We start from the raw sequence: 288,358 nt of genomic DNA, 5'->3' as shown, positions 1-288,358 counted from the left end.
GAGCAAACCAGAAAATGCTCACCTTGAGGCGGCACTCCTAGTGGCCAGTGAAATTAAAGCAGGAAACCTGAAATCCGTGTTGCCTAATTTCTACCAGCATGTCACCTATGCAATTAGAGACGAAAAAACTAGAGATCACCTTTACTCCACACACAGACACATCATACAAAGCTCTCACTCGTTCTCCATTTGGAAAATCTGACCATAACTCTATCCTCCTGATTCCTGCTTACAAGCAAAAACTCAAACAGGAAGTACCAGTGATGCGCTCAATACGGAAGTGGTCAAATTAAGCGGATGCTAAGCTAATGGACTTTTTAGCTAGCACAGACTGAAATATGTTCCGGGATTCATCCGATGGCATTGAGGAGTTTACCACATCAGTTACTGGCTTCATTAATAAGTGCATCGACGATGTCGATGATCGAATCCTAAGATCAAATCCTACTACACCGGCTGTGACGCTCGTCGGATGTGGCAGAGTTTGCAAACTATCATGGATTAAAAAGGGAAACCCAGCCGTGAGCTGCCCAGTATCGCTAGTCTGTCAGAAGACCTAAATGCCTTCTATGCTCTCTTCGAGGCTAGCAACACTGAGCCATGCATGAGAGCACCATCTGTTCCAGATGACTATGTGATCACGTTCTCCATAGCCAATGTTAGTATGACCTTTACATTTAAATTTTAGTCATTTAGCAGACGCTCTTATCCAGAGTGACTTACAGTAGTGAATGCATACATTTCATTTATTTTTATTTTTTATTTTTTTTGTACTGGCCCCCCGTGGGAATCAAACCCACAACCCTGGCATTGCACACACCATGCTGGCGTTGCAAACACCATGCTCTACCAACTGAGCCACAGGGCCGCAAGGCCAGATGGATTACCAGGACGGGTACTCCAAGCATGTGCTGACCAACTGGCAAGTGTCTTTACTGACATTTTCAACGTCTTTCTGACCCAATCTGTAATACCTACATGTTTCAAGCAGACCACCTGTTCATTGACTACAGCTCAGCATTCAACACCATAGTGCTCTCCAAGCTCATCACCAAGCTAAGGACCCTGGAAATGAACACCTCTCTCTTCAATTGGATCCTGTACTTCCTGACGTGCCGCCCTCAGGTGGTGAGGGTAGGCAACAACATATCCTCCATGCTGACCCTCAACACGTGGGCCCCTCTGGGATGCATGCTTAGTCCCCTCCTGTACTCCCTGTTCACCCACGACTATGTGGCCGCGCACGACTCCAACACCATCATTAAGTTTGCCGACGACACGGCGGTGGTAGGCCTGATCACCGACGACGATGAGACAGCTTATAGGGAGGAGGTCAGTGACCTGGTGCCAGGATAACATTCGCTCGCTCAACGTCAGCAAGACAAAGAAGTTGATCGTGGACTACAGGAAATGGAGGGATGATCACTCCCCCATTCACATCGACTGGGCTGTAGTGGAGCGGGTCAAGAGCTTTAAGTTCCTGGGTGTCCACATGACTAAGGACCTATCATGGGTCCAAACACACCAATGCAGTTGTGAAGAGGGTATGACAACCCCTCTTCTCTCTCACAAGGCTGAAAATATTTGGCATGGGCCCTCAGACGTTATACAGATGCATCATTGAGAGCATCTTCACCGTCTGCATCACCGATTGGTATGGCAACTGCTTGGCATCCGACCGTAAGGCAGAGTGTGATGCGGACAGGCCAGTACATCACTTGGTCCGAGCTCCCTGCCATCCAGGACCTCTATACCAGGTGGTGTCAGAGGAAGACCCTAAAAATGGACAGACTCCAGTCACCCAAGTCAAAAGACTATTCTCTCTGCTACCACACAGCTAGTAGTACCGGAGCTCCAAAAGGCTCCTGAACAGATTCTACCCCAATGCCATTAGACTGCTGAACAGTTAATCAAATGGTTACCCTGACTATTTGCATTGACCCCATTTTTATTTGCACTGACTCTCTTGCACCAGCTCAATGCACACTCACTAGACTCTACCCACACACTCACACATACTATACTGACACTCACACACACACACACACACACACACACACACACACACACACACACACACACACACACACACACACACACACACACACACAGACACACTTTCTCACTCTCTTTACATACGCTGCTGCTACTCTATTTATTATATATCCTGATTGTCGCTTTTATCCCTACCCATTTGAACATACTATATTACCTCAATTACCTCAGCTACCTCGTAACCCTGCACATTGACTTGGTACCATTACTCTTTGTATATAGTCTCGTTATTGTTATTTTATTGTGTTACTATTTCCTTACTATTACATTGAGAATATTTGTTTAACTTTTTAACTCTGCATTGTTGGGGAAAAGCTTGTAAGTAAGCATTTCACGGTAAAGTCTGTACCTGTTGAATTCAGCGCATGTAACATACAATTTGATTTTATTTTATTTGCGTGTAGCCTAATGAGGTGTGTGACAAGTGCTATTTTTGTTGTTTATGGGTTTTGTGTGTGTGTGTGTGTGTGTGTGTGTGTGTGTGTGTGTGTGTGTGTGTGTGTGTGTGTGTGTGTGTGTGTGTGTGTGTGTGTGTGTGTGTGTGTGTGAAGGTATCAAGACTGTGGAGACACACAGACACACACACACACACAAACCTACACTGTACACACGTACGTTATAGCCCCGTGGGCTGTAAGAGAAACTCCCCCCTCTCTTTGGAAGTGCCACACAGAGGCTACTCCCCCCCACCTCTGTTAGACGTGCTATTGATTTTGTACACCCCCCTCTCCTCGTTCCCCCTCTCCCTTTTTAGGTTCAGCATTTTAATCAACCTGACCAAGCAGCCTGCAGAGAAAGAGTTAGCAGAATGAAAACTTTAACACTGCCTTCCAAGTCAATATATTGTGTGTCCCGAAACAAAATTGTAAAAAATTTAACTGTGTGTGCGTGCGTGCGTGCGTGCGTGCGTGCGTGCGTGCGTGCGTGCGTTAGGAGAGCGTGAGCAGAGCAGAGTTTCCTCTTAGTCAATATATTGTCAAATCAAATCAAATTGTATTTGTCACATGTGCCGAATACAACAGGTGTAGACCTTACAGTGAAATGCTTACTTACAAGCACTTAAACAACAATGGAGTTTTAAGAAAGATAAGTGTAAGGTAAAATAGATAAGTCAAAAATAAAATAAAATTAACAAATAAATAATTAAAGAGAAGCAGTAAAATAACAGTAGCGAGGCTATATACAGTGGGTACCGGTACAGAGTCAATGTAGTTTAGTCGAGGTAATTTGTACATGTAGGTAGAGTTAAAGTGACTATGCATAGATAATAAACAGAGAGTAGCAGCAGTAAAATAACAGTAGCGAGGCTATATACAGTGGGTACCGGTACAGAGTCAATGTGTGGAGGCACAGGTTAGTCGAGGTAATTGAGGTAATATGTACATGTAGGTAGAGTTAAAGTGACTATGCATAGATAATAAACAGAGAGTAGCAGCAGCGTAAAAGAGGGAGTGGAGGCGGGGGGTGGGGACAATGCAAATAGTCTGGGTAGCCAATTGATTAGCTGTGCAGGAGTCTTATGGCTTGGGGGTAGAAACTGTTAGGAAGCCTTTTGGACCTAGACTTGGCACTCCAGTAACGCTTGCCGTGCGGTAGCAGAGAGAACAGTCTATGACTAGGGTGGCTGGAGTCTTTGACAATTTTTAGGGCCTTCCTCTGACACCACGCTGTATAGAGGTCCTGGATGGCAGGAAGCTTGGGCCCAGTGATGTACTGGGTCGTACGCACTACCCTATGTAGTGCCTTGCGGTCGGAGGCCAAGCAGTTGCCATACTAGGCAGTGATGCAACCAGTCAGGATGCTCTCGATGGTGCAGCTGTAGAACTTTTTGAAGATCTGAGGACTCATGCCACATCTTTTTAGTCTCCTGAGGGGAAATAGGCTTTGTCGTGCCCTCTTCACGACTGTCTTGGTGTGTTTGGACCATTCTAGTTTGTTAGTAATATGGACACCAAAGAACTTGAAGCTTTCAACCTGCTCCTCTACAGCCCCATCAATGAGAATGGGGTTGTGCTCGGTCCTCCTTTTCCTGTAGTCCATAATGATCTCTGTTGTCTTGATCACATTGAAGGAGAGGTGGTTATCCTGGCACCACACGGCCAGATCTCTGACCTCCTCCCTATAGGCTGTCTCTTCGTTGTCGGTGATTAGGCCTACCACTGTTGTGTCATCAGCAAACTTAATGATGGTGTTGGAGTCATGCCTGGCCATGCAGTCATGGGTGAACATTGAGTACAGGAGTGGACTGAGCACACACCCCTGAGGCCCCCGTGTTGAGGATAAGCATGGCAGATGTGTTGTTACCTACCCTTACCACCTGGGGGTGGCCCGTCAGGAAGTCTAGGATCCAGTTGCAGAGGGAGGTGTTTAGTCCCAGGGTCCGTAGCTTAGTGATGAGCCTTTAGGGCACTATGGTTTTGAGTGCTGAGCTGTACTCAATGAATAGCATTCTCACATAGGTGTTCCTTTTGTCCAGAAGGGAAAGGGTCGTGTGGAGTGCAATAGAGATTGCATCATCTGTGTATCTGTTGGGGCGGTATGCAAATTGGAGTGGGTCTAGGGTTTCTGGAATAATAGTGTTGATGTGAGCCATGACCAGCCTTTCAAAGAACTTAATGGCTAGAGACGTGAGTGCTTAGGGTCTGTAGTCATTTAGGCAGGTTACATTAGAGTTCTTGAGCATAGGGTCTATGGTGGTCTGCTTGAAACATGTTGGTATTACAGACTCAGTGAGGGACAGGTTGAAAATGTCAGTGAAGACACTTGCCAGTTGGTCAGCGAATGCTCGAAGTACATGTTCTGGTAATCCATCTGGCCCTGCTGCCTTGTGAATGTTGACCTGTTTAAAGGTCTTACTCACATCGGCTTACGCAGAGCGTGATCACACAGTCGTCCGGAACAGCTGATGCTCTCATGCATGCTTCAGTGTAGCTTGCCTCAAAGCGAGCATAGGAGTAATTTAGCTTGTCTGGTAGGCTCGTGTCTATGGTCAGCTCGCGGCTGTGCTTCTCTTTGTAGTCTGTAATAGTTTGCAAGCCCTGCCACATCCGACGAGCATCGGAGCCGGTGTAGTACGATTCAATCTTAGTCCTGTATTGACACTTTGCCTGTTTGATGGTTCGTCGGAGAGCATAGCGGGATTTCTTATAAGTGTCTGGGTTAGAGTCCCGCTCCTTGAAAGCGGCAGCTCTACCCTTTAGCTGTTGCCTGTAATCCATGGCTTCTGGTTGGGGTATGTTCGTACGGTCACTGTGGGAACTACGTCATCGATGCACAAATCACTTTTTTCAGGTGTGTGTGTTTGTGTCTATGTTTGTGTGTGTGTGTGCGTGTGTGTGTGCGTGTGTGTGTGTGTGTGTGTGTGTGTGTGTGTGTGTGTGTGTGTGTGTGTGTGTGTGTGTGTGTGTGTGTGTGTGTGTGTGTGTGTGTGAGAGAGAGAAATGAGTGACTTAGTTACTCCTTCGTTGGGACATGGGGGTAAATAATGAGGTAATGAGAGGAGAATGTTAACACAGTTGTCATTGAGCGCTGATCCCTGACTCCTCCTCCCCAAACACAACCATACCCTGGCTCTGTTATGAGGAAAATAAATCCCACAGAAACAAAATCCCCCTCAACCCCCATCGAGAGAGAGAGAGAGAGAGAGAGAGAGAGAGAGAGAGAGAGAGAGAGTTACAGAACCCATTGCCCTTCATGGTTGTGAGGTCTGGGGTCCGCTCACCAACCAAGAACTCACAAAATGGGACAAACACCAAATTGAGACTCCGCATGCAGAATTCTGCAAAAATATCCTCTGTGTTCAACATAGAACACCAACTAATGCATGCAGAGCAGAATTACTATAGGCCGATACCCACTAATTATCAAAATCCAGAAAAGAGATGTTAAATTCTACAACCACCTAAAAGGAAGCGATTCCCAAACCTTCCATAACAAAGCCATCACCTACAGAGAGATGAACCTGGAGAAGAGTCCCCTAAGCAAGCTGGTCCTGGGGCTCTGTTCACAAACACAAACAGACCCCACAGAGCCCCAGGACAGCAACACAATTAGACCCAACCAAATCATGAGATAACAAAAAGAGAATTACTTGACAGATTGGAAAGAATTTACAAAAACACAGAACAAACTAGAATGCTATTTGGCTCTAAACAGAGAGTACATCGTGGCAGAGTACCTGACCACTGTGACTAACCCAAATTAAGGAAATCTTCGATGATGTACAGACTCAGTGAGCAAGAGAAGACAGGCTATGTGCACACCACCCACAAAACTCCTGCCAAATGTATGACCATATTAGAGACACATATTTCACCAGCAACCAGCAACCAGTTACCAGTGAAGAACAAACACCATTGTAAATACAATACAACATAATATGACATTTGAAATGTCTTTATTCTTTTGGAACTTTTGTAAGTGTAATGTTTATTGTTTATTTCACTTTTTGTATTATCTATTTCAGAGAGAGAGAGAGAGAGAGAGAGAGAGAGAGAGAGAGAGAGAGAGAGAGACTGGGTAACTGATCTTATTAGTCAATGTGTAAGCGTGGAGCATTCTTGTGTGTAGTATGTGGTGTGTGTAGTTGCAGTGTGTATATACTGTACAACCATGTTTCAATGTATGTGTGTGGTTAAGTGTGAACTTGCTTGTGTATAGTATAGATAAGTGAGCAAAGCGTAGAACCCTGGCCTCCTTCCATCCCAGTATTTTCAGTCTGGACTAAGAGTTTGATTGAAGCAGCTCTTGTTTAGTGAGGCCCTGTTCCCTAGCGGGCTCAGTATCAAGGCCCCCTCTTTTTACTACATGAAAAGGGGGAGGGGGTGCCCCCTATCCCAGTGCCAGCTCTTGTCCCTGCGCCAGCCTCCCGCGCCAGTCTGTGGCAGAGCAGAGCAGCGTTGTGTGGTGAGGATGGGTCGCCCAGCAATTAAATAAAGATGTCTAATTGGCTGATCCATATTAGGGTCAGCAGCTGAGAAGAGAAGAAAAGCTTGCCGAGGCTTGCCGAGGCTTGCCTCACACAGTTCCTGAACCAAATTCAATTATTAATGGACTGATTGCTTGAGTGGAGCTTCGCTGGGATTCTGAACCTGCCACACTGAATAAAATAAAACCACTGCTTTACATTTTCATTATACCAAACCGTGTTTTAAATTGCAAATGCGCCTTGGAACCCACCACCAACCCCTCCTTCCCCCCTAACAGCAACCCCCACCACCAACCCCTCCTTCCCCCCCTAACAGCAACCCCCAACACCCCCCCTACTAGCTTAGTTACACACACACACACACACACACACACACACACACACACATTGAAGAATACACACACAATCATGCATGCAAACACGCATGCTCTCTCTCTCTTTCTCTCTGTCTTTCTCTCTCTTTGTCTCTTGACTCTTGTGGCCTCCATGTATGGCCACTATTAAGCAGTCTTATTAGAGAGGGGATAGAAAGTGAAGCGCCTGTTTGTGTGTAAGGGTTCTCTGCATGAGGAAGTGCTTCTGGGCCGGTGAGGTTTCTCTGCTGATTTGCAATCAGGTCAGACAGACATCAGAGCCACATACACCACTGTCACCACCCGCCAGACCTCCCCCCTCTTTCTCTCTCTCTCTCTCTCTCTCTCTCTCTCTCTCTCTCTCGCTCTCTCTCTCTCTCTCTCTCTCTCTCTCTCCCTCCCTTCTTCTCCTGCATCTTGCTGCCTCTTTTCCTCTCTCCCCTCCCTTGTTTCCTCGTTGCCAGTGAAAGAGTATATACTGTCAAAGTTGGATGTCTCAATGATCTCCTTTTGAATGTTAAGGACATCTTCCCTCCATCTCGCCTCTCTACTCTCCCCTCTCCCTACGTCTCCATCTCCCTCTGTCTCACTCTCTGCTGTGTCTGTCCGTCCGTCTTTCGGTCTGTCTTTCTGTCTGTGAAATAACAGGCTTCACAACAAAGAGCTCTCAACCGGTCTGTACATCGGGTTGTTTTTTTGCAGCGAGTGGGCAAAGAGTACTGCAAAGCAACTATTGTGTTTTGTTCACCTTCCTATGCTGCATAACGACATTCTTCTCTATATTCAAATGACAGTTTGAAATGCCTCCTCTTTCTTCTGTCGTTTTCACGACACAGAGTGCTTCTGATTCCCCTCTCTCTCTCTCTCTCTCTCTCTCTCTCTCTCTCTCTCTCTCTCTCTCTCTCTCTCTCTCTCTTTTCCTCACCCCCCCTCTCTTTCTCTCTATGTCTCTCTCTGTCTCTTCTTCACCCCCCCCCCTCTCTCTCTCTCTCTCTCTGTCTCTCTCTCTCTATCCTCTCTCTCTTATGGAAATGTCATGAGAGAGAAGCAACGTATTATAGCCTGACCACTTAGGGCACTCTGCACCAGTGCCTGACTTTGAACTGAGCTCCGGGGCGCCTGCCCGCCTGTATCACCTTGGTTACATGGCGGATTAAAAAAGAAAAAGTGGGCAGAGACGTGCTGTAACTGACAAATGACTTAATGACGTGAACTGTAGGAGCACTGAGGCTGGGCTAACAAGGGCTGCTGCCTTATATGATTAGGGAGGGATGGGGCAGTGTGTGTGTGTGTGTGTGTGTGTGTGTGTGTGTGTGTGTGTGTGTGTGTGTGTGTGTGTGTGTGTGTGTGTGTGTGTGTGTGTGTGTGTGTGTGTGTGTGTGTGTGTGTGTGTGTGTGTGTGTGCGCGTGCGTGCGCTTAAATTCTACTGTATCTATTACCCATTAAAATGTCTTTGCGTGCGCGCGCACACACACACACGCACACACACACACTATGTATTCTTACCCACAATGCCTATTTGAAGTCTTAGCAGTCATCTCAGCTGTTCCACATCCCTTCCCTAAGGGTAGAACGTCTCCAATCTCTGCATCCATGCATGCCAACACCCACTGTATACACATGTAGAGTCACTAGTCACTACATCTAATAACCTCATAGGACCGCAGCTGCTCCCACTGTGTGTGCGTGTGTTTGTGCGTGCGCGTGTGTGTGTGTGTGCGCGCGTGTGTGCGTGTGTGTTTGTGCGTGCGCGTGTTTGTGCGTGCGTGTGCGCGCGTGTGTGTGTGTGTGTGTGTGTGTGTGTGTGTGTGTGTGTGTGTGTGTGTGTGTGTGTGTGTGTGTGTGTGTGTGTGTGTGTGTGTGTGTGTGTGTGTGTGTGTGTGTGTGTGTATGTGTGTGTGGAGCAGGCATGGGGTAGAGAGGTTCCTGTTTGTGCGTGTGTGTATGTGTCTACCCCCCCTTTTCAGGAACAAGCCCGGACCAGATGTCCCGTTAACAATCACCCCCTCATTCCTCCGCTTCATCCCTCCGTCCCTCCATCTCCCTCTTTTAATTAACCCCATCAGCCAGTTAAGCTGTACTGGGATCTCCTTTCCTGTGTGGTCGTTTCTCTAACATTTAGGAACGCGTGATTGTCATACCCTACACACTTCCTGCCTCTGTTTTGTGCACCTTATTTGGGATCCGGGAGGCTATACCGCCATCTTGTTTTTACACACAAAGTTGTATCCCAAAATGTTCCCTAAGTAGTGTGCTACTTTTCACCAGGACCCATAGAACTCTAATCCAAAGTAGTGCACAACGTAGAGAACAGGGTGCTATTTGGGACTGTGTGGCGGATATGAATACTGTTCCATAGCTATTAGCATTAAGCTAGGCTAATGCCTCGGGGGATGCCATAGTCATGGGTGCATTAACAAAGGGGGCGAGAGACTTAACTTAAAAAAACTTAGCGGATTGCGTGATGTAGAGTTATGGTATTTAATGAGTTAATGTCATGGTTGAACTGTTTGTCCGAGAATTGGAGCTCTCTCTAACATAATACTTTCTCTGTGAGAACATTTCCTTTCTTTCATGATGTTTGTGATTGATAGCTAAGACAAGCCTCGTCGGTCAACTGAACTTTCTCCGCTTTTCCTGCGTATTATGCTTTTGAGTCACAGGCTACAATATATGTACCGAGCAATATATTAATTTGTATTATTGAACATCAAAATACTACGGCCTTCCTTTAAACCAATGCAATAGTCTTTTATATGCTATTTCCCAGATGTTCACGGAGTCCACTTTTGCTGTTAATGCTGTGAATGTTCGACTTAAGCAGAAATAATTTTTTGCAAGTCAATCGAAGCACAAGTCTGTTATTTGCATTTGTTTGGATCCCCGGCCTGGGTTTTTATACATGATCATATGTTCTCTCCCACCTCTAGAGTCTAGATCACACAGGCCAGTTCAAGTGATCACAGCAAATCTCTTCCATATCTCTCATCTCATCCAGAAATATACTTTATAACAGGGGTATTCAACTCTAACCCTACGAGGTCCGGAGTTCTGCTGGTTTTCTGTTCTACCTGATAATAAATTGCGCCCAGCTGGTGTCTCGGGTCTAAATCAGTCCCTGATTAGAGGGGAAGAATGAAAAAGAGCAGTGGAACTGGCTTTGAGGTCCAGATTTGAATTAAAGGGCTCTGTACTGTAAGGAGACATCATATCCCAGTCATAAAATAACATTTTGTAGGAGCCACAAGGGAATCTGTCATTGCAGCATTGACAACAAGATGGCAGTCTACACTAAGATAAGTCCCTAGAGGCTTAGCCCTGAGAGGACACCTTTACCCATGGGAGGGAGTGGTGTGAAGTAGAATACTTTAAAGTACTCCTTCAGTAGTTTTGGGTGGTATCGGTACTTTACTTTACTATTAATATTTTTGACAACTTTTACTTTTACTTCACTACATTCCTAAAGAAAATAATGTACTTTTACTCCATATATTTTTCCTGACACCCAAAACTACTTGTTACAGGAAAATGGTCCAATTCACGCACTTATCAAGAGAACAACCCTGGTCATCCCTACTGCCTCTGATCTGTTGGACTCACTAAACACAAATGCTTTGTTTTGTAAATTATGTCTGAGATTTGGAGAGTGCCCCTGGCTATCCGTAAATTTAAAAAAAGTGTGCCACCTTGTTTGCTTAATATAAGAAATTTGAAATGATTTATACTTTTACTTTTACTTTGATACCTAAGTATATTTTAGCAATTATATTTACTTTTTATACTTAAGTATATTTAAAACCAAATACTTTTAGACTTTTCCTCAAGTAATATTTTACTGGGTGAGTTTCACTTTTACTTGAGTCATTTTCTATTAAGGTATCTTTACTTTTACTCAAGTATGACAATTGGGTACTTTTTACACCACTGGAGGAAGGGAGGGGGAGGGGGGAAGACGACATTAATCAAGTCTTTTTCTTTCTATATTCTCACTGTTTGTGTCGAATGGAGATGTTATAAACCTGTGTGTGTGCATGCGTACCTGCCTGCGTTTGTGCGTGCGTCCGTACCTGTGCTTTTATCTGTGCATGTGTGTGTTTGTCCAAATGCTGTGAATGTCCACCATATGTGTGTATTTGTGCCTTTGCGTAGTGGGGGGGGGGTGTCTGGAGTGTTCTGTCCTCTAAACAGTGTCCAGGTAGTTGTGTGTGAAGTGGTCTGCTGATTGGAATGAGATCACTTGCAGCCCTGCCTACAGCCATCAGCTGGCCCTTACACACACACTTCCGCATGCACACAAGCACACACACACTTACGCATGCACACAAGCACGCACACAAGCACACACACACACACACACACACACACACACACATGCAGCATTCACACATGCATAAACACCTCAGTCCCAACCCTCCCTGACGGTGTACACTTCTGGTTTGCCACTGTTCCAAAAGGGGTTTTTCATCTGTCCCCATAGGATAACCATTTTTGTTTTCATGTAGAACCCTTTTGGGTTCCATGTAGAACCCTCTGTGGAAAGGGTTCTACATGGAATCCAAAAGGGTTCTACATGAAAACAAAAACTTGGAACCAAAAGGGTTCTACCTGGAACTATGGGTTCTCCAATGGGGACCGCCGAAAAACCCTTTTAGGTTCTAGCTAGCACCTTTTTTTCTAAGCGTGTAGTGTGATGTAGCTGTCATAGACAGAGCGTATGGTTTCAAATCCTGTAACCCCCCCAACCCTTAGAAGCAGGTTGCCTCTGATGCACTGTGTTGAATTGGTCTTAATTGTGTTGCCTAATAAGGCCATTCAGATTATAGTGAGATCTATTTTTAGGTATCTGTTAACTGCTTGTTCAATAGTGACTGATTTGAAATGAATGACATTGTGATTGCTTTTATAGACTGTGAAATGTATGTGAAAGTATTTTCCTTGTTAGTATTGCATATATTACTTTACTTATATAATATAGTGTTTATTTTCTTGTATTCCTGATATGTGTGCATTGAAATGGCTGAGCCATTTGTCTGTTATGATTTATGTTGGACTTCCTTTGGGTATAACAATTCATATTTTGCAAGGAAAGCATAAACATTTCTCCCAAAGTGTTGATGGTCCTGGTTTACCCAGATTAATTTACTGTAGCACATTGTCTGCCATATCGGGACATTTACTGTACGTTAAGAATTTCACCCCAAAATATACAAAGCCCTGCTCCTAGTGTTACAGCTTGTGAAGAGCAATTTTCCCTAGTATCAAAATGTTTATTCTCTCATGCTCAAGTAATGCTGCTTTCCTAAAGACCTTAAACCAAATGATTGGCAAATATGTAGTCTTCAGAAAAGTTGTTTTTCTTTTGTTTCACAAAATATATTATTATGTATTATTATGTGTTATTAGTGTGTGTGTGTGTGTGTGTGTGTGTGTGTGTGTGTGTGTGTGTGTGTGTGTGTGTGTGTGTGTGTGTGTGTACATGTGGGTGCGTGTATTTGCATATACAGTAGATGTGAATACATCTCACTGCGTCTGTATGACTGTGTGAATATGTGGTCGAGCCATTCCAATTTCTTTGATTGTGAGAATAATAAATAATTACTCCTCGGAGTAGGCAGCGAGTGTTTAAGGGCTGGTTTAGCTATTGCCAAGCCCATTATTGCACTTCTCCACTATTTAACACTGATCAATGTAATTAGGATCAGCTGTAACAGCAGAGTTTATCAAGTTCCAACCGCTCCGATGAAATATAAGCATTTTGTTCTCAGGAATGAAGATTTTATCACCTCTCCTAAAAACAACGTGCTGCCACTGTTACTAGAGTTGATGAAAACCCAAAACTAGAATGTTCTGTCTTCTAATCCTTTGTTCTTTACATCATTTAGCCTGGCTTATAGAATGTATAACCATTGCAGATGAACTCATATTCTCTTTGTTATTTAATGGTACAGACTCTGCAATTTTTTTTGAGGGGGGGAGTAAATGAAATGATGAACGACTCCTTTGCTTATTTCTTAAATCCTTTCCTGAGTCTATTTCTCTCTTGAATCCCACAACATGACTGACAGTCCATAGCCTGGGGTAAGAGCAGCCTGATCTCAGAACAAAACATATTATATTTTACAAAAATTCATGCCACTCCATTTAGTGTGATAGAGTATGCTACTTTACACTAGTATGCATTACTAGACTAGACTCAGCAAATTAAATGGAAATCCGGGACAGTCAAATTATATGTATGATATGTTACGTTTGGTATGGTTACATAAGACAGTAGGCAAAAGGCAAAAGTGTATAATGCGAACGTCTAGCAAGGTTGAGTGTTCCAATATTATCATGGACAACTTTAGTGTTTTAGCTACTCAGCTACTTTGCAACTACTTAGCAAGCTAGCTAACCCTTCCCTGAACCTTAACCCTTTAACCTAACTCCTAACCTTAACCCCTAACACTAACCTAACGTAGGCATTGGTACAGCACGGCAAGTGGTACCGATACACCAAGTCTGGAACCAACAGGACCCTGAACAGCTTCTACCCCCAAGCCATAAGACTACTAAATAGTTAGTCCGGTTAGCTATTGGTTAATTATTTAATTATCTGCATTGACCCTTTTCAGGACTAACTATTTTGACTCATCACATACACTGCTGCTACTGTTTATTATCTATCCTGTTGTCTAGTCACTTTATTCCTAGTTATATGGACATATCAACCTCAATGACTTTGTACACCTGCACATCGACTCGGTACTGGTACCTTGTGTACTGCATATAGCCAAGTTATCATTACTCGTTGTGTATTTATTCCTCATATTATTATTTTTCTAGAATTTCTCTTTTTTTCTCTCTGCATTGTTGGGTAAGTAAGTATTTCACTGTTAGTCTACAAAGCATGTGACAAACACAGTTGAAGTCGGAAGTTTACATACACCTTAGCCAAATACATTTAAACTCCGTTTTTTTTACAATTCCTGACATTTAATCCTAGTAAAAATTCCCGGTCTTAGGTCAGTTAGGATCACCCCTTTATTTTAAGAATGTGAAATGTCAGAAGAATAGTAGAGAGAATGATTTATTTCAGCTTTTATTTCTTTCATCACATTCCCAGTGGGTCAGAAGTTTACATACACTCAATTAGTGTTTGGCAGCATTGCCTTTAAATTGTTTAACTTGGGTCAAACGTTTCGGGTAGCCTTCCACAAGCTTCCCACAATAAGTTGGGTGAATTTTGGCCCATTCCTCCTGACAGAGCTGGTGTAGATGACTCAGTAGGCCTCCTTGCTCGCACACACTTTTTCAGTTCTAACCACAAATCTTCTATAGGATTGAGGTCAGGGCTTTGTGATGGCCACTCCAATACCTTGACTTTGTTGTCCTTAAACCATTTTTCCACAACTTTGAAATTATGCTTGGGGTCGAGGTCCATTTGAAAGACCCATTTGTGACCAAGCTTTAACTTCCTGACTGATGTCTTGAGATGTTGCTTCAATATATCCACATAATTTTCCATCCTCATGATGCCATCTATTTTGTGAAGTGCAGCAGTTCCTCCTGCAGCAAAGTACCCCCACAACATGATGCTGCCACCCCCGTGCTTCACGGTTGAGATGGTGTTCTTCGGCTTGCAATCCTCCCCTTTTTCCTCCAAACATAACGATGGTCATTATTGCCAAACAGTTAAATTTTTGTTTCATCAGACCAGAGGACATTTCTCCAAGAAGTACGATCTTTGTCCCCATGTGCAGTTGCAAACCGTAGTCTGGCTTTTTTTATGGCAGTTTTGGAGCAGTGGCTTCTTCCTTGCTGAGCAGCCTTTCAGGTTATGTTGATATAGGACTGGTTTTACTGTGGATATAGTTACCTTTGTACCTGTTTCCTCCAGCATCTTCACAAGGTCTTTTGTTGTTGTTCTGGGATTGATTTGCACTTTTCGCACCAGTGTACGTTCATCTCTAGGAGACAGAACTCGTCTCCTTCCTGAGCGGTATGATGGCTGCATGGTCCTATGGTGTTTATACTTGCGTACTATTGTTTGCACAGATGAACGTGGTACCTTCAGGCATTTGGAAATTGCTCCCAAGGATGAACCAGACTTGTGGAGGTCTTCAATTTTTTTCTGAGGTCTTGTCTGATTTCTTTTGATTTTCCCGTGATGTCAAGCAAAGAGGCACTGAGTTTGAAGGTCGGCCTTGAAATACATCCACAGGTACACCTTCAATTAACTCAAATGAAGTCAATTAGCCTATCAGAAGCTTCTAAAGCCATGACATCATTTTCAGGAATTTTCCAAGCTGTTTAAAGGCACAGTCAACTTAGTGTAAGTAAACTTCTTACCCACTGGAATTGTGATACAGTAAATTATAAGTGAAATAATCTGTCTGTAAACAATTGTTGGAAAAATTACTTGTGCCATGCACAAAGTAGATGTCCTATCCGACTTGCCAAAACTATAGTTTGTTAACAAGAAATTATGTGGTTGAAAAACAAGTTTTAATGACTCCAACCTAAGTGTATGTAAACGTTTCGACTTGTAACATTTGCAACTGTAACATTTGATTGGATTGGATCTGATATAGGTGGTGGGCCGAATCCTTAAAACGTGAAGTCGATCGAGCCAAGGGAGGAGCAGATTTTATGTATATGACAGTAAAACATATGGCTGTACAATTTGTTGACGCCTTCAATTCTTGCACATTTTCTCATGAAAAGTATATTTCAAATTTGCCAAACTGCTAAACTTGAACCAATCAGAACTCCGGTACAAATCAAATAAAACTTTGTTAGTCACATGTGCCGAATACAACAAGTGTAGACCTTACTGTGAAATGCCTACTTACAAGCCCTTAACCAACAGTGCAGTTCAAGAACAGTGAAGAAAATATTTACCAAATAAACTAAAGTAAAACATAACAATAACGAGGCTATATACAGGCGGTACCGATACCGAGTCAGTGTGTGGGGGTACAGGTTAGTTAAGCTAATTTGTACTATGCATAGATAATAAACAGTGAGTAGCAGCAGTGTACAAAACAAATGGAGAGGTGGGTGTCAATGTAAATAGTCCGGTAGCCATTTGATTAATTGTTCAGCAGTCTTTTGGCTTGGAGGTAGAAGCTGTTAAGGACCCTTTTGGTACTAGACTTGGCAATCCGGTACCGCTTGCCGTGCGGTAGAAGAGAAAACAGTCTATGACTTGGGTGACTGGAGTCTCGGGACATTTTTTGGGGCTTTCCTCTGACACCGCCTAGTATATAGGTCCTGGATGGCAGGAAGCTTGGCCCCAGTGATGTACTGGGCCATACGCATTACCCTCTGTAGCGCCTTACGTTCAGATGCCAAGCAGTTTCCATACCAGGCGGTGATGCAACCGGTCAGGATGCTCTCGATGGTGCAGCTGTAGAACTTTTTGAGGATCTACATACCCCTCGTGATAAAGGCAGCCAATGGCACAGCCTCTTGTGAAAATGCGACCTGTTGTCTGATGAAGAGGAACAGATATAGCTAGCTATATCCCAGACTGAGATAATATAAAAGCTGTTTTCTAGTGCACATGAAATATGCAGCATGCAATACGAATTGTCTTGATCATATGAAGAGGTAACTTTGTTGACCATTTTGCCAATATATTGAATGCTAGCCAATGTTACAGACTAGCCTAGCCAGCTACTGTAACTGAAAATGTGTGTTTCATTAACTACCTATCTGTCAGTGAATTCAATTGTTGAATCATGTTTTGGCATTATTATATGTCTCATTTCAAGTAACTAGCTGCAGGCTTAAAGAAACATTCAATCATATACTTTGCATAAAAACCCAAATAAAGCATGTAGATACTGTAGGAATATGTGTGTGTCTCTCATGTATGCTAGAATGGAGGTTTAAAAATGACAGCTGCGTATGTACAGTGGGGCAAAAAAGTATTTAGTCAGCCACCAATTGTGCAAGTTCTCCCACTTAAAAAGATGAGAGAGGCCTGTAATTTTCATCATAGATACACTTCAACTATGACAGACAAAATGAGAAAAAAAATCCAGAAAATCACATTGTAGGATTTTTAATGAATTTATTTGCAAATTATGGTGGAAAATAAGTATTTGGTCAATAACAAAAGTTTATCTCAATACTTTGTTATATACCCTTTGTTGGCAATGACCCAGGTCAAACGTTTTCTGTAAGTCTTCACAAGGTTTTCACACACTGTTGCTGGTATTTTGGCCCATTCCTCCATGCAGATCTCCTCTAGAGCAGTGATGTTTTGGGGCTGTCGCTGGGCAACACGGACTTTCAACTCCCTCCAAAGATTTTCTATGGGGTTGAGATCTGGACACTGGCTAGGCCACTCCAGGACCTTGAAATGCTTCTTACGAAGCCACTCCTTCATTGCCCGGGCGGTATGTTTGGGATCATTGTCATGCTGAAAGACCCAGCCACATTTCATCTTCCATCAGCAAGGGCATTGAAGGAGGTTTTCACTCAAAATCTCACGATACATGGCCCCATTCATTCTTTCCTTTACACGGATCAGTCGTCCTGGTCCCTTTGCAGAAAAACAGCCCCAAAGCATGATGTTTCCACCCCCATGCTTCACAGTAGGTATGGTGTTCTTTGGATGCAACTCAGCATTCTTTGTCCTCCAAACACGACGAGTTGAGTTTTTACCAAAAAGTTATATTTTGGTTTCATCTGACCATATGACATTCTCCCAATCCTCTTCTGGATCATCCAAATGCTCTCTAGCAAACTTCAGACGGGCCTGGACATGTACTGGCTTAAGCAGGGGGACACGCCTGGCACTGCAGGATTTGAGTCCCTGGCGGCGTAGTGTGTTACTGATGGTAGGCTTTGTTACTTTGGTCCCAGCTCTCTGCAGGTCATTCACTAGGTCCCCCCGTGTGCTTCTGGGATTTTTGCTCACCGTTCTTGTGATCATTTTGACCCCACGGGGTGAGATCTTGCGTGGAGCCCCAGATCGAGGGAGATTATCAGTGGTCTTGTATGTCTTCCATTTCCTAATAATTGCTCCCACAGTTGATTTCTTCAAACCAAGCTGCTTACCTATTGCAGATTCAGTCTTCCCAGCCTGGTGCAGGTCTACAATGTTGTTTCTGGTGTCCTTTGACAGCTCTTTGGTCTTGGCCATAGTGGAGTTTGGAGTGTGACTGTTTGAGGTTGTGGACAGGTGTCTTTTATACTGATAACAAGTTCAAACAGGTGCCATTAATACAGGTAACGAGTGGAGGACAGAGGAGCCTCTTAAAGAAGAAGTTACAGGCCTGTGAGAGCCAGAAATCTTCCTTTTTTGTAGGTGACCAAATACTTATTTTCCACCATAATTTGCTAATAAATTCATTAAAATTCCTACAATGTGATTTTCTGGATTTCTTTTTCTCATTTTGTCTGTCCTAGTTGACCTGTACCTATGATGACAATTACAGGCCTCTCTCATCTTTTTATATGGAGAACTTGCACAATTGGTGGCTGACTAAATACTTTTTTGCCCCACTGTATATTAGCCAATACATATGGCATAGCCTACAATACAATGGTGGGTATGCATCATTTTGGATGCATTGGAATATAAGGTATGGAGAGTGATAAAGACTCTGCAGGATTTCGAATACTAAATGTTCAGTGAATGTGAGTGCGTTTAGGTGGTTTGAAATTATTAACTCTCCTACTAACCTAAAAGTTTATTTTGCCAATACATTAAATATTCTGCTTACTATGACTAATTGTGAGACATGTTTTCCATAATGTACATTTCATGCATATACATAGGAACAAAGAACACCGTCACAAATAGTGTTTCACCATTTATTGAGTATGGAAACAAATAGCAAAGGTGTATCAGGCAGTATTTGAAGTATCTAAATATAGTGTAACCTACCAATCAATGTTTATCAAGTGGCGTGGAGGGCACAATCACACAATGTTGCAATCCGGAAATGAGAGCTTCACCGTCTATGCCAAAAGCCTGGGCTTCTGATGGAGACTGTAGAACTGTCGTCAACTTATTCTTCAGTAGTCCCCCTTCTCTCCAGGATAATTTGTGTGCCCAGGCCTCATAGGCGTATCACCAATGTAGCTGACCGATGTAGAGAGAGACAAGTGCCTTAGCAGAATGCAATCTAAAAGCTTGTCTGGTCCAGAGATGAGAACTCTACCATCTCGGGCAAAATCCTGGACTCCTGAAGGGGACAATAGAATTCTACGATAGTAGAATAATCTGTTTGTCACCTGTTACACTGATTATACATTGAATTAAGTCTCGGAGATGCTCAAACAAGCACGTGTATTTCTGTAGTTGGTGTTCTTTAACTCTAAAATGCACTAGACTGTGTAAGACAAAACCCACAAAAGATAACACAACGGGCAAATGCATATGCGGTCCCAATATCTAAATGGTGACAGCAGGGCTAGTTCAAACTGCAGTAGGGTGGTTCTCCTCACATGTGAAAGCCCATGCTTGGTGGATAGCACTTGGTTCATCTCTGGGAGCAGGACACAGGAGAGCTGAATAGATCATGTGAGACAAAAGTGAGAGACAAGAATGAAGAAAATAAATCATGACAGCAAAGGAATGTAGTTTGTGAGCTAGAAAATGAACAATCCTGAACATCCAGTGCTACGATATGATCCGACTCCGACTATTGACAGGGATAATGTGGCATTTCTTATTTGTCAGTGTGAATGAAATGAGTGGGTCCTGCCTCGATGACTGTATTAGATTTACACTACTTGTCCTACACTCTTAGAAAAAAAAGGTGCTCTCTAGAACCTAAAAGGGGTCTTTGGCTGTCCCCCATAGGAGAACCCTTTGAATAACTTTTGTTGGTTCCAGGTAGAACCCTTTTGGTTCCATGTAAAACCATTTTGGGTTCCATGTAGAACCCTTTCCACAGAAGAACCCAACATGGTTCTACCTGGAACTAAAAAGGGTTATCCTATGGGGATAACCAAAGAACACTTTTGGAACTCTTTTTTTCCTAAGAGTGTATCGATATTTGCAGTCTGAAATTATTCCTTGGAATAAACTGATAGCTACAATGCTAGCTAGTGATAAAGCTATCTGCTCCTGGTAGCTGGCAACAAATCTACTTGTTGTAACTACTGTAGCTAGCTAACTAGCAAACTAGATACATTACTAAGGTTCCTGTGCTCTAAATTGGGAGTCATGTTACAGCTTGCATTGACAGTATCACGTTTCTATAACTAAATAGTTAGATTACAAATAAATATAAAAGACTACCTGAGGATAGCAGTTTGACGGATGGAGGTCTCTCTCAAGCTGTCGTGTGTGGTAAGGGTGATCACCACAAATTGTCTCGGACTGCGACCTCCCCCCACTTCCCCACTTCAAACACACACACACACACACTGATTGCTGTATATGGCTATATGGCTATCATTATTTATGGAGTGAGCTGAGGCTTTTATCCTGATAGTTTGCCTCTCTCCCCTGCTGGGTTGTATCTGTCAAAGCTCTGTAATTTGGCTCAACGTATGGCCCAGTGTGCCAGAGTTAATGAGGGGCTGTTTGAGAGTTAAATGCATGTGAATAATGAGAGAGAGAGAGAGAGAGAGAGAGAGAGAGAGAGAGAGAGAGAGAGAGAGAGAGAGAGAGAGAGAGAGAGAAAATATCAACAAATGCCCAGGGAACACAGTGATCAGAGACACTGTTCAATAGATCCATGTACTGGTAGCTACTTCTGGCACAATTCCATCCATCCATGTAAACCCTAGTCAGTTTGTTCAATCACACTTTGCTGTGTGTGTTGTCTGAATGTGCTTTTGTGCGTGTGTTTCCACATGTGCGTATACTACCATGTCTGTATATCCGTTATGAGCATGCTGTTAGGACAGAGTGCTGGTGTAGGTGAGACTACACAGGGGCAGACAGACAGACAGGGGGAATAGGATTCTGGCTGTGAGGAGTTTCTGTTGATACTCTCTGAGGGAACCATAATGTGTGTAATATGGAGGCCTGAAGAAACGACAGCACCTGGTGTGTATGGAGGCAACTACGGGATTATGTTGCCTTGGCGACACAATCAGCTCCATTGAATTGTGTGTCGGTCTGCTAAACGCACAGATGTTTACATGTGCCGCATTTCCATACGTTTAAATGGCTTAAGGAGGATAGACATATAAACTCCCCTTCAATGCTCAGGGAAATAATATGGATGAGGACAAGACATGCTACTTGAGCCTGGTAATGGGGAAAACGAAGGCCTCCATTCTCAGATCAGTGATGCCTACTATGTTTAATATGCCATTCAGTAAAGAACTTTAACAATGGCATATGATTCCATACAAAATTCAACTTTTTCCACACGTAAGACCATTGCAGTATTTTTCACCTCAAATATGCCCCTGAATCTTCCAGAGCATGGCAGGGATAAAGTCAGTTACTGGGTTGGCACTGCTAATGAGTGCCACGCTGTCCCCACTGATCTGATATATAATATTAGCCTGTATTTGTGGCTGTCGACATATGCCCAGTGGACGGGCCAGTGGCATGAAGGGATACAGGCAGGCAGGATGAATACATGGCCTTTGTCATCATCAGAGAGTGTATGGGCTCTAGTCAGGATGATCTCCTCCCCTATTCTAAACAGTGTAATTAAAACAGGGGCCAGAGATGTTTAAACATGCAGGAATCCCGGTGCTTGAACAAAGGGCCACTTTGCTCGACATTGCTATCAGGGTGAAGTGTAATGGTAGAAGTCAAAATAAGGCGATTCATTTACTCTCGTTGAGCTAAATGCATTCTTGGCTCACAGAGGGGGTGCCTGGCTCGGCGAAATCCAGACAGCCTATTTGTGAAGGCAAATGTCACCGCCCTGCATCTCTCTCGGCTATAGCCTACACCCCCACTACTGCCTGGGTCCTAGTGTTTACCTCTCTTTCTCTCTATCTTTATCTCTCTCTCTCTCTGTCCATCCCTCCCTCTTTCTCCATCCCTTTTTTCCCAGCGTCAGCTCCCCTACTCCCTCACGCCACGAGATCTCCGTTTACCTCCCTCACATCCATCCCCCTCTTTCTCTCTCTTCGTCCCTGTCTCAGCCTCCAAACGAATGTGTTGTGTATGACAAAGGGATGGCTAGCTAATTGATAAGTGTGATTGGAGCAAACATGAATGTCTGCTCCTGAATACTGGGTTTATTTCAGTCCGACAGTGTGGACTCGCCGCGTCTGTTTGCACTGCAAGCGGAGCAGTCAGTGGTTTGTGTGTCGCCACTCTATCACAAAACTAAACAGTGTATGTTCACTCTGGGCCGACACAATGTTTTATAAGGCTGTAACCGTGTGTGTGTGTGGAGCTGCCAACGTAATGAATAGGCGGCGCACCTCATGCATGCTAATGTTATGTTGTAAGCAGTTTTGTTGACAAGTGCTAATACTTTTTTCATACTATCATCAATAGCAGCTAATACAACAGCCATTTTTCTACGGCTCTCCATGCAAGACATGATGGATTGTGACCTTAATATGGGTTAGCCCAGTTTAGAAATCTTAAACAACCTGCAATAAATCACAGCATTATTACAATGCTCTTTAATTGGTTAAGGGCTGTTTATTTCCTAAAAAGGTAGGGAAAAAAAATGGGGTTTTGGCACTTTTTAATTTGCAAAGTGCATTTTCATTATGAATGGCAGTCGAATATTACCCTTCTTTGTCATGCAAAATACGCAACACACTAGCAATATATTAATTGGACAAAAAACGCGGTGCCAGCGCAAATCCCTCTTTCCCTCTCAGTGCAGGGGAGCGGCTGGGTCTATTAGGAAACGGGGAACGGAGAAAAGTGAAACACCTTCCCTCACTCCATGCCCACTTCCTTCTGATGGAAATACAACAAACCTCTGATTGCCTGTTTTCCTCTCTCTTCTACAGCTAATTAAGACAGTGTAAATATGAAGGACACATTTAGCAATTATATGTGGCCTCCTGTTGCTTTTTTACTGCTGTCGTTTTTCTTGGAGACACTGGTGATTCATTGAAGTGTTTGGGAAAATCCAAAGTTCTACCTCGTTCAGGAGTAAAACTTCAACATGTTCTACCTCGTTCAGGAGTAAAACTTCAACATGTTCTACCTCGTTCAGGAGTAAAACTTCAACATGTTCTACCTCGTTCAGGAGTAAAACTTCAACATGTTCTACCTCGTTCAGGAGTAAAACTTCACCTTTTCTACCTCGTTCAGGAGTAAAACTTCAACATGTTCTACCTCGTTCAGGAGTAAAACTTCAACATGTTCTACCTCGTTCAGGAGTAAAACTTCAACATGTTCTACCTCGTTAAGGAGTAAAACTTCACCTTTTCTACCTCGTTCAGGAGTAAAACTTCAACATGTTCTACCTCGTTCAGGAGTAAAACTTCAACATGTCTGGCCAGTAGTGTTGAACCAATTGGCCTATGCATCACACTTTCTCATAGTTTTAGTGACTACTACATACAATGTAATTGTGCTTGCCTAGACCTATGCAGTAACAAATGGACGTATGTGAGGTGAGGTCTTAAAATCAGTGACGGTATCATGCTGGAGTAAAATTACTCTAATTAGATTGAAATATCTCATGTTTCTAACTTCATCGTTTGTATCTCATTTATTTTGCCCTTTTGTCTGTTGAAGGGGTCAGCACTCAGAGTTGAAGTGTTTTGATTGGTCAGTATGCGCGAGTGTTCTGGTTGGTCAGTGCACTTGGAGATGGAGTGTTCTGATTGGCGTTGTCTGCTTCCTGATGTTGTTACTTTGGCAGCATGACTGCACATTGCCAGCTGCCGGTGACAGGTTGCCGCCCTGAGATGTCACAATCCTATCCTGTGTTTCTAACCCACCCGCCCCCCCACCCCTCTGCCTCCCAGTCCCCTCACGGCCGTCACTCACCCATCTCTCTTCGACGCCTCCTAGACCAATCAGCCTCTGTCTCCCGGGACGCTGTGTCACACATTTAAGGATGCATGACAAAGTGCTCCTTGATTTCCCAGTGGCCACTATCTGCAGCCTGCTCACGCTGTCACACGCACACACACACCAAACACACACACACACACACACACACACACACACACCCTTTACATGTGACATAGGACACATGTCAGAGGACATCACGTCAGCAGAGTGTGTGTGGCAGCCTGGGAGTTTAGAAATCATTCTCTCATTTGCATTAGCAGTCAATTGCCATGGTTGAATTGCAACTCTTCACTAACACAGATGTTAAGAGAGTACATGTTTCATTTATTGCTTTTGGAGAGGTTATGTATCATTGGAAATGTAAGAGATAAATGTATTTTTTTGTGTACTTTTTAGGATCATTTCAAACCTAGATTCTAAGGAGTAATTGATATTCAACCACAGTCCAAAAAACAAATTCTCTCTTTCCACAACAACTTTATCTCACTGTCAGTGAAGGATGTAGTCTGTTGAAATAGATATTCACCATTTGTAAAAGTGCAGTGCATTTTATTTAAAAGCAAGCCACCACTTCAACAGGACACTAAAAGCTGTCTGTTTCACCAGCAACTTCCGGGTCTCGTCCGTTTGGGTCTGCCTCTCTGTTTACTTCCTTAGCAACATGGAAATGGTTCTAGACTACCAGGGCCCAGTTTTTCAAAAGTTTTCTTTTGTCCTGAGCATCTGAATTTCGACTATCGGATAGGATTAAATGCATAGAAATAGAATGAATGGAACAGGAGTCCCCATTCAAGTCTACAAATTGTCCATTCTATTAATTGTATTTCTATGCATTTAATCGTATCCAGATAGATACCTTTTGAAAAACTGGGCCCAGGACAGTGAACACTCACTCTCTTCTAAAGACCAAACTCCTCTTTGATGTTGACATTTTTAAACAAGAAGAAAAACCCAGAGTTTGACCTTTCTACCGTGTGTCCCTTTGAAAGTAAATGAACTTCCCTATGAGAGAGAATCAACTTCACTTTGAAACAGAAATTAGTGAAATGGAACTTCAGCGCTGTGCTGTCAGAATGTCACCCCTCTTGTTCCAGAAAAATAGGCTCTTTTGGCCTCTCTACCCAAGGCATTGTGGCTATGTATTCACGTGTGTAGAGTAGACAGAGTGCGTTCCTTCTCACCCACAACTCACTTGCAGACAGAGCTTTTATGCCGGATGAAAGCAAAACTTCAATTGGAGAGAGCTTTCAGCGCTGGTGTACAGGGGTACAATGAAGAAAGGGGCTACAGTAATGCTGCAAAGCCATTTGTGGCACACTTTCACACAATTACGGCCTTTCTCCCCAAAAAATGGCTTGTTTATGTGACTGATGACTGAGGCAACAATTGTGGTGGAGTAGCTTTGAAGCGCGAGCGTGTTGCTCTTCAGAGACTGGAGGGGATACAATGCGCCCAACATATGAGAGAAGTGCTGCATAATCCGTATAAAATGAATAGCAAATCACAATAAGTGTGTGTGTGTGTGGGGGGGGGGGCTGTTGGGGTTTGCAGTTATCAAAACAAGCATGAAGAGCAGGAAGATAAAGTCCCGCCTCCTAGAACACAGCTGCCAGTCAAAGCGTTTGAAAGCTTCCAAACAGGAGCCAATCGGCTTCTGCGCCAATGGCAGTCACATTTACCAGGCTTCTGTGGAAAGTGGGGGAAAGGAATTGTTCATGACACAAAGCCACTGCTTATCCAAAAACCAACACAGACCTCAGCTTAAGAGATAATAAATCAATTTACCATACTGTATACGTTGGTTGCTTTTTTAAACGGTTGTTTTTGGTAAAGGAGTAATCCCTGTAATAGAAAACGCACTCCTTGTACAATGTTGATGGATGATCATTTTCTTTGTGAATACCATGCCTGACATCCCGCGTGTGAGTTCCAGGTACGGCTTTGTGCAGGCACCGATTCTCCGTCTGAAGGGTGAAGTGACGTGCCGTCACATCTGCCGGCATGTCTCGGTGTGTGACTGTGTGTCTGTATGTTTACTTAGGATCCTGTAACGCGTGCCATTCCGTTAAGATACTCGCAAACTAGAATGCCAACAGGAAACACAGTCAGTCATTGAAAAGTTATCATCTGTATCAAAGCCATTGTGTGCATTTGTCGGTAGTCTATAAACCCTACCGCTGGTTCCTTTTTTTCCACTGCCTATCTCTGTTTGTAGTCATATAGTGGGTCCCACTCTATTTCCATAAACAACATGGTGAACAGGGTATTAGTTCAAAGTTACCCACCAAAGCTAGCATTTAGGATCCATGGTGTGATTAGTGGTGTCTGTGGGCATCGGTGCTGACAGAGGATCGAGGTGATTAACATTCCCCGTCGAGACAACAAATCCCTCTAAACCACAACCTTGATGAGCCGTCTAGTCCTGGTCTGGTCAATACATCCGGATTCTTCCATGTGCGTTTAACACCACATTGTCTCTACCCACGGTCTCAGTACTCAGTCATGGACAGGCCAATAACTGTCCTAGGGGTGTGTGTTCAGTTCGCAGACATAGTGATGGATCTGTCTTCTATCAATTAGGCGGAAAAGGTGAGGAGATGTTATGTACCATAGGGCATTGCGTTGAGGGCTTCACTTCTCTTTCTTCCTTTTCCCTTTTTCTCTCTTTCTGGCTCGTTTCGCCTCGCTCCCCTCGTTCTTCCACGGTGCTCAGTTCGTTCAGTGGTGAGTGTCAGGTTCAGCTCAGGTGTGCTGCACACAAAGGCAGAGAGAGGGAAAGAGTGGATCTGTGACCATTGACTGTGCACTGTTTACCTTAGCGAGTCACACGCTGTGACGTTGGAAAGTGAAAACACCGGCAGCCACGTTCCGCCCCGTCTCAGGCATGACGGGCAGCTCTGTCAGCGAGTGACATGGGCTGGGCCTCGTAACGGGAGGGGGGAGGGAAGCCTGCCAGCTCAACAGAGATTGGTAAAGTCCTCTGGTACCTGTCCATACCTCCCTTAGTGTTTTTGTATTTCCTCTTTGATTACGTCCAATCATAACTCATGCTTCCGGTTCATGGCTCGGTTCATCTTTTTGTGTGTCACCTGCATCCCAGACCTGTTTTACTTGTGGATCAGACACACACATGCATATAAGCATGCATACACACACACACACACACACACACACACACACACACACACACACACACACACACACACACACACACACACACACACACACACACACACACACACACACACACACACACACACACACACACACAGATCATCACTCTCATAAGGATTTATGGATCCTAATAGGCATTCCTTAAAGTCTCTGGGATGAAGTGTCAGAATTGATGGCAGGCAGCCTTTTATTGCCTGTGTGGTGTTTGTAATTAGGCTAAATAGATGGGATTGGACACGCATGGTAAAGGCTACATTTCTCATCCAATAGGATTTATGGCTGCACTGTGCATTCCAAGGCCTGCTCTAATGCAGTCCTTTGCATCCGGACACATGTAGTTGATTTGTATGTCATGTCAGCCCTGGCCTGGTGACACGTAACACTTTGCGAATGCTTTTGACATGGATTGGCCTGCTAACTCTGTGTTGAACCGATGTGTTAACTGCGATATGAGTGCTGCTGGCGAGCACAAGATTGATGCTTGATGAATCGACTGAAGCCCATAGTTATTTTAGCGTTCAAGGTTCATTTTATAGCCACCGAACGTTTGCGTGAACTGAACTCTATGAGTCTACTTACAGCCAGCACCAGCTGTCTGTTCCAAATGTGCACTTTCTTTGCATGATCAAAACGTGCACTTTATATTGTGTTCAATAACATCTCTGCAATAATCACTCTATAATTCCTGCAGTTAGTATAGAGGTAATTATAATGCATGGTCATTGGTACAATTGAGCAATCCTTTGTCTGGAGCATACTATTTCATAGATGTGTGATCAAGTAAGGCATAGCTTAGCTGATGTGTTGATGTTTTTGAAACCAATTAAGCTTGGCTTGGAACTCTCTGTAACGTTGACCCTGTTCTTTTCTTGAGGTCCTCCCTCCATCTCTCCATAAAGTTGGTTTACTTTTGAGGAGGTAACTTCCTTATAGGATCTGGCTGTCCATAATCATGTGAATCCTCAGTTTTCAGCCGGGCCTCCCATGATTACTAGTCAGTGTTCGATGTCCATCCATGTCTGAGGACGTTGGCAGATGACGTGGAAACTGGCCACGAGGGGGCAACAGTGAGCACTGTTACCTTCAAGTAGGTTTTGGTTTCGCTAGGGCATTGTGGACGGGGATGGTGGATGGGCGTAAACATCTGCCTCTGATTCCAAAGGTTGCAAGTTCTAAGCAGATACAAAGTTGTTTTTGAGATGATTGTTTTAAGCCTATCCCAAACCTTAACCCTTACCTTAACCATTTGGAGTTAATGCCTAACCTTACAATTTCAGTATTAATGCCTAAACCTAACCCTGACCCAAAACCTAACCCTAACCATACAAATGTGGAGTTAAGGCATGAACTTAACCTTAAACACTTTGAGATGGGATGTTTAAGAAACATCTCTATTCTGATATGAGACTGTGAGAGCTAGTTGCAGTTTTACCCTCCAGATGTACAGTGTGTGTGTTACCAATCAGATTGAATCACAGCGGAGGGGGCTGCTCTCATCCACTAAGGTCTCACTCCTGGTTAAAGGAGAACAGAAGTAATCATACATATTCACATGCATTCATGCACAACCCAACTACTGTACACTATGCATTCAAGGCCAGACAAGTGGGTGTGTGTTGCTGAACCACATACTGAACCACTGTGTTTGCCCGCTTTGCCTACCTACACACACACACACACACACACACACACACACACACACACACACACACACACATATCCCCCCTCAGGCTATCAGGCAGTGGAGGGGGACATGGGGAAGACAGGCCCATTGACAGGCCAGTGGCAGTAACTTATTGTGTATTGATGGGGTGTGACAAAGCATGTGGGAATGCAGGCGTGCGTGGTAGAGAGGGTTAGGGTAGTGTGTGTTTGTGTGTGTGTGGTCTCTGTCTGTGTGTGTGTCTGTTCAGGCGAGCAGGCATACGTGTGTGTGCGTTTACATGCATCCATGCTTGTGCATGTGCATTTGTGTGTGTGTGTGTGTGTGTGTGTGTGTGCATGCCTGTGTGTGTTTGTGTGCACTTGCATGTGCGCTTGCAGCGGGCGAAGTGGAGACCCTTCACAGCTCATTTAGCCCAAATGGGGCCACCTGGGTGGTGCTGGAGCTCAGTGGGGCGGCCCTGGCACTCTGGAGCCCCGCTGACAGGCCCCAAATATAGTGGCGCCTTCGGCCAATTAATCAACACAGGCACACTGACAAATCACCTAATATGTGTGTGAGAGAGAGAGAGAGAGAGAGAGAGAGAGAGAGAGAGAGAGAGAGAGAGAGAGAGAGAGAGAGAGAGAGAGAGAGAGAGAGAGAGAGAGAGAGAGAGAGAGAGAGAGAGAGAGAGAGAGAGAGAGAGAGAGAGAGAGAGAGAGAGACATTTGTGACTTAGTTACTCCTTCGTTGGGACATGGGGGTAAATAATGAGGTAATGAGAGGAGAATGTTAACACAGTTGTCATTGAGCGCTGATCCCTGACTCCTCCTCCCCAAACACAACCATAGCCTGGCTCTGTTATGAGGAAAATAAAACCCACAGAAACAAAATGCTGAGAAAGCCCCTCAACCCCATAAATCCCCCTCAACCCCCATCAATGCTCTTCTAGCTATGAAAAATAAATACAAGGTTTCGAATACAGCACCCACTGTTCTCATGTTGCTTCAAAATAGATTAGGAGCTACAGGACATGTAAACGAGAACAACGTTGATGTATGTGTCCGACTAAACTCTGGCCCGAGGTGGCATCTCCTCTAAACCTGCCCGTATCCAAATCAAATGAGCTCAGATCCGAGGTGAAATCAGAGCCTTGGACAGCAGGCTGCTCCACTAATGAACCCCTATGGCCATCCATCCACAGCATATTACAACCAAGCACGCTCAGACACCAAGGCAATAGTCATTGATATGGAATAGCATGTTCAGATTGCTATTACCCTGACATTTCGATCAGTCAATAGCAATATGCGTTTTTATCACGCTTCGCCCATCAGGAACACAACACTACGGTATAAAGGTGGATTGACATCCCATATTAGTCGTTGGGGTCCAGATGAAAGATGGTGGTTATGACTGTATCTGTACATTTGCTCTATCATACTATCTATCTGCTTGTGGTTACAATGTAGAGTCATGAATGGGCTTCTTGTTAGATCCCATGTGTTGAATAGTAATCCTGTGAAGGTGACCTAAACGAGGACAATCAGAACTTGCAACTGATTAAAAAAAAAAAAAAAAGAACATTTATATTTATATATAAATTCACCCAACTTATTATGGGACGCTTGTGGAAGGCTACCCGAAACGTTTGACCCAAGTTAAACAATTGAAAGACAATGCTACCAAATACTATATTTAGTGTATGTAAACTTCTGACCCATTGGGAATGTGATGAAAGAAATAAAAGCTGAAATAAATCATTCTCTCTGTCATTTCACATTCTCAAAATAAAGTGGTGATCCTAACTGACCTAAGACAGGGAATTTTTACAAGGAATAAATGTCAGGAATTGTGAAAAACTGAGTTTAAATGTATTTGGCTAAGGTGTATGTAAACTTCTGAATTCAACTGTATATATTGCTATTTATATACATATATATATATATATATATATATATATATATATATACAGTGGGGGGAAAAAGTATTTGATCCCCTGCTGATTTTGTACGTTTGCCCACTTACAAAGAAATGATCAGTCTATAATTTTAATGGTAGGTTTATTTGAACAGTGAGAGGCAGAATAACAACAAAATAATTCAGAAAAACGCATGTCAAAAATGTTATAAAATGATTTGCATTTTAATGAGTATTTGACCCTTCTGCAAAACATGACTTAGTACTTGGTGGCAAAACCCTTGTTGGCAATCACAGAGGTCAGATGTTTCTTGTAGTTGGCCACCAGGTTTGCACACATCTCAGGAGGGATTTTGTCCCACTCCTCTTTGCAGATCTTTTCCAAGTCATTAAGGTTTCGAGGCTGACATTTGGCAACTCGAACCTTCAGCTCCCTCCACAGATTTTCTATGGGATTAAGGTCTGGAGACTGGCTAGGCCACTCCAGGACCTTAATGTGCTTCTTCTTGAGCCACTCCTTTGTTGCCTTGGCCGTGTGTTTTGGGTCATTGTCATGCTGGAATACCCATCCACGACCCATTTTCAATGCCCTGGCTGAGGGAAGGAGGTTCTCACCCAAGATTTGACAGTACATGGCCCCGTCAAATGATGCGGTGAAGTTGTCCTGTCCCCTTAGCAGAAAAACACCCCCAAAGCATAATGTTTCCACCTCCATGTTTGACGGTGGAGATGGTGTTCTTGGGGTCATAGGCAGCATTCCTCCTCCTCCAGACACGGCGAGTTGAGTTGATGCCAAAGAGCTCCATTTAGGTCTCATCTAACCACAACACTTTCACCCAGTTGTCCTCTGAATCATTCAGATGTTCATTGGCAAACTTCAGACGGCATGTATATGTGCTTTCTTGAGCAGGGGGACCTTGCGGGCGCTGCAGGATTTCAGTCCTTCATGGCGTAGTGTGTTACCAATTGTTTTCTTGGTGACTATGGTCCCAGCTGCCTTGAGATCATTGACAAGATCCTCCCGTGTAGTTCTGGGCTGATTCCTCACCATTTTCATGATCATTGCAACCCCACGAGGTGAGATCTTGCATGGAGCCCCAGGCCGAGGGAGATTGACAGTTCTTTTGTGTTTCTTCCATTTGCGAATAATCACACCAAATGTTGTCACCTTCTCACCAAGCTGCTTGAAGATGGTCTTGTAGACCATTCCAGCCGTGTGTAGGTCTACAATCTTGTCCCTGACATCCTTGGAGAGCTCTTTGGTCTTGGCCATGGTGGAGAGTTTGGAATCTGATTGATTGCTTCTGTGGACAGGTGTCTTTTTTACAGGTAACAAGCTGCGGTTAGGAGCACTCCCTTTAAGAGTGTGCTCCTAATCTCAGCTCGTTACCTGTATAAAAGACACCTGGGTGCCAGAAATCTTTCTGATTGAGAGGGGGTCAAATACTTATTTCCCTCATTAAAATGCAAATCAGTTTATAACATTTTTGACATGTGTTTTTCTCGATATTTCTGTTGTTATTCTGTCTTTCACTGTTCAAATAAACCTACCATTAAAAGTATAGACTGATCCTTTCTTTATCAGTGGGCAAACGTACAAAATCAGCAGGGGATCAAATACTTTTTTCCCCCACTGTATATATATATATATATATACAGTTTATATACAATATTGTGTTCCACACCCACCTCCAAACTACTATAGTGGGAATGGTTTAATTTAGGATGGGACACCAGTAGACTTCCTATTGGAATGCAGCCCAGCATCCAGCACCTGTTGTTTACCAAGCATGTGACAAATACAATTTGATTGATTGATTGATTGAGATAGAGAGGGAGAGTGAATGTAGTGAATATTCAGGGAGGAACTCCCGCTATTGAGCTGTGTGTGTCCTGCGTTTTGTCTTGGGATGGGAGTTGTCTGATGTACTAAGCCCCAGCCTGTCGGCCCCATCGACTCGCTGCTGCGATGGAGAGCCCACAGAGAGGATGCACAACTGCATGCTCCTCCCATCCATTATCTCCTAGCCGCATGCTAACACTGTTGCGTCTCTCTAACTATATTAGGTATGCACAGACCATCTGGTCCATTCATTCAAAGGGGCTCATTGATGAAAGTGTGTGTGTGTGTTTGTGTGCTACAAATACTGTCTCAGTAAGAGGCCTAACACAGGTCCAAAAGCATATGTTTCTTTATAAATGAATGGAACGCGACGGCAGTAATGAATTCGGAAAGATCTCTGCGAACCAATCAAAACCTTCATCTTCAGTGACATTGGAGCCAATAGGTGGACTTGTTGAATAACTGAATCTATCATGCATTTTTTTTAATCGAGCATGTTGTATGGTAAATAAACAATTACTACTACTTCTACTTCTGTTGGGTAAAATGATCCGTATTGCAATGAGGAGTAGGAAAACAGGAAGCAGTCCTTTGTTTTGCGTGCGATTGCTGTGGAGCGGTGGTGTGGCGGATCCTGTGTGATCTCTATTGGCATGTGCACGCTCTCAGTGCTGACAATAGCCCCTCACGTTGGCAGGCAAATCCTTACAAGGTGAGCGGTGACTATGAAAGCCTTTTCACTGTCACCTTATCTCCTTCAGGCTTCTGTTGGTGGCTGTAGTGGCAGAGCATTATAATTTCATTATAAAACCGGGATAAAAAACACACAGCCCACTGATAGAAATCTGTAGATTAGGAAAAGCAGTACAATAAATTATGCAAAGTGTTTGAAAACACATACAGCTATAATTAGGTGGCATTTGATTTTAAATGAGCTGACAGCGAGGACTTATTTATCTCTTTAACCCCCTAAAACTGCCATTAGCATAGGGTGAAATGAGCTGTTTGAAATGGTAAGAGCGCGTCGTGTGATCAGATTGGACTAAGCCCTCCTTCTCAACTTGAAAGGCCGGTGTTTTGCCGGGAGATCAGGCTCCCGGGGTGGAATGTGTTCTAGCGGCAGGTGAGATCAATGTCCTCTAGGGGTAATCGCTTCACACCAGCCCTGACACAAAGACGAAGCCCAACCACAGGACTATTAACTAATAACATCATTATGGCGACCACAGCAGCCCCTCCACATCTCTATATGGCTGCTTGGTGTGGAAGGAAGGAGGATCTGTTAAGTGACTCAACACAGTCACCAGATTGAGGTGGAAAGTACTCTATTACTCCCGACCTACCATGACACCGTTGGCTTATTTGTATTGATTACTGCATTGTCGGGAAAGAGCATCAATTCAGCGTCATATGATGCAAAATGCATCATACAAGGATGATTTCTGTATTTTTGAAAGTTACATATCTAGAAAACTTGAGTGCTGACAAGCGAAACATTTGGGGAATTTGTCAACAATGGGCTAATGAAACAAATGCCAGTATATCGTTTTTGGGTGGAATTTTCCTTTAAGTATAGCCTGCAATTGATATTGTATGTTATGGAAAGGATTTTCCAGGGGGTTGAATAAAGTTTTGAGGTATCAATGTCTCACTTGTTTAAAGCAGGGCCCTGTGTCAGTCAATTCTCTCAAGTCTCTTGTGCATCACCGTGTTTAAGACTTCATATATGCACAACTAACAAAGAGGATGTGCTGAATAAATGATAGCCTATTTCCTGGTAGCATATCTAGGTGAAATCAGGAGGAATATATTTTTGTTCTTTTCCCTGTTCAGCAGGGAGTGGGGAAGCTAAAGTTGGTGTCTGTTTATCACCAGCATCTTTGTTCATTAATTCATGGGCCTATATTTTATGCATTTGGAGGGTTATGGAGGGCCTGCTGGGGTAGGGGCTGGGGTCTGTCTGTGTTGCTGCTTCTGGGGGCTGGTCTGCCTGTGTGTAGTGGAGCAGGGCCACAGGGGGTAAAATAAGAGCTGTCATCCCCCCTCTCTCTGCGCTCTGCCCTGGCCTGTCGAGGAAGACAGATTGCCTGTGCCGAGCTGTTTGATCCCGGGGACCTGGAGGCTTGCCTCAGCCCTTAGCAGGTGTCTGCAGCTTCTGCTCCACACTGAGACTTCTACAGGGAGAGAGGGAGAGAGGGAGGGAGGGAGGGTTCAGCCTCTCAGAGATACACACATTAAAACATTAAAACACATTGTTCTGCATGCAGACGTCGACTCTGCTCCTCACAGAGACTAGCGCTCCGTTAGAATACGGCACACCAGTTTGGCTGGGATGGGTATGTGAAGTGGGTCTTATTCCGACCACACTAATTGTTGGTTGGTGCCACATGCCGACTGCCTGGAGCGTGAGAGACAGACAGGTCCTGTGAGGGTCTGTCAGAGGAAAATAGGTTTCATGTTTTTTATTGTCACATGCACAAGTACAAGGAAATGCCTTTCTTACTTGCTCTTTCCCAACAATGCAGTAATCAATATCAGTATTACTATACAAAATGTGTGTGTGTGTGTGTAGAGTAAGTATGAATGTGTGTGCGTGTTATGTGTGTCTGTGAGAAAATGTGTGTGTGTGTGTTGGAGTGTCAGTGTGTGTGAGTGTGTAGAGTAAGTATGAATGTGTGTGTGTGTTGGAGTGTCAGTGTGTGTGAGTGTGCATAGAAATCTAAAATCAATCTAAAATCAAATAGGGTCAGTGCAGATTGTCCATGTAGCCATTTTGTTAGCTACAGTATTTAGCAGTCTTATGTCTTGTGGGAGAGAAGCTGTTCAGGAGGCTGTTGGTGTCAGACTTGTTGCTCCGGTACTACTTTCCGTGCGGAAGCAGAGAGAACAGTCTATGGCTTGGGTGGCTGGAGTCTTTAGCTATTTTCCGGGCCTTCCTTTCACACAGCCTGATATAGAGGTCTTGGATGGCAGGGAGCTCATCCCCAGTGATGTACTGGGCTGTCCGCACCACACTCTGTAGCACCATGCGATCAATGGCGGTGCAGTTGCCATACCAAGCAGTGATGCAGCCAGTCAAGATGCTCTCAATGGTGCAGCAGTAGAACTTTTGGAGGATTTGAGGACCCATGGCACATTTTTTCAACCTCCTGACGGGTACGAGGCACTGGCACGACTTCTTCACGACTGTTTGCGTGTGTGTATGGACCAGTTTAAGTCCACTGAGGAACTTGCAGCTCTAGACCCGGTCCACTTCAACCTCCCTAATGTGGATGGGGACGTGCTCGCCCCCCGTTTCCTGTAGTCTACGATCAGCTCCTTGGTCTTACTGACATTGAGGGAGTGGTTGTGTGTCCTGTCGAGAGTTGCCGTGCGGGTCATGATTTAGCTCAAGCAAAGAGGTCCGGGGCTTCTCTCTGAGAGTCCCAACCTTCCAGGGATCTATTTTAGTGAGAGGTGCCACAGCTAGCCGTATGAGCACCGCCAGGCCAACCAGTGCTGAACAAAGGCCTGAGTCAAGCACTGGGAGGAGAAGAGCTGCCGTGCTGCTCTCACTACCACTGGGAGAGGTTGGTGAGTTGATTGAACTGCATAGCTCCAGAGATCACTGGTTGGTGATTGTGTTGTGTGTTTCTCTCTCCCAGAGAAGGCATCACTCCTGGGTGGTGGTAGATGATGCAGTCCATACCAATGGCAGTAATCAGTTCCTGTAGTACCAACATAATTGATATAGCTAACTGTAGAATAATTGCAACTTTCCTTGCTGCAGTAAAAACAAATACACAGTCAGGAGGCAAACATATTAATATGGAAATGGCCCCATTAATTTAGAGCGTGGATTTGATTATTCATTAATTAAGCCAGTGCAAATTTGCACAATCTAAGTGACTTGAGAATGTTGAAGACCCAGAACCACCCTCACAAAGGAATGGTCACCTGATCAAACTCCATACTGGAGTTTCACCCTAAATGGTGTTATGAATGGCTTCGTGAAATGAATGTCTATGTGAAATGAATGTCTATGTGACATGAATGTCTATGTGAAATGAATGTCTATGTGACATGAATGTCTATGTGACATGAATGTCTATGTGACATGAATGTCTATGTGAAATGAATGTCTATGTGAAATGAATGTCTATGTGACATGAATGTCTATGTGACATGAATGTCTATGTGAAATGAATGTCTATGTGACATGAATGTCTATGTGACATGAATGTCTATGTGAAATGAATGTCTATGTGACATGAATGTCTATGTGAAATGAATGTCTATGTGACATGAATGTCTATGTGAAATGAATGTCTATGTGACATGAATGTCTATGTGAAATGAATGTCTATGTGACATGAATGTCTATGTGAAATGAATGTCTATGTGAAATGACTGTCTATGTGACATGAATGTCTATGTGAAATGAATGTCTATGTGACATGAATGTCTATGTGAAATGAATGTCTATGTGACATGAATGTCTATGTGAAATGAATGTCTATGTGAAATGAATGTCTATGTGACATGAATGTCTATGTGAAATTAATGTCTATGAACATTGGTCAATCTATAAGGTGATGATTATTTTCAGTTGAAAATCATAGTCACTTAGATCTTACTGCAGGAAACTCTTCAAGCCAAGTCTTGCCACCAAACTCTCTCTAAGAGGTTTGTGTCGCAGACCTGAACTTGCTGCCATGTTCAGTCACAACATTATATCTCTATCACCCCTCACTCCCTCCTCCGTCTCCCTCTGTAGTGCGGGGAAGGCATTAGTGTGTCTGTCTGTGTAGGTGGGTGTGTTGGTGTGGGTGTGTGTGTGCGCGTGCGTGCGTACATTTAGGGGATGTATAGCCAGGGGGTTTATATCTGGAGAGGGTCCTTTGGTCACGACCGTGTCCTCAGATGTGAGGGTCCCATCACTGCTGGGATTGAGGGTTTAAATCCATGGCGTGGGTGTGAGGCAGCCCGTGTGGGTTTGTGTGTGACGGTGTGTGACGCTGTGTGCGTGTGCGCGTCCTATTTCAAAGGGTGCTCACAGATCTGTCGGTGGCCCTTTGGTCAGGCGCTCCATCGCTCGCCTTCGAGCGAGTCCGGAGGGCGCATGCTTGGTGGGTGAAGGGCTGGCTTTGACGTGCCAGGGCAGCAGAGACTCTGTGGCTATAGAGCAGGGCCTTCACATAGAGTCACTCTGATGACACAGATTGACCGCTGACAGAGGAACACTGCTGTATGGGTAGAGAGACGGTATCATACAGATCATGTATTCATCTCAATGGTTGGACCAGAGACCAGAGGAACTCTTCTGTATGAACAGAGTGGGTTCTGGGTGTTGTAGTGTGGAAGCTGCGGATATCCAGCTCTCTAATGTGTGCATGAGGTTTAGGTTTCGCTTTAAAGTAGGGAAAATTCTAAAGAGTTTAACTTTTAGATTATGTTCAAATGTAGCCACAGTAGCTACATTTGAGCGGGGCCATGGACATACACATTGTGCTGAAGATAGAAGGTGTTCCCTTTTGATAGACTAATGCTCTAGCTGGAGTATAATTCCTTCTGTCAACTCTCTGTCTTGTCAATATTCAAATTCACCGTCCCGTTCCATGCTTGTCAGTTACAATTGTCATCCCGCTCTTAGCCAAGGGAAGTCAGGTATACAAATTGAATTGGAGATGACTCCTCAATGGAAATTGAGTTCAGAGCTGACCTTTGCTCTGCATTGTGAACTTGTCAGTTACACTAACTTGGGCCCGTTTGCTACGGGGCGTCTTCCTACCTTTTTCACTCGCTCTCTGTGTTTGTCTGTCTCTCTTACACGCGCACACACACACACACAATACACATCGACACATCTCCTATCACTTGGGAAGCACAACCTTTGTGGTTCACCATGATTTTCATCCCAACTGTAGTTGGGGTGTTGTGTAGAAGTGCTCAGTGTAACGTCTAAAAGTGCCCACTCACACAGTGTAACGTAAATGCAAAAGGGCAAATGCAGGAGCATGAAATGTAGTGCCATATCCTTATCCCATATCACCGACTACTGCAGCAGGCCTGTGGAGGACCAATGTTCAGCTCTCCCTCTCTGCTGACACGTATCATCCTGGCATGCACGGAAAGCACTGACCTTTGGAAAGTTGAGCACTTTAAATGTTTAGGTTTGGGTTATGATGGATCCTTGAGGCCCTCAGCATGTGTAAAGGCCCTGATTAGGTCCTTGTCAGACTCATTTAGCCAAAGTGTCTCGCGCCGTGTGGCTCTATGTTTGACAGGCACCCTTTTAAACAAACACGGGTACCTGTCGGGGATTGCGCTGGCACCCAGCGCAGCACAAACACGCCACTCTGAGGAAAACCACTCCGACACTGACAGCTCACACAATTGCCATCACTCCTTCTCTCACTTCCTTTCTCTCTCTCTCTAGTCTATCTTTTTCCTGCTGGATTGTCCTGGCACTATAGAACTCGATCTCAGTAGAGAATTGGTTTAAGTAAAATGATAATATAGCCTGAGTAAATGTAGATTTGTAAGATTCTAACTGAAGGAATGTACTGGAGGTCATTTACACACTGATAATCCCTGAGAATGGCTTTAATTCCAGATGCGACGAACATTGATATGAAGGTTGACTGTCAGAATTAGCTCCCATACATCAGAGTGTATCTATCATTGCAGCTAGCCGACATTGGCTTAAATATTGTGCCCATACATTCCTATCGAAGTACATCAGGTTTATTTTTTGGATTCTTTTTAAACAATCTCCTGTGACATCAATACAGTAAATATATGAGTCTTAATATGTGTGTCCTATTCCGTATTCAGAGGAACCGCCTAGTCAGCAAGTCCAGTATTAATGCATGAGGAATGAGCCCGGCCTGTAGGAATTAAAGGGTAAGGCTCCCCTTATTAAGATGTAAATTCCAAGGAAACTTCTGAAATGAGGATGCTGTGAAGTTATTGTCAACTTTAGCCTACTTGAAACTGAATTTATAAACAGCATTGTTTTTTTTTCACTCGCTCAAATTAGCTACAGCGATAGAATCACATATTGTTGGTGTGTGTTTTTAAAGCTAAATCATCCTCAGTCCCAGTTAGAATGCATTTCTGTCAGGGTCTAGGACAGTTGGCGTTGTGAATGTGAAACTGCACTGTCTGGACATTGTATAGTGTTCGTAGCATAAGGTAGCTTAGATATATACATGGCAAGTGTTGGTATGTTAGACCTCTCGCTCTCTCTCTCTCTCTCTCTCTCTCTCTCTCTCTCTCTCTCTCTCTCTCTCTCTCTCTCTCTCTCTCTCTCTCCTCTTGTAAATTTGCACTTAACACCTTCCTGCAGAAAGGCTTCTCATTCATCAACTCTGTTTGTCCCAGTGACAAGCGGAGCGCTTCCTGAATATCAATATCAGCTAAGACAATGCGTCGCTTCGCTCAGCCAGTAACCTTCAGCTAAATGTCATTCTGCTTAATCCTATTTGAAAATTAAACATTGAAAAACCTTTAGCGTTTCTTCCTGCCTTCCTCCCCTACTCACTCCCTCTATCCCTCCCTCCCTCCTCCCATGGTTCATTTTGCACGTCTGTGACATTTGTAAATATTATGTTTTTCATGTTCCCATTATTTGTTTTGGGGAGGGGGGGGGTTTCAAATCATGGCTGACTATAGGATGATAAAGCGACGTGATTGGATTTTTATTGAACTGTGTAGTGTAATAGTCATGAGGTATAGCTGTTGCCCCTCTCTCCTACTCCCCACCCCATCATTTCTACTATGGTGTCGGTGTGTGGTGGCTTCAGGAAGGTATAGAGTTGTCATAAGGAGAGGCTGACTTAACTAACCCCCCCCCCTCTCTCTCTCTCCTCTCCACCCCTCATCCTCCCCCTCGTTGGTCTGTCTATCAGGTGACAGTCCACTGGCTCGATGATAGAGAGAGGGAGAGATGGAGAGGGAGAAGAGACTGAGGAAAAGAGGCCGTGGAGAAGAGAGCAGACATGTGCGATGGGCCCCATGCATCAAATGCACATATTTACATAAACAAATCCTCCCCGTATAGACGGTAATTACCACGGTGACAGTGCAGGAGAGGAAGAGAAAGAGGTTGTCTAATTCGGCCGGATACACACAATGACTGAGGCAGAAACTCCATCAAAGCGCTCGCATGGAGGAGCCCGCTCTTTTGTATGCATGGAATGCGTCACATAGTCAAAGCTCTCCCTCTCACACATATGCAATACGTCTACCTTCCCCCGTTTGAAGATATGGTGAATATATAGGCGAGGGAGGTGGGGGGGGGGTCAATAAAAGGAGACAGAGATTGCAATGAAAATGCAATCATTTACAGTTCGATAGAATTCTCTTTAGATAGGACGACATGACTCGACCTTCCGCTCATTCTCTCTCCATATAGATATTAACATTTGATTGACCACAGTCACAGCTCAAAGGGCCGGCTTTCTCTCGAGGGAGAAAAGTAGTGGAAAAAGAGAGAAGAGGGTTAAGAGGGACAGGGAAAGGTAAAGGAGTTGGGCACCTTAAAGGGATAGTTTGTGATTTTGGCAATATCAGTATTACTATACAAAATGTGTGTGTGTGTGTGTGTGTGTGTGTGTGTGTGTGTGTGTGTGTGTGTGTGTGTGTGTGTGTGTGTGTGTGTGTGTGTGTGTGTCTACTTCCCTCGACTCAGATGAAATCGTGGATACCATTTGTATGTCTCTGTGTCCAGTATGAAGGAAGTTAGAGGTAGTTTCGCAAGACCATGCTAACGCTACAGTAGCTATCAACTTCCTTCAAACTGCACACACGGACATAAAAATGGTATCCTCGAGTTCCTCTGACTCTGGGGAAGTAGATAAAGGGCTTCATTGCCACAATCCTGATATATCCGTTTAAGTCTAAACCCAGACCAACACTGATCATACCTGTCCCTTATGAGTTGTCCACTGTGCTGTGATACTGTGCTTTCCACTAGAGGGTCAGGAGTTGTATGCTGTGAGATAAGCAGGTGAAGTGAACCACCAGTGTATGTGCACTCCCCATCAATATTTCAACATTGTCAGAGAGAAAGCTTCGGTTTTTCTTCCTCATTTTCCACTGTGTTGATGTTTCCTAGAACCTCTTTTGGGAGCAGTCCTCTCACGCTTGTATGTAAAACATAGAGTTCTATACACAGGCTGACAGTGAGAGCTCCGAATCTGACATATTGTACACTCCGAAATACCAAGACTCATTCCCATATGGAAACTTCACAGTGTACATCTTGGTTTTTATACCAACATTGTACATCTGCGAGAGTGCACTGTGTGCACGTGGTGTGGGCATAGGAGTATTCTCCACTTGATCTCTGTGCTGAACCTGGCAGAATCTGAGGGAGAAGTGTGTGTGTGCGTGTGTGTGTGTGTGTGTGTCTCTGTCTCTGTCTTTGCCTTTCTTTGTCAGACAGAGCTGTGATATGTGTGTGTTATAGATGATAGAAAACTCTGGTAACTAACTAAGCACTGTGTATATGTCTGTCTGTCTGTATGTGTGTTCCAGGTGGGAGATGCAGGATGGTGCAGCTCTGGAAGATGAAGAGAAGCCTCTGGTGGAGGAGCTGCAGAAAGCCTACTTCAACCAGAGCCCTGGATCCCAAGGCCCCCCCCGGAGTCACCCAGGCAGCCCAGGATGAACAGCATGCAGCAGCAAACATCATCAATTAAATCTGCCGCGCTCCTTCCTCCAAAAGCCCTTTGTGTTAAACGAGAAACATTGTAACGTCTGTGCAGTACGGCTTAGGGAGAAGCTGTGTGTGTGTGTGTGTGTGTGTGTGTGTGTGTGTGTGTGTGTGTGTGTGTGTGTGTGTGTGTGTGTGTGTGTGTGTGTGTGTGTGTGTGTGTGTGTGTGTGTGTGTGGGTGGGTGGGTGGGTGGGTGGGGGGATTGGGTACGTTATTTTCTAAATGTTATCAGTTACTAGTTACCTGTCCAAAGTTGTAATCAGTAATGCAACTTTTGTATTACCCAAACTCAGTAACGTAATCTGATTACATTCAGTTGCTTTTGGATTACTTTCCATGTAGCCCTTTACACTCATACCTGTACAGGGAGTGACAATTGCAGATTTTTAACAAGTGCCTAAATTGGTTTGTAATGGCTGTACAGTAACATGCTATACATGATGTCAGAGCTCTGGATCTGGCGCAGTATGGGGTTTGACTGACAGCTGTTCTGAATTTGAGCGTTGCGCATGACAAGACGTTTCCCCCATCCCTCCCAGTAATTGGGTACATTTTGCAAAGTTTTTGTTGCCTGAGTGAGGGAAATGCTGTAAATTAAAAAGCCTCGATGTATTTTGAAAGATGAGACATTGAGGATTAGAATAAATACCACTTTGATGTCATACAAGCCCTTCACATTTCCAAATCACGATCCCCACGTTTGCTGTACAGTTGGAAGATGACATGGCGTCACACCCTGGGTCGTTCTGAACAGAATGAGCCTATGTTTGTTTATTGTGAAGAACATTTGCCGCGGAAAACGCACCTAAATGCACCCATGACTCCTTTCTATGCGCACCAAAATTACGATATTTTTCTCTGAATTACCCTGTGAAAGCCTAACACTGTAATATCGTATTTTATAACTTAGCTAGTCATGTTGGCGATAGAACAAAAGTAAATGCAGGCAGATCACCCGTGATACAAGTCAGTATTCGACATCCATCCATGTCTGAGGACATAGGGAGATGATGTAGAGACCGGCTACTAGACGCATCAGTCAGTGCTTGGTGTTGACAGGCATGATGGATGGGTGTAAGCATCTGCCTCTGCTTCGAAAGGTTGCATGTTTGAATCCAGCGATAACCCTAACCCTAAAAGGTTTGTTTTAAGCCTATCCCAAACATGAACCCTTACCTTAACCATTCTGAGTTAATGCCTAACCTTAAGAATTCAGATGATTTCCTAAACTTAACCTTGGAATGATACAGAGAAGTCACCAAAACACTTTGAAATGTTATGTTTGAGAAACATGGATGAACGTTTGATTCTGACGTGAGACTGTGAGAGCTTGTTGGCGATTGTGTGACGGCGGAGATGCTGGGTTGGGTTCGAAATGAAACTCTAGGTCCTCAACAGCACAGCTAGGAGAGCTAAGAAAATATATAACTTATAGTTGAAGACTCTTCTTTGAGTCTAAAAGTGCATTGAAATTGCTTAGGGAATTGTGCACACTTTAGAGAGGTATGTGTCCACTTGGAGGCATCAGTTAGTCCTCTCACTCAAACCCTTGTAATGTTTTGTCTTATGTTGCACCTACTCCACATTTTCCAGGAATAGTCTTATTACTGAATGTATCCAGAGTATTTTCAGATTTCGTTATCAACAAATGCAACAAAATACAGTAAGTGTAAAATGTACATAAAATCAATAGTGTAATATTCGGATTCAGTCTTGTGTCAGGTGAACTTTAGTCTAATAATTTCCCCATAATCTCCTAAACGGTTCCCTTTCAATTGCTACCACGCTGATGCATAATATGTGTTTCATATTTCTTCTGTAAGTAACATTTCAGTATAGCCCAATCCATGTAGGCCAATTCCCATGAGTGTGAAGGGTTTTAAGAGGCATTAGAAGAAGACAAAAAGGATCCATCAAATGCATTTGGTGTGCCATCGTAGTGACCTCTGACTTGTGGTCAGCCTCCCTCAGGTGGATCAAACTTAATCTTGTGTACTTTTTTTCAATGCTGAATTGAATGTCATTGAGAAAAGAGAAAGGTGGCATTATGTATTTTCTGAATTTAAAAGTAATCCAAGAAGTAATCATGTCGTTTTTCAAAAGTATATGGAATCTGATCACAATTTCTTTGGGGTAACGTTACTGATTGCAGTAAGAAATGACATGTAACAGATTGCATGTAATCGGTTACTTCTAAACCCTGGGTGTATGTATATGCATGTGTGCTCGCCTGCGTGTGTGTGTGTGGGCTTGCCTGTGTGTGTGTGTACTTGCATGAATGATTTCATCTATGTGTACCCACTCTCTTCTCCTTGTTTGTTATCACTGGGATTTCATATTTTTGGTGCACATCCACGGGACAGGTTTCTCGATTGGAGGCAGAGTTTGTTTGCTTGAGAATATGTTTATCCAGGGACTATGTGATCACTGAAGTTGAAGAAGCTTGTGTAAAGGCATTGGTGTCAGCATATTTTTTTCCCCAGTTCACAAAAAAAGTCACTTCAAATCCCCCGATTTAGAGGAAAAGATGTGTTATGATTACACAATGTCACCAGAATGTGTCCCACCATATAACATCAGTCAGACATTTGTGCGCTGAGAGCATAGTTTGTTATTTGTGATTTATGATACTTTTTGTTTCCAGGTTTTCTGTATTTTCTTATTCATGAGATGAGACAGAATCTACCAGAATTAAACATGAAAATAATAAATAATATATTTTCTTCATGATTTCATCACATTACATTGCTATTTATTCCGCTGTACATACATAGCGTGTCAACTAGACAGATATGTTGGTGTTTTTCCTAGTTTCATTCAAATGTGTGATCAGTAGGATACATACAGTTTAAGAACTACTAGTAGAATACTTATACTAACAACAACAAAATGCTCTCAAACTATTATTTTGCTTCATCTGAAAAACTGTGCTGCTTACATTTAATATAATATAACGATAAGCAAATCATTATTTTCATATTGGTGTAGAAATGTATTAAGCCACTGCTCCTGTAAGATTTTAGGGTTTACATAATGGGCTTCTCTCCTCTATTCTCAGGACAGAATGGAAGCTTTGATTTGGTTTTGTCTACACAGGAGGGAATTCCAAAGAAGAGCTTATTCTAATGTTTAGGATGAGAATATGCTTCTCCAGGAGTTAGGACTCTTTGATATCCCTGAGCAAATGTAAGGACACATATTTATTCGAGCAGTAAACCTATCCTGCCTTTGGGATATAATGTTTATTTTGGAGGATTAAAACTGCTTATACTTTTGAAAACATTGTTGTAGGGATGTGGTGGTGGTGGTGGTGGGGGGGGGGGGCGCATAGGATGAGAAAATCGAATGTGATTATTCCAGTGTGAACCATGGTGGGTGAAACAAGCGTGGAGCTGTCCCTTTAAATATTCCTTCCAGACGGTTGTCTCGGTAACCCGGAAGCTTCCAATTCTGAGATTCCTTCCTGTTTTTCTACATTTTAAGGAAGCAGGGGATGCTGGCTTATTGTTATTTTGGATATTCGCTTGTAGTGGTGGTATGTGTTTGAAGCTAAATGCATGACTGTAAAATAAAGTAGTATTTCACTGGCGTTTACGTCTGCCATGCACACGTGTGAAACGAATGCTTCTCTCTTGGACGTGCCTTCACTGGCATAAATGCACTCTGTCCCTAGCATTTGGTTGTTATTTTATGCATGAATACATCTGGGTTGCCTGTGTCTGTCTTTTGACCTAGACAGTCGTTCGCCCTGCGTTGTATAAATTGTAACATACGCGTTTTGATATGGCAGTGTTTGTTGGTACTCCAGCTAGCTAAGGTGGCTAGCTAGTTAACTTAGTTGCACACTTCTGCATGTTTATTGTTTAGCTAGCTAAATAGTCTACATTGCCTAGCCACATTAAATTAGGCTATGCAATAACTACACGATAGTCGTTATGTTACCGCGCAATGCAGTGTGGTTACAACAGTGGTGCCAAGAAATGCCAGAAATGAAATTGTAAGGGGAAGTGGTTTTCTGTGTGCCTTGCTAACTAACGTTACTCAAGATGGATACAATGCCTTATGCATACCTGTGTGAAATCATTCCTTGTTACTATTATTAGAAATGAATGTGCTGCCTTCACTATAATGTACCTCCCTCTACAATACAAACAATGTCGTTGTTAAAGTACATTGTAACTAACTACTGTTCTACAAACAATCAATCATTTTCTATTCCCTTCCATGTAGAGTAACGCTAACCAGCAGTGATCCACAAGAAGAGAAGCTCCATGCTTACTTGACCCTGTACTTTTATACAGTTAATTTTGTGGATAACTATGGCCCAGATTCCCGGTCAAGAGAATAAAGAGAAAACTACTGCCCTGAAAGGTGAGCAACTAGGTAACTGGTATTTCCTTCCTTGTGCAGATGAGTTTGGGTTTGTGTATAGTACCCTGAAAATATTGTATTTTGCTGTGCAGACTCGCAGCTCGAAAGTAATTGATAAACGAGCAAACTTGTGTCCAAGGTAATGTCTGTTTTCGGGGCGAATGGAGACTTGTGAAAAGTGCAAGTTGTGGAGGTGGGTTCATCTAACTATCTTCAGCCCGCTCCAACTGTCTGTCAGCTATGCCTACTGTTTGCATCAACATTTGTTTGCAGAGGGGACTTAAGTCTATTAGAGTAGGAAGGACTTTAGTCTGATCCTGCTAAAGGGAGAAATGTGCTTGCCCTCTTAGGCTGAAGCCTATAGGTTTGAGATTTTCTCCTCTCAACAACCACTTTGTCTTTCCACAGTTTCCAGTAAAGATGGGACATAGCCATGTTTGAATTGACTGGTTAAACCTAAGCCTATTAAGGATGCTTCTCCCTATAAAGGCTGAACACCAACCATTTATATGGAACAGATCGGGAGACTATTAAAGGGGCAATTTGTAGTTCAAACAATAACAAAGCAGGAACCCCACCTCGGTTTTGTTAAACAGCTGAGGGATGGGGCTGGAGTATTGTAACCACTCTTAGGGCCCTATAAAGTCTGCATTGTGAAGAACGCGGACGGAATCACGGAATTCAACAATATTCAAAAATCTGTTGAACGTCGTAGGAAAACGACATTTATTGAACTTATACTGAACAAAAATACAAACGCAACATATAAAGTGTTGGTTTCATGAGATAAAGCTTATTTCTGTGTGTGTGCGCGCCTGCATGTCTACACTTTCTGTAGCCGTTAGCAATGATGCTAATTGTAACCTTCTGGTTATATTTTAACTACCAAGTAGCGTATGCCTACCTGGCAGAACGATATAATGATTATTTGCATCAATCCAGTGGCCATTTGTTTTGCAAACTCAGCAATTTTATGAGCGCTACAGAAACACCACTAATCAAAAACAATGGCAGTAAAAGGGTAACTACACCCCAAAATCCAAATGTGTTCCATTTATTTTCCAGATCTCAAAGTGGTCTCCTGATGTGGTTTAAGCATTTTTATGGACTTAGAACATACAATTTAGTTGTTTTTCTATTAAATAAGTATGATTTTGAGAGCCCCGCCCCCTCCCAAAAATGGGGAAAACATAAACCTGGAAAACAAAAAAGGAGAAAACGGTATTTGGGAATCAGGCACAAAAAACATCTAATTCATACAACGCTATGGGTGCAAGGACGTCCCTGATATCAAAATGATGGTTTTAACCATGTTTTGAGGCTATACGGTGTTTGTTTACGTTTCATTGTTAACAAACAATAATGGAGTAAACAAGATTATATTTTGGGTTCTGATGGGGTAACACAGTTGAACTAAGCTCATGAGGCATAAGTTATATTATTCGAAGGGTATTGCTAATGTAAAAGTCAAAAAAGGTATGTAGCAATCAGTGTTTTTTTGTTATGACCGCTAACCACGTCCAATAGCCTAGGTTTTGTTTCCTTTTGTAATAGGCCCAATTAGTGATAGTGTATATTATGACGCTATAATGAGAGGAAACACTACTATTGCACAGAATACCTAGCCTTTTTAATTAGTTACATTCTGTTCAACCAAGATGGTCCCCTCAGCAACAATTGTCACAGTATGTTAAGTGACAGTCACTTAAGTATGACAATTGGGTACTTTTCCCACCACGCCGATGCAGTAAAAGACACATCATTTGATTGTGCTTTCCTGTCAATTTTTGAACATGCTATTTACTGACTGGACTAGCCTATATAGACATTCTGATCAAGAACAGAGCGTTCTTCATTGTCATGGATGTGTTTTTAGCTGTGCTAGTGTACACCTATATCAACACCGTTTTTTTGGACACGGTCGCCTAACGTCGGTTTAAATAGTTATTTTGTGGTTGTGCCGTGAATCGAAGAGCAGGCAACACTCAGACCAAAACACAGGCTATGGATAGGTCTAATACAGAAATATCAGTCCCCACAATGAATATAGGCAAAATGACATAGACCTCTAAACTTTAAGGTTTTATATGTGTTTTGATAACCGGCTACTTCGTCACATTTGCTCTATTTCAATTGAGGACCAGCAGTGGAGGGTTTTCTCCTTAAAAATAATCTTGACCCAAATGGGATTCCAAGTCAAAGCCACCATATGCCAACACCATGGAGTAGATTACTTTAATCGATCACACTACCACTCCAGGCTAGCAGTATGGGTAAATGACTGCTGTTTGACAACACCGCGAGAGTCTTTTGACTTTTACGATGTCTGAATGCAAAGTTACATGTTATATGATCCTCCTAGTCTTTTTCAGTGCATGGATGCGTGTTGAATGGATGAGCAAAACCGTGTAATTTTGTCACGTATGCGAAAACCCTTTTGAATTTTGTATGATGTCAGTAGCCTAGTCAAGGAAGCATCATGCAACAATATATTGGCACACTTCACTTAAACCATGGGTAACAAATATAACAATCTGCTTTAACAATCTGCTTCTGGTGGCCAATTTGACCTGTTGAACAAATGCAATTGGATGGGCTCTACTTTTTAAGGTCACTGATGGGTTGATTTGTCATTTTGTTACCGGAGAATTATCAGCTGGAGGTCCTCAGCATCGTGGGTAATTTGGCCAGGTTGACCTATGAGAAAAGCTAGCAGCTAGCCATTTTAGACTAATGGTTTAAGCCATGGTCTAAGCAAAAGTTCACAAGTATGGCCCCTGGGAGTCCTGGGATCCATAAAAACAAACAAATTAAGCAGCAGATGAGATGAAGCTAGGCCTATATTCTGTATGACTGCCTTTGAGCAACATTTTCATATTGCGGAATCATTGTGCTAAGTGCGGAAAAACACTGTAAAACTCAATCTCGCAGTGTGATTTAATTTAGAACAACGTTTGTTATAAGAAGGCAAATGTTTGTAAAGAGTTTATACTGAGCAATACATAAGTAGTTGCCTCCTTATAAGACACATTGTTGAAGAAAAATGTCAAATTAAATCACGCTAACAGATTGAGGTTCATGGTATTTTTCTGTTGCACTTTGCACAATGATTTTGCACCACGAAAAGTCCGCCCACTGTGTTTTAGCATGGCTAAGTGCAAATGTAGCTAATATAGATTTCCTGTGTCCCTCCCCACACCTGGCCCAGACCTGTTGTCCAGGATAGACCTGGACGAACTCATGAAGAAGGACGAACCTCCGCTCAATTTCCCCAAGACGCTTGAAGAGTTTGAGTATGCCTTCAACGAGCGTAAGTCATATCATTTATATTCTGTATGTATGGATTATTTCATCCCAGGTGAGGCCTGGTGTGTTTGGCTCTTAATATTCCCCCAGTGGCCTCTCCCCCTCCTTTCTTTCTTTCTTTCTTTCTTTTCTTTCTCCTGCACTGCTCTCTCTCTCTCTCTCTCTCTCTGTCACAGTCTCTGCTGACTGTGTGGCTGTACTGTGGCTGAGGACATGTTGTGTACTATACGGCCTGTCAGTAACCTACTCAGCCTTGCGCTCAATCTGACGGAGGATTTGCATAACCTGGCCTAAGAACAGGCCCGGGCTGCCACTTCTGAGGAGCCTGCCTGGGTGTCTTTCTTCACTCTCCTCTCCAAGAATATAATTTCTATTCAAACTAAAGTCCCTCCGGCTCAGCGCTGCCATGACTACGGTATTCTTCACTCCAGCAGCAAAGTTAGCCTACGTCTATATAGTGTATAAAGAAATATGACCATGTAATGAAATGAATATATAGGAGGCTGTGTACAGTTGATACAGGTATCTTAATTATAAAGATGATGGCTTCATCACAGTAGCCCTCTGGTTTTTCATTACTGGAAATCCAAGGTTATGTACACCTAATTAAGCCTCAAAATCGAGAACGGCATGCTAATTATGCTAGAAAAGAGGAGAAAAGTTGCGGAAGCATAATCCTCTGAGAGGCCGTGTTGTGGAGGCGATGGAGCTGAACTCTCGTATACACACAAGCACGTATGCGCGCGCGCACACACACACACCGTTGTTTAGTAGATCTCTCCTCTCACCACCGTGAATGTATAATTGATTTCTTCAAGGTACTTTTCCGCGGGCGCCTTTTTAAACCGATACCCTCCCCCCGTGCCCATCTCTTAGGCACAAGCTAGCTATTAGTTCTCCGTGTTGACAAACTGGCTTTTCGGTGCTAAATGTTGTCTAACAGCTAACGATGAAAGCAAAATGCTGTAATGCCGGGCGAGTAAGCAGTGTAAGATTTATCACACGATAACAGGGTGCAAAGTGGTGCAATTTAGGGAGAGATGAAAATGCTTATGCAGTCTTTTATCTTAACATGATGCTTTTGTTTGGCCGGGGTTTGCCGCTGCGGAATAATTGAGAAAGTATGAGACCCTCCGGCTATTTGGGTTGTATACTTTTGAGTATTTCAGCGTTATGCGTTTTGCAGTTGTTAGAGGTCACAATTAAATTGAACACTGTTTTGCGCTTCGTTATGTTGCAGTGTCAACGGAAGGATAGATGGCCTCATTGTAAACCTCTGTATTTTGGAGGCATTAAACCGACGCAGGGATAATTGTTTAGTTTGAGAAAAGCTACAAGTCTTGAATTGCTCTCTCCCTCATCATATTATTCTCTGCTTGTTCCTCATTTAGCTGTTATTGTAAAATGAACCTGGGCTATGAAAATAAACACAGGTGTTAAAAAGTTCCTCCCTGTAAACTCTGAATTTGTGTTTGTATCCCTAGTTTCCACACAATTATTCATACACTTTTGCCGTAATGTAACTCCTAATGCACATACACTGCACCCAGTCACTCCCCGCTGGCTAGGCCTGGTAGAGAGCGGTGGCATTGGAGTTACCAGGGTCAATGAGAGTGAATGCTGATTGGCTGACATTCAAAGCCCAGCCTCAAAGGCAGTGTGGGGAACAGTTGTGGTGTCTCTCTCTCTCTCCTCACATCTCAGGTGGATATGGCTACAGACAAATGTGACGAGGCCAGGATGAGGGAAAAAAAGGGAGAGAGAGATAAAGAAGGAATGAGAAGGAGATTGCGTTCACGCCACACCTGCTGTCTGGGCCTGAGCTGCCAGACGTCCCAGAAGGCCGTTGGACTCGTGACTGGAAAGAGCGCTCCTTGTACCTGCCAGATGGGGGGGGAACCGAAGCCACAAACGCTTTTAATTGCGTGAAGAGAGAGAGGCGCAGAAAAGCATGGGGCTCAGTTTGAACGGAAGGTCAAAGCTAGTTTGCTTCTTTTGACAGGGCGGAACTACCTCAGCATGTCCGTACGGCGGTAGAAACCTAACAAGCACCGCTCCACCCCTCACACTATCATCAGCTTTCCTGACGTCATTAAGCAGCAGTCGGTTTGAACAGCGTTTAGTTTTCTCTTACTTTCGGAACCTGAGGAATTGGTCGAACGTTCTCCTTCCAGACCCTTCTGCCATGCATGTCCCAACCGCAGTTGAACGCTTATAGTTGAGGTCGTTTCCATTTTGAATGGCCACTGTGATTGATTGATTAATTGATATTCAGCCCGTGAATTTGAAACTGCCTGCTATTTTCTCTGAGGATTTTTCAATTTGTAAGTTATGTTTCAATTTGTTTGCTAGAATGACCCCTACCCTGGATCAAAAATACTTGAGATACTGAAAGAAGTCTCCCCACTAATCCCCCTGGAGAGGGTTTCAATCAGTCTCAATGATTGGCCTCAATTAACATTGTTTCTGTCTGTCCTTCTGTCTTTCTCTCGGTCTGTCTTTCTGTCTATCTTCCTGTCTCTGTCCGTCTATCTCCCTGTCTACCTGTCGGTTTCTGTCTGTATGTCTCTCTGTTTGTCTCTCTGTCGGTCTCTGTCTGTCTGTATGTGTGTCTGTCTGTGCCTGTCTGTCTGTGCCTATCTCCCTCTGTCTGTCTGCCTATCAGAGGGCAGGTTGAGGCACACCACGACGGGCGAGGCGTATGTATTCAACGCCCGGGAGGATCTCCACAGGTGGAACCAGAAACGCTACGAGGCCCTGGGAGAGGTAGGTCCTGTTACTGCTCCTCCCCGTCTTCATCCCTCTCTAACTCTGTCTATCAATCATCAGGACATATCTTATATTGTCATTTTCACTTCTGCATTACTATATTCCTTTGTCTTTTGTACTGGAAAATGTCAGTTTTACTATAGGATAGGAAGTTCGTTAAAACAAGATAAAAGAGGAAAGGAATGGATCCCTGAATTTGAGTAAATGAGAGAATAGTTCCCTACCATATTGTATTATTAAGGACAAAACTTGGATGCTGATTTTGTTGTATCTGTGCTCCCAAGATTGAATAACTCTTTGATTTGATTCAGAGCGGTATTGAACACACGCGCACCGCGCGCGCACACAGACACCACCATGACTGTGTGTGTTGTTTTATTCCTCGGAGTTGTCTTCTAAGGGCGTCTATGCATAATGTGTTTGGCTCTGCCTGGCACATCTCTTGAGAGTGATGTGTGTTTGTGGGCATGGTGGTTGGCAGGACGTGGTGGATCCTCCTTGGCAGCAGTGGTGGACGTCCGTCTTTGTGTGTGTGTGTGTGTGTGTGTGTGTGTTGTGTTTTGAGTGATCAAGCCCTGATTTATAACTGGCTCAGCGGTTGTGCTGGTTACACCTTCACATTCAAAACAGCCTTAATCCCACCAGGCCCTCGACACTTTCACTGCTCTATCAGGTGTGTGTGTGTGTGTGTGTGTGTGTGTGTGTGTGTGTGTGTGTGTGTGTGTGTGTGTGTGTGTGTGTGTGTGTGTCATACAGCGTTGGTAAGTATGCTGGTATATGGCGACGCAGCTACACAGAGCTCATATGTCACACAATGTAGGCCTACATACTGTATTTCGCCACACCCGCAATAACGTCTGCTAAAGATGTGTAAGTGACCAATACAATTGTATTTGATATCCGTTTGTCAGGATTACCAGCCTGAAGGTTAGGTTAGCCCCTGACAGACGGACGGGACTGACTGATGTGTGACGTACACATCACACTGTCACACCTCACCCAAAAGTTCACTTTGCGTTCACTCTGTCTCAACCCATGCAATATGCATGAGCTAAACCCAAACCAATGCTTTTCTTTGGTAAATCTTTTGTTTCATTTGCAACCCCGCTATTTTGCTTTTAATTGTTCCCTGCGTTCTTTCAAGTTTAAAGCGAAAGATGGACTCTTTGGTGGGATTTACCTGTGTGTTTAATTTCTAATCCAGGTACGTCCTTTGTGAACTATCTTTTTGTTGAAGGCTCCCTTTCTCCTGCTGGTATCTCGCCAGCATCTGAAACGCTGGAAGCAAATATTTGGTCGTGCGGATTGGAGTAGTCCTGAGAACACAGTCATTTAAACTTCCTGAACTCAGACATCAGGCGCAGACCCAGACGTTTAGTTAATTCGTTAAGGAGCTAATATGGTATTGCCATTCTGTGGTTTAAAAGAGGCGCCGTCTCATTCATTGAGAACGTAAAGGCTTTGCCAATGGTGAAGCTAGCTGTGATAACGAGATATTGGAATAGACTTACAGAGAGGTGCGTGGCTATTGCTGGTTAGTACTGTCTGTCTCTGTCTGTCTGTCTGTCTGTCTGTCTGTCTCTGTCTGTCTGTCTGTCTGTCTGTCTGTGACGGCCCTCCTGAAGGATGCATGCCCTCGATCAACCAACCGCCCTGGAGTGGGTGCACTACCCAATATGCATTGTGCAGGGGTGGAAAGGGAAGCAAGGAGACGCTATGCCCTTCCATGACTGTCCCTGGGGGTTGGTGTATGTGCAAGAGGGCGCCCACCCAACCTGCATGGGTGGGGGCTAGCATCATCTCTCTCTCGCTTTCTGTCTCTCCCTCGCGCTCTCTGTCTCTCTGTTGCTCTGTGTTTCTCTCTCTGTCGCTCTGTGTCTCTCTCTCTCTCTCTCTCTCTCTCTCTCTGTGTCTCTCTCTCGCTCCCTCTATCTATCTCTCTCTGTCTCTCTCTGTTGCTCTGTGTCTCTCGCTCTCCCTCCCTCCCTCTCTTCTATGGCCCTGCCAGTCTTCAGAGCAGAGCTAGCTATGACAGTGCAGTGCTAGGGAGAAATGGCGGCCACATTGTGAGAGGCATCACAGCACCAGATGTCCAATTTGCACTTCAGCCTCGTCTGAATGGGCGGACGATGTCTCGATGGCCGGCGTAGAGGAAAGATTCGCAGCTGGGGTTGAATGCAGGGGCATTGCATTGTGGGCCCAGATTTTAATAAGTATTCTCATTTTATTTATATATTTTACAGCTCAATGCGAAGATCTTTCCAAGGAGCACAAATCCTTCACTGTAGTCTACATGAACGGGTTTTTATGATGTCCCAGTTTGTGGTGAATTAGCATATTGAATTGAGTTGTTTGAAAACCTCTGAATACCAGCCTCACGAAGCCAATCATTTAAGGTGCTGTTTGTTGAATAAACTGCTATTGTGTCGATCCCTGTGGATATGTGGGTGTGCGTGCGTGCATTCGTGTATGTGAACGGCAGAAGCGTCACATCTGTTCTCCCTGTTTGGATAAGACCTTGTGCAGCGATTAAAGGCTGTTTGTTCTGGTATCTGTGTGAGTGGGGTGTGTGAAAGCCCTGGTCTTCTCTGCATGTTGTCAGCCAGATTAAACCTAATGCATCAAAAAGCCTCCATCGGCCAGGGAACAGGGGCAAGAGCATCCCTGCTCTGACATCTCCATTAGTACGACAGGAACCCAGGCAGCATCGCTACGCTACGCAGCGCCAGGCTATGCTACACACATAGGCACGACGGGGGACGGTATGCTAGTTATATTCCCATCGTGATTTAGTGCTGATCGTTGTTTCAAAGGAGATGTATTTTATTTGACCGTTGAGTGAACCACGACCTGGTAGTGAACTGAAGCTAGTTGTAGCCCAGCAGCTATCCCCTTCCCCTCAGCCTCACCCGTTCTGTCCTGGTGTTGATATTGACGGGAAAACAGAGAGAGATGGAGGCATTAACTTACTGTGTGTGTGTGTGTGTGTGTGTGTGTGTGTGTGTGGGGGGGGCCCTCTGGGGGCTGCGGGGGAAATTGAAACGCCTGCCTCGTGCTCAGTCAGCCGATCCACGTTCTCCCCGTGTTAATATCTCTCACTATTGTCTTAGCCGAACCCACTACACACACTCTCTCACACACACACACACACACACACACACACACACACGAATGAGAGATCATTGTTTGATCTGCATCATTGAACGCTATCTAGTACCCCTTGGAGCTGTGTCTGTCTATTTCAGCAAGTGTGTGTGTGCATGCATGCACACTTCTGCAGTTCTTCATAAGCTATTCGTGAGCGTGTGTGTTCCAGGATTACCTTTGAGGTTATGTGTGTGTGTGTGCGTTCTTGCATGCCTGTGTGTGTAGAATCAGGGTGACCTGGGCCCTGTAGGGCTCAGTGAAAGTGTAATTGTTGCTGTAAGTGATAGTTCCCCCTGATAGATGACAAGCATGATGCCAGGCCCAGATGGAGCTGAATTAAGCTGTTAATAAATGAGGATTTTTCTCCCCACCTCCCTGCATCTGTGGGATGACACACACATACATACACACACACACACACACACACACACACACACACACACACACACACACACACACACACACACACACACACACACAATATTCTAATGAACCTGGGCTCAGCCAGATGGCTGTATTGTGAAGATCTCTCTCTCTCTTTGTGTGTTTCGCTCTGTCTCTCTCTCTCTCTCCGCTGTGTGTATCGTTGGCTCATCCCTTTATACAGTAGAGCCAGTTTTGCGAAGACGAGCTCGAAGCTAGTCGTCAACACCAGTGGGTCCTGTGTGTGCTGTACATGCAGTTGAATTGACCAAATGAGCAGTACATGCTGATATAATCTGGTATTTTATGTAGTCGTGAGTATGGTCATGTTACGTTTTCAAAGGAGTGAAGTGTAATGATGAAATGGCAAAAAGACACGCCCAGCTTCACCCACCCAGGGAGGAAGCAGTAGGCCTCTGCTCTACTGTATACCCGTGAGCGAGATGGGAAGCAGGGCGTGCGACGGCAACGGCGAGCCCACACACGCCTATCAGTCACGGACGTTTTGTTTTGGAAGTTAAGAGGATCCCTCTAAAGAGGAGCAAAATGGCAGCTGTCTCTCTTGATTTATCGCATCTCATCACTCCTCGAACCCCACGGCGCGGCTGGTAGAGAGGGAGGGAGGGAGTGAGGGTGGGTGGGGAAGGGAGGAGAGCCTAAGCACAGGCAGCCACGGCGCCGTACTTTAAAAGTGAATTATCCCTCGGCCGGCTTCTGAGGTAACACCTGAGGTGGTCATTAGACTGCCATTAAGGAGTGCAGCGCAGCACAGTGCGTAGCCTGAGAGGAGGGAGAGCGGGAGAGGAAGTGAGATGAGCCTCCATGCAGACACCCCCCTCCCTCTCTCCCTCCCTCTCTCCGGAGAACAAACTTCCCCCAGATACAGGCACACACAACACAGGGACCTTGTGGGAATTGCTTTGGGAGTGCATCAGCTTTGTTCTTCCATATACCCCACTGATAAAAAAAAAAGGAGACGGGAGGGGGTTGAAGTAAGACAACAGTTGACTCTATTTTAAATCTCAGCCTGATGTTAGACAAGCCAACCCTTAAAATAAACACTATTCTTCCTTTTGCTCTCTTCTCCTGTAGCTTTGCTTTACTGCTGCCGTTGTCTTTTTGTTGTTGTTTGGGGAGTTTCTTCATCTTTTTCTATTCTTCCGTAAAGAAGAAGCGTTTCTTTTCCGGGCCCTGTCACTGTAACCATGCCGAGCTCTCCTCACTTTCATTATGTAAACAGCTTTGATATCGTCGCCGTGTGCCTCCTCTCTGCGTAAGTGGCTTTTAGAGAGAGCTCCGGACTGCCTGCTCTCGTCTCTCTCTGTCTGTCTGTCTCTGTCTCTGTGTTTGGGAAGTGTGGCGGTAGAGCGATACTTAAACCAGCCAGTACAGTCTGTAGAGCTCACTCTCCCATTCCTCAGGCCCACATCTCTAGCCACCACTGGACAGAGCAGGGCAGGCCTGCTCCATAGCCACTTGTTGTCTGTGTTTGGGCTTTTGAGCTACGGTCAGACCTGGGGTAACCCTCACCTCCTCCCATCCCCCCCCATGTCAGTTGTAACTAGGGTTGCAAAGGGAGGGTATTTTACTGGAAACTTTAGAAGTTGACCAGTAAACTACCAGAATGTTGGTATCTTTCAAGGATTTTATGTAACCTATCACAAGACATCTAGTGGCCCTTTTGGGTACTTCAGATTATCACAGGCGTCTGTAATCATCTCTGGCCCTCTGTGTGGCATCATCACATGTAAAATATATGAAAGAATTGAATAAGATAATTTTAAATGAGAATGACAAAGCTGTAAAACGTGATCCTAAATAAAAACCATCAACTTAGTGAATACTATTGGTGTTTAATATGAGGAGTTCAGCATGAAATATCCTTTATGTATAACTGTTTTTACAAAATGTTATTTATTTGACTCTGTCAGTATGTATTTGCTGTCAATATTTTGGCGTCAAACTGGTGGTGGCAGTTGTGAATAAAGTAAATAGCTGGACAAGTTGCAGTGGTAATAATGCTGTTGTTGATTAGATGCTTTTTTCATTAATTAGGCTGTTTTCTATTGAACCATATGGTCTATCCACTAGAGCTGTATGGACAATATGGACACAGATATAATAAATGAATCAAATATGTGAATAATTGTTAAAAAAAAATATTCAAGTATAAATTACGAGAGATTGCCATAGATTTTCTGTTAATTACCAAAATTGCTGAAGATGCTGGTAACTTTGGCAAATTACTGATAGCTTTGCAACCCTAGTTGTACCCTCCTCCCCACCTTTCCCCCCACCTTCCTTGTCCGGGGCAACATTCACCCCCTCCTCTCCCACCTTTCCCTCCACCCCCTTTATCTTCGATAACCCTTATCCCCTCCTCCTCTCCCCCCACCACCATGTCCGGTGGATCATCTCCTTATCGCCTCGAGAGGTCAGCTGGACCAAGCATGACTGGAGTAATCAGAGAGCATTACACAATGTGGGAGGTCTGGATTCTACCCCCCCCCCCTATCTGAGGAAGGCCCTCCCTTGTTAGTTTGAAGAGGGTTTTTCCACCAGGTTAGTTTACAAACAGATCGACTTACCAACACAGTGGTCTTCATTAAGGCCTTAACCGGGGGGTGAGATGATGTGGGCAGTAGAGAGAAGAGAAGGGTAGGAGAGGGTCGTTGAGGGGGGGGCTATCGCTCGCCCACTCAGTGGAAAGCGCTTGGTCAAGGCCAGTCACCCACCCTCTCTCCCTCCAATCTCAGCTGTCTACCGCAGTGGGAGCTGGCACCGGCCACACACATGCTCCTTAGGATTACCTTTCTCTCCTCCCTCCCTCCCCCCCACAGACTGGGCCCTCCTGTAAACCCTTCCTTCCTCTCTGCTCCTCCTGGTTCCTGGGGCACCGTGGGGTACGTCACCACAGCACTTCCCCTCAAACGAACCACATAGGCCCCCCCCCCCAGAGAAAGGGAGACGGAAGGGTCTGTTTAGAAACGCCCGGCCTTGATGAGTAGAGGAGACCTTGGGATGTGGGCTACCTGGCTGGGCTGTGGAGGTGGTGAGCGCTACGCTGCTTTCAGAGACATGTGGAGACATCATCCAACTGATGTCACAGGTTCAACGGGGTCAGGGGTACATGCGTCTTCCTCCTCCTCCTCATCTTCCTCGCCACACTTTGCCGCGCTGTCATTTTTGCCACAGCGAGTAGTTTAAGTAATACCGGCAGTACGTCTAATTTTGACAGTTGGGCAGTTTTTTTTGGGGGGGGCATCAGCCAAATGTCCCCAATCCTCGTCAGTGTTGAGTGCACCCCCACTATCACAATCAACCTCAGCAGCACCAGCAGCCAGCCCCAGACAGACATGGCTCCAGGGAGAGAGAGACAGAACCACTTAGCACTCCTCCACTACCTGCAGGGCCAGGCCTTTCATTATAAGACTAATAACACTGTGTTAATGATGTGACAAAGTGCTGTAGCTTATGCCGCTGATCGGCTGCAGAGAGAGATGGCTGAGGCCCACGCGGCGATTGTAGCCATTTTCTCGTAGTAGTGAAGTTTCTTGTAGTGTGTGTGTGTTTGCACTTCTTTGCCTGTTTGTGTGTGTGTGTGTGTGGTGGTTACAGCTCCCATCAGCATATGATATTTTTTACTCTGTAACCATGTCATCTATGTTGACCATGTTGCCAGCAGCTTACCACACTACATCCCACTGCTGGCTTGCCTCTGAAGCTAAGCAAGATTGGTCCTGGTCGGTCCCTGGATGGGAGACCAGATGCTGCTGGAAGTGGTGTTGGATGGTCCACCCAAAAATATTCCAATGCCCCAGGGCAGTAATAAGGGACGTTGCCCTGTGTAGAGGGGCCGTTTTTCGGATGGGACGTTTAAACGGGTGTCCTGACTCTCTGTGGTCAAAAAAGATCCCATGGCACTTATTGTAAGAGTAGGGGTGTTAACCCTGGTGTCCTGACTAAATTCCCAAGCTGTCACTCATACCATCATGGTCACCTAATCATCCCCAGGTTCCAATTGGCTCATTCATCCCCCCTACTCACCCCTGTAACTATTCCCCATGTCGTTGCTGTAAATGAGAATGTGTTCTCAGTCAGCTTACCTTGTAAAATAATAAATAAGGGTAAAATGAATTAAAAAGTACTCTGTGGGGTTTGTTATTTTGGGCTTGTGTGTGGACTCCCTCTCTCTCTCATCCGGGCCTGGAGTGATACTGATCTCAGAGCTGTGCTTCCTCATCTGACTCCAATCAGCAAGCCCCTGTATCCTGACCCTGGGCCTGTCTGTCAACCTGAACAAAGACCTCTGTGTACCGGCGGACAGACACACACGAAACAGCACATATACACTATGCTTCATGCATGCTCTGCCTACATATGCGTGCGTGCGTGCGCGCACACACACCCACACTCACACACGCGCTCTCAGTCCACCCTCGCTCTCAGTCCCCCTCCCCCACCTCCCCATTCCTTATCTTTTTCCACATCAGATGGTTTTCAGGCCACCTGAGGCGCTGAACAAATAATGTAGCACAAATGAAATTTCCTGCTAGGGTTATTGATGCCATTAAAAACTTGCATATTGAGCCTCGCAATCATTTTAGTCTTCATCAGGGAGCCTGACATTTAGTGAATTAGCTGATGTGGCCACAGCTATATCTCTTAGCGTTCGGAGCGTTCCTCATCTAGCGGGTCAAATGGTAAAATCTGTCATCTCATTTGGTCTGTCCGCCAGGCCTGCGATTGGCTAATCCCTCCTAATCATATCTCATGGCATCATTTGTCCATAATGTGTTTCTTTAGACACATAATCAGGTTAGCAATGACTTTCTTTTGGCTTTAAAAGAGCATGTGGTTATAATGATTGGTATTAGCCTTTTCCCTCTGACTTTGCTTAGAGGAGACTGTGGGCTTTGAATACTGAACTAGGTACTGGTTTAACTCTGTGCAATGTTGTGGAGTATTGTATTGGATCCTGTGACTGTACCATACTGCTATCTGGTAGTACACCCATACCCCAAAACTATGTTGTATTGTACCGATGTAAATAGGTTTAAGTACCTAGGCAACAGTGTGACAGTGGTCACTCAGTTTGTGTGTGCCTGTGTGTCTCAGGGCTCAGACCTGACACGCTCTGCCTCCACGGCGCCTCGTCTCTCCCTCCCAGCCCCTTGGTTTCCTGTGTGGCTCCAGGGAGTCCGGCTAAAGCGAACACAAACACAGAGGACAGGGAGGGACCTGACTCTGGCCTGTCCAGCTGTCCCTGTGGTCACCCCAGACGCCACAGACCTCACCAACACCATGCCACACCACATACCCCTTGTCCTCGCCCACCCGGCTTGGGCCACAAGACCACATCGCCGCACCTCCATGCCAGGCTGGGCACGTCTGATTAATACCCCCAAACCCCCACAGCTGAGACATCATCATCATCATCCGCTACAAACACGCCAAAACACGACCGGCACAAAGTTCTTTCTCCTCCTCCCTCATCCCTCTCTCATTCGCTTCCAAACATAACGACGCCACAAAAGCCCTTATGTTTTCAGCTGCCGAGGAGTCCGAACGGGAGGGAGCGAGAGAAAGGGGAGGAGACGGGGTTAAAAAGAAAGTTGTTGATGTCATTGAACCATGAAACCGTTGGCCTGGGGTTGAAATTGCACTGTATACAAGTTCCTCAGTGCTGTGGCTGGGAGGATAAACATGTCTTACATCAGCTCGGTGCTTGTATCACAGATTTCCTCCCTTGGCTTCCATTCCCTCTATTCCCTCCAGTCCCTCTGAGCTCCAAGAGCACGGGCACGTCCCAACTCCAAACACTTTCAATTAGCTCACACATACAATACCGCCTGTCTGTCTAGGGGCCAAATACACCGACTATACACTGTGTACACGAACCAAGTAAAAGTACATGATTATTCACTCAAGCTGGGTGCTGTTCTTGCTGTGTTGCTGTACATGGTTTTGGAAGTGACGTCAACATGAGGTGTGTACCGCAAACTGTGCCGTTGTGTTCGTTGCAAATAAAGATTTCTGTTTTTTTTCTTTGTCTTTCAGATCATCACGCATTATGTTTACCAACTGCTGGAGACAAAGTGCAACTTGACAAAGGAAATCGTGCCGGTAAGTATTTGCGTGTGAGGGGGAAAAAAACGAGGCGTTCAGGCCTTTTAAAGATTATAGGGGATATTAAACGTGAAAGTTGACGTAAATGCGTCGGCTTCCGAGAATGATTATGATATTGAGTGTCCCCGGAAAACTAGGATCGGAGAGAAGGGAATCAGCTTTTTTTTCTTTCTCTCTCTTTGTCCAAAAGTGTCTCCTCAACAAATGAACTGTATTTGTGACACGTCGTTTCTGAGTCAGGAAAAGCTGTGGCTTAATCTGTTTTGCATTCAAATGCGCTCAAAGGGACTTTATTCGCTGTCACTGGCGCATTCTTGCTCTCTGCTCATCCCAACATTCAACACAGGCTTGACTTCCCCCCCGTTGCTCTTCGTTTCTGAGGAGGAAGATTGGTCCTTCTTCCTCTTAGCATTTCTCTACCCCCTGTTCATAGTGAATGTTTACAACCTCTGTTGTTCTGGGGCAGGGAGTAGCCGTTAACGGCACTAACAACCTATAAATCACCTAGCTAACCCAGTTTTTATTACACCTGTACACTTTTACACTCTGCCTGCCTTATTTATCTGGTTATTCCGCCGGAATATCGCACTGTTCTAGTGTGTGCGCACGCGGGTGTGTGGTAGTGGTGGGTCCGTCCACCTGCCTCGAGTTGAACTTGTGACCGCAGATTTTAAGCAGATTAACCAGGGCCAAGTATAGAAGGAGGGAACAAGAGAAAGAAAGAGAAGAAAGGCTGAGATTTCGCCCCCTCCCCTTTTTCTTTGTCTGCTTGGATTAAGTTCTTGCAGCTGCCACCCATGGTTTTTACGGACAGTGCGTGTCTCCTCAGAGATTCCTCTAGGCACACTGGGGACCTCGTCCATCCAAGGGCAGTTGAGGACACACGCATTGGGCCTTATTCGTTACTACGCAGGATGTCAGACCCTCCGTCCCACCCGCCCGCCTTCCAAAAACATGCTAACAAGGCCATGCTTCCTTCCGAGTACTGTACTTCTGAACATGATTTTGATTACATATTTGTTTAAATTGCTGCACTAATGAAAGGATGATACTGTGTCATGTGACCAGGTGGATGCCACAGAGGAGGAGCCCAGGAGTTTCATCTACATGAGTGCTGATGCCATGTCCAACCCTGCCAAGCTGCTGGTGCTCATCCAGGGGTGCGGGGTGGTCCGGGCCGGCCAGTGGGCACGACGCCTCATCATCAACCAAGACCTTGACTCAGGAACACAGATCCCCTTCATCACCCGCGCCCAGGAGGTAGGGCCGCCGCCCACCCGGGTGACACTGGGGGGGTTAACCTGCCAGGGGTACAGAGGTGTTGGGTTGGCAGAGGTGGTTGGGGTAACCATGGGGTCTGCAGATTGCTCTGCAGATTGCGTTTAGGTATGAGTCTTGTTTGTCTTCGTGAATGGCAGACCTGGGTGTGGCCTTGTGACTTATGGTAGCCTGGTTGGTTAGGGCTGTAGCTTGGCCGGGGCTTTTTAGATGCGTCTAGGCTGCGAATGTTTGTGTGTGTGTGTAAGGGACATTGAACATGTGATTCTGTGTTGTTTCTGTGGTGTATATATGTCTTGGTTTAATTTTGATTTGTGTTGAATACTTTGTCATTTTATAAACGGGTTATTGTGAGAGTATGCAGGCCTGTAGCCTATTTCTATACATGCATCTTGTTCAATCTCCCACCCCCCCCTCTATCTCTCTGTCTTTGTATTCCCCTGTGTGACACTGCCAGCTGCAGTGCTGCAGTTCAGTGTTCTAGGCTGTGGTCTGTCTGTCTGTCTGTCTGTCTGAGTCTTAGCTGCAGGTCAGCCCTCAGGTCTGCAGCAGCTTCACACCACCGTGCTCCCTGATCAGCAAGGCTCCCCTCTCGACACACACACACACTCTATCTCTCTCTCTGCATCTTTCTCTCTCTCTCTTTACCTCCGTCTCTTTCTTTCTTTCTTTTTCTTTCTTTCTCTTTCTACCTCTCTCTGTCTCGCTCTCACACCCCCTCTTACTCGAAGACCCTTGGAAGGCATCCCGGCCGTGCCCTCCTTCAGCATGTACCCTAGAAATAGCCAAGGTTTGGGTAGTATGTTGTAAATAATGGTGGTGATGTGAGGTAGTGAAGAAAGGCCTTTAGGAGTCAACTAGGCCTGAGGGCCTCGGGAAGCTTTGAGACCACCTGGAATCTCTCCTTTCACTTCCATCTCTGACACAGAGAGGTATTCTATTGTTTTGTTAGGGCTCTCTCCAATGAAAACCCCCTTTTTTAGGGCAGCCACATTCCTCCGCAGACTTCCATCCATAATGTGTAAACCCAGGTGAAGTTTTAGCGCGAGCCGTGATGCCGATGTTGTGTGAAGTGTAATTTAGATTCTCATTTCTTCTCCCCGTGCCCTTGTGTACGGCAGGACTGCGTCAGCGTGCCGGAAGCCCCAGGTTTTCCACACTCTTATTTCCCCCCTCATCACAGCGCTCATTTGTCAACCTGGCCTAAGCTACCTGCCTAATTTAATCGGCCCACCGTTCAAATTGACTTAGGGGAGATCCCTGCTTTCTCTCTCTCTCCCGCCTTCTAAATGTCATAAAGACTTGCGCAGACGGCCAGGTTTATTTGCCGGCGCGACTGGAGCAGAGATGTGTGTGTTACAGTACGACTGGTTATTATTACATTTGCCTGGAGAGTTGCGTTCCTCAGACACAAAGTGACAGGCGAGATATAGAGACCGCTGTGAGTATAGCCGTGTCCATTCATCATGATAAAACAAGGAGCCGTATCCTTACGCCTTTGACACATCGTCATCATGGCATTTACAGGAAGTTCTTCCACTCTGGGATGGAGCTGGATACCTATTAGCCACTACTGTTGGCGCTTCTTAGTGAAATTTCCTCTAGGTACAGATCTAGGATCAGTTCCTCCTCTCCCAATCACAACCTTAACCATTAGTAGGGAAAATGCTAAACTGACCCAAGATGAGGCCTCTGAGTTGCAAAGGTGTTAGGAGGAAAGCCAGGAGTTATTCCCTGACCATGTGACCAGACCAGGAAAAACTCTGGTTACGTGGTTAGGGGAAGCGAGGCAGACGGACAGGCAGACAGACAGGCAGACAGACAGTTCCCCCTCTGACTACCTGAGTGGGAGCTCTAGCCCGACTCTACGAGGAGATGTTATCTCAGGTGGGCTGATTAACACATAGCCGACCAGGAGATCAAGTAGAACCTCTTCACACTGCAGATTCATCATGTCCTCCACTCTTCTCTCATTTTCTCCCCTTCCTGTCTGGAAGACTCCTCTCTTGGAGAGCTGTACAGCCACAGAGAGCTGAAGTGTCCAGGATATTGAACGGCGGAGTGTGAACTGTCTGAGGAGGCTAAAGTGTAGGCGGGACTGATTTAGGGCCTTACGTGTTCCCTCTCCTTATGTGGTAACCGTGTCAGAATGGTGCATGCTATAATAAACTGTTATTCTGTTTTCTAACAAAGGCAATTCTGTGTAGATGCACCGCAGGATACAATTCATTCACCCCCCCCCACCACCACCACCACCACCTGACTACCTGTGTTAACCCCTGTTGGACCTGTCTCGTGTGTACTACCACGAGATGCAGAGGAACCGTGCAGTCCACCATCATTACCAGTGTGTTCTAATGGAGACAAAGGAAGCCTTTAGCCATTCAATACACACACACATGGATGCACCCACGCACACGCAGCCATATCGCCGGGCAGAGGGGGGAATTCACACCATGTATGTGTCAGCGGTAGAAAACCCCCACTTTTCATTCCTCTCCGTCCTCCTTTGAAGCCACACTTAGCCCCGGCCCTCCTGTCCAATGGGATCAGTTCTGGCAAAGCCGTGGATTGTGGGAAAAGGAGTTTGCGCTGGTTAATCAGACCCCAGACGACCCCCCTCCTCCGCCTGACCGGGCATGTGCCTCTCCCCCATCAGGGTGAATCTGAGGGCAACCTTCCCTGGCTCTCACCATCAGACTCAAAACACACTTATTTCTGGGAAGCCAACCTTTAGGCTATATCAGTAGCCACAGTGAAAACGACTAGCTGCAGCGTCCACTATGGATAACAAGTATGCTGGACCTATGTCTATGACAAGCTATCACACTGTCGCCAAGACTATGACAATTAAATAAGCAATGTCTGAGTGTTTGGTTTTAAAAAAAATCGACGCCCAGTTATGACAGCTATACCTTCCCGTTTATGACTACTAAGATATTGTATGTGTGAGTACACTGTGCTGTACACTCACACGCACGCACACATGTATCCATACTCACACACAGTAACACATGTATCCATACTAACACACACAGAGCATGCACACACACACACACACACACACACACACACACACACACTCCACCACTCACACCACCCTCCCTCACACTCGGCACAGTTGTTGCGGATGGTGTGGAAGTGGCGCTATTCCCAGAGCCTGGCTGTAAAGTGACAGGCGAGGGGAGCCCACTCCAGCGCGGGCCCCAGTGGCAGCACAGGCAGAGTCGGGAGGCAGGAGAGGAGAGAGGGGTGGAGGGAGGCAGCCGGCTGACAGCTCCACTGCAGGGAGAGGCCCTCTTAATGACAGCTTATTCCTTCATGATTTCAATTCTTGACAGTGGACAGGTCTGCTTGTTGCGTCATGGCAGCTGTATCATTACCTTCTGGCCCTGTCAAGGCTGCATTTTGAGAGAGAGAGAGAGAGAGAGAGAGAGAGGGAGAGAAAGGAAGGAAGGTAGAAAAGAGAGGACAACCGACCAGAGGTAAGAGAGAGAGAGAGGGAAAGGGGAAAGAAAGAAGAGAGAAGAGGATGTGGGCAGGATGTGTTTAGCAGTGCTGGGTTCTAGTAGTTACCTGGGATTGTGAGTGGATTGGTGCAGTACTCAAACACTGTTGTCATTCATGGTTGAAGGGGAGCGATAGGTAATGCTGTCGCATACTGTCTGCAATATTCAGGAAAACATGCAACTAGGCAAACGCACACCCACAAGTACACACAAACTAGGCTTGGGCGGTATCCAGATTGCCATACCTTCATACCGACCTTGTCATCCTAGGATATTCGGTAATATTGGCACTGAACACAAGGGCCGCAATTTCAAACCCCACTGAGCCTCTGTAATCTGAAGGTTAGCAATGCTAACAAGTACATGTCACATCCCATAGGGAATGCTAGCTAAATGCTAATGAGCGCATAGCGAACATTTTATACAGTGTCTGATATAAACGTTTTGCTGGACAGGCATTCCGGCTCATAAAGTTACACAAGTAACTCAAAAATGCTACTCCCAGTTTGCTACTCGCGCAAAACAAATATAAGACAGCAAGGCTTTTGATCCAGGAGAGGTTTCTCTGCTTTTAGCAAGAGAAGCTTGATTTTGCAAGAAGCTAACCAAATGCACAACTGCAGAGCATTTAGAACATTTTAGACAGTTTACTTAATAATAGTTAGAAGATATCTAGCTGGCAAACATTTAGTTGTGAATTCCATACGGTAACTAAATCACCTGGTGGGTGGTGCACAACGGTGAGTGACTCTCTCGTCATTGTGTGCTTGTAAACACACACCATGTGATGGGACTACCAGTAAGCTTCATAATGAAAAAGAATATGACGGATGAAATGAAGAACACAATCTTCTTTATCTCCTAAAATCATCCCAGGATACAGTTGAAGTCGGAAGTTTACGTACGCCTTAGCCAAATCCATTTAAACTCAGTTTTTCACAATTCCTGACATTTAATCCTCGTAAAAATTTCCTGTCTTAGGTCAGTTAGGATCACTACTTTATTTTAAGAATGTGAAATGACAGAATAATAGTAGAGAGAAGGATTTATTTCAGCTTTTATTTCTTTCATCACATTCCCAGTGGGTCAGAAGTTTACATACACTCAATTAGTATTTGGTAGCATTGCCATTAAAATTGTTTAACTTGGATCAAACGTTTTGGGTAGCCTTCCACAAGCTTCCCACAATAAGTTGGGTGAATTTTGGCCCATTCCTCCTGACAGAGCTGGTGTAACTGAGTCAGGTTTGTTGGCCTCCTTGCTCGCACGCTTATTTCAGTTCTGCCCACATATTTTCTATAGGATTGAGGTCAGGGCTTTGTGATGGCCACTCCAATACCTTGACTTTGTTGTCCTTAAGCCATTTTGCCACAACTTCTGAAGTATGCTTGGGGTCATTGTCCGTTTGGAAGACCCATTTGCGACCAAGCTTTAACTTCCTGACTGATGTCTTGAGTTGTTGCTTCAATATATCCACATAATTTCCCCCGTCATGATGCCATCTATTTTGTGAAGTGCACCAGTCCCTCCTGCAGCAAAGCACCCCCACAACATGATGCTGCCACCCCCGTGCTTCACGGTTGGGATGGTGTTCTTCGACTTGCAAGCCTCCCCCTTTTTCCTCCGAACATAACAATGGTCATTATGGCCAAACAGTTCTATTTTTGTTTCATCAGACCAGAGGACATTTCTCTAAAAAGTACGATCTTTGTCCCCATGTGCAGTTGCAAACCGTTGTCTGGCTTTTTTATGGCGGTTTTGGAGCAGTGGCTTCTTCCTTGCTGAGCGGCCTTTCAGGTTATGTCGATATAGGACTCGTTTTACTGTGGATATAGATAGTTTTGTACCTGTTTCCTCCAGCATCTTCACAGGGTCATATGCTGTTGTTCTGGGATTGATTTGTTCTTTTTGTACCAAAGTACGTTCATCTCCAGGAGACAGAATGCGTCTCCTTCCTGAGCGTGTTGACAGCTGCGTGGTCCCATGGTGTTTATACCTGCGTACTATTGTTTGTACAGATGAACGTAGTACCTTCATGCATTTGGAAATTGCTCCCAAGGATGAACCAGACTTGTGGAGGTCTACAATTTTTTTTCTGAAGTCTTGGCTGATTTCTTTTGATTATCCCGTGATGTCAAGCAAAGAGGCACTGAGTTTGAAGGTAGGCCTTAAAATGCATCCACAGGTAAACTTCCAATTGACTCAAATGATGTCAATTAGCCTATCAGAAGCTTCTAAAGCCGTGACATCAGTTTCTGGAATTTTCCAAGCTGTTTAAAGGCACAGTCAACTTAGTGTATGTAAACTTCTGACCCACTGGAATTGTGATACAGTGAATTATAAATGAAATAATCTGTCTGTAAACAATTGTTGGAAAAATTACTTGTGTCATGCACAAAGTTGATGTCCTAACCGACTTGCCAAAACTATAGTTTGTTAACAAGAAATTTGTGGAGTGGTTGAAAAACGACTTCAACTGTATATACTGTATACCGCCCAAGCCTAACACACACGCACACGCACACACCACTCTTTAAGCTTGCTAGTTGGCTACCTGGTCTCCCGTATGGATGGAGGGATTGTGGGTAGGACAACTAGCTCTCACAGTCTCATGTCAGCGTTAGACATTCATCCACGTTCCAAATGTTAAAGTGTGTAAGGTTAAGTTTAGGCATTAACTCCGAAATCTGGTTAAGGTTAGGGTTCAGATTTGGGATACGCTCAGAACAAAAAATCTCAAAAACAACTTCCTATCACTGGATTACCAATTTCACTGTTGCCCCTAGTGGCCAGTTTCCACGTCGTCTCCCAACGTCCTCAGACATGGATGGATGTTGAATACTGACTTGTGTCACAGGTGACATGGCCGGGGTAGGAAGCTGCTCTCTCACCGTGGCGTTTGGAGCGCAGGAGGGAGTGAAAAGGAGCATTTGACAGTAGCAATACATACAGTAACTGCTGTAGCCATGCATCTCTCTTTCTCTTACTTTTTTAATCCCCACACATTCCCTCTCCCAATCCATATTTTTAGCATATTCGTATTTTTTTCTGATTGGTTTAGAATGTATCTTTGACCCCTGCCTCTAGCCCCCCCCAGTCCCCTTCACGACACCCCCCTTTCTCCCTGCAGTGCACCCCCCCCCCCCCAACACACACACACCTCAATAACCCCCTTAAGTCAATCCCTCAACCCTCACTCCTGCTCCACACACACACACACACACACACTCACGCAGAGTAAGAAAGGAAAAAGCCTTGAACCCCCCCCCAAAAAAAAAACAAGCAACTGCATTTCATTGAAAATAAAGTATTTAATAAAAAACAAGATCCATACACCCTCCTCTCTCCCCGCCCCCTCCTTGCTCTTTCTAGTCAGTTAGGCTCGGCACTGGAGACTTGCTGGAAAGAAAGATGGGGGTGTGGTGTTTTCAAAAGTGTGTCAAAAGCCTAGGGGTTTGTATCTGCCCAGAATTTCAATGGGAGGCTGAAAGGGGCAGGGAAGCGGGCTGAACTCAAACACAGGAATCTTGTTTAATTTCTGTCATGTTGCTTTTTTCTTTTTTTCCTGGATTGATGTCTTTTTCAAAATGTACTTCTCGACTTCGTCGCTTTGTGATACTGTATACCAGCAGCGCTCTCTCTCTCTCTCTCTCGCGCTCTCTCTTGCTCTCTCCTACTCTCCCTCCCCATTTTCTCCTCAAATCCCCTCATTTTACCCCCTAGCCCTGAGCTCTCGTGTGTGTGTGTGTGTGTGTGCTCTGACTGCTCTCTGCATTAAATAGCCGTGTATGTTGCTTGTGTGTAAATCTTAGGGTGTTTTTTTCTCATCTGGTGATCATGGTGGAAGCTGGTCTTTGGGGGTTAGGTTATGATGTTTGTATGCATGTACAAGAAGGGCATGTGTGTGGTGTGTGTGTTTAGGGGTTGGGTTATCGAGGCTCTCTGGGGTTCTGGGAGGGTAGAATCGAAGGAGTGTGCTGTGCCGTGCGTGAAGGGGTCAGAGGATGGGCTGGTCTGAGCTGGCCTTGTAATTGAGGCCCTGCATGGGACCCATATCTCCAGGTGGAATGTGCAGCGTTTCCTGCAGTAAAAATCAATGCACTTGACGCCTTCAAAGGCAGCAGAGGCTGAGACTTGCTCTGGGGTTAAACCTCTTTTAAATAGCCTCCCGCGGGACAGCAGCTGTCAATAAAACCCAATTATTACCAGCCTAGACCCGGGAAGAGCTCGCCTGCACAGGCCAAATTAAAAATTGATCAGAAGGGGAGAAAACATTATTTTGTGGTCGTATTCCCTATCTTAACAGTGCTGCGGTGAATCTCTCATCACAGGGTTTCACCCCCCCCCCCCCCCACTCCTCTGCTTCTTTATGAACAATGGAACACCATGCTCAGTGTGTATTTGCATATTAACGTGTGTGTTTGGAGTTTATCGTTTTTTTTTTTCCTTCCAGGATTAGATTGCTGCGTGTGTGTGTGTGTGTGTGTGTGAGTGCGTGCCTGTCTGCGTGTGCGTGCTTGTGTGTGTGGCTTCCCCCCCAGCTCTGTATTGATTATGGTCTCATTTTGTCTTCCTTTTCTGGAACCATTTATTTGTCAGTCAGAAAAGGACAGAGAAAAAAAAGCAGCACTTCCTCTGGCTTCCTGTCCCCTTTAGGGAAACAAACAAAATATGATTTCTGAAGACACGGACAAGGAATAAGAATAAACACAGTGCTGACACACACACACACACACACACACACAGTACTAGAAAACGATGAGCGACTCGCGCTGCTAGAAACAGAAGCAAGCTATCTAGCTGCAGGATGGATAGAACAAAAAAGAAACGCGAAAAAAAACTTTTCTGAGTGGTGAAACATCATTCGGAAATATGCATTTATTAGCCCCAGTGTTGATAATAGCTTTTTTTTTGGTCCAAATTAACAAATGATATCATCAAGGCAGCAGTGTGTGAGGTGGGTAGTAGGTCGTTTGCAGCTGCGGGGCAGTGTGTGTGTGTGTAGCGCGTGTGTGTGTGTGTGTGTGTGTGTGTGTCCCGCTGGGACGGTCTTGTTTAGACTCTCTTCCAGAGCGCCCGAGGCAGTGTGTGTGTGTGGTGGATTCCTGCTCACTGTCTTCCTGGGAACACTCCACTGAGGCCAGGCACAGAGAACACACTCACCACTAAAACACCGCTATCGATCCCCCCCCCCGTCCTTTCCTCCGCTTGTTAATGTTACATGGGGTTTCACGTGGCGTTGGGCTTGCCGGGGTGAGAAGACGAGGCGCCGGAGCTGGACAGAGGAAATTGAGTTTGGGGAGGAGGCGGATGGGGGGGAGCGGACACCCGGTCAGCCACCAAGGAAGTCCAGAGGTCAAGTTTGAGTCCAGGCGTGTGCAGCGTCCACACGTGCTCCCGGTTCGCGCTGGTCGAGGGCTTGATCGATGAGAGAGAACTTATTGCTTAAATAGGGGTTAACGGGGTTGCAGCAACAACGCAGAGGTTACACAAAAACACCACGTAACTATCGCGGTGAACCGTTTTAGCCCTCCCTCTGTGGAGAAAGATCTGGCTGCCGGCATGAGACCAGGCCTTTCACAAGGGCTTCATGAAGGCTTCATTAGGCATTCATTAGGTGCTCATAGGACAGCCGTGTTTGACATGTAATCTGATTCAGATAGGGCGTCCTGCCTCCCCAATGAGAGTTGACTCTGTCCTTGAAACAGGCGTACTACACACACACACACACACACACACACACACACACACACACACACACACACACACACACACAGAGGCTAGAATGGAAATTTACACTGTCATGTACATTATATTGAGCAGTTCAACGGAAATATGATCTGTGCTGTGTCGAAGGTTTGTGTGTGTGTGTGCCTCCCTGCGTGCGTGTGTGTACTGGGCTTTGGGGCCAGTGTCACCTGGCCAAGACCCCTCAAGAGCCCCAGAGCCTTGACAGCGCATCTGCCTGCATCTCACCCCTGTCATTCTACCTCGCGCTCTTTCCCTCTCTTCCTCCTTTTGCCTCTCCCTCCACTCTCTTCTCCCTTTCATCCTGCCGTTGTGAACCATTCTGCCCACACACACACACACACACACACACACACACACACAGACACACACACACACACAGGGTGTCAGCGATCAACTAGGTTAATTATAGTGACACACTGACACCTCTCCTTTCTCTGTTTCCCCCACCTCCCACGACCAGGTGCTCTGTGTGTGTGTGTGTGCATGGCTGCTTGCTTGCTTGTCTTTCTTTGTACCGTATGGGCATAAGATAGGCCCTATCTTTGATCTGTTTATGTGGGCAGGCTTTTCTCGGGAAGGGTGTGTGATTGTGTGGGCACGTTTTTGTCCGTGTGTGTCACTATAGGGTGAGAGTGTTCACCCCGAAGGCCCAGTTGGTGTGCGAGTTTGTGTTTGTGTGTATGTGTGTTCATGCATTCCTCCAAAGGTCAGTTGGGTTTATGGTTGGTCATAGGCTGAGGGTTTTCTGTGTCAGGGCTTGTAGATAAGGCTGCTCTCTATCGCTCTCTCTCTGTATCTCTTCTGTCTCTCTCTCTCTCTCTCTCTCTCTCTCTCTCTCTCTCTCTCTCTCTCTCTCTCTGTGTATCTCTTCTGTCTCTCTCTCTCTCTCTGTGTATCTCTTCTGTCTCTCTCTCTCTCTCTGTGTGTCTCTTCTGTCTCTCTCTCTCTGTGTATCTCTTCTGTACCTCTCTCTCTCTCTCTCTCTGTACCTCTCTCTCTCTCTCTGTACCTCTCTCTCTCGCTCGCTCTCGCTCTGTATCTCTCGCTCGCTCTCTTTGTCTCTCTCTCTGTATCTCTTTCTCTGTGTGTGTGTCCATGGGTGCGTTTTTGCATGTCTGTGTGTACGTGTGAGAGACAGACAGTGGCCCTGAGATGGAGTCAGTAAAGGGGTGTTATCAGTATTTCCCTCTCTGTCTTTGGTGTCACTACAGGTCAGAAGCACCCAGGGTCAACTACAGGAGACACGTGGAATGACCCTGAGCGCCTGGTGTGTTTGTTGGTAGTTTTCTATGTGTGCGTGTTTCAACGCCCTCATCCGTTTCAAACTCTACCTTCCTCCCTCCCTCTCACTCGGTTCGTCTTGAGACGTTGTCAAGTGTTTTGTCGGAGTCATCAGCCTATGTATTTTCTCTCCTTTTCCGTCTCTTTTTAAAGTTGACACGCGGCCTAAAGCGTGTTATCGTCACAGTGATATGTGTTATTATCCTCCCATATGCTGACAGCCTATCCCTTAACCCTCTTAGGACTGGGACACGCTCGGCTGAGTTGTTTGCGCTTATGTCAAGTTTGCGGTTACCAGGCGCGCCATATGCCACTGTGTTATTGCCCCTGCCTGCCGTCAGTCATCTCGGCATCAACCTACAAGCACGCACACACAGGCACACACACGCACAATGCCATCGAGGGACTCGCTACCCTCGCTATGTACTATAGAGCCCCGTTTGGAAATCATGTATCCTATCTGTAGGTTTTGATGGACAGAGAAACATCTGTGGTGGTTCTTGAAGTGAACAGCCCGTGTCCCCCGTGTGTGTCTGGTGTGTGCTTGTGTATCAGTGGAGGCCGTACTGCGATCATAGGCTCTGGCCTTGCCTTTGATGTCTCTGAGTCGCTCCAGTTCAGGTTGTAAGCTACATCTTCGGTAAACATCCCTTGGCCCTGGTACTGTGTGTGTGTGTGTGTGTGTGTGTGTGTGTGCGAGTGGTTTGAGGGTTTAGGATGGATCGGTTTTTGTTTTCTATGCACTTCATTGTAATGATGAGGCAAAAGGGGCTCTGCTCTCTCTCTATCTTTCTCTCTCTTTCTTTCAGAGTTGTGTTTTCACAAAGTGTACAAACACATTGCCCCTGCAGCTTTGTGTTCTGACTGACCTTGCTCTGCCTCTCTCGGTCTCTCTGTTCTCTCTTGCTCTTTCTTCCTGCCTCACTGTCTTTCTCTCCTTTCTGGGGGTGGTCTGTGCGTGCGTGTGCGTGTGCGTGCGTGTGCGTGTGCGTGTGTGTGTGCATGCGTGTGTGTGTGCATGCTTGTGTGTGTGTGTGCGCGCGTGTGATGTTTGTTTTGTTTCTGTAAGTAGTAATGCCCTGCCTGCCGTGGGTTACCCACACTGCCTTGCCCTTTGAAGTATGTATGTGTCCTTGTGGTGTTGTACTGTTTTACCTAGTCCGATCCCGCTATAAGCCTCCCTCTCTCCCTCCATACGCACATTCTCCCCGTATTCTCTGTTGTTCCTGATGGCCTTACCAATGTCCCACAGCCCTATACCCTTTCCTTGCCCACAGGAAGGTCTTTCTCATTGTAAACTAGCATCGAGAGAGAGAGAGAGCTTTCGGCTCAATTTGTCATGAGAGCCTGCTATACAAATTGATGGAAAGTGGTGTTGGGAGAAAAACATGCATTATAAAATCCATGTACACAAACAACAAGTGTGCGGTTGAAATTGGCAAAAAAACACACATTTCTTTCCACATGGCCGTGGGGTGAGACAGGGATGCAGTTTAAGCCCCACCCTCTTCAACATATATTTCAACGAGGGCGAGGGCACTAGAACAGTCTGCAGCACCCGGCCTCACCCTACTAGAATCTGAAGTCATATGTCTACTGTTTGCTAATGATCTGGTGCTTCTGTCCCCAACCAAGGAGGGCCTACAGCAGCACCTAGATATTCTGTACAGATTCTGTCAGACTGGGCCCTGACAGTGAATCTCAGTAAGACAAAAATAAGGGCTGTTCCAATAAAGGTCCAGTTCCCAGGACCACAAATACAAATTCCATCTAGACACCGTTGCCCAACAGCACACGAAAAACTATACATACCTCGTCCTAAACATCAGCGCCACAGGTAACTTCCACAAAGCTGTGAACGATCTGAGAGACAAGAGGGGCCTTCTATGCCATCAAAAGGACAATAACATTTGACATACCATTTAGGATCTGGCTGGAAATACTTGAATCAGTTATAGAACCCATTGCCCTTTATGGTTGTGAGGTCTGGGGTCCGCTCACCAACCAAGAATTCCCAAAATGGGTCAAACACCAAAATGATCCTCTGTGTACAACGTAAAACACCAAATAATTCATGCAGATACCTGCTAATTATCAAAATAAAGAAAAGAGATGTTCAATTCTACAACCACCTAAAAGGAAGTGATTCCCAAACCTTCCATAACAAAGCCATCACCTACAGAGAGATGAACCTGGAGAAGAGTCCCCTAAGCAAGCTGGTCCTGGGGCTCTGTTCAAACAGACCCCATAGAGCCCCAGGACGTTAGACACAACCAAATAATGATAAAACAAAAAGAGAATTACTTGACACATTGGAAAGAATTTACAAAAAAACTGAGCAAACTAGAATGCTATTTGACCCTAAACAGAGAGTACACCGTGGCAGAATACCTGACCACTGTGACTGACCCAAAATTAAGGAAATCTTAGACTATGTACTGAGTCAGTGAGCATAGCCTTGCTATTGAGAAAAGCAGCCGAAGGCAGACCTGGCTCTCAAGAGAAGACAGGCTATGTGCACACTGAGCTGCACTTCCTAACCTCTTGCCAAATGTATGACCATTTAAGAGATACACATTTCCCTCAGATTACACAGACCCACAAAGTATTCGAAAAACAAATCCAATGTTGATAAATCTCCCTCATCTATTGAGAGAGAGAGAGAGTGCGAGTGCGATAGAAACTGAATGAGTTGTCTCCCTCTCTGGCCAAGATATATGTGTACTGCGGCAGTGTCAGTCTGTGACCCAGTTCCAACCCCTTTGAAGTCCACAGGCTGATCCCTCTGCAGAGGACAGAATGGATTTAGATGGGGAAATAATGGAGGAGGGAAATACTGCGGAGAGCGGAGAGAGGGAGGGGGACGTGGAGAGCGAGAGAGCGGAGGTGGAGTCAGAGGTAGCGGACCACCATAGCCCAGCAGTGTGCTGTGTTTCAAGCAGCCTCCCATGTGGTGTTGCTGCCTAGGTTTAAATGGCGGCGGGTCTGCTCGGAGCGAGAGGAGCGCCGTCGCAAGACGTGACCTAGAAAGGCCCAATCACTCTCCGCTCCGCCTCCTCCTGTGATCGCCAGGGTGCCAGAACCTCAGTCGTCTCCAGCCGTGTGTGTGCGTGCGTGCGTGTGTACCCCTCCGTAGCCCAGCCACACCGTGACCTACTTCAGCGGCGCGCGCCCCTGCAGCTGTGATCCCGGTGCGGTGCAGCATGTCGGGGGCACACAACCTACAGAGAAAGGGTCCTACTGAGGTGCAGTGGGGGGAGTTTTAATGGACTTTAATTTTGATATCTCTGAGCAAAGTTTCTCTCCCAAGGTAGACCGATTGGGTTGAAGAGTGTACGGTAGGGTCTGGATTGATCTGGTTTCATGGCCTGCGAGGATGGCAGGTTTCACGGCCTGCGAGTGTATGTGTGTGTGTCTGCGTGTTGGCGGGTGCATGAGTCAGGTGGCTGTACTGAGAGGTAAGGTGGGAGGGAGAGAGAGCGAGAGCACCCGCAGGGCCCCTACCACGATCACAGGGGCACCCCCTATACAACATGGCCGCGCTGTGAACTCCCCTCAATTAACCCGAGCCACTCTCCCTCACTCCTTCCCTTCCTCCACCATCCAACTAGCTCTAGCCTCCCCAGTGATTCACACAGCAGACCCTTGCACCAAGCCTGTCTGCTGGGGGCATGCTTAACCTTTTCCCAGTTGTTGGAGAGAAGGATACTGAGAAGTCTCTTCAAGTTTGGCTGTTCAATTAAAAAGCCCTCGTTTTTTCTCTCTTCTTCTTCTTCTTCTCCTTTCGCCATCTTTTTGAAGTTAGCCCAGGGCCTTGTACTGGCTCATCAAACCTGCTCCGCTAGATTGCGTACAGGTACCATCGCCCGACGTTATTTCCAATGACTTAATTAGTTTCTGACTGCCGTGGAGGCCGCGGGATGGAGCAGACAGCAACAGGCTTCTTTATTCCAGACCCAGCCAGAGAACATGATTGAGAGTGTGCGACGCGGACACTCATGCCTGTGGTTTCTCTTTTTAGGTCATGCTCCGGCACCGCATGCCTGTTATTATTACCTCCCGGAATACTTGTTAGTCTCGCTTTTCTGAGTAGGAGTGGCACGGCCCAAATGCTAAGGATTGCTTTAGCTCCTGTAACCATACCAACAGTGAGTAGATAACTCTGTTCTATCGCCCAAGAGGCACGTTCGCGGTTGTTAATTGTTAACTCCAACCATTCCTCCAGATATTTCAAAACATCCTTCCAGAAAGCTAGCCCTAATGTACATTCCCATATTGTGTGTTAAAAAATGTTTCCGGTGTCTTTCTGGCATTTTGAATGTTGTTGGTCAGCCCCATCTTATGTGGCCTTGTTGGCGTCCAATAAAACCTATGTACTATCTTTATATTGAGTTAGTTTCCCCACAAATCTTCATTTTTAATTGAACGGTTTCCTACTTTGATGGGATTTATATGACTTAAACTGTCATAGTGAGTGCGCTTGGAATACGCATCCGAAGTAGAAATGGTAGCTGGGCCTACTAATTGTTCAAGAGAGCAGTGTGACCTGTCACCGCCTGCGACAGTTCTGACACAGTGCGCCGGTGTTGGGTTTTGTCATTAGCTAGCTATAGCATCTTGAATTTCCCCTCCTCGCCACCACGCCAGTGATCAAGGTTGTTTCCGTATTCAAAGTATTGTTGCTCCTGTTGTTCTGTCAGCCGTGACATCAAGGGCACGCCCCACTGCAATGTAAACTGTTGTATTCCCCCCCCCCAAAACCCACTCCTGCTGTGTGGTGTAGATGATGGGAGTTCCATCGCTGTATGTCAATCATCACACACTACTGTACCGCACTCCCTCTATTCTCGTTCCAGGAGGACGGAAAGAGAAGGAAAACATGTCAGGAGAAGTTGTCATTTCCGTGCTTCTCTGTCGTTGATCATGGCTTAAAAGCCAACTCAGTGTCATTCTGTTTTCCTCCAAAGTGACATTTTCTACAGAAGGAGCTCTTGAGGAATTTTGCGGTGATTTGAAGGGCTTTTTGAACTGTCTGGCATTATTTGTCGTCATCGAGGCCTTGGGGTCCGAGTCAGGGTAATGGTTCCATATGCAGTCGTATAATTGAGTGTCTGATAGATATATGGCTTCTCTGACTCGACAGTGTGTTCACTGGTGATCATCAATTAGTAAATGAGGACTTTACCCTTCCGGGTGAGGCAGCGAGACTTGGGTACTGTCCCTGGTAAGTGATGGCACTCTGGGCCAGCTATCGCGCTGCTTCGCTCCGGGCCTCACTTTCAAAGGCCGGGCCTCTTAAATGAAGTTTGGCCGAGCTGCAGCCTGTGGCACAACAGCCTTTCCCATTACCCTGTCTTAATTGGGAAGTTCTTCCCTCAGTTCCCTGCTCCCTGAAAGACATGCTGCCACACACAGCCGCAGACAGAGGACAGAGTCTGGGAGGCAAGCAGGAAGAAATTGGAGATGGTTAAGAAGGGCATTATAGTAGTGAAATTCTGGAGAGGAGTGAGGGAGTCTTTGCGCGAGTGCGTGTGTGTGTCGGGTGTGTGTGTGTGTGCGTGCGTGCCTATGTCTGTGTGTACTGTATGAGTGTGTTGCGAATGGGTGTTTTTTTTTTTCTTTCAACTTTTGAGAGAGATGTGACGTGTTAGGAACAGTGGCACTCCTGAGGATAGGATCTACTCCATTCTCTACTCCATTCTCTCTAGACAAGCCTTTCATACCCCTCCTGTACAGCTGCACCCATCCCATAGACAATCATCCCTGCAGGGGACCCAAACTAGCCATGTGCCCAAAGTTAGCCCCAAGGAGTGGACTTCCTTCCCCCGTAATGTGGCCTGTTTCCTGACATTCCTCCTCTCTCCATAAACATTCCACCTCCATCCCCCTTGGTAAAGCATCGTCTGCTACTCTCCCGGCCTATTGGAGCCTGTGTCCCCCAAACCTAGTGAGGAACACTTTCCATGTGCCGTCCCCTGCAAAGCCCTCCTCCACGTCAGCCAGTGCGCAGGATTCCTGGGCTTTCTCCCCCATGTCGCCAGGATAGAGATGCCTGGTTTCTCCCCGGCTTCTCTTTGTGCGCTGCCCTCAGAGCTCCGAGTCGATCCGCTCCAGTGTCAGCGACACGTCGAAACGATCGGTGGGAGTCCCTCGTTTTCCTCATGCTGTGTTTACTCCCAGCGTACCACTCCATTGTTCTCTCTCTCTCTCTCTCTCTCTCTCTCTGCAACAGCACTCTGAAATCTATTACAGCAAGTGTTTTTGACTCCCTCTCTCCCCTCTTTACTTGTCTTGTCAGATAAGTGGCAGTGTCACCATTCAGGCTGCTCTTCTGTCTCCACAGTCCGAGTCACCCTGCCTCACCCTGCAGAAGAGCCAGATGATAGCCTTACTCCATGAGGTTCTTGTGGTTGAGTACCAACCCACGGCTCGAGGTTTGGCCCGTCCGTCCATCCTTCCTTTGGACGGTAGACGGGTAAACCTCCTCCCCACAGAGTGACCGCAGCCGGTTGCACGGCATATGCCAGCTAGGATGTGGCGAGCAAGTGACGGTGCTTAGCCAGTATAAAGATTTTCTGGAATAAAGCAAGATGTAAGACTTTTATCTACCTCACCTCCATAAGCCACAGCCCCTTTTGTGGTATCGAAGCTTTTGATTGGCTTACGGCGGGAATTGGAAGTAGGCTGCACACGGGACTTTGGCTGGAGATGTATTCTGTTTCTGAAGTGACTTCATGAATTTAATAAAATGTTTTTATTAGGATCCCAATTAGCTGAAGCCATGACATCATGAAGTCATCAACCGATGTAGGGGTGCAGGCTGTATGCATTTCTTACCAATCGTGTGTTTCGTTCGTGGTGGTATTAAATGATGGGGTTTACTTATCCAAAGCCAGGGGCAACACCAAGGGCTCATGAATCCAAGATGAAAAGCGGTGAATTACAATGGAAGGAGCCAGGAAGGAACAAAGCCATGGAATCCTGGTAATTAGGCTCCTACAGTAGCCGCAGGAGGTGCACAGAGTTCACTAGTTCATTGGGATTTCATTCAGTGCGCGACACTGGTGGCAAAACCAGGATTACCAAACAGGGATTACATCCATCTAGGTTAGAGAATTACACATGGCACCAATCCTTAGTCTGCAATCTCTTCTCAACCATTGTAGAAAGTAATGAATTCAATTGAGAGTGTTGAAGCTTGTCAGTAGATGCTGATCCTAGAGCAGTGTGTAGTGATAAGTAATACAGATGTAGGTTAGTGGGAGTAATAGGATCTGACTCCAGACCTGCATCTCTGGATGGATCTAATGCATGCAGAACACTGCTCATTCTATGCGTGGTAAAGTGAAATGAACCACAATTACTACATGAAAGTCGATGAACCCAACTTATTTCTTCGACGCTTAACTAACTCCCATATCCACTTTCTCCTCCCTTCTCCGAGCACTGTTCTTGTGCACGTGACATTAAAATTGAAACTTAAAACTCCAAAATCGAATGTTTACGATGTGATTCATATTTAGAGCTGCAGGAGGGTTTAGGGTGGAGGGAGGGCTTTGAGTACTAGCTAGCACACTGGCTTTTGTTTGGGCTGGTTATTGTAGCACAGCACACACGCATGCACCCTCTTGACATCTTAATTTAGACTAAGAGGGAAGTGTGTGTGTGTGTGTGTGAACGAGGGAGTGAGGGCGATGCATTGTTTCGGGGTAGAGGAGGAGAGGAGATTAGGATTCAGCTCGTCCGGCCTCCCTCCGTCAGCCCATTCCACCTGACTCATCAAATGGAAAATTCATCAATTAATGCTTTAAGAATAAATACAGCATACAGATATATACAGCAAAATCAATGGGGCATTGATCTCCTGAGCCCGTGTACATAAAAACCCTGGCCCGAGTTCCATGTAATGTGCATCTCTCTCTATTCACCAGCTCATTACTGTGTGCTACAACAACAGGAAGCTAGAGAGGTAATTACTGCAGGGCTGGAGAGAAAGACGAGTCAGGAAGTGAACTAGTGGGGGTCTTATGGTTAAGAGTAGCGATCTGTGTGTTCATTACTGATGGGGGGGAGATCAATACAGTTACCATCGCAATATTATATCGTTACTTTGACTTCCAAGTATTGATTTTTATTTTGCGAGGTAGCTAGTCGGCTGTACATTTCGCCAAAACTCAGGTGGTGTTCATCCTATAGCTTGTCCTCCATCTTTTCTTTTTAAATATTGAGCATGTTTTCAGTATTTTTATTAACCTTGACTGGTCAAAACTCATTTTCTCAGGCTTTCTCTCGTCTCTCTGCTGCCGACATGTAGTGAGCATTATGTTTGGAACGTGAAATCGCAAAACATATAGAATCGCAAATGCATATCGTGTCAGCACCTAAGTATCCGGATATTACCGTATTGTTAGGCTCCTGGCAATTCCCAGCCCTTGTGTGTGTGTGTGTGTGTCTGCACGTGTGCATATGTGCGTCCAATGCATGTACAAGTGTGCGGTTATTTCTGTTTGCGTGTGTAGTCATGCATGCATCTGTCTATGTGTGTGTGCTCTAGTGCAGGGTGTTGGTGCCTGTGTGTGTGTCTGCTGTATTAGCGGCTGCGGGGTAGGTCGGCGCGGGCTAATGAAGTTGTCAGAGGCGTGTTAGAAGCCAGCTGATGGGAGGCCCTGCCAGGCAGCCAATAGAGAGCCAGGGAGCGCAGCGGGGAGCGGGTGTCTGTGATCAGCCGGGCATGATGGGAGAGACCACCCTGAACAGGCAGCGCTGTAACCCTGCTACACACACACACACACACACACACACACACACACACACACACACACACACACACACACACACACAGAGAGAGCCTCACATCAAAGGAGAACCTCAGTAAACATTCAAGCAATTAGAGCTTCCCCATCCCCACGCAGCGCCATGAGGACCAGAGGAGAGCAGAGCGAGGGAGAGATAAGGAGGGCAGAGAGGGCAGTGTCATTTCTCCTTCTCCTTTGAAATCCCCTTTGCACTTTTGTCCATCCTCTTTACCCTCTGCCTGTCCCTCTCTTCTTGCCGTGCTGTTTGCGACCCCTCCCGCTATCTCTCTCTCTCTCTCTCTCTCTCTCTCTCTCTCTCTCTCTCTCTCTCTCTCTCTCCTTTCTATTTGTCCCATTCCCCCCCTCACTCGCTGGGTTGCACTCTGTTAGTTAAGATAGCTCATTAAGAAGCTCTTCCAGGCTCTGGCGTGAGCCTCCGGTGTTAGCTTGCTGCTCTCTGCTCTGCTCAGCCCTGGGTTGGGGTGGGTTTGAATGGTGCAGTGAGACTGCAATAACCTACATAAACACCGCTCCTTTCTTTCTTTCTCTCTGTCGGCCTCTCCCTCTCTCTTTCTTTCTTCTTCTCTGTCCTCTTTCTCTTTTTCTCTCCCCCTCTCTCTGTCTCCCCCCTACCCACCCTCCACCACCACTATTTTTTAAATAAATAGAATTAAATGTGTAATGTATGTGCATATATATAAGAGCTGTAATGAACATACTGATCTCTGGTCTCATTATACGCGTATCCGTGGCGCCTGCCTGCCTGGCAGAATGAAGCACTCTCCTCCCCACTTCTCTTTTTTCTGTTTTGTTTCTTCCTCCTCTTGGTGGTGGATAGGATAGGTTCCCGCCTCCCGTTGATTCAAAAAGCAGATACCGTTGGACGTCTCGATGTGCGCAGTCCCGTTCCCCATCTGTCCTGTCCCGACCCCAGCTTATATTCTCTGTCTGGGGGCTGTATGCAAAGATGTCCCGCTGACTTCTGCTTGAACCCCAACTCTGCAGATAACAAGGAAGAGAGGAGGAGGATGGAGAAAGTTCTGTATGGGTGTGTGTGTGTGTGTGTGTGTGTGTGTGGCATGCCTGTGTGGGATGGCACTATAGGAGAGGCTGGTGCAGGAGGCTATCTGGATGGTAGGACACCAGAGTTCCAGAGTCTAGGACAGACAATCTCTTTAATCACTTCTCTCTCTCTGTCTGTCTCTCTCGCTGTCTCTCTCTCGCTGTCTCTCTCTCGCTGTCTCTCTCTCGCTGTCTCTCTCTCGCTGTCTCTCTCTCGCTGTCTCTCTCTCGCTGTCTCTCTCTCGCTGTCTCTCTCTCTCGCTGTCTCTCTCTCTCGCTGTCTCTCTCTCTCGCTGTCTCTCTCTCTCGCTGTCTCTCTCTCTCGCTGTCTCTCTCTCTCGCTGTCTCTCTCTCTCGCTGTCTCTCTCTCTCGCTGTCTCTCTCTCTCGCTGTCTCTCTCTCTCGCTGTCTCTCTCTCTCGCTGTCTCTCTCTCTCGCTGTCTCTCTCTCTCGCTGTCTCTCTCTCTCGCTGTCTCTCTCTCTCTGTCTCGCTCTCTCTCTCGCTGTCTCTCTCGCTGTCTCTCTCGCGCTCTCTCTCTCTCTCTCTCTCAGTGGCCTTACTCTTTCATATGCGCACACACGTACACACACACTCGCACAAATACACACACACACATCCTGACGGTATTCATAATAGTTTAATTTAGCAGGCAGGCAAAGGGTGATGCTATGCAGTGCTGGGGTCACACATTCACAACTGATTCACATGGTAATACACAGAGAGGGAGGGAGAGAGAGAGTGAGCGGCAGAAGCGTCACATCTGTTCTCCCTGTTTGGATAAGACCTTGTGCAGCGATTAAAGGCTGTTTGTTCTGGTATCTGTGTGAGTGGGGTGTGTGAAAGCCCTGGTCTTCTCTGCATGTTGTCAGCCAGATTAAACCTAATGCATCAAAAAGCCTCCATCGGCCAGGGAACAGGGGCAAGAGCATCCCTGCTCTGACATCTCCATTAGTACGACAGGAACCCAGGCAGCATCGCTACGCTACGCAGCGCCAGGCTATGCTACACACATAGGCACGACGGGGGACGGTATGCTAGTTATATTCCCATCGTGATTTAGTGCTGATCGTTGTTTCAAAGGAGATGTATTTTATTTGACCATTGAGTGAACCACGACCTGGTAGTGAACTGAAGCTAGTTGTAGCCCAGCAGCTATCCCCTTCCCCTCAGCCTCACCCGTTCTGTCCTGGTGTTGATATTGACGGGAAAACAGAGAGACATGCATGACAGTTTCCCCAAAAATCTATTGGTTACTGGTAAGTATGCTGTTGCAATGTTTGAATTTCCTACTTTAATTACTGAACAATTAAACACATTTTTGCCGCCAGATAGCATTCTACATAGCAGCATTGCGACACCGTAGGCCTATAGATTTGTGAAACATAAACGTTAGGCTTAACATGCAAAATTGAAGACAAGCACTAGCGCCACATAATCTGATAGCTTATCGATACAGCCTTGTCTCATAGACTAGACGTAATATGGTAAATGTAAACTTGATGCACTTGAATTGTATATGTGTTAAGTTTCGAATGGTTATGTAAGACATAAGATGGTTACTTACAAAAAGGAAAGATATAACTTAAGGTATAACGCGAACGTCTAACAACTTTAGCATTTTAGCTAATTAGCAACTACTTACTACTTTTTAGCTTTTTGCAGCTACTTAGCATCTTAGCTAACCCTAATCTTAACCCTTTTAGCTAACCCTTCCCCTAACCCTAAACTTAACCCTTTAACCTAACTCCTAAATTTAACCCTAACCTTAATCCAAATCACTAGCCTAGCTAACGTTAGCCAGCTATCTAACAATAGCCACCGAGCTAGAGTTCTTAACATATTATACGTTTATTCAAATTCGTAACATATTATGCATTTTGTGTATTCATAACATCTAATACAAATTGTAATTTGTAATATATCATGCGAAATGGGTGCTGGACCTCCACAAATTAATACATACCATACGAATCACACTAAATGTTGTGTCTCAGATTTACGTACAGAATAATACGAAATGCTATGAGACCAGGTTGATCAAAAGGCAGCCATGTAGATGTCACAATCTAAGATCCATGGACAGTGATCGGTAGTCTATACTTTGTGACTGGCTGATGAGCTGCTACGCCAGGTGTGTGTGTGTGTGTGTGTGTTTCTATGTATTGTTATGTTTGGTTGATGGTGAAGGGGTGGCAGGGGGATTGGTGAAAAGAAAACAACCCCACCTTCCCTCTTTCTCTCTCATTGATCAAAAGCGTAGCAGTGATAGCCTGAAGGAGGCAGTGATTATCAGCTGTGGTCAGACCGGCCCATCTTAATGTCAGCCTCGAGGACCAGGGGGCAGCAGAGCTAAGGCAGACACACATAGACACACACACACACACACACACTGAGCAGAGATCAGGCTGGCAACCCAGCAGACGCTAGCTCGAGGCTGCTCCACACCCGTTTGATACCGCAGCCCCTTTGTGGGAGAAGCTCTGTTTTTTTCCTCCCCTCTTCTTCCCATATTTGGTTCCGAACGCAACTGTCTGCGTCTAATCTCCCTGGGTGCTTTTATCATCAATTCCATGCCTGTGATTTTGGGCTGTCTTTCTTTCGGTCATGTTTTTATGAATATATGAAACTAAAGAGAGGAAGCTCGGTTTGATGTGAGGAAGAGGCAGCAGCTGTATTCGTTTCGGCAGATAGGTGGCAGCCTTCCATCTTTTTCTCTCTCTCTCTCGATATCCCTCTTGCTCTCTCTTCTTTCTCTGCTTGTTCACACAGAATCACAGGGCTGCAAATGAACCTGTCACTTCATCATTTGACAAGATCTTCATTTTTATTCATTAGGACCTGGGCCGGGCCCTGGCTACGTCTGCCGCCATTTGCCTCGGCTCTTTTCCTTTCCGCTTTCTTCTTGATCCCTCCCTGCGTCCCCTCCTTCGTTTTCCCACTCCCTTTCGCCCTGTCTGTTCTCCCTGGTCTGCTGTGAATGGTAGAGCCTAGTAGGAGGTGCACTAGCCCTTGTTTGCGTAGCATAGCGCTAACTACAAATGCTGATAGTATAGTGTGTGGGGGCAGGGGAGAACAGAGCAGAGGATGTATGTATGTATGTATGTATGTATGTATGTATGTATGTATGTATGTATGTATGTATGTATGTATGTATGTATGTATGTCAGAGAGCTCCATAAGCTAGCCACCACAGCATGGAGCGATACAGTAACCAGATGAATGCACAGCCATCAGGGGGAGCTTTGCAGGGTGTTTGCACAGATCAAGTCCAGACTCTGGGGGTTAGAGAGATATCACACACATGGAGCCTATGGAAATGGAAGGCTTTGTCAATGAAGAGCCCCCCCCCCCCCCAACCGAGACCACATACTGTATATTGGAGGAGATGAGTGGTATGCTCAACTCTCTGTCCCCCCCCCTCTCTCTCCCTCTCTCCCGTTTTCTTTCCTCCCTCCATTTCTATGACCGAATGGAAGCCTACGTTTCAGGGTAGAATTTTCATTATTTCTGGGTTTTCTTGTGTGACAGAGGACATGATTATTTTGCTGCGTCATTTTCTAAAGGTTGTTCAGTATTCACTAAGAAAAAGTAAATGGGTGCAAAATGTTTCTTTTCTTTTCACTTCATGGCTTCACTGTATTTCTTTAACTGGGTGTGTTTGTGTTTGTAGTTTTTCTGAAAAAACTATTGATAGCCTTAGATTGACAACTCCTCACAATATGGAAAAACACTGAGTGGCTCGACAATAACACAACTAAAGGCCTTTCCAGGACAAAGACCATGCATAATGTGTAGTGTGTACAACCCTGTCTGAGAGGTTTGGGAGCTGAAAGTAAACAGAAAAGAAAAAAAAGCCATTTCCTTTCTCACCCTTTCATTCTGTCCCTCGTCACTGCAGTGTTTGATGCTCCCAAAGGGTAGTGCTAGTTTTTATATCTCCTATCTCTCTCATCCCTTTCTCTACGTGGAAGGAAAATGGTGTGTGGAATATTGAAGTCTCAATGTGTGGCGGAGGCAAATAATACCCCACAATTCATCCTACCATTACTGGACACCTGGTGACCAGCTAGCTTCTTTTCTCCCTCTCTCCTTCTCTCTGTCAAAAGGGCTGTTTTTCAGGCCTGATGTTAGCAAACCCACCACAGACTGGCACTGTAAGCAGATTATGAGTAATTGTATGTGTGTATGCCTTCTGAGGGGGAGGGGAGTGTCTGAATGAGAGATTCCTGCTGGCTGTTTTGTGCAGCCTCAGAAAGGCAGGCAGGCACGGAGCGCCCCCCCTCCCCATCCGGGGCTGTGGACCTGCATGGGGGCCCGCTGAGAGGGGGTTTGATCTTGGCAGTGGCAGTTATGTTCCTGATCAAAATTGCCCCCCCCTCCCCCAGGAGCACCTGCAAACCGGACCGACTTTACATTCAAATGGCCTCCTACTGCACTGCAGAGGACCACTGCTTTAGTTTAGCAAACCAAGGTGGAGAGAGAGGGGCTGGGTAGAATAATTAACACAAACCGTTCACTGGGGTTAATACAAAATGGAAGTGGGTGTGTACGTGTGTGTGTCCCTGTGTGTTTTTATTTGTGTGCGTTCAGTGTGTGTGTGTGTGTGCAGCATGTACCTGCGCTCCTGCACTCCTAAAAGACAAACTCTTGCCTTTTATTCACGCTTCAACCAAAAAAACACAAAGCCCTGCATGAGGGACCACGCTTGTCCAGGAGGACTGGGTGATCTCTCTCTCTCTCTCTCTCCGAGGCTCATGTAAGGTTTTTAAACGGGTCAACACTCGTATGGCCGTAGAGCCAGACGGTATTCCAGGGCGTTTCAAGCGACCATCATTCCTGTTCCCAAAAACTAAGGCATCCTGCCACAATGACTACTGCCCTGTAGCACTCACATCTGTAATAACCAAGTGCTTTGAAAGGCTGCTCATGGAAAACATCAACTCCATCAACTCCATCATCCCAGACACCCTGACCCACTCAAATTTGCATGCCGCCCCAGCAGATCCACAGACGACACAATCGCAATTGCACTCCACACTGCCCTCTCCCACCTAGAAAAGAGGATTACCTTTGTGAGGATGCTGTTCATCGAAAACATCTCAGCGTTCAACATAGTGTCCTCGAAGCTCCCTCTGCAACTGGACCCTGGACTTCCTGATGGCTGACCCCAGGTGGTAAGAGCAGGCAACAACACCTCCGCCACGCTGACCCCCAACAGGGGGATTTGCTGAGCCCCCTTCTGTACTCCCTGTTCAACCACGACTCCAACACCATCATCAAGTTTGCTGATGACACGACGGTGGTAGACCTGATCAACATCGGCGGTGAGACAACCTACAGGGAGGAGGTCAGAGACCTGGCAGCATGGTGCCAAGACAATAAACTCCCTCAATGTCAGCAAGACCAAGGAGCTGATCGTAGACTACAGGGAACAGGGGCGGGTGCACATCCACATCGACGTGGCCGTCGTTGTGTATCTATTTATCCTGCTACTGGTCACTATTACTCCTGTTTGCATGTACAGTGCCATTCAAAAGTTTGGACACACCGACTCATTCAAGGGTTTTTCTTTATTTTGACTATTTTCTACATTGTAGAATAATATTGACGACATCAACTATGAAATGACACATATGGAATCATGTAGTAACCCAAAAAAGTGTTAAACAAATCAAAATATATTTTATATTTGAGATTCTTCAAAGTAGCCACACTGTGCCTTGATGACAGCTTTTCACACTCTTGGCATTCTCTCAACCAGCTTCATGAGGTAGTCACCTGGAATGCATTTCAGTTAACAGGTGTGCCTTGTTAAAAGTAGATGTCCTAAACGACTTGCCAAAACTATAGTTTGTTAACAAGAAATTTGCTGAGTGGTTGAAAAACGCGTTTTAATGACTCCAACCTAAGTGTATGTAAACTTCCGACTTCAACTGTATATACAAAAGCAGTGGTGGAAAAAGTTCCCAATTCTCATACTTGAGTAAAAGTAAAGATACCTTAACAGAAAATGTAAAAGTGAAAGTCTCCCAGTAAAATACTTCTTGAGTAAAAGTCTAAAAGTATTTGCTGTTAAATATACTTCATAATCAAAAGTAAATGTTGTTGCTAAAATCTACTTAAGTATAAAAAGCTAAAGTATAAATAATAAAACATTCCTTGTATTACGCAAACCAGACGGGACAGATGTCTTTATTTACTGATAACCAGGGGCACACTCCAACACGCAGACATCATTTACAAACAAAGCATTTGTGTTTAGTGAATCCACCAGATCAGAGGCAGTAGGGATGACCAGGGATGTTCTCTTGATAAGTGTGTGAATTGGACAATTTTCTGTCCTGCTAAGCATTCAAAATGTAGCGAGTACTTTTGGCTGCCAGGAAAAATGTATGGAGAAAAAGTACATCATTTTCTTTATGAATGTAGTGAAGTGAAAGTAAAAGTTGGCAAAAATATAAATTGTAAAGTACACATACCCCCAAAAAATTACTTAAGTAGTACTTTAAAGTATTTTTTACATAGCAAATTTGTTGCTAGATTTAGCAACTTTCCAGACTACCCTGGCAACTTTTTTTTTCAAACAGCACCTAGCATCAAATTTAGCTACTTTTAAAAATGTATTTCGAACTTTTAGCAACTTTTGAAAAGTGACTCAAACGCTAAAATGCACTCATTTTCCCTGTAAACAAAAAGGATTTTCTCTGTCACAACACACGTGCCTGGCTGCAAAAGTACATTGTGCGTGACGTCAGCAGCAGGCGCTTAGCTTGTGCACAGGCAGCAGCAGGCCAGCAGAAATTGTGAGCCAACATGTCAATTTGAGTTACGTTATTGTGTATTCTACGTAATGACGCAGTTTTACGTTATCACGCAATGACATTAGAACGTCATTTAGCAACAAATCAACCTGCCTCTAGCAACTTACCCTGAAAATGAGTTGGCAACACTGAGGCCACACAGCTTCACAGAACTGGAACACAGAGTGCTGAAGCATTTAGCACTTAAAAATCCTCTGTCCTCGGTTGCAACATTCACTACTGAGTTCCAAACTGCCTCTGGAAGCAATGTCAGCACAAGAACTGTTTGCCGGGAGCTTCATGAAATGGGTTTCCATGGCCGAGCAGCCGCACACAGGCCTAAGATCACCATGCACAATGCCAGGCATTGGTTGGAGTTGTGTAAAGCTCGCTGCCATTGGACTCTGGAGCAGTGGAATCACACTTCACTATCTGGCAGTCCGACGGATGTATCTTGGTTTGGCGGATGCCAGGAGAACGCTACCTGCCCCAATGCATCATGCCAACTGTAAAGTTTGGTGGAGGAGGAATAACGGTCTGGGGCTGTTTTTCATGGTTCGGGCCAGCCCCTTAGTGCCAGTGAAGTTAAATCTTAACGCTACAGCATACAATGACATTCTAGACGATTCTATGCTTCCAACTTCATGACAACAGTTTGGGGAAGGCCCTTTCCTGTTTCAGCCTGACAATGCCTCCGTGCACAACGAGGTCTATACAGAAATGTGTCGAGATTGGTGTGTAGAACTTGACTGGCCTGCACAGAGCCCTGACCTCAACCCCATCAAACACCTTTAGGATGAATTGGAACACCGACTGCAAGCCAGGCCTAATCGCCCAACATCAGTGCCCGACCTCACTAATGCTGTTGTGGCTCAATGAGTGCAATGAGATGTTCGACGTGCAGGTGTCCACAGAATTTTGGTAATGTAGTGTATATCCGCCTATCACGTCTACCCTATTGCACACTCACAAACTCACACTTAACAGTGCATTCGGAAAGTATTCAGTTTCCTTCCCTTTTTCCTCATTTTGTTACGCTACAGCCTTATTCTAAAATGGATAAAATAAATAATAATTCTCAGCAGTCTACACACAATAACCCATAATGACGAAATAAAAACTGTTTTATAGAATTATTTGCAAATTTATAAAAAATGAAAACGGAAATACCTTATTTACGTAAATATTCAGACCCTTTGCTACGAGACTCGAAATTGAGCTCAGGTGTATAATGTTTCCATTGATCATTCTTGAGATGTTTCGACAACTTGATTGGAGTCCACCTGTGGTAAATTCAATTGACTGGACATGATTTGGAAAAGTACACCTGTTTATGTAAGGTCCCACAGTTGACAGTGCATGTCAGAGCAAAAACCAAGCCATGAGGTCGAAGGAATTGTCCGTAGAGCTCTGAGACAGGATTGTGTCGAGGCAGAGATCTGGGGAAGGGTACCAAAACGTTGCTGCAGCCTTGAAGGTCCCCACGAACACAGTGGCCTCCATCATTCTTAAATGGAAGAAATGGAACCACCAAGACTTTTCCTAGAGCTGGCCACCCGGCCAAACTGAGCAATCGTGGGAGAAGGGCCTTGGTCAGGGAGGTGACCAAGAAGCCTATGGTCACTCTGACAGCGCTCTAGAGTTCCTCTGTGTAAATGGGAGAACCTTCCAGAAGGACAACCATCTCTGCAACACTCCACCAATCAGGCCTTTATGGTAGAGTGGACAGACGGAAGCCACTACTTAGTAAAAGGCAAAATACAGCCCGCTTGGAGTTTGCCAAAAGGCACCTTAAAGGACTCTCAGACTATGAGAAACAAGATTCTCTGAGACTAGTCAGGACTGAGGGAAATATGAACTGAGCAAAGTACGGAGAGATCCTTGATGAAAACCTGCTCCAGAGCGCTCAGGACCTCAGACTGGGGCAAAGGTTCACCTTCCAACACGACAACGACCCTAAGCACACAACCAAGACAACGCAGGAGTGTCTTTGGGACAAGTCTCTGAATATCCTTGAGTGGCCCAACCAGAGCCCGGACTTGAACCTGATCGAACATCTCTGGAGAGACCTGAAAATAGCTGTGCAGCGATGCTCCCCATTCAACTTGACAGAGCTTGAGAGGATCTGCAGATAACAATTAGAGAAACTCCCCATAAACAGGTGTGCCAAGCTTGTAGCACCATCCACAAGAAGACTCGAGGCTGTAATCGCTGCCAAAGGTGCTTCAACAAAGTACTGAGTAAAGGGTCTGAATATTTATGTAAATATGATATTTCCGTTTTATTTTAGGGTTTTACCTGCAGGGATGTTCTTGTCCCATCGCACTCTAGCGACTCCTGTGGCTGGCCAGGCGCAATGAATGCTGACACGGTTGCCTGGTTTACAGTGTTTCCTCCGTCACATTGGTGCGGCTGGCTTCTGGGTTAAGTGGGCGTTGTGTCAAGAAGCAGTGCAGCTTGGCTTGGTTGTTTTTCGGAGGACGCACGGCTCTTGACCTTCGTCTCTCCCCAAGTCCGCACGGGAGTTGCAGCGATGAAATTGGACTGTAACTACCAATTGGATACCACGAAATTTGGAAGAAAAAATGGTAAAATTGATGAGGGAAAAAAATGATTTATTCCATTTTAGAATGAGGCTGTGTAGCATATCAAAATGTGGAAACATTCAAGGGGTCTGAATACTTTCCGAATACACTGTACATGCACCCACCCACTACTTATAATGCTGCCATCCTGAAAAGGTTATGACTGGCTGCATCACCTCTTGGTATGGCAACTGGGTGGCATCCGACCGCAAGGCAGTACACCGAGCTCCTTGACATCCAGGACCTCTATACCAGGCGGTGTCAGAGTAAGGACCCAAAAATTGTCAGACTGCAGCCACCTATGTCACAGACTGTTCTCCCTGCTACTGCACTGCAAGCGGTACTGATGCATCAAGTCTGGAACCAACAGGACCCTGAACAGCTTCTACCCCCTAGCCATAAGACTGCTAAATACTTAACCAAGTAGCTACCCGGACTGTCTGCATTGACCCTCTTTGCACTAACTCTTTTGACTCATCACTATCCTGTTGCTTAGTCACTTTATTCCTAGTGATATGTACATATCTACTTCGATTTCCTTGTGCCCCTGCACATTGACTTGGTACTGGTACCCCGTGTATATAGTCAAGTTGTCGTTACTCATCGTGTATTTATTCCTTGTTTAAAAAATAATAATAATAATAATTATATCTGCATTGTTGGGAAGGGTAAGTAAGCATTTCACTGTTAGTCTACACCTGTTGTTTATGAAGCATGTGACAAATACATTTAATTTGAATATTCATCTGACTCTAAACTTGAATATTCACAGAAATAGTTGTCGATTTATAGCTTTCTAGTAGATTATAGCCTATGTAAATAATCTGCACCTTTTCCTATTCCTCTTACCATGGCTGGATCAGAGTCAGCACAACACAGAGGAGGCAGGGCTGGGTTTGCCCAGAGCTGATGCTCTGAATGTGGGCAGGCTGAGGAGGTAGACGGGGGTCTGTGGGGCTGCTATCCTGGAGATTACCGTGATCCACCATCTCTCTCCACATGATGGGCTTTTCAGTGTCCCACTACCCTGGCCGTGACTCTCTGAACTCTGAAAGCTTCTATCTCTCTGTGTGTGTGTGTGTGTGTGTGTGTGTGTGTGTGTGTCCTGCACTCTCTTTGACGGGTAATGGCAGCATAAACTTTTCACCCCGCTCTGTGGTTGGAGATGGCTAATGCAGTGTTCCACTCTGAGCGCATGTGTAATACCACCTGTGCGTGTGCGTGCATGTGATAGACTGTAAGAGAGATGAGAGGAATACACTGGGCTTTACCTCAAACTCAGCCAGGCATACTAATTTAACTAGTCAATTCAATGTCTTAGTTCCACTGATTTGCTATTAAACGAAAAAAACACGATTATTATCAGCTCCACATTTTCAATTTGTATTACATATGTTTAGTGAATATGTTTGATGTTTATAAATATTATTATATACAGTTAGGTCTGAAATGATTGATACCCTTGATGAAGATGAGCAATAATTACTCTATAAAACAGGGGTTGTCAAACTCATTTTGACCTGTGGGCCGCATTCTGAAAATGTGTTATATTTTCTTGCCGTCAAAATTGGCAAAAAATTGTCCTCCGTCCATCATTTTTTGAATTTTTGATGCTCCCTGACTATCTAGCTTTCATTTGGGTGATTATTAGTGAGCTGGACACAGTCAATAAACTGTATGAATGTAGCGATTATTAGTGAGCTGGACACAGTCAATAAACTGTATGAATGTAGTGATTATTAGTGAGCTGGACACAGTCAATAAACTGTATGAATGTAGTGATTATTAGTGAGCTGGACACAGTCAATAAACTGTATGAATGTATGTCCATTATCATTACACTGTTTCCATTTGGTTTTAGTCATTTGAAAGTATATTGAGTTAGGGAGCATCGAAAAAAATATGTGTATGTGTGTGTGTGTGTGTGTGTGTGTGTGTGTGTGTGTGTGTGTGTGTGTGTTTATGTGTGTTTTGTCTTTTACTCAAACCACTCGTGGGCCAGATTGAACCCTCTCTGGACCACAGGCCGTATGTTTGACACCCCTTGTATAAAATGAATAATTGAAATAGTGAGCTATATTGTGTGCAAACATTTTCTGAAAATTATATTATTTTATACTAATACAATTGCTTAGAGAAATAGATTTTGTTTAACGAGTAATAATTATTTTTCTCAAAAAGGTAGGGGTAAAATTATTGACACCTCTAAGGATTTGTATAAATAATTGTTTTTATATTTTGGCCCATATTCCTAGCACGCAATGACTACATCAAACTTGTGACTACGAACTTGTTGGATGCATTTGCTTGTGTTTCAGATTATTTTGTGCCCAATAGAAATGAATGGTAAATAATGTATTGTGTCCTTATGGAGTCACTTTTATTTTAAATAAGAATATGTTTCTAAACACTTCTATATTCATGTGGATGCTACCATGATTACAGATAACCTGAATTAATCATGAATAATGATGAGTGAGAAAGTTACAGGGTCAAAGATCATTCCCCCAAGACATGCTAACCTCCCTTGTTATTGGTAATGGTAAGAGGTTAGCATGTCTTGGGGCATGATCTTTGACCCGATGTAACTGTATAGCTCAGTATTTGAATGATTTATTTCATACAGTCATTATTGCTCATCTTTATCAAGGGTGTCAATAATTTCAAACACCATATATATATATATATATATACACAATACCAGTCAAAAGTTTTAGAACACCTACTCATTCATATATTATATATTTGAGATTCTTCAAAGTAGCCTTGATGACAGCTTTGCGCGCTCTTGGCATTCTCTCAACCAGCTTCATAAGGTAGTCACCTGGAATGCATTTCAATTAACAGGTTTGCCTTGTTAATTTGTGGAATTGTTTTCCTTAATGCGTTTGAGCCAATTAGTTGTGTTGTGACAAGGTAAGGTTGGTATACAGAAGATAGCCCTATTTGGTATAAGACCAAGTCCATATTATGGCAAGAACAGCTCAAATAAGCAAAGATATATGACAGTCCATCATTGCTTTAAGACATGAAGGTCAGTCAATGCGTTACTTTGAAGGTTTCTTCAAGTGCATGCGCAAAAACCATCAATTGCTATGATGCAACTGGCTCTCATGAGGACCACCACAGGAAATGAAGACCCAGAGTTACCTCTGCTTGCAGAGGATATATTCATTAGAGTTATCAGCCTCAGAAATTGCAGCCCAAATAAATGCTTCACGGAGTTCAAGTAACAGACACATGTCAACATCAACTGTTCAGAGGAGACTGCGTGAATCAGGCTTTCGTGGTCGAGTTGCTGCAAAGAAACCACTACTAAAGGACACCAATAAGAAGAGACTTGCTTGAGCCAAGAAACACGAGCAATGGGCATTAGACCGGTGGAAAACTGTCCTTTTGGTCTGATGAGTCCAAATTTGAGATTTTTGGATCCAACTCCCTTGTCTTTGTGAGACGCGAAGTAGGTGAACGGATGATCTCCGCATGTGTGGTTCCCACCATGAAGCATGGAGGTGTGATGGTGTGCTTTGCTGGTGACACTGTCTGTGATTTATTTAGAATTCAAGGCACACTTAACCAGCATGGCTACCACAGCATTCTGCAGCGATACGCCATCCCATCTGGTTTGCACTCGATGGGACTATCATTTGTTTTTCAATAGGACAATGATCCAACACACCTCCAGGCTGTGTAAGGGCTATTTGACCAAGAAGGAGAGTGATGGAGTAAAAGAAAAGCAGCCAACAAGTGCTCAGCATATGTGGGAAGTCCTTCGAAACTGTTGGAAAAGCATTCCAGGTAAAGCTGGTTGAGAGAATGCCAAGAGTGTGCAAAGCTGTCATCAAGGCAAAGGGTTACTAGTTTGAAGAATCTAAAATATATTTTAATTAGTTTTACACTTTTTTACACTCTGGAGCAGGTTTTCATCAAGGATCTCTCTGTACTTTGCTCTGTTCATCTTTCCCTTGATCCTGACTAGTCATCCAGTCCCTGCCGCTGAAAAACATCCCCACAGCCTGATGCTGCCACCACCATGCTTCACCGTAGGCATGGTGCCAGGTTTCCTCCAGATGTGACGCTTGGCATTCAGGCCAAAGATTTCAATCTTGGTTTCATCAGACCAGAGAATCTTGTTTCTCATGGTCTGTGAGTCCTTTTGGTGCCGTTTGGCAAACTCCAAGCGGCCTGTCATGTGCCTTTTACTGAGGACTACCATTGAGGCCCGATTGGTGGAGTGCTGCAGAGATGATTGTCCTTCTGGAAGGTTGTCCCATCTCCACTGACGAACTCCCAAACCAAGTCCGTTCTCCCCTGATTGCTCAGTTTGGCAGGGCTGCCAACTCTACTAAGAGTCTTGGTGGTTCCCTTCCCCAGAACTCTGCCTCAACACAATCCTGTCTCGGAGCTCTACGGACAAGTCCTTTGACCTCATGGTTTAGGTTTAGCTCTGACATGCACTGTCAACTGTGGGACCTTATATAGACAGGTGTGTGCCTTTCCAAATCATATCCAATCAACTTAATTTACCACAGGTGGACTCCAATCAAGTTGTAGAAACATTTCAAGGATGATCAATGGAAACAGGATGCACCTGAGCTCAATTTCAAGTCTCAGCAAACGTTCTCAATACTTATGTCTATGTTTTTTCTGTTTTTATTTTGAATACATTTGCAAACATTTCCAAAAACCTGTTTTCGCTTTGTCATTATGGGATATTGTTTGTGGATTGAGGAGGAAAAAAATTACTTGAATCCATTTTAGAATAAGACTGTAACCAAACAAAATGTGGAAATAGGGAAGGAGTCTGAATACTTTCCGAATGCACTGTGTGTGTGTGTGTGTGTGTGTGTATATACAGTTGAACCCGGAAGTTTACATACACTTCGGTTAGAGTCAATAAAACTCATTTTTCAACCACTCCACAAATTTCTTGTTAACAAACTATAGTTTGGGCAAGTCGGTTAGGACATCTACTTTCTGCATGACACAAGTAATGTTTCCAACAATTGTTTATAATTCACTGTATCACAATTCCAGTGGGTCAGAAGTTTACGTACACTAAGTTGACTGTGCCTTTAAACAGCTTGGAAAATTCCAGAAACTGTTGTCATGGCTTTAGAAGCTTCTGATAGGCTAATTGACATCATTTGAGTCAATTGGAGGTGTATCTGTGGATGTATTTCAAGGCCTGCCTTCAAAATCAGTGCCTCTTTGCTTGACATCATGAGAATATCAAAAGAAATCAGCCAAGACCTCAGAAAACAAATTGTAGACCTCCACAAGTCTGGTTCAACCTTGGGAGCAATTTCCAAACTCCTGAAGGTACCACGTTCATCTGTACAAATAATAATATGCAAGTATAAACACCATGGGACCGCTCAGCCGTCATACCGCTCAGGAAGGACACGCGCTCTGTCTCCTAGAGATGAATATACTTTGGTGCAAAAAGTGCAAATCAAACCCAAACAACAGCAAAGGACCCTGTGAAGATTCTGGAGCAAACGGGTACAAAAGTATCTATATGCACAGTAAAACGAGTCCTATATCGACATACCATGACACGCTGCTCAGCAAGGAAGAATTCACTGCTCCAAAACCGCCATAAAAAGCCAGACTGCACATGGAGACAAAGATCGTACTTTTTGGAGAAATGTCCTCTGGTCTGATGAAACAAAAATAGAACTATTTGGCCATAATGACCATCGTTATGTTTGGAGGAAAAATGGGAAGGCTTGCAAGCCGAAGAACACCATCCCAACCGTGAAGCACGGGGGTGGCAGCATCATGTTGTGGGGGTGCTTTGCTGCAGGAGGAACTGGTGCACTTCACAAAATAGATAATTTTCCTTTCCTCATGATATCATGTTGTTATATTGAAGCAACATCTCAAGACATCAGTCAGGAAGTTAAAGCTTGGTCACAAATGGGTCTTCCAAATGGACAATGACCCCACGCATAATTCCAAAGTTGTGGAAAAATGGCTTAAGGACAACAAAGTCAAGGTATTGGAGTGGCCATCACAAAGCCCTGACCTCAACCCTATAGAAAAGTTGTGGGCAGAACTGAAAAAGCGTGCGTGAGCAAGGAGGTCTACAAACCTGACTCAGTTACACCAGCTCTGTCAGGAGGAATGGGCCAAAATTCACCCAACTTATTGTGGGAAGCTTGTGGAAGGCTACCCGAAACATTTGACCCAAGTTAAAGAATTTAAAGGCAATGCTGCCAAACACTAATTGAGTGTATGTAAACTTCTGACCCACTGGGAATGTGATGAAAGAAATAAAAGCTGAAATAAATCATTCTCTCTACTATTATTCTGACAGTGCACATTCTTAAAATAAAGTGCTGATCCTAACTGACCTAAAATAGGGATTTTTTTACTGGGATTAAATGTCAGGAATTGTGTAAAACTGAGTTTAAATGTATTTGGCTAAGGTGTATTTAAACTTCCCACTTCAAGTGTGTGTGTGTGTGTGTGTATATATTTATGTAAAGATACAGTAAGGGGAAAAAAGTATTTGATCCCCTGCTGATTTTGTACGTTTGCCCGCTGACAAAGAAATGATCAGTCTATAATTTGAATGGTAGGTTTATTTGAACAGTGAGAGACAGAATAACAACAACAAAAATAAAAAAATACGCATGTCAAAGTGTTATGAATTTATTAGCATTTTAATGCGGGAAATAAGTATTTGACCCCCTCTCAATCAGAAAGATTTCTGGCTCCCAGGTGTCTTTTATACAGGTAACGAGCTGAGATTAGGAGCACACTCTTAAAGGGAGTTCTCCTAATCTCAGTTTGTTACATGTAAAAAAGACACCTGTCCACAGAAGCAATCGATCAATCAGATTCCAAACTCTCCACCATGGCCAAGACCAAAGAGCTCTCCAAGGATGTCAGGGACAAGATTGTAGACCTACACAGGGCTGGAATGGGCTACAAAACCATCGCAAAGCAGCTTGGTGAGAAGGTGACAACAGTTGGTGCGATTATTCGCAAATGGAAGAAACACAAAAGAACTGTCAATCTCCCTCGGCCTGGGGCTCCATACAAGATCTCACCTCGTGGAGTTGCAATGATCATGAGAACGGTGAGGAATCAGCCCAGAACTACATGGGAGGATCTTGTCAATGATCTCAAGGCAGCTGGGACCATAGTCACCAAGAAAACAATTGTTAACACACTACGCCACGAAGGACGGAAATCCTGCAGCGCACGCAAGGCCCCCCTGCTCAAGAAAGCACATATACATGCCCGTCTGAAGTTTGCCAATGAACAAGTTTGCCAATGAACATCTGAATGATGTTCGGGAAAAAAATATAGGTATGAAATGTATGTATTCACTACTGTAAGTCGCTCTGGATAAGAGCGTCTGCTAAATGACTAAAATGTAAAATGTAAAATTCAGAGGACAACTGGGTGAAAGTGTTGTGGTCAGATGAGACCAAAATGGAGCTCTTTGGCATCAACTCAACTCGCCGTGTTTGGAGGAGGAGGAATGCTGCCTATGACCCCAAGAACACCATCCCCACCGTCAAACATGGAGATGGAAACATTATGCTTTGGGGGTGTTTTTCTGCTTAGGGGACAGGACAACTTCACCGCTTCAAAGGGACGATGAACGGGGCCATGTACCGTCAAATCTTGGGTGAGAACCTCCTTCCTTCAGCCAGGGCATTGAAAATGGGTCGTGGATGGGTATTCCAGCATGACAATGACCCAAAACACACAGCCAAGGCAACAAAGGAGTGGCTCAAGAAGAAGCACATTAAGGTCCTGGAGTGGCCTAGCCAGTCTCCAGACCTTAATACCATAGAAAATCTGTGGAGGGAGCTGAAGGTTCGAGTTGCCAAACGTCAGCCTCGAAACCTTAATGACTTGGAGAAGATCTGCAAAGAGGAGTGGGACAAAATCCCTCCTGAGATGTGTGCAAATCTGGTGGCCAACTACAAGAAACGTCTGACCTCTGATTGCCAACAAGGGTTTTGCCACCAAGTACTAGGTCATGTTTTGCAGAGGGGTCAAATACTTATTTCCCTCATTAAAATGCAAATCAATGTATAACATTTTTGACATGCGTTTTTCTAGATTTTTTGTTGTTGTTATTCTGTCTCTCACTGTTCAAATAAACCTACCATTAAAATTATAGACTGATCATTTCTTTGTCAGTGGGCAAACGTACAAAATCTGCAGGGGATCAAATACTTTTTTCCCTCTCTGTAGATAGATATCTATATTTATATTGTGAGGGAGTTGTTCAATATGTCCCCTTTTAATGACTGTGAGTACTGTGTACTTATTTATTTATCATCAAGCTCATTTTAAATGTTTTTTTTTAATATATAAGTGAAGTTGTGTTAATATGTGACAGTCTGTGTGTGTATGCACTGTGTTCAGGCTGTGCCTAATAGAGGTGGCGTGTGAATGCAGCCTGCCATTTAGAGCTCCTTTAATGGGCTGTGTGGAGTCTTTAGCAGTGGCTCGTCTCAAGCCCTTCCTTGTGGATAATTGCACTTTGAGTCCTTAGCCTCCCTTTTCGCCTGAAAACCAAGCTCATTGCAGCAAAAAGAACCCCCCACAAAAAAATCCCAAGTTGTCCTTGTGTAGAAAAGTAGATTCTGCACTTCAACACCTTTTCACATTAATATTTGTGATGGGTCCATTCTGCGGCCAGAGTTTCTGTTCTCCCCCTTTGTTCCTGCGTTTGATGTAATGGAGGCAAGGACAAAAAGGAGAGCAGGGAGAGTGTGTGAAAATGGTAGTTAAGTGGGCTTAAGGGGTGCTTCAGTACTTTCTGAAAGGCTGGGCCTCTGAATAGCCTCTCAGAGTGCTTAGCTGCAGTGTAGTAAACAAGACAGGTTCAGCACAAAGGTGTGCCTCAAATGACCCCCCCCCCCATCCCACCCCTGTGACATCTGGCCAATCCCAGGAAGATCTGGATGCTTCTCTCATCTCTCCTCCTCCACTTCTCCCCCACGTTTTGTCCCCCATATCTTTTCTCTTTCTTTTTTAGCTGGAGGGAGGGTTTGTTTTTGTAGTCCCGTGTGTGTTGGGTTACCCCCAGCTAGCCTCATCCCCAGTTCCTGGGTGGCTCAACTCTTTTGTTTTCTTAATTGCGATGAGTATAATGTACTAGTCTCTCGGAGGTCCGCGCAAGACAATTAGACAATCCAGCAAATTTAATGAGACACCGCCAGTCGCCCACAATCCCCTCAGCTTTTGGAGCCACCCTCTCTGCCATTGGCACTGGCAGAGAGGGAATATAGTGGGATGTGTGTGTGTGTGTGTGTGTGTGTGTGTGTGTGTGTGTGTGTGTGTGTGTGTGTGTGTGTGTGTGTGTGTGTGTGTGTGTGTGTGTGTTATGTATATATGTGTCTTATAGAGTGTGTGTTGCCTGAGTAAATAAAATAAAAGGTATCTTGTTTTCAATTTAACATAAATTTTTGGGTGTTTCCCATGGCTGGTCCACTCGGGGTTTACTCCCAATCCAGTGGAGGATCCGTTCTTCCCGGGTAGGCAGGCATTCCTGGGAATGGGCAAGGTAATCAGCAGCGATTATCCCTTGCACCAAGGGATTGGAAGGAGCACTTCACATTGTCATTCCCGTAAGCAAGAGGGATAGCCGCAGGGCCTCAGTGACTGATGGACCCTGGGGTGGGACGCCACAGGCTCCTCTCTCTCCTGCCCTGCACCAGACACAGATAAAGACAGCCGGACCAAATGGGAAATATTAATAAGCCATTTATTATATCCCTTCGCTCTTTGCCGTATGGAGATTAATTAATAACCGCACTTCGCCGTAGTCAAGTGATCCTAATTCGCAAGCGCAAATCTACACTTGTATGAAGTTGTGAAGGGCAGTGTTTTTTTCACCCGCTCTCCTTTTTCCTCACTAATCACGCTGTTACAACAAAAGACGGGCTCCATTATTACGTCTGCAGCCCAGAAGAAAGGAAATGGGAAAGGGACAGGGGTTGCCGTCGCCTGACACCCCACGATTAATCTTCCAGTAAGCGTTGTCAGCCAGAAACAGACACAAATGGATCACTCACATTAACCGGGGGAGTGTAGGTAAGGGCTTTAACAAGCGTTTACCAGAGTTCATTTTCTCTCTAATGAAGAGGGGAATAAGCGACTTAAAGGTCTGTCCTCTCGGCTGAGGAGGAGAAGAAGGATGAGAAGGAGCAGGATGAGGAGAAAAAAAAGGAGGATCTCCTCACTGCAGGCGTGTGTCTGTGTTTGAGGGAGGCTGTGTGTGTTCTGGTGGTCAGGCGTCGCCTGAGAGAGAGAGCAGAGAGCCCTGAGCTGGCTGTGCTGTGGCCTCTGAGTCCTTGGTCTACATCACTCTCGTCCTCCGCTTTAATGAGAGTAGCAGCCAACCAGACGAGCCCACTGCTGCCACTTTACTAGCCCGCCTGGCCCTACCCATTTGACCTCTCCTACACCTGACTCGTGGTCCACCCGTCTGCCAGTCTGTCTGTCTGTGTTTGTTGATCAGTAGCGGCAGGACTCGTCAGCTTCTCACCTCTGACCAGGACAGCGCTGGGTCACAGTACCACGCCTATAGACTGACCTGCCCATCCATGTCTGAGAACGTCGGGAGATGACATGGTCACCGGCCACTAGGGGCAACAGTGAGTGCTGTTACCTTCAAGTAGCTTTCTGTTTTGCTAGGGCACTGTGGACGGGGATAGAGGATGGGCGTCTGCCTCTGATTCCAAAGGTTGCAAGTTGCTTTTGAGATTTTGGTTTTAAGCCTATCCCAAACCTTAACCCTTAACTCAACCATTCAGAGTTAATGCCTAACCTTAAGATTTTGGAGTTAATCCCTGAATTTAACCCGAATCTTAATAATGTAACCTTAAATACTTCAACATTTGACGTTTTCAGCTACTTTGAAATTTGACATTTGCAAAACATGGTTGAACGTCTAATTTTGACGTGAGACTGTGTGAGCTAGTTGGACCTGCCTCTATACTGTCATCGGCATGGCAAAGACAAGACAAGCACACTTTAGACTGCCCACTACCCTTTATAGGACAGTACCATGGGTTTTGAGTGAGTATGATATTGTTGAGGCCAAGATGCCTGGGAGGAGGACAAGAGGGGGGGCCTCTGCCCTTATGGGAATGAGCTTGGCGACACTCACAATCTCGCACACATTGTTTGTGAACTATTTGCGCACACCTACAGAGCAGTAGGTGTTTCGCAGATCCACACACGGTCGTCTCGCTCCCCGACACCCCAACCCAGGGGAGAGCGAGACGAGGGAGGACAAAAATCTCAACGGGGAGATTTATTTATGCAGGATGTATTATACATGTCTCTCTCCTTTCCAAGCTGTCTGGCCTGTTGTCATCTGACCAGGTCTGGCCAGGCAGACAGACAGACAGACGCACGGACGGGCAGGGCCAGGGTATGTGATATAAGGGGTAAGTTTCCAGGACATCTCAGCAGCCCAGTCCCAGAGGTAGCCTAGCGAACACACAGAGAGACAGGCCCGTTGAATAGCTAATGCCGCCCCTGTCTGTCCTCCCCTCTCGTCTTGACACATGCTGGATAGAATAGTGATGGTTTGGAAAGGCCAGCTACATAATAAGAGGGATGCTGGACAAGTATCAAGTATTTAATTACATTATGAAGTGGTTGTTTGTTTCTTCAGGTCAGTCAAGGACCTAGTTTGGATGTATTTTGAAATGTTCTGCTGCTGGTTAGTTAGGGATACAGTTTGTTAATGTTAGGGTTACAGAGCATGCAACCTTATTGGATGGGTACTATAGCGATACAACTGTATATGAATACTTTAAACAATGTGTGTAGACCTTTGTATTATGTATGTAATGATTTATTGTTAGCTATCGGTATTTTCTTGTTTTCTATTATTTGGGGTTAAAGTCCAGGAGAATTTGTAGGATCCCTTGTTTTGGTGTGTGTGGAACACTCTTGATAAGGGAGTAAGCCTGTCCGTTCAACAGTTGATAAGAGTTAGGATGTGCGAGGACATTGTTTTCCTCTGAGTCAAAGCATCGTTAAAAATGGCTCTCGTCTCCAGTGCCGCGTGGACATCATTACAGCGATAGCAGCGCTCGCCGACCCCGAGTTTGACGACAACGGGAGAGAGGCTTGTCTCTTTATCACGCCGTCTTCTGCAGACTCCTGCAGGAGACAAGGAAGCGAAGACGCTGTTTCACCACCCCCACCCCCACCTCCCCCCCATGCCTAAACATTTTTAATTATATCTTCTCCCAAGTAGTGCGCCTCAGTAACCAAGGAGCTGACATTGATGCATGTGCTGATAAATCCGCAAACACTGGGTATGAGATTAACAGCGATTTTGAGGAAAGGTTGACAGCTAATTTTGCGCAGTGGTCGCGTCTCATTTAGGAGTGATGTTTTTTGATAGAGCGCCACGCCAGAGATTTCGGGCGCCTCACGCCGGGGAGGGATGCGCGACGCTAATGCGAGGAGTTCCGCGGCATTAGCGCTTTTTAGATTGTTTTTCTTATTTTCTTCTTCTTTCTTCTCTCTCTCTCGCCCTTACCAAGCATTTTGCCTACTTCTCTCTCTCGCCCTTACCAAGCATTTTGCCTACTTCTCTCTCTCCCCCCCCACCACCTTTGATTGTGCAAGCTTAAGTTAGGATAAAATATTCACCGCCGTGTGGGTTTAACTTGCTTCATTTGACACTACTTGAATATAGGGAGTACCTGTGGTCACATATAGGCGACTAAAGAGGGGAAAGGCAGCGTTTTGAAATAATCCCCTTAATCACAAGCAATGACAGGAGTAGAAACCTTTCTGTTTCTCTCTGTGCTGCTTGTTATGCGTGTTTTGAATATATTTGCAGGACATGGGCTGTTTATGGTAAATGAGCGTTTCATTGTCCTTCTATTGCATCTATCTGTCTGTTGTCGATGCGTGTCCATCTGTCTGATCCATCTAATCGTGACTTTGATGAGAGAGAGAGAGACATAGAGAGAGAGACTATCTTTGTGCTTGATCATTTCTCTCAATAGATAGACACAGGCAGATAACAATCATATCTGCCACATCTGAATCCCCGTGTTTTCAAATGGAGAAGGGCCTGGTGAACCACTGCCCCCCTCCTCCTCCGCCCTCTCGCCAACAAATGTTGGCTGTACAGAAGAAACATCTTGTAGTTTTTCTCTTGTTCTTTTTTTTTTATGCCCGTCCTTTTTTTTTTATGGCATTCTTTTTTTTCTCCACCCTTTCGCGCCTCCCCTCTCAGAGTCGGCTGCCCTATCTTCATTTGCAGGCAGCTGACAGCTTCTTTCATTTTTCTTTGTCCAAATTTTTTTTTCTCCCTCTTTTTTTTTCTTCTTTCCATCCATCCCTCTCCATCTGCTTTCGCTTTTGTTTGCTTGGGCCCTCTCTCATCCCAACTTGATAATGAGGAATGTGGTGTGACCCTGACCTCCATCGGCATGGATACGACCCCTGACCCTGCCATGTGACCCCCAGTCCCCATTTTGACAGCTTGATTAATTACCTAGTGTTATGATTTATGAGAAAGCCGTATGTAAAAATAATAGACAACAGGTGGTCTTCAAATGTTGTTATTTTTTTTAAGAGGGTGCCGCTGGTTCTGATGGGATGGGGGATTTATTTTATGACTGCCTTGAACGGTTAATTGCTTAAAACCTATTTTTTGGGAATGTCCGAGGTTAATAGGAAACTATGAGCTAGGTTTATTTTGTTGTTACAAGGAAGACTCTTCCGTACGTGTGTAGACCTATGTGTATGCCCCTTTGTAGAGGATAAAGGGGATTCCATCATATTTGCGTAGCTCCGTGTGTGTCCTCTCAAGCATGTACTAAGCCATGTGTTAAGACACTATGGAAAATGCTCTGTATTACACACACACACACACACACACACAGTCCTTCAACACTTTTTTTCTGAGGTCACATCCTGAGAAAATTGCCAGAGTAAATGGCAGGGCAGAGCTGCAGCCATGCCTGCTGTTAACACTCTAAACAGATGTTGAGACTGGCTGAGGCCACCTCACCTGACTCTTGTACCTATGGTGCAGTTCTAGTGACGAGAAGGCAGGTTACCGTGGTAAATATCATGTTTCTTAAGGCTAGCATGACATGTAGCCTGGTACACACACTTACTACTAAAGACAGCAAGTTACATTATGCTTTCCTATGGTTTTGTGTGGACACACACACACACATACACACATATATACATAATCAACAATCCCAGCAGGACCACCAGCTTGCCCCTGGCCCTCACTTTCTGGCCACAATAACAGGGCAGAGGTCAAGGGATTCCACTTTAACCCCTAACCCCTAAAGGTCGCCCAGGGCCTGTGGTGTTCACTAAGATTAATACCTGGGCCTGTTTACTAGGATCTCATTATTCACCCCCAGACATCCCCAGATTACAGCCTGGATGTCAGATCACAGCTCCGGAGCCAATCACGCCTCCTCAAACCCAAGCCCCTAGTCCCAGCCCCTAATCCCAAACCCTAGCCTCCAAGCCCTATAGCTGCTGAGTGACCAGATGTGGACCTAGGGGATCAGGCATCACGTGGCCTCAGGGGTCTGGCTTCCTGTAGGTCAACTTGAGTTACGGTTATGTGTGGTTGTGGAGGTGTCTAAAGTGTGACTCTTCTCTTTAGAGGTTTACAGTTGTCATTGCTGGTGTAAACAATAATTATAACAGAGGGGAGTTGTGGACATTGTGCGTGCCACTCTCCCCGTACAGTCTTGCGCACACACAGACACGCACGCGCACCTGTCATACAAAGATGCATACAAAACACAGGTATGTACAGTATATAATGCTTAGGTTTGCTATGGGGATGTGTTTGTGTGATGTAGTGGTTATAGAAGCCCTTCACTGGCCCTGGTCTGTTGATTTCCCCCCCCCCACCTACACACAAACACACACACACACACACACACTGGTCACCAGTTGCCTCCAGAACCATCCTCTGGTGGCCCTCTGCCGAGCCGCCTTCTGCCTCCCCCTCTCTCCCCCGGCCGTCTCCCCCACTCGGGTGCAAGATTCTGATTTATACATTAAATAGTTGGACAGGAAAATAGGGAGGCACCGATCATTCCATGATCTATATCTCCCCTCCATTAAAAATGGATGTGTATGCTGAGGGAAGACAATAGAATATATAAATCACAATGCTAACGGGGTAAGAATGGGGATTTGTATTTATTTCCAGCTAGCCCTACCTCAGTGTGTCTTTGTCTCCCTAGTATGGCCTCAGAGCTGTGTGGACCTCATGTACAATCTACTGTACAGACACTTACTGTAGGTGACTAATTCCATACCCAAGGATACAATACTATTACAGTGCAATACGAGGTAGGTTCTCCGTGTATCTGAGGGGTAATCATGTTTCTACATGATCTATTAAACTAATGTTCTGCTTTACGTTCCGTATGTTCCTCTGTTTAATCTCGAGTAACGTTGGGTCAGCGTTGATCATCTGATCAACACATGGTGAAAAACTACAGCAGACTGCTTCGTGTAACCACAGGAACACAGGAGTGTGTGCGTGCGTGTGTGTGTGTGTTCACTGTCACTTCACCGTGAACGCTTGACACGTTGCCCTCCTGTATTTATTTATTTTTTGACAAATGACTTCTGTAACATTTACTTGCACAATCGATAGCTCTGACAAATTCCACCTGACCGTTGATTAATGCTCCATCCAGCCCCCACCACCACCGCTCTGTGTGCCGTGCTGAGAGCAGATGAAGCAGTGTGTGTGCTAGGATATGCATCACCATAGGATGGGCTCTCCAAGTGTGTGTGTGTGTGTGTGTGTGTGTGTGTGTGTGTGTGTCTAAATCTCTGTCTGTGTGTGTAGTTTCGTCAGACAAGAGGAATTCAGCATCAGCCTAATCTCTTGACATGTGTTGTGGCGTTAACACAGCCACAGTCCTTGTATGTTGATATGGATGGGTCTTACCATAGTGTGGTTCAATGGAGGCAAATCCATGTTATTGGTTGTCTTCCTCAAGCTCAAATATGCCTCTGACTTGCTATAGTTTGCCTTTACCCACAATGCTATTTTCATCCCTTCAAATCACATTTTATTTGTCACATGCACTGAATACAACAGGTGAAGACCTTACCGTGAAATGCTTACTTACAAGCCCGTAACCAACAATGGAGTTTTAAGAAAAACAAAAGTTAAGAAATTATTATAAAGTTTAAAAAAAGAAGAAAAAGGAACAATAATACAATAACGAGGCTATATACAGGGGTACCAATACTGAGTAAATGTGCGAGGGTACAAGTTAGTCAAGGTAATTGAGGTAATATGTACAGTACCAGTCAAACGTTTGGACACACATACTCATTCAATGGTTTTTCTTTATTTTTACTGTTTTCTACTTTGTAGAATAATAGTGAAGACATCAAAACTATGAAATAACACACATTGAATCATGTAGTAACTAAAAAAGTGTTAAACACATCATTCTTCAGAGTAGCCACCCTTTGCCTTGATGACAGCTTTGCAAAGTCTTGGCATTCTCTCAACCAGCTCACCTGGAATGTTTTTCCAACAGTCTTGGAGTTCCCACATATGCTGAGCACTTGATGGCTGCTTTTCCTTCACTCTGTGGTCCAAACCATCTCAATTGGGTTGAGGTCGGGTGATTGTGGAGGCCAGGTCATCTGATTTAATTTCTGAGGCTGGTAACTCTAATGAACTTATCCTCTGCAGCAGAGGTAACTCTGGGTCTTCTTTTCCTGTGGCGGTCCTCATGAGAGCCAGTTTCATCATAGCGCTTGATGGTTTTTACTACTGCACTTGACAAAACTTGTAATTTTCCACGTTGACTGATCTTCATGTCTTAAAGTAATGATGGACTGTCGTTTCTCTTTGTTTATTTGAGCTGTTCTTGCCATAATATGGACTTGGTCTTTTACCAAATAGGGCTATCTTCTGTATACCAACCCTACGTTGTCACAACACAACTGATTGTCTCAAACGCATTAAGAAGGAAAGATATTCCACAAATGAACTTTTAACAAGGCTCAGCTGTTAATTGAAATGCATTCCAGGTGACTCCCTCATGAAGCTGGTTGAGAGAATGCCAGGAGTGTGCAAAGCTGTCATCGAGGCAAAGGGTGGCTACTTTGAAGAATCTCAAATATAAAATATATTTTGATTTGTTTAACACATTTTTGGTTACTACATGATTCCATATGTGTCATTTCATAGTTTTGATGTCTTCACTATTATTCTACAATGTAGAAAATAGTAAAAACTAAGAAAAACCCTGGAATGATTAGGTGTGTCCAAACTTTTGACTAGTACTGTACAGGTAGGGGTCATCCATTCTATTGGAAACGGAGTGTATCAGAAAGAGTGAATGAGAGTAAGGGAGCGTGGAGAGGGCCTCGGGAGATTTGGGCTATCTTCTCTGGTGTCAACCAGCTTCTACAGTAGCTCAGAAAATGAAAGCAAGCTAAATGTAGCCGAGTTGCTGAGATGAAATCGTCCAGGAGACGTATAAATAATTGAGATGTGAGGGAGCCTTTGCTTTGCGTCAAGTGTGTTGCTCGTATCGCTGACGCGTGTGTGTGTTTGTGTGTGTGCGTCCGTGCGGAGGTGCTGAAAATAAACAGGTCCAGAAGAGAAGTAGAAAGAGAGAGGGGGGGGGAAGGAGAGATGTAAAGTCAGACATGAAAAGATTCTGAGGCACAGGGGGATATGAACCACTCCTATTCTCCTCACTTCCTCCCCAACAACGCTCCACTTTGAACTCCTGTATAAATATTCAGTTGAGCCTGTAAACAATATCTAAATGAGCACACATCCATGCCAAGGTTAAACTTCCTTGTTTTTCACTCTGAACAGAACTTGACTTGTTAGATAAGGTTACTGTGGATTAGGACATGGCCAAATTATGCTAATGTTGATCATTATTATAAAACCCAGTGAGGATCACAGAGACTAGTTCAGGTTGTTATTAAACTGTCTCTACAGTAATAAACAATGGTGTTATACGAAGACTCCCGCTGTCTATTAGACAATCAATTTGGTTTGTTTGTGGTTGTGGGTGCGTTTGTTGGTGTGAGTGAGTGAGTCTATTTACTTGGGACAGTAGAGTAGATACATCTCAGATAGCCACAGCAAAATATTACGGCATCGACAGGATTTTAACGTTTAGTCCTTAATAATGCTTGCACGGTGGTTAGGCTATTAGCTGGTCAAAAGGAGGCTACGTGAAAAGTGGAATAATGTTAATATAACGGTGTGGGTTTTCAGTGAATTTATGTAAATCACGGAGCTCGTCTGCAGGAAAATTCTCAGCATCAAAAGAGTGATGAAATGATAATCCTACATCTGTATATGTATAGAAGGGCCTGGTCTTGGGGTGTGTGAGAGAGAGGGGTTGGGGGTGTAGAAGGGCTGGTGGTGGGGTGTGTGAGAGAGGGGTTGTGGTTATGTGTATGTGTGAGAGAGGGGTGGTGGTGGGGGGGGGGTACAGTGTCTTAATCTGACAGTGCTTTGTGAGCTGTGTGGTTTCTGGGAGAGACGAGGAGAGGGGGATAATGGGCCCCTGGCTGCTGAAAAAGCCCACGTGGAGCCGGAGACAGGCAAGGTCACCCAGAGCAGGGGTGGCCCTGAGAGGGAGGGGGGCCTGCCTCAGCCCAGGAGGGGCCCATTTCATATAACTGTATTTCCATTCCTGCATGCTCCACCACCAGGGCCTCCCATGCTTCTCTATGGGCTCAGAGAAAATATGTCTCCCTCCCATGCTTTCTACCTGTATCTCAGGTATTAGTGTAAGGCTTTATTAAGGTTTCATCCCAATAGAACACATTGTGGAAGCAGCATTATCTGCCTAATTTGCCGTTCATGAATTGAGACCGAGTGTCTAGATGTGGCTTTGATTCCCCTACGTTCGTTTTCCAGGCTGGCCTTTTTTTCTCTGTCTGCCTTGGTGCCTCCTATCCCCAGTGTAGCCTCCAGACATGTTTCCGCCTTGTCTCCCTCCCTCGCCTTTGGATTGGTTGGACAGTGGCGAGCGCACCTTTGCCCTCTGCCTGTCAAGTCGCGACAACCAATCACGGGAGGGCTATCACAGAAACAAGGAAGTATAGCCGATGTGGTCGGTACAGGGAGTGTCAGCTGCCCTGATACTAACACAAGAACAACCCCCCAATAGGGATTAGACAGAGCGTTGCCAGCCGTAGCTGATAATGTAGCGAGCACATAGACTCAGCCGGTTTCATTCAGATACAGATCCCTTCTCACATAAGTGTACAATGCTGTAGTATACACATTTGTATGCACGTTGATACACCCATCTTCCTAAAGCTCACATACTACAATATATTTTCCTTAAAGCACACACACACACACAATCATCCCCTTTCCTACCCACATGCCCCCTTGACCACTATCAGCCCTGCTTTGTACCTGTCAAGTGCCTGTCCTTTTTGCTGTGCCCAAAGGCCGTGCTTGCTACGAGAGCTCACACATCAAAGACTACACACACACACACACACTCACACAGATGAAACGTGCCTGGTTTCGGCCGCCTCTCTCCACTCACACACGTGAGACACGTTTCATTTCATTACAGCCCAACTGTGAACATGGAGATAGCGTCTTCTTAAAGGGACGCCTTAGCCTATTTTTATTTATTTTTTATTTTTTTTTTTTGGCCTCCTTTAAACCATGCCACTGAGAAGGCAGACAATGGTTTATTACCGTTCCACTGTCTCACGGCCAAATATGACCACAGTCTGACCGCGTAGCTTTGTCAATGCGTGTTGGGTCCAAATAAACAGCCGGAGCGTTAGAAATGACCCATCAATATTTCCCCATTGACGCGCAGCATTTGCGTTTTATCCTTTTTTTTTATCCTTTGTCGATACGTATCTGCACTTTCTTTGCGAACTGATTAGATCCATTGATGGTGTTGAATAGGATGTATAATAAGGTCTGTGCGTGTGAGATGTCAGGCTGATACTCAGCGCGGCGTTAGTGACACGCTGGGAGATGGAGGAGGGCAGAGACTGACGGCAGAGCAGGGCTTCCCGAGCGGCGGCCATTGTTGTGCTATCTGAGGGGAGTCGGCTGGTCTACGACAGGCCCGACAAAGGAGCGCTAAAGAGCGTCCGGAGAGGGGTGACGGGGGTGCGTCCCCCTCGGAGGGGCCTGGGTGACCCCTCTGACCGCTGCCCTCTGGGCCAGGGCTCTGTGTGGCGGTGGCACAGGGCACTCAGGGGCATGGGAAGGGTGTGTGTGAAGCTTATCCTGCAAAGCACTGCATAAAGAAACACTGACGCAACATCAGTGTCCACACCAAGCGAGAGCGTGAGATTTTTTTCAACGCTGACCGGCAATCGAGACAATCAGCGCTAACTAGGGTAGTAATTATATTCATGTATAATAGTACTTTGTTATAAATTATACATATCATTTGTTGTTAAATACAAGTTCATACATTTTTTCCCCTCATTACATAGCGATGGCACCACCTTTAATAAAAAAGACCTTGTACTTACTGTTGGCATTCATTTAAAGATATTCAAAACACCAGAATACATTGATGATTTAATAAATAAACTCTGCAGTTCAGCCTCTTAACTCTCTTTCCCCTTAGTGTAAAATGTCTTTGCTGTTGGACAGAACAGGACAGCAGTGTGAGAGCAAGGAAGAGACCCAGAGACCTTTCTCTGTCAATGTAAATGATGGTTTCCGACTTGGCGATGAACCCGTGGCCCTGCTGCAGAAGTCTGTGATGCTGGAGGATGCAGGGGGATGCTGGGGACACCGGTCCCTCTCACAGTAATGCTTCAGGGTGACTGGGCAGCACTAAAGGTTAGCCACAATCAGCCCAGGCAGGGCTAGGGCACACAGGGCTAGCATTAGCTCAGTAGGCCTAATGTTGTTCATCCATTAACGCTTTGCCCTATGTGCTGCGTGGATCTTAGGCACATGGATGGATGGGTTGAACACTTCGTGTTTCTGTGAAGTGACTCTCCCTTTATCCGTCTCTCTCGTCCCCAATCCATTTCTTTCTTTCTTTCTTTGTCTTTTATCTCCCGCTCTCTCTCCTCTTTCTGTCTCTCTCCATCCACCCTTTGTCTAGTCCCCTCTCGCTCTCTTTCTCTCTCTCTCGCTCTCTCTCTCGTTCCTCGTCTCTGATTGAGAAGAAGACAGTGTTGCCAGTCATTTTTCCAGCCTGCCACCAGTGGGCAGTGGCACAAAGCTGGAGCGGACCTCCTCGCCTCCTCTCTCCCATCTTCCTCTCCTCTTCCTCTCCGGTCATAAGGTCCGTGTGAACTGCTCCATGGTGGCTGTGCCAACAAAGACAGCCCCGGGCCTGTGCTGAACTGAGCTAAGCCTCTTTAATAGAACCTGACCTATTACTTTACCCCTCTCTCCCACTGCAGATAGCTAGTATGCCCAAAAGAGGAAGATGAGAAAGAAAGACGTCTCCCTTCCTTCCAGCTTCGCTCCCAGCCCAGGTGGTGCTGCGGCGCGGGGCCGTATGTGCAGCACCTTACACAACAGGAAGAAAACGAACTTAAGTCAGAGCCAACAGCCGAGGAACTCCTCTAGCTAAGGAATCCTATAAGCTCCCTAATGAAAGGCTTCTTCTGAATAACATTGACGCTTTATATCAATGTGTGTTATGATGTGTGGAACAATGGGTTTTATAGGGCTGTCGGTTACTCGTTTTAATTTGATATTGTTTGACTTGTTTTAATGGACAGCTGTCAGTGATGTAACTTTGATGGTGATCCTACATCCTACAGTAATACTGGAAAAACAAAATGTATTTAATCACGTTTGTTTCATTTAGCAACTTCCCTTTCGGTCTTAATATTGTGATTCAATTCATTCTTACTTCATTTTCTATTTTACAGCTTCCTTATTAGTCTCTGCTGATTTAAAAACGGAGTTATTTATTTAATTGAATATATTTAAACTCAAAATATTTGTCTAGCAATTAAGGTGTCGGTGTCAGAGATTTTGCGAAATAGTTATGACCTAAAACGCAAAAATAGATCCTAATAAAATATGCCCTTAATTAATACTTATATAAAATCATTATATAATTGTTTTTGAAAGTACTCTCACTGCTGCTCCAATTTGTTCAGATTTGTCTTATTTGAGACTGTCTGAAAGTTTGATTCTAATAATCCTAAAGGGAGTGGTGGGGGCTTTGGCTAAAGCCGTCGGTCGGAGAGAGTGTGAAAATAAGAATAATTTTATAGTCTGGGGACGTGTGAAAGTGTCATTTTGCTGTTGTCAACACACACCAGGTGCTAATGTGTGGGGCAGGTTTGACATCGACGGGCGTAAGAGGGACACACACATTGTGTTAACACTTATTAAAACGGAGGAGACGTGCTGCAGTGTGTAGACAGTGTGTGTGATGGCGTCTCTGGGAGGAATCAGAGCGAAATTTCCTCACTTACTCCTACACTTGTCTTCAAAAAACCTTTTTTGTCAGTTCAGATCTGCCAATTTTTTGTGTGTTTAGTGCGTGTGTTCGGTGCGTCTGTGTGTTTGTGTGTGTGTACAGAGGGAGAGTGTGTGTGTGAAGTGCTGCCAAAATGGAAAAGGAATCCCTCCGTTTCCTGCTTTAGTTTGAGAGTGCTTGGGATAATAAACACACTTAATTAAAAATGTCTTCAGAGTTGAAGAAGTCACTAAGGCCTTGTGAAAACGTCCCCTGACCATAATAGTTTCTGCCTGTTTCAATTTCGAGCAACTTACAGGACATTTTTTGACTTCCTTATCTTAGTTTTACAGCATAATGCCATTTAAGAATTTGTTTCTTCATTTGTATTTTGTTTCTGTTAATAGTTGTATGCCCCTTGTTATCCTCATAAAACTTGAACTGCAGTTACACACACTCACACACACACACACACACACACACACACACACACACACTGATCACACACATGTATACGACAGCCCCTAACTCTTGAGTTGAGTGATGGAGGGATCAATTAGTTTTGATAGTAAGTGACACCTGGCCTTTGGACCCAATGTTATTCGCTGGCTGAGACCCCTGTCATTGAGTTCTAACTCTGCATCCAATAGTTCTGCTGTTCTGACTCCTACCATACCTAGTCTGTCTGTCTGTTTCTCTTGCCATGGCAAGACTGACTGTCTCTCCCCTAACACCCTGGCACAGATGCCTCTCACTATTGGCCATACACTAACTCACTTTGATTATTGTATGGGCATCAACTGCATTCACCTAAACACACACGCACACACAGCCAGAGACACAGAAGTGAGTCGGAGGCGGATGCGTGGACTCTCTAACATTTGTGTGTGTTGTCTTCCAGGAAGGCTACAGTGTGATGGTGCTCAACCCCAATGAGAACCACCTGGAGGTGGAGAGGCCAGCCAAGCCCACAGCCCTGCCCTCCCCCGAGGCCTCGGACGAACCCGCCGAGAAGAGAGAGCGCAAGGACGACCGGGAGAGCAAGAAGAGGAGGGACTTCTACGAGAAGTACCGCAACCCGCAGAAGGAGAGCGAGACAGAGCAGATCCCCATACGGGTGAGCGAGGGAGGGGCGGTGGTGGAGGGGGATAAGAAAGTGATAGACAGCGACCTAAAAGAAAGGATGGGGGAGGTGGATGGGGAGAGTTTGGGATTGAGGGAGGTGGAGAAAGGAGAGGGTTACAGAGGGAGGAAGGAAAGGAGGGAGGGAGGGTGAAGAGGGCGAGAAAGGGAAAGAGAGGCTCTCTTGTGTGGTCAGGCTGTGTGGAGTGTTAACCACATGGCGCGCTCTCTCTCGCTCTTTCAATTTTCTCTTTCTTTCTTTCTTTCTCTCTCTCGCTCGCTCGTCAGAGCAGCTCTGTCCCCTCAAACTGTTGACCGCTGGGATTATTGTCTTCCAAACACACACCATATATACACCACCTCATCACACACACACACTTGCACATCACACACACACTAGCACATCACGCACACACTAGCACATCACACATCGTCCACCTTCCCATAGACTCTCGTTCCTCGTCTCTGATTGATAATGGAATATTTCAGTGATCAAAACAAATACATCCACTGTTATAGGAAATGGAATCAAAGGTGCCTCAATTCAGCCCTTCCATCACACCTAACATAACCGGGCTAAGGTGACGTCATCTTCAAAGGCTTTGACCCGTTGTCCATCCACACAGACCTTGTTTCTCTTTATGCGGTAGAGCGTTTGTAGGGTGGTCTGTAGAAGGCCAGTTGTTGGTTTTAACGTGATGAGAACGTAAGGGGACGCTATCCTCTTTGTCTCGTCTCACGTTGATGGCTGTACCAGTGTGCGTGTACATGTGCATACGGGTCCATACGTTTTTTGTATTTGTGCTGTGCGTTCGTGCAACGTGCATGTTTGCGTGTGAGAGATGTCACTCGGTTGCCTCTGACAGGCCCTGTGGTCTCACTGGGACTGACAGGCTGTGTGTGGGCTGTCAACAGTGCCTCTTTTCTCTTTGCCTGGCTCGCCTGATAGTACCTCTACCACACTCTAATATGGGCTCATTAGCAGTAGCGCATTAGCTTCCCCTGTTATATCGCAAAAGCGTCTGCTAAATGCCATATATATGATTATATTATCGCCTTAGAGATGGCTTCAAGCCCCCATCATCACTGTCTAGCTCACTCTTACATTAGACATGTTTTTTATGAATCGTCTTTTTTCTTTGGAGTAAACTTAAAGAAGTCATCTTTGTGTTCGTTGAAATACAACTAAAACAATTTTTGTTGGAGTGTATTTAATTGGATGTGGCACATTATTGCACAGGTTGCTTACACATTTGCACGTTGTTAGATGCGTATGCCCTAGGGTTCAAGATTTTCCCGGTATTTTACAAATGTTCCATCCTAACAATAAATCACTTTTCTCCCGGGTAACCCGGTATTTCCCACCAAAACTCGAAAGTGTCATTCAAAAGCATTATAAACCATATACAGTACCAGTCAAAAGTTTGGACACACCTACTCATTCCAGGGTTTTTCTTTATTTTTACTATTTTCTACATTGTAGAATAATAGTGAAGACATCAAAACTATGAAGTAACACATATGGAATCATGTAGTAACCAAAAAAGTGTTAAACAAATCAAAATATATTTTATATTTGAGATTCTTCAAAGTAGCCACACTGTGTCTTGATGACAGCGTTTCACACTCTTGGCATTCTCTCAACCAGCTTCATGAGGTAGTCACCTGGAATGCATTTCAATTAACAGGTGTGCGTTGTTAAAAGTTAATTTGTGGAATTGCTTTCTATCTTAATGCGTTTGAGCCATTCAGTTGTGTTGTGACAACGTATGGGGTGGTATACAGAAGATATACAAAATAGGGTTAACACCAAGTCCATATTATGGCAAGAACAGCTCAAATAAGCAAAGAGAAATGGCAGTCCATCATTATTTTAAGACATGAAGGTCAATCAATCTGGAAATGCAGTCGCAAAAACGATCAAGCGCTATGATGAAACTGGCTCTCATGAGGACCGACACAGGAAAGGAAGACCCAGCGTTACCTCTGCTGCAGAGGATATGTTCATTAGAGTTAACTGCACATCTGATTGCAGCCCAAATAAATGCTTCACAGAGTTCAAGCAACAGACACATCTCAACATCAACTGTTCAGAGGAGACTGCATGAATGAGGCCTTCATGGTCAAATTTCTGCATAGAAAATGTAACTCTACTAAAGGACACCAATAAGAAGAAGAGACTTGCTTGGGCCAAGGAGCATAAGCAATGGACATTAGAGCGGTGGAAATCTGTCCTTTGGACTGATGAGTCCAAATTGGATTTTTGTTTCCAACCGCCTTGTCTTTGTGAGACGCAGAGTAGGTGAACGGATGATCTCTGCATGTGTGGTGCCCACCGTGAAGCATGGAGGAGGAGGTGTGATGGAGGTGTGAATTATTATAGAGCTTTAATCTAAAATTCAAGACTGGTGCTAGCAGGGCCTGATGAGCCATAGATTAAATACATTTTATGAGCCCTAAATAAAACACATTTAATGATCCCATGCCAAAAAAAAAGCCTAAATGATTGTGCCGTTATACAATACATATATTATATAGGCTACTGCACATTACACATGACAGAAAAACCTAAAAGCCCATAGATGTAGCTAGCTATATGCTCTCTTGGGTAAATAAATGAAACTAGCTCCAGTAGGCTAATCTTTTTGAGTGTGAACTATATTACTGTTTTGTATCGTATGATACTGTATTATATGGACTGGAATTACGCACATCGTTCAAACCGTGATGAAGCAGGGAGAGAACATGGGATTCTGATGCAGCACATGCGCCCTTCAAAGTTACAAGTATAGACTAGGAAATTTGATGACATTTTTTAAATATACAGTAAATGGGCTTTTTTGTATAATTAGTAGGCTGATGCATATATAGCTTTGATAATATTTAGTGGCCTACCTCCTCGTTCTCTCTCTATTGTTGGTTCATTCCTTCCTCGCTTTCAACAGGCAAATGAAATACGTTTTGTTATCCTTATCTTCATCATTCTTATGACATCCTTGAATAATATAGTACTAGAATTAGATGCAGATGTCTTTCACTTCTCTTCACGAAGATTGAATGGTTATGGGTCTGAATAAATAACTGCTATAGCCTACCGCCATCGTGCGTTCGCTCTTCTTTCAAACTACCCATGAGTTCTATTGGCTACTACATTTAACATTCAGCAAACAACAGCTTGCATCCCTCTTCAAATATTCTGTTGGTATAAGAAATGCTTAAATGATGTCCAGCAAGCTATTCTAGTCTTACCTTTTCCTGCATGGGACTCCAAGAGCTAAGGAGAGGCCAGCGCAGCACATGTTCAAGAGAGAGGCAAGTTAGCCGCTTCTTATGCATAACCCATCATGAATTAGCTAAATAATAGACTAATACTGCATTGAATGTATTACCTGGAAGAGGTAGGCTAGGACATCTATATATAGGGCTGTATATCAATCTAGAACAGGATGATCTATTTTGTATGCAGTTTGAATTGAATTGATGGGAAGAGACCAAGGCTCACGCATGCACTGATTCAACGCCACAGTAGTAGAGTGATACACGGTTTTAGAATTCTGCGGGTGCAAAGTAAAAACTAAGGTGACCCCCGAAAGCCAGATGGAGAGGGGTAAATTAGACGCGCGTTTGGTCTTTATTTTACTGTAGAATAGACTATGCTGCAGCAAATGTCGGCCTACCTGTCGCAAGAAAAAAAAGTTCCCATGATGGGATGATAGGTCTGCATGCATTGTGAACTCAATTCAAAATCAATCAAATTTTATTAGTCACATGCGTTGAATACAACCTTACAGTGAAATGCTTACTTACAAGACCCTAACCAACAATGCAGTTAAAAAAAAATACGGATACGAATAAGAAATAATTGTAACAAGTAATTAAAGAGCAGAGGTAAAATAACAATAGCGAGACTATATACAGGAGGGTACTGGTACAGAGTCAATGTGCAGGGGCACCGGTTAGTTGAGGTAATATGTACATGTAGGTAGAGTTATTAAAGTGACTATGCAAGTAACAGGCACGTCTCAATGATGATAACAACAGAGAGTAGCAGTGGTGTAAAAGGGGGTCGGGGGCAATGCAAATAGTCTGGGTAGCCATTTGATTAGGTGTTCAGGACTCTTATGTCTTGGGGGTAGAAGCTGTTTAGAAGCCTCTTGGACCTAGATTTGGCGCTCCGGTACCGCTTCCTGTGCGGTAGCAGAGAGAACAGTCTATGACTAGAGTGGCTGGAGTCTTTGACAATTTTTAGGGCCTTCCTCTGACACCGCCTGGTATAGAGGTCCTGGATGGCAGGAAGCTTGGCCCCAGTGATGTACCGGGCCGTTCGCACTATCCTCTGTAGTGCCTTGCGGTCGGAGGCTGAGGATTTGCCATATCAGGCAGTGATGCAACCAGTCAGGATGCTCTCGATGGTGCAGCTGTAGACCCTTTTGAGGATCTGAGGACCCATGCCAAATCTTTTGAGTCTCCTGAGGGGGAATATGTTTTGTTGTGCCCTCTTCTTGGTGTGCTTGGACCATGTTAGTTTGTTGGTGATGTGGACACCAAGGAACTTGAAGCTCTCAACCTACTCCACTGCAGCCCCATCGATGAGAATGGGGACATGCTCGGTCCTCTTTTTCCTGTAGTCCACAATCATCTCCTTTGTCTTGATCACGTTGAGGGAGAGGTTGTTGTCCTGGCACCACATGGCCAGGACCACAACTCCGCTCCATACCGAGATGGTGTGTTCCCACCCAGAGCGTTGATGATTCATCATGCCATAGAGAAGCCAGATTTAGACTTCACATATAATTTAACAGTTCCATTTCACGCCATGCTGTTCATTTAAATAATTTATTATAATTTACCGGTTTCTCACAGTTATTTATCCCGGAAAAGGGAGTGGTTTTCAGCAGTAAATCTCGGTATTCGGGTTCCCGCCATTCAACCCTAGTATGCACAAACGCATGCACAGATACAAGCGCGCGCACACACACACACACACGCACGCACGCAACACATACATTATAGCACAAGGATCAAGGTTCTTAAGTGTCATCTCTGATATTGACCTCTGGGTGTTTTTTTGTGTGTGAGGGAGGGTGTGTGTTTGTATTTATTAGGGATGCAAGGCAGCAGCTACTCTTCCTGGGTCCAAACACATTAAGGCACTTACATCACACAAAAAAAAAGAAAAAAAAAAGTACATCAAGTAACATTATTTCACCGGTACACATCTACCATACAAAGGTTATAATACCACCATAGAACAACATTACATTGTACGTGGGTGTAAAGTGTGTGTGCTAGCATGTGTGTGTTTGTATGCGTGTGTGTCTCTTCACAGTCCGATTTGTTCCATAAGGTGTAATTTGATCTGTTTTTTAAAATCAGATTTTACTGCTTGCATGAGTTACTTGATGTGGAATAGAGTTCCATGTAGTCATGGCTCTGTGTAGTACTGTGCGTTTCTCGGAGTCTGTTCTGGACTTGAGGACTATGAAGAGACCCCTTGTGGCATGTCTTGAGACCCCTTGTGGCATGGATGTCTGAGCTGTGTGCTAGTCATTTGAACAGACAGCTCAGTGTGTTCAACATGTCAATACCTCTCACAAAGACTAGTAGTGATGCAGTCAATCTCTCCTCTAGAGCCAGGAGAGATTGACATGCATGTAATCGATGTTAGCTCTCCACGTACATTTAAGGGCCAGTCCTGCTGCTCTGTTCTGGGCCAACTGTTTTTGTCTATGTCCCTCTTTGTGACACTTGACCATATGACTGGGCAGTAGTCCAGGTGCGACAAAACTAGAGCCTGTAGGACTTGTTTTGTTGATAGCAATGTCAAGAAAGCAGAGCAGAACTTTATAATGGACATATCTCTACCCATCTTAGCTACCGTTGCATCAATATGTTTTGACCATGACAGTCCTCAACTTGCTCAATATCCACATTATTCATTACAAAATGTAGTTGAGGTTTAGGCTTTAGTAAATGGTTTGTCCCAAATACAATGCTTTTAGTTTTTTAAATATGTAGTGCTAGCTTATTACTTGCCCCCCATTCTAAAACTGACTGCAGCTCTTTGTTAAGTGTTGCAGTGATTTCACTTGCTGTGGTAGCTGACGTGTATAGTGTTGAGTCATCAGCATACATAGACACACAGGCTTTACTCAGTGCCAGTGGTAAGTCATTAGTAAAGATTGAAAAAAGAAAGGGGCCTTGACAACTGCCCTGGGGAATGCCCGACTCTACCTGGATTATGTTGGAGAGGCTTCCATTAAAGAACGTCTATGTTATTTTAGACAAGTAACTCTCAATCCACGATATAGCAGGGGATGTAAAGACATAACACACACATCTTTTTTGCAGTAGATTATGATCAATAATGTCAAAAGCTGTACTGAAGTCTATCAAAACAGCTTCTTATTATCAGTTTCTTTCAGCCAAACATCAGTAATTTGTGTAAGTGCAGTACATGTTGAGTGCCCTTCCCTATAAGCATGCTGAAAGTCAGTTGTTAATTTGTTAACTCTGAAATAGCATTGTATCTGGTCAAACACAATTGTTTCCAAAAGTTTACTAAAGGTTGGTAGCAGGCTGTTTGTGCGACTGTGTGTGTGTGTTACAGAGAGAGAGAGAGGTCAGACGTAGTGAGGAGCAGAAAGTTAGAGCTGTGTGAGCATATCATCAGAGAGGAGATGAAGGGGAAGAGCCCATATTAATATCTTAATAAATATTTCAACTGGAATATCTCCAAATTCACATAATGAGGAGACTCTCTCTCTTTCTCTCTCTCTCTCTCTCTCGCTCTCTCTAGCTCTCTCTGAAACCTTTTGCACTTTGTGATGCTAGCAGCGTGAGATCGTTAGTGCAGTCCCACCCAAGGTTTTTCCAGTTCTGCAGGAGGCCATATAATGTTTTTCACACTTTGGCGTTAGCCTATAGTTGGGTCGTTCCACCAATTCAGTGCCTTTTGAGATTTGTAACTTGGTGCAAAAAAAAACTTTTGATTTCACCTAATTTTAACATTCTGGCATAAAGAGCAGAGCACATGTTCATTGTAATAAAAAAGAAGTTTTCCCATCTCAAGAGGTTTTAAATAAAATCACTATAGTAAGAGCCTATAAAGTGCCAAATAAAGTAACAGGGTTGACGATTTCATCTTAAATCAGCCATAAATCCCCCTTTGACAGGGGAAATGGAAGCATGTTGTGTGCAACTGGGAGGGGCAATTGAATGCAAGCCGGTCTATCTTTGGGCAACAGGGTTGACTTGTTATGAGTACGACCAGCTCGCCTGCTTTTACACTAGGATATGACAATTAGATGTTCAATGTAAAAAAATAAATGTATATATAGTTTCACCATATTAAAACGACTTCAGTTCACATAAGTAAAAAAACAACAAAATGTTTTACCTTAAAATGAATCACTAATTACATAAACAATAGTCTTCAGAAATGACTTTGTCAAAGCAACAAAATAACTAGGGCTTTACAATGATAGTGAAAACCTCAAAACATTTCGGGGTTAAGTGTGTTAAAATCCTCCTCGAAGAATGGGGGGGGGGCTTCCTGGGGCATATATATATATTAGGGGAAACACTGTGGGTGGCGGCCAACGCGCCGAGACAAGGGCACACTGACAGCAGTGACTGGCTGTTTGCGTGTGTGTGTGTGCCCGCGTGTATGTGCATATGTACGTGTATGTTGTGTGTCTGCAAATTCTATATCTATGATTTTAAAACTCAAAATGAAGTACATCATCCTTATGCAATATACAGGTAACCACCAAATTAAAGGAAGCAGGTGCTTATACAGGTGTGGTTCCTGAGTTAATTCAGCAATTAACATCCCATCATGCTTAGGGTCATGTATAAAAATGCCTAGTTGCCCATTATTTTGGCTACTGTGGCTAGAAGAAGAGGTCTGTGACTTTTAAAGAGGGATCTAAAAGGGGGTTTAAAGGGTGTGTGTGTGTGTGTGTGTGTGTGTGTGTGTGTGTGTGTGTGTGTTTCAGCTACCAGATCTCAACACAATTGAACACTTATAGGAGATTGTGGAGCGGTGCCTGAGACAGTGTTTTCCACTACCATTAACAAAACACCAAATGATGGAATTTCTCATGGAAGAATGCTGTCGCATCCCTCCAATGGAGTTCCAGACACTTATAGAATCTATGCCAAGGTGCATTGAAGCTGTTCTGGCTCGTGGCGGCCCATCGCCCTATAAAGACACTTTATGGTGTTTTGTTTATTTGGGCAGTTACCTGTATGTCATGGTCATTTCGTCACGACTTTAAACATGATTTACTAAAATAATCATGGATAATACAAGGTCCTTGTGTGATTGGTTGACGCTTTAATTATTCCAAGCACTACTCTCTGATGCGGTGTTCTCTTCTGATATACTTGGGGCTTGTTGCTGTTGCATTTGATAGATGAAGAGATGGAGGGATACCCCAGGATGAGTCTTCTTTGGGGCCATACGGCACAGTGACCGCTGCCCTTTGAACTGTGACCTCAGACTCAGCAGGATGTTAGTTTATTTGACCCCCCTCTCTCAATCAGCCCGCCCCTTCTCCCTAGGCCTTAGCTCTTCACTGCACCTCCTCAGTCACTCCCTTGCTTTGGAGTAAGCTTTCACACACACACTCTCTCTCTCTCTCTCTCTCTCACTCACTCACTCACTCACTCACTCACTCACTCACTCACTCACTCACTCACTCACTCACTCACTCACTCACTCACTCACTCACTCACTCACTCACTCACTCACTCACTCACAGGTGTAGAGTAGTATGCAGCAAAATGCAAGGGGGGAGATGGAAATTAGAATCTATAGGGTGATGGGGGTAATAGTAATTAATAAGATGGAGAGAAGTAAAGGCCCAGGACAGAGTGACCATGAACCCATCACATTTACATTACATTACATTTACATTTAAGTCATTTAGCAGACGCTCTTATCCAGAGCGACTTACAAAATGGTGCATTCACCTTATGATATCCAGTGGAACAACCACTTTACAATAGTGCATCTAAATCTTTTAAGGGGGGGGGGGGGGGTTAGAAGGATTACTTTATCCTATCCTAGGTATTCATATCATATCCATATCCAGGAGGAATGATGATTTGATTTGATAGCCGTACAGTAGACGGTGTTAAACTCTCTAATTGACCTTACTCGTTGTGTATTTATACCTCCTGTTATCATTTTTTTCTATAATATATTTTTTTTCTCTCTGCGTTGTTGGGAAGTAAGCATGTTTACCAAGCATATGACACATACAATTTGATTTGATTCATGCTCATTAAGATAACATCCCCTAAATAGCTATTTTTACACTAGAACCTCCGTAGGCCAGCGGCCACTGACGTTTGATTTTGTAAATAAATACAAAAACAGCCCCCCCCAAAAAAAAAAAATCTGTCCTGCTCCTTCCCTAACTCTTCCTACATGTTTTTTATTTGACATTTGTCCGAATTTTGAAATCACAAACAGAAAAGTATTTAGAGCCTTTCTAACTGCTTTTTTGATACCTATTCCTAACTTAACCCGCCAAGACAATGTGCTGTAGCATGTCGGTACCCAGCCAGGCACTAATGCGTCTCTCTATCCTCACTGAATGAATGATGAATGGGGGATAATTGTGCACCTTACTTCACAATGGAATTTAAATGAGGCCTAACGGAATGATAAGGAGGGTGAAGAGGTTGATTTTAATTTAGAAAGACAATAGTCTAATGATGAGTTTGTGTTATGCCTATTTGTTAGTGTTAATCATTTGACCACGCACCTTGCGGGTTCGTACCGTTCTCTTTTAGGTTTTACTTTGTAAAAGAAGCTGTTACAGAACTGTATTATTTACTCTAACTAGAATTACTAATCCCATTTATTGTAAGTAAAAAGGAAAACATGCTATATGTTGCAGTAGGCCTTTAGAATAATGCAAAACATATCCTTGACTCTATCCTACTTGATGAGCGGGAAACAAACGGTGCACAGCTCGATACTACACTTTCAAATTCTTTCATTGAACCTTTAACTAGGCAAGTCAGTTAAGAACACGTTCTTATTTACAGTGACGACCTACCCCAGTCAAACCCGGACGCGCTGGGCCTTAACTGTACCGAAACTAATTTCACACATAGTAAGAGTTAGCCTATAGACAAGGTTAAATGATCAATCAGATGAGCATATTCTTTAGCTTCTCACTACCCTTATCAAATAACTCTCATAATTCAAGAGGTGCCAAATTTTTCCTGAAATATCCTCGCTGTGTCTGCGTTCAGCACATGGTGATTGAATTTTATTGATCTGAATGATGAAGGTGAAAAGCATAATTGAATTTAGAACAGTAGTGGAATGACGATGAAGACTTGTGGACGGTCTAATTATTTTTATTATGAAAGCCTGGAAATTGTATATAATCTCCCCTCTGAGAGTCAAATCAGACACTGACTACTACATACAACGTTCACAATGGCAAGCCAAACCAATCGAATGGACGCACTGGCAGCATTGAAAATGCTGCAGAATTTAGACGAGTCGGGTGGACGATCGGATATTGAGCTGGAGATCGACGATGCCGATGAAGAGTCTTCATCTGATTATGATGTTAACTTTGAGCCTCCGATGCCTGAGCCTCGCCCGAAGAAAAGCCAGAACAGAACCAACTGAGACGGTGATCCCCACTGCCACGGTGAAACAGGAGTCCGGGAGGGATGGCACGGTTTGGGTAGAAAAGAGAGATGAGAGCGCAACAGGAAGGTGGCCTTCCACAATGTAAGAGCAGGCCCTACACCTCATGCGTACGGACAAATTGCTAGTGCACTCAACGGTTTCTTTCGTTGATGAGACATGCAGATGTTGCAGCGTATCAGAGATGTGGAAACAGAAAAGGAAACTTTACGTTTTGGTTAGCTGCCGATGTCGAAAATCAAGTACTTGCTCAAGCGGGAGCTTGCCCCCCTCTGCTCAAAACAACATACGAGTGGAGCTGTACTCCACGTCAGTGATGAAGAGTGGTAAAAGCGACACTCACGGTGTACAGATGTAAAAGAAATAAGAGGGTTTGCATCCTGAGCACCATGCATCCTAATGTCCCAGTGACCAGAAGAAGAAACCGGAGACGGTGACAGACTACAATCGCACAAAGGGATATATCTCTGCCATATACGGATATCCTTTCCATCTTTCACCAAATATTATTTCCTTTTATTATATTACATGAATATTATTATTATCAGTATTATTATTGTATATCATTTGAACTTTTTCTATTCTATTCTATTTTATGCAGTAGGTTGGTGTGGACGCACTCAACCAGATGGCAAGACTGTACTCTGTGAAAGGTGGTACTTGCCGCAAGGCCTGTTGATGTGTTCTACAACACGCTCGACACGGCTGCTATCAACGCGCACGTGTTGTACAAGCAATGCCTTGACAAGACAGTCAGCAGGAGAGATTTCATCATGGATCATGTATGTGAGCTTCGTGAGAACCGCCCAACAATAAGCTACAGCCGCTAAGCAGGCCACCAAGGCAGCAAGTCCTGCTCTCCCTCTTCCCCATAGCACCACAGCTCCCACTCGGGGGGGGGAGAAGAAGACACAATGTCAAGTTGGCAGGTGCACACGAAACAAGGCCCATGAAAGTGCAACCGATTTGTTTGTGGGGGCTTGCTCACAAAGTCCCGAAGCTGTGTGCTGACTGTGGACCCGAAGCGTAAAGAGAAGACCAGATTGATTCATGCTAAAGGCATGGCTATAAGGGTACAACATAGTGTCCGATACAATGACTGTTTTTATATCTTGTCATGAATATATTTCCACAAATATTTCTTTATACAATTCATCTTTTTTACAGTTGTTCATGCATTGGTGCTTTTGTTTAGGAATGCAGCAGATAATTTCAGCTTGCGCACCTGGCTGGTTATTATTGTTGTTATTATTATTAGCTTTTTCATTTCTACTTTGTCAACAGAAGCTGTAACTGGTCTTTGTTAAGTACTAGAACTCTATTACTAATCAAATCTACAAATCAAATGGATTACACTGTAATGTTTTTATTGTAAGCGATACGATGATAGACTATAGGCCTACATTATTTTCTAGGACTTTGTGGAAATATACAAAACATATCCTTGACTCAACATTAAAAAAAAAATAACTATTGTTCATTTTTGTACATTTCTACAAATGTCTTCATGCAGCGAGTCCTTTTACTATAGTTTCTGCACTATTTATCAAGTGTTGGTGCTTCTGTTCGTGCACCCTTCGTGTTGATGTGCATCTGATGCTAAAGGACACACCCGGCAACGTTCTCTAGCGGGTAGTGTTAAGGAGATCCCCAGGAACTAAACTTTATTTCTCTCTCTCTCTCTCTCTCTCTCTCTCTCTCTCTCTCTGTCTCTGTCTCTGTCTCTCTCTCTCTCTCTCTCTCTCTCTCTCTCTCTGTCTCTCTCTGTCTCTCTCTGTCTCTCTCTCTCTCTCTCTCTCTCTCTCTCTGTCTCTCTGTCTCTCTGTCTCTCTGTCTCTCTGTCTCTCTGTCTCTCTGTCTCTCTGTCTCTCTCTCTCTCTCTCTCTCTCTCTCTCTGTCTCTCTGTCTCTCTGTCTCTCTGTCTCTCTGTCTCTGTCTCTGTCTCTCTCTGTCTCTCTCTGTCTCTCTCTGTCTCTCTCTGTCTCTCTCTGTTCTCTCTCTCTCTCTCTCTCTCTCTCTCTCTCTCTCTCTCTGTCTCTCTGTCTCTCTGTCTCTCTGTCTCTCTGTCTCTCTGTCTCTCTCTCTCTCTCTCTCTCTCTCTCTCTCTCTCTCTCTCGGTGTGTGTGCGTAGGGCTGTGATGATTTGGTGTTTTTCTTCTTCACCCTTCTTAGTCAGGCTGGGTGGGGGATCAAATCAAGCCTCTTTAGCAGGGGTTTTTCATCTATTCTATTGGCATTGGGATACCCCCTCTGCCCCTCTTCTAACCCCCACTGTGGAGCGGGACCACCTGCGCAAAGCCACACAGTCCCATACATACACACACACACGCATACACAGTGGGGTGCTACACACACACACACTCAGTGGGGTCCTACACACACACACACACAGCCAGCCCCCAGATAGAGTTGAGTTGATTAATACGCTTCCTTACACACATTAATAAGCCCTTAACTGCTTTTAGGATTCTTACTTTTTAGCCCCTGGTTCATAGTGTGTAACCTCTCAACCTTGGCTAATCTCTCCTCTCTTAGAGATCACAGTCCATTGGCCCATGTTTAGTGATGTCGGTCGAATGACAGAGAGAAAGGGAGAGGGTGGGGGGGAGGGATGGAGGGAGATGAGGAAAGAGGGGGAGTGCTCCGAGCACTTTGCCATATAGAAGTTTGGGAGTTCACTTTACTCTGAATGTTAGCACTAATCCAGTTACCTATTTTCTGTCAGCCAAGCGGAGGAATAGCAGGAACAAAACCCACATTCATGGCTTAAGAAGCTTCCAAAGATTTCACTCAAGGCTGACTGGCTCGGATTAGGCCAGCAGCTTCTGGAAAAAGAGCAAGGGGACAAAAAACAGAGTGGAGCCTTTCTTTAAGCGCCACTTATTCTTGTAAATGACTGGAATACTTTTTTTTTTCCCCCCCTTCTCCGTCGTCTCGCTTTTTCTCGCGTCTCGTATTGTTGCATTTTTTTTCAACGTTCACAGAGAGAGATGGAAAGAGAGGTAGAGCCCCTCGTGTTTCTTTTCTTTCCCCCATCCTTTATTCATCTCTCGAGTGCCATCTCTTCAAGTGTAAGATCCTTATGATTGCGAAGTGAAAGCTTTTGAGTCAAACATTTGAGTCCCCCCCCCCATTTCTCTTTTAAGCGTTCGCTGGGACAATAACTCTCCAGCAACAATGGCACTCCATTTCGGCAATGTTTTCACATTTTGTCTTTTCGGTTTTTATACAGTTATGTACTTACACACATCTGTCAAATTCCGTATAGGCTACTGGAATCACAGCACAGTGCACACCATACATAACACACTTTTTGTGTGCTGTATTGCTTGGCTAGAAAACATGGATGGTTCCTTGTATTTACGTTACTGTAAAAAGCATTGAGTTCAGAATCACTTTTAGATGGCTTTCTCAATGGTTTCACTGAAGGTCACTGAAGAAACAGAAGCTGGTATGTTGGGAATTGCGCTGTGTGGTTGCTTTTTGCTCCAGATGGTGAATGTGCGCCACGGGGGGTATAGACAGGTTTTGCAGGCGTGCACAGTGTGTGTGTACAAGTGCGCACCATCCATTATTTAGGCCTGGTTTCTCCATGGTTTCCTCGTGTTTCTCTAGTCCTCCAGGGGCACTGGGATTCGTGTCCAGGGCCGTGTTCAGGAGATGTACTGTTTCCCAGTGCCTGCCTGCTACATCATGCCCTGAGGATTCCTACACACTTACACACTCTCACTTGTGTTTCACACACAAACACACACACACAGCGGATATGTATTCCAGCTTGGTTCCAAATGCCAGCGCCGTGAAGCCACGCTCAGTGTCACCTTCACCCCACCACCTCGCACTTTGCGCCGGGGCAATTATGCTGTTGTGCCTTATTTTACCTTTGACCCCTGCTAGAGCCAGGATGTGATGCTCAGCATATCCAAGGACGGGGAGGGGCTCTGGGAGCAACTTCATTAACCTCTCAACTCTGCGCACTTGGCCATCGTAAAGGTCAATGACCAGGATCTGTGGCAATTCACCTGCAGCAGAGCGTGTGTGTGTGTGTACACATGGGAGAGAGCCATGTACTGTAGCACCTCTTAGATCACTGCTCCCAATCTTCCAGTCAGGTCAACCATCAAACACATCCATCACTCTCCCCTCTCCTCCCCTCATCCCTCACCCTCCACCATCGCCCAACTGCAGCCTCTGTTCAAGCTCGAACAAACGCTGGCATGTCTGCCTGCCCGCACTCCTTTACCTGATGTCAATTAATGGCTTCAAGTAATTTCGTCTGACAATCCCTGTTCCCAGCGAGAGGCTATAGCAGACATGTCACTGAGATGACCTTTGCGCCCATGTGCAGCCAAGAGCATTTTTTTTTTTCTCTTCTTAAGAATTTCAGACAAACCAGGAAACTTCCTTTGTACTTTGTTAATGAGTTATCGATTTGAAACAATGCCCTGGCAAATATTGTCTGATTAGCTTGACTCCAGCAAGGTCACAGTGCTATAGAGTCTCAATGCGATCATCTTTTGGGTATTTGAGCACGTGTGCGCACACACACGCACACACACTTTGTGTCCGTGCATCTCTGTCTCTCACTGTCTAACACACATTCTCCCTTCTTTTTTTCTTTCTTTTCTCTCTCTCTCTGGCAACTTGACTTTCCATAGACACTACCTGCTAATTACCCACAATGTATCAGTCATTTTCCCCCCCCATCTCTGCCACTAATTTGCTCCGTATCGTCTCCTCAGCCTGCAGACCCCTGTGCCTTCGTACGATTCCCAGCCAACTTTGTCTGGAAGGAAAGCGTCTGAAGGGGAAGAAGGACTAGAGAGAACACTAGACGAGTCCTTGTACAAGACGTTGATTAGAATTCAATTGCAAACAGGCGTTTGAGTGAAGGTCCACATCCTAATAGCGTCGTTGTTAATACCAAGCTATGTAATTACCTGCGCCCGCCGCTTGTTTAATATTTAATAATTAGCCCAAATGAAAATAATTCACTTACCCGCTGTAAGGGACATGTTAAATATTCAAATGAGCGGGCTTCAGGTGTGTTTACACACACACACACACACACACACACACACAGAGAGAGAGAGAGAGAAAGATTGAATGAGAGAGAGAGGTGTACATGACCTGTGGCTTGGCATTTGGAAATCACTGACCTAACTTCTATTGCTCTCTGTCTCTCTTACCCCCAGCATCCCTCTCACTCTCTTTATCTATCACTCTCAAGTGCTTTTTAGACAGACAGCGGAATATCGCAGAGTCAAAGTGGCTAGTGCCTTCACACACACCATTTTTTTTTTGGAACTAACCCAAGATTGACAACAGCCTGTTGTTTCCAATGGGAGCAGATTAATCATAGTAGGCAGAACAAGCAAGGAGGATGGCAGAACCAAGCACGATCTAGCGAGATCCTTTTGGCGTGTTCCAGCATATATTTGGATATTTCCGTTAGGGAACGTCTACTCTGTGAAGTGCACGTGTGCAATAACTCAAATCAACCTTGCACTCCTTCTAAACAACACCATCTTTTGAAACGTTGGCAAAGGGGAAAGTCTAGAAAACGTAGTCCCCTCTGTTCGTAACAGATTTTAGTTTTGGGAACAGGAAACTGTATTGAGATCAGAAATGTTTAATTGATGAGAAAATTTGCCGGCCACTGGGCTTCCTCTCATCACCATATTTAGTGTTGAGTGGAAATGCTAACCGGATGCTTCATATTTATTCCACCCCTTGAAACAGCTGGCTCATTGTTCTATCTGTGGTGACAGCCCTCAGTCTATGTGGCAGCCGACCGGTGACCATAGCAACGAGATAAACAAACATTATCGACGTGCGGGGGAAAAAATAATGAACTGTTAAAAGTGACTGTAAACTGATTGTGTTAGCCAGCTATCTAGCTAGAGTGGGCAAGTTAGCTGATCCTGCTGTTGGACCTACGTGCTAACATATCACCATGCAGGCTACATGTTCTACTGGTCAACAACGACGGCACCACTAGGAAAAATAGAGAGGAATCCTATTTTCTCTGCCTTGGCTGTGCGGCTTCCACAGGCATGAGCACCGTTGGTTGCTCTGTCTGGATATAATCCCCCCCCCCCCCCGTCTGCCGGGTGCTGTCTGTCAGGGCCCTTACTCTTGTCAGTGTTGCTGCTGTTTGAGTACCTATAAGTCTTCGTTGCCCAGTGTTTTTCTGACTGTATGAGGGCTACGGTTCTCTTCTTTAGACTACTAGAAAGCTCAAATGGCACCCTATTCCTTATGCAGTGCACTACTTTTGACCAGGGCCCATCGGGAGCCATTTTGGATTCAGTCTTAGTCTCTGTAGAGTCCTCTTCCAAGCCTCCCTGAGGTCTTTAGCTTTCACTCTGATCGTCAGGAGTGACTCTGGCAAAGGGAGAGAGGGAGGGAGGGAAAGATGGGGGTTAGGGGAAGCCCGTAGTGGTTGTTTGTCGGAGTGTGTTGATGCTGTTAGATTCATTGTTTCCTGTGTTGACGGGCTGGGCCGTTTGTCTTGGCGTTGGTGCTGTTATTGTGGCCGTAGCAGGGTGCTCTCCTTTCCCTGCCTCTCATTACTGTCCTGTAAACAGAGAGCAGGAACTAGGGAAAGAAAACACACAGGGAGGACTGTGGGAGTGTGTGGGTCTCAGTGGTGGGAGGGGTAGGATGGGTGGCGAATGGAAAGCACTGTTAGCCTCTGTAGTGCCGATACTCTTTCTCACAACACAGAGCAAAGCTAGCAAGCTGGGCAAAGTCCGATTCTGACCTATCGAGGGTGTTGGTCAAAAGACACTTTAGTGTGTGTGTGCGTGCGTGCGCTCTCGTTCTTGTGTGCAAGCGTACAGTGCCTTCAGAAAGTATTCACACCCCTTGACTTTTTCCACATTTTGTTCTGTTACAAAGTGGGATTAAAATTGATTGAATTGTAATTTTTTGTCAACGATCTACACATAATACTCTGTCACAGTGGAAGAATTATTATATATTTTTTTTAATTGATGGAAAATAAAACGCTAGTATATCTTCATTAGATAAGTATTCAACCCTCTGAGTCAATACATGTTACACTCACCTTTGGAGCGATTACAGCAGTGAGTCTTTCTGGGTAAGTCTCTAAGAGCTTTACACACCTGGAATGTGCAATATTTGCCCATTATTCTTTAAAAAATGTGTCAAGTTCTGTCAAGTTGGTTGTTGATCATTGCTAGACAGCCATTTTCAAGTCTTGCCATAGATTTTCAAGCCAATTTAAGTAACAACTGTAACTACGCCACTCAGGAACATTCAATGTCGTCTTGGTAAGCAACTCTAGTGTATATTTGGCGTTGTGTTTTAGGTTATTGTCCTGCTGAAATGTGAATTCATCTCCCAGTGTCTGGTGGAAAACAGACTCGACTAGGTATTCCTCTAGGATTTTGCCTGTGCTTATCTCTATTCCGTTTATTTTTTATTTTTTTTAACTCCCTAGTACTTTCTGATGACAAGCATACCCATAACATGATGCAGCCACCACCATTCTTGAAAATATGTGGTCGTGTGGTCGTGTGTTGTTGGATTTGCCCCAAACAGCGCGCGTTTTATTCAGGACAAAAAGTGAATTTCTTTGACAAATTCTTTGCAGTATTACTTTAGTGCCTTATTTCAAACAGGATGCATGTTTTGGAATATTTTTTCTGCACAGGCTTCCTTTTCACTCTGTCATTTTGTTAGTATTGTGGAGTAATTACAATGTTGTTGATTCATCCTCAGTTTTCTCCTATCACAGCCATTAAACTCATGGTGAAATCCCTGAGCGTTTCACTTCTTCTCCGGCAACTGATTTAGGAAGGGCACCTGTATATTTGTAGTGGCTGGGTGTATTGATAAACCATCCAAAGTTTAAAATTAATAACATGCTCAAAGGGATATTCAATGTTTGCTTTTTTTTACCCATCTACCAATAGGTGCCCTTCTTTGTGAAACATAGGAAAGACCTCGCTGCTCTTTGTGGTTGAATCTGTGTTTGAAATTTACTGGTATTTGTGGGGTACAAAAGATGGGGTAGTCATTTAAAAATCATGTTAAACACTATTATTGAACACAGAGTGAGTTCATGCAACTTATTATGACTTGTTAAGCACATTTTTACTCCTGAACTTATTTAGATTTATTTTTTATTCTGAAAATAATATATATGAAAATGTACATAACAATACTCAAACAGAAAGACAAACACGCACGATACAACACATTTGGACAAAACAGTCATCAGTAATGCCATGGTGTACCTAATACAAAAATAAATTTGTAGCAAAACATTGTTAGCTTACGTTCTATGGCATATGGAGCACTTTACCCGTATAATAACATATATTTGCTTTAATTAATAGAATTTAATAGATCTCGACTTTGTCAAAGAAATATGCCTAAAGAGTTTCCCAACAACCCCTTGCTTAGCATCTCCTTCTTTCCTTAATGCTGTTGAGTTCTGTGATTTCTAATAGAAATTGTATTTTCAAGCATGAATTGGACATGGATGTTAGACTGGTGGAAATCTGTCCTTTGGTCTGACGAGTCCAAATTTGTGATTTATGGTTCCAACCGCCGTGTCTTTGTGAGACGCAGAGTAGGTGAACGGATGATCTCTGCATGTGTGGTTCCCACCGTGAAGCATGGAGGAGGAAGTGTGATGGTGTGGGGGTGCTTTGCTGGTGACACCGTCAGTGATTTATTTAGAATTCAAGGCACACTTAACCAGCATGGATACCACAGCATTCTGCAGCGATACGCCATCCCATCTGGTTTGCGCTTAGTGGGGCTATCATTTGTTTTTCAACAGGACAATTATCCGACACACCTCCAGGCTGTGTAAGGTCTATTTGACCCAGAAGGAGAGTGATGGAGTGCTCTATCAGATGACCTGGCTTCCAGAAACCCAGCCTCAACCCAATTGAGATGGTTTGGGAGGAGTTGGACCGCAGAGTGAAGGAAAAGCAGCCAACAAGTGCTCAGCATATGTGGGAACTCCTTCAAGACTTTTGGAAAAGCATTCCAGGTGAAGCTGTTTGAGAAAATGCCAAGAGTGTGCAAAGCTGTCATCAAGGCAAAGGGTGGCTGCTTTGAAGAATCTATAATATAAAATATATTTTGATATGTTTAACACTTTTGGTTACTACATGATTCCATGTGTGTTATTTCATCGTTTTGATGTCTTCACTATTATTCTACAATGTAGAAAAACCCTTGAATGAGTAGGTGTTTCCAAACCTTTGACTGGTACTGTATCTAATATAATCCATCTCCTGTGAAGATGTTTTATAGTCACATGGATGTTATAATTAATCTGATTACCAATAAGAATAAAACCACTCTCTTTGTTTTGTTGCTTAAGCCATGATTCAAGAAAATACAACTTCCCCAATCACTCTTCCATTTTCCTTCATCCTTACCTATGGGGGTGCCACAGGGTTTAATTCTCGGGCCGACTCTCTTCTCTGTATACATCAATGATATCGCTCTTGCTGCTGGTGATTCTCTGATCCACCTCTACGCAGACGACACCATTCAGTATACTTCTGGCCCCTCTTTGAACACTGTGTTAACTAACCTCCAGACGAGTTTCAATGCCATGCAACTCTCCTTCCGTGGCCCACAACTGCTCTTAAATGCAAGTAAAACTAAATGCATGCTGTTCAATCGATCGCTGCCCGCACCTGCCCGCCTGTCCAGCATCACTACTCTGGACGGCTCTGACTTAGAATACGTGGACAACTACAAATACCTAGGTGTCTGGTTAGACTGTAAACTCTCCTTCCAGACTCACATTAAGCATCTCCAATCCAAAATTAAATCTAGAATTGGCTTCCTATATCACAACAAAGCATCCTTCACTCATGCTGCCAAACATACGCTCGTAAAACTGACCGTCCTACCGATCCTCGACTTCGGTGATGTCATCTATAAAATAGCCTCCAACACTCTACTCAACAAATTGGATGCAGTCTATCACAGTGCCATCCGTTTTGTCACCAAAGCCACATACACTACCCACCACTGTGACCTGTACGCTCTCGTTGGTTGGCCCTCGCTTCATACTCGTCGCCAAACCCACTGGCTACAGGTTATCTACAAGTCTCTGCTAGGTAAAGCCCCGCCTTATCTCAGCTCACTGGTCACCATAGCACCCACTCGTAGTACGCGCTCCAGCAGGTATATCTCACTGGTCACCCCCAAAGCCAATTCCTCCTTTGGTCGCCTTTCCTTCCAGTTCTCTGCTGCCAATGACTGGAACGAACTGCAAAAATCACTGAAGCTGGAGACTCATATCTCCCTCACTAGCTTTAAACAGCAGCTGTCAGAGCAGCTCACAGATCACTGCACCTGTACATAGCCCATCTGTAAACAGCCCATCTATCTACCTCATCCCCATACTGTATTTATTTATTTATCTTGCTCTTTCGCACCCCAGTATCTCTACTTGCACATTCATCTTCTGCACATCCACCATTCCAGTGTTTAATTGCTATATTGTAATTACTTCGCCACAATGGCCTATTTATTGCCTTAACTCCCTTATCTTACCTCATTTCCACTCACTGTATATAGACTTTTATTTTAATTTTTTTCTACTGTATTATTGACTATGTTTTGTTTATTCCATGTGTAACTCTGTGTTGTTGTATGCTTCGAATTGCTATGCTTTATCTTGGCCAGGTCGCAGTTGCAAATGAGAAGTTGTTCTCAACTAGCCTACCTGGTTAAATAAAGGTGAAATAAAAATAAAATAAACCTGTAGAGCATCTGGGCTCTGGGCTCCCGAGTGGCGCAGCGGTCTAAGGCACTGCATCTCAGTGCAAGAGGCGTCACTACAGTACCTGGTTCAAATCCAGGCTGTATCACATATTTTCTTGAATAATACAGGTAAATGAGAAGGGCCTTAAGATGAATTTACACAATGTAACATAGAACAAAAAACAATAACCTACATTTAAGCATCGACTGCTATGTGCAGTGGGTAGGTTTGTCCGTATTAACATCGTATTTTAATGTCTCCTTTGTGCACAAAGCAAAAGGTAAATAACTAACAGAGTTGTGCTGATTTCAGAATGAAGTATCTTAATCAGTTTAGTAGCCCTGGGCTAGTCCTTCTGGCAGAGAAGGGATAAGAGGGTTCAGGAAGGTGCTATGCCTGGGACTAGAACAGGAGTTATGTCCTTCTTGTACAAATTCCTATCAATATACAGTTTGACAACAATGAGTCTTACCCTACAGCCCTTCTGTCAGTGCTCCTTGAAGACGGGAAACAGCTTTTGCCATCGCGCAAAGATCTCTAGAGGGTACTGTTTGTTCATCCCAAACGGCTTCCCAGCCAGATGCCGTCCGTGGCTCAGAACCAGCTCCTTCTGCTTCTAATGTTCGAACCTGGCCACGATTGGACGGGGGCCAGTGGGTCGTCTTCCCTAGCTCCCTCCTGACATTGGCTTGGATCTCACCCGGTGGACCAGATGGAAAGAGATGCTCTGCACCGTGTCATTGTCCAGTTGTAGTTCATTAACCAGGAATGTTTTCAGTGTGTCTTCCACATTTTCTTCTGGCTTTTCAGCTATTCCACTCAAGATAAGATTGTTGATCGGGTAGTTAGGTGCAGGATTTTCTCCTTCATTTGGAAGTTTACACTAATGATGACTTCCGCAGTTGTTTGTACACCTTTCACAGTTTTCTTCAATACATCAGTGTCCTTTGTGTATGCCTCCAATAAAAATGCTTGTGAAATACACCGTTTTTTTTCCAACTCTTTCAGATCTTCTATGAGGTTTTCCAGCCGGTCCAACAACACAAGCTTGTTTAGTTTTGCGTCAATGGAAGCAAGTAGTTCCTGGTTAGGTGGCGGGGATGGGGGAGAATCTGAAGCGCTGTCAAGTGACCATATAGGTCACTTAGCTGGTTGCGCTGAGCCCCGTTCCCTCAATTTCTCTCTGGATTCCAACTTGAGTTCAAACGCCCGTATCGTGGACAGGCATGTGTGGTATCCAGTGTTGCTTTGAGTTAGAGGCATGTTTGTTGATTGTTTTACAAACTAAAAAGTTCAAGTGGTGTGGCTACTATTGATATTAAGCATCTAGTTTAGAAGTTTAAAAAAAAAGCCTGCTTTTGTTACAAACCTAGCACACCACTTCACAGCCGAGCGTGCTTAGCCGAGCATGCCCAATGCATGAGCAGCTGAACTTATTTAGGTTTGAACTTATTTAGGCTTGAACTTATTTAGGCTTGAACTTATTTAGGCTTGAACTTATTTAGGCTTGAACTTATTTAGGCTTGAACTTATTTAGGCTTGAACTTATTTAGGGTTGAACTTATTTAGGGTTGAACTTATTTAGGTTTGCCATAACAAAAGGGTTGAATACGTATTAGACCAGGACATTTCAGCTTTTTTATAACTTGTCAATATTTCTAAAAACATAATTCCACTTTGACATTATGGAGTATTGTGTGTAGATTCGTGACACAAAATCTGAATTTAATACATTTAAAATTCAGGCTGTAACACAACAAAATCTGGAAAAAATCAAGGGCTGTGAATACTTTCTGAAGCACTGTACACTTATCTATTATCCATAATCACCTGCTTACAGTCCCTTACTGCGTGCTACCTCCCTGAGTGTTATCTCACAAACCTTTCACTGTCACACAGTACAATGTGTGGAGCTCTCGGCGTTGTGTGCGTTTGTATTAATTAGCTGGATACCGTGCGAGCTGTCTGTTTCCAGACTGGTTAGGGTAGGACTAAGTTTGAGTGACACTAAACACAAGGCAAACTGTGTGTCTGGGTTTTCAAGACTAGTGTATCAGCCCAGTGTTCCTCACTGATTACTGACACCAGCACAGAGCAGAGAGAGAGAGGAGCTGTCAACCTGCCCAGTTAGCTAGCGCTGAGACAATCACTCAACACTACACCACATCTCTCTGCCTCTCCTCCTCTCTTCCGCTATCCACTCCATCCCTCCTTTTACCTCTTTCTACTTTCCTTTTTACTAATCCAGAGCCATGCGAGGGAAATTGAGATACAGGTCCACTCTAGCTGAACAGATCGGGTGTTTTGAAAGGCTTTGGCGTGTGGTGCAAAACAAGACATGATCAACACAGGGCAATGAATGAATTCAAATCAAAGATAAGCAACAGGAATGTACAGATATATGCATACATGCATATAGGCCATTTAAAAAAAAAAAGGCCTATATGCATATATCTTTACATTCCTGTTGCTTATCTTTGATTTGCATTAATTAATTGCCCTGTGTTGATCACAGTTGAATTATTTTGTATTGTTTTTTTACCTTTATTTAACTAGGCAAGTCAGTTAAGAACAAATTATTATTTACAATGACGGCCTAGGAACAGTGGGTTAACTGCTTTGTTCAGGGGCAGAACGACAGATTTTTACCTTGTCAGCTCGTGGATTCGATCTAGCAACCTTTCGGTTACTGGCCCAACGCTCCAACCACTAGGCTACCTGCCGCCCCATATCCATAGTGTGTTTTTAGTTCTTCAGTCCTGGAGTGTTTAATTGGTATGGTAACAGTTGGACAGCTCACTGGAAGTCTGAGAGGGTCCTCCATATTGTACATTCTAGAGGGACTCTATGTATTGTTGGCCACCGTCAACAGTGCCACAATCAATCCGCGCACGCACGCACACTCCAAAACGCCAGTGACATTCATCACTTGAAGATGCTGGCAACAGGTGATCAGTGGGGAATCTATACGACCTGGCACACACACATCGGAGGACCTGGGGGGAAATGGAAAATAAGTGAAATAAAAAATATAAACTAAACGGGCAGGCGTGTGACAGGAAGCTAGTCTCTGAGGGCGGCCCGCTTCGCAGGAGCTAATTAACCCCGGAAAATAATTACATCAATATGCAAATGAGTGTTTAGATAATGCAACGTGCTATCGGGCCAGATAGTCAATCAGGGGAGGTGGGTGGGCGTGCGGAGCCGTGTGGCGCGATGGGGCCAGGTGTCGGGGCTCTGCGCTCGGGCGATAAGGGGAGACGCTACCTGGTTGCCATGGCCACCACGCCGCTGCGGTCACAGCGGTACCGCGCCGCTGCTAGAGCTCTAAACAAACCAAATCGAATGTGAAGCAGGCGGAAACTGGACCTCACAGAGCACTCCTTCACACACAGCACAGCGCCTAGCCATTTAAAGACCCTGGTGCTTTTGTCCATCTATTTTGCTCCTTCCTTCGACTCCGTTATTGACACTGAATATTAAGACGAATAACACATGGTTTAGACAGGAGGGATATTCAGAAGGTATGTGTGTAAGTCAACGCGACCAGCTCACAGTAGGGTCAGGTGAAGAGAGGGAGAACAGGTGGTATAGTTGGAGGGAGGGTGGGGGAGGAAGTGATTATGAAACAGAGCCCTGTAGATGAAGGGTGACACAGAGAAGGAGAGGAGGGCTTCAAAGGACTTTGATGTCACAGGCCTTCAGGCAGCCAACTCTGCCCCCCCCTCCTCCACCCGCAGTTGATCAGGGTGGGGCAGGGCGCAGCATTACCCGCTGTTGCATCACCCTCCGTAGAGTCTGTATCTGAACCCAGCCGCCCTCCCTCCCCATCTCATTATGCCAGCAAACATAAACAAGCTGATGGGTTCATTTACTGTACCTCCACACGCACACACTTACGTGCACACACAGTCGCCCCCAGCAAAATAACAACACCCTAACAACAACGAGATTGAAAAGTGTACTTTTGTCTGTTTTTAATATTCAAAGCTTGGGTGTGAGTGGGTGTAAGGCTGTGTCATCAGTGAAATAACAGAGCATCTTTCCCTGACGTCTATGAAACAGCCATTGCCTCGGATAAACCACTAGATCGCTCAGTCACAGCATAGTATCCAACAATCTCCCCAGACATTTAGTCTAAGTGGGCATGAAGCTTTGTTACTTTTTACCCCTGTGAGTAAATACCATGCAGGCAGCTTAACCAGACTGTTTTTGCTCTGAAATGGCTTTGGAGTGGCTTCACCGATTGACAGAAAGGGTATTTATTTGGGAATCGATTATCTAGCCTGCTGAGGGTGGATGGAGAATGACACAAACAATTGCACTTAGTGATGCTCCATTAAAATACAACCCACGTGGGTGTACTTTATGGTCAGACATATCCATGGTGTGTACTATGTGTGGGTGTAGGTGTGTGTGCGTCCTCTCTGTTGTTCCCTCCCCTGACCTTCCCCTGTGTTTGCCCATTACGCCTTTACTGCTGTATAGATGCTCCATCGATCCAGGCACAAATTAAGATTTAAACGTTACGTCATGCGACCTATCGAGTTTTACATTTAGGGCATTTGCAATATGCAAGACTTATTGATCCACCGAGCAGTCAGTGTTTATAAAACACGCGCAGCGCTTTTTCATTTTTTTCCTGGAGGCCTACATGCTAACTGTGACAGAACTTTCTCTCCCTGAGTTTCACTCTCCCTTGTTCTCTATTTACGTCTCTCAGAGTTAGTTTACTTTTTAACTCGGATCTTTCTCCCGCTTCTTTTCACTGTGTATAGCACAGTGACACTGTCTTTCTCAACCCTTCTTCAATCTCTCTCACTGACGCCGTTATAACTCTCTCCGATGTGTTTTTTTTGTCGTTGTGTCTTTTCTTTTTGTTTTTTTGGGGGTGTAACGTGAAGTTCCGTCCTTGTGTTCCAGGAAAACGGCTCCCCCGAGGAACACGTGCTCTACGCGTGGGACCACTTTGTGTCCAAAGCCGCCGCCAGGAACGTCTTTGTCGTGGCGCACAGCTACGGAGGCCTGTCGCTGGTGGAGCTGGTGAGTTGTTGCTTTCTTTCCTCTGCCCCCCCCCCAATCCCTCCCCCGGCATACTACCTCTGGGACAGTCAGCCGATGTGGTAGCGTGTGAAATGCGGTGGGATGATTAAAAATAAATAACGTTTAGTTTCTTTGAGAAAGTGCTGCTTCTATAAACAAGCCAGTTCATCCCTGTCCTAGGGCGCAATCCACTTCCTCTCCTCCGCACAACAAGACGGAGCGAGAGAACGAGAGGGAGAAAACGGAGAGAGAACTAGAAAAATAAACAAGGGTTCTATTAAACCACGCTGCGGAGCATGCAAAACTGCAAGTTGTGGGAGAGGAGAGAGAAGGTGGGGGGGGGGGGGGGGGGGTCTCTGTTGCATCTGTGTGTCTTTCTAGTGTTGAGAGTCTATAATTAAGTCTAGCCTATATTTTTATAGTGTTGAGCTTATATGTACCTCTCAGTGTTGGGTCTCTCAGTGTTTATTATTGGCAGCCTGAACGGTGGGCTCTAGGCTAGGTGCTAGGCTCACAGGGCTCTCTCTCCTTCTGTCCCTCTCTGCAGTGCTCAGATAGCTAGGCTAGGCTAGGTGCTAGGCTCACAGGGCTCTCTCTCCTTCTGTCCCTCTCTGCAGTGCTCAGATAGCTAGGCTAGGTGCTAGGCTCACAGGGCTCTCTCTCCTTCTGTCCCTCTCTGCAGTGCTCAGATAGCTAGGCTAGGCTAGGTGCTAGGCTCACAGGGCTCTCTCTCCTTCTGTCCCTCTCTGCAGTGCTCAGATAGCTAGGCTAGGCTAGGTGCTAGGCTCACAGGGCTCTCTCCTTCTGTCCCTCTCTGCAGTGCTCAGATAGCTAGGCTAGGTGGTAAGTGCGCTAGGCTCACACAGCGCTCTCTTTCTCTCTGACAGCTGGTGCAGGAGCCTGGTGGTGATCATAGCTCTTTGATCTGTTGGATTTACTGGTAGACTCTCCATGAACCCACGTTATTTAAAGCATCTCTTTCCTCTGCTTTTGCAGAGGGGGAGGGGAGCGGAGGGGAGGTGAGGAGAAGGGGGGGGGGGGTACTTGTCCCACTGGTAATTCCAGGAATATATATTGTTTCTCCTGTAAACCTACTCTATTTTTGTTTTGTATTTTGTCATTTTAATTTGCCTGCTAAATATTCATGCGGTGTTTTGTCCGTGACAGCCATCCTCCCCCGGCTCTGTGTCTGCCAAGGATGGTGCACTCACTCACTCACTCACTCACTCACTCACTCACTCACTCACTCACTCACTCACTCACTCACTCACTCACTCTGATAGTCTGATAGATCTCCCTGTCTGGCCAGAGTGTGTGTCTGTCTCTGTCTGTCTCTGTCTCTGTTTCTGTCTCTTTGTCTGTCTCTCTCTCTCTCTCTCTCGTGTTTAAATATGTGTGATTTTTCCCTATCACCTGGGTCTCTACCTTGTGCCTGTGGCCTGTGACAAAGGTGTCATAGCTCCCTCACTCCTCTTTCCCGCACCCCAACCCTCACCCTCTCTGGACTAGTCATGACTCCTGACCCCTAGGGGGCATAGGGGCCAGCTAGCCTCGGAGCTAAGGGTCAGCTATCCCACCAAGACCCCCAGGCCAGACAGCCCTCCCTCCCTCGCCAAGCTATCCCCCGATAGCCCCACTCCACCTGCACTGACATTGGTAAGCAGGTAGCGGTTAAGAGCGCTGGTAAATAAAAGATTGCTGGTTTGAATCCTAGAGCTGACTACTTGAAAAATCTGTTGATGCGGCCTTGAGCAAGGCACTTAACCCTTAATTGCTACTGTACGTCGCCATGGATAAGAGCATCTAGTAAAATGTTAATGTATGGGCTGGGGAGTACAGCCATATCCCCTGCTCTTCCCCACTGGGATCTAGCTTCATAGGGAGCAATGATCAGGTTTTTGTGTTGCTGGACCTTTTTCCACAATATCCTGTAAATTAACTAACCCACAACTGTAATTCAAACATTCACATAAACACTTTAATGTGCGGAGACATGCACACCCCACACACGGAAACAGGGATATATACACACAAGCACTCACATCACACAGACACATTCAACCACCTAATTGAGGAGAAAGTGGCCTGGGGGGGGGGGATGTGAGCCTTGCGGGATGAACCATTTGACACACAAGCAGACCCAGAGAAAACAAGCTGTCTCTGGGTTAATTATAGCTCCCTTTTGCAGTTAATAAACACGTTTCTGATCAAGCACATCAAACGATCTGCGATTAATTTCTCCTGCTCTGCTCTGCCCTCCCCTGCTCGCTACCATGTAGCCCCCCCCCAGTTTGGAGCGCTCAACTGTTTCATTGCAATTTGATTTATTTTAAAACACTTCATAGTGTGTATAGACTAATTATAGTTACATCAAAGAGTAGCTAAATGCCTTTGAATGGGAGAAGATTGCTGCAGGGAGGAGGATGGCTTTATGTCGGAATCTACCAAGTTTTAATACCGGGAATAATTCATATTTATCCCGAGAGTTCCGGGAAATACAGAAATATGTGGCCAGTTAAAGCATTTAAAACCAAGATATTGTCAATATAGCCAGGGTTCTCCCCAAATAAGATTGTCGCAGCCCCACCTTGTCGGCTTGGCTGCGGCACTATGTAAAGATGTCAGAGCAAGTGAAACTGAGATTTAGTGACTATCTTTGATCGCCAGTGGCATTGTTGTGAATTGACCAACAGGCCGTTCATGAATTCCAAGCGTTATCATGTTCCTCAATTAATTCAGCGCATTTCAGCAGTCTCGATACAGAGTGTGCTCAGGACATAAACAAACGTTGTGACGGCAGTCAAATGAAAAAAAGTCTAAATGACCTTTGTTGTTAATCTTGCTAGATAACCTCCAACAAATGACCAAATATGTCCTATTCAGCTAAATTTAGTTGATGATTATACAGATAGCAGATCAGTTCATGAATAACGGGGTGACGAAGAGTGCAAATAGTTTAAATATCAAGGTATCTTTATCTGTTTTAAAAATATAAATTTCTACTCTCATACCTTTTGTTGAGCACACATTCTCTACCGAAGCGCACATATGGGCAGCAATACGAGACAGCGCAGAGAAGCGGGGGAAATGTTATAGCCATATTATGACATGCATAGGCGAGACGTGCTTTGATATAATGCAACCTATGGATTAGAGAATAAAGTTAGGAATTTTCATGCGAGTCAGGATTTGGGGTTTCAGTGGGATTGGGACTAAATAGGACAATAGCATAGACTCTAGGACAGGAGAAGACAGCATTTTCCCCCATGCCTCTCTGCACTGTTATCAAATCAAATTGTATTAGTCACATGCGCCGAGTACAACAGTTGTAGACCTTACAGTGAAATGCTTACTTAACAGTTCTTAACTGACAATGCAGTTTAAAAAAATATATGTATAAGAATAAGAGATAAAAGTAACAAGTATTTAAAGAGCAGCAGTAAAAAATAACAGTATATACAGGGGGGTACTGGTGCAGAGTCAATGTGTGGGGGGGCACCGGTTAGTTGAGGTAGTATGTACATGTACAGTTGAAGTCGGAAGTTTACATACACCTTAGCCAAATACATTTAAACTCAGTTTTCCACTTCCTGTTTTCCAATTCCTGCCATTTAATCCTTGTAAAAATTCCCTGTTTTAGGTCAGTTAGGATCACCACTTTATTTGAAGAATGTGAAATGTCAGAATAATAGTAGAGAGAATGATTTATTTCATATTTTCTTTCTTTCATCACATTCCCAGTGGGTCATAAGTTTACATACACTCAATTAGCATTTGGTAGCATTGCCTTTAAATTGTTTAACTTGGGTCAAACATTTCGGGTAGCCTTCCACAAGCTTCCCACAATAAGTTGGGTGAATTTTGGCCTATTTCTCCTGACAGAACTGGTGTAACTGAGTCAGGTTTGTAGGCCTCCTTGCTCACACACGCTTTTTCAGTTCTGCCCACAACTTTTCTATAGGATTGAGGTCAGGGCTTTGGGATGGCCACTTCAATACCTTGACTTTGTTGTCCTTAAGCCATTTTGCCACAACTTTGGAAGTATGCTTGGGGTCATTGTCCATTTGGAAGACCCATTTACAACCAAGCTTTAACTTCCCGACTGATGTCTTGAGATGTTGCTTCAATATATCCACATAGTTTTCCTTGCCATCTATTTTGTGGAGTGTACCAGTCCTTCCTGCAGCAAAGCACCCCCACAACATGATGCTGCCACCCCTGTGCTTCACGGTTGGGATGGTGTTCTTCGGCTTGCAAGCCTCCCCCTTTTTTCCTCTAAACATAACAACGGTCATTATGGCCAAACAGTTCTATTTTTGTTTCATCAGACCAGGACATTTCTTCAAAAAGTGGCTTCTTCCTTGCTGAGCGGCCTTTCAGGTTATGTCGATATAGGACTCGTTTTACTGTGGATATAGATACTTTTGTACCTGTTTCCTCCAGCATCTTCACAAGGTCCTTTGCTGTTTTTCTGGCATTGATTTGCACTTTTCGCACCAAAGTACTTTCATCTCTAGGAGACAGAACACGTCTCCTTCCTGAGCGGTATGACGGCTGCGTGGTCCCATGGTCTTCATACTTGCGTACTATTGTTTGTACAGATGAATGTGGTACCTTCAGGTGTTTGGAAATTGCTCCCAAGGATGAACCAGACTTGTGGAGGTCAACAATTTGTTTTCTGAGGTCGTGGCTAATTTCTTTTGATTTTCCCATGATGTCAAGCAAATAGGCACTGAGTTTGAAGGTCGGCCTTGAAATACATCCACAGGTACACCTTCAATTGACTCAGAGGATGTCAATTAGCCTATCAGAAGCTTCTAAAGCCATGACATCAGTTTCTGGAATTTTCCAAGCTGTTTATAGGCACAGTCAACTTAGTGTATGTAAACTTCTGACCCACTGGAATTGTGATACAGTGAATTATAAATGAAATAATCTGTCTGTAAACAATTGTTGGAAAAATTACTTGTGTCATGCACAAAGTAGATGTCCTAACTGACTTGCCAAAACTATAGTTTGTTGACAAGAAATTTGTGGAGTGGTTGGAAAACTAGTTTTAATGACTCCAACCTAAGTGTATGTAAACTTCCAACTTCAACTGTAGCTAGAGTTAATTAAAGTGACTGCATAGATGACAACAGAGAGTGGCAGTGGTGTGGAGAGGGGATGGGGCAATGCGAGTAGTCTGGGTAGCCATTTGACTAGATGTTTAGGAGTCTTATAACTTGGGGGTAGAATCTGTTTAGAAGCCTCTTGGACCTAGACTTGGCGCTCCGGTACCGCTTGCTGTGTGGTAGCAGAGAGAACAGTCTATGACTAGAGTGGCTGGAGTCTTTAACAATTTTTAGGGCCTTCCTCTGACACCGCCTGGTATAGAGGTCCTGGATGGCAGAAAGCTTGGCCCCAGTGATGTACTGTGCCGCTCGCACTACCCTCTGTATTGGCTTGCGGTCGGAGGCCGAGCAGTTGCCATACCAGGCAGTGATGCTACCAGTCAGGATGGAGCAGCTGTAGAACCTTTTGAGGATCTGAGGACCCATGCCAAAACTTAACAGACTTCATGTCTGTGACAGAGATGCCTATGTAGTGAATTGTGCATAGACCTATCAAATTTGTGACTGTCTGAAGAGTCACAATGACAACTCAAAGAGGCACACGTTATTTTATAGGCTATACTGTAGGGTTTCCTGTAGGGTTCGGGTCGCGTATGCAGTCTGGCAGTGTCAATTATGCGTGTGCTTTGATTCACTTTGTGTGAAGTAAGTATGTGAGATTAAAGGCTTCCATGCGACAACCTGTTTGGATAATGTGCTATTTTGTTTTTTGCTAATCTGAGGTATTTTGTGTATTTGCATTAGTGGCGACATTGGGGGGAAATGTAATTTCCCGGGTCTTGTGAAGAGTGCTCCCGGGACAGTCTCAGGATCCTGGTTACCCATGTTAATCCCTACGTTGGAGTGAATAGTAGCCTTCTCCGTCCCTCCTCTCTTTCTCTCTCTCTATCCTCTCTGCGTCTCTTTTGCTCTATCAAACCCAACCCCATCTCTCTCTCCGTTTTCTTTCCTTCTCCCGGTCCTTCTTTCTCACAACTCTCCCTCGCTCTTTTTTTTCCTCTCCTGTCCTCTCTCTCTCCTTCTCTCTCGCTCTCTCTCTGTCTGTAGGACTTGTGCTTGGCTTTAAAGCTCCAGTCTGTGATTGGTGAATACATTTTTGGATTTTAAATTGATGACACACTCATAGGTTCTTGAAGAATATAACTTATTAATGCCTCATGAGCTTAGTTCAACTGTTGTACCCCCATCAGAACCCAAAATATAAAAAAATGTTACTCCAATGTTTGTAAACGATGTAATTGTAAACAAACGAGCTATACTTGCGAACATTATAAAAAGTTTAAGTTAAACTGTTTTCTCCATCTCGAAATCCACATCAGGCAATTCAAATTGTTGATTAACTTGCACGTGAAAGAGTTAGCCAATTAAAATTGTCGACGTAGTTGGACGTGATCCAACACTTGTTCATTGAAGCCAAAGATTTTTCCTCGTCCTCTCTGTGAAAGCGTTCTGATAATCAAAGCAACTAGATCATGTGTTTGACTGACTGGTCATTTACAGGTAACTGCTAAAATAATGGATCACCAGCATAAAGTGTCTTAATAGGGCGATGGGCCGCCACGAGCCAGAACAGCTTCAATGCACCTTGGCATAGATTCTATAAGTGTCTGGGACTCCATTGGAGGGATGCGACACTATTCTTCCATGAGAAATTCCATCATTTGGTGTTTTGTTGATGGTGGTGGAAAACACTGTCTCAGGCACCGCTCCACAATCTCCTATAAGTGTTCAATTGTGTTGAGATCTGTTGACTGAGACAACCATGGTATATGGTTTGCATCGTTTTCATGCATCTCAAACCATTGGGACCACTCGTGCCCTGTGGATGGGGGCATTTTCATCCTATGGGGTCATTGCCATGGTAGCCAAAATCAAGGCCTGCTCAGAATTGTAGATCTGACCCTAACCATGACGGGATTTTAATTGCTTAATTAACTCAGGAACCACACATGTGTGGAATAATCTGCTTTCAATATACTTTTTATCCGTCGTTTACTCAAGTGTTTCCATTATTTTGGCAGTGACCTGTAGGTCCCAGTGTAGAGCGCCTTGATGATATGTATACCCCTGACGTCCATTTCCTACCAGTACCAGCCAAGCCCATTCAAAAGGCACCGATAGGATGTCAGGGACCAGCTATCCTTTGTGCATACACACACACACACGCATGCACGCATACACACACACACACACACACACACACACACACACACACACACACACACACACACACACACACACACACACACATACCAATAACAGCCATTGTGTGCCCTGCCAGCATGCCTGTCTGTCTTTCAGTCTATCTGTCTGCCTGTCTCCCTGCCTGCCTGCTTGCCTTCCTGCCTCCCTACCCTCCTAGTTGCCTGTCTGCCTGCGCTCCCCTTTTCATCTTCCTCTGTTGCCAGGGGTGCGGAGGGGGAGGCGCGGCGCGCAGGGGGGGTGGGGGGTGTCTAACCCGCTGTAACCTTCCCGCTCCCGCAGTGAAAAGGAGCATGGTTATTGGACAAGATGGAGCCGTGTTATATAAGGGCTTATGTAAGAATGCATCTGTCTCCCAATACGCAAATGTGTGGGTGCCAACCAACTGTCCCACCATCTCCACCTCACCACAGAACATACAGAATGTGTAGGTCTATTCACACACACACACACACACACACACACACACACACACACACACACACACACACACACACACACACGTGTTTGTGCCTGTGTATGTGGTGTGCTGTATTTACAGTATATCGGTTCTGTGTGTATTTTTCTCTGCGGGGAATATGGATCTTTTTCTTTTACTGTATCTCTTCCCTCTCTGTTTCCGTACGTAGGTAGTCTCAGATGTGAGCAGATGTCGTGTTGTTTGATGAGGGCTGAGAAGGACGGGTTGTGGAGAAAAGGTTGGAGGACATGCATTCCCTATGGACTCTCAGTGGGTGGATGAGATGCTAGGAGTTAGATGATGATGGTGGCTGCGGTGGGAGAGCTATTTCCAGACCATGTCCCATCACCGTTTTGGTGGAGAGACAAGCGTGACTTTGGCCGGATGCCGGACTTGACAAACACCAAGAGATCGTTCTCTTGCATTGATGTTAATGTGCGTATCGGGTCAGGATTTGGGTCTATCCCTGGAGCTTTTCAGAGAACTCTCATTCTTTCGGCTCTGGTGTCAAGTTCTCTGGGACTTCAGTGGCTTCTGCCTCAGTCTGTCCTCCTCCTCTTTCTCTTCCTCCTGCCTCTCTCCAGCCGCTGTACTGCTGGCCCATAGTGACCCTGAGGCCAGTTCTGCTCAGCTCCTCTCTGCCCCCCCCGGCACCAGACCTCAGTCTGAACACATGGTGTAGTGGCAACATCATGCCAACCGGCTAGCTCTCCTGTGGCGCGCCACTGGACAAGTTACGAATATGTTCCTATAGCCTACACAATATGAAGAAATGTATGCGCTCACTACTGTAAGTCACTCTGGATAAGACTGTCTGCTAAATAACTAAAATATAAATGTAAAAATCCCTCTCTTTCTTTCTCTCTCTCTCTCTCTCTCTCTCCCAGCCCCCTGCCATCACTGTCAAACCCTACTGCTTTCCTCAAAACCCAAACACAACCTCCAACTTATTTCTAGCTCTCGCCCCGATCTCCAACACCAAGAGCCAGATTCTGCTGTTTCTCAGTGTCCTGTATTCACCACGGTCAAATCAACTCATTAAGAAAATCATCCCAATGCCAAGACATCCAGACATAAAACCCCCCATATCCCCGTCCGGTAGTGTATTCACACCCTTTCCTCTGAAAGTCTGACTAGTTTAGTGTAGTAGGCTTTTTTTTCTTCCTGTCTCAAGGTTTTACGTAGCTGGCGGGGTGCAGTGGGAGTCTCTCTCTCTCGCTCTATTTCTCTCTCGTTGCCTCTCTCTCTCTCTCTCTCTCTCTCTCTCTCTCTCTCTCTCTCTGTCTCTCTGTCTCTGTCTGTCTCTGTCTCTCTGCCTGTGTGTCAGCCGTAGCGCTAGCCTGGAGAAGCCGGTCTGTATCGTCCAGAGCAGAGCGGCAGTGTTGAGTCAGGCGTGCGTGTTGAGGTGTGCTATCAGTGGCACATTAGGGAGGAGAGAGTGAGAGGCAATGATAAATGGAGGGGGACACTAGCCGAAATTAGTGGAGCTGTATGCAAAGCGCCCCGTTTTTGTTTGATGTGAAACAAAAGGACCACCATGATAAAAGTGCCTGACAGCAAGACAGCAGCCCCTCAGCTGAAGACACGCAGCCCTGTGTGTGTGTGTGTGTGTGTGTGTGTGTGTGTGTGTGTGTGTGTGTGTGTGTGTGTGTGTGTGTGTGTGTGTGTGTGTGTGTGTGTGTGTGTGTGTGTGTCAACTATATTATTATTCTATAATTCCCTATGCATGCTTTGTGTCTGCTATATTATAGAGCTGAAATACAGACATCTAATTTCTATCTCTTGATGAATAGTCTCAGAGAGTCTCCCTCCCCTCTTAGGCTAAATTGGACTGTTTAAATGTCCTGGCTACAAACCTGATTTTATTTGAATTGATTTGTTTGTTTCTGAAAGAAACCTCAATACCTGGAGTGGCTTGCTAGATTGATAGACCAAGGCCTTTCTTCCACACAACACATTGTACCCCCACTGAAACCTTCTATCAGACACCCAGCGTGATTATGTACAAATGGCTTTCATTGGCCATCCATTTCAAAGCACCACTGCCCCTGCGTTGTGACAAGACGTAGCAAGACGACGGTCTCTGAAATGACGGCTGCTTATCCGTCTGAAAGAGATGCTCACACAATAGCCTTTGTGATCATTTCCCCTCGATAGTCTGCCGTTATGTTCACTTTTTGTCGTTTTGTTTATTCCCGCAATCATTTTTGGTTATTAGATTACAATTTTTGACGAGTTTGTGAAGTGTATCTCTCTGTGCTGACGCCTGAGCGCAGCTCGATTCGCGGGCGATTGTTAAGTTGGTTGTCTTAAGATGCGCGTGCCTACTATCTGATATCTCTTTGCTGCTGAAAAGGGTTATACATAAGGACTGTCTAGACAGACTGACCCTCTCCTAAGAGCAGACCAGATGAATCAGCCACATATTTCCTCTCTAACCTCAGCTGGGTCTGTTATCCACCGTGTCGTGTCCTCAACCCAATAGGGTACAGTATGTAGTGTCCTACTTCTCTGTCTCTCTATCGCTCTTATTTCTATAGTTCATGTCCCTTACATTCTACATTGAGCAAAGAATATAAACGCAACATGTAAAGTGCTGGTCCCATGTTTCATGAGCTGAAATAAAAGATCCCAGAAATGTTCCATATGGGTAAAAAGCGTATATCTCTCAAATTGTGTGCGTACATTTTACAGTGGAGAGGAGTGGGACAACATTCCACAGGCCACAATCAACAGCCTGATCAACTCTATGTGAAGGAGATGTGACACGGTGCACGAGGCAAATGGGGACTGGTTTTCTGAACTATGCCCCTACCTTTTTTTTGAAGGTACAGTACAAAGTATGTTGACACGTCGAACATATCATTCCAAAATCTAAAAAGTTGGTCCCCCCTTTGCTGCTATAACAGCCTCCGCTCTTCTGGGAAGGCTTTCCACTAGATGTTGGAGCATTGCTGCAGGGACTTGCTTCCATTCAGCCACAAGAGCATTAGTGAAGTTGGGCACTGATGTTGGGTGATTAGGCCTGGCTCTTTTGTGGTTGTACCGTATGTTTCTATTATTGAATGTATTCATTATCTCTGAAATAATACAGTGTAGATACATAACAGATATATAGATAACCAAATATAGCATATAGATCATTTCTAGCCAGGGGGCTGTATCAAAATACAATAAACACATCTGCAGTAGAGTAGACTTTTACATCTACTGTGTAATGTATGTTGTCACATGTCCTAAAGAGAATAATGAGCATTTTTTAAGTTGTTTTTCTCCTCTTTTTTTAATTTTATTTTCCTCTTTCCCATCACGCTGTCTTGTGTCGGAGGGTTCAGGGTTTCACCGGGTCGCCTCGGCGACGCACACCGCTCTTCCTCCCCACAAACACACACACACAGATGTTACCATGGCAATATAATTGAAAATCATTATGTCTCCAACACGTATTGTTAAAGTGACTATTCATAATTTTCCTCTTTCACATTTTTTTTGTGGTGTCCTCTTTTATTCCGTTTCTCGCCAAGTGAAAAGGAGAGAAAAATCTATCCATCCTAGCCTGGTTGTGTAAGGCCATTTTTTTTCCCTTCGTTTCTTTTCTCGCCTGCCTTCTTTTTCAGGCCGGTGAAGGAAACCAACCCAGTTTAAGAGTTCACTTGAATCTTAAGGGATTCATCATTACATATTTACTGGCTGTGGATGATATAGCTGTAAGGTTTTACCCGGGCCCATTGATCTACTGCGCATGTTCGCTCCCGAGGTTACGGGACGTGCTTATATTTGCATAAGGCCCTGGGCAAGGTTCTTTTTTAGCATTGATTGGCCTGTCCGTGAGAGCCCGGTGCCTCCTCGCATTGATCATTTTGTTTTTTCCCGGAGACAGTGTTACACAGAGTTCACATCCAACATCATAGACCTGCCGGGGAAAGAGAGGAGGAGAGGAGAGTGAAAACTTTACCAGCAATATCTTGATAAATTGTCACACTCCTTACTCTTCTCCCTCTGACAGTTAGCAGAGTCAATTTCTCTTTCACTCCATCCTCTTTTTGTTTTTTATTTTACCTTTATTTAACTAGGCAAGTCAGTTAAGAACAAATTCTTATTTTCAATGACGGCCTAGGAACAGTGGGTTAACTGCCTTGCCTCTCCCTCCTTCTCCTTCCAGTTACCTCTTCACCCTCTCCCTCCTTCATCTTCTCATATAATGGTGTGTTCAAGCCAATATACTTAATGCACAAAATATACACATATTCATTGGCACGCGCGCACGCGCACACACACACACTCACTCTTCCTCCATTTGAGCCCCACCATACATACAGTACCTGGGTCCCAGAGTATTATCAGCTTCCAGCTAAAATCGAACAGCTTCCACCCCTCCCCTCACCTCCCTTCCAGCCCCCTCCTTCCCTCCATCATCCTCACCCTCTATTTCAACCCTCGCTTTTTAACAATGTGGTGGATGAGAGAAATACTTTTTTTTTTTTCTTTTACCCGGAATCTCCTGTCTTTGCCATGTTTTTTTTTTCTGTCTCCCCACCTCTCTCTCCACCTCTCCCTCCTTTTCTCTCCGTCTCTTCTCAGGTTGAACTCACCGCTGGTGGCGTAGACAGAGCCAAAGTCTTTCTATGCTCTCTTTTTATGTGTACCTGCAAGGTGTCAGAGGGCAACACACACACACACACACACTGCTCAGGGTGGTCAGGCTGGCGTGGTCTGTGTGTGTGTAGCAGCAGTGGTGGCGGCGTCGGCAGTGGCTAGACTCCCATGCTGCATCTTTCTTTGTTCTGCTTTCCTAGCTGAGCCCGTCGCTTTGTCTCTCTCTCTCTCCCTCGCTCCGCCTCAGAGGTGAACTCTCCCTCTACCACACTGCCTGAGCCCGACCTCCTCTTTCTCTCTCTCTCTCGCTCTCTCTCTCTCTCTCTCTCTCGCTCTCCCCTCTTACTCTCTGCCCTTTTCCCTCCGACTAGTCCTCATTTCCTTCCATCTGGACTGTGAGTGTAACAGTATGTAGTTAGCGATCTGTGTTGTCTTTTAGGTACTTAGGACAGTGGAAAGGTAGACTGCAGAGAGAAGATGGAGGGGTGAGAATGAGCAGAGACAACAGATCGCTCAGACAAATAGCCTGTCTAACGTCTCGCCTTTATCCTAGCATTTTCTATTGGGAATACTACCAATTTCACTGAACCGGAATAGCTACACTGCCATTTAAATACACACCATTGAAAAAGTAAATGGAAGGAAATTGGCCTGGCCCGGTCTTGCAGGTATTGCTCGACGATATCTAAATGTGAGCGATACGAGAGATTTTACCCGTGACTCACAGCTGGCTGAAATAGTAACACAGTAAAATAGTAAAAAGTAGAACAGACAAAATAAGTGGTTGAAAAAAAGATTTCGGGGGGAGGAGGGGCAGATCCCGGTACAAATGTCTGTGACTCAGGGTTGACTCTGCAGCCCTCTCCCAATGTCTCTCTCTCTCTTCTCTACCTCCCTCTTCCCCTCCCTCCCTCGCCTCTCCGCCTGCCTTTCTCTCGCCGTCTCTCTCCATGCCTCTGTGCATTCTACGTTTATTGTAGAGCCTGAACTTTTGAAATTCCAGGTTGACTTTTCCCCTGTATGTTTCTTGGTAGAGGCAACGTGCACACTTTTCACATGCGCTCACAGGGGATGATACTGTCAAGGTAAAGACAGAATATCATACAAGGAAGCTGTCCACAAGTCCGTCTGGCAGTGTGTTCAAATTGTGCTATGTTGTTGTTGTTGTGGAGGTATTATATGCGATGCCGCACCACCCAATACATCAGGAGCCGTGTTTGAATTCTTTACGACATTTCTTTTGCGGGGGTATGTTTAAGTTATGTACCTGCGGTAAAACATATTTAATTTTTAAGTCCGGAAAGCGGACACTGAAAAGAGATGAACTGTTTTATGTGCCATTTTAAGGTTTTATGTGCTGTGAAATATGATGGGGTTGAGAAGCAGCCGAGAGGGAAGGAAGAAATTAAAGAGAGAGGGAGAGAGAACCTCTGCGTCTTTGCCTCCTGGCCTGGAACAGCCTTTGATGTCATAGCTAGCTCGGAGCTGAATGCGGAACTCACCGAGGTGCGGGCCTTGTTTCACGGTGGGAATCTGAGGCTACGCACGGCACTGTCCGTCCCAGGGAAGGGAAGAAAAAAAAACACGGACGCAAACACGTAACCAAGCCACAATGTGTGTGTAATAGAGGAGTGTGAAGTGAGGGGGTGGTGAGATACACAGAGAAAGAGAATCGGACCGACCTGGACCTTTTGCCCTCTTCTTCCTCTCTTTATAGCGTGAGCGTCGCTACGTGCCTCTGTGTTCGTGTGGGTTTATGACTATATGATAGCAGGCTCAAGACTGTGTGCACCTAGAGATGATTTGACGTGTGTCTTTAATTGCACGTGTATGGCACCCTGTGTGTGAGCACATACCTGTGGGTTAGTGTGTACTTTCGCGTGTGCTTGTGTCTTTGCAGGTGCATTTCTGTGTGTTTGGCTTGTCTTGCATATGTGATTGTGTGGGGCCTGTGTAAATGTCCATTCCTCCTGGCTTGTGGCAGTTATTAATGTGTGTGTGTGTGTGTGCGTGTGAGATTGAATCAGTGGTCAGGCCACGCTGGCTTTAGTTATTCAGCCTGTGTCTCTGTGCCTTCTGTATTCAGTTCTTCCTATTAGACGCCTTCACACTCCACCATTCCTCTGGACTCGCTGACATCGGCTTTCATGCATGGCCTGCTACTCCCTCTCTGCCTCGCCTGCCCACATTCTCGCTCTCTCTCCTCTCTCTCTCTCTCTCTCAAGCTGCCTGCCTGCCTGGAACATTAAAAACATCTTGGCTGTGTCAAAAATCTTCTAATACCCCCCCCCCACCCGTTCCTCACCACCCTCAACACTTACTCTACCCCCCCCCCCCCACAAGCCTATCAGATGTGATGCCACATCCCCTGTGACTCAAACCTCTTCACTCCTCTCTCGCTCTCCACCCATCCCTCCTTCCCTCTCTCTTTTTCTATGTTCAGGGAGATGGAAACTTGATTTGGTCTCATTTCTCTTTGATGAAAACACTAGGGGGCACTGCCTGTCCTTTGTTACCTCTCTCTCCCCATTGCAGGTCTGGATAACTGTGTGTGTGTGTGTGTGTGTGTGTGTGTGTGTGTGTGTGGTTAAGGGCGGTTCTCTCGTGTTTGCCGTAGATCAGAATTCACTAATAATACAATTGCCGTTAGGTCTGTGGTGCGGCAGCTAGAAGTGGTGTACAGGTGCATTCTGTGTCTGGTCTGACGCTGAACCCTGGCTAGATGGTGTACAGGTGCATTCTGTGTCTGGTCTGACGCTGAACCCTGGCTCTGAGGTTAATGAAAGTGGCTGGACCAGCGGAGAGGAGAGGAAGGAAAGAAGAGGACAGGGGGACAGCCAGTCCACAGACACTTAGGTTCACCTTCAGCCCTCAGAGGCCACTCTCAGTGACAGGCTCTCATTCCCCTCTCCATCCCCAGGTGTCCATCTCTGTCCCCTGGGTGACACTGTGGGTGACACTGGGTGTCTGTTTGGTGGTCGCCGTGCACACAGAGCTGGCCAGGTCATTAGCAGAGAAAGAGAGAGGCCCGTTAGGCCCGAGGCTAGCGTTACCGCCTGGAACCTGGGTCAGGGCAGGGCAGCTAGCCGAGCCCAGAGAGGAGCACTCCCGAAGAGCACAGAGAGTACAGGCCTTTGTGTTCACTTAGCTAGTTTATCACAATCTATTGAGAAATACCCCACCTGATCTGGCTGTGTGGTGGATATGAATGCATATACTATATATAATTACTGTATGGATTTGATTATCTAATTTGTACATTTTTGGGATATGGCTGTTTTTGTGGCAGATGGTATCAGTGAATTATTGATTTTGGTGGAGTTCTTTTAGGGGGTGGAGAAATCAGAAAATATTCCTGATTGGGTTAATTGGGACACATGGTCCAGGCGCTGTATGGAGGTGGCTGAGTATATTGTGCAGATGTGTCAAACCCAGCACGGAACAAAGAAGTACTGCACAAACTGCCACGAAGCAGTCTCTCACGTCACTGTTCTGAAAAGAGTAAACACACACACGCATCCTGGAAATGACAAGATAATCACCACATTCAAACTTACCTTCAGCACTGTTTGACTGTCTTCCTCGGAGAGACAAACTAATAAATAAAGTATTTTCTTTTCAAACGTCCTCCACCGGTGAAGCCCCTAATTACCATAATGTTACAAAGAGCTGACAGAGCTTTAATAGTTAAAAAGGTAATTTGACTGGAAGTGGAGTTTTTTTGGGGGGGAAGGGTCACTGGTGTCCCCCCCCCCCCCCGTTTAATGGTTTATCCCTCGTTCTTTAGAGAACTTCTTCTTTACGTGATTGAGTGACAAGGTCCTTTTCCCAAATAGCATCTTCGGTAATGAGAAATAATTGACTCACTAATAAAAAAAAGGGTTTGTGAAATCCACAAACCCCTACTACTGTAATCTTCTCTGGCATTTGGAACAGGATTGACGCGGCTCGTCCTAGCTTCAGGCCAGAGCACTTTGATTTAATTGCATTTTTGATAAGATGGATATAGTTTGGGTCAGAATGCCCCCCCCCCCACTCCTCTTTCTTATAGCTTTTATTGTAATCAACAACAGCGGTGCTTTTAAAAGTAGAACAACTAGTTATACTATTTGTTGCACTCTCTTGAGATATATCTTAGTATCATTACTAAAATAGGTGGTGAAGATTTGGTGTTTTATATCCAAGGCTATATGTGGCAGTCTTTCGGGTGTGTCTTAGTAACTGTCTGCATGACATCAAAGCTTTACATTGAAGCAATTGTGTTTCTGTATCATGAGATAATAGTTTTAGCAATCAGATTTGAATTAAGTGCGAATAAACGAGAACAAAAGTTGCATTTGTGTTCATCAATTTCAAGTATTTTGTTGTGGCAAAGCAACGTATTTTAATTATTATCGTTATTATTATTTCAACGTTTAGAAGAGGGAATAATGTTACTTTTCTGATCTCGCCTTGCACATTTTACTATATGAACTTTGATTAAAAAGGAAAATGTAATAAATAAATGATAAATAATATGGTCAAAATCATTTCATAGTCCAGTTTTTCATTCATTTTGATAATGGCTCCTGGATCCAGTTAATTTCCCCTTGAAACAGGTAGCGTGAGAACCTCCTCTTCTTTCATTTAAAACTTAGCTGTTTGACTTTCATTTAGATCAAGGCACTATTTCTATGTTCTATTCAAAATGTTCAGACAGGGAAAGTAATGTATACGTCTAAAAATACCAACTATTTTTACCCAGTATGTTATCGTACTTGATACCAATGAAATAGTGGGTTCCGAAAATATTGGCACCCTTGATAAAGATGAGCGAAAAAGACCATATCAAATAATTTTCACAAATACTGAGCCATATTGTATGCTCAAATTGTTATTTTATACTCAGGAAAGCGATTTCTGTTTAAAAAGTCATGTTTTTTTTGTTTGTTTTTTCAAAAAGAAAAGGGTCAAAATTATTGGCACCCCTGTTTTCAATACCTTTCCATACATCACCTTACGAGGATAACGGCACTGAACATTTTTCTGAGATGTTTTGAGATTGGAAAACGAATTAAGCGTTTCTTTCTGGATTTTGATGTGTGCTTGGGGTCATTGTCTTGCTGGATGATCTTGTGGTCATGTGGAATAGAACTGTCTGGCCACGCACACCAGGAGTAGTGGGTTTGGCATTGAAATGAGAATGCATAAGCAGAAAAGAACCCCATACCTGCTGTCAAATACGGGAGTGTATTTTTGATGTTATGGGGCTATTTTGCTCCTGGGTCCTGGGGCCCTTGTTAAGATCAACGGCATCGTTAACTTTACCCAGTACCAGGACATTTTAGCCCAAAACTTGGTTGCCTCTAAATCTTGGCCGCAAGTGGATCTTCCAGCAAGACAAAAGCACACATCAAAATCCACAAAGAAATGGTTAACTGACCGTGAAATCAACATTTTGCGTTGGCCATCTCAGTCTCCAGACTTGAACCCCATTGAAAACCTGTGGTTTGAATTGAAGAGGGTAGTCCATAAGAGCAGACAAAGCATATCAAGGATCTGGAAAGATTCTGAATGGAGGAATGGTCTAAGACCCTTCCCAATGTCTTCTCCAGTCTCATTAAACAGTTTAGATAAAAGCTCAGTGCCGTTATCCTTGCAAGGTATTGAAAAGGTGCCAATAATTTAAATTTAATTTCGGACCAAAACTGTATATATTTGAGGTTTTTTGGTTTTGCCGATTTGTATGCTTTCCTCTTAATAATAGTAACAACTTTTTTTCTCTTAGATTGGCAATATAGCAATATAGGGGTGGTGGACTAAACTTTCTTTAGGATGGGACAATTGAGAAGTTTTACTTTGTGGGACAATTGTACTTCTAGCAGTCTTACAGCATATTTGTAACATTCTCTCTCTATATATCTCTCTCTATTCTCTATCTCTCTCTATTCTTTATCTCTCGCTCGCTCTCTCTCTCTCTATTCTCTCTCTATTAACTCTCACCCTCTCTCTCTCCCTCCCTCCATGTCTCACCACTCAGTCTCTCACGCCAGTTAAAAGATGGCTGGTGGCTATGGGAAGTTAATTTCAGATTGTTATATATTTTAATTAATTTCAGTTGGCTCTCTCCAGCTCACTATCCCTCCTTGGAGGACAGGGGGTTCACCGAGTCACTTTTGGGGGGGGCTGCGGACTCCCTGCCCCTGGGCTGAGGAGGCGAGCGTGTCTGAAGGAACGGCTGATAACTGAAGGGAGGAAGAAGTCTTTTGTCACAATCGTTAGCACTTTTTTTATTCTCCTCTTTTTCATTTTTTCCCCCTCTTCTTTTTTTCCCTCTCCATTTGAGCCATGTCTCAGAAATGGGTCGAGTGCCCCTGAAAGTTTCAACAGAACCCCTCCCCTGAGAGTCCAACGCAGAGAGCCCTTTAGGGGGGTGTCACACAAACACACACTTACCTTACCCTTAGGCGGTTAAGAGCATTAGGCCAGTAACCGAAAGTAACCGAACTCCTCACTGGTTAGGAGCGACACTGTCTGAGGTGAAATATAGTTTATTAAAACAGTTTATAAACTCATGAGCTTATAGTTTGGGACACTTGTGGTACTGACAGTTGACAGTGATAGTGTTTATTTCAGTCACAACATGCTGCAGCTCTCTCTTGTGAAGGGTGCAGCACAGTGTGTGAGTGGAGACGGACATGGCTGCAGCAGCATTGCCGCGTTGTGGATATTTAACACATTAGCTTTGGCAGAGTTGTGTGGTATGAAAACACACTGATTTCCTAAGTGGCAATCATATCAGCCTCGCCGTGAGAGAGGCAGCAGAGAGCAAACATCTGTGTGCGTGCGTGCTTGTGTGTGCGTCACTGGTAACAGACTTGGCCGTGTCTGTCTGTCTAACTGTGTGTGTGTGTGTGTGAGGGTGACCCTATTTCCCTCCCTGGGTTCAAGAGGCCCTGGGTTCTCCTACATGTCACTATTACCCTGAGTTATGACATCAAGGTACCTACCTCTCTCTCCCCGGCCCCCTCCCTCCTTCTCTCCCTTCATCCATCCATCCTGCTCTCCAGCCGGGAGTCAACCATCCGAAACGATGTTAAAACAGGGTCATCCCCCGCGTGCACTTAAAGGGTGTCAGTTTAACCTGCTCTGAAATACTTACGGCTATTATTGTATCTTATAAATCATTAAGAAAGTTTAATTATACGAACATTTCATGGAGGAAATGTGCAAGATGACACATGGGAAGGATAATTTAATGGGCCAGCAAGTCCCAGCGCTGTGAGAGAAAATATTGAGGTTAGGTTTCTATTTTACTGCACTGCCGTAGGGTGGGGAGACACAGAGTTAGAGAGAGAGACAGTGAGGCCTCGTCAATATCCACAGCGTGTTAAAATAACTTTTCATTTCACTCTTCAGAACAGGAGGCTATTCTTACTCCCAGCCAGTCAATTTGGGAGTGATGAAGATGTTGTCATTGTACCTTGGCTCGGAATCACTTTTCTTAAGTAAGATATATCCTAATTAAAGTTAGACTTTAATTAGCTACACCCGGGCTGTAATTTCACTTTGTTAAAAAAATGCCTCATAATTAGAAATTCATGTTAGGAGGAATTCTGAAGGCCTTTACACTTGTACCCGTATACGGGTTTAAAATGGCCGATTTTGGAACGGAACTGCACCTAAATTGGAACTCAGTGGCCGTACAGTATCATGCTATACATGACGTCAGAGCTCAGGGCCTCCGCTTTCACAGCTCTGTAGGGGTTTTGACTGACAGCTGTCCTGAACTTGAGCACTGCGCGCAACAAGAACCTGCCCCCATCCCTCTCGCTATTTGGGTACATTTTGCTAATGTTTTGTTGCCTGAGTGAGGGAAATGCTGTAAATGAAGACGTCTCGATGTATTGTGAAAGATGAAACGTTGAGGATTATAATAGATACCGCTTTGATGTCATATAAGCAAGCCAAACCCCGGTGAGTGCAAATGTGCACTTCACATTTCCATATCATAAAACTCATGTCATACACAGTATCAGTGTTTATGATCCCCACGTTTGATGTACAGTTGGAAGATGACATGGCGTCACACCCTGGGTCGTTCTGAACAGAATGAGCCTATGTTTGTTTATTGTGAAGAACATTTGCCCCGAAACACGCACCTAAATGCACTCATGACTCCTTTCTATGCGCACCAAAATTACGATATTTTTCTCTGAATTACCCTGTGAAAGCCTAACACTGTAAGATCCCATTTTTTGAACGTAGCTAGTCATGTTGGGAATAGAACAAGCTTTCATATGACGCCCACCTGACCCAGATTGCGATTTATAATGGTCAGTTTTGGGGGTTTGAGTAAACAACAAAAAAACATCTACAAGTGTACTTGCTTTAGTTCCTCAACGGCACAGCTAGGAGAGCACAAAATAGCACCTTATAGTTGAAGACTCTTCTTTGAGTCCATAATAGTTTATTAAAATAACTTAGTCCTCTCACTCAAACCCTTATTTTTTTGTTGTTGTCTTATGTTGCACCTATCCCACATTTTCCAGGGATAGTTTTATCATGGTTCTGAATGTATCCAGAGTGTTTTCAGATTTCGTGATCAACAAACGCGGCTGAAAAGTCGACTAAATGTCAAATGCACATCAAATCAAGTGTAAAGTTTGTATTCAGTCTTGTCAGGTGAGCTGTTGTGTCCTCAATTTTGGACTAATCATTTCCCCATAATCTCCTAAACTGTTCCCTTTCAATTGCTACCACGCTTATGCTTTTCATACTTCTTCTATAAGAAACATTTCAATTTAGCCTTTTCCATGTAGGCCAATTCCCATGAGTGTTAGAGGGTTAATTGATGTTCCTAAACACATACATAAATCGAAGAGTTAAGTTGATAATGTTATATATTACTAAGAAACTCTACAAAATGGGAACATAATTCTCTGTGCTACGTCGCTAGGCGTTTTGTTTTTTCGAACGTGGTTATTGTACAATAATAGATCCGCTTCACGACAGTGGAACATCTGCTGATGAAGTTGTTATCATACCTGTGCAGATGTTAATAGGACGTTCATTGAATGCGGGCTGATAAATAAGGAGACCTGAAAATCCCTGAAAATGTCCTGTGTTGTTGTTTGGGTTCTAAGTAATACATGAAATGTGCTTAGTCTCTTTAATCACAGGTCTGTCAATCCAACAGGAATTTCAGTTGAGTCAATTGAGTGCGTTCTGTTAAGAACTTTGTGGAACTATTACCTAATACGTCAATATAGAGATGGAAGAGCAACTACTATTATTATTTAGGAATTATAGAAGAGGTATTTATTTAGCCGGATTTCTACAGCGATGAAGAGGGATAGTGACGGCAGATTGAAAGTGTGCGTTTTAGACACACACGTGCCCCCACTCAAACGCACAAACACACACACAGCTGCCTCTCCTCCACCAAGGGTGTGTGTCATTAGGAGCAAACAGCCATGACCAGCTGCTCAGATTGTCTTTGCTACGTTTTCTCAGCGTGGATGCACTTTACCTGACACACACACACACACCAAACGAGTCTACACACACGCTCACACACACTCACACACCAAACGAGTGTACACACAGGTACGCGAGCACACTGAGAGCTACAAAGCGGCTTGTAAGCAAAAGATACCATTGTTTCCACTGATCAGGGGTTTCCTTGCACTAGCGCACCATTGTGTACGAACAGTCCCTGCCCATGAGCAGAACATAACCCTCCCTTCCCATCCTATCTACCCCTCTCCCTCCCTCCTCCGTCCTCCCCTCCTTTTTTTCCTCTTGTTTTCCGCGGGCACATGCAGGGCGATGTGCCCGCGACCGCTGCGTTTCCTGTCATGCTGCTCCTTATCCTCTGCCTTTTGTTTCCAAGAGGCGGTCGCCATTTTGGGGAACTGCTGTGTCAGTAAATATTTACTGGGCTTCCCTTTCCTGCCGGCCCCCGCTGACGTGTGTGTGGAGAGTCGTCCCCCCCCCCCCACCCGCTCCATGTCCGGCACTGTCACTCACCAACGCCTGCGATACACCCCTTGCCCCTGGACCCCGCTCCCCTCGCCCCCAGTCTCCACCAACCCTCCCTCAACCCCTGCACGTGGCGGCCTGTTCTGCCTGAGGAAATGGAGGAGGAAGTTATTGCGGCACTCTCCCAGTCGGTCGGTCTGACGGTCGGTCACTCTCCTCTTCAGCTCTCTTAAATCACGCCAACGCCAGGGTTCACTAAATGGAGGGCCAGGCGAGTAATGGCCCTAAATGCATGTGACCCTAGTGCTTTTTTGACCTTTGCACGGCTGCACGTACAGATGCACGCTCGCACCCACACATACACACACACACTCCCACTTGCTCCCCGTGGCCCTGTGGCCTCTTGTTGGAGAGGGCTTCCTTCCTGCCGTGAAGACAAAGGATGTCAGTGAGCTGAGAGGACCTGAGTGGACCTGGGGGCCCAGGGCCCAGGGCCATCAAAGCAGGGGAAAGCCCTCAAGTTGTCTCTTCCTGTAGAGGGTGTCAGAGCCTGGGGCCATCTGCCTGTGTTTTCACAGCCAGGCCAGGGGTGACAACCAGGAGGCCCCAGGGCTGACCCGGTCCCCCCCCCCCGACCCAGTCATAGGACCGCCATCACCCCCCTTGTACCCGGGCCCCACACACACACACACACACACACGGTTGAGGTCAGGCCAGTTCAGGGAGGTCAGCACATTGCGGCTCTGGACAGCTTTCTGTTTCACCTCACAGGCTGTCAGTAGAGGAAACCGACCAAAACTACCAGCTCCCAGCCAGTCCTCTAACTGTTCTAGCTGTCACCTCTACAGTGCTTCAGTGTTCTGTCCTGTCTAATCCAGACTGGGATTATCAAGTTGCCAGTGTTTGATTATGGCTCTAATGTCTCCAGCTACCCTCATTGATTTATGTAAAATCTGCCTGGGGTTGTCACAACACAAGTCAGGGTTTATGTTTGTTTGGCCAGCAGCGACTTCGCAAAAGCCTACAGGCTGTGGTCGTGTGTGTGTGTGTGTGATTGAATGAGTGTTTGCGTGCGCGTTTCTCTTTGTAAGTTTGTGTGTTTGTGCAATCCTCTCCCTCACTGGCAGCAGTTGGACAGTTAATCAATCAAATATTTAAGCAGCACTCCAGCGCTTCGTGAGTAGTCCTAGATTATCCCCCACTGTTGGCAGCAGTTTGAGCGCATTAGGCCCTCGATCGGGTGGCAAACAACACAACCATCTCCACAGACCCAGGGTGCTTCTCTCTCTCTCTCTCTCTCTCCTCTGTCTCGCTCGGCCCTCCAAGACTCCATCCGCTCTCCCTGGTAATTGTAGCCGTTCGCTAGCTTGATGATTTGGTTGTGAGCGGCTCTCCTTTTAAAAGGCCTCGTTTATTTCCCCTTCTCTCGATATCGCTCATATCCTTCCCCAGCCCTGTCTGCCCCAGCCCCCCCCCCCGGGGAAGTCCATTGTGGATTACCATTCAGTTTTCACCCAATTATCCACTGGGTTTTCTCTGCCTTTGACACGTAATTATCAAAGCCCTAAATAATTGTCTTTATTATTGGCGGTGTTTAGATGGAGGCTGTAGCGCCGGTGCTAGCATCGTGGAGAAGGAGAGAGTGGAATGGGAGAGTATTTATCTCGGCGAGAGATGGCTTTGCGTGCGGTTAAATGCAGCCTCGTCTGTTATTTCAACCCGACATCCGACGCCTCTCATCCTGATAAATAAACATGATTAATACGTTGCTTTTATTTCTCCCTTCTTCTTCTTCTCCTTGTTTCTGTCCCGCTCAAGTTCACGGGCGAAAATACGATTTGGTGCTGCAAAAGTCCTGCAATTAGCTGGCTTTGTGATGGGAAGCAGCTTAAAACGTTAAACGCTGTATTTTACTGTAGAGGGCATGTGAGAGGTCAGGGAGTGGGGGCGAGAAGGAGGTTGGGGCGGATGGAGGAACGGATTGTCAGAAACGGTCGTGGAGATTGTCAGAAACTGGATTTAGTGGACATCTGTTGGCCAAGTTGGTCAGAATTTGACCGTTTTTCAAGGCCTTTTAGCCTCTTCGTCTGTGTATAATATGACATTGCTGTGACGAATTCAAGTCACGGGGAGTATTGGTAAGTATGTGAGGGAGTTCTTCTAGTGGAAAGGAGAAGGGTGGGTTGTTGATGTGCTCTTGCCTTTTGACCCTACTTGCCTTGTCTGTGTGTTTTGGGATGCAGTCATGGCCTTCGTCTTACACGGTCGGCAAATGTTGCCACTTCCTGTCTTAATACACGTAACAGCACAGCTGCAGTCTTTGTTAGCCGTCCACATCCACCTTCTGTGGGTCCTCTCCTTCTCTCTCTCTTTACCCCCCCTTCCCCCATTCTCCTGTTCCCCACCCCGTCTGGTTGCATCCAGATGCTGTGGTGTGAATGGAAAGGGCATGAGTGAGATAGTGAATGTCTCAACATCTGTCTGTTGGTTTAGTGCAACAAGTATTTCCACATGTTTCTCGTACTGTCAAGGACTGAAGAAAACAGCTGTCCTGAATCCTCTCCTCTCTGCATGGAAGAAGAGCTGGAAGTCTGCTCAAGGCATTTTCAAGTATTGTGATGGCAGTATCATGTTATGGGTATGCTTGTCACCTGCAGGAACTGGGGAATTTTCAGGATCAAAAGAAATATGAAAGGAGCAAAGCCCAGATAGAATTTCTGCCTCAGTCTTCTGAATGCGTAACCCTGGGATACACACATTGTAATGCCAAGAGGTGTAGAGTGTTCCTGAATGGTTCAGCCTTAGTCCTCACTTAAATCTGCTTGAAAATCAGATATTGAAAATATTGCTGTCCATCAATAACCACGGTTACAGCCACAGTTTTCATGCGAGGCAAGTCATACCGTATAAAAAAAAACACGACAGCTGTGGTGGAAACAATTTTATAAACGGCGACAGATCATTTGTTTGTTCGACATGGTGGGATCTTATCGTGTCGGTAAAATGAATTATGCGAGAAATGGAGGTGGAAATATTGATATCATTTCAGAGTAAACTGGTGTGTGGTCCTCCCACTACGACTCCGGAAATCCATGCAGTTTATTAGGCTACAGATGACATAAGTTACGGTGAACTTCACAGGGTGGTGAATGTGCAAGGTGATGAGTTTGATGCTCCTTTCGATAAATATCTAGGGTCTTATTCTGGTGACATGATGGTCGATGCTTGGCTGCCGTTATTCACAAATATTTGTTCTCTCTCTTATCCATAACAATCTGATGTAGACCAGCCTACCCGCGCAGTCTACCTGCGCTGGATCTGCCAGCTGTTGGCTAGAGCGCACGTGCCTCGACCAGAGTAGGCACGTTTGCTATTTAAGGTGACGGTTTTGGTGACAAAACTATCGGTGGAGTTGAAAATGCGACGGAAACACATTTAACTGTAGATACCCATAGACTTCCTGTCATTGCGCTAACGCTAGTTAGCATTGGCTAGTTAGCATTGGCTTGCAAAACTACCTCTAACTTCCTCCATGCTCGACACAGAGACATACATTTTTTGTATCCACAAGGTCGTCTGACTCTGGGGAAGTAGACAAAGGGATTCATTGCCAAAACCCAAAGCATCCCTTTATGCGAAAAAGTACATTTTGTGTTCACTACGTCATCAAGCACTGATTTTTGTCAGTTTGGTGGAAGCGCACCACTGGTGGAATTTTAGAATATTTGCGTGATAGGTTTCCATCCAATTGGCGAAAGATTATCTATCTACACTGACAATCCAACACACACACACACACACACACACACACACACACACACACACACACACACACACACACACTCACAGTGACACACTTACACACATCACATAGGCTGCTGCTACTCTGTATATTATATATCCTGATTGTTTAGTCACTTTTACCCCTGCCCACATGTTCAAACTGTATTACCTCAATTACCTCAACTACCTCCTTCCCTGCACATTGACTTGGTACTGGTACTCCTTGTATATAGCCTCGTTAGTATTTCTATTGTGTTACTACACCTGTTGTATTTGGCGCCTGTGACCAATAAAATTGGATTTGATCTAGTGACTCCCAACTAAATTTACTGAGCTTGAGCCGTTTTGACAAAAACAATGGATATGTTGCCCTAAGAGTTGTGCAATTTAGTAGAATCTTATTCAAAATGTTTAACAACAGTAATGGCTGCCAAATGTACTTCCACCCAGTATTAACTCTGGGGTCTGTAGGGATACGCACTCAAGACATCGTCGTTTTTTTAAATATATTTCATTCATTTGATTTCCTTTCGTAATCTTTCTTTCACTTTGAAATGTGAAGTAGGTTTTATACATGGCTAAGAAAAAAATGAAATGTAATTCATTTGTGGACATCATTTTTAGACAGTTAAATGTGAAGACGGCAAGGGTGTGTGGACTTCCACTAGGCACTGTAACTGCTAGCCTAGCTATGGGCCATAGGCTAGCCCACCCAAGCATTGAACAGCTTCCTTGCTCACCGTTTAGGCTAGATATACCCTAAGCCCTATCTCTATGTGTATGACAATAGTATGTTGCTAACCACACTCCTGAGGCTTGGTTAGCCCTTAACCACCAGTCTAACTAAGCACTTAGCCCCAGCATGTATAGCATAGGACTTGTTTTTACCATTTCTACTGTTGTTTTACAGTTTTTTTCTCTTGAAGTACCGTGTGAACATGAGAGAGTTGAAGAGTCTGATAGATCTCCCTGTCTGGCCAGTGTCTCTCTCTTTCTCTCTCTCTTTCTCTCTCTCTTTCTCTCTCTCTCTTTCTCTCTCTCTCTCTTTCTCTCTCTCTCTTTCTCTCTCTCTCTCTCTCTTTCTCTCTCTCTTTCTCTCTCTCTCTTTCTCTCTCTCTCTCTCTCTCTCTCTCTCTCTCTCTCTCTCTCAAAATGCGTAGGCATCAGACAACCTCTGGTTCTCTCTCGCACATAAGGAGGTGATAAACTGTATTATTGGGCTGTTGTTAAGCTGACTATGGTGTGTCTTCTAGCCACTTCTCTCAGCTAAGAACGACACCTAAATGCACAGGTTGGGTGTTGATTTAGATGCAGTGGGATTTCCCATTCATATCATTGTAGATGTGCTACTTAGAGTTGCAAAGGGCTACCAGTTCTCACAGTCTCACTTCAGAATTTGACGTTCATCCATGCTTCGCAAACATCAAATGTATAAGTTGTTCCAAACGTCAAATTTCAAAGTCTTTAAGGCCTTAACTCCAAATGGTTAAGTTAAGGTTTGGGATAGGCTTAAAACAAAAATATCGGAAACAACTTTCTACCGCTAGATTCGAACTTGCGCTGTTACCTTCAAGTAGGGAACCTAACAGTGTTCACTGTTGCACCCAGTGGCCGGTTTCCACCAATACTGACGTGTGTCACGGGTGACCTGGCTGGCAAAGGGCAAGTTGTCTTAAATATTTTGGCACCAAACTGGTGGCAGTTGTGAAAAAAGTAAATGGGTGGGAGAGTTCATTGAAAATAATGCCTTTGTTGATTAGATGATTTTTTTTCATTCATTTGGCAATTTTCTCTTGAACCATACGGTCTATCTACTAGAAACTCATGGACAAAATAGACACAGATATAAGAAATTCACTTTTTAAAAGTTATTCAAATATAAATTACCAAAATGACAGAAGATTCTGGTTATAGGGTAGCTTCGCAACCCTATACACACTTTATTTGAATATGTCTGCTTTAAGAGTTGAAGAAATATGAGCACGAATACAGAGTCAGAGGTATGCTCTCTCTCTCTCTCTCTCTCTCTCTCTCTTTCTCTCTCTTTCTCTCTCTCTGGAAAAGTGTAGAGTCACAGGCAGTTCTGTGGAGCCCGGTGTTTTGACTGTGTTGGTAAAGTCATGTGCTTCGTGTTTTCCATGGGCACGGCACTGTCCCCAGTCTCCTGGCCTCTTGGAGAACCCTATACTCAGGGATTAGCCCTTTTGGCTAGCACTAGAACAAATGGCCCTTGACTGACACCTCCAGTTTTAAAAGGTTGACTTTGCTGCTCCCTCGGGCCCTGTTCTGCCAGAGGAAAGATTTGCAAGCTTTTTGTGTGTGTGCACGTGTGTGTGTGTGTATGTCGTCTGTGTGTATGTGTGAACTAGCTTAAATGTGAGAATGTGTATCTGCTTCTGCAAGTGCATGCTCCTATCTGTGTATGTGTGCGTGAGTGTTCGTGCTCCGTGTGTGTGTGTGTGTGTGTGTGTGTAAACGTGCTGTCTCTATACACTCTCACTTTAATTCCACTGGCCTACCAGGATTTATTCAAATACAGCCCACAGTCACTTTGATGTACAGCCAGCCGCAGCTGTAGGCAGCTGGACTAAATACACCCGGTTAAAGCGATTGTTAACCTATTGTTACCAGCCCTGTTCTCTATTCTTCCCGGCTTGATCTTAAGGGAACCTGTTGAAGGTGGTTGTGTGTGGCTACTACTACTCCTGTGGGTGGAGGGGCTATTGTAGTATGCCGTGGTATATAACGAGCCCTTTGTGAGACATTTTCCTTCCGAAGCTGACATTCAGGAGGGAATAGGTCGGCGAGTGCGGACGACTGTGATATTAGAATGGGACAGGATTTTTTTGTGGGGTGGGGGGGTGGGGGACTTTCACATGTATGTGACAAGGACACAGAGGATTGTGGATACGGACCCACGTCTGTGTACTGGTACCACCTACAATCACTTCTGAGCAGGTCACTAATAATGAATTGGGCCTGTGTTCCACTACTAGGACCGTAATCTCTGTTAGTAAAATCTAGCGTAATTTGGTCAGCAAATGCAAAGTCTCCATCCTCACAAAACTAAACTCAGCCAAAGAGTCATTGATACTGTTACTATTGATACACTACTGTTCCAACACTGCCAGGTACATCGACAGGGTGGGCAGCACCAAGGTGCTTGAAGCTCGCTTCTCTGAAGTGTTAATCTCTCTCTCTCTCTCTCTCTCTCTCTCTCTCTCTCTCTCTCTCTCTCTCTCTCTCTCTCTCTCTCTCTCTCTCTCTCTCTCTCTCTCTCTCTCTCTCATTGTCTCTCTTTCCTTCTCTCTCCCTCTCTCTCTCCCCTTCTCTCATTATCTCTCTTTCTCCCTGTCTCTCTTTCCTTCTCCTTCCCTCTCTCTCTCTCCCTCTCAGTTGATTCAGAGAGAGGCTCAGGTGAAGAACAGGGTGTGTGCCGTGGCGATGACCGACTCAATCCACAACATCTGGCACCAGGACGCCAGCAAGAGCATCCAGGAGTGGCTGCAGCAGGTGAGATGACACACACACACCAATGGGAAATCTACCTAATGCACCCTCACTTTCAGTGGCTGGACCACAGTGAAAACAAGAGGCAATGTGTAGCCTCAATCCTTCCATTATTCTTAGATTCCCTATTTCCTACAACCAAATACATAATAATGATTTGCTAGGAGAGAGCAAACCAGAGCACAGGCTACTGTCACGTCACATGTCCAGCTACAAGCCAATAGTTTGCTTGTTTTCCCTGAATCTCTCCAGCCCCCACCCCCACCCTCCTGGTCTTTCTTCTTTGTGCAGGACGGATGTCAATGAATAAGCCAGACGGTTGGCCTTCTCCAGTCTGTCTGTGTCTGTGTTTGCGTGGGTCGCTTCATTTTCGCTCTCGCCCTTTCTGGCGTGACCTCTGCGCCGTAGACAGCACCTGGGCTCACTCAGTATGCACATACAGATGAGAGACACAGCCACCGCCAGAACTACAGGGGAGCCAAAGATGCAAATGTCACACCCCCGCGCACGCACTTACGCACCCACACACACACACACACACACACACACACACACACACACACACACACACACACCTCACCATCACACTGGCCAGTTCATCGCATATGTTACCTTTTTCTGAATCCTCTTTTTTCTTCTTCTTAATATTCTGTCTTTCTTCCTGTCTTTTTTTCTGTGTGTATGTGTGTGTGTGTGTTTTGGTGCGTATGTGTCCCTTAGTTGAGTGTTGGTCGGAAGTTTCGGTCTTCAAGGTTGAGTTGTCCTTCTTGCTAGATTTCCTCTTTCTGATTCATTTGGAGGAATGGCAGAGACGGCGCATAATTGGACCTTTAAGTGGTTTCTATTTGCGATGATTACCCAGAACAATAAATCTCTCATAACTTTCTAGCTCTAGCCCCCATGTAGGAGAGAGAGGAGAGAATTCACTCTCTTTTCGTTAACCCTTACCGCTCCTTCCAGAACTCTGACAGGTAAACACGTGGGCCTGCTTAAACAAAGGGCTTCCGCTTAGAAAGGGCAGGTGGACTAGCATGTAACTACTGAATCAGTTGGGCTTGCAGGCTGAGACGCGCGCACACATGGCCGCTCTCTCAGACAGACCGCATGCTGCCCGAGTGGTGTCTGGGAAGCTGCTGGTTTAACAACAAAGGTCAGTGTGGGGTTTTGATTCAGTCCTAAGTGTAATTGCTCCTAGTAATTAAAGAAGAGGCTGTGGCCCTTCCATCTACAGTAGTCAGTCACTGAGAGCCAGGCCACAGTCTCTTTGTGTTTCTGTTGGAAGTGCCGCTCCTCCGTGTTTTTCTCCTCTCTCTCCTGGTGTTCGACTCGGCATGATCGCGCACACACACACACACACAGACACACACACCCTGCAGGGCCTCTGTGGTGGCTATACCTCAATCAGGTGACCTTACAATACAGCAAGATCCCAAACATATCTCTATCTCTCGCTCTCGCACACACACACAGACACACACACACACACACACACGTCCTCTATATTTATATCTGGAGCATTATTCAGGTTCAGTGGCAGCTCCCCCCAGTGTAGCGCCGTCTGGGCTGCCCTCCCAGCAATTGTGTGTGTGTGTGTTGGTGTGTGTGTGCGTGTTAGAGCAGCACCCCTGGCGGCGTGGCGCTCCGCTCCTGTCGGACAGTGGTAATTCCCTCCCCCTGGGGGTCATGGGGTTAGGGATGAGGGGAAGGGAGAGAGGAGCAGAGAGAGGGATTTAGAGATCAGCGCGTGCTGGGACAGGCGACATAGAGCTAATGGGTCAGACGACGGGCAGATGACGTCACACAGCAGAGAGAGGTAGAGAGAGCGCTCGATAGAAGCCTTCAATTATAGTGTGCCCACAGAGGCGGAGAGAAAAGGGGGCAGGGAGGGAGGGAGGGAGGGAGGGAGGGAGGGAGGGAGGGAGGGAGGGAGGGAGGGAGGGAGGGAGGGAGGGAGGGAGGGAGGGAGGGAAAGCTCAAATAGAGAAAAACAAGAGGACATCTTTCTAGGAAGGACAGTTGGGAAGGGGAATGCAGGGAGAGGTAGGGAGATGTAGCGCTGGACAGAGATAGATGGGGAACAGAGAGAACAGGACAGAGAGAGAGGTGGATGGTGTCCCCCTGGCAGCCTGTCACAGCCCAAGGTGACTCCTGTCACTGTGGTGGCCACGTACGCACGCAAAGCACAGCCATGAATAAACTGTCGTAATCCACTGAGATTACACACACAGTAGTGGGAGCTGGCCCACAGGGAGGGAGGTAGAGCAAAAGAGAAAGGGAGGGTCACAGGCACTAAAGTGATGTCAGAGTAGGGGCGATTGGGGGGGCCTGAGACGTTTTGAAGTGTCCGTCTGCGTGATGGGTTACGGAGTCGGGAGGGGAAGGTGGTAGAATGGACGTGGCGGACAACGCGTGGTCATGTTGATCCAGGATCAGTTGTGTGTGTTTGTGCATGCGTTAAGGTGGGCGGGGAACCTACGGGCTTTGATATTGTCAGCTCTTCCTCCAGCCGTATTGTAGGCTACTGGTCTCAGCACTGTTAGCCATGTCTTAGATGCTGGAGCAGCAGTGTTAGGTAGACACACACACGTACGCATACACACACACACACACACACACACACACACACACACACAGCAGCAACACGTGTTTGTCCTGGTAAAGCGGCCTAGTCAGTAAGCGAGATGGGAGGCAGGTTTTACTGCAGGCTGTGGCCCAGAGCAGGTGGCTTATTATAGGCCTGATAGGGAGGCTGAGGAGTGTCGCACAGGTAGGATCTATTTTCGCCGGGACACCTGTCTGCCGTTTACTCTCTCAAAGCATTATAGTGCACCATTACGAGCGCTGTTAGCATCCCGCTAAGCCCCAGCCGCCACCGGCTTCCGCCGCACGGCCCCAAAGGGATTGTGGGACTCTGGGACTCGGGATCCAGATGTTTCAGATGAATAATGAAGACGGGACTGAATGAGTTCATTTGTAAAACGCTGCAGCGTGCGTGTGCGCGCGCGCGTGTGGGCGCGCGTGCCAGCTTCTTCCCTGTTCCGTTCCTTTTAAAATGCAAACACACACAGTACAGCCACACAGAGAGAGAAAGTTGAGCACGTTTCTCTCACACATTAACTTACAGGATGTAAATCAGTGTTGTTGTATCCCTGCGAGGTTCCATCTGCCACTGACTATATTACATGCTGCTTGCTCTGGATGTTGACTCTGGCTCGTATCGTCTTTCATTTGACACGTATTCCCCCTTTCAAACCCTACCTGGAGCGGGGCACAAACATACACCCGCGCACACACACACACACACACACACACACACACACCAGGGTGACCTGTTTATGTTCGTGGCGTCTCACTCAGTTCAGCGGTGCCATTGATCGGCGCCCCGGCTTGAAGCAATGAGAATAATCATGTCTGAGAGAGATTCCGATGTGCCTTCCTTTTGTCAACTTCCCATCCTCTAATCCCATGCAGCGGGTTAGCCTTTCTCTGACAGTTGCTCTCGCTGCTCCCTCAACGCTGGGGTTTGCCTTGGCAAACCTATTGAAACGCCGGCCCCTGCTCCTCCATTGGCGGGGAGCGGGAGGGCTGTCTTTGAAATGGCTCCCCTCGCTCACAGCGCAGCACAGCTGACGTCTTCTTCTTCCAGACGGAATGAATTAGGGAGATACAATGAGACACTTGATGTACCAGTCAGGGAGCCCTAGCTGCCTGCCTGCGTGCCTGCCTGCCTGCCTGCCTGCCTGCCTGCCTGCCTGCCTGCCTGCCTGCCTGCCTGCCTCCCTGCCTGCCTCCCTGCCTCCCTGCCTCCCTGCCTGCCTGCCTCCCTGCCTGCCTCCCTGCCCGCCTCCCTGCCTCCCTGCCTCCCTGCCTGCCTGCCTGCCTGCCTGCCTGCCTGCCTGCCTGCACTCCCTCCAAAGAGCACAACTAGGGCAAAGCTCGGCATCTAAAAATACAACAATGCACGCCTGTTTTCCAAGATGGCACACACACACACACACACACACACACAGCCCTTCTATCTTCCCCACACTGCTCACTCCTAGCACACTCGATTGACAGGATGAAGGGAAGGAGAAGAACTCCAATGCTGTGACATGGAGGATTTGCTAACATTCCCTTGTTTAGTTGTGTTTGTTTGATAGGTTGGAACGTGGATGTGTGCTGACACTTATAGCTACATCCTTTTCTCTCCATACTTCCTCATCAGGTACATTTGTGTATTTGTTAATAATTCTCCCGCAGACATGAATAAGGTGGATTGATTCGGACTACTTGTGCGTTACGGAAGTTCCTCGAACTGACAGACCCTCCATTGAATTTACATTGAGTTGTTCAAAATAACTCTCTCACACATGATTTTACCTCCATACCTCACAGCACCACAAATGAGATCATCGTGTGTGTGTGTGTGTGTGTGTGTGTGTGTGTGTGTGTGTGTGTGTGTGTGTGTGTGTGTGTGTGTGTGTGTGTGTGTGTGTGTGTGTGTGTGTGTGTGTGTGTGTGTGTGTGTGTGTGTGTGTGAATCCTCTCCTAAAGTCGCTGAAGTTGTTGTCATAGAGAAAAAGCTGAAAATAGAGTGTTGTAGGCTGCAGCTGCAGAAGATGCGTACGGTAGTATATCAATCTGAAAGGGGCCTGCCCCGGATGTGTCGAAGACAACGGAGAGAAAACGAAGGGCCGACCGAGTGGGGTGGCCTCTTCACCACATTCGTCTCAATCTTGCAGAAGTACGCATGCACACACGGTCTCTTTCTTTCTCACTCTGTCTCTCACACACATACTCACTGTCTCTCTCTCTCTCGCTCTCTTTCTCGCTCTTACACCCCCGGGAGTGTCCAGATGACGCAGGTGGGTGACCCCTGGGTGGGGGGTGGCTTGTGACAGGCCAGCGGAGGTGTGATGTGACCCGGGGTTCTATCATGCCTCCAGACAGGGTAGGGATGTGTGGGGGTGCTGGCCTCCCAGCCAGCCCCTCTGTCAGGCAGAATCAGGGCCTTGGGAGAGTGGGGTCGCTGGGGTTGGGTGAGGAGGGTAGGGGTGGCCATAGACGGGATTCAAGGATGAGGTGGGGGCGAGCTGCAGAGCTCTGTAGGTGAGACCCCCCCCCCCACCCACCCCACCAAACACACAAACACACACTCCCTCACACATAGCACTGTAACGGCTGTCAGGAGGGTTGGGGCGAAAGTAAACAAGTGTAGATAAGCAGTGATTCAGAAAGAGGCCAGCTGCACACAGCCTAATCTCTTTTACATTTCTGTTTCTTCTGTTTAACTTTTATCTTATCTCAGGAACGTCTTCTCCATGCATTCCTGCTCTTCATCCCCCCCCCCTCTCTGCCTCCCTCCTCCAAGCCCACGACAGCGTCCCATCAAACCCTACATACCACACTGCACCATCAACAGACCGGACAAAAGCCACACACGGATTCATCAAACACACATGCACGCACCACACACACACAGACACACATACACACTTTTTTTGAAGTGGTATGTCAAGCACATTGTGGTGTAGGCTTGATATGTACTGTACTGTAAAAAGCAGCATTTCACCTGAGGAAAGGTCAAGACAGGGTAAGACTCCAAGTGTAAGACTGTGGACTGGCGGCTGAGGGGAGGGGGGGTTGTGGGTGGGCTTGAGGGGTTATGGGTCACCAGGCTGCGTAGACACCCCCCCCCCAACACACCACCACAAACAATATAAAATCTGTCTGAGCAATGTGTCACAGGGCGTTTAATTGCTTGTTCCTGTCTCCCCCCCTCCCCCACAGCATTGCCGTAACTGGGTGTCAAGCCCCGAGCCCCTGGACACACCGGTGGAGCCCATGCTATCAGACTGTCCTCGCGTCTCTGCAGGTAGCGTGTGTGACTGTGGATTCAACACTCCTTACACCTTTCATCTCTCTCTCGCTCTCATTTTCTCTCTCTCGCTTTAATCTTTTCATGTGGTGTTTTGCTCCATTTCTCTCTGGCCTCTCTGTGGATGGTTTGTAGTGATGATGTCACAGCCAGAGAATTTGCCCTTAATTCAGGATTAGGCCTGTAATCCGTAATCCCGAAACACGATGATAAAGATGGACCATGCTGATGGGGCCTCGACAACTGCCCTTACTTTAAATGGAACGTTTGAGTGAGTGAGTGAGTGTGAGTGTGCATGTACATTCATGTCACTCGACGACTACCCTAACGGTGGTCATGTGGGCTTATTGTGACTACCCTCTCCTCGCTTGTCTGATGGCGTCATGATCGATGTATAGGTCGACATACATGGTTTTCCATGGAGCCATGCCTCCCGTCGTTATCTGATCTGCCGGGGTCAAAACATCATGGTTACACACGGTGGAGAGGACAGTGGGTGGCCTGTGAATAAACTGGTGACTCGTCTCCAAGAAATGTCTGCTCTATGTTAACACCACGCATCACTAGCTAAGTTACCATGTAATATATTAACAGTCTATATGTCGATCAGGTTGTTTATACTCATTTATACCACGGGTGGGTCTAATCCTGAATGCTAATTTGGTTCAAACTGCATTCCATCCGGTGTCTATCCCACGAGTTACCACCGGCTATATACATTATAATGCTATGTACTCCTACAAAGCCACTGTTACTTACTCAGAGGACTTAAATAGGCACTGTTCAAAAGTGTTTTCCTCTTTGGTAAGTCACAAACCCTGAACGTGCCTATGCTACTGCATAAACTTTACACCGTCAGGTTCTGCTGCTATATGGGGCAGTTATCAGGCTCGTCTTATCCCAGGCACATTTGATTGACCATTGGTCTTAATGACTTTTACATCGGCGATAGTGAGAGAAAGTGGACGATAAGTCGTGTCCAGCTCAGCAAGTCTTTGGAGTCTGGACTCTGGTCTCATGTCAAAGGTTGATTTGGTTGTCTTTGTGTCCTTGGCGGCACCGCCACTGCGCCGCCACTCACGAGAGAGCGGCCAGAGGTGACAAAGGTTGAGGGAAGGATGACAAAAGTACCATGACCCAGAATTTCTGCGGAGAACGCTTCTCAATTCATCCCTCTGTCCCTCCCTCCCTCCCTCCCATCCGTGTCTGTCCTTGTACGTCGGAGACGCGCACACACTCCCACCACACCAAGAGCTAACTGCACTAGTCTGAAGTCAGGCGAGCTTTAGGCTACTGGACGGCTATGGAAAATGGCGCCTGATCAGACAGACACTCAGACGTCTGAAGGCAAACCAAAGCATGCCATTGGCTGTCCGTCAGATGTGGGGTTTGAGTGGCAGTCGGCAGTGAGGATGGAGTCAGTGGCGGCACTGAAGGACGAGTTTCCCATTCTTTCCCTCCCTCCCTCCCTCCGACCAGCTATCTCACTCCCTCTCTCCCTGTGCGGTAGTGGTTATAGCGTAGGGGTTATCCATGCTGGTTGGTGTTTGGCAGATGGACATGGTGACGTGGAGACAGGCCTGTCTGGCTATTGCTGCTAATCATCTGTGAAAACAACACTGGTACCAGCATGGCAATGCCCCACTTATGGGCTGGAGGGAGGGAAGGAGGGATGGAGGGGTAGTTTTGTAACGTGGGGGGGGGGTCCGCTAACATCTCTGTTTATTGTTTTTAACGTGATAAAACCTGGACCGTTTCCCTGCTCGCCTGGCTAGCTTTTCTCCCACCCCTCTCTTTTTCATTTTCATTCCCTCTTTCAAAGGAATCTTCCCCTAGAAGGTCACTGCTCCGGCGCTGGCAGCGGCCTGAGAGATTGGCAGAATTTTATCAGTTAGGAGCACGCTGAACACTGCCTAAATATGCAGATAAAGTGGAACAAATCTCCTGCTGGAAAGCCTCCCTGTGTGCTGTGCTGGGGGGGGGACAGGATTTGGAGGATGGCCGGGGTTGGGGAGGGGGGGCTGGGGCTGGGGCCTTCCCAGGGTCTGACACACCAAGGCTGGGCTGCAGTCACAGTGCAGATAGCCAGGAGAGAGAGAAAGAATGGCAGGGATGGGCAGGCCCACTCGAGAGTCGGGCTTAGAGGCACACAACAGTGACAATCGCAAGGTGACTTGTGTGGCTTGTGTGGCTCTAGGAGAAATGTGTGTAGCTGCTGCCTGGCCATACACTCCCCTGCGTATTTATTTGGACAGTGAAGCTAAAACTTTTATATACTCGAGCGTTTTGGATTTGAGATCAAATGTTTCATATGAGGAGACAGTACATTCATACATACATTAACCATTTAGAGATGAAAGCACTTTGTGTAGCTCGTCCCCCCATTTGGAGGTGTCATAAGTATTTGGACAAATTCACTCGTGTATTAAAGTAGTAAAAAGTTTATGCCTCTAACTTTCTCACTGTTTAGATAGGGGAGTGTACGTCTGGTTCTGCCTGTGTGAGTGGGTCGATAGAATTGTAAACACAGCAGTCCGACCAATTCCACCAGGTCTGCTATAGGGCAATTCCACGCCAGTGGGAGAGTAAAATATTGTTGGTATCTCAGATAGTACTGGTAATTCTCACATACAAACTTGTTTGAAAAGCTTTTTTAGACCTTATGTTCCATGTTGAACAAATGAATTTGTCAATTTGTATTTCAGAATCTAGACATACTACATATGTTCGAGCACACTATAAGGACTATAATGACACCAAGATGTCTGTATCATGTACGATTCATGGATCATAGGGTCTTATATACAATTAAAGTCGGAAGTTTACATACACCTTAGCCTAATACATTTAAACTCAGTTTTTCACAATTCCTGACATTTTAATCCTAGTAAAAATTAGTTAGGATCACCACTTTATTTTAAGAAAGTGAAATGTCAGAATAATAGTAGAGAGAATGATTTATTTCAGCTTTTATTTCTTCCATCACATTCCCAGTGGGCCAGAAGTTTACATACACTCAATTAGTATTTGGTAGCACTGCCTTTAAATTGTTTAACTTGGGTCAAATGTTTCGGGTAGCCTTCCACAAGCTTCCCACAATAACTTGGGTGAATTTTGGCCCATTCCTCCTGACAGAGCTGGTGTAACTGAGTCAGGTTTGTAGGCCTCCTTGCTCGCACACGCTTTTTCAGTTCTGCCCACACATTTTCTATAGGATTAAGGTCAGGGCTTTGTGATGGCCACTCTAATACCTTGACTTTGTTGTCCTTAAGCCATTTTGCCACAACTTTGGAATTATGCTTGTGGTCATTGTCCATTTGGAAGACCCATTTGCAACCAAGCTTTAACTTCCTGACTGATGTCTTGAGATGTTGTTTCAATATATCCACATAATTTTCCATCCTCATGATACCATCTATTTTGTGAAGTGCACCAGTCCCTCCTGCAGCAAAGCACCCCCACAACATGATGCTGCCACCCCCGTGCTTCACGGTTGGGATGGTGTTCTTCGGCTTGCAAGCTTCCCCCTTTTTCCTCCAAACATAACGATGGTCATTATGGCCAAACAGTTCTATTTTTGTTTCATCAGACCAGAGGACATTTCTCCAAAAAGTACAATCTTTGTCTCCATGTGCAGTTGCAAACCGTAGTCTGGCTTTTTTTATGGCAGTTTTGGAGCAGTGGCTTCTTCCTTGCTGAGCGGCCTGTCAGGTTATGTCGATATTAGACTCGTTTTACTGTGGATATAGATACTTTTGTACCTGTTTCCTCCAGCATCTTCACAAGATCCTTTGCTGTTGTTCTGGGATTGATTTGCACTTTTCACACCAAAGTACGTTCATCTCTAGGAGAACGAACGCATCTCCTTCCTGAGCGGTATGACGGCTGCGTGGTCCCATGGTGTTTATACTTGCGTACTATTCTAGGTCTCAAATGGCCACTTTCATCATGATTTTCTCAAAAACGGTTTGAGATACAATTATAAAAAAACAACACGCTTCCTCCCAATGGAATTCCTATGTCAGAATTGCCAGAAAAATCTGAGATACCAAAAATATTTTTCCTCTCCTGCTGGCGTGGAATCACCCTACAGGCCTACTATCCATTCTACCTCCCTCTCTCTCCTACAGAGGTTGGGAGAGTGGAAACGATCAGTGTGCTCTCCCTCCTCTCTATTATGTACCTACTCCTTAGCGATTACTCATTGTTGAACCTGATTATGAATTACAAAGGCCCAGCGTAAACACTGATTAATGGCTAACAAAAGTACGTTAATGTGTACCTGAACTTTAATTACGTGTCCTGGTCCGTTACAAGGTTCTGAACACAGGCCCGTAATTAACCCTCATTGTGTTCATCAAGAAGAAGATGCTCCTTTTTGACGTACTGAAGGAGTTGTATATCTTTCTTTTTAAAAGCAGTTTTTTTATTTGATGTTTTGTTTTTCAATTAAGTAGCGAGACTGTATGCATTGATTGCTAGAACCAAGAGTGTAAAATAGAGAAATGAGAGCGAAGTCTGGTCCGTTTTACCTGAACTCAAGCTTTCCTAAAAGCCAGTCTGTGTAAAGAAACGGATGACGTGCATTGTGGGTCAGCTGTGTGTGTGTGTGTGTGTGTGTGTGTGTGTGTGTGTGTGTGTGTGTGTGTGTGTGTGTGTGTGTGTGTGTGTGTGTGTGTGTGTGTGTGTGTGTGTGTGTGTGTGCGTGGGTTGCGGTGGCCATGTTGCATGCTGGTTAGGTTGAACTGCAGTGTAAACCCTCGCCCTGATCCGGCATGTACTGCTGATCGTGAAACACCTCTTCTTGTCACCACCTCTACACTCCACCTACAGGTCCACGTCCGTCCGTCTGATGGATGTTTGTCTGCTGAGTTAAAACTGTCAGAGGAAACGCAGCCCGCCTCACCTCCTCTGTTTTCTCAGCTTGACTTTCTTTTTTTTTTTTTAGGGAGGGGGGGAATGTCTGCTGGCTTGTCGAAAGATCAAATGGAGAGAGGAAGGGCGTCTTTCTAGCTTGTTTGACTTTGCGGACGTTAGCGTAGCCTAGCGCTAGCGTCGCAGGAAATAGCTAGGGTAAACGTTGGTGAACCCGAGGTGAACTCTAACCCTGATCCTGATCCCGTCACGGGGCTCATCGCCGGGGCTAGCTATCGTCTGGATTTTACAGGTGCCAAGCTCTTTCAGCTGACACGCTTGTGGAAAACGCTGACCTGGCAGTGTCCTCCTCTCTGAGACCAGCATAAAAATTGATGTTTTTTTTAGATACGACTACAGACAGAGGTGACTGTGTCGGAGGAATATTATGGTGTTTGAGGAAGCTACTTTTTATTTGTGGAATGGTAGATACTGTCTATTGGTGGATTATTACAATAGATTGAAAAATATAGTGCAGTAGCTGGCAGCTGAGTATATAAGGGATTCTTAGGCATGAATGAGATGCTATGTCTATGTTCAGGGGAGACACTGGCTGCTGTAATCAGCATCTCCTCCCAGGCCTAACCAGCCTTTTATCTCTCCACATTCTGCACAGCCTTTCATGTTCCTCTTCCTCTGTACTAACACACGCCACCACTACACATATTGACACAAATCATTGTGCTGCTTGTGTCATGTATTGAATTTTTCTTACTCTCATGTCTAGGCTCAAATACTCCACCCTCCCACTTGCTCCCATGGTGGAGGGAATAAAAGTTTCATATAGTTTCATGTAGACACTTGTAATTTTGCAGGGGGGGGTTCCTTTGCTCTCTCCATTTCTCTCATTGTCATTTAGCAGACACTCCTATCCAGAGCGACTTACAGGAGCAAGGCTACCTCTCTCTCTCTCTCTCTCTCTCTCTCTCTCTCAGGATCAGAAGACATGGCCTTCATTTGTTATTCCTCTTTAAAATGGAGATGGGGCCTTAACGTGTTTGATCTGTGTGCTCCGGCGCAGACTGGCGGGCCCTGACCCACTTGGCAGCCTTATGTAATGAACCCCAAGTACACCATGCAGACAGGATCAGAGCGCTGGAGAGAGAGGAAAATAGTTCTATTCCTTCCCCCCTTTTGCTCTGTCTCTGAGTTTGTTGTGCCTCTGACGGGGTCATATTTATGGCGCCGAGTGAAAATTAGAGAGGCTGGTGTGGAGGGGAAGAGCTTCGGTAAGACAGTTGGAGCTGTACAGGAGATCTTACTTAGTCGTTGTCTTTGTTTCCCTTTTTTCAAGTTTCATTTGTCACATGCACAAGTACAGTGAAGTGCTTAACTTGCAAGCCCTTCCCAACAATGCGGTTTTCAATCCTTTTTGTACTGTATGGATTCTTTTGACGCCTGTTTTGGAGACATTGTGAGGGGGTGCAGGTTAAAGCGTCATCGTGGCATGACGCAGAGAGAAATAGAAAAACCTACATTTCCATACCGCCAGAAAATGAAAACTACACAACTCAAAGGTCTTGCGATTCCGCTGCATTTTGCGGTTCAATTGCATATTAACTCCTTTGACCCTGAATGAATAGGCTGACACAGGGTTGTAGGCCCCTGAACGTAAAGTTAGGGTGACAATATCAAAAAAAGAACCGCCTTGATACCGAAGGGAACATGGAGAGGAAGCTAATTCTTTAGGAGGGACCTATGCCAGACAGATTAAGTGCACTGTCATACCCTCCACACCTGTCTGGTAGACAATTGCTTGTGATTGTTTTGAAATGTCAGGTCAGTGGCCACGCTCTGGTAGACACCCCATTCCTCATCTCTCTCTCCTGCCCTGTTTCTCTACCTCAAAAGACGAGACTGGCTTCTCTGCCAACGGAGCAGGGACGATAGACGGGAGGTTGCTTTCTACCAAAGACCGGGTCACTTTGATCACTTTGAAAGGACTGTGTGTGTCTGTCGAATTTGATCTTGGTGTTCTCTGTCTCTGACGTGTGTCTGAAGTCAGATCAGAGGTAGAACATGTTGGACACCAAGTGCTACCAGTCGATAGACATGATTCTACCATGGCCTTGGAGAGGTCTGTCGGTTTCCTCAGTGAGAGGAATACAGCATCAATAGTAGTTTAATGGTAACATTCCAAGCTCATTGTTGCATCCCAAAATCAATAGGTTGACTGTATGTCTATATCGACTGTATGCACAGTATGTGGTTCTAAGTGTGTATAGCATGGCAGAGAATGACAGCTCAACTGTGTGATTCCGTTGAGAGTAGCATGGCTGGGAGTATTGGGTGGAATACTTGAGGAGACCAGTCTAGTCTACTGGTCCCAGTAGTGGTCTCTCGTGGCTCTGTCGAATTGATAATAAGCTGGTCAGGCTGACTTGGTAAAAGAGTGAAAACGTTGCAGCCCCCCCCAGGTGTCGCGTTGAAAACCGCCTCACCCAGCCTTTATGTCGTCTTTTGTGTTCCTGTTGCTCTCATCTTATCTCCGAGCCCTTTCTCTTATAACATCCCTTGCCTGTATCTCGCTCCGGCATTTTTTTTTATTTATTAGAAGTGTTATGGCAACTGGTTGCTAAGCAACACAGAAGGTCAGGTAAAGTTTTTATTTTTTTTTCTCCAAGAGTAGCAGAGCTCATCTATCTATTGGTTTGTGAATGTTGGAGGGTGATGCATTTAAATGCAACTTTTACGCAATATGTGTGTTAGCGTTACCCGTCAACTCTACCTGCGTTCCGCTCTTACTCACCTTTTTGGGTGTATTGTGGTCCTGTGTGGCTCAGTTGGTAGAGCATGACGCTTGCAATGCCAGGGGTTTTGTGGCTTTGATGCCCACAGGGGACACCCATGGCATATACAACATGGCATGCATAAAATAGTATTATTGTTATTATATTAGTGTGAATATTGGTTAGGAAGTATGGTGAGTATTGGGTGAATCCACGTATGAAGCCTTTTGAAACCTTTCTTTTCTCTAGATATTCTAACCAGGTTGGACAGATATTGCTATTTTCTCCATACTAATAGTCGTTTTGTTGAAAACATATTACATTTGACTTTCATACTTTTGTCATTTACTGAATAAAGATCTTGAAAGATAACTAGGTGATAGCAGACACAAACCAAGTTCTCCCAAGATGCGATCTCCTATCACATCCGTTTCATATGTCGTCATTAGAGGTTGATCATAGTCCTGCATAGATCTGACATTGTTGGTCTATTTCTATGATATTTATGCATGTGTGAGTGTAGCCTGTGTGTGCATGAACTGGGTAGTGATGAGATATTTAGAGCTGGCGGAAGCAGTAACAGAGTAATGATGGCTTCATATGAATGCTAAGCAGACGTAACATGTTACAGAAGCCCAGTGTATGGTATTGGCTCCCTGTTTCACCCTTGCACTAGGTAAACTGTACCCAGGAGCGCTTTCCTTCTTTTCCGCCGCTTCCCTCCTCACACACTCCGCCCGTCATCTCAAGGGGAGAAAAAGGAAAAGAGCCTGGCTGTGCATAAATCAAGGTTCAACAAGGTTCAATGAAACACTTATACAATTTGCTGCAATATAGTGGATTTTATAATCTCATTATCATCTTAGTGCCAGATTTGCCCATGAGGGCTGTGCCGTACTCGCTGTTATTAGCTTCTGAGATTTGTCCATTTGTCCTTCTGCTACCCAGTCCCTCAGCCAATCACAGTGCTTCAATCTCCAAGGCAACCCCCTCCTTTTTATTTGTTCGTCATTTCCCCTCCATACCTCCTGCTGCTTTATTTACGGGTATTTGGACGTGGGGGCTTTGCTACAGGCGAGCAGAATGCAATCCACTCTCTTACACGGAGTCTACGCTGCTTTCGTCTTGCCAAAGCTATAGGTGTTGTCGGTGTGGATGTGTTTCTTCCCGCTGTCTTCTCGAATGTTCTCCAAGGGTATTTCACTGTGTGAAAACAGCACGGTATTCAGTAAGGCATGTGTCCGGGTGTAAGTTGTCCCCTGGTTGAACTCTAGGTCTCCCCCCTAGTTGAGCCCACCATGCAGGTCAGAAGGGTGAGCACAGCACACGTACAGTATGCACCATGGCCAGATTCCCTCTGCCTATAGTGGGCTGCCAGGTCAAGCCTCTTAACTCACCATGTGGATGTCCTTCTCTCTCATCTGTAATTGTATAACGGTATATGCCATTTAGCAGGCGCTCTTATCCAAAGCTACTTAGTCATGCGTGCATACATCTCACGTCAACGCCCAGTCTAGGCGCTTACAGGCCAAGAGGAGATTAGTGCCCTGCGACATGGATCTTATTGGCCCGTAGCACATCCCGTAGAGTAGATGGGCTTTAGCCTCACGCCTTTAACCTAGAGGTGTCGCACAACTTGAATTGCGCGTGTGATTAGAGGGGGGGGGTCGATGGAATGTTGTGTTATGGTGTTATCTAATCTGTCTTAACCACCTTGTCTCTTCGTTTGGTGGCCGTGGTGTAGTTGTTGATGTACCGACTGAAACGAACGACTCCACATCTACGCTAGTCGAGATACGCTGCTGGTCACTCACAACAAGTGAATGGGTGTGAGCTTAGACAGCGGGAGGGAAGATGCGTGGGTCCCATGAGGTCCTCAGTCCCCCTCACGTTAAAGGGGGTTAACAGACGAACGTGTGAGCGGTGTGTGAACACGTGTGTTGGCCGGCAGAGGGTTAATCTGTGGAAGGCGGGCAAGCCGATTGTTTACACGACCAACCATGTGATCAGCGCCAGCTCCCACTAATGCCTTCAGACATTGATGCCGTCCCTTTACCGGTAGCATCAGCGTCTCCTCACATCACTGTAAATGGGGGAGGAGGATGAACCAGGGGGCTGTGAGGGTTTCTAGCAAGATATCTGCCCCTGTGTTGGGTGTTGCTGGATATAGTCCAGTTAGCTATCGTTAGCCCTGTTTAGCCTTGGTTAGCCCCATTCTCTGTGAGTGACTGGTTCTTTGTGGGGGGGGGGGTCTGATGGTTTTATCATTCCATCAGAACACACGTTTAGCATCTCTTTCCCTTTCCTGTCAGGGTCTCTGCCATGGTAAACAGCAGCACTGTCCCCATGGACTCCCTCTCCACAGGCCTCTCTTTCACAGGAGAAACACCTTGGTTTGTTTATATTATCCTCAATTCCTTTTTTCTTTCGTTGCCTTGTTCCCCTTCTCTGTCATTTTGTTTCATGACGCGCAGGTTATACGTTTGTTCACGAAGCCAATTCATTAGGTTTAGCTGCTAATGGGCCCCTTTAGTGTGACAGGGTTTGATAAGGCTGGGGGAGATGAGAGGAGAGGCTGTTTGCACAGAGGCCTGGCTAGACTAGAAAGACTGTCTGCTGGAGGCTGGATAATTACAGTGAAAGCAGAGCAGAGACGCACCAGTACAAAACACCCAGAGATCACTAATCAATGCATTAAAGACTGTGTTGTGTCAGCGTTTTGTTTGCGTTATGTTATTTTTGCTGATAGCATTTACCTTTTCCTGTTTAGTTAAAACACATATTTTGATATGTTGTGGCATTCTTCCCCCGTTCTCCTTTGTTTTCTTTTTCTACAATTAGGTTATAATGAAATGCACATTTAATGTGATTGTGAGGAAATAAAAAGAGAACAAACACAACAAGCTCTGAGAATATATTAGGAATGTACATAATTGCAGAGAGATGATTAGGGAAAAAAGCCTCCTTGAAGGTCCTTGAGTCGTAATCAGCCTCAAATTACAATATTTTTGTCTGAATTTTTCTTACTTATTTCTATAAATATGTAAACAGTGTTGACAGAGATTTGTGCGGCAGAGTTGTGTGAGTGTGCAGCGGTGACCTTGGACCATCCAGCGTACACTTCTGTGACAGATATAAATGTTATTAAGACGTATCTCCAGCAAGGGGGGGTGGCAAACAGCCCGTTATACCAGCGTGCTCGAGTATTAGGGAAATATTGCAATTAGAGGAGGATTTCCTCCAGCTAAAGCACCAAAGAGTAGCCTGGGTAATAAGCGCAGGGCTTGTTTGTGGCCTGGAAAGGTGTAATTCTAAACTGCTTTGAGAGTGCTGTGCTCATTGTGCCTGGGAGTAATGAGATAGGCTGCACTGATCCCTCTGTGATGCTATTACTTCTAATCTGCGCCCTCTCTTCCTCTCCTCCACCACTTTCTTCCCTCGCTCTCTCTGCACGGCCCTCGGCAGTCATCTGGCCTCCACATGGGCATCCCTGGTATTACCCCACATACTGAGGAATCAGGACAGGTACCACACCAGGTACCCCTCCCCCCATCACCCACCCACAGACCGTCATTAACACCAATGTCCTGACCCTCACCCCTAGATCGTAATTAACACCAATGTCCTGGACCCTCACCCCTAGATCGTAATTAACACCAATGTCCTGGACCCTCACCCCAGATCTTTATTAACACCAATGTCCTGGACCCTTACCCATAGATCATCATTAACACCAATGTCCTGGACCCTCACCCCAGATCTTTATTAAAACCGATGTCCTGGACTCTTACCCATAGATCATCATTAACACCGATGTCCTGGACTCTTACCCATAGATCATCATTAACACCAATGTCCTGGACCCTCACCCCTGATCGTAATTAACACCATTAACACCAATGTCCTGGAACATCACTGCAGATCTTCATATTAAAACCAATGTCCTGGACTCTTACCCATAGATCATCATTAACACCAATGTCCTGGAACCTCAACCCCACATCATCATTAAAACCATTAACACCAATGTTCTGGACCCTCAACACTCGATCATCATTAATACCATTAACACCAATGTCCTGGACCCTCAACACTCGATCATCATTAATACCATTAACACCAATGTCCTGGACCCTCAACCCTAGATCATCATTAATACCATTAACACCAATGTCCTGGACCCTCAACCCCAGGTCATCATTAATACCAATAACACAAAGGTCCTGGACCCTCAACCCTAGATCATCATTAATACCATTAACACCAATGTCCTGGACCCTCAACCCTAGATCATCATTAATACCATTAACACAAAGGTCCTGGACCCTCAACCCTAGATCATCATTAATACCATTAACACCAATGTCCTGGACCCTCAACCCTAGGTCATCATTAATACCAATAACACCAATGTCCTGGACCCTCAACCCTAGATCATCATTAATACCATTAACACCAATGTCCTGGACCCTCAACCCTAGATCATCATTAATACCATTAACACCAATGTCCTGGATCCGCCTGCTTGTTTATTTTTAACTAATGATTTAATAAAGAAGCTTTAGGCTTATTACTGTCACTCTTACTCTCACACTTGTTACTGACGCAACACACCCAGACGTGCACACTCCCTCACACCTATGCTGCTGCTAAATGATTATTGATTAGATTCATGACTATCATTACGCTGCTGGTCATTGATTATTGATTGCCATTACCATTAGTATCTATCTATGTATCCTGCTACTGGTCACTATGACTCTTGTTTACAAGAGTCATAGTGACCCCCCCAAATTACTATTATGGATCTGTTTGAAGAATAAAAAAAAGTTCATGAGCAAAGCAGCCTAGTCATAATCATGTTAGGTAAGTTGATTGCTATTCCTCTTCCCAGTCTACTCTCTTCTGATGCTGGTTGAAACCACGACATACGATTGATTAGCTGTGAAACAAGGCTGAACCACCTATAGTAGGAAGATTCAACGACAGGCTATTTAACAGGCAAAACTTTCATTTAACTGTGTGTATAGTTGTGTATATACAACAAAATAAAAGCTTATTTTGCTCAATTTTTGTGCACAAATTTGCTTACCTTCCTGTTAGTGAGCATAAATCTCTAAAACTGGAAACACTTATCTCCCTCACTAGCTTTAAGCACCAGCTGTCAGAGCAGCTCACAGATCACTGCACCTGTACATAGCCCATCTATAAATAGCCCAAACAACTACCTCTTCCCCTACTGTATTTATTTATTTTGCTCCTTTGCACCCCAGTATTTCTACTTTCCACACTCATCTACTGTCAAATCTACCATTCCAGTGTTTTAATTGCTATATTGTATTTACTTCGCCACCATGGCCTATTTATTGCCTTTACCTCCCTTATCGCACCTCATTTGCTCACATTGTATATAGACTTATTTTTCTACTGTATTATTGACTGTATGTTTGTTTTACTCCATGTGTAACTATGTGTTGTTATATGTGTTGAACTGCTTTGCTTTATCTTGGCCAGGTCGCAGTTGTAAATGAGAACTTGTTCTCAACTTGCCTACCTGGTTAAATAAAGGTGAAATAAAATAAAATAAAATCTCGTTTTCCAAGATAATCCATCCACCTGACAGGTGTGGCATATCAAGGAGCTGATTAAACAGCATGATCAATACAGAGGTGCACCTTGTGCTGGGGACAATAGAAGAACTCTCTGAAATGTGCAGTTTTGTCACTCAACACAATACCACAGATGTCTCAAGTTTTGAAGTAGGGTGCAATTGGCATGCTGACTGCAGGAATGTCCACTAGAGCTCTTGCCAGAGTATTTAATGTTAATTTCTCTAACATAAGCCACCTCCAATGTAGTTTTAGAGAATTTCGCAGTAGTCCAACCAGCCTCACAACCGCAGACCATGTGTAACCACGCCAGCCCAGGACTTCCACACCTGCGGGATTGTTGTCTGAGGAGGAGGGGTGGATTCTGAGGAGTATTTCTGTCTGTAATAAAACACTTTTGTGGGGAAAAACGTATTTCTGATTGGTTGGGCCTTGCTCCTCAGTGGGTGGGCCTGTGCCCTTCCAGGCCCACCCATGACTGTGCCCCTGACCAGTCATGTCAAATCAAAAATGAATTTATTTAAATTGACTGATTTCCTTCTATGATCTGTAAATCAGTAAAATCTTTGAAATTCTTGCATTTGCGTTTACATTTTTGTTCAGTATACAATGAGTGCACAAAACACTAAGAACACCTTCCTAATATTGACTTGCACCCTCTTCTGCCCTCAGAACAGCCTCACTTCGTCGGAGCATGGACTCTACAAGGTGTCAAGCATTCTACAGGGATGTTGGCCCATGTTGACTTCAATGCTTCCCACAGTTGTCAAGTTTGCTGGTGGACCATTCTTGATACACATGGGAAACTGTTGAGAGTGAAAAACCCAGCAGTGTTGCTGTTCTTGACACAAAACGGTGCACCTGGCACCTACTACCATACCCCGCTCTAAAGTACTTACATTCTGTGTGTTGCCCATTCACCCTCTGAATGGCACACATACACAATCCATGTCTCAATTGTCTGAAGTCTTAAGAGTCCTTCTTTAACCTGTCTCCTCCCCTTCATCTACACTGATTGAAGTGGATCTAACAAGTGACATTAATAAGGGATCATAGCTTTCACCTGGATTTACCTGTTCATTCTATGTCATGAAAATAATGTTTTGTATACTCGGTGTATATTACCATTAGTATATTGCCATAAGTATTTATATATTGCTGATACCAGTCACTTTTCAGCCCTGTTTACATGTACAGTTGAAGTCGGAAGTTTACATACACTTAGGTTGGAGTCATTAAAACTTGTTTTTCAACCACTCCACAAATGTCTTGTTAACAAACTATAGTTTTGGCAATCTACTTTGTGCATGACACAAATACTTTTCCAACAATTGTTTACAGACAGATTATTTAACTTATAATTCACTGTATGACAATTCCAGTGGGTCAGAAGTTTACATACACTAAGTTGACTGTGCCTTTAAACAGCTTGGAAAATTCCTGAAAATGATGTCATGGCTTTAGAAGCTTCTGATAGGCTAATTGACATAATTTGAGTCAATTGGAGGTGTACCTGTGGATGTATTTCAAGGCCTACCTTCAAACTCAGTGCCTCTTTGCTTGACATCATGGGAAAATCAAAAGAAATCAGCCAAGACCTCAGAAAACAATTGTAGACCTCCACAAGTCTGGTTCATCCTTGGGAGCAATTTCCAAACACCTGAAGCTACCACGTTCATCTGTACAAACAATAGTACGCAAGTATGAACACCATGGGACCACACAGCCGTCATACCGCTCAGGAAGGAGACGTGTTCTGTCTCCTAGAGATGAAAGTACTTTGGTGCGAAAAGTGCAAATCAATCCCAGAACAACAGCGAAGGATCTTGTGAAGATGCTGGAGGAAACAGGTACAAAAGCATCTATATCCACAGTAAAACGAGTCCTATATCGACATAACCTGAAAGGCTGCTCTTCAAGGAAGAAGCCACTGCTCCAAAACCTCCATTAAAAAAGCCAGACTACGGTTTGCAACTGCACATGGGGACAAAGATTGTACTTTTTGGAGAAATGTCCTCAGGTCTGATGAAACAAAAATAGAACTGTTTGGCCATAATGACCATCGTTATGTATGGATGAAAAACGGGGAGGCTTGCAAGCCGAAGAACACCATCCCAACCGTGAAACACAGGGGGGGCAGCATCTTGTTGTGGGTTGCTTTGCTGCAGGAGGGACTGGTGCACTTCACAAAATAGATGGCATCATGAGGGAGGAATATTATGTGGATATATTGAAGCAACATCTCAAGACATCAGTCAGGAAGTTAAAACTTGGTCGCAAATGGGTCTTCCAAATGGACAATGACCCCCACGCATACTTCCAAAGTTGTGGCAAAATGGCTTAAGGACAACAAAGTCAAGGTATTGGAGTGGCCATCAAAAAGCCCTGACTTCAATCCTATAGAAAATGTGTGGGCAGAACTGAAAAGGTGTGTTTGAGCAAGGAGGCCTACAAACCTGACTCAGTTACACCAGCTCTGTCAGGAGGAATAGGCCAAAATTAATTGTGGGAAGCTTGTGGAAGTCTACCTGAAACGTTTGACCCAAGTTAACCAATTTAAAGGCAATGCTACCAAATACTAATTGAGTGTATGTTAACTTCTGACCCACTGGGAATGTGATGAAAGAAATAAAAGCTGAAATAAATCATTCTCTTCACTATTATTCTGACATTTCACAGTCTTAAAATAAAGTGGTGATCCTAACTGACCTAAGACAGGGAATTTTTACTAGGATTAAATGTCAGGAATTGTGAAAAACTGAGTTTAAATGTATTAGGCTAAGGTGTATGTAAACTTCCGACTTCAACTGTATATCCTACCACCAGTCATGTTTTACGTATAAACCCACCTCTACCACTCCAGTACTCCTGCACATTGAATAAGGTACTGGCACTGACCTGTATATACTTGCGTTTTCGGGTTTCTTCCAACTTTATCTTACTTCTTGTGGGTTTTATTCTATTTTCTATTATTATCGATATTATTATTAATATTACTATAACTACGTTGTTGGGAAAGATCTATCAAGTTAAGAATTTCACTGTACTGTTTGTATCCTGTGCACGTGGCGAATAAACGTTGAAACTTAAAACTTTTAATCTAAGTCCTAATGGCCATGGGATCTGCATAGTACTTCCTAGAAGCAGAAGGAAGGTATGTGGGAAATCTCTTTTACCCCTTCTATCTGTCCAAGGTGTGCCCTTGTTTCTCCCAGGGGCCTTCTCTGTGTCACCTGTCATAGTGGGTTGTGTTGAGAAGTGAGAGTCCTGGTGTGCCTGTCTGTCCCAGCTGTGAGGAATGCTCCACTCCCACTGGTCTGATTTGAGTGACCCACTGACTGCCCCCCTCATTACTAACTACTGAGCCAGCGGAAAACCACGCCTGTCCTGCCATGGGCTCACCTCCTATCTAATCAACACGCATGGGCGGCTGTCCACACACACTCACACTCACACACACACACACATACACATACACACACACACAAGCAGAGCTGTCTCTCTCTTCCCTTATGAGATGTGTGTGGCCAGGCCAGGGGCGAGGGCCTTAGGCCAAGTAGTGTACGTGTGTATCAGGTACCAGAGATTTACAGTAGAGGGAGAAGAGTGGAGGGGAGGGAAGATTTGGGCTGCAGTCTTCTGACTCGGATGGCAACCTTCCCCTCAGTCACCTGACCGTAGGCCTAGCCCCCCCCCACCCCCCCTCCCCGATATTAACAGGACCCCGGCTGCTATGGAGACCATTTGTCTCAGTTGTGCCCGGGAAAGGGGAGGAATCTTGGGAACCATAATTCCGAATCCGTGGAGCCATTTTAATCTTCCTTTATTTGGCTTTAGCTGTGCTTTTAAACGTAGCATACGCCACACTCTGCTCCTCCCCTAACATGCCAGATAGGGCATGTGGCTCAGCGGTCTAAGGCACTGCTCAGTGCTAGAGACGTCACTACAGACCCTGGTTCGATTCCAGGCTGAATCACAACCGACCGTGATTGGGAGTCCGATAGGGCGGCGCACAATTGGCCCAGCGTCGTCCGGGTTTGGCCGGGGTAGGACGTCATTGTAAATAAGAATTTGTTCTTAACTGACTCGCCTAGTTAAATAAAGGTTACATAGAAATAAATAAATACAATTAAAATAGCAAAACACGACACACCAAGTCAATTACTGATAGTTAAAGCATGAGCTAGGTGTATGGCAGAGTTTGTTTAAAACACGTCTTGAGCTCTAAGCGAGGTTGGCAACAACTGTTGTAGCTCATCGGGAGAGGTGGAAGTGAATTGCTTTTGGCACCAGGTCGCTATCAGCCAGTAATTAGTATAGCTAACATCGCAGATGAAAGAGTCAAGTCTAGGTCAGGGTAAAGACTTCAAGGATCTTATCGGGTTAAGGTTAGAGGCCAATCTCTCCCCCTGAGTTTAAGCTGATGCCGTGCCTGCCCAGATTTGCTGAAATCTGCACCGACCTTTGACCGCGAGGCGTCGCGGCTGGTCACGTGTCAAGCCGGTTCCTGCTGTCTGGGCTGGACGAGCTAGCATTAGGCGTCGCCACAGAGACCGAGAGGGAGACCTGTCCTGCCCCGGACCGGCCCACCCCGCGGGCTCACACATCATCAGGCATCTGACACAGATGTAACCCAACAGCTTAAACCCCTGCTAAGCATTCCTGCCCCAGCCTGTCTCCTGCCCCAGCCTGTCTCCTGCCCCAGCCTGTCTCCTGCCCCAGCCTGTCTCCAGCCCCAGCCTGTCTCCTGCTCCAACCTTACTGGGTCTGTCACACTGGAATAAGTGCTCCTTCAGAAGGCAAGGCAGCAGAATACGGCACAGCATAGTGGAGACGGAGACATTTTTGTTTGGGAGGGGGTTTGGTTTGTGCGATTAGCTTATTTTGCTGTACAAATTGACTAATCACGCAGTAGAATTTCTTCATGAAAATCATGAATTGCATAATGCCATTGTAATCTCATAATACTTTACTCCACAAGTCACCAGAAAATAGTGATGTGAAATTGTCTATTTTGAAAAGCAACTAGTGCAAAATATCTCTCTCTCTCTCTCTCTCGTAAATGTAGGTGGCAGTTGGTGTTTGTGGACAAGTCAAACAATTGACGGCTTTACTGACTGAATCATGCATGACCTTTATGACTTGTCTCACTCTTTGGACTGAATACTTGGTTTATATAAGAATATATTTATTGAGTAATTCTGCATTCCTATCCAAACTCGTACTGGATAGTGGCAGTGGTGTAAAGTACTTAAGTAAAAATGCTTAAGTCGTTTTTGTGGTAACTGTATTTTTTTACTTTTACTTCACTACATTCCGAAAGAAAATAATGTACTTTTTACTCCATACATTTTTCATGACACTCAACAGTACTAGTTACATGTTTAATCCTTAGCAGGACAGGAAAATGGTCCAATTCACGCACTTATCAAGAGAACAACCCTGGTCATCCCTACTGCCTCTGATCTGGCGGACTCACTAAACACAAATGCTTAATTTGTGTTGGAGTGTGCCCCTGGCTATCAGTAAATAAAACCTGTATAAAAAAATGGTGTCGTCTGGTTTACTTAATATAAGTAATTTGAAATAATTTATACTTTTACTTTTGATACTTAAGTATATTTGAGCAATTACCTTTACTTTTAATACTTAAGTATATTTGAAACAAACTACTTTTAGGCTTTTACTCAAGTAGTATTTTACTGACTTTCACTTTTACTTGAGTCTTTTTCTATTAAGGTATCTTTACTTTTACTCATTTATGACAATTGGGTACTTTTTCGACCACTGGATAGTGGACACAAAAGAACTGTGCCATTTTCCTTTATTTCTAATTCGGTAATTGGTAACAAAGTGGGAAAAATAATACCCTACCACAGTGGTCACCAACCTTTTCTGAGTCAAGATCACTTTCTGACTTAAATGACTTAAAAACTTAAGCCTATGAAGCATTAGCCTGTTAAAAACAGTACTGTAGCAATGAGGTTTGTGCAGTAAGCTATAGGCCCAATACATTATCATCGCATACTGGCTCTGCTTGAATTGCCCTGCCGATGCATTGTTGTTCGGGACATTTTTTTAAATGATATAGAACAAATTGAGGTAGGTTATATGATCACACCGGTAATACATCCGTTGTTGTATTACTTGTGAGGCACAGCTAAGTGAGCATACATTTAAATGATTGTATTTTTATTTTACTGGGCTGATGGTGCCTGCATCTGATGGCCAGTCTCAGCGGAGGGAGAGAGCTGCAGACTGAGGGTCCGCTTCTCAACCTCCCTCTGCTCTCCCTTTTCTCCACTGACACTGACCAAAAATGGACACCGTCTTCCAGCTGATGGGGAAACTCGAGTCGCCCCGCATTATTTCTGCCTAATGCACAAATTCATGTTGTAACTCCTATTTGTCACGGATCCCTCTGGAATTTTCATCACGCACACCTGTCCCTTATTCCCACTGATAAGTATTTGTATATATGTGCCCTTTTGTTTCCATGGTCTTGTCGATTCTTGTTACAATGTCTGTTGGTGCGTGTGAGTATCTGTGCTGTGTGTTTTGGCTTTCGTGCCCGTGTGGATTGCGCAGATGATTACGGGTCTCGTCCCGTGTGTTAATCATTGTGCACGTGTGTATTTATTCGAGGTAATCCTCGCTCTTTTGTTTGGGTTTCAACCCTGTGTTTTGTAATGTGTTTGTTTGGTCTTCGTCCCCGTGCCTTTAACACGGCACGCCGTAATTTGGGTCAAATTTTTTTTATTATTACGCATTCCTGCGCCTGTCTCCCGATCCTTCATGCCAACGTGACACTATGAACAGAGAAAGTTAAATATTCTTTGATATTAAAAAAATAACCAAACCGCTAATAATAACAACGTAGGTTTGTCGATACACTTTCCTACTCATTCATTACAGCTACAGTGCTGGTTGTAGCGCGATTGAAAATGGGAAGAACATGTATTTTTTTTCTTATAAAAGTGTTGAATACAAAGTGTTGACAGTTCTGAGTAAGAACTTAAACATGAACTCACTCATATAAACAGCAGCTCTTTGCTGTATTCGTTGACAGTCTCTCTCTAGTCATGGTTTTAAACGTTTTGAAATGTCACAGTATCAACTTAGCTGTATCTTTCTTTTAAGACTGCTATGTTACTGCAGACATGGTAATCTGAGCCATCCGATTGGCCAGCGGTAGGCCTATAGTGCACAGCGGTAGGCCTATAGTGCACTCAGATTGGCCAGCGGTAGCCCTATAGATGGCGCTGATAGAGATGGCAGCTTCGCTTCAAGTACTTAGGAAACTGTGCAGTATTTATTTGTTTTAATGTATTATTTCTTATATTTAGCCCAGAAAACCTTAAGTGTTATTACATTCATCCGAGAAGAACTATTGGATATCAGAGAGACGTCAACTTACCAGCAGAACCAGCACTATGACCAGGAAGACGACTTTCCCAAAGCGGAGGGCATTTGAACTGATTCCAGAGGCCAACCCAAAACAACGCCGTCGGAGGAGGAGAGGGTGCCGTATCGGTCTTCTAGTGAGGCTTTGGATGCTCGCACACCACCCACCACTTCCGAGTATATTACTCGCTAATGTTCAATCCCTAGTTAACAAAGTCGCCGAAATGTTGCTTGTCACTGAAAACCCTCACTAACTTTTACAGGTGCACAATTGAGAGCATCCTGTTGGGCTGTATCACCGCCTGGTACGGCAACTGCACTGCCCACAACTGCAGGGCTCTCCAGAGGGTAGTGCAGCTGCACAATGCATCACCGGGGGCAAATTACCTGCCCTCCAGAGCACCTACAACACCCAATGTCACAGGAAGGCAAAAAAGATAATCAAGGACAATAACCATCTTTAATCCAAGATGGCGTAGCAGTCGAACGTGTGGTTTTGTCTTGTCCTGTCCCGTGTATATATTGTTTTCTTCATATATATTTCGTATATATTTTAATCTTACTTTCCATCTACGGACTGAATATACTCTCCTGCAACCCGCCTCACCCAATGTGGTACAGATCTGCTATTTTTATACTTTAGACCGGACCCCCATCAGAAGCTTGCCAGCTAACTAGCTAGTAGTCAGTTAGCCACTGCTAGCAGTCCTCACTACGTAACCATCCGAGGTGGTTACGTAGCCTGTTGGGTTAGGGTTAACCCAACAGGCTCTTCCATTGCGACGTCGCCGGATGCCCATCTGCTATCCCTGGTCCGCTAGCTGTCTGAATCGCCGTGTTTCCAGCTCGCCTAGCATAGCAGCAACTACTGAATTGGCTCCCGACTCATCTAGTGCTACTCATTGGACCCTATGATCACTCGGCTACACATGCCTCTCCCTAATGTCAATATACCTTGTCTATTGCTGTTTTGGTTAGTGATTATTGTCTTATTTCACTGTAGCCCCCAGCCCTGCCCAATATGCCTTAGATATGCCCTTTTGTTCCACCCCCCACAAATGCGGTGACCTCACCTGGCTTAACTGGTGCCTCTAGAGACAAAACCTCTCTCATTGCCACTCAATGCCTAGGTTTACCTCCACTTTACTCACATCCTACCGTACCCTTGTCTGTACATTATGCCTTGAATCTGTACTTCTGCGCTCAGAAATCTGCTCCTTTTTCGTCTCTGTTCCAAACGCTCTAGACGACCAGTTCTTATAGCCATTAGCCTTACCCTTATCCTACTCCTCCTCTGTTTCTCTGGTGATGTAGAGGTTAACTCAGGCCCTGCAGCCCCCAGCACCACTCCCATTCACCAGGTGTTCTCATTTGTTGACTTCTGTAACCGTAAAAGCCTTGGTTTCATGCATGTTAACATTAGAAGCCTCCTCCCTAAGTTTGTTTTACTCACTGCTTTAGCACAATCCGCCAACCCAGATGTCCTAGCCGTGTCTGAATCATGGCTTAGGAAGGCCACCAAAAATCCAGAAATTTCCATCCCAAACTATAACATCTTCCAACAAGATAGACCTGCCAAAGGGGGCGGAGTTGCAATCTACTGCAGAGATAGCCTGCAGAGTTCTGTCATACTATACAGGTCTGTGCCCAAACAATTCGAGCTTCTACTTTTAAAAATCCACCTTTCCAGAAACAAGTCTCTCACCGTTGCCACTTGTTATAGACCCCTTCAGCCGCCAGCTGTGCCTTGGACATCATATGTGAATTGATAGATTGGGGGCAATCTTCAGAGTTTGTACTGTTAGGTGAGCTAAACTCATAGATATCATCCTGACGAACTTGCCCTCCAAATACACCTCTGCTGTCTTCAATCAGGATCTCTGCGATCACTGCCTCATTGCCTGCGTGCGTAATGGGTCCACGGTCGAACGACCACCCCTCATCACTGTCAAACGCTCCCTAAAACACTTCTAATCGACCTGGCCCGGGTATCCTGGAAGGATATTGACCTCATCCCGTCAGTAGAGGATGCCTGGTTGCTCTTTATAAGTGCTTTCCTCACCATCTTAAATAAGCATGCCCCATTCTAAAAATGTAGAACTAAGAACAGATATAGCCCTTGGTTCACCCCAGACTTGACTGCCCTTGACCAGCACAAAAACATCTTGTGGTGTTCTGCATTAGCATCGAATAGCCCTTGCGATATGCAACTTTTCAGGGAAGTCAGGAACCAATATAATCAGTCATTTAGGGAAGCTAAGGCTAGCTTTTTCAAACAGAAATTTGCATCCTGTAGCACTAATTCCAAAAAGTTCTGGGACACTGTAAAGTCCATGGAGAATAAGAGCACCTCCTCCCAGCTGCCCACTGCACTGAGGCTAGGAAACACTGTCATCACCGATAAATCTATGATAATCGATCATTTCAATAAGCATTTTTCTACGGCTGGCCATGCTTTCCACCTGGCTACCCCTACCCCGGCCAACAGCTCAGCATCCTCTGCAGAAACAACCTGGACCCTCATTCTAAAATTATCCGCCGAAATTGTTGAAACCCCTATTACTAGCCTGTTAAACCTCTCTTTCTTATCGTCTGAGATCCCCAAATATTGGAAAGCTGCCGCGGTCATCCCCCTCTTCAAAGGAGGAGACACTAGACCCAAACTGTTATAGACCTATATCCATCTTGCCCTGCCTTTCTAAAATCTTCGAAACCCAAGTGAACAAACAGATCACCGACCATTTCGAATCCCACCGTACCTTCTCCACTATGCAATCTGGTTTCCGAGCTGGTCATGGGTGCACCTCAGCAACTCTCAAGGTCCTAAACGATATCATAACCACCATCGATAAAAGACAGTACAGTGCAGCCGTCTTAATCGACCTGGCCAAGGCTTTCGACTCTGGCAATCACCACATTCTTATCGGCTGACTCAATAGCCTTAGTTTCTCAAATGACTGCCTCGCCTGGTTCACCAACTACTTCTCAGATAGAGTTCAGTGTGTCAAATCGGAGGGCCTGTTGTCCGGACCTCTGGCATTCTCTATGGGGGTGCCACAGGGTTCAATTCTCGGGCCGACTCTTTTCTCTGTATACATCAATGATGTCGTTCTTGCTGCTGATGATTCTCTGATCCACCTCTACGCAGACGACACCATTCTGTATACCTCTGGCCCTTCTTTGGACACTGTGTTAACTTCTCTAGGGCCAGTGGGACGATTTCGTCCCACCTACGTAACAGCCAGTGGAATCCCGTGGCGCGTTATTCAAATACCTTAGAAATGCTATTACTCAGCAAATTGGATGTAGTCTATCACAGTGCCACCCGCCTTATCTCAGCTCGCTGTTCACCATAGCAACATCCACCCGTAGCACGCGATCCAGCAGTTATATTTCACTGGTCATCCCCAAAGCCAACACTTCCTTTGGCCGCCTTTCCTTCCAGTTCTCTGCTGCCAATGACAGGAATGAATTGCAAAAATCACTGAAGGTGGAGTCTTATGTCTCCTGCTCTAATTTTAAGCATCAGCTGTCAGAGCAGCTTACCGATCACTGTACCTGTACATAGCCAATCTGTAAATAGCACACCCAACTACCTCATCCCCATATTGTTATTTATCTTCTTGCTCTTTTGCACCCCAGTATCTCTACTTGCACATCATCATCTGCACATCTATCACTCCAGTGTTAATGCTAAATTGTAATTATTTTGCCTCTATGGACTATTTATTGCCATACCTCCCTACTCTTCTACATTTGCACACACTGTACATAGATATTTGTATAGTGTTATTGACTGTACGTTTGTTTATGTGTTGTTGTTTTTGTCGTACTGCTTTGCTTTACCTTGGCCAGGTCGCAGTTGTAAATGAGAACTTGTTCGCAACTGGCCTACCTGTTGAAATAAAGGTGAAATAAATACAATAAAGACAACAACACCCGAGCCACTACCTGTTCACCCTGCTTCCATCCAGAAGGTGAGGGCAGTACAGGTGCATCAGAGCCGGGACAGATAGAAGCTGTTTTTCAATCTATCTCAAGGCCATTAGATTTAACAGCCACCACTAGCACAGAGATGTGGCTGCCTACCTACAGACTTGATATCATTGGCCACTTTAATAAATGGAACACTAGTCATTTTAATATTGCCACTTCTAGAATGTTTACATATCTCGCATTACTCATTTCATTTTTATTTAACCTTTATTTAAGTAGGCAAGTCAGTTAAGAAGAAATTCTTATTTACAATGATGGCCTAGGAACAGTGGGTTTTGTTCAGGGGCAGAACGACAGATTTTTACCTTGTCAGCTCGGGGATTCAATCTAGCAACCTTTCAGTTACTGGCCCATGCTCTAACCACTAAGCTACCTGCCGCCCCATGTATATACTGTATACTGTATCCTTCACTATCTATTCTTTACTATCTATTGCATCTTAGCCGCTCTGTCACTGCTCATCCATATATTTTATACTTATATATTCTCATTCCTTTACTAGATTGTTAGATATTAGGTTTTGTTGTGGAATTGTTAGATATTACCTGTTAGATACTGCTGCACTGTCAGATCTAGAAGCATAAGCATTTTGTTACACTCGCAATAACATCTGCTAACCATGTGTATGTGACCAATAAAATGTGATGTGGTTTGCTCTCTGGGCCCGCCGGAAAGGCAGGGTCTCTACCTTCAGAAACATGAAATGGAGTGCACCTACTGTCAACACCGCGAGACAAATACATTCAGTATAGCAACGCAAGGCTTTATTGTTGTTGTCTTTTTATAGAAATGTTTGGCGGTCGACTAGGAATGCCTTGGTCATGATCGACCAGTTGGTGACCACTGCCCTACCATATTATCAGCTATACAGATCAATCCAAAACTCAGTCCGGGTAACTACTCTTTTAATTGCTTGTTTTGTCATATTCTTCAGCCCATCGCATCTATTGACTTTCATCCTCCACTTTGTTTTCAGAGGATTCATCTAAACCTAGCACCCAAACTAGATACATTATAATGCTGCATTGTACGTTTGACCTCCGTGACCCGCTAAGCTCCCTCTTAAAGCCCCTCACCCTGCCCTTTCCTGAAACATGATTTTATTATTTTTAGATCATCCCCCTATTTGCTCTGTCATGTGTTGGTGTCAGCAGATGGTGTGTGTGTGTGTGTGTGTGTGTGTGTGTGTGTGTGTGTGTGTGTGTGTGTGTGTGTGTGTGTGTGTGTGTGTGTGTGTGTGTGTGTGTGTGTGTGCAGGGAGGCAGAGTGACGCCCAGCTCACTCACAGCTATCTGGCCTAGCTCATAGGCCTCTTTGTCTGTCCTCCACGCCCCGTCGAAGGTGGTCCGTACCCCCCCTCACATACCACGCCCTCCTATGGCGCGACCCTCCCTACATCACCTCTCTAGGGGTGTTGAAATAGGATTGAGTGCATTATTTGGGGTAACATTGCTGTCAGAGTTCATCTCCCTTCTCTCTTTCGCTCTCGATCCCTCCCTCCCTCCCTCTCTCTCTCCCCCCCTCCCTCCCTGGCCTCCCTATCTTAATGAAAATGTTAGGCTGAGTGAGGGAAAGAAAGAGAGGGAGTGGCCAGTTGGGGCTTGGCTTGTTTCCAGGCCCTGGCGCCTCAGCGCCACACTTAGTTCCAGCTCAGTGCCCACAGTAGGCAAGGCTGCCCCAGCTTCACTGTGACCCCTCGACTGAGGACCACTCCTAGCTCATTCCCAGCAAACCTTTGATTTCTCTTTTCTTCTCCCCCTTTTTGGAAGTAGCTTTATAAGGCAGCGTTTGGGAATTGATTTGTCAAAGACGGACACACCGAGAGCCAAATGAGTCCCTGCCTGGCCGACCACTCTCCTTAAGATACCTCTCCCTCTCCCCCTCTCCCCCCTCAGCTTCACTACAAAGCATCCTCTTCATATGGATGTTTTTGTGTTTCACCAACTCAAGTCATGAATTTCCTGTAATTCTGAAGAAGAAGAGAAAAAACTAATTGCTTCATTTTTCTCTCTCTCTTTGTCATTGCGCCATTAGTCGTCTTACTTTCCTCTGTGATTATCTAGTTGTGGAAAATATACAAACCCACATATTGGTAATTTTGCACTCAATACTTCAACACGTAGTGCTTTAATAAGAAATGTTGTATTTCTTTCAAATCAGTAGCACAATGCTTCGGAAATAGTCCAAACACTTTCTCATTGGTCATTTAGAAATCCACCTAGGCTATTACAGCTTGTAATGGCCTCTACTTCCAACTCAGTGAGACCTCTAAGTGGTACAGTAACAAAGCCTTTTAGCCGTGTGAGAGAGGGAAAATGAGATGGGAGTGAAGAGTTCCTCTTGACAAACCCACTGACTTCTCCTGACATTGAGACTTTGCCTGTGTCCCAAATGACACCACATGCCCTACGTGGTGCACTACTTTTGTACTGCACTACATATGGAATAGGGTGCCATTTGGGACGCACACCTTTTTCCTACCGCGATTGCCCTCGACTCTAACCCGGTGAAGTGGCTTGGATGGAAGGACAGATCCCGCCTCCGCTGCTGCTGCTGTTATGAAGTCTGTTCTGAGTGAGAGGAGGAGAGCTAGAGAGAACATGTTAGTCCCTGTTACTCACGGTAACTGTACAAAGAGCTTTACATCACTCAGACATACTACAGTCGTTTTTTTAGTTAACAATACTATGTGATTTACACGCACACTCACACTCACGTTCACCTCCCAGGTCCATGTCAGCAGGAATCCTGTGGCGATTGATACTGAGGAGGAGAGGAGGGAGGTCTTGGCCCAGCCAGTTAGCCAGTCAGCCAGCCAGTCTTTAGAAGGAGCATGCTGTTAGCCACCTCCCGCTATCGTTCTTTAATTGCTATGGCTGTAGCTCTCTCCTCTCTGTCTCTCCTCTCTTTGTAGCCTGTCCCAGACATGCTGGCCAAGATGTTAGTCTGCAAAGCACAGACAATCAATACTCTCCCATTTGAAGAAGTGTAAGGTCACAGATAGTGTGAATTGTTTTGTTAGATAGTCAAAGGTCAGGTAATAATCATTTTTTTAACCACTTCCTGCCTGGAATTGATCAGTTTCATCTCCTAGCTGCGCGGGCTGCCTAGCACTGTGGTTATTCCAACTGACATCCTATGGTGAGTTAATAGCATGATTCACAGGGAGGGTAGAGGGCTCTTCTTCTCTGGTGCTTAGTATTTGTGGACGTGTGTGTGTGTGGTGTGTGTGTGTGGCTCTGTAGAATCACCATCAAACATATGTTAAGATGGAGATTCTCTAGTTTCTGTTTGTGTGTGTGCGCGTGAGTGAGTGTCTGTTTCGGTTCACATTTACATTTACATTTTAGTCATTTAGCAGACGCTCTTATCCAGAGCGACTTACAAATTGGTGCATTCACCTTATAATATCCAGTGGAACAACCTGGTTCAGGGGGTAACCCAGCAGGGCTAGCTAAATTGGCCCCTGCTGTTTCTCCCAGTTCACATTAAACAGGAGAGAGGGGTGGATCTGTGATCAACGCATCACATTAGATACATGAATGAAACATACACTTAGTGTACAAAACATTAGGAACACCTGCTCTTTCCATGACATAGACTGACCAGGTGAATCCAGGTGAAAGCTATGATCCCTACTGATGTCACTTGTTAAATCCACTTCAATCAGTGTAGATGAAGGGGAGGAGACAGGTTAAAGAAGGATTTTTAAGCCTTGAGATAATTGAGACATGGATTGTGAATGGAAAAGGCAAAATATGTGAACGGGGTATGGTAGTATGTGCCAGGCGCACCGGTTTGAGTGTGTCGAGAACTGCAATGCTGCTGGGTTTTTCACGCTCAACAGTTTCCCGTGTGTATCAAGAATGGTCCACCACCCAATGAACATCCAGCCAACTTGACACAACTGTAGGAAGCATTGGAGTCAACATGGGCCAGCATCCCTGTGGAATGCTTTCGACACCATGTAGAGTCCACGCCCCGACAAATTGCAGCTGTTCTGAGGGCAAAAGAGGGTGAAACTCAATATTAGGAAGGTGTTCCTAAAGTTTTGTACAGTCAGTGTATATACACAACTATACACACAGTTAAATAAGAGTTTTACATGTTAAATAGCCTGTCGTTGAATCAAGTCAAATGAAATTGTATTTGTCACATGCGCTGAATTCAACCGGTGTAGACCTTAAAGGGAAATGCTTACTTACAAGCCCTTAACCAACAGTGCAGTTTTAAGAAAAATAAAAGTGTTAAGTAAAAAACTAGATAAGTAAAAAATACTAGAGGTGGTTCAGCCTTGTTTCACAGCTAATCGTAAGTCGTGGTTTCAACCAGCATCAGAAGAGAGTAGACTGGGAAGAGGAATAGCAATCAACTTACCTAACATGATTACGACTAGGCTGCTTTGCTCAGGACTATACCACATCATGTTTACCTGTGATGTAACATTGGTACTATTTTAATGGTCACTAACATGCCCGAAGACTGCAGCGCCTTGCAGTAGCTACCTGATTCCAGTCAGAACGACTTCTATTGAACTTAAAGCCGTATTTATGTTGTATGTATAACACAGAACACGGTGTATTTCTCTTATGAATGTCATATTTGTGTTTTCTAAACCACGTTCTCAAAAATAGGCAGTTTCAGAGCATGTTTTTCAATTTTTTATTTTTTTTCATTCTTCAAACAGATCCATAATTGTAATTTCAAAAGTTTGTTTTGGTTATTAGAGCTTCTCACAGAGAAAGACAAGTCAATCAGAGTGTCGGTAACCCAGGGGGGGGTCGATATTTCTAATATGAGTGTGTGTTTGCAGACGAGCAGTTTTTGGGGAGCCTAATGAATGGCACCTGTATTGATCTCCATGGGAAATGTTCGTATGATACAGGAATCATTTAAAAACGGGAGTTGGCGGGGGGTGGGGTGACATTATAGGTGCGGGGTTTCATAGGAGGGGGGGGGACATAGAGGGATCAAGATTGGGTATTGACGAAAGGGCCGGGCCAACTGAGCCGGGAGAGCTTGAAATAAACCCGCGGCGTGCACTCAGTCATTACAGTGGGCCTGCTCTGGCCCCGCTCAACCTTGAGCCAGTCGATAAGCTATTAGAACCATGCAAATTGTGGCCAAATAAGAGACCTGACATATCGGTATTATATTCTTCTGCAGCCACCGGGTTATACATCATTATCAGGAGCCAAGCAACAATATGCATTATGCTTACCGTTGTGTTGGCGCGCTGCATGGCCTGTACAGAACAGAGAATGGATTTGGAGTGGGGGGGGGCTGAGTTGTGGAGGTGGAGGACACAGGTTAGCCACCCTGATGGCTGTTGTGTCCCAGACCACCTCTGTTGTCTCTCTAGGAGGGTGGGCGGCAGGGAGAGTTGCCAGGTGATTTACTGGCATTGGCGGTGCGGTGCGGCCTCGCACAGTGTGGCGGTGGCTGATGTAATGTGGGCTAAAGGCTATGTAAACACTGGGGTGACCTTGGTCTCCGATTTGTCAATAGAGGTACGGTGGAGAACAGAGAGGGGAATTGTAGGTGATCTCGGCACAGTGCTCTGCCTGTGAAAGTGAAGCCCTCTACAGCGAGCGAGGTCCGCGGCTGTGATAACCTCATGCTCCCCAGTACATTAGGTGTCCTCCTCTCGGCTCCGCTCTGCATGCTGGAAAGGTCTCCATAAACACTGGCAACAGAGACAAACAGTGTGCTATTGATTGGTGGAGGTTGGAGAGGTGAGGGGCGCTGTGCTATGGCAGGCCTGGGAGACAGAGAGAGATAGCAGCGTGTTTATCAGGACTCAGGAGCCTGTTACTGTCTAAGTAGCCCTGCTCTTTGATCTCCCAGGCCTTGGCCCTCACTGGAGGAGCAGGTCGAAACTCTACACCCTGACCTTTGACCTCAGTGCTGTTCCTCACCACACACCCCCGCACATAGAAACACACCCTCCCCTCCCCTTATTCTCTGCCTATCCAGCTAGCTCCATGTCTGTGAAAGCTGTTGTCTAACGCCGCAGTTGCTAGTGCTGGACCGTCACTCCTCTTAATCTCCCCTCAGTGATGTCAGAACGCCACCGCCCTGCTGAACCAAGCCCGCAGTTTGCACCAACAGCGCGGTCGGGGAGGAGGGTGGAGAGACAGAGAAGCACTTCCTCCACCAACCAGCCGCCAAGCCTCAGGCCCGGCCGCCCGCCCATCCGTCTCTGATTCGCTGAGCTCGCTGCATTCTAAAACACACACATTTGTTCCACCAAGTTTTGCGATGGCTTGCAGATGGGCAGCGATTAATCAGAGAGGTAACTGTGAAGTAGTTTGCAATTAGACTGGAAAGCTCTGAAGCATGCTAATTGAATCAGAAAATGAGAGACAGTACGTGTCCTGTAATTGGCTGGCTCCCATGCAGCAGGTGCCAGCCTACTCGACTGTGGAACAAGGTATTTAAGTCACATTAGCCGGAGTCAAAATATTCCTTGATATGGAACAGTTAGATTTTCTGCTTGTTTTCACCACCGATGTCACCGCCAGCCTGGCCGTCTCGCGGCGCAATTACGGCAGGCGCGGCGCAGGAAATGGGCTCTCGGCAATGCATGCCCCAACCACAGCGCCAGAAAAATACATGAAGGGAGAAAACAAAACGCGGCGTGGCAGGAAGTGGCGAGTTAGCGCTCCCTGGAATGAGAGGGTGTCCCTTTTGTTTAATGTCACCTGCCATGTCATGAGCCATGTTGGAACCACCTTATTGTCCATTGTGTGTATGTGGGTGTGGGCGGGAAGGCGTACAGATGTAGGATCTTAATTTGATCACACTTTTGCAGCTGAGAATTTTCCTGCCCAGCAGGAAATGCAAACATGTAGTGTATTTGAGTTTTAAAAAGTCTTAAAGTTTGTCATTTCCACTTTGAAATGTCAGACTTGATTTGCCTTAACGAAAAGTGTATCAACCCCTACAAAAATGTCCATTGCTGCAGGATTATTTTGCTGCTGTAGAAAACTGGCTCAAATTAAGATCCTACATCTGTAAGTGTCTATTCTGTGTACAAAAATGAATGTACTACATTATGCCTGTGTGTTTGTATTCACTGTTTGCATCCATATTGCTGTATTTAATTCTGTGTCAGTGTGCAAGCAGCGTGAGTGAATGATGTTTAGCTTTGAGCCAGGTCTCTATACCAAGGTCTGTTTACGAAGTCAGAAACCCTAGCATCTCACCTCGCCCTCCCAGGGGGGCCCCAACCACCATCGTCTCTCCGACAAACATTCAAAATGGATCACTTCGGGGGCGGGGGGCTGGGTTGCCAGTTCTTGAGCTTGTTGGCTAAATGAAAAAGTCCCTTTTGTGTGAAGGTTGGAAAAGCAACTTTCTTTCAGGTCTGTCGGAGAAAGAGCAGGGAAAGAAGTGGCGAGTGTAGAGGTAGAGAGAGATGTAGAGGTAGAGAATTCCCTTGGCTGTTCTGTGCAGATCTAGCTTCAAAGTGTGCTGCCTTCGTGCCACAAAGTCCTCCTCTACATTCAGCTCCTGCCTTTACTCTGATATCTTCATCAGCCATGCCAAAAGAGCCAGGTTCGCCGGAAAGCTGGCGTGAACACATGGACATACATACACACACACCCCCACGCACAGAAGCATGGGTATACAAACACACACACTTACAGAAAATGTTCTCTCAATCATTCTTTTGTGTAGGTTATGTTTGTTATAGCGTGATTTGGCCTTAATCGTACACGTATGTCTTTGGACAGTGAAGCGAAAACATTTCATTTGTCTCTATACTCCAGCATTTTGGATTTGAGATCAAATGTTTTATATGAGGCGACAGTACAGAATGTCACCTTTTATTTGAGGGTATTTTCAATAAAAATCTGTTTTACCATTTAGAAATGAATGCACTTTATGTAGTCCCCCCATTTTAAGTTGTCATAAGTATTTGGACAAATGCACTTATAGTGTATTCAGGTTTGTCAAAGGTTTAGTATTTGGTCCCATATTCCTAGCATACAATGACACCACCAAGTTTGTGACTTTTCAAACTTGTTAGATGCATTTGCAGTTTGTTTTGGTTGTGTTTCGGAATTGGTTGTCCGTAATTTAATTGAATGGTAAATAATGTATTGTGTAATTCTGGAGTCACTTTAATTGTAAATAAGAATAGAATATGTTTCTGAACACTACATTCATGTGGATATGCTCCCATGATTAAGGATAATCATGAATGAATCATGAATAATGATGCTACCCTATCAGCCTTACCAATAACAGGGGAGGTTAGCATTTCTGGGACGGTATGATTTTTATGCCTCTAACTTTCTCACTCGTCATTATTCACCATTCAGTTATGGTTACCGTATTCGCGATAGCATCCACACTAATGTTGAAGTGTTAAGAAACCTATTCTATTATTATGTACTCAATTACCCAATGCATTATTTAACATTCATTTATATTGGGCACAACATAATTCAAAACACAACCAAGACAAACTGCAAATGCATCTAACAAGTTTGTAGAGTCGCAAGCTTGATGTAGTCATTGCGCGCTAAGATATGGGACCAAATACTAAACTTTTGACAAAATGTAATACACTGTAAGCGAATTTGTCCAAATACTTATGACACATTGAAATGGGTGGGATTAGATACATAAAGTGCATTCGTTTCTAAATGGTAAACAGATATGTATTAAAATACCCTCAAATAAAAGGTGACATTCTGTACCGTTGCCTCAAATCCTAAATGCTGGAGTATAGAGGCAAATTAAACGTTTTAGCTTCACTGTCCAAAGACATACGTAAGGGTGTGTATGCAGGGTTTGAATGCGTTTATGTTTGTGTCTGAATGTGTTTTTCTCTTTGCTTATTCAGATAAAGTGAAGTCCCCAGCCGATGATAAAACAGGCTGGTATAAACCAATGTCATGCATAGATTTGTTTCCTGGTAATGAGTTCCTGGAGCTACACGTGTACACACACACACACACATACATAAACACGCACGTACACATTGACGCATACACCAGATTACCAGTGTGTATGTCAAGGGGATATTGTACTGTTCTTACTGTGTCTAAACTCCCAATAGTGAGAGTCCTCGTCAAATCCTATGGCACTGACTTGTCCATGTGAAGTATGTTCCTTTTGTGTTTGTCACCCTTATGAGGAGAAAGAAACACTTTGCTGTGTTGATTCTAAAGAATTTCTACAGAGAGAGCAGCGCTGTGGAGAGCTACCAGGAAGGTAGGGCTTTATGGAAAGGTTCATCTGTAGAATCCTGGATTCTGGCACGGGATCCCAGAGTTTACCCACAATCCATCTGGCAGGGAGACTCTGCCCCCCCACCACTACCACCACCACACCCCACTCCCCCTGCTCACTCACCTCAGCCAATCCTGGTCCTTCGGGCCGTGTCTTGGCCGGATCCTTCCAGGAGCTTGATAAAAATGTCTAAATCACACGGCAAACTTTGGGCCAGTCGTGAAGTGTGTCACCTTGGGTTGCACCCCTCCTCCTCCTCCTCCTCCTCCGCCTGATCCCATTTCACAGAGTAACCAGCAGGAGCTAATCACAATCTCAGCACTGGCCCCGGGCCCACAGCTACGCAGGCAGGGCCCAGCCGGCTGAACATACCCCGTGAACTCTCAACCTTTACTGGGATAGCGCTCCAGCTATTCCTGTATGAATATCTAGATGGGATTCTATATTCAGCAGATGCTCGCTTTACAGAGCAAAGTTTACACGTCAAAGGACATTCAGTGTCTGGAACAATAGCCATAATTTGCGAGCCGTTTGCCAGCCAGAGCCTGTTTCAAAGCTAAGCATCCGAAAGCCAGACTGCGTTGCTACAGTGTCCCTTGAGTCGGAAAGGCGATTGGGTTAATTTGCCTTTACTTATCTTTTTTCTACCATTAAGCATGTCTATTGGCACTGGCTAATGAGTAATGCTGTCCGCCTCGGCCAAGAGACTTAAGGCGGTGCGTCACCAGCACACCAATGACGTTAGCCTTGGAAAGACCTCGTTTCTTTTCAGCCTCCCTCCCTCCCTCCCCTTCTTTCTCCTTCTCCACCCGCCTTATTTTGTTATGTATCAGGACTTGCAGTAAGAAGATTGGGGTCTTAACAGGCTGTGCGGTGGGTGTGCCGGTCACAGTGCGGCCCTGGAGGTCTCACTATCTTGGCCCCTCCAGCTTAGCACCACTTCTCTGGGGTTGGGGGGGGTCATCTGGGGAGGCGGTTGCTGGGTGGAGTTAGGGAGGGGACACTATCTTACAGACGATGGTTTAGTTGGTGTCAGACTCCCAATATAGAATTCAATTAAACCAACCATTGCAATGTTTCAAGGTGTCATACAATACTGTTTGCATGCACACACTTTGTTATGTTTTTACGTTTTTACGTCTTTCATAAACAATACAAAACATACACATACAAACGACAACATCATACAAACATCAACGACTTCACACCTGCCCAGACCCACTAGCACACACCCCCACCTCTAGCACCGGCTTCACATTTCGCCCAATGGCCTGAAGCTGCGGCATTTTTCTCTCCATAGCCCACGCACTTTCAGTATTTAAATAATAAATCGTTAGATTTTTCCTTTGTGTTAATGATGCCGGATTGATTGATTTCCACATTTTTAGTATAGGTTTTTTTTCAAGATGAGTGATGAGAAGAGAATCGTCCAACCCATCGGGCATCTCACTACACCCCCATATGCCATGCCTTGAAAAAGTATGTTTACTTTGTAATACTTCTGACAGCCAACTTTCTAGCTCCGCCCCCAACTTCCAGACTTTGTAGCCTTCCCAGAAAGCAGGGATTATAGGGCCATTATTAGTTTTATACTTAAGACATGACTCTGCCGTTGTGCTGTAGAATTTGTGAATTTTGTCTCTTGCATAGTAAATTATATACATTAGCTTACACAGGATTAAGCGTAAACTGCACACACTTTCTACCTGTGTGAAGAGTACCAAGTAGAAGTAGGATTTAACTTAATTGCCAAATGTACTCTTAACCTTTACAGACAGAAGATAACTGCCCACCCCTCTGAGCCTGGTTCCTCTATAGCAGTGGTTCCCAAACTTTTTGTAGTCCCGTACCCCTTCAAAAATTCAACCTCCAGCTGCGTACCCCCTCTAGCACCAGGGTCAGTGCACTCTCAAATGTTGTTTTTTTGCCATCATTGTAAGCCTGCCACACACACACACACTATAGGATACATTTATTAAACATAAGAATGACTCAGTATTTGTCACAACCCGGCTCGTCGGAAGTGACAAAGAGCTCTTATAGGATCAGGGCACAAATAATAATATAATAATAATCAATAATTTTACTCTTTATTTAGCCATCTTACATATAAAACCTTATTTGTTCATCAACAATTGTGAATAACTCACCACAGGTTAATGAGAAGGGTGTGCTTGAAAGGATGCACATAACTCAATGTTGGGTTGTATTGGAGAGAGTCTCAGTCTTAAATTATTTCCCACACACAGTCTGTGCCTGTATTTAGTTTTCATGTTAGTGAGGGCCGAGATTCCACTGTCACATAGGTAGGTGGTTGCAAAGGACATCAGTGTCTTAACAGCGCGATTTGCCAAGGCAAGAACCTCTGAGCGCAGCCCTATCCAGAAATCTGGCAGTAGCTTCTGATTAAATTCCATTTTCACAGAACCGCTTGTTGCAATTTCAATGAGGCTCTCTTGTTCAGATGTAAGTGGACTGGAGGCAGGGCATGAAAGGGATAACGAATCCAATTGTTTGTGTCGTCCGTTTTGGGAAAGTACCTGCGTAATTGCGCACCCAACTCACTCAGGTGCTTCACTATATCACATTTGACATTGTCCGTATACAATGATGGAAAGACCTGTGTGTTGTCCTTGTTAATGCAGACAGAGAAGAGCTCCAACTTCTTAATCATAGCCTCAATTTTGTCCAGCACATTGAATATAGTTGCGGAGAGTCCCTGTAATCCTAGATTCAGATCATTCAGGTGAGAAAAAACATCACCCAGATTGGCCAGTTGTGTGAGAAACTCGTCATCATGAAAGCGGTCAGACAAGTGAAAATTATGGTCAGTAAAGAAAACTTTAAGCTTGTCTCTCAATTTAAAAAAACAAAATGTGTCAATACTTTGCCCCTTGATAACCAGCGCACTTCTGTATGTTATAAAAGCTTTACATGGTCACTGCCCATATCATTGCATAATGCCGATTACACGAGAGTTCAGGGGCCTTGCTTTAACAAAGTTAACCATTTTCACTGTAGTGTCCAAAACGTCTTACAAGCTGTCAGGCATTCCCTTGGCAGCAAGAGCCTCTCGGTGGATGCTGCAGAGTACCCAAGTGGCATCGGGAGCAACTGCTTGCACACGCGTTACCAATCCACTATGTCTCCCTGTCATGGCTTTTGCGCCATCAGTACAGATACCATCACATCTTGACCGCCAAAGTCCATTTCATGTCACAAAGCTGTCCAGTACTTTAAAAGTATCCTCTCATGTTGTCCTGGTTTCCAGTGGTTTGCAGAAGAGGATGTCTTCCTTAATTGACCCCCCATAACATAACGGACATATACCAGGAGCTGTGCCAGGCCCGCCACGTCTGTTGACTCATCCAGCTGTAAGGCATATAATTCACTGGCTTGTATGCGAAGCAGTAATTGTTTCAAAACATCTCCTGCCATGTCATTGATGTGTTGTGAAACGATGTTGTTTGATGAAGGCATTGTCTGTATAGTTTTTTGTTGTCCTTTTCCCCCAGCATTGTCCCAGCCATATCCGCGGCATCAGGAAGAATTAAGTCCTCCACAATAGATTGGGGCTTGCCTATCCTAGCCACTCGGTAGCTCACAACTTTTAGATGTGTCTTACTACTTGAAAGTTGTCTTAATTCTCACCCAAAAAAACTCCTCTCGCTTATTTTTCAAATTGTCATGTTTCATTTCTAAATGTCTGCGCAAGAGTGAAGGTTTCCCTCGAGAGAGTACCGGTTAATGTGATTGGATGTTAATTATTTGACTAGGCTACCTGTATTTGACATTGCGTTGTTATTTCACTGAACACGAGATGGCTTAATTTTATTTTTGGCAGTGAAATGAGGCTACTCGGGTGAGAGAAAAACCTCACCCAAACTGTTTTTAAAAAATCGAACAATAATTATTATTATTTGGCGTACCCCTGACGGCATTGCGTGTCTGGGGTATTTCAGTTTGGGAATAGCTGCTCTATAGGCATCTTCTTTCTCTTTCTAGTAGTTTTTCCTAGCCGCTGTGCTTCTACATTGCTTGCTCTTTGGGATTCTAGGCTAGATATCTGTAAAGCACCTTGAGGCAACTGCTGATGTAAAGACATCTATTTTTGATTGGTTGATTTCACCTATTCCAAAAACCATTTTGTGAGTTCATTTGACTATGGGGACATGATCTACTGCGTAAATACATGTATTTCATTGCAGTTTTGGATCATTTTGACCCCACAGATTGAGATGCTGTTGGTCTGTATAGAGCACTTCTGGCCGGGTAATATTAACTGATGTGGTTGACCTGGTCTTGTAGCAGCACGATGCTGGGGTGGCGATGACGGCTACGACGCCCACCTTGACTCTCCCCTCCACCCCCCCCCCACCCCCCACCCACCACTTGTCGTGACATGTCATATGAGCAGAGAGAGCAAATGCTAAATGTGTCATCATCATATCAGCTCTGCTTTCAACTCAGAGGAGAAGGTTCTGGAACAGCCAACTCTACACCTACAGGAGCTGGGGTGTAATCATTAGTGCACAGCGTAGCAAAACATTTGCAACCGGAAACAAACCTTTCTTATTAGACAAGTTCAGCTTAGTCCTTCCCTGTTTCGGCCTGTTTGCTTACGTTTAGTTCCTAGGGAATGCAACCCTGTTCTCCCATTGGGCTCATTCACACAAGGTGACCCTGAAAGACAGAGATTGTAGGTGTAGGTGTAAATGCATTGTGCAGTGATTTTCTTTCTGCTCTCTAAAGATGGTAACATGCGGAAAGTCTTGCTGGTGGGTCACCTGTCAACTTCATGAGATTGTCTATCATGTTTGTTACTGACTAATAATGTCTCTGTTTCTAAACCGTATTTCTAAACATTGCGCTATTGTGTTTATTTGTTTGTTTGTGCGTGTGCTCGTGTGTTTTCCAGCTCAATGACAGACTTTTCCCCTCTCAGTGGCACATCACACTGTCGATGACCCTGTTGGATAGGGATGGCCCTTTTAACTGCAGGCACCCTGATACAATCCTCTGTAAATATATTAAACCCATCCCCAGTGGGAGGAAGCTGCTTATCCTTCCTGCTTGCCTGATCTTTTTTCACCCCTCTCTCCCCTCTTCCTCTCTAGCAGTTTCTCTCTCGCTCTCACTCGCATTCTCTCTTTCTCCCTCCCTCTATCACGGCCCTCTCTCTCTCTAGCCCACCATCCTACGTCCCTTATCCACCCTGAGTGCATACAGTACATTCACCACCAGACTTAGCTAGCCTAAGCGATACGCTACACACCCCAGACTGCCCAGAAGTCACGCCAGAGTCCCTGTCCTAGTGATGCCCGCAGGTCAGGGGCAGTGCCAAAGGTGATCTGAGTGACGTGGCACTCTGGCTGACCCCGGCTCTTGGCAGGGCTGCCTGTTTAATGAGATTAGCCGGTAATGCCGACTCTGTGTCTGTTTCTCTCGCCGGGGCCTCTTTTTTTTTTTTTTGCCAGCTGAACGGGTTGTGCCAGCGTTCACGGGTCGAGGGCAGGACAATCCCAACATGCCTACTACCCGCCTGCTCGTTTGCCCGCCTGTCTTCCCAGGATGTGACACAGGGGGGCACTGGGCACTCCGGTATGGGCTACCCCTGGTGGCACAGGCCTGGGTGAGGATCGGACAGCGCTCTCTCTCCCCCTTCCTCTCTCTCCCTCTCCCCCCCAGCCCCCACCCACAACCTGGCGGCCAAGGAAGGAATCCAGGCTCCCATGTGTCCGTGTGATTGGCTTTGATAATTGTGCATGGGAGCGTGCCTTGCAAAGCTGCTCTCTGTACCGCCCTGCAAAGACACACAGACTTACACCCAACCACAAGCTGTACTATCTCCACGGCTGGTAATTCTCATTCAGGACTGCGTCCACGTTGCCTCAGCTCTGTGTATTGTGGAGGTTGAGACTCGTTGAGTAGCGTATTAAACGGGAGTGACAGTAAGTGGCGATTAAGAGCCCGTGACTTGTCTGTGTGGGTGTTTACGTCGTCAGACCGACAGACTGGGCCTCCCATGTCACAGGTGTGACCTCGGTGTAGCGGGGTCAGTTTTGGCCCTGCCGCTGTCTGACAGCTACTCAGAGGGTGACAGCCAAGCCCAGCATACCCAGCTCGGCCCGGGCCAGGTGTGGACCAGGAACACCTGTGTGGCTCTGGCCCCGGGGCACAGACAGGGTCGAGTTCCACCCAAACAACATTCATCCTGTCATCATCCTGTGTGTGTGTGTGTGTGTGTGTGTGTGTGTGTGTGTGTGGTGTGTGTGGTGTGTGTGTGTGTGTGTGTGTGTGTGTGTGTGTGTGTGTGTGTGTGTGTGTGTGTGTGTGTGTGTGTGTGTGTGTGTGTGTGTGTGTGTGCGTGTGTGTGTGTGTGTGCGCGTGTGTGTGCGTGCGCATGCATTATGCTTATGCAGTATGCCCTATACCTGTACTTTAGTTACCAGACGATCATGTTACATAGACATGTCAGAATGGTCTTTTGTGAGCAACATCACGCGATTGCCATTGCTGCTTCACACTGCCATTGAGTCCCCCTCCCCTTTCTGTCTCTCTTCCTCTATGTCCTCGTGGGAATGGGACGGATGCGTATGTCACACTCAGCCAAAAACACTATTTATATATTTGAATTAGAGTTATCATAATCTCTCGCTGTCACACACACACACACACACACACACACACACACACACAGCTATAAAATAATAGAAGTAGTAGACACAGGAGAAGAATGAAGTAGACTACAGAAAACTACAGTAGCCAACTACAATAGCCAACTACAATAGCCAACTACAATAGCCATGCAGCCCTAAGTACCAAACCCGCAAAAATTAGGTCAAGAGTATTTCACCCATATTTGACCTCATGATTCGCATTGCAGCTTTACCCAGCTAACAGGAAATGTTCCCGGAACATTGGAAAATGCTTTTTGCGTTGTTGCAATTTGGTTTTGAAATCACATCATTACAAAAATTCTGAATGTTATATATTTTAAAACATCAGTGAGTCAAGCGTGCTGTTCCAAAAAAAAACGTTCTGACAACATCTAATGTTCCACCAACCCCCTGTCTCCGCCTTGTCTCCTCGCAACAACCACATTCAACATTTTTTTGACATGATTGTATGGAAGACATTCAATTATATTCAGAGTTTGATAGAGTCCGTCTTATTTCCTGAGTCGTGTTTTTGTTTTGGGGCTGCTGGGAATGGTAGGGGATAGAGGAAGACCAGATCAAGGGTAATCTAATGACTGTCCATTTCATTTAGCTCTTCTGTCACCAGCTGGAGTCTGACATCAGTTTGAATCACAACTCACCTAAATATCTCCTTAAATAGATTCTCTCTCTCTCTCTCTCTCTTGCCCCATCCATACCCTGGCCAAGGCCTCAGAAAGAGAGGGAGCTAAACAGACAGACGGACAGAGAGAGATAAACGGGGAGAGGATGAGACCGAGAGAGAGATTTAGCTAGAGAGAGAGAGACACATATGGATTGTGTGGGTATGAGACCGAGAGAGGAAGAAAGTCCGGGGAAAGGGAGTCAGGATAGAGGGGGGAGAAGAGAGGGAGCGAGGAAGGGGGAGTGGGATAGAACGATAAAGGGATGATCCCTGTGGATTGTGCTGTTGTAACATCACACCGGTGCATCCCTGATGGGAGAGCAGACTGAGTGCGCTCACTCGTTCACCGGGGGGAAAAGAGAAGCGTTCACAGGATGGAAAACACACAAGAGGAGATTGAGAGACGAGAGGAAGAGAGAGAGAACACTATTCCCCCTGGAGCAGGAATGGGGAAGTTTCTGCTAGCGCAAACATTCTGCAGGCAGATAGCCGGAGACAAGAGCACCGAGAGAGGGGAGGAGAGGAGGAGTGTGGAGATGGGAGAGAATGAGTAAAAAGAGAGGAGGAGGAGGAGAGTGGGGATTGGTAAGAGGAGGGGAAAGTGCGATAAAAAGGTGGGAAAGCGGAGAGGAGTGTGTTTTGAAGGGTCAGGGAGGTGGATTTGTAACCATTGGGGTTGAAGCAGACAGGGCGAGACTCCTGTAGTCCATACTGTAGAATGAGTCATCGGTAAGAAGGATGCCTGAGAAGAGCTCATCCGTATAATGTCAATGGCTCTGCATTTACACTGTCAACTTCACCTCCCTTCACCATTCACTGTCTTCACCACGTAGGACTGTCGTCCTTGACACCCGATGACCCTTACCAACCCCAAATATAAACCTGCCACTGGGACAATCGCCCCGGAGACGCATTAGGACGGACGGCAGATGTCTGACCAGTGGGACACCCAACGTCCCCCTAATGTCCAGAAGTCCCCCTGAGTGTGATCATATCTTAAATGTCACCTTCATTAACCGTGCCAGTGCACTTAAGTTGACTGAAGGGATCGATGAGGGGCACGAGCGGAGGTTCAGTGGGCTGGGTGGGGCTGTAAGTGTGGGGTAACTTACTGTAAGTGCTATATTACTGACGCACCAGCAGCGTGGGGGTCACCGGAGTGGCCCTGATGGGGGGTCAGATACGTGGGCGTGAAACGGGCCGTCGCAGCCCCCCCACCATCACAGCGGACGTAAATGCAAAATAAAAAGTTTAGCGGTTGTAAAATACAAGGCAGCCATCTCTTCTTTCGGGATTGGGGAGGAGGGAGGGAGAGTGTGGGGGGGAGGGTGGGGGTACTTGTCGGTTAGGGAGGCGAGGGAGGGTTTTTTTACATGCTACTTTAGCCCTTGGGGGCTGTACAGTTGAAAGTCAGTTCAGCAGGCGTGCAGAATCCGAGCAGCCCGTTTCTGTGTGGAGAGGGGGCATAGCCGAGCTATAAAAAGTGAAATCATATCACTTAGCAGCTGAGTGCAGATAAAGCCGTGTTTGAACTCGGAGGCATAAATTATACATTGTAAACAGAGCAGTGGGAGACCGCGGCTCGCTTAAATTATGACAGAGGGTAGTTTTTCTCCTCCCCTCCCTCCTCCTCTCCCTCTCACTCACTCTTTTCCCCACTCTCGCTCTCTCTCTCGTTCTCTCTTCCACACCAATTTTGCTATTCTCCTTGATTAACTTTGAAAGAGTCAGTTTTCTGTAATGTGTCATGAATTTCTCTTAACATTGTGATAATGTGCTGGGCTGATTTGACTGGGACTGGGACGCTCTCACAGCAAAGAGTCTGTGTTGTATAATGCCGTAGACCAGGGTTCTCCAACAGGTAGATTGCGAGCTACCAGTAGCTTGCAGCCCACCTATGATTAGCTCGCCAAGCAAAAGCACATACATAATGCTCCGTCCTAGTATCCAATCAAAGCCACATTGACATTATCCTACCACTGTCTAACCACAAGACAGTTATCATTAGCATCGCTAACTGACTACATAGAGCCATAGCCAAACGTAACACAATATCTGCCAATTAATTTCCAGAAATATTACGCCTGTCGGTTTGGTGCGCACGTTTGTCTATCACACTAATGATAACCGTCTTGTGGGTAGACAGAAAGAGGCCTAAAGCTTCAGTCACATTACCCATAAGCACTCTGTTACTTTGTGCCGGATGTCATGCGTTTAAGTGGGGACGTCCACAACGGAGTGGAAACGCAACGCCCCCTTGCGGTTGGAGGGTCCATCGCGAGACGGATGGCCGCGTAGTTTGAAAGATTGAGAGAGTCCGGGATAGAAAGTTACCAAACCACAGAAGAAGAAAATATGTGTTTTTTGGTGATGGCTTTATGGGATTGCTAGCAACAATTAAACAATTAGCCAGTCCTAAAAGTGAGTGCTATTTTACTAATAATGTTAAATAATGCACGTTGGCTGTTAAGCCATTTATATTATATGACTGTTGCCTCCTGTGTAAGTTTATTGTGATGGTAATTACTTTTGTTTTCATGGTTATATGGTGGAGGTCGCTAGCTACAAAGGTATCTTCAACCTAGCTTAGCTCGACTTGCTATAAAGTTAGAGAAATAAAGTTGAGGGATAAAGTAACGAAACAAAACGTGTCACCTGAAACAATATATTTACCCTGTCTTGAATGAAAAGATCATGTTTTTTCCCATCTCCCCAAATAAAGACTCCCTGACGCTGCCTATTTGAATGCTATTAAAAAACATATATAGTGGCTTGCGACATGTTAAAAGCAGCTCTCATTTTCGAAAAGGTTGTGAAGACCCCTGCCGTGGACTCTCACTCCTTCTAGTGCATCAAATGCAGCACGCTGATGGAAAAACTGAAAGATCATTCAGCAGGACATCCCCTGACACGCGCACACCTCAATCACTTTTTTCCCCCACACGCGCACTCACACGAGCAGTCAGTCCTTCCCAGGCAGTGTTATCCAGGACTGATGTTTCACGACAGAGAGGAGCGACTGGGTGAGAAGGTGGGAGATGGTGGAGGGAGGGGGCAGTTTTACATGGCCTGATCAATGGGACCTGCTGCAGGGTTAAAACTTTTTCATATTTTTTTGGAAACGCTCCCTCCCCCCTGACAAGTGAGACGGTATTGATCATTTTATTCTATTTACCATTTGCCCGCTCGGGTCTCTCTCTGCTTTGCAGTCGATAGAGAGGGGATTGAGAGGGTGAGGGTATGTCCTCTGACCTCCCCTCCCTCCACGTATGCCCCTGTCTGTGCCTGTTGTAGCCCACGCCTCAAATCCCTGATACAATTTTGATTAATCGCAAAGTGCTGTAGGGGTCAGGGCCAGTGTGTGTGTGTGTGTGTGTGTGTGTGTGTGTGTGTGTGTGTGTGTGTGTGTGTGTGTGTGTGTGTGTGTGTGTGTGCGCGCGTGCGCGTGTGCGTGCGCGCGCGTGGGGGTATGGTGTCGGCTGATGCTGTCAGATAAGGTCTTAAGCCCTGTTGGGGTTGGTGTCCTAGTCTGTGGGTTTCCCAGGATGTATACTGATAGTGTGTCCTCCTTCAGAGGTCACTCTGGCCTGGGCGCCACTCTGGGGTGGACACTCATGACCTTTCTCTGTGTGGCGGGTACTCGTGTGTGTGTGTACATGTTTGTGTTTGCATTTGTTGGTGTGGTTCAGGGTAATAAGCAACATCCCTGTATACTTGCGTGTATTTCACTATTCATCTGTTGTGTGTATATGTGTGTTGTGAATTAGCATTTGTGTTGCTGTGCTCATCAGTGCTTCTTCATTTCAGGGAGCTAGTGTGGGGAGCAGACAGGCTACAACCCTGCACTTCTCCTCAGAGAGAAAGGAGAGGGGGAGATGGAGAGATATAATTATTCTCTTTCTGACTCACATTCGATGAAAAATGCATACAGCTGGGGCTAGAAGCTGCTTATCAAAAGGTTAACTCTTCCCACGGTTCCTTTTTGCTGCAAAGGAGAGGCATTCCGATGGCTGCTTGCTGCTTTTTTAGTTGCGCATGTTTTTGTTTGCATGTTTTCCACGTTGTTCTGGCCCGCGGTTGACCCAGGACTTTGTTTTCCTAAAGTTAACTTTCAATCATAAAAGAAAAATCTGCTGTTTGTGTTTGGTGGTGAGCATCTCTCCACTAGCCTCCATCTGAGAGTCCAAGCTGCTTCTGACACTATAATATTCACCGTTTACACTTTTTAAACCCAGTATTCTGTAATATTTCTGGGTTTATATTATTTCCATGGTCCAACGTATGTTTGCTTCCAACAGCGTTACAGGCTTTTGGTTCATTTCCCAAGACTAAAACATCACAAGACTAGTGTTCCTGTTGGTAGTTTCTGTTGAATTGGATGGGATTGGTTTGACTCCTAACACTGGCCAGAAATGTATCAAATCAAAACTAATTTTATTTGTCACATGCTTGGTAAACAACAGGTGTAGACTAACAGTGAAATGCTTACTTACCCTTCCCAACAATGCAGAGAGAAGAAAAGAGAAATTATAGGAAAGTAAAACACGTAATAATAAATACACGATGAGTAACAAAAACTCGGCTGCATACACAGTGCTGAATCGATGTGCAGGGGTACGAGATAATGGTGGTAGATATTGACATATACAGTAACAAGGAATAAAGTGACAGATAATCAACAGTAGCAGCAGCGTATCTGATGAGTCAAAAAAGTTAGCACAAAAAGGGTCAATGCAGGTAGTCCAGGTTGCTATTTACTATTTGAACTTACTATTTAGCAGTCTTTTGGCTTGGGGGTAGAAGGTGTTCAGGGTCCTGTTTCTTCCAGGCTTGTTGAATTGGTACCGCTTGCCGTGCGGTAACAGAGAGAACAGTCTATGACTTGGGTGGCTGGAGTCTTTGACCATTTTGAGGGCCTTCCTCTGACACCGCCTGGTGTAGAGGTCATGGATGGCAGGGTGCTTGGCACCAGTGATGTACTGGGCCGTACGCACTACCCTCTGTAGCGCCTTGCGGTCGGATGCCAAGCAGTTGCCATACCAGGCAGTGATGGAGCAGGTCAAGATGCTCTCAATGTTGCAGTTGTAGAACTTTTTGAGGATCTGAGGGCCCATTCCAAATATTTTTAGCCTCCTGATGGGGAAGACGTGTTGTCGTGTTGTCCTGGCACCGCACTGCTAGGTCTCTGACTTCCTCATTGTTGTCGGTGATCAGGCCGACCACCGTCGTGTCGTGGGCAAACTTGATGATGGTGTTGGAGTATTGCTGTGGGGAAACGTATTGTGTTGAAAGTATAGTGATGTATTTGGTAGACATGAACAAAAGTGAATATCTCTTCTAATTAGGAGTAGTAAAATGTTTCCCTTATTTTCCTACACACGATAGATGGCATGCCCAAGTATTTTACTCTCTGTCACTCAAACACACACACGCGCGTGCGCACACACACACGTCGTAGCGCTGCCTGGGAAAGTGATAGCGGGAGAAAAGAAGCTCTGGAGAGGGAGTTATCTCTTCAGATGACGTTGAGGGGCGCCTCTTTCTCTACCTCTCCCTCCCTCTGTCCTACCCTTTTTTCCTCTCCCCTGCTCCCCCTGTCCCCTTTCTCTCGCCCTCTCTCTCTCTCTCGCTCTTGTTCTCTCAAATCATGCTGGCCTCCAGTGGTACCCAGACAGGCCAAGGACAAAGTGGCGGTAGTGTGCTAGCTAGCAGAGGACAGGGTTTGGTTTTATGTGGAGCTGTGGCTGGGCTCTCTGATGCTGCTCTGATAGATCAATCTTCTCTCCCTCCCTCAGCCCCCCTGACGCTGGATAGCTAGCCCGCTACGCCTCACCACGGTAGAGTACATAGCACAGGTCACACACAGGTCTCTCACGCACACACACAAACAACATGACCCCACAGACACCACAAACACAACTTGAACGTAAACACACATCTGTGATGTGCTCATGGGCTCAAACAGACACACACACCGAGGTTGGGGTCCGATCGATGTCTATGAGGACTGTATTCATTAAATGTTCAGTTTAGTGTAGTTCAGAATTCACTACCCGAGCATCTCAACCACCAATCTCACTCAGGTTAGCTGGTCATGTGATGTGTCACTGTGGCCTTGGCACGTCAGACAGTGAGACCAAGCTGATGGCCCACGGGTCTTTGACGCTGTGGCACACACAGAGCTATTGCCTACCCCCAGACGCCCAGCCTACTCCACTTGTGAATCCCTCACACACACACACACACACACACACACACACACACACACACACACACACATATTACATTACACACATTCATAAAGAATTCTTGGAGCCAGACTGCTGCTGTCTGAATGAGACGCGGCTGAAACAAACAGGGGAAATCCTCCTTACACAAGCCCGTCCATCACTGGGCCATATCACTGTCCCAGCACACGTGGGCGCCTCTACCCCCTCCATAACCCCCCTCCCAGGTCCCCTCCACCTCCAGGCCCCCTGGCTCCAGGCGGTGTCCCCTGACGCAGGGACACACGCAGACGGGAAGCTGGAGTGAAGTCTCTGTCAGTCTGAGCCCCCTTGGTCACCATGGGTTGACCCTAACTGGACCGTTCCACTTCCTCCACCTCCTCCTCTCTAGTAAACAGCCACGTCCACTTCCATTTGAAGACCTGCCGCCACGCTCAGTTTCATAACATCACTCATGTTTTGATGTGTGTGTGAATGTGTCTGGGTCTAGGGTGGGGGAGTGTGTGTGTGCGTGGGTAGAAGCCAGCGTACTTGGCGGGTTGCTGTGTAGCGTGTTAACATTGTGTTCCGTTGGTTTCCGCTGCTCCCGATGACCGCAGATCTTGGTCATGGAAGAGGGCCGTGTTGACCCGTCGCCCTGTTTGTCTTCCCCACACAGACTGTTCTCGCTGAGTGTGTGAGTGAACTCCATTAGCACATTCCCAGATAGGGCCAGGGCCCTCTTATCTGTGGACACCCATTAATTACACTTTGTTCCCCTTAAGTGATCTATTTCAGAGCCGCCCCACCCCTCGCCGCACACTCCAGCCTATCTCCTCCAACCCCCCCCCCCCCAGATAAGAGCTCTAATGTCAGGTCACGCTACCCCTCTCCACCCCCATGTGAAGTGTGGCTTCATTCATTAGCAGGTGTGTACTGTCTGTAGTACAGTCGTGGCAAAAAGTTTTGAGAAAGACACAAATATACATTTTCACAAAGTCTGCTGTATGATGGCAATTTGGATATACTCCAGAATGTTATGAAGAGTGATCAGATAAATTGCAATTAATTGCAAAGTCCCTCTTTGCCATGCAAATGAACTGAATCCCCCAAAAAAAACATTTCCACTGCATTTCAGCCCTGCCACAAAAGGACCAGCTGACATCATGTCAGTGATTCTCTCGTTAACACAGGTGTGAGTGTTGACGAGGACAAGGCTGGAGATCACTCTGTCATGCTGATTGAGTTCAAATAACAGACTGGAAGCTTCAAAAGGAGGGTGGTGCTTGGAATCATTGTTCTTCCTCTGTCAAACATGGTTACCTGTAAGGAAACACGTGCCGTCATCATTGCTTTGCACAAAAAGGGCTTCACAGGCAAGGATATTGCTGCCAGTAAGATTGCACCTAAATCAACCATTTAACGGATCATCAAGAACTTCAAGGAGAGCGGTTCAATTGTTGTGAAGAAGGCTTCAGGACACACAAGAATATCCAGCAAGCGCCAGGACCGTCTCCTAAAATTGTTTCAGCTGCGGGATCGGGGCACCACCAGTACAGAGCTTGCTCAGGAATGGCAGCAGGCAGGTGTGAGTGCATCTGCACGCACAGTGAGCCGAAGAATTTTGGAGGATGGCCTGGTGTCAAGAAGGGCAGCAAAGAAGCTACTTCTCTCCAGGGAAAACATCAGGGACAGACTGATATTCTGCAAAAGGTACAGGGATTGGACTGCTGAGAACTGGGCTAAAGTCATTTTCTCTGATGAATCCCCTTTCCGATTGTTTAGGGCGTCCGGAAAAGAGCTTGTCTGGAGAAGACAAGGTGAGCGCTACCATCAGTCCTGTGTCATGCCAACAGTAAAGCATCCTGAGACCATTCATGTGTGGGGTTGCTTCTCAGCCAAGGGAGTGGGCTCACTCACAATTTTGCCTAAGAACACAGCCATGAATAAAGAATGGTACCAACTCATCCTCCGAGATCAACTTCTCCCAACCATCGAGGAACAGTTTGGTGACAAACAATGCCTTTTCCAGCATGATGGAGCACCTTACCATAAGGCAAAAGTGGCTCGGGGAACAAAACATCGATATTTTGGGTCCATGTACCAGGTATACCAGCCAGTCACTTCTCATGCAAACACACATTGATTCTTACTCTCCACCACAGCCAGTGTCGCATGGCTAGTACACAGTCAAACTCTCACAGTCCCACGTCAGAATTAGACGTTCATGCTTCTCAAACGTCAAATTTCAAAGTTGTTGCAAACGCCAAATTTAGAAGTGTTCAAGATTAAGTTCAGGCATGAACTAAGAGTGGTTAAGGTAAGGGTTTATGAAAGGGAAAGGGGGATTCCTAGTCAGTTGTCCAACTGAATGTATTCAACTGAAATGTGTCTTCCGCATTAAACCAAACCCTCTGAATCTGAGAGGTGCGGGGGGCTGCCTTAATCGACATCCATGTCTTCGGCGCCCAGGGACACACACAGGCTTAAAACAAAATCGCTTGCAACTTTTGGAATCAGAGGCAGATGCTTACAACCAACCGCTATCCCCATCCACAGTGCCCTAGCAAAACAGAAACCTACTTGAAGGTAACAGCACTCACTGTTGCCCCAAGTGGGGTTTTTTCAACAGGCTCCTCCGTCGCGATGTCCCCTGAATGCCCATCTGCTAGCCTGCTAGCCGCGGCCCGCTAGCTGTCTAGAGCATATCGGACTGTTAGCTGAAGAGGTCCATTGGCCAATTTCTCGGGCTGCTATACCTATTTTCCCAATTGGGCTGGACCCTTTTACAACACGGAGCTGCTGATCCATCACGACTGGTCTGCCGACGTAACCGCACGAGGGGGCTACAACAGACTTCTACACAAATTATCAATGAACCTACCAGGTACAACCCCAAATCCGTAAACACGGGCACCCTCATAGATACCATCCTAACCAACCTGTCCTCCAAATACACCTCTGCTGTCTTCAACCAGGATCTCAGCGATCACTGCCTCATTGCCTGCGTCCGTAATGGGTCTGTGGTCAAATGACCACCCCTCATCACTGTCAAACGCTCCCTAAAACACTTCAGCGAGGAGGCCTTTCTAATCGACATGTCCCGGGTATCCTGGAAGGATATTGACCTCATTCCGTCAGTAGAGGATGCCTGGTTATTCTTTAAAAGTGCTTTCCTCAGCATCTTAAATAAGCATGCCCCATTCAAATAATTTAGAACCAGGAACAGATATGGCTGTTGGTTCACTGCAGACCGGGCTAGAATCAGCCAGGGTTGACAATCTGGACCCTCTCTTTCTAAAATTACCCGCAGAAATTGTTGAAACCCCTATTACTAGCCTCTTCAACCTCTCTTTCGTATCATTTGAGATCCCCAAAGATTGGAAAGCTGCTGCGGTCATCCCCCTCTTCAAAGGGGGAGACACACTAGACCCAAACTACTACAGACCTATATCTATCCTACCCTGCCTTTCTAAAATCTTCGAAAGCCATGTTAACAAATAGATCACCGACCATTTCGAATACCACCATACCTTCTCCGATATGCAATCTGGTTTCTGAGCTGGTCATGGGTGCACCTCAGCCACGCTCAAGGTCCTGAACGATATCATAACCGCCATCGATAAGAGACAGTACTGTGCCGCTGTATTCATCGACCTGGCCAAGGCTTTCGACTCTATCAATCACCACATTCTTATCGGCAGACTCAACAGCCTTGGTTTCTCAAATGACTGCCTCGCCTGGTTCACCAACTACTGCTCAGACAGTGTTTAGTGTGTCAAATCGGAGGGCTTGTTGTCCTGACCTCTGGCAGTCTCTGTGGGGGTGCCACAGGGTTCAATTCTCGGGCCGATTCTTTTCTCTGTATACATCAATGATGTCGCTTTGCTGCTGGTGATTCTCTGATCCACCTCTTCGCAGATGACACCATTCTGTATACATCTGGCCCTTCTTTGGACACTGTGTTAACTAACCTCCAGACGAGCTTCAATGCCATACAACTCTCCTTCCATGGCCTCCAACTGTTCTTAAATGCAAGTAAAACTAAATGCATGCTCTTCAACCGATCGCTGCACGCACCTGCCCACCCGTCCAGCATCACTACTCTGGACGGTTCTGACTTAAAATATGTGGACAACTACAAATACCTAGGTGTCTGGTTAGACTATAAACTCTCATTCCAGACTCACATTAAGCATCTCCAATCCAAATTGAAGTCTAGAATCGGCTTCTTATTTCTCAACAAAGCATCCTTCACTCATGCTGCCAAACATAGTGCCAAAAACTGATGCTGCCAAAAACTGACTATCCTGCCGATCCTTGACTTCGGCGATGTCATTTACAAAATAGCCTCCAACACTCTACTCAGCAAATTGGATGCAGTCTATCACTGTGCCATCCGTTTTGTCACCAAAGCCCCATATACTACTCACCACTGCAACCTGTATGCTCTCGTTAGCTGGCTCTCGCTTCATATTCGTCGCCAAACCCACTGGCTACAGGTCATCTATAAGTCTTTGCTAGGTAAAGCCCTGCCTTATCTCAGCTCACTGGTCACTATAGCAGCACCCACCCGTAGCACGTGCTCCAGCAGGTATATTCCACTGGTCACCCTCAAAGCCACTTCCTCCTTTGGCCGCCTTTCCTTCCAGTTCTCTGCTGCCAATGACTGGAACGAATTGCAAAAATCACTGAAGCTGGAGACTCATATCTCCCGCCACTAGCTTTAAGCACCAGCTGTCAGAGCAGCTCACAGATCACTGCACCTGTACAGCCCATCTGTAAATAGCCCATCCAACTACCTCATCCCCATATTATTATTATTTTTTTTTAAATGTTATCCTTTGCATACTTGTATCTATACTTGCACATTCATCTTCTGCACATCTATCACTCCAGTGTTTAATTGCTAAATTGTAATTATTTTGCCACTATGGCCTATTTATTGCCCTTATCTTACCCTTATCTTACCTCATTTGGACACACTGTATATAGACTTTTTCTATTGTGTTATTGATTGTGTTATTGACTGTATGTTTGTTGCACTGCGTTGCTTTATCTTGGCCAGGTCGGCGTTGTAAATGAGACCTTGTTCTCAACTAGCCTACCTGGTTAAATAAAGGTGAAATTCAAAAAAAGTGTCCGGTTTCCACGTCCTCAGACATGGATCAAATCAAATTTTATTTGTCACATGCACCAAATACAACAGGTGTAGACCTTACAGTGAAGTGCTTACTTACAAGTCCTTAATAGCCAACAATGCTTTAAGAAGTTTTAAGGAGAAAAAAAGTGTTAAATTAAATTAAACAGCAGCAGTAAAATAACAATAGCGAGGCTATATACAGGGGGTACCGGTACAGAGTCAATGTGCGGGGGCACCGGTTAGTCGAGGTAATTAAGGTAATATGTACATGTAGGTAGAGTTAAAGTGACTATGCATAGATAATAACAGAGAGTAGCAGCAGCGTAAAAGAGGGGTCTGGGTAGCCCTTTGATTAGCTGTTCAGGAGTCTTATGGCTTGTGGGTAGACCCTGTTAAGAAGCCTTTTGGACCTAGACTTGGCGCTCCGATACCGCTTGCCGTGCAGTAGTAGAGAGAGCAGTCCATGACTAGGGTGGCTGGAGTCTTTGACAATTTTTAGGGCCTTCCTCCGACACCGCCTGGTATCGATGTCCTGGATGGCAGGAAGCTTGGCCCCGGTGATGTACTGGGCCGTACGCACTACCCTCTGTTGTGCCTTGTGGTCGGAGGCCGAGCAGTTGCCATACCAGGCAGTGATGCAACCTGTCAGGACGTCGGATACTGACTTGTGTCATGGGTGACCTGGCAAAGTACACACACGCCCACACACACAGATAAGAGCTATATTGAAGAGGCTGTCCTCTTGTGAGCGCTTAACCATGGTAAGGGTGACACCGCTTACACACAAACACACACCTTCACTCACACACTCCATACAGGTCATTTTGTGTAGCCTCTGTGTGTGTGTGTTTTTTGTATTCAGAGGTGTATGTGTATGTGGCTTGTGCGTCAGGGAGATGCAAAGTATTGAGAAGCTGCCTGCGGTAGGCAAGCAAGTAGTGTTTTAATTGTAGCAGCTGGGCCCTATTGGGGTTAGACGTGGTAACGTGTGGGAGCGGCGCTGAGCTCACTGTCTGTCAGCTCGCCATCTTACCTGAGCCCCAGCGGGCCCTGGGTGTCTCACTGTTAGTACTGAGGCAACCCTGGAGCTCTGTGTGTGCCTGTGTGCGTGTGTGTGTATCAAGGCATTATACTGAAGTGTAGTGAGGGTTGCTGTGAGGGTCTCTGAAGGCATTGTCTTTAAGCACTAGGGAGGTGTGTGTGTGTGTTTGTCTGTCTGTCTGTCTGTCTGTCTGTCTGTCTGTCTGTCTGTCTGTCTGTCTGTCTGTCTGTCTGTCTGTCTGTCTGTCAAGGCATTATACTGAAGTGTAGTGAGGGTTGCTGTGAGGGTCTCTGAAGGCAATGTCTTTAAGCACTAGGGAGGTGTGTGCGCGTGTGTGCGTACTTTCAAGCGCGTGTGTGTGTGTGCTCCCTCGTAATGTGTCAAAGTAGAGCCGAGGTTGTGTGTGCATGTGTGAGAGTCTCTGTCTGTGTGTTTGTCTGTCTGTCTGTCAAGGCATTATACTGAAGTGTAGTGAGGGTTGCTGTGAGGGTCTCTGAAGGCAATGTCTTTAAGCACTAGGGAGGTGTGTGTGTGTGTCTGTGTGAGCGCGTGTGCTTTCTTGCGTGTCTGTGTGTGTGTGCTCCTTCGTATTTTGTCAAAGTAGTGCAGAGGTTGTGTGTGTGTGGGAAGGGTGAGTGTTTTGTGTTTAAGTGGGGGGGGGGTTGTAGTGAGAGTGCAGGTTGAGATTGTCTGGGGCTCAACCCTCACTGTGTGTATGTTGGATAGCTCATTATGTTTAAGAGCGAAGGAAGGTGTGTGCGTGCGTGCTCATGCGTGCATATATGCGAGTGTGTGTGCATGTGTGTTTGGCAGGGTTGTGTGGGGCTCCACCATGACCCCGGCCCTGACGAGGGGGTGTGTACTCCTGCTAATGGACAGGCTTTGTGGGCCTCCCTTTAGAGGCACACTAGGGCTGGCCATGGAAACAGACGCTCTCCATTCCCCCTCAATGGGCCAAAAGCAAAACTGTGTCAGGCGAGCTAGCGGATGCACAGTGTTTACCATTGAAATCCCCACCAATGATGATCCAGATCAAACAAAGAGCGAAGTCTACGTGGCGCTAGGGACCGGCTCTCTCGTACACTCTACTAATCTAAGTACACACACGTACACACACATTTTGTACACAGACTGACTTCTGTCCAATCTCTGTGTCCCGCTTGTTAGACGATCGTATATCCTGTTCAGGCGGGAATTTAACCCCACAATTAGTGCTTGATAAATGATTCTATGATTAGATATGCACTGTGTTCCATTGATACATGTTCACAATTCAAGGAATAGAATAGTTAATGCCACTTGTTTTTCAATGTGAGTAGTACAGTTCTATTCGAAATAAGTTCAACCACACTGAAAGCAAAACATAACATGTCGCTAACCTCCCAATCAAATATCAAAACCTGCTTGATATTAACTGATATTAATCAACGGTATTAATTCATGTGCTTGCCATAAATACTAACTTCTACAGTAAACATCTTGCAACTGTGATATTAGATCAAATAACTTATTTAACTATCTTTTGCTATTAGAAGACAAGCATCTAACTTCTACGGCACATGCACGGCGCCCCACCTTTACAGTGATAAAACATTCAGGAAATGTAGACCATTTCACAAGCTTTTTTTTTCTGAGCAAAATATTGTGACCTTGATCTCACTGAAAATGAAATTGAAAGAGATGCTTTGTCGTTTGCTGAAGTCTTTCATTTATCAGTTTTTAATTGAAGCCTCGTTGGTGGGTTCCTAGTCAGAATGTCCTATAGGGAATATACAGTAGTGTCCAGAATTACTGAATCCCTTGATAAGGAAAAAATACTGTTTGAAATTAATCATACAAATACTGAGCTACTGTATATTGTATGCATTCTCTCAACCAGTTTCATGAGGAATGCTTTTCCAACAGTCTTGATGGAGTTCCCACATATGCTGAGCACTTGTTGGCTGCGTTTCCTTCACTCTGTGGTCCAACTCATCCCAAACCATCTCAATTAGGTTGAGGTCGGGTGATTGTGGAGGCCAGGTCATCTGATGCAGCACTCCATCACTCTCCTACTTGGTCAAATAGCCCTTACACAGCCTGGAGGTGTGTTGGGTCATTGTCCTGTTGAAAAACCAATGATAGTCCCACTAAGCGCAAACCAGATGGGATGGCGTATCGCTGCAGAATGCTGTGGTGGCCATGCTGGTTAAGTGTGCCTTGAATTCTAAATAAATCACTGACAGTGTCACCAGCAAAGCACCACCATCTTCCTTTCCTCTGGCGGTCGTCATCAGAGCCAATTTCATCATAGCGCTTGATGGTTTTTACGACTGCACTTGAAGAAACATTCAAAGTTCTTGAAATGTTCCATATTGACTGACCTTCATGTCTTAAACTAATGATGCTTATTTGAGCTGTTCTTGCCATAATATGGACTTGGTCTTTTACCAAAGAGTGCTATCTTCTGTATACCCCTCCTACCTTGTCACAGGACAACTGATTGGCTCAAATGCATTAAGAAGGAAAGAAATTCCACAAATACATTTTTAACAAGGCCCACCTGTTAATTGAAATGCATTCTAGGTGATACCTCATAAAGCTTATTTGAGAGAATGCCAAAAGTGTGCAAAGCTGTCGTCAAGGCAAAGGGACATTCTCTCTTTGAAGAATATCAAATCTAAAATATATTTTGATTTTAAAACTTTTTTGGTTACTACATGATTCCTTTTCTGTTATTTCATAGTTTTGATGTCTTCACTATTATTCTACTATGTAGAAAATAGTAAAAATAAAGAAAAACCCTTGAATGAGTAGGTATGTCCAAAGTTTGGACACCCCTACTCATTCCAGGGTTTTTCTTTATTTTGGGAGATTCTTCTCATCCCTATAATTCCGGACCCCACTGTATAGTAGAGAAGTGTCGACAGATATGCCTCTAGAAAGAGTTTTAAGCAGGGCTTCATCCCTACTTACCAACAATAGGCCATAGAATGTTATTGAAAAGGATACATTGAAAGCATATTACCTGTATCCCTACTCTAATTGCAATAAGGCTGTGAAATTGCTTTTCAGCAGACAAAAAATATATAATTATATTCAAAGATAATTAATATTCTGAATAGCCTTCATAAATTTGAAGACAAAGAACGGATGAAAACATTTCCACTAACTAATTCAGATATTTATTAAAACAGTTAATTTTGTAGAGGAGAAGAGGGCCCATGTCTCTGAAGGCCCTCTAGAGTGGGGGGCCCATGTCTCTGATGCACACTGCGACCCTGGAGAGAGAAGCCCGTTGACATTGAGAGGTGTTGTCGGAGTGGGTGCATGTTTTGGCTTCGATTTTACCGAACGGGACACTGGAGAGTCAGACACTCGTATCCAATAGCTTGCGCTGTCCTTGGGCTCGGGTTATCTTGTAAATACTCTCCTCCAAGTATATAAAAGCAGGGTCCTTTATAGCAGCCAGGGCCAGTCATTCACTTTTAAAATAAAAAAAAGCACTCTGTCTCTGGGTAGGGTGAGGGGAGAGAGAGTAGGTGTGTCTGTGTGTGTGGTATGGGCTGGTCATCCATTATTTGGCCCCTCTGGTCTCCCGGGTGATGGTTTGAATAATATGAGCAGAAATGAAGAGACTAATTCAACAAGTTAATGTTTAAATTTCTCTCTTTTAAAGTAAATATCAAGTCCCCACAGCAATCCCCCCCCCCCCCGAGCTAGTCATTCAGGCTCCTCATCTAGGGATGTGGAATGAGTTTTGCCTTGTTTTCTCCAACAACAACACACAATAATAAGGAAAGTAATTAAAAACAGTACGAGAGAGATAGAGAAAACAGACAGACCCCACTTACCGGTAATCATAAAAATTGAATCGCATTAAAATGGAGGTGGTAGGGCTGCTTTAATGAAATGCTGTGTGTTTCTGTAAATTGTGTCGGTGTGTTTTTTTTCCCCTGTTGGTGTGGATGTGAATTGAATTAATCTATTGATTTGATTAAAATAAAACTAAACACAGTGGGGTAACAGGGAATGACAAATGTGTCGTCATGATTAAATCTGACTTCACTGTGTCTCCTTTGTGAAGGAGTTAATCAAATGGTGAATGGGGGCAGGGAGAAGTCCTACATTTAGATTGAAATCAACAGTTGTTTGACCGTAGCCTTGTTTCCGTGCTCTGTGAGTGGGGGAAAAGTTGTGCAGGCGAACTGAGTGACCCTGGCACCTGCTTTGACTTCGTTTGACCTCTTCCTCTGGCAGTGACACATCGGGGCCCTCTGACAGGCAGACAAAATGGCCGGGATGCCCTCAGCGGCCTCACTCACCCCGCACGGCCCCACACACCCCGCACGGCAGATAAACTAATAACAGCCCGCTTCAGGAGTGGATATCCGATCGTCTAACAAGCAGGACACAGATAGCGATTCCCCACCGTTGATCTATGCAATAGATAGTTTCCACAAACACACTGTGAGATAGTGTAACAGAATAGGTGCCCCTCACTACATGTCAGTGCGTTCAATGTCCAGACTGGATAGAAACAGCTTAGATGACCTTTGATAAGAGCATTATAACAATGCCCTCAAGAAAATGATCCTCATAGTTTGATAGATTTGGCAAAACAAAAAGTTTAACATTGTCGTGCAGAATATTAAATAAGAGTTTGAAATTCGATTAACCTAATTTCCGGTAATGACCATTTGCATGTATTTATCTTGCGAAGTCCTGGTCGATTAAATGTTAAATAGATTTCAATGTCTAGGGAAATGATTAAGCTTTTAAATGTACAAAATGAAATCAATTTGTTCCAAAACTACCGAAAACATTAGATGTACCGTGCCTCACAGACTAGGCTGAATATGCATATGTATTTCTGTAATAAATGCAGCAAAGATATATGGGCCTTCATGCTCACATCAATGTAATTATGAATTATGAAAAAAGTTTGATTCACATAAAATAGGCCATTAGTACACAAGCAATTAAGTGGCGGGGCATTAAATAATGTACCACAGATGAAAACTAATTATAGCCAGCGTGCTTTGATTCTGTCTTTCTCTCTGACTATCACTCGGGGCGTTACTTTGGCTCTTCAGTCACCTACCATTTGTTTTGAAATACCCAACTATCACAGGAGATTACCACTTGTGACAACATACAGCGACTGGTGAAGGGGGAAAAAAGCATGGCCCACAGCTACGGAGGACTTTTTCCCCTCAAACACACGTCATGTTCCCTTACTTCATCCCACACCACTGATAACAATAGTGTGTGTGTGTGTGTGTGTGTGTGTGTGTGTGTGTGTGTGTGTGTGTGTGTGTGTGTGTGTGTGTGTGTGTGTGTGTGTGTGTGTGTGTGTGTGTCGTCTCATAGAGATCAAACAGTCAGTCAATTACTCTGAGAGGGATCCAGTGGCTGTGACAGGGGAGGCTAAGCATCTAGGATCAAATAGACTGCATCTGTTGGCGCTGTCTGTCACAGGCCGTAATGAGAGAAGAGAACACAGGACAACCAATCGAGAGGCTTGGAGGGGTGAAACAACACAGGACAACCAATAGAGAGGCTTGGAGGGGTGAAAGAACACAGGACAACCAATACAGAGGCTTGGAGGGGTGAAACAACACAGGACAACCAATACAGAGGCTTGGAGGGGTGAAACAACACAGGACAACCAATACAGAGGCTTGGAGGGGTGAAACAACACAGGACAACCAATAGAGAGGCTTGGAGGGGTGAAAGAACACAGGACAACCAATAGAGAGGCTTGGAGGGGTGAAAGAACACAGGACAACCAATAGAGAGGCTTGGAGGGGTGAAAGAACAGGACAACCAATACAGAGGCTTGGAGGGGTGAAAGAACACAGGACAACCAATACAGAGGCTTGGAGGGGTGAAACAACACAGGACAACCAATACAGAGGCTTGGAGGGGTGAAACAACACAGGACAACCAATACAGAGGCTTAGAGGGGTGAAAGAACACAGGACAACCAATACAGAGGCTTGGAGGGGTGAAACAACACAGGACAACCAATACAGAGGCTTAGAGGGGTGAAAGAACACAGGACAACCAATAGAGGCTTGGAGGGGATTATATTAAATAGTACGCATGAAGTGCATTCAGAAATTATTCGGACCCCTTCCCCCTTTCCATATTTAATTACGTTACAGCCTTATTCTAAAATGTATTAAAAAAAAATGTAAATCCTCATCAATCTACATAATACCCCATAATGACGAAGCAAAAACAGGTTTTTAGAAATGTTTGCTCGTTTATTAAACATTTTAAAAAGATAGTGCATCCTATTTCCATCGATCATCCTTGAGATGTTTCTACAACTTGATTGTAGTCCACCTGTGGTAAATTCAATGGATTGGACATGATTTGGAAAGGCGCACACCTGTCTATATAAGCTCCCACAGTTGACAGTTCATGTCAGAACAAAAACCATGAGGTGGAAGGAATTGTCCTTAGAGCTCCGAGACAGGATTGTGTTGAGGCACAGGTCTGGGGAAGGGATACCAACACATTTCAGCAGCATTAAAGGACCCCAAGAACACAGTGGCCTCATTCATTCTTAAGTGGAAGATGTTTGGAACCACTAAGACTCTTCCTAGATCTGGCCGCCCTTCGAAACTGAGCAATCGGGGGAGAAGGGCCTTGGTCAGGGAGGTGACAGAGAACCCGATCTCCAGTATTCCTCTGTGGATACAGGAGCACCTTCCAGAAGGACAACCATCTATGCAGCACTCCACCAATCAGATCTTTATGGTAGAGTGGCCAGATGGAAGCGACTCCTCAGTAAAAGGCACAACAGCCCGCTTGGAGTTTGTCAAAAGGCACCTAAAGGACTCTCAGACCATGAGAAACAAGATTCTCTGGTCTGATGAAACCAAGATTGAACTCATGAATTCTGGCACCATCCCTAAGGTGAAGCATGGTGGTGGCAGTGGGGATGTTTTTCAGCGGCAGGGATTAGGAAACTAGTCAGGATCGAGGGAATGATGAACGCAGCAAAGTACAGAGAGATCCTTGATGAAAACCTAATCCAGAGCGCTCCGTTCCTCAGACTGTGAAGGTTCACCTTCCAACAGGACAACGACCCTAAGCACACAGCCAATACAACGCATGAGTGGCTTCGGGACAAGACTCTGAATGTCCTTGAGTGGTCCAGCCAGAGCCCGGACTTTAACCCGATCGAACATTTCTGGAGATACCTTAAAATAGCTGTGTTGCGACGCTACCCATCCAACCTGACAGAGCTTGACAGAATCTGCAGAAAAGAATGGGAGAAAATCCCCAAATACAGGTGTGCCAAGTTTGTAGTTTCATACCCAAGAAGACTCCAGGCTGTAATCGCTGCCAAAAGTGCTTCAACAAAGTACTGAGTAAAGGGTCTGAATACTTATGTAAATGTAATATTTCAGTTTTTATATATTTGCCAAAATTTCAAAAAAACCAGTTTTTGCTTTGTCACTATGGGGTTTTGTGTGTAGATTGATAAGGGGGAAAAAACGATTTATTCAACTTTAGATTAAGGCTGTAATGTAACAAAATGTGGAAAAAGTCAAGGGGTCTGAATACTTTCCAAATGCACAGTATATTAATGTATGCCCAGCATTATGAAAACAGCACATCTCAAGAAGTATAAAAAAGTGAGCCTCTGGGCAACATTTTATTTTGAGGGCCACCCGAGTGGCGCAGCGGTCTAAGGCACTGCATCGCAGTACTTGAGGCGTCACTACAGCCCTGTGTTCGATCCCAGGCTGTGTCACAGCCGTCCGTGACCGGGAGACCCATGAAGCGTTGCACAATTAGCCTAGCGTCGTCCGGGTTAGGGGAGGGGAGGGCGGCCAGTATTTCCTTGTCCCATCGCGCTCTAGCGACTCCTAATGCAAGCAGACTTTGGTCACCAGTTGGCCGGTGTTTCCTCCAACACATTTGTACGGCTGGCTTCCAGGTTAACGACCTTCGTCTCTCCCGAGTCCGTAGGGGAGTTGCAGCAATGGGACAAGACTGTAACTACCAATTGGATATCACAAAATTGGGGGGTAAAAAGTACAAATAATACAAACACTTTTTGCTTTTTCACAATGAAACCAGAATAGTCATGTAAAATATAAAGAAACAAATGAATCTTGGAGAGGTTGAGCAGTTTCCACCAGTATATTTCGAGCCCCTGTGACCTGAGCACTAAAATCAGTGGCTCAATTAACTTTTACGTAAGAGACGACAACCGAAACTGGGGGAGGGAGGGAAAAGGCGAGTCCCCTCACAGACTGTTTTATAGGACAGAATTCACTTTCCACACGACACCGTGGCATTTAATCGATCTCCACATCTTTTAAGGATATAAATGTGATTTGTAGCGTGAGTGAGATACCTATCCTCCCCCTCTCGTACTCCTCACCCAGGTAGTCCAGCGGTCAGGCTAACTCTGAGAGAAGCCTGGCCGGTGGGTTCCCTCTAAATCAGCGCTCAGAACACATTACTGACGACATCCGGAGGCCGCTCCTTCCGCAGACAAGGGGGAGCTTATACGGAGGTCGAACGGAGGGTCCCGGTCCGTCTGCATATCGAAAAGGAGACGCACTCCCACTGACCCCGGCGCTGGGATAGGGTGTAACAGTTCGCGGCATTCCGGAGTTCAGCTCAGGTTTGAGGTGAAAATGGGAGAGCCTTGGCTTCGTTCGCTCCTGCGGAAAGAAAAAGGAAAGGTATAAAAACAGTTAATGGAGGGATGAGGAGGGAGGGATGAGGAGGAAAAGAGCGGAGGAGGAGAGATCCCTGTGCTTCAAATTGGATATCAATGATAGATGCGAGCAGGCCTGTGTCTTTGTTTTCCAGGGGAGTGTGTTGTTGCGTTGAGCCCTACACAGGTAGAAACACTGTTAGTCTGTCTGGGGGTTATTGACTCACTTGATTGCCAGGCTAGTCAATCTGACCTGAGGCAGCGATCATAGGCTAGCCTGGTAAACCATGTAGAGTCCAGTTGATTGACCGCCCCATAGACCATCCCAGCCTTGGCCACCCCCTCCACCTCCATCCCCTCCATTATCACAGCCAGCCAGGGGGTCAATCTAATAAACATGGGGTCAATACAGCAGCCATCAAAGGACACTATTTGGAGAGGGCCTTAAAGGTGCTTTTTAATTGTGTCCCTCCAGCCTGCTGCATGTAGAGGAGAGGAGAGAACGGGACGAGAGGAGGAGAGGGCTCTCACTTAACTGGTGCCTTGACCCATCAACAAAGCAACAATGGCCTCATTAACTGATAGTGTGAGGCTGTATTGGTAACAGGTACATAAACCTAATGGTCTAGGAGTCTATTCGAGGGCTAATACAGTGGAAGAACTAGCACTATACCCTGCTATGACTAGTTCTCCCTGTGTATCTGTGATATCAGGGGATAGAACACCATTGTATCACTCTGACCCGTTTTCCCTGGGATGGCCTCTGGTTACTACTTCTCAACACGGTACGGTACAGCATGTGGCTAAGCAGCCTAGCCGCCAGCCAGTAGGGAACTAAGCCATAAGCCATTGGTTGTAAATGATTGGCGAGGAGCTGGTGGTGGAGCAGCTGCATTGGTGTGCTGTCGTCGCACCGTGGCGGAGGTGTTGTGTGGCAGCTTTCAGAGCGACGCGGCGATCCCCTGACCTCGGACCTCGGAGAGCCCGAGAGGAACCTGAGGCGTGTGTACCAGATTTCAGGCTCCCTGTGACCCCAACATGGGAACCAGCTCACCTGGAGAAGGGAGGGGAAACCCAGACCACCTGATACGCTGGCTGCCTTAGTGCCTTCTCACCGCTTCCTCTCTCAAGCAGCTCTGAGGATGAATGAATAACGGTCCACTGGTTTCGCTTAGTGCATCCATTGTGCATAACTCACATTCAATTAAAAGACAGACACAGGAGGGTATCGGGTGTGCACGATCATGAATCAAGTTGGATCAAATATTAAGACTATCCCGTTGGACTGCTAGGTCAAAGGTTGGAATGGATGTAATGTCCTATAAGCATTTTGCTTGAAAGTGGACACACAATAAGCTATCCAGGTGTAGAGGAGGGGATTTACATGCTCTGTTAACAAAATGCTTTATCTGTAACCCATTAGGCGGGTGTGATGTAACTGTATGGTGTATGTTAGTTTTCATTATTTGATTGTCCTCTCTATGGTCACACAGTGGACTGTTAAGTTAACACTGTCTCTTTGTGCTATGTGTGTGCGTGCGTGTGTGTGTGCGTGCGTGCGTGTGTTGTGCAGGTACAGAGCGACACGAGCTGACGTCGTGGAGGAGTTTCAACTCCATTTTCCAGTTCTTCAGTGAGGCTTTACAGTCTGGGGAGGAGGAGACCTCCAACACGGTCACCACGCGCAGCTCCCACAGAACCAAACCCGACCATGACCACAACCACAACGACTTATAGAACTACACCAACAGGAGGGAAACACAGAGGGGGGGGGGTGCCAAATCCTCTCCGTCTTCCCTCTCCATCTTTCCCTCCTTCCTCCCTCATCTATGTGTGATCTCTCTCTCTCTCTCTCTTCTGGCTGAATTTATCTCCCGGCTTGGCACATGTATTGTTTTACCGGCAGAGTGCAGGGTGGTGGTGTATACATTGCAATAGCGTTTTGCATTATTTCTAGATGAGCGCAACTGTCAAAACAATATGGGCTGAGTGTTTGCGTTTCCCGTGGGCTGTGGCTCGGCTGTGGTCCGGGCCACGGAGCAGTGGTTGCAGTGGCTGAGATTAAGTCTGACAGGCGCTGTGCACAGTGCGCCGTGGTATACCTCTAATTGTCCTGACATCGCCCTGAACTGAGCTAATACCCCGGCAGCCCTCCCCATCACTCCCCGAGGTCCTAGAGCCCGCCCCCACCCACACAGTCCTCCTCAACCCACACCACTCATACACTTGGCATAGCTCCCTCCCTCAACCCAACCTCCTACTGTTACCACATAACGATGGTTTTAACTAGAGTAAACATTCTCCATTAACATGAGATCATTTTAATGTAAAGTGAGTGTGTTGTTTTTATGGCTCCCTTGTAATGTTCATCCCTTTCCCTTACCATCTCCAAACAAACACACACACACAGACACACAACACACACACACACACACACACACACTTATTAAAACGATAATTACATTTTCTGTCAAATGTGGTCCTATTTATACGATCGTACTTTGGAGAGTTGCACTGCAACGTTTATGACAGCTGATATACTGGTGGTGTTTTGTTTTGTATCTTACTTTCGCTCAATGTTTAGTTGGATTTTTATGCACTCTAATTCGATTTTGTATCGGGCCAAATGATGTCCCAGAGTCATAAATGTTGACTTGAGGTAGATTGTCTATGATTTTTAATTTGTAAAAATGTGTTTTGTTTTTTTACTGTTCCCTTTTTTTCTGTTTGATATCCATGAAATTGATGTCCCCAGATGATTTAATTTGAAGAAACAAATAAAACAACCTTAACCTGTGATAGATATGAGAATTCAAGAAACGGAGCAGATTTTAAATCACTTAAAGCCCAGCATCAAAATTAGTTTTAGAGATATCTCATTTTAACAGAAACAAGAAGTCAGTAACACAGTCATACTTCAATACATCCCCTTGCACGTGTTCGGGAAATCCAAGATTTCAATATCATCCTAAGCCTAGATGATGTGTCTTCAGATGTCGGGAGAAATGTATTTTCCGAACACTTGCCTTCGAGGGCAAACGTAAAAGTGACAAAGAGGAGAGCCCAGCATGGGTCAGCCTCGCATAATCTCAATCTGGGACATAAACAAGATTTTTTTTTTTTCATCCACGGCGTGTAAATTAGAAATCACGTAAAGATGAATGGAATATCCTTCTAATATTCCCAGATATTAGTATCATCAGGAGACAGCAAGCCAGTGATACATGAATACACCTCCCAACACAGCCACTGTCTATCCAGACATGCTTTACCTTTCCACGGCTTCAGGCGAGGTATTTATAAGGAGTGTTAAGAAATGTATTGGTATATATTATACTTTTCTTTCTTTTTTTAATTCTGTGTAAATAACAGCCACTGGGTGATATTTTGAGGCTTTTGTAGGTTATTAAACACATCATTGCTTTTGTCAGTAATGAGGGAAGCAGTGTGCGCGCTGTTGTAATTTTCATCTAATTGTATTAATGTCTCTTTGGATGTCACTCATGAAGTTAACTTGTTGTTTGATTTGGGAATATGTGGACTGGTGGAGAAGTTTAATTTCAGGATACTGTTGTTCATGTGTGTTCCCTTTGCATGAAGGAATAAACAGTTGCTATTTTACTTCATTATGTGTATATTGCTGCCTCAGGAATAAACAACACACTCTGTTCGCCGATATTTGTAATAAAGGGCTCGTTCCACAAAATGAGTGCCTTTTGCATCCCTTTGATATTGTATGTAGAAATTGTGTCACAGATATTGAATTTTAAAAGCCTGTTATGTTAAATCAAGTGTCCTTTAATATAGACCACATGGAACATTCAATTCATCTGATTTCTAATGTCAAAAGAGACATTGAACATGTAATTGTCAAATCCTAGTATAAAAGCAGGTGAGCTGGTTCTATTTTTGACCGTTTTCTGGGGTTTGGTGGTGGGAAATTGAGCATAAGACATCAGCCCTGTTACCCATAGATAGAAATGTTTTAACAATTAAAACATTTTTGTGAAGCTTGCATAAAATTGCCCCTCCCTTTTGTATACAAGACTCCATTCCCCTATCACATGGGGATTGATTCATGACTGATTTAAGAAGTCATCAACCCTGTTACTTTATTTGACACTTAAGATGCACTTAATATAGTTATATATTTTTGATATTTGCTCTTGCGATGGGTAAAAAAAAAATGTGTTTTTCATTCAGTTGAACATGTGCTCTTTATGACAGAATGTTAAAATTAGGTCAAATAAAAGTTTTTTTTTGTGTCACCAAGTTACAGTACTCAGAAGGCACCAAATTGTTAGATCGACCAAAAGACCAACAAGCCATATGTGAATGGATCAAAAGTAGAGTGCAGCCAAATCTAAAGCACAGTTGATATGTAAATTGTGACTAATTTTAACAAATACTCTTGAATATATTATTCTTTCAGATTGTTTGTGTGTTTTATTGATCAAAGAAGTTATCTAAGGACATTCGTGCTTTGTGATTTGACGAAAGGGAAACTTCACCATTTTTCAAATTCATATTGATCATCTCCAGCACCACCCCACAACATCAACATATGTGAAAATGGCATGTTTTTGTGTTTTGTAGTAAAAACGATAAAGATGTTTCCAATGACATCACCCAATTAGGAGACAATTAGTAGACAAGTAGTAGGCAATGTCATCTCACAATTGGTCAAAATCACAAGATGCACACTGATGTCATTGGAAACACTTCCTCAATTGTTTTTACTACAAAACATAGAAATGCACCATTTTCACATATGTTGATGTTGGGGTGGTGCTGGAGATCAATATGAAGTTGAAAAATTGTGAAGTTTCCCTTTAAATATAGCATTTGAAAAACGTTTTTGTTCAAATAATTCTCTAATCAGATACATTCTGGCTGTTGTGTATTAAAATGTCCATTGTGTTATGTTAAGTAAACTCCAATCATCCACCTTAAAGAGAGTTTACCCAAATTACAAAATGACACATTAGTTTCCTTGCCCTGTAAGCAGTCTATGGACAAGGTATGACAGCCATCCATGCTTCGGTTTAGTTTCCCTGGCATTGTTTCCAAATGCTAACGTTTTAGCACTTCTGTCTCAAATCCCATTCAAGTCATGGTACCAATATTAGCATTTTTCCTGCAACTATCCCTTCAATCATGTGTTTCCCATGCACCATTCCCATGTTTTAAAATATTTCTGTCAGTTGCTGAAATTGAATTAAGAAGTGGTAGTGTTTATGGAGTTTACAACCAACTTATGGCATATGGGTATTTGTTTCAAATAGCCTAATTTCTATGTATATAGCAGCCAGGTCACTGGTGGTACAAGTCACTATTAGATGTCCACCCACGTCTGAGGTCATCGGGAGATGACGTGGAAACTGGTCACTAGGGGCAACAGTGAGCACTTATCTTCAAGTAGGTGTCGGTTGCAAAGGTTGCCACTGACAGCGATAGAACGTTTTTTTTTTTTTTTTAAAGCCTATCCCAAACCTTAATCATTACCTTAACCATTCAGAGTTAATGCCTAACCTTAAGATATCTGAGTTAATACCTAACTTAACCTTAAACACTTGGACATTTGACATGTGGATCAACTTCAAAATGTAATGTTGGAGAAACATGGATGAATGTCTACTTCTGACGTGAGACTGTGAGAGCTTGTTGTATATAGGCCCCTGCTTATTCTAATACGCCTGCCGCGGTTAATCAATTAGCCTGCAGTATTTGTTCTTCATTTAGGCTATTGTTAGAAATTAATTTAGAAACAAACATAAGGCATCGGAGCAGTAACCCATAGATCAGGTCTACATAGTTCAACGATAGGATAGTTTGCTTTACCACACATAACATGCTATGCTATCCAGGTCATAGGGGCAGGCTTACTCAAGAGGGAAAAGGATAGAAGGTGTAACGCTGAGGAAAAAGTTGAGAGAAGGTTCTTGGTACCCATCTAGAGCCTGACGCGCCTTCGCTGCAAAGTGCGCGGGGCTGTTGAGCTTCTTGAGAAAAGGGATCGGAGTCATCATCTCACATAACAGCTATGAAACATTACCGAGGAAGACGAGCCATCACTCAAGACAGAGGAGCCCAGTCCTCAACAATTGGACTAGTGTTAACCAAAGTTAAATGCCTTCTTAAATCAAGTTTAATGATTTGTTTTAGTATTAGGCCTAACAGTTCTCTTTAATCGGGTCCTGCTTCAAAGAGCGCAGATAGAACTGCAAAAAAAAAACACGCCTTATCCATATTAAGTTAAGCTTTTTGGTTTCAAGTTTTAGACTGCATACGGTTTATTGGCCTGCACGTCCAGCGGATAAAAATATGCTCTACCATCTCCAGTTACAACCGGTTAAACTTGCTTAAAAAAAGAAAGAAAGATGAAGACGGTTAAATATCAATTAAAACTCCTCAAATGGCGATTCATCTTGGCAAAGAGAGCTGTATGCCAGCGCGTTTTACAGGATCATTTGTTTTCACGTGGTGAAACCCGATAAGGTCATTAAACGCCCCCTCAATAAATCTTTAGAAATCTTTCCATTAACCGTCGAACAACAAGTGCGAGCGGGTGGAACCAGCTGAGATCCCTCACACCAAGTCAGGTCCCTCATAAAAATACAAATAAACCACATTCAATCACCCATCATTGAGAGTTGGTCTCACTTCTCTGACACGTAAAATGTCTTAACACACTCAAATTCAATACGCAAGTATAGGCGAGGGTTGTCACGCAATAACATGATAGTCTTAAAACTTTTCAAATATTTGTTTCTATTGTCAGGCGCTAGAGTTTCCCACCAGTGCTCAAATAGAGCGTTTAAATCGTTTAAATCGATTTAGCCCCGTGTTACAGTATTTCTATTCACCATAAGGAAGATGCATTTGAAAACGGGGGACAAGTTTAACAAAACTCTGATTAGCAAGCGTCAGATATATCCGCCTACACTACTTGCGTAATTTTGTATCAGTCATGTCACACTTAACAACATTAAATTGAATTCCAGTTTCCACTCCTGTTTAATTATGTTGAAGTATGCAGGCCTAGGCCTACGTATTCATGACCACATGATCATTCCCTCGCGTAGGCTACTAGAACGTCTTCGCTCTTGAAACTTCAAACGCCTGCATGGTCTCATGTCGATGGCAATGGGATCCCAAAATGATATTATACATTTTCAGGAGACTCATATTGTCCCGCTTACTGTCATCATCCCCTCCCATGCTCCCCAGCACTGCTAAATATGAACTATTTCCAAAGAAGGACTAGGCAGCATTAAGCCAAGTTGGAACGTCACCCTCACCAGCCCCTTGAGCACTCCACCAGATCACTGTCGGATCTCTATTTGCATAATTATATGCTCCGCTATGAAGAGAAAACTAACCCCCAAATTGTACGGGTCAACAAACTGCAACAATCAATGTTTTATCGTGTATAGCTTACTAAAAAACTATCTTAACATCCATTCAAGAGTGTATCTCTCTCTCTCTCTCTAAGTCGGAGAGCAAATCGTTTTTCATCTATTGACGGAAGAGGAATGTGTAGCTTAAACTTGAGGTGTATTCAAGTTTGTTCTCCCCCCCCCTCTTTCCTCTTATTTTTCCCCCAGAGTATACTGTGTATTTTCCATGCAAAATAGGTCTACCCAAGAAAGCACTACCCGGTATTGGGTTCGAATGTAACGTCGTCATTACATATTCATTGACTGACCAAACCATGAATCCGGTGGAAGCCACCTCACTTCAATCACTAACGCTCTCTACCCAGCAACGCTCTTTGTGCACTGAAACAGAACTAGCCCAGTCAAAGAGTTATACTGGAGACCAAAGACATCAGACTCAAGGGAATCAGTAAGATCCCTCCTTAACATGCATCTTACCGCACAAACAACGTGTTATTAACAGTTAAGAAACCCAATTATTGTTTTACTTGGCGCAGGAAGTGGCACGTTGTCTATGCGAGAGGGTACTTCTCATTAGATACAATGTAGACCTTGTTCCCGATCTGGCTGTTCAAAACATCGACAGGTGTTTCTATCCAGCTGAGAGAAAGCCAGGCAGGTGGTATAGTCCTGGCTACATGGACGTGAAGTAGGGAAGTAGGCCTAAACTAGATCTCCCAAAATTCAAGAGGCCGGTTCTCAAGAATCCTTGGTCAAACATAGCCATACTTACACATCCCTGTGACAAACAGCCACACACGGACAGTGGCTTCACGTTCCGATTAATTGGGCCTCACCTGTCTGATAATCTGACAATGTGACATAACCATAGTCACTATATAGCCTCTGTGTGCGGTGTGTTTGGATGAGCCTGGCCTATAATACACCTATTGTGTCCAGCTGTTGGCAGGCAGAGCCGTTTTACGGTGTGCAGTCCATTTGGCTTTATTAGTAGCCTAGCTTTCAGGCGGCCGCTACTCTATAGCCTACCCTTACCGCCCCCTCAATTACACCCCCTCTGATAGTCTCGGGTCGTAAAGACTCCACTAGTAAAAGCCCGCCTCTGAAATGGAATACATTTGAAGAATGGGCATCGAGTTTAAAGATTATACTTTCCTACAAATGACGTGCTGGCTCTGTATATTATTCGAGTATAGGGACTAAGTAAAGTAAAGAATAAACGAGTTTAGTGCTTAAGAGCCCACCAACGGCCCATTGGAGGAAATGGCTCATTTCGATATGATAAATGAATGACAGTCAATGTGACGTTTTGAAGTGGGCCTGTACTGGGCTATTCTTATGCGTTGTGATGTAAAGTTGTGTTAAATCATGTGTGAAATTCAGTATTATAGTTGTGCAGGAGTTTTTGCACAACCTATTTCAACTGCACCGTTCGTCTTGTGAAATAAGGAAGAAATTAACGAGCAGATAAGAGGGAATGTTGTTCCTTCAACCAACTTCACTCTGTCAAAAATGACTCGAAGGATTTCTGAACCAATTGACTTGGAATACAAAATTCACATGCTACAATTCTACGTTAGAAACATCCACTCCAATCAAATGCACTGTTAACAGGCAATTATGTAGGAAATTAAATGGGCAACATTTTACTACATAACTTAAGTTAATAGTTAATTTTATGAATGTATTATTGATAAAAGGCAGTTACCATTTAACAAGGTTGTCTGAAAGGTACAACCTATGTTTGATCTAACAGAGTTGAAAAAATGTATACTGCTGCAATATGGATGAGTTATATTTAGGTTTTACAGGCTAATAGTCTAATGCAAAGTGAAAAAAAATAAACATTGAAACATTAACAACAATTCAATTGCCTAAAACATTAGGCCTATTATAATATTTAATGAGTTTGCTTATTTGTATTATTTAAATGCCATATTCATTAGATATGCAAGTAAGGGGCAGATGTAGTTTGTTTGAAAAACATGTAAGAAGCACAACATGTACCGGGCAAAACATGTACGAGGCAAAACTTGTAAGAGTTTTCATAGTTCAGTATAGTTTAATATCACTTGAAACGAATCTGTCAGTTATAGACAACACACTAAACGGATATGAACCTGCTATTAATCTTAAACGCAATAAGGGTATTTGTTTAACCATGCCCTGGCATTTTCGATTATTATTATTATTATTATTATTATTATTATTATTATTATTATGTCTTCTTGAGGACATTGTGCCATTTATTTCGTTTACCGACATAATTATTAGTGAACAGAATGTGTTGTTGAGTAGTTAGCCTAACTATTACAATAGCAATGATTTCCAGTTAGTTTAGGTATAGTAGTAACATGGTAATAACATGAATACACGCATTGGAAAGAATAATAGCGATGATTACCTATGATAATCAACAATACTAATAAGATGGTATCGACACGTCAAACGAAAATGTACGCCTACTAGTTATTCAGTTTTGTGTGCTATAAGGGAATGAATTATATATACTCTTAGAAGAAAAAAAAGCGTTTTTATAGAACCAAAAAGGGTTCTATCGCATACTTCATGTATGGAACCCTAAAGGCTCTATATTGAAATCCAATGGAACCTTTTTTTCAACATGAAAGGGCTTCATTTGAGGTCTTATCGCCTATAGCAAGCGATATCATATTTTGAAAAGTTTTTTCGAGAGTGATCAAATATGATTGATTCGCTTTTCTTATTGTTCTTTTCTTACTTTCTTACCACTTCCAACAAAAAAACGTTGGTCTTACTGTTTGTCTGATTTTTATATATATATATATTGAATTATTGTGTGCTATGATGAAGTCCAATCAAACCACAAACGTATGCATCAACTTCCTCTCTTTTTTTGGATGACATAAAGGGAAATGCAGGTGTTTTTCAACTTCATAACCAACAATCATTTAACAGTACAAGATGACGCTAGTCTATATCTATTTGCACAAGCACAACAAGAGGCTTCTCCTTCCCGAACAAGACTTAACCTCAGGTACTTCCTAAAATCCTCAAAGTCCTCAAATCGATGGCTATATGGGAGGGGGAGTGAGATCGATGTGAGAGACGATGGAAGGCCCATAAACCCACTGGCCCGTGTTCATCACTTTTGGGTTTATACGTATACAAAAAAAAAATATTGCAACGTTATATTAAATCAGACAGGATATATTCGTTTCATCAGCTGGACGCAGCCCTCCGAGGCTAAACAAACCGGTAGGCTGAGTGGGGCAGGTTGGCCATTCCCCCCAGAGTAAGAGACGAGTTATTACTCTCCAACAGTTATCATCGGCTCCAGCGCGCATCCTCATTACGGACGCCCAAAAAGCTGAAGCTCTAAATGAAGTTATTGCCAACCAATGAACTCAAATTAGCTAGGCCGCATAGGTGGCCGTCAGAAGGGCCTCGCTTTAAAACACCCTGACAGGCAACAAGGTGGAGAGGGGCTGTGTTTGGGGGGAGGGAGGGTAACTGGCCGGATTGGCAGGTGTGTTTTTTAAGTACATTTCATGGTTTATAGCCCCCTGGTTAAATTGGGCCCAATTGGAATCTCCTTGGTACTTATTACACTGACGCTATTAAAGGCATTGCAGGCACCTAGAGCGCTCTTTGATGCCGCTCACTTTCTCCCTTTTTGATGGGTCTACTTTGTTCCTTTCCCATGTCGTTTCTTTATCAGCCATTTTTCTCCCTGTCTGACAAGCGTCTCTCTCTCCCTGCCACTGTCCATAATCTCTCCATCCAGTTGACTAGCTTTCTTCTTGTCGGCGCTTAAGTCGTTATTGTGTTTGCTACCTGAGTCAGCAGGGACGATGAAAAGCGGGGTTTTGACGGAATAGTTGACAGGACAGGGGGTGAGTTGTGATGGCGGGAGGAACACCTGAAAGGAGTTGTGTGTATGCGCGCTCTGGTGGGTGGGATACTTTTAATACAGCCTGTGAAGTCAACAACAGAGCAGCTAACTGCACTTTTTTTAGGCTACTGTTTGTCCCTAAAGCAAACCTGTCAGAATAACAGTGACAGGCTGGCAGCGTCTCCATAAACAGTCATCCCTCCTACCATCGAAACCTGCGCTACCTGAGATACTTTCTCAACTCACCCATCCTGAGACATTCAAATAGCCTCAATTATGCAGAAGCACATTTTCGTTTGGACATCCACCAAGCTATCGGAGTTTGATTCCAAACGCATTGTCTTGGTAAAAGTTAGTAGGGGCACTATTACTAAGCAACAGAAATACTTTGAAAGTTCAGTGAATTTGATTGCGTTCGTTCATAATTCCTTTTGGTAATCGAATAATTGTCGCTATAGGCTTTAAGGATAGTAATCATGTGATATTTTACATGGCTATTGAAAAATCATAAATGAAGCAGTCTACAATCAAAAGTGCGTTTTAAATAGGCCAACGTTGTATACCGATACAACGTCTTCATTGATTATATTGTTTCATATTTGAGCGATGTTATTTCGATGAGACGGTTTTATTCAAAAGACGGGACAAGTGCAAAAAGTTGAAGAATTCAAGGCTAATAATAGCCGACAATATAGCTAGTATGTGTTGCGTTTTTGTTGTTTCAAAAATAACTTCCATCCAATAACAAAATCATATAAAAAACGATATAGGTTATGGTTCATTTAAAAACAAATGCAGTGGAGATTAATTTGTGAAAACATCTTGCAATTAACGCATATAATAAACTATAATGGAGGCCTACTGTTTATATTAAAACATTTTTCATCTGAATAATAGCAATTTATGTAATACATGAGATTTTTTTTAAAGAGTCGTATAGCATAAACAGAGCATCCTTTGATCTCAACGACATGAAAAACATGTTGTTTGTGGCTGTTATTTTTTACATGACTAAATCAGCTGCTTGCTATTACGTTTGCCAAATAAACTATATATCTGTGCAACATGCAACATTACTAATTTCCTCTTGCTTTCAATATAATCGGATTTAAAACAACAACAAAAAATAGGTATATTACATATTATTGTTTCATGTCTCATGGTTCATGTTTATGTCCATTACAATCACATACTCAAATAAATCATGAGAAACAATACAGAATTCAACACTGCAATTAACATCGGACCTGCTGGAATGGTTGCAATCTAGCGTACACAATGCTGATGTAGTAGCCCACGGTGTGTAGGCTATCAGGTGTGTGTGTTTTGGTACCGAGACGTTGACCTGTCAGACGGGACTTAAGCATGTAAGCATGTAACTCCAACTGTTGGCTCTCTCCAGACGCTCACGGCGGCATCGATTTGAAACTTCTCCTCTCTAATTTGATGAAAGCATCCAGCTATCCTCTCATAGAAACGTGCGTGAAGAACGCTCTTTCTTGACCTTGCTATCAAATGACCCCCGCCTGGGACGGAACGGGGGGACCAACACCAAGTTCGCAAGACAGAGGGAATTGGTTATTTTTTTCTTCCTCAAACCTGATCATACAGCCCCTCAATCATGCTCTCGCTACTGTCAGTATGGCACAGTATCTGCTGAGAAAACCATGCACTTCCTCATGCCTTGTCCTTAAAGGGGTATTGTGCCTGAATGCAGACAGTATGTGAAAGCCTTTCCAACTATGTTAACATGTTATCAATCAGCAACAGAAAAAGAGGCCATAATCACTATAGAATGGTGAGATTCTCCTTAAAAGTCTGAAAGTCATGCATTCAAATATGTTCCTCATCAGTCAATTGAAATAGTCTACCAAGCCAAAATACCACACACACACACACACTCCGTCCATATATACATATATTTACATGTTACACGGCTCTTGCCTTTTAGGGGCCCTAAGTGAGATTTTCCCTAGCTGAACCATTTTTTTGTGGCCTCCCTCTTGACAGCAGAGAGAAAATGTTAGATTTGAAAGTTTATTTCCTGCATTTCTGAAAAGGTTGCCATGTGGAATAGAGAAAATGTTGCAGTTTTAAAGCAAGTTTTCTGCAGTTCTACACATTTTTCCATGGGTTGGAGATACATTTTTGCAATTTAAAGCACATTTCCTGAAATTCTACACATTTTGCCATGACTTATGCCATGTTAATGATATCTGAGTGAGAGTGGCGAACAAAATCAATGGGGCCGTCTGGAGGTCTGGGCCCCTGGGCACATGCCCTGCATGCTGGTTGGTAGTCGGCCATGATTACTAGTTTAGATAACTGGCTAGACTAACTTACCAATTTAAAAATTGTTAGCTGACATGGTTAATTGAGTGACTGTCAGTGACTGACAAAACATGAGAAAAACTGCTGATGCACCAAAAAAAATGAATTTGCACCTTGTAAATTTCCTAAGAGACCGCTTATGTCGCTTATGCCTGGACTCAGTGACATGTTATATGTAGCCTACATACAGCATATGCATAGATACAGACATACATGCACACAGTCTACATTCATGCTCACACAATGTACAGATGTGTATACAGAAAGACGTTGAAGCCCGCCACACCCATGTCAGGCGCACACGTGAGAAAAAGTTGAAGTGAGAGTCGGTGTGGCTCATGTCTATAGTTGGAGAGGGAACCGAAGGCGCTGACGGAAGGCGGATTTGCTGGTGGAGAGAGAGAGGCTGTTTGATCGAGCTCTACAGCTTTGAGACAGCTTGTTAATTAAAACCCCAAGAGATGAGCCTCTGGAGCCACCGTCCATATCAGAACACCGCTAACTATTCTGACAGCAAGTTATGCCTACTTAACAAGCAGGCGTGCGGGCAGCTTTGTGCTTGGTCTTCAATCCCATACCTTTTTTTAAATTATTATCACAGGCTAGCAGTGAAATAATTTAATTCGTTAAAATCCCACTGTGGCGGTGAAATATCTTGTTTTCTACTTAACGAAACTATGACAAACCGATGTATTCACTGTCTTATTTGAGGAAAATGGTTCAACTGACTGCTCTTATACTCTCAAATCCACCCATGTCCGTTTAAAAATGCGGCTAATTCGATTAGGCTTTTTAAAAAAGTAAGGTAAAGAGTGAAGAAAGAAGACGTATTGGTTGGGTGGTCTAATAACTGAAAACACATATTCACTTTGACCAAATTAAAGTATCGGGTTTTTTTTCTTCTAAAATTGAAAGCACTTCTGAGTTTTGGGGTTTACCTTGTGAAATAAAGAAACAATTTTTAAAAAAGTGAAGCGTGTGTCATTTCGGTGAGAACGAATTGATATTCTCTGATAAATGTCTTTGAGGTCGGTAAAAAGCTTTGCCATATGCAATATTCCACCTTTATGCCGCCCTTTGACTGCGGGATCTGTGTGCTATTTCATTGTATATGCATATGTAAGATCATGTCTTGTTAAGTAGTGATAAACAAATACCGAGAGCCTTATTTAAACACTCAAACGCAGGATGAATCCATGGCCATTCTACAAAAAGTAATTGAAATGCGTTCTTTCTTAATGTGTTGGCCAAGCCCATGCTACTAATGTAAATACACCTATAGATAAGTTCTGGGTCTTAGTTCTAGCCGTGCTAGATGTGGGTCTTTGATGCAGCTCTTTTGCTCCAGGTGGAGGGTCGAAGAACACGCACACCTGCGGTGAGATACCACCCAGGATCCAACAGGGGGTGACGTGAACTAGCGGACAATACAGCTCAATCCCTGCTGAAAGATTACTTTCACAATAACGACCACCATTCTTTGTCACGCCTGCACAACATAGCCTCATGCATGGCGTTGGACATCAAATATTTCTGGGCCGTGAATGAAAACAAAGAGAAACTATTATCGTAGTTTCCCACTCCCATTAGACTAATCTAGTGCCTAAAAGTTCAATGTCATAATCAACACGGTCCATTGAAAACGTGTTTTGCGATTGCATTTTAATCCTATATATCCAAACCAACAGGGGAAATAGAATCTAGAAATAAATGTGAATTAATGAGCGGTTTGAAACTGCATACAAAACGCATTTTCCCTTACCATAGGTCAGTCATTATTACAAATAATGAAATCCCGTAGAAGAAACATAAACATTACATGTGGGAAGTATTTATTCATAAGAGGACATATGCCTGTTCTTTGGGTCTCTCTAACGTGTTTCTTTGTCATTTAGCGCGGTGGCGGCCTCTGCACCTGATCGCCAGTGCCTTGGTCTGGGATCCTGCTTTTAATACAGCTGTAAAAGCTTCTCTAAGTCTCCAGCACATTCATCAACGTCAGACATGGACACGACGCTATTTAGTGAAAGTTTAACTGCAGCAGTAGGCTATATCTTGACAGAGAGTGGGACACTCACAGAAAACAATGCACCCTTCCCCTCAATTGCAAAGCGCTTTTTTTTTTTTAAAGTGCATATTTATATTTTTCTCAAAAGGTTGAAATATTACAGCATGAAAAATCCATATGCTATTGTACAGAATATATGGGTGGATACAATGTGTTGAAATGGCCGTGTCTCGTGGAATTAGGCTTTGTTTTTTAAAGCATTGTTGAAAAAAATGTGGTTGTAAATTATATTTATATATTTATTACAAAAAAAAATGCTCGTTAATACATGCTAGCTATAGCAGTGCATTTAACACTATACACGAATTTGAGTTGTTGAAATAATTCCCATTTGCATTCAATTTGGAACAATGTTAAGCCTACAATTCATTTTGGAGGATTCGAATTTGGAGCATGCAATCTAACATTTGTGGAGACTTCAAATAAAGTAAGATAAAGCTAATGAGATTAATAGGCTTAGGCTGTAGAAGCAATGCACAATAAGAAAAACAAATGTCTTATTATCTGTTTATATATATATTTTTTTAAAACATGCATTTATAGCCTACTCTAATTTGGCTGCTGTGTTTAATCAATCTGATTTGATAATATTACAAAACCCCTCTGACACATTAAACAATTAAAACAACTTTGCTCTCGTATACACACACACACACACCAGCGGAATTAAATTAGGATCATTTACAGCCCCGGAAAGTATAAATCGCTTCAGGAAAGCTCCAGAGAGAGAATGCGGTGGACTGGGTTGAGGCTGAGCGTGGACAGAGGGAGGGAGTTTCGTGTGGTTCCTTGGTCTTAGGGTCCCAGTTCGCAGAGCGCCATCTAGCAAACAAAAGTAGAACCAAACAGCCGGACACAGCCTCCATGCACTGCACGAACACTGATGCACGAGAGCACCATAACAAAGCCGCTTAGAGCAGCACCGCGGAGACATTGCATCCTGCATTGCCTTCATTCAGCAGTGTACTGCTCTCTACTCACGATTGATGCTTGACATCAATAAACCACCCTGAAATAGTCCGTGTATTTTCGTAAATTATGAATAAACGAACGAATCGATTAATTAGAACAAGGCAATGTTCAATTTTTATAGAGGCTCGAATTTGAATGAACCTCCAAGGGTCAAGATCCTAAGTAAACCAATCCTGTCATCAGTGTTCAAGCTAAATGTTTAGGAACGTATGTCAAACTGGCTGAGGAAGAGGTGGCGACTACCAACTTGACAAAATCGATAATAACATCCGCAAGCTCCATAACGGTGTTTTACTCCACTATACCACAAGCACACAATACATCTTCTGTCGGATGTAGTTTCCAATCAATTGAAATGTCTTAAATGTAGCTTGTGGAGGGGATAGGCTACCGAGGGCCAGTGAGCTGTGTTGTCATGCGCCCTCGCCAAGCCACTGAATGCATGAGTAGTAGGCTACACCACAGAACCCGTGTAAATGACCAAGCTCACAAGTCAACACAGGCTCGCACGTCCCCACCCTCACTATTCCATGTCATCTTTCATCTCCACTGTCATGACTTCGAACACCAACAAATATGACGATCCAAGGTGATCTCCCGTATCCTAACACTATCACTAATAATACCACGAGTTTAAATGTAGTCCTAGCACTGCTAATAATGATATAGTGGTAGGCCTAGCAATAACATATCATCGTCATAACGGAGACCTTCTTAATAATCATTAGGCTATGTAATAACCATGATTACTATGGCCATCAAATCTTATAGTCCAGCAGAGATGTCATCTAAAATGGAGACAAAGACTATAGTGTCCTTAGTTCTATTTATAAGCATGCGAATATCTACAGAGACGGAACTTTTTGATTTGGGAAGGATATTTCACGTAATTAGAAATATTATAAATGCCAGAATATGTTAATATAAGTCGATGTTTTAATCATTATTTTCTCTAATAGTCTACTTTCAATATATCCTGATGGTCAAGTGGAATATTTGGGCTTAGTCGATGTTTACGGTGATGAATATATGCCAATAGGCTATGACGTAGCACAATCAGTTGCTGCTGCTTTTTTTCTGCACATACCACAATGTGTCATCATTTCCGTCGAGAGATGTGGGCGCTAATATCAAATTGCAAGGGCATTAAGAAATAGCATCCTAGTTTAAAAGTAAGGTGTACGAAATACTCAAGAGGACGTCGGTGTCATGCATATAAGGCTGCTACACATTGATAATAATTATAAAAACATTTGCGCATTTAAACTGCTCTTTTTCTCTTTTTGTAATTGCAGAAGTGTCCCATCATGAGTTTTTTTTATGACATTCTAACCCAGGTCCTCAATCCAGGTGTGTGTGTGTGTGTGTGTGTGTGTGTGTGTGTGTGTGTGTGTGTGTGTGTGTGTGTGTGTGTGTGTGTGTGTGTGTGTGTGTGTGTGTGTGCGCGTGGGTTCTACATTCTCGACCTCTCAGTGTGATGAAAGTATGCCTCTTCTCATAAAGAAGTATCCGGAGAAGTGTCAATTAATTTCATACAGAAATCAGATATGTCCCTTATGGCTTCATGCAGTCCAATTATTTATTATATGAACAATGACCTAAAGAGTCGTTTCCTGCTAAACAACACAAACGCGATTAACCTGTTGTAGACACGTGCACGAGCGTGCATGGCCTCTCCAAGGAGAAGGCAGCTATGTGTGCCAAATAGGCTACCGAGATAAATATATGGGCTATAGTTAAAAATAATCAATAATGTTGCATGTTACGCTAGCCTATTGATTTTCAGGATAGTGTGTCCTGCTCCAAGTCCTGCTCCAACCCCCGTATTGCTTCTTTTCCTCCACATCTTCATTTTTTTCTGTAGCCCCCCCCCCGCGTGGAGTGGAAAGAGTGAAGATGTGACGGGGCGTATTTGAAGTATGACGAGCTTTGTGCTCCACTCCTTTTCATTCCCCTGCCTCAAATACTCCCGCTTTCAAATAAGCCTCTCTGGCAATCCCAGCCCGCCCGCCCCCCGCCACCTTGAATGGGCGGCTGACCTTTCGGGCCGTGTCCACTCTCCGTCCAGTTTTATCCAAATAAGCCTCCTTCCCCCACCCTGCCTCATCTAGAATGCTAGCTATTCTTTACTGATATCATCAACGAATGCAAATGAATTTGGACGTGGGGGGGCTGCATGGAAGGAGCAGGAGGAGGGGTGGTAGCCATGGACCAATAAATACCACACTAGCTGAGAATGCGCGTGTGTAGTTGGAGTAATTGAATACTCGCCAATGTGGTGGTGGTTCGAACCATCCTGAATTCAATATTGCAGAGAAAAGACACATTCCAATTTCTGAATTTCGTACTCTGAAATACCCACCCCAAAATTCATTTGCCGTTCAGATTTGATGCATTTATTTCTGCATGGCCTTAGAAGAGAGAGGGGTCGTGTCAGTCATCGAGGAAAGGCCACTCCGTTAACCCCCTCCCTTTACACCCCTCTCTCCCACTAACCCACCGACTCCACACCTTTTCTCGGCAGACACACGGGAGCGCGCGCACACGTATTTTACTATATCACGCGGACTTTAAGGCAACACAGAGGGTAGATTGGAGCGTTGCTTCTCTACCAAGGAGAGGAGGCACTTCTATAATCACAGCGGCTGTATGTAGCCTAGGCAAAGTGGTAACAGCTATAGCGAGATGAGATTCTCCATGGAGCGGTCCAAGCGCTTTAGGCGAGCAGAAAAACGTTCTGTCGAATGCTTTACAATCATCAAAGCACAATATGTGTTAAAAGCGAATAGATTTGGGACATTTTAAAAGATTATTTATGCAGGTGGCCTATCTCGAAAGGGAGGCCTGCCTATATTATCAGTAGCCTATATGCCAAAGGATATTCCATTTGGATAATAATGGCCACTGTGTATTAGCCTGTAAATGTTGAAGTAATTGTCTAACATGAAGACACTCGCGTTACATCCTTCCTCGAGGTTTTTCAGTGTGTTCCATCGCTATTGGCAGGCTCTCTTTGCTTAGACGCACCAATGCTGCTGCACAGACACACACATATGATGGATGATGCTGAGTAAGATCGAAAAAAATACATTTATTTATCAACAGTCTGCCTTTCCTCTAGGCTGGAGAGAGAAAGAGATAAAGAGAGAGCGAGAGAGAGAGGGGGAGAGAGAGCGAGCGAGAGAGAGAGAGCGAGGTGATGTGTGTGCAGCATCAACCTTGCGAAACCCTGCAACTGTCAAGACCTTTCCCAATGGCATAAGATAAAAAATGCCCTTTATGAAACGTTTCAGTCAATCAAGAAAACAGACCATTCTGCGCCAACCAGATAAACAAAGGCTAAATTGTAACAATATAAAGACCAACATACATTTTATAAACCGGGTAGTTTGATTCCTTGATGCTGATTGGCTCAAAGTATGACGCAAAATTACTTGTTTACTGTTTTAATTAAGTTAGTAACCCCTTTATAATAGCAATAAGGCACCCGGGGTTTATGGTATATGGCCAATATACCACTGCTAAGGGCTGTATCCAGGCATTTCGCATTGCGTTGTGCGTAAGAACAGCCCTTAGCGTGGTATATTGGCCATATATCACACCCCCTCGGGCCTTATTGCTTAAGTATACCACGAATGGGAGCCCATTATCAAGCAAGGTTATTAGATATGCTCACTAAATTCAGTGTAAGGTTAATAAAAATGTTAATTATATGCTGTTGTCTTTTATATCGCCACACATGTATAGCAGTTCAAGGATAACTATTTTCTGACAGTCCTGGATCATACAAATATTCTAGCACACTTCATAGTAGGAAAACAGATGTACCCTTTTTCACATATACTTTTATGATGGCCTATATATGTAACGTTGGAACGGTCCCAGAATGTATGTATTTTCATAATGGCTATTATTGTTCAGACTTATAAGCCTAATCATCTCTTCATAAACATAGTTGAAATTAAACAAATTGATTGATTCAGCTAGGAGACAGCTGGCCTTAACCAAAATTAGGGCCTTTACAGTGCATTGCATATAGGCCTATATACATAATATATATATATATATATATATATATATATATATATATATATATATATATATATATATATATATATATATATTATTTGTTTGTTGTTTGTTTTGTCAGAAAACATAGACCTATAGTGTATTATTTTGAAGACGCAGCCAATAAGCCTACAGATACAGACTAGTTAGACAAACGGCTAGTTGCTTCATAAGCATCATATTTGATTGAGTGAGTGGCCTATCAACACAGTTTGGTCAACCTTGAAGACATGCTATGTATTTTCTTGTGCATTACACCACCCATTGAACGTGTGTTTACCAGGCCTAGGCTAGACAACATATGCATTTAAAGCAACATTTCCCATATGAAAAATTCACTTCATGTGAAGGTCATGTGAAAATCCTGACCTTGAAGTGAAACCTTATACAGTGTTGGCCAAATACTTAAACAAATAAATAAAAAAATAAAATGCTGAAAAAATAGGTCACCAGTAAATTTGGTCTCAGCGTGATGTGTAATTGCAACAAAATGCAGCTGAGTCAAATTGAGGAGCTCACTGGCAGCGGTGGCACAGTCACAAACCATCTGGTGTGTATTAGAAAGAGAAGCGATAAATATAGCTGAAAAGCCAGGACGTTATCAGGTATGTAAGCCCGGCGTTGCTGCTCCCATATATTGGCATATCACACTGTGGAGATATCTATTAAAGCATATCCACATGAATAAATTAACATGGTAGTTAAATGAATGTTGTTGTGTGGATCTCCCGATGACTTGACATGACTCTGACATTTCTGAAGGGATTATGAAATGAATTAGTTGGCGCTAGCACGCTGGTGATGATGTTATGTTTGCACCACTGTGGAATTTTTCGGGCAGCACCTCAAGTTTTAAGTATCCGTAAGCAACATGTTACCTCTCCACTGACTCAAAACACATTTCATTAGGCTGTACAATATTATTCTTATAGCCTACTTGTTATTGCAAGTCGAATTTCCATTAGCCATAATGACGACATTTGCCACTGACAATCACACTCTTCTCAAAAAACCAGCCTTTTTCCTCCTTGTTTCTACTCGGTTACCTCGTTTCACGGTTTCCATTTCAAAAGAAACTTTCCTTTCCGATCTCCGGGGTTTCTTTTCCGGTACTGTGATTTATTTCCTACATACACTGAAAAATAGCGCTCTCGAGTTTGAATGCCACATGTTGATTAATTTGTTGTTAAATGACAACCGGAGTCATACGCATAGGCACATCCTTTCCTCTCCCTTTCTCACATATCCCTCCCCCTTCTCTCACTCTCGATCTCGCTCTCTCCCTCTCCCTCTCTCCTCTCCCCCTTGCTTATCCATTTCACTCAGACGCGCACACACACATTGTGCAAGAGGGACAAAATCAAAACAAAAGTCTTACTTTTTTTTCGCAGACCATCATAGTCGTTGTTGTTTCAGCGTCTCTGAGCCTCCTCCTCTTCACAGTCATAAAGTCTGAAATATTTAAGTTCGACACAACATCTCGCTTTAATTAATATATTTCTGGGCACTGTCCCATAGACTATACCCAAAAGCTTAGAATGAAGTGCAGTGCAGATTGAGACATATTGAGCCCGCTTTTAAAAGGATAATTTCATGTGGGAGGTTGGACACAAAGTTAGGACTCGTGACTGGCATTCCGGAGAGACATGCATATTTTAAAACAACAAAGCAAGATAGAGACCCGGCTCGGGGTGGGAGGGGAAAAAACTTGGAAAGAAGTTACTATCTGATGAACAGCTGTCATTGTTGGGCAAGTCTTGCGCGCGTATTAAGATATAGATTCCCAAAGTCCCTGTTAAAGAATTATCATCGAATGTCCCTTGAGGATGACGATTTTTTTCTCTTACGCCAAATCATAAATACCAACTTCAATATTTTTTTATTTAACACCATTTAGCCTATGCTTGCAGGTGATAATATTCTATAGGCCTAACATCCCGGTGCATTCTACCACCCTGGGCACAGACGTCAATTCAACGTCTATTCCACGTTGGTTCAACATAATTGAATTGAAATGAATGGGAAACAACGTTGATTCAACCAGTGTGTGCCCAGATGGTAGTACAATCCATGGTGGTTGATGTTTAGCAGCCTACATTGCGTTAAACTGTGTAGCATCTTCCCTTGAGGTAGTTAGTTTAATCCACACTTCTTCAACCTTCTGACGATTCACCTGCCGATCAATAATAAAATCATGTTTTCTTATAATAAATACAACAAAAGTACTATATGTAAGAGTTTGGACAACTTAGTTGACCATGTTACTGTAAAGGCACATAATTATCGCAATTAGCCTATGCTTATACTCTCACTTATAGCTTTAACTATAGGCTACACAGATTTAAAATGTCTTAGCACTTTTCATGTGCATGAAGATAACAATTCACGTCTTATTTTTAATTGTTATATGCCTATCGTTAAAAAGGACTTCTATTGTGTGTGGATTCTGTTAGAGTGTAGGGCTAAATGCATAAAATGTGTGTTTACTGTGACGAAATCTGTCAGTTGGAATGAAGGGTATGGAGACAAAAGGAGAAAATGCATGGTGTAGAGCTGGATATCTCTGTTAGTTGTCGGCGTTAGTCCATGGGGACGGACGGACTGGCCATAGGGCAATTCTGGCAAATGCCAGATGTGTTGGTCCATCTTTAGCCCAATGGGCCTGTCTACATTGGGGTTTTTATGCAAAAAAAAAGGACATATTTGGCAACAAAAAGGCGCATCAAGAAAGAGAATGGCCCGGAGTTGGGGCATTGAGGAAAAGAATGGGCCGGTGTATTAGAAATACCCATGCCGATTTCTGGTCCCAGTCTGTCCCTGTCCATGGGTATGGAATACTAATGAGTAAAGGGTCTCTCTCTCTGTCTCTCACCCCTCGTTCGCTCTCTCCCTCCTCCATCTCTCTCTTTCGTTCTCTCTCTCGCTCGCTCGCTCGCGGAGAGAAGCAGATCGATAGCTGACCCGATGGTTTGGCCAATGCTTTTTTTTTTTATCTGGCCAGGCAATGATATTATCAGCCTTGAACGTTATATACAGCAAACGTCTTCCTAAATCAACACAAAGAGATCGCTTACACAGCGATCTGTGCTTTCTCGCAACCGCCTCACTCACTGTTTCTCACTCTCTCACACTCACACCCGCGCACTTGCACATCCACGAACGCGCGCGCGCTCGCACAACACACACACACACACACACACACACACACACACGGAGGCGTCACCTTATGTTACATTCACAACTGGGGATATTTTATACCCTGTAGTGTTGGATTTGATCCATGGCTTAAAGCTTGCGTGTGAGGTCTGCGGACGACAGAATTGTTCTGCGATCATTGAGATTAATTCCAGGTCGACTACATATGGTCACCAGTCCACATAGAAAGCAACCTAGGCCATTTTATAATAAACAAAACGCAACAGACATGTACAATATTTAGAATGATAGGCTATTTCCCCCTGTGCTGTTTTCAACCATTCACCAGAAGCCTTTGAAATCCCAAGCGATGCTGAAAAACTTGGAAGTCAATTGTCGTATGTTCATTTGCATAAACCAATACCTAAAATAAAAGTTAAGCCTATAACATTGTCATAGCCCATACTTTAGAGGATTGTCCACGCATCCCAAAGCTTCTATTAGAAAATATTTTGGTCGAACTATTTGTCAAAAGTGACTTAACCGTGCTTAGGCCTGACATAGGCGAAAATGGCGAAAATAACTGGGCTACCCCACACAAGCTTGTTATTGCCTTGTGACCTCTCAAGACGTGTGGCACCATTGGTTGCATAAGGTTTGGAAATAGGTTCGCTGACAACTTCGGGAAATAAAGGTTTCGCTTTCAGATATCTCAAACGTGAAATCGCACCCAGCTGCTTGTGTAAGCAAACAAATAGCCAGCCCCATGTTAGGAGTCCTTCACTTGTGGTTTGATGAATGAAACCAGACAAAGGTAAATGGTTATTTAACTAATGTAGGAATAACACTTTTGTAACCAGAGTTTCCGAAATGACCGAGAGATGGGGCCTATAGTGTTTTACAGATCCCTTTCCCTTTACCCACCACCATCAGTCAAGTGTAACAATATGACAGAACATCCCAAACATGTTGCACGTTTTTCTTCTTCTTCAGAATGGCAGCTAAGATGTCACCGGCATACAAGACCCAGAGAGACCATTTGTATAGCGTCAAATATTTGAATGTTGAGTGATCTTAAAAAGACCGCTTATCATCCCAAACACTAGGTCTACGAGGTTAGGCTACTGGAAAGCCAAATACTCAACTATTATGAGATTAGATGTAATTATTGCATATCTGGGATTATAACAAGCTCTTTCAATCGTCATAATTGTTAGGAAATTGAAGCAATACACCACTGTAGCCTATCATTCTGGTTTGTAGTTAGTCCTCCTGCTTCATACACATGGCTCGAATTATGTGATTTTGAATTGCTTTAGCCCGTAGTGTAGCTGTTGTGTAACAGAATGCGCTCAGCAAAGGATGAAAGTGAGAATTCTGGAGGGGTTTAGAATACATTACGTGAGGACAGACAACCAGTTGAAAGCTGCGTTTAATACGCTGGTGAACAATTTAGTCGAAGGCTGTAAATTTAGGCTCGAATTGATCGAGACCCGTCATCAATGACACTATTTTAATTAAACGTAGTTTTTCAAATTCAACAACTCTTTGTGGGTAATCATAAACTACTAGCCCCGAATAAACAAGTAATAGAAATACAACCAGATTTACAAAAGAACATGTTTAGGGGGAGTATGCTATACAATCTTTATATTTCTAAGAAAAGAGGTGGAGTAGGCTGGGCTATAAGCTAAACTAAGTTATTTTATTTCTCTTATAAGAGAAAATGGGTCATCTGTAAACTGCTTGACTTTGATATGTTAAAAGGAGTGTTTAAGCGTATTTAATTCAAAGCAAAACTGCAAGGGCTCATCCTTCAACTTCGACCTGCAAACCGGCCAACTGCCCAGTGCTGTTGTTAGTCCATAACCGTAGCCATATCATTACACATTAAGGACATAGCACATTAAAGGGTTACCTTGGTATTAAGAAATACCGTGTTGAAATATTTGTAGAATGTGTAGAGCCCGAACACCGCTTCAATTATGACCACAGTTCGACTGGGATCAAATAAGGCCTGCTCATATTTTGACCAGATGAGTCCATGAGAACTAGGCCTAACCTACTAATATTTCGCAAGGGGTAAGAATGAAAAAACGACTACGACAGGTACATTTAGGCCTATGAAATGTCACAACATCTCTGGCATTTAAGCAACAATAAGTAACTGGTATGTGAATGAATCAGGGAACACACACTCAGATCAACCACTGCCATGATACACACACCCCTCCCCCAGTCCCAACATGGAGATATAAATCAAATCAAGGCATTATGGGCTACTGTGGCAGTCTTAGTTCAGCTTCCATCCTCACGCAGCTTTCATCACGCTCCTTACAATCCCAAGCTCGACTGCGAGGCAAGAGCTACAAGGCTCGTTGTTTTATTCCTCCCACCATAGGAATATTCCAATATGTCCCTATTTGAGTCTAATAGTTACATTATGTGCAGTAGAGTATATGGACATTATACTGGATTCATTCTGTACGCTTAGAGGTCTCCTCTCAACACCATTTTTTTTAAAGGGTAAGGAGACAATGGCACGCAAGAGACATGCGGCCTCTGTACATGAAGCTACTCCACAGAGTATCGTGCAGTCGAAAATCAGAATCCAACACCTTGAGGACTTCGTCGATGTGGTCATTATATTCTGAGTGTAGGCTATATTCAAGCCTAGGCCACAAACACACTGCTTTGCCTCTGCATCTTTCCTCTCCCATTTGTCTCTGCACTGTGCACTTTGTTTATCGCCGTCTCATTCCCTCTCTATTTTCCATCACAATGCACCGCATTCGATGTTCCTTCCTATCGACTGGTTTACATGCTGTAAAAATACATTTTCCAAATTGATCAGGCATTTTACGTCTGTTTTTGCAGCTAGCGTAATCCCTAGCCAAGATATGTATCAATATTGAAACAATACCTTCCGAGGATATATTTTTGAAGGGGCGAGTGCATCTGTTTCGTTTCTGCAGTGAGAGGTGAATTGAGAATCACCTTGATTAAGCCACAGGAGGTAGTTTAGAGAAGCCTCGGTGGCGCGCCTGCTTTCATTGCTGTCTGTGAAAATATGAACTAGTCATTAACGCGCGCACAGACAGCGAGCAGCGTCACTGCCGTCTAATCCGGCACATAACATGTGCTTCTTTGTGTTCATACCCAGTCGTGAGTGAGTGCATGAAACAGTAACATACAGCTAGCTAGCAATGCAATGAATACACCAGCCAACCAACCTAAATAACGGCTGTTCTATGTTCATGTCATCCTTTTTCCATCGCTCCCCTCCATTGAAGAATAAGCCATACTAGAAGCAAAATGACAATAATGTATTTGAATTGTTGTGTAATTGTGCAAGACAAAACTGGAGAACGCATATTTAAGGCAGACATATTGTGTAGCCTACACATGTGTATGAAGAGTGGCGTAAAGTTAAAAAAAAAGAGGACCACCTTATTTGGTTTGGCATTATGCTATCCCACACAATAAGCGCGAGCGCGCATCTTGAGCTTCAGATGAACATTCTTGAGAGTGAGACATAGTTGCCTATTTCTTTTTTAATAGTACAGTCACCATCACACAACTTCATCAACCGACCCTTCTGCAAAAGCTGCATCATGGAGTAAGCAAATTGAAGGCAACAACCAATAAAATTCAAGAAACAATGAAAATTTCAAGACGAAACAAACAAAATGTATTTGAAACGATATATTAAAAGTGCTTTTGATTTTCATGTCTCTCCTCTTTGACTGATGATCGACTCCACACACACTCATGACCAGGAAAAAGGTGCCACAGATGTCCTCTCCTCAAAATGTCCACGAGGTCAGTATGCTGCAGTTGCAGGTCCATAGTATCAATTGGAAAAAGTTCAACCATCAGTGGTGATATTGTCATAGCGATTAGACTTGTTTCTTATTTGTCTAGATTTCTTTATTTTTCTGTTTTAAATTCTCACTTCAATTTTAATTCTTGGAGAACATAGCTTCGACAACATATATCGCACTCATTATAAGAAGCAAAAGGTTATATCAAAAATTATTAGTATAGAATCACAGAAAAGCTGGTTTAGAACCAGAAAAAAATACAAAACAGACAGGTACATAGACACAGGACATTTCTTATAATTGCTTGGAAACATTATTTTCCCGCTAAATCTTGATTCTTTTTTTTCTTACTGCGCATATGATGTTTTTCATTTTATTTGTGTTTTTATTTTTTTTTTTACAAAAAAGGAAAATAAAGACTAGTATTTTACAAAATGAAGAGTACTGTTCTTGAAGACGAGAGTGGATTTACACAGGTGTAAGTCCAGTTCCATATTTTCTGTACATAACGTATTCCATCTCAGATCTTAGTCCCAGAAGACAAAAAAAAAAGCATGTCATGTCTTCCAATGTGTTCAAAAAGGTCCTATATATAGTCTTCTTGTACGGGATGCTGAATTTTGGTCCTTTTTCTCTTTTTTGTCACTCATTCGGATCATTGGATGGACATGTAAGGCCAGTTGAAGCTGCTCCCGGATAATAGCATATCCCTGATGAGGGTTTCAATAGGAGTTTTACCTACCAAGCGGACGAAGAACAGCTGCTCAATTACCGATGAGGAGACGGTGCGGAGAGAGGGCAGCCGCAGCAAGAGCTTGCCAAAGCGGCTCGGCTGGTTAGGGTACTGGCTCCTCACGTATTCCTCCAGGGCGCACTGAGATTTCTCCTGCAGGCTTTCGATGTGAGCCGCATCTGACAGGCCGCAGGCGTCTGTGCAGGCAAAAGAGAAACACAAAAGCACTCTGGTTATCATTCAACATCAGCGTTACGTGTTATTGACAAAGTGAAACAAACAAACACACTGCCCAAACATGCTACATCACATTGAGTAAGAGGGACTGTCATACAGAATAAACAAGGACGATATGTTCAAGTGGGGAGCGCACCGCACAGCGGCAGATACCTCTACACGTTCATAAACCAATCAAAACCAAGAATATGCAGCTAACTGGGATGGAAAATGGTGTGTAGCATGAGCCTATATCATTTCCAATGGAGGAAGCAGGGGGAAAGGTATAGACCCACTCATGGTTTCTGACTCAGGGGACTCAAGTCTATACAAATGTATAAAATACATTGATTAAGTTGAAATTGCAATGGCTGTATATGACCTAATTAGTCTACTCTCAATAAACTGTTAAGAGATTTTTCCGCTCTTTACTTGATAGACCATGCTTGGCCTGCTTTTCAATGTAGCCTAGGAAAGGCCGCTGGAAGCAATCAAATTTATTAGCGGAGTGAAGTCAATAGTCACGCAAAAAACACGTTAAAAATACAAAAAGCAGCCAGCACAACACATGCGAAACGTGTTTTGTACACAGTCGGGGGTTGTGGATTGCAGTCTGCACAGGCCTAAAGAGAGAAATACACCCAATGTTAATGTCTTAAGATATATTTGCGAATAGTACAAACTAAACTGTTTATCCCCATGGCATAGGCTTACTGCTGTGCTTAAAAAACTGCAGTAAACGTTGTGCAAGGCCAAGCATACTGGCATATGGACCGTTATGTGTAGGCCTGACGACGTTGCATTAAGTCATTGCTTTGTTTGCAGTGCACAGGAGAGATAGCCTCAATTCTCCAGCTCTAATACATTAAACATCGGACAATGCTATCCGAGAGGCTTTTAAGCCTCATCTTGATTTCTCAGGGCTATAACTCACTATGGCCAGACACAATAACCTTGTGAACTCGCGGACTGCGTGGGGGCAACTCGGAGATCTCGGGTTGATTTACTATGTAGGAACTTATAGGCGGCACAACCCCATGTAGCCTATGCAAATCCGTTTGGATTATTTGTTGAGTGTCACTATTCAATAAATAAAACAATTAATCGGGGAGAAATTAATTACATTTCAAAACATCTTGCAAATATAAACTTGTGAAACGCAACGCAATGACTAAGTTCAAAGCATTTCGGCGACTGCGCAGCAGTGAACGCATGAGTCAAGAGTAAAAGAAAGCTCGTGAAAGGGCACCCTATAGTACACCAAACATACAACTAACCATGAAAAAAACATCAAATACATATTTTCTAGATTCACATTCAAGTATCTGAACACAGATAGAAACATGTAATTAATTATGAAGACGCAATAGATAACTGGACATAATAAGAATCATAAGACAATCACCTAAACTAGGCTAACGCCTATGAGTTTCCTGTTTGAAAATAGCTAAAGGTAACCCAATTACAATGTACAACACTGTAAACCTGGACTACAACAATAGTTTGCTACATATATCATTTGCCCTACATGTTGTCTCTTGCTAAAATGGACAAAAATCTAAGTTAAAGCTAGCTACAACTAACTTTTCAGTTGTAGGCTATTTTATGTTATATTTTATCTCATAATGTAACAACAACTTGGCACTAGGCCCTCAATGTCATAATGTTAGGTTGATGCCTAATATAAAATATTTAAAAAAATAAGTTTGCAATAGCAAAGGTAGTCTATAGGTAGACCAGATTGGCTTGATTGATCATATAAATGCACGTAAATATATGTTTGTCTTTAAATGTTATTTTGCAACTCAAAGTTTCGATGCTAAGGACAGAAATGCCATAAGCTATCCCAAAATCCAGGAAAAGTCCTCGTGAGCAGATAAAGCAGTGGTAAAGGTTTCCATGTCACTGAGGAGGGCAAACTAGAGGACTGGGGTAGGTTTAATTACATTGAATAAAACACTTCCTTTGAATCCCCCTTTGGCCACCAATCAAAACAAGTTCACTGAACACTCAACCTCAGTCTGTTTATCCACATATTTTTTTGGAAAATAATTACAAAATGCATAACATTATATGTTACCTACATATCATGTAATATAATATATGCCTAATATAATATGCAATGAATATATTTTAGTATTTAAAGTAGTGTGGATACGTTTAATATAGACCTAATCTAAAAAAAACAAGTATTAAGTCAGATGCTAATATTAAGTTACTTTAGGCTAAAGTAGGCTATAGGTGATGTCACTAAGCATGGTCTTTTTTGGAGGATCTCGAGAGTGAAAATGTGTTTATAAAAAATATAGACATTTCCTTATATTACAAAACACAATCATTAGCGAAATTGTGCGTAAATGTGAAATGCATTGATTGAAATAAGGCAATTTAATAAGAATTTGGTCACTTTTAAATAGCCACATGATAGCTATTTTGAGCCACGGTCGATTTAGTCTTTTTTTATCCACTAGGCCTACTCTCCACTATCCTTACGCGGTACTTGCAAATGGTAATGAGAGCAAGTGTCCACAGACACTCTTTAAATATCTATAGGTCTATTATTACGCGCGACACCAATGGTAAACTTGCCTCAGCCAGATAGCTAGTAATGAGCTGCCCTGTGTAGACTACTTTTCAAAATGTGGGATTCTAATTATTTAAGACAATAATTGTCAGAGGAAATATCAGTAAACAAAATAGCCCACATTCCCATATCAATCTCAAGCATAGTCTACCGCGAGCAAAGTAATACAATGACATTGTAGGCTATTTCATCATTTTCTTTGATCAGGCAGCTAGGGATCATTTCCTGTTTTAAAATGACACGTGTTTGTGCGCGCAAAACATGAAAAACATTCGCCACAACATTAAAAGCCAACATGAAGTGTCATACTCAAATGATGCTTTTCTTTACGGATATAATGTAATAAAACAATAGGTCTGGGACATAGACCAAAACAAATATCTATAGTTATCCAGATGTATAAAAAAATATAATGCTTCATATTTTCTCAACAGTTATTACATTTTATTTTGGCTTTCAATCTTTTAATACGAGGTAAAATACACATTTAAATAACGTTTTTGAAAATATTACATTAGACGCTGTCTGTGGGTCGGTTTGTTTACTTCTCTTTCGCTTTGGCTAACACACAACATGTATAAATGTGGATATATGCAGCATGTTATTATACAAAACATAATGGAGTAGCCTGCACTAGACAGCCATGGCCCCTAGTCTGATTTTCTCCCAGTCTTCCCCCTCACTGCCCGCCTATAAGAGAAGGCCTTAACATAGTGGCATGGTAAACACTCACCTGATGTGAAGAGTACTATTGCCTTGATACAGCTGTACTCTGCCGAATCAACGTGGAGGGCCTTGAGCTTTTCAACCTGCTCCTGGAAGATTCGAATGTGATCCATGAAAGCCACGACTCGGTCCGCAGACATTGGAGAAGCGTGGAGGCCTGCCGCGGCGAGCAGAGGGGCCACATGCAAAGGCATGGAGCACTGAGCTGCGTTTAGCACAAACAGCTCGCTCCACGTCAGCCTGAGAAGGGACACCTGGTCGGTGATCTGCAGATCGGGAAAGAAAGGGATGTTCCTAGCCCATTCCACAGCGCTGAAGAGCAAGCGAGCGGCCAGCTCGCAGATGTTCTCGATACCCATGATATTGTTGGGCTGCATGCACTGGCTTCCATATCGGGACGTCGGGTATGGTTCGGCCCGAAGCAATAAGGAGATGTATCCGGAGAGATAGCAATGGCCGTTCAGAGGGTCCCCGTTCGTCAGCGCGTACTGACCTGGGTTCGGTTGGGTTGGAGGCATTCGTCCTCGCTGAACCGCTGACAAAAAGAAAGAGAAGGAGAGGAAATGTGCATCCAGAACTGATGAACATTGTTGTATGTGCAACCTATGCTGAGAAGCATAAGGCAAGCTAGTGTTTTCTGCTCTCAAAATAAGGGGGTAACATTTCCCGTTACAATCTAGCTCAAACTGTAAATTATATAGTGTGTAAGATTGTGTGTTGTTTAAATAAATGATACCATTTTCAATATCACCATGCTCAATGTTGCACTGTTTACATTTGTATTGACGATGCATGCATCTAGATTAAAACACACACACACACACACACACACACACACACACACACACACACACACACACACACACACACACACACACACACACACACACACAAATATTAAATATTGAACATAACGGGTGTTGCCATTTGCTAAATTGCAGTAATACAGGCCTATAGTGTAATTTAGGTATATGCTACATCTAATTGTTCAATGCAGCCCATGTGTCAGTTTACTACTGTATTTATCAACGTAAAGCTATATTCCTCCATTACACCTGTGTTATACTGCACTAAAGAAGAATGGCATAGCCTAAATATATCAATACCAAATAAGAGTCAACCCCTTCTTAGCATAGCAATAGTTTAGTCAAGGAAGAATCGTTTAACAATGTGCTTGAAAAAGTATAATTGTTCTATATATATATTTTTATATCTATTTATTTATTGAGGCTATATTAAATAACATGTATGGTAATTTTGGGGGTTTATTTAAAATACGAGTATTGCTATCATTTGTGCTCCAAAGAGAGGGAAAGTTACGGCCTCTCATACATTATGAGGCAAAACAATGTGCTCCGCACAACTTCTCTAGCGTTCCTCAAGCTGCCTCGGCATATGGAACAGGAAGGCGACGTGGTTATGTTGTCTGTTCGTTTTAATGCACAGACAAACCAAACACTTGTGTATCACTACACATGTAAGGAAGTGCACTTCATGTTCTCTTTCACACACACACACACACACACACACACACACACACACACACACACACACACACACACACACACACACACACACACACACACACACACACACACACACACACACACACACACACACACACACTAGTGCTATTAAAAACCTATAAAACACTAAAAGCAAATAGCAAATAGTTATGTTTAGTTTTGACGTTCACAAAAACGTCCGTCAAGTAAATAGCCTCTTTGTTATACGACCTATCTTTTGTAGCTGAATTCATTACATTTTACCCTCTATAGGCTAAACGCGTACACGCACATTCCTTCAAAAAACATGGATGTGCAACGGATGGCTTATGTGTATGACCTGTATGCAAACATGGCAGCTCTACTCGTCTATGGAACTCAGTGGCGTAATCATATGTGGCATTAAAAACAGATATTCACCTTCCCGCCGCATTCCCACTTTTAAACATTTCTTCAGCCGACAGTATTGGCACTGATTTCGGTGGTGTTGGTCAATGGGACAGTTCCTATTGGCACGACATGTATACGTTAAGTTCCTTCTGACACTCCTCTTGAAGAAACTTTTGCATCCCTCGCAGGTGAACTGACCATAGTGCTTGCCGCTCGATTTGTCTCCGCAAACAACACATTCTATATGCTGCGGACCAGAATTCTGACTCCCCTTGTCCCCAGCAGTCCCAGGTGTTGACGGGGGTCCTGGCTGACTAGGGGTCTGCGGAGTGTGCGGGGCTGCCGACGCCGTCTGCTGTTGCTCCCTCGCCGGCTGAGTTGCTGGATTTGGGCCGCTTGGAGGTCCTCCGACCACGTCTTCCTGCGGATCTCGCCAGACGCTAACTACCATTGCCATATCTCGGGCCCGAAAAGTGCGATAAAGCGAACTGATCGCTGGGATTTATAAAGCGAGGGGGAGAAAAAAGATCTCAAACACGACAGTGCAAAGTCAAATAGGAGCAAACAATCTCCTATGAGAAAGAAGGGAGCAGAACGCGATCAATACATTCAAAATACAGGAGACGATAGAATAAGCACCCGATCAGGATATGCAAGTATCGGGAGGCCAGTTCCAAGGTAAATTGCAGTTAGCCATTCAGGTACCCAATCTTGAAGAAAAAGCGAGCCAGACGTAACAAAAATGCAGTTTGGTATAAAATAGCCAGAAAGGAGGCAGGAGCGATTCACATGGACGTAGAAATGAACATAAAATCTTTCAAGACACGCGATCCAAAGTGCTGCGAGAAATAAATTCCCTTCTCTTTTCTTCCTTGCTCCTTACTCCCGTCTTCGCTGTTGGAGGGGAGGAAAAAACTGAAGAGCAGGATTTTACATCTATATTCTTAAATAAACCTCATCTCGTCCAGCAAAAAAGACCGCGTCGCCGTAGTGCCCATGTAGTTTAACCTCTCCAGCAGGAATGGAGCGAACACGAAGAGATAAAAAATAAGGAGAAAAAAAACAACTAATAGAATATGCAAGACGGAGAGACCCAAAAATGAATGCGTTTAAACGGGAAGACCAGCAGAGCAATGTTTCCGAAACCGGGATCTTCGCGAATGTCTGTATATAGTGAACTTTGACACTACTATTGAAACTGACACGTTTCTATGGAGATCGCTGCGCCTTATATGGTGCTCGTGTCAAGGAGCCAAGAGAGAGGCTGCTGGCAACTGATAATCAAAGGCGACTGACTGGCCAGAGCCCTGCATTGAGGGGGGAGAGGGAAAATGGGAGGCTAAGGTTAGCCAAGCCTCTTTCTCTCGATTGGTTAGAGTCCTCGTTCCTCGCTACCTACGACTGGGGGCTCTGACAAGCACAATTTACATTGAGCTCGCCTCGCGCTGCTATTTACTTTGAAACCTGATTAGCCTACGGGCCGTCTATTGTCACAAAAACAGGAAGAAACCCTGGATAGAATAGCCGAAAAGATGGGTAAAAGAGGGGACAAAGCTTTGCGCACGTGAAATAAACAAACGTGCGAGGCGAAAGGGACTCGCGTAGAAGGACTCGCATAGAATTCCCCAAAGTTTGAAATGGTTTGTTTTGAGACTGCTATCTTAATTATAAATGCGGGAGATATAATTATTTATGTATGATGTATTTTATTATAGGCTACATTCAGCCTACAGCATTTGGTGATGCGTAATACTGTGGTATACACGTCAACGTTACATTTCCATTGTAAAAAAAAATGATTGCGGTCCAAAATTGCAGGGTCAAATTAGGAAAAATGACAATGTAAGAAATGATGCATAGTAGCCTAGACAAGTCGTGTTAGAATAGACAGAAAGGGTGCGATGGCGCCAACGAATCTCACAATTACATCGACAAAGAAGAAATACGCTATAACAGTTTTGGTTTTAAGGCCCGCACAATCACTAAATGGGTGTCATATTATGTCTTAATAATGACAATAACTCAAAATCATGTGAAGCTGTTTGAAAATTGCACGGGGATTCCGGCTTTTTGTATGTGGATACTGAAGCCTGCATGCGCCTCCAACTAAAAAAATGTCTGGATCGGTCTGCCATCTAGCGTACAGTATACAATTACAACCACATAGTAATGCATAACTCACATCTATTGTTATCAACCTTGTAAAATTGTTTAAAAAAAACAAACAAGTAAACTCCTGAAAATGTCTTTCTTTTTCTTTATATTTTTTACAGATGCCGTGTTCCCGAAGAAGATTCCAAACACAACAAGCCGCTGTTTCTTTTTTAGATTGAGTCCTTCAAGGTAAAATCACTTGAAATGACTGGAACTTAGCTCAGATAACATTGACATGAAACTTACAAACTCGGGTAGTGTGAATATGACAACATATACAAAAACCTTGTAGGCTACATAGTCACCAAAGTCATCAAAACTTTGTTCAGTGGGCTACAAGCCTGGTGCGTCGACATGCATCCATAATAGCATACACTAAATAGAGGAAATGATATTTTCAGTATTTTCAAATGAAGTGAATAGTTTATGAACACATTTGTTATTGTCTTTCCGACTATGGTCAGCTATTAAGAGATATAATGGGGAGCTATTATGCAAGTACCCCCCTTGCAAACGCATAGGAGGAATGGGTGTTTTTAAGTAGCCTATTCAACAGCAGAGCTCTTCCCGTCCCCGTCTCAGACACTGCACTGAGACTCCCGGTCATGTCTCCAGCTCTTTGAAAAGGTGAAACGAATAAGATTAAATCGGACAAAGAATATTCTGTAAGTGTATCATTAAGATTTTACTATACAGATTGGGAAGAGAGTTGGACGGAGAGAGAGAGAGTGGGGGGGGGACAGCGAATAAGAGCAGAGGGAAATAAGGCTGTAGCACGAAAACAGCGAGAAAAACGAGAAAGTGGACAGCAGGACATTAAAAGAAGAAGCACCCAGCGACGACTATTTGGCTATGGTGGACGGAAAACATCGGTAACTGAATTTGGCTAACACCAGCCAGGCAAGTACACAATTAATTTCTGTTTCACCTATTCACAAGTAGCTTTACATGCTAAGAATACATTCTTGCCTCGCCACACGACCATGCAGACCCATGCATCTAGCCTATCTGTCTAAATGTCAAACAACCACTTTTACATTCCAGGGCGAAACTTTTGAACTGCAGTACTTGGAATCTTTTCCTTTACGTTCTAGCTGGTTTGGGGACCCGTTTATCCTTTTTAAGCAGTGTTCGCCGGTATATACTGGCATCGTTGATGCTGTTACCACAATTCAGGGAACCCTTTCCAAGTGGTGAGCATCTCACCTGTGCATGGCTATTTGTTGTTTGATCACATAATGAAATGATCGATAACAGCCTGTTTGTCTCAGAGATAGTGTCAACGGATTATAGGACAGTTGTTCGACCGAGCTGGTCAGGGATAGTAGGCTACTAGCTAGGCATTACAATAGTTCCTGGAAGACTTTCGGGCTGTTTTGCTTAGTCATATGAAAATATAGGAGGTTCACGATTCTCAAATTATCATTATTTCATTGCAAAGTTTGCAGTTACAATTTCAACCACACAATGTTAGATAAATAGAAGAAAGTATGTCAATTTAAAGGCAAGTTTTACGATTAAGGGAACGTAAATGAAATTATTTACCACAAATACCCTATTGTTTAGTAGATAATTGAGCCATAAATACAAGTTACATTGAGCGATATTGATACAAGCATAGGCGATGAAACACATGTTTGGTGAGACTATAATCAACTTCGATTCCCTTGTGTCTCAGATTTTAAGTTGATGCTATAAATGCAATTTTTAAGTTCCCGATAACAGGAACTTATAGGCCTTCTATTCATTTCTATGTTACACATTGAGGTATGTATATATGTTATTACCAAAAATACCAAATGCTTTTCGCAGTGTAATATATTTGCACACGTAGCCTATGCATCCGGACATACATATATTTTCTGAGCATCTACGGTGAGGTCAATATAAATAGGCCTACGTGGACTTCATATACTGTATTTGTTTTAAATATAGGCTACATTAGGCTCATTTCCCAAATGATGTGGTCTCTCTCTCTCTCCGTTTTTATAACAAATAAATCGAATTTTGCAGACCGACTTCACCCCCACGAACATGTTTTTCGCTTCTGCAAGCAGTCAATCGAGCGTTATGAACTCTTGGACCAGTTGTGAAAGCAATAAAATGCCATGATACCTAGACCTCCTACTTCGGGAACACGGAGGCAAATATATAGGCATTTCAGATCATTTAAACACCTAACAACGTCGCAGGAATATGGCTAATAATATCATCCTCATTGATTTAGTTTAGGTTATGTAGACGCTTCAGTGCAGTTAATATGTAGTCATGAGTCAGGACACCGTTCAAGCTGACAGCGAGCATTCATTGCTTTCTTTACCTGATGCTTTAGAGGCCTCAGTCGAAATGCCTCCTGTAAAAACAAGTATTGTGTTTCTTCACGACGAGAGAGGGTAACACACATCCGATCTCCGCTGTTCCCATCCCGCGCCCGCCTAAGAATCTGCCTCTAACTCAACCAACTTTCATGAAGAAAAGGCTGCGGTGTTTTGTTCCAAAAATATATAGCCTATATGTCAACCAAGAAAAATATGAGTCTAAAATACTATGAGAAAATGGTATTAGAGACCTGTCTAGTGCATGGGGCCTGCATCCGTGTTTTAATTTAGGCTACAAATGAGGGGTTCTGTCAATTATTGCACACCACTTAACATGCGGAATAGCCTATGTTACATGTGCAACCACATTTCACTAAAACTCTACTTGAGTGATTTATGATAATTCAATTTGATGAAATAACTTAAACCTACATTAACATAGCAATGTTTAAACAGATAACAGAAACATCTGAAGACAGATGGCTTAAGAATTCCTTCTTCTGCGCCTTTTAAAAAAAAAACTTTTCCACATAGCTTATCACTAGAAGCATAAAGGCTAGACCGGCATAATGAAACAAGTTTATAATTGTACTATTTTGATTTGTTTTGATGTGTTCTATGTAGCCTAATATCCTAGTTTAGTTGTAAATGTCTCTCAACTTTAAACCATACGTACAGATTATTTAGAAAAATACATTTTGCATAGTGAATTTGGCTACATAAAGAAAAAATGAAGATGGCCAGTGCTGCTACTTTTCTGTAGACCCAAGCTGTACGTTATACTTTAATGTGTGAGTTGGAGGTTTTGTTGCGTGCCCCTCTACTTTGAGTCGTTACGAGTTGAAAGAGAAGAGGAGGGGGCTTTTGTCCAATCTGATCCCTAACTATTCGGGGCTCAGATTGGTGTGAAAGGGACGAGAAGGTCACTTGAAATCGCCTTTTATCCGCTGCCATTTTCTCTATGGATCAGCAACTTTCAATAGACATAATCTAATCGCTCTTAATGGAAAAGCTATTCGTGAGAAATAGGAAAAATATTTTAGAGCCTCGCCACTTAAAATCGCCATGTTTAACGTAGGCAGCATGTAGGCCTATGGACAAAAATCATCTGACTTCAATGATGGTTCAACGGAATAAAGGGAAATGCTTTTCATAAGTTTGAGACGTGAACTATTAGGACTAGGATTTTAGAATAAACTCAAAGGTATATCATGAACGTGACACCTTTCTTTCAGAACTAAATATGATGAAGCATCACCTGAGATAGTCAACAAGCAGTTAAGTCACGCTAGAAATATGAGCTATTAGGCTACCTCCTGTCCTTCGTGTGTATTCAGCTACTTTAAGGCTTATGCCTGTTACACGTAGCCCTATACATTAAACGTGTAAGAAATCATATTTCACATTTCTTACCGTAGGCCTAACTCCCAGCTATTGCTTTGTGACATGCAAGATTGACAGACCAACGCGATCTCACACTGTCAAAGTAGCTAACAGGTTCAGTTGGGATAGTTTCTTCAGGGTTTTTAATCATGGGCCTGAATACACCATGTTGAATAAAGCACCACACATTAGGATTTTCGGTCTGGGAAAAGCCAAGGCTATAATTGTAGACAATAAGGCCGAAATGACTTTTCCAATTAGCTTGTGGTTGGAGTTTAGTTAGAGGGACTGTCAGTTTACTCGATGGGTAATGGCTTTATTGCTCACAAAACCATCATCTATTTAGAGCACATGTGCTAATTACTTTGGATGGTCTCAGAGACCGAGATCATAAATCCATTAGCACTAAAATCCTGATAGTTTTACAGTGCAAACACTGTCATTTTGTAGTTCACCAAAAACACAACTGCAAGCACCAGTAGAGACACCAAAGAATTTGTAAGTCGCTCTGGATAAGAGCGTCTGCTAAATGACTTAAATGTAAATGTAACACCCTTTTCTGAATTGTTAACCCGGCAAAACGGGCAACGTGACATAAATTACATAAATGACATTGTTATAAGTGCTGACAATCACGTGTAAGGTAGGCCTAGCTTACTAGGGTATAAAGTGTGCAGCACGCAATTCAGGGAGACCAAATCAAAACACCTATACTGAAGTTAATATGGTATAGGCTACGCCTAATATCTTGGTGGCAAACAAAGAAGAAAATTAGCAGAACACAACTCAAATCATAATTGTATCATTGAATGGGAGAAGGCACCATATTAGCCTAGTTAATGCAACCAATGGCCAAGCGCTTAGGCTATTATGATAGTTGCAATGTCTTGAGACTTTTTAAATCACATTCCATATAATATGAGGACAAGCCTTTACCGCATAGTGCTTGAACAGTTTTTCATTTTCTCAACTACATCTATCTACAGCGACCGAGGTAACATGAACACAGGTTCCAAATGCAGTGGATGAAGGCATTTCACCCTTAAAGTAATTTATTTCGGGGAATCCGGAGGGCAAAGGTGGAATTCTTGAGAAATTCTACAAGGATAGAGGAGCTTTTAGATTTCTGCACGCGGATTACTTTTCATCCTATCGCCACATTATCCGAAAACACACTGCAGATAGACCAATGACAAAAAGGCAGAACAAGATTATCTCCCGTGCAAATTTGCGACCCCGCACATAACCATTTAAGGAGCATTAAACTAAAACTGGAGAAAGAGAGAAAGGAAGACACAGAGCCCGGAAAAGTGGCTTGTCTCATGTGTCCATCCTGAAGCTGGGAGGTGAACAAAAATATGAGATACATTTCCAATGTAAACTTGCCCGTCATTGTGCATATTTTGTCGTGAAATGAGTGGCATCACTTCAAGTATCCATAATGTTTTTCTTAAACCAACACACAGTGGGCGCTTAATTAGAATTTTGTCTGGCTGAACCGCCACCGTGCTGTAATAGGGCATGACTGAGCACGTTTAGACAGAGAATAACATGTTACATCAAGACAAAAAATAAATCACTCTCAACCTCGTTTCTGATCATTTCTCATATATTTTACAAGACTTGCTTCTAATGATAAAATGCTTGCATAGACTAATTTACATGTACCCATTCATTTTACAAACCAGGGAATAGTGGACAGTTATGTGAGCCATAAGCTACGGTTTAAGCATCATCCCTGAACAAATTCATTTGATTAATAGTAGGAAAATGAGACGTGTTTAATATAAGTGCATCCACAAACTGTATGGAACATTACATTATTGTATCCCTTGTCATTACACAGCTAGTGGGAATCAAGAATGCAGATAAGTGTAATAATAATAATACTAATCATAATAATAATGTAATGACAGTATTTAAACACGCACACGCACACACACACACACACACACACACACACACACACACACACACACACACACACACACACACACACACACACACACACACACACACACACACACACACACACACACACACACACACACACACACATTTCACAAACATTGCAGGCATTATATTTCTCTAATGATAACACCCCACACCCCACCCCATATAAGATGCAAGTATACCGAAGCACCTGTGTGTGTGTGTGCGTGCGTGCATGTGCGTGTTTAAATACTGTCATAAATACACACACACACACAGGTGCTTCGGTATACTTGCATCTTATATGGGGTGGGGTGTGGGGTGTTATCATTAGAGAAATATAATGCCTGCAATGTTTGTGAAATGATCAGAGGTGTTCGCCAGATATGAACATCCATAAGTGTGGCAACCAGTGCTGGGCCAGTGATGAATCATGAAAACGAAGAAAGAGAGTCCGCACTATTCCCTTTCCAAGTGCTGTAATTGCTTTCAGGCAACAAAATAGGGAATGTTTTGGCCACTATAGCCTTTGTAAGGTGCTTTGAACTGTTCAGTGCACCTGGTTGGTAGAAGAACTCATGGGCAAATCACAAAAGACCACAGATGCCCTTTTTTTTTATAGACATTTTCATATTTATTTGGAAATGCAGTGTGTGTATCTATGTGCGATTGAGTTGACACGTTAGTGAGTGAGTGTGTGAGCGCGCGTGCATGTGTGTGTAAAATCAAATGATTCCACAGCTATTGCCCACTATTTAAATGGACCATCAAAGCTACGCTGGATTTTGGATATGGCTACTTCAGGACCTTTGCCCTGAAGTAAACCAATGTCAGGCGTCCCTGCCGAATGATGACGAACACACCTCCGGGGTACCTCGCCTGTTGAACTAAACAGAGAATATCTCCTTACCTTTCAGTTTGGGCAAAAGGGTTAAATCATTTTGCTTCAGGATGCATCAGGTACTTATTACAAGCAACGTAAAATATCAACCACTGCCCTCATACCGTACACACCCACTGAAAAGCAACAAGGCTGCTCGTTTTTAATTCTCGAGCTGACAGATTGTGACCTTATCAGTCGGTTGTTCCCTCTCCCCATGAAACTCTTCACAGAAATTATTTATACTTTTGTTGGTGGAAAGCCAGGGGGGTCACATTGAAGAAAACATCTATATTCAAAACCAAACGTAGCTTTAAACCAAACAATATGTTATTACTTGATGGCAATATCCATACGGCAAGTTTATTTGTTGTGTGTGTGTGTGTGTGTGTGTTCTCGTCATCAATAATGAACTAATTGTGTTTCCTCCTAACAGGGAGTGAGCAACTGTGCAAACTGATCGTGCCATGTAAGTTCCACTGCTGCTACCCAGGCCCCCTTTCACCAATTCACTGAGACATCTCACTAGTCTACCACTTATCCAGTCAAGGATGGAATAATTGACCAACAATACACCTTTATTGTATTGGTATAACCCGAATTCTCCCTGGACTCAGATCCGTAATATCATCTTGAGACTGTGTACAGGGCATGGCCAAAGTCAAGTAGCCAATCAGAAGGCAGCGTGACGCACACAGGGCCAATGATAGCCACCCACTTTGTCATTTTATCTGGCTTGCCTTGCATTGGAAGTGTGTCTTTAAGCAGCTCTCGCCCCTCTCATCAATGTCTCTGTGTCGTTTTTTTTTCTTTCAGACTGAAAGGAACGTCATGGCAAGTCCCCCTCCTTTGGAATAAAGAGCATCACCTTGTCACGCAGTCAGAATCGACAGAGGGTTGTGATGTCATGTGTAAAATAAATGTCTCTGTTTATATAAGCGTAGTCACAGCAGCATCCGTGACATCGTGACATCAGCACCGTCACACAAGGTGCGGCTCACAACGGCCACAACCTGGATTTATTTGACCGTTGACATCAGAATAATGTAGTCTTCAGAAGTAATAATAATGACACAAAAAATACTGATTATCGTAACTCCCAGCTTAGGTAGGTACTTCTATGACCAATGCGTTTGTCTACAAGGTAAGGGTTGCTATTATGCCTGTGTCAGTAGGTTAAGGGCAAGGCAGACCAACACGAATGTCGGCTGTGCACAGTGGACCACCTACTGGGTGTCGACGAATGGTTGCGATTCAACATGTAGAATCGTTGGGAAATGAGCAGAACATCACGGCCAGTGTACTGTTGTCAGCGGTGATATGACGTCCAACCGCTGCACACCTGCCGTGCACGGCCGACATTCCTGTTGGTCTGTCTTGGCCTTAAGAATATATGAGCTTCGCCTGTGTCCGTAGCTGAAGATATCTACTGTGCTATGAGTTATGCCTGTGTCAGAGATGATCAACATGCCTGTGCTTGTGTCCTCACTGCCCTGGCCTGGACCCAGAGGACATATTTACAGGGTGTACTAACCTTAACGCCACGCTGCTCTCCTCTCCTCCTCACTCAGCTAAACCTCCTACCCAGCAGCCCACACAGCTCTGAGGGTCAACGGAAACAGAATCAATACTTTATGAAGATGTATATAATGTATAATGACACACATGTATTTGTGATGCCATCCGTGTTTTATTGTCAATGTTCTATTGTCATATTCAGAAGCTAAGGTGAAGCTAGCTGTATTATGCTACGCTGGGCAAAAAAGGTTTTGGATGTACTTGATCAAGTGCCGTCCTTTACTTGTCTTTTAATTTATGTATGGGGATTCTGTGTGTGTGTGAGAGACCACATGGCAAGTTTACCTCAGATGACCCCGCTGACATGAGGTGTCCGAGCTGAATTCAAGCCGTGACAAATGGGTTCTGGGGCTGAACAGCAGCCATTCCACAACATGTTCCTCTTCAACAACTCCTCCTCTCCTCCCTCCCTAAACTTCTCCTCTAAACATCTAGCTCTTCAAAGGTTGTAAGAATGCACTTATCGATCAAACATAAACCTGCTGTATGTATTGGAAGAGGTTGTGGGAATCTCCCTGAACATGAACTTCCGAGGAAGGCAAGCCTTACAGCGCTATTTGAATGCAATGCTCTACAAAGCTCGGGAGTATTTACAGATGAATAAAGGAAAAAGAGATTGGTGTTAGTAGAAAAAGAGAAGTGAACCCCTTGGATGTTAGTATCGTAAACTTTTCTTGGTCAGTGATGTGGAGGTTGAGAGAAAATATAGTGTTTAAACAGGATGTGTAGGTTGTAGCATCCTATCCTCCTCCCGCTGCAATATCCCCCCATTTCTTTAGCCCTCCCTCCCTCCCTCCCTCCCTCCCTCCCTCCCTCCCTCCCTCCCTCCCTCCCTCCCTCCCTCCCTCCCTCCCTCCCTCCCTCCCTCCCTCCCTCCCTGTTTCTCTCTGATTTTCCAGAATGCTCCTCCACAGAATCCTGCCACCTGTGTCAGTGAAAAAAAAGAAGGCTATTGGTATTCCTCTTTGAGGCTGGTTAAGGTAAGTGCCAGCCCCCATTACAATGACAAGGCAAGTAATGATGCCGCTTGTTCCGCGGTTCCCCATTATTTATTTATGCTTTCCCAGGGAGTGATCCTACCACCTCCATTCCCAGTCCTACCCACTCTCTACATTTTTTAAGAACACATGCAGTCGCCACAGGTTAACGTCGGCGCCGCCATTGCATGTCACAGGCAGACCATATGGGAACGTAGGAGGCTGATGCAATGATGTGCTGGGATACCCTGAGTTTGAATCATGTGTAGTAGCATTACTGTCAGAGAAAGCAAAATAATTGTCTGAATAAAAGAATCAATCCATTTCACTTGTATTTTAATGTTTCATTTTTTGGGGGTATTTGCATTGATTTTGTTGTCTGGTATTGCAAGCTGCTATCGAATAGAACTGCAAGTATCAATGAGGGGATTGACGATTCCTGGTGTGGGTCATGTGACGTGATCATGTGCATAGATCTTAGATCTCTAAAGTGGCTGAATTGAGGTGTACCAAGATGGCAGACCTAGCAGTGATACGTGCATGGGGATCTAACCTTTGTATGGTAGTGTGGTTCTCATTTTCACTTGTGAACAGGGTCGGGGGGGATGTGGTCCCAGTGAGGCTGTGGGTGGCGACACGTGGCCTCTTCGACGGACTGGGGGCCCAAGCAACGGGAGTCTGTAATGCCGACAGAATGCGTCATCATTGGAACAATGCCAACAGAATGCGATGGAATTGGAACAAGGCAACGCCACATAGTGAGGTTGTGCTCAATGTGGTGGTTGGAGGGGAATCTCTGTTTTCAATGCCCACCCCCACAGTGGGGATCGCGTTCTCCCTCTATCCGTCTCTTTCTGATCCCTCTCTCTCTCCCTCCTCTGCCCTCTCTGTCTGAGGAATTAATTACCAATACGCGGGCTATATGTCCAGTGTAAATAAATGATAAAGATCACCTGTCAGTCTTCCCATCAACCTGGAGGCCCAGAACAAGCTGGGGGAGGGAGGAAATACTGATGTGTGAGAGAGAGAGTGACACTGTGTGTAATCATGGCTGTTCATGGTGTTGCTCTTCCAATTGTATTTATCCCTGCTTTGCACTCTGTAGACAGACAGTCAGCTGTAATGTTAGGGGGCTCAGCTCCGAGCGAGATGATTCCTCGCCGTTGGCCCCAGTGTTGGGCGTTGCGTGGTTGTCTGCCCCGTCCCCTGGGTCTCTCTCCCCCTGCCCCGCTCCCTGATTCGTTGGGTAAAAGCGCCCATGAATGATGGATGACTGTGTCACCGCAGCCTGCAAAGGATTAATTTGTTTCATTGATTTCTCTTTAGGCAGAACGCCAGCGTCTGCCGCTTCCCACCTTTTCCCCAAGACTTCCAGCCGTAATAGACGGTAATGACTTAAGACAAATTAACCAGTTTCTTGTAAAAATAGCATCAAATAACCCCTGACTCTACTCACGAGCACATTGGGGGAGAGGCGCTCGATGCGCTGGGCGCTAGACCCCGGTAGTATTAACCCCGCGGAGAACATCCAGGCGCATTCTAACAAAGCCATACGTCTCCCATACTTACTGCTCTCTCTCAGGCCTCCCAATAGATGGGTAATGACTGGCTGTCTGGAGGGGCTGTGGGAGTGGGCTATTTTCACTGTAATGGAGGCCTTTACAGCCTTCCCTTAGTCTATACACACCTGCAGCACCAGCTAACTGCTAACGACATGATCTATGGCAGG

General features: G+C 44.5%; 3 protein-coding genes and 2 long non-coding RNA genes across 12 annotated transcripts in view; 3 read left to right on the top strand and 2 right to left on the bottom strand.

Moving 5' to 3' along the window:
• Nucleotides 1-42,635, top strand: part of kiaa0825 (KIAA0825 ortholog) — a 155,282-nt gene extending 112,647 nt beyond the window's left edge. Inside the window, exon 20 of the mRNA XM_014160881.2 lies at nucleotides 42,350-42,635. Within this exon, the coding sequence (XP_014016356.2) occupies nucleotides 42,350-42,482 (133 nt within the window). The 3' untranslated portion in view covers nucleotides 42,483-42,635. The remainder of the gene's footprint in view (nucleotides 1-42,349) is intronic.
• A 3,306-nt stretch (nucleotides 42,636-45,941) lies between these two features.
• Nucleotides 45,942-245,207, top strand: LOC106580148 (cotranscriptional regulator FAM172A homolog). 7 transcript variants are annotated; one of them, XM_014160888.2, is made up of 12 exons: nucleotides 45,942-46,064; nucleotides 46,760-46,912; nucleotides 50,109-50,210; nucleotides 52,872-52,972; nucleotides 62,606-62,671; nucleotides 63,743-63,934; nucleotides 117,071-117,286; nucleotides 143,670-143,789; nucleotides 173,304-173,420; nucleotides 179,190-179,274; nucleotides 190,386-190,457; nucleotides 243,155-243,312. In XM_014160888.2, exons 2-11 carry the CDS (start codon nucleotides 46,849-46,851, stop codon nucleotides 190,430-190,432), a joined length of 1,110 nt encoding a protein of 369 aa, XP_014016363.1. In that variant the 5' UTR covers nucleotides 45,942-46,064; nucleotides 46,760-46,848; the 3' UTR covers nucleotides 190,433-190,457; nucleotides 243,155-243,312. The 7 variants fall into 7 exon arrangements, with proteins under 7 accessions (XP_014016363.1, XP_045560269.1, XP_014016362.1 ...); XM_045704313.1 differs by lacking the exon at nucleotides 190,386-190,457 and adding an exon at nucleotides 226,315-226,356 and having other exon boundaries at nucleotides 243,155-243,291; XM_014160887.2 differs by lacking the exon at nucleotides 190,386-190,457 and having other exon boundaries at nucleotides 46,760-46,900; nucleotides 243,155-245,207.
• LOC106580149 (uncharacterized) lies at nucleotides 240,536-263,913 on the bottom strand. Its single transcript, XR_001322815.2, has 2 exons — nucleotides 263,673-263,913; nucleotides 240,536-241,585 (listed from the first exon to the last, which is right to left on the bottom strand). It is a non-coding gene; the product is annotated as an uncharacterized lncRNA (long non-coding RNA).
• Nucleotides 263,914-268,963: 5,050 nt separating this feature from the next.
• LOC106580150 (nuclear receptor subfamily 2 group F member 1-A) lies at nucleotides 268,964-276,715 on the bottom strand. 2 transcript variants are annotated; one of them, XM_014160891.2, is made up of 3 exons: nucleotides 275,438-276,715; nucleotides 273,520-274,047; nucleotides 268,964-270,183 (listed from the first exon to the last, which is right to left on the bottom strand). In XM_014160891.2, exons 1-3 carry the CDS (start codon nucleotides 275,862-275,864, stop codon nucleotides 269,909-269,911), a joined length of 1,230 nt encoding a protein of 409 aa, XP_014016366.1. In that variant the 5' UTR covers nucleotides 275,865-276,715; the 3' UTR covers nucleotides 268,964-269,908. The 2 variants fall into 2 exon arrangements, with proteins under 2 accessions (XP_014016366.1, XP_014016367.1); XM_014160892.2 differs by having other exon boundaries at nucleotides 273,520-274,044.
• A 9,807-nt stretch (nucleotides 276,716-286,522) lies between these two features.
• LOC123729317 (uncharacterized) lies at nucleotides 286,523-286,957 on the top strand. The gene is made up of 2 exons (XR_006761091.1): nucleotides 286,523-286,632; nucleotides 286,720-286,957. It is a non-coding gene; the product is annotated as an uncharacterized lncRNA (long non-coding RNA).
• The last annotated feature ends 1,401 nt before the right edge of the window (nucleotides 286,958-288,358 follow it).

Source organism: Salmo salar, chromosome ssa20 (genome assembly GCF_905237065.1).
Source record: "Salmo salar chromosome ssa20, Ssal_v3.1, whole genome shotgun sequence".
Taxonomy (NCBI): domain Eukaryota; kingdom Metazoa; phylum Chordata; class Actinopteri; order Salmoniformes; family Salmonidae; genus Salmo; species Salmo salar.
This window is presented reverse-complemented; position numbering and strand designations above follow the sequence as displayed.

What these genes read in the sequence shown, in the direction of transcription:
- LOC106580148 (XM_014160885.2), top strand. Translation starts at nt 46,849, where the DNA reads ATGGCCCAGATTCCCGGTCAAGAGAATAAAGAGAAAACTACTGCCCTG. An exon ending in TCATCACCCGCGCCCAGGAG is followed by an intron (nt 63,935 to 117,070) that starts GTAGGGCCGCCG and finishes GTTGTCTTCCAG; the next exon opens with GAAGGCTACAGTGTGATGGT. An exon ending in CAGAGCAGATCCCCATACGG is followed by an intron (nt 117,287 to 143,669) that starts GTGAGCGAGGGA and finishes CTTGTGTTCCAG; the next exon opens with GAAAACGGCTCCCCCGAGGA.
- LOC106580150 (XM_014160891.2), bottom strand. Translation starts at nt 275,864, where the DNA reads ATGGCAATGGTAGTTAGCGTCTGGCGAGATCCGCAGGAAGACGTGGTC. An exon ending in AGTGGGAATGCGGCGGGAAG is followed by an intron (nt 274,048 to 275,437) that starts GTGAATATCTGT and finishes TCTTTTTGTCAG; the next exon opens with CGGTTCAGCGAGGACGAATG. An exon ending in AATAGTACTCTTCACATCAG is followed by an intron (nt 270,184 to 273,519) that starts GTGAGTGTTTAC and finishes TTGCCTGCACAG; the next exon opens with ACGCCTGCGGCCTGTCAGAT.